Raw genomic sequence first — 269583 nt, 5'->3', positions numbered from 1 at the left:
CCCGTATCCGTGGGCTCGCGGACGCCAAGGCTCTCCTTGGCCACCTCGCGGTCTAGTACTCCCGGCCCCTTCAAGCGAGGAACCGCGGATGGAAGCGAGAACAACAGCCTGTCCGGCGGTAGCCGAACCGTGTCGAAGAAGCAGCTGGGGACCAGGGTCCTGAGTCTTTACTCCCGAATCCTCTGCGAGAGAGGCAACTTTAACAACATCAAGAAGTTTGCAAAGACTGTCACGAACAAGGTAGGCACAACTTACCCCCATCCGCGCAGCATAAAGCAACGCGAGTTTACTGACGTTCCGCGCTCGAATGATAGTGGCTTCTCTATCTTCTCGCCGATGACGACCCTGAGACTGTCGTCCACGGTTGCAAGATCCTCGCTCGCCTTCTTGTTGTCCACGGATCGGCTTATACATCCAAGTTTGCTGGTAAATCTGGCGGCTTCACCATCATGGCAAACCGGCTGAAGAGATTCTGGGACGTCCCCCCCTTGTGGACAATTTGCTTCTGCATCCTGTTCGGGCAGGATGTGGCCGATATCAACTTTGACAGCAGGGCTGACTTCCTTTCGCTGGCTGAAAGGTTCGACAAGCGAAAGGTTGTCTATCCCGAGTCACTAGTCGTTATCACATCGATGCTTCAACATGGCTTGAAGGACGTGATGAAGTACCAAGAAGATCCAGATTCTCCAGCAACCAACCTTTCGCCGTCCCACGCAACGTCTAGACCCATGTCCGCCTACGACTCACGACCAAGAGCGAGCTCTGCAGACCTCATCAGAGCTTTGGAGCCGAGGAGTATGTCCGCCTTTGGATGGCCATCAAATCCCATTATTGCCTTTTTGTTTTCTTCTTGACTGACGTTTGCAGTGACAGTGTCGCGAGAGAAAGTAGGGGCAAATGCTGGCTTTCTTCAAAACGCTATCCAAGTCTTGCGAGATCTCCACGAGCGGTCTGCCGAGTTCCGAGACTTTGCCCTGTCGTCTGAATGGCTTCGTTTGCTCTTGGCAGCTCTGTATCCCATCATAGTCAGCGCCGATGCAGTCACTCCTGACGTCGAATTGAACTCTCGAGACTCTGCTCTGACGTTCGAGGGGAGCGATGTCATCATCCGACCCATGGGCGGTAGCTCCGTCCCGGCGCCCATTGTCAGAACGACAAATATCGATCTTGTGCCGTCGCCACAGTCTACGCCGCCAAAGGGCACGCCTTTGAGACGAGCGTCATCTTTCGTCCTCCTGACTGCCCAGAAGACTGTTGCTGAGCCAAGGCTCTCAATCCCCTCGACGAAGCCTCCGCCACAACAACCTAAAGTGCTCGGCAATACCGTTGGTGATTCCATTGTAGAGGGCATTACAGACTTGGTTATGCGTGTGTTCCTGGACCAAATCTTCGCTCGCAAAGAATTCTCGGGCTTCGGACTGTTCATCAAAATGCCCCCTGGCTTCCAAGAGCACCAGGCATATTTTGAGTCCTACATTCTGAAGAAGACAATTTCCGAGGTCACGAACGTAATACAGACGAGACTTGACGGAATTTGTGAGCCGAGAATTTTGACGAACCTCGGCCGGCTTTGTACCCATCTGTGTGAAGCAATTTTCGAAGGCTGGTTCCTGAACGGGGCAGAAGCCTTGATCGACTTCAACGGCATGCTCCTGGAATTTCTGCAACGACCCGAAATTGCGGGATTGAAAAGCGTTCGTCTGTGCAGCCCGGCCATATCGACGATCCGCAGTTGCCTCTTGAGGACGGTTTTGCTTAAGCTATCGGACCTTGACAGTCGGCAAACCTCGGAATCGGAGGCCAAGGAGTTCATGAACAAGCTTGCTTATTGGCAAATGTCGATTCTTGGCTGCCTAGGAGCTGACGACGACTACCTGAAGCTGTTTTGGTATCAGCTCTACACAAAACTGATCGACGACAAAGCCTCGATTCGCACCGCCGCAGCCAACTTTCTGCGCATCATTCTCGTGCAAAAGCCCGAGGAATCCATCGCCCTGATTCGCTCATCGTCTGCCCCCGACCAGCGGCAGGTTGTTCGCGACTTCCAAAAGATTACAGAGATGGATGACGAGGCGTTTGTCCTTTGGGTGGACAAGCATAGACCGGCACTGGACGTGCTGTTTTTCGGTGGCATGTCCAAGACATGGGAGGATTTTGTCAGCGCAGAGAACCAGCGCACGCTAGAATCCGCCAAGTCGCGCCTCACAAAGCGGAAAGAGAAGCTCAAGACTTGGAACGTGGAAGTCATCGGAGCGGAAAAGATCTTGATCAGCCATGACATCGGTAACAGCGCATGGATGAAGAGCATCTACAGCGGCGAATACTACAAGTACCAGCGTCTCATGCAGGATCAGCAAGATGACCTGGCCTTCCTTATGGCGGGTTATAGAAAGATGGAGAGGGACCTGCAGCGGCCTGGAGCCGTGTTCAGCATACCCACGGCACCGAAGTGGAAGTTGGATCGAACAGAGGGGCGAAATCGCATGCGCTTGCGTCTTCTACCTGACTACCAGGTTGGCGAGGACAGATATCAACCCAAGGCCAAAGGCAGCCTGCCATCGTCCAGTGCCACCCCTTCTACCGCTGCCACCACCGCATCAGCTCCCAACAATGCCCTGAGCACGACACCAGCCTCAAGGGATGCGACAGGCTCGGCAAATCGGCCGCCCACGCGTTCGAGTACCTTTTTGGACGGTGCCAATGACAACGATGCTGCATCTATGACCATGGAGCCTGAGTCGACCACCGATAACCCCGACACTGGGCTCACAGCAGAGGATGACTTTGAGCTCGTCGACGACCCGAATGAGCCAAACGAGGGCGATGAGAACTTTGAAGATAAGAACCGCAAGGTTATGCGGCGTCTGGAGCACGGCGATCAAGTTCAGGCTGCGTACAACGTCTCGCGTGTGACAGGTCTCGAGGCATGCGAAGGCCTTCTGATAGTAGGGAAGGACGCCCTGTACATCATGGACAACGTGTTTCAGTGCGCCAATGGTGACATTGTGAACGTGTGGCAAGCGCCGCCAGAAGAGCGCGATCCGTTTACCCAAATCGTCACGGGGGCGAAGACGCTCGAGAAGCGGCAGAACGCGGGCGGCCGAGAGCAGGAGTCGAGACATTGGAGGTGGCAAGATGTAATCAGCATCTCGAAGCGTCGGTTCCTCTTCAGGGACGTGGCCATTGAGATCTTCTTCACGGACGGTCGAAGCTATCTCCTCACCACCATCAGCACTGCGTTCAGAGACAGCTTGTTTGCAAAGATGCTGAGCAAAGCCCCGCATACGAGTGCTGCCCATTCGCTCCCCAACCCAGAAGACGCGTGGAGGTTTGACATGCTCAAGGGGTTTGAGGACTCGCCGCAAGGCCTGGGATCTCGGCTCGGGACGCTGTTCAATGCATCGCCGTGGACTTCCATCATGAAGCGGTGGCAGCGTGGCGAGATTTCCAATTTCCACTACCTCATGGTGGTGAACACCATGGCTGGGCGGACATTCAACGACTTGACGCAGTATCCCGTCTTCCCGTGGATCCTCGCCGACTATACTAGCGAGGACCTCGATCTGGAGGACCCCAAGACGTTCCGAGACCTGTCCAAGCCCATGGGCGCTCAGACTGCGAACCGTATCCAGGGCTTCATCGACACCTATAGTGCGCTTGAAGAGATTGGACAGAAGCCGTTCCACTACGGCACCCATTATTCGTCTGCCATGATTGTATCCTCGTATCTCATCAGATTGCCGCCGTTTGTGCAGTCCTACCTGCTTGTCCAGGGAGACAGCTTTGATCATGCAGACCGACTGTTTCATTCGATTGGCGATGCCTGGAACTCGGCATCATGCAACAACAAGACGGATGTCCGAGAGCTGATTCCCGAGTTTTTCTGTCTGCCCGAGTTCCTGACAAACATCAATGGCTACGATTTCGGCCGTCGTCAAAGCAACGGTGCTCAGGTCAATAACGTTGAGCTGCCGCCGTGGGCCAAAGGCGATCCCAAAATCTTCATTGCGAAGCATCGCGAAGCGCTTGAGAGCCCGTACGTGAGCGAGAACCTGCACAAATGGATAGACTTGGTGTTTGGATTCAAGCAGCGAGGCGATGCGGCGATGGAGAATCTCAACGTCTTCCACAACCTGTCGTACGCTGGCTCGGTCGACCTCGACCAGATTACTGATGTCAACGAGAGAGCGATATCGGCTGGGGTCATTCACAACTTTGGCCAGACGCCTCATCAAGTGTTCCAGAAGCCTCACCCGCCGCGGGAGCAGCTTAAGTCGTCCGTGAAGAGGCTGGACACTGCCGTCTTCTCCCTGGCATGCCTGCCAAACCCGCTGCTGGAGAGCCACGAGAGGGTGTCGACGCTGATATACGCGCCCAAGCTGGACCGCCTGCTCTGCGCCTCGCCCTTCCGCCTCAACCTCCCACCGTACGACAAGTATCTCGAGTGGGGATATGCGGACAACAGCATCCGGTTCTTCTTCGCCGATAACCGCAGGCCGGCCGGTCTGTTTGAGAACCTGCATATCGGCCAGATTTCGTGCGCTGCCTTTGCCGACTCCAAGACGCTCATCACTGCCGGAGAAGACTGCGTGGTGTCTGTACATGCGCTGCACACGGCGCCCGGTAAGATTGTCGAGTTGATGCCCAAGTCGAGCTTGTTCGGCCACAAGACGCCAGTGACTGCGATTGCCGTGGGCAAGGCCTTTAGCACGTTTGTGACGGCTTCGTCGGACGGTCAGGCGTTCCTGTGGGATCTGAACCAGCTGTCTTTTATTCGCAAGCTGCCACTGGTGCGGCATGTGGAGTGTGCGCAAATCCACAATGTGTCAGGCGATATCATGCTCTGCTCGGGTCCTAACGTGATCCTGTACTCTCTCAATGGCAGTCTCATCCTGGAACAGAACGTGTGCTCGGACTCTGAAGACTACGTCCACTCCTGTGCCTTTTATGAAGGCGCGGGCAACGAGTGGCTGGAGAACTACCTCATCTTCACGGGTCACCGGGGAGGCATCGTCAACGTTTGGCGCAAGAGCGTGGTGGGAGGGAAGTGGACTCTGGAGCTGCTGCGACGGCTGGACCATATCGATTACACCAGCGACATTGGGGAGAATACTGCGGCGGGCATCACCTGTATTAGCCCGATGCCGACTTGTGTCTACACTGGAGATGACGATGGGCGAGTAGTAAGTTGCATCTTTCACACTCTGTTACGGCGCATGGCTAACGAGGGGACGCAGTACGAGTGGAACTTTGCAGGCAGGGACAGATAGAGCCTGAGTTTGCCGCGCGGACCGTCTGTGAGGAACATTCGTCGCGTTGCATCGCGGTCTGGATGAGAAGTGAGGGAGAAGATGGGGGTTGACGACGAATAGAGTGATATTGTGCAGGGAGTTGAGGGTGTTTAGCATTGATAGATTCCTCAAGGGCGCTCAAAAGGTTGGACATTGCATGCGTAGCAAGATGAAGACTGGTTAGGATCGGTATCATGTAGAAGAAAAATGTTGATGTTTGTGTGAATTGATTCGAGTTGTCGGAATGAGTCTGTAGACCTGGCTTCCCAAGACCCTTTTCTTCCCATCCTCTTGTGTTTTTTTTACATGATGGGTCACGCCGTGGTTTTGTGTGTATGTACAGGAACTCGCGGCTGCATTATAACATGCCTTTTGGCCGTCGACATGGTGCAGTTTTTCCTAGTTTGAGTTTGTGGAGGTTGACTTTGGTTTAGATCGGTAGGTTTTATTCGTCGTCGTAGCCCGTCAGCTGCTTTCGAGGACCAGCGGGGACTATACACAGTTGTCAGTCTTGCATAGCCATGCCTGAAGTCCCCACACAGTTGCACATCGTTTCTGCCGCCACTCGATTGACGATCCTCAAGACCGCAGGGGGGGAGGGAGGTTGTTTATCGTGAAACGTACCGGGATAGGTGACGGGAATGGGCGCAGGATCGATGTCGCCGAGCATGTGGCGGATTGGGGGCACGATGGGCATGAGCAGAGGCCCAGCGGCGCCGACGACGACGGACCAGAAGAAGGCGGGACGCTCGCGGGCGGCCCAGGAGCAGTACTTGAGGGGCGTTGACCAGAAGAGAGGGGCGGACATGATGAGTTTCTATGCGATTCGAGACTTGGTTAGCTGAGGTATTGGGTAATGGAGGAGAAGGGGGGGGGGGGGGGGGGGGCACAGTGTTGTTGTAGGTTGGATGAACGGCTGTACTCACTGTTGTAGTGGTGAGAGGGTGGAATTGAGGGTGTTGGCGGGATTGGCGAGGGCGGGAGTTTGCGCAAGAGCGAGAGAGGGATATCACGGAGATCTGGGTGACATGAGGTGAGGTTTCGGCTCAAAGTTGGTGATGCTTGGCTGCCGGCGCCTTTCGGTAGATCCCCGGCAATGTCTGCGCTGCCTTCAGGTACCTTAGTACTAGTAGCTTGTACCCCCGTACCTCGACCCCAACTTGAAACTGGAAGTGACGAACTGAAGGGCCCCCACAGCGGGAGCGGCGAGGCTACGTATCCTCCCAAAAGTGGTTGAGGGTTTGACCAGAGCTTCAGAGCAGCTTAGGAACCTTGCCTTGGTGAAGCTTCCACTCTTTTTTCTCTCTCTCTCTTGTTTCAACGAACCACCGAGGCTCAGCACAGTTACCGAACCCAGCCTGGAAACCTGATTGTTTATTTCACGAGGGTCTCGTCATGTGGTCGATTCTGAGCGTTGCCGCGGCGCTGTTTGCGGCGGCGGTTTCGGCCGTGAGCACGAGCGGGAATCGGCTGCTGGTGGTGCTGGACGACGTTGCCGAGAAGGAGGCGTATGGCCAGTTTCTGGGCGATTTGACAGGTGTGTAGATGCATATTTCGGGGCAATTGGGTTGAGGGAGTCGTGTCGGAGCTTGAGCTGATTCGACATCCTGCAGCGCGAGGATATCAGGTTTCGTATGAGACGCCGCGGAGCGAGGGACTGACGCTGTTCCACCTGGGCGAGAGGACGTACGACCACTTGTTGTTTCTGCCGTCCAAGGTCAAGGGTATGTCATATTCTATATCCATCCTCCATCTACCTACTCTACCTACATCTTTGTTATTCCATGATTCGGCAATGGCAATTTGTTTGCTGACTCTGCCATGCAGGACTTGGACCCAACCTGACCCCAAACCGCCTCGTCGACTTCGTCAACGCCAATGGAAACATCCTCGTTGCGCTGTCCTCCAAGGTTCCCGCGTCCACTTCGCTCGTCTCCCTCCTCTCCGAGCTCGACATCTCCCTGCCCGTCGAGCGCACCGGCACCGTCGTCGACCACTTCAACTACGACACCATCTCCGCCGCCGAGTCCCACGACGTCCTCGTCCTTGATGCGCCGTCCAACATTCGCCCCGGCCTCAAGTCCTACTTTGAACTTCCGGGTGGCGTCCTGGCCTTCCCTCACGCCGTGGGACACGTCCTTGGTTCTGGCCCGCTGCTGACCCCCATCGTTCGCGCTCCTGCTACTGCGTACAGCTATAACCCCAAGGAGCAGGCCGAGGTCCTCGACGCTGATGAGCTGTTCGCTGCGGGTCAGCAGCTGGCGCTGGTGTCGGTGATGCAGGCGCGCAATTCTGCGCGCGTGACTGTGCTCGGCTCGGCTGAGATGCTGCAGGACAAGTGGCTGGATGCCAAGGTGGCCAAGCTGGGTGGAAAGAGCACCAAGACGGAGAACAAGGAGTTTGCCCGACGGGTTGCCGGCTGGACATTCCAGGAGATTGGTGTCCTGCGCGTGAACAGCGTTGAGCACCACCTGCAGGGCTCTGAGGAGCTCAACCCTGGCATCTACCGTGTTAAGAACGACGTGGTGAGTAACCCATGGAGCATAGTTGAAGCGCGCCGTATCTGACTTGTCTACCACGCAGTCATACACTATCTCCCTGTCCGAGTACGTCTGGGACAAGTGGGTGCCCTTTGTCCTCCCCGAAGACGACCTTCTCCAGCTCGAGTTCTCCATGCTCTCGCCCTTCCACCGCCTGAACCTGGAGCTTACGGGCACCACCGATGACGCCGCCATCTACGGCGTGTCCTTTACGCTTCCCGACCAGCACGGAATCTTCAACTTCTTGGTTAACTACAAGCGCTCGCTCCTCACCAATGTCGAAGAGAAGAATACGGTTAGCGTCCGCCACTTTGCACACGACGAGTGGCCTCGCAGCTTCGTCATCTCGGGCGCCTGGCCGTGGATCTCGGGCATTGGCGCGACGGTGACGGGCTTCCTGGGATTCTGCGCGATATGGATGTACAGCAAGCCCGTGGGAAAGAAGAACTGAGGACAAGATGTGAGCGAAGGAATTGCGTGTCGATAAAAAGGCCAGTAAAGGGACGGTGGAGATGTCGCAAGGCCCCAAAAGAGGGTCGTTGTAGATTTTGTTTATGTACGATTTGCACCTTGCGGGCCATGAAATACCCATGGATGGCACATGAGGTCCGGGCTAGGAGGATCTTGAACGATTGTCTCGAGGAGGGACCGTGAAAATCCGATGAATGAATAGATTTCTCGCGTTGAAAGGACGAACTGGACTCGTGTGAAATGACGGTTGATGTGACGTAGTTTTGTCAAGCAGGGAAACATTATTATTCATCTACGTATCTAGACTTGCTCCATGCCAAGGATGACCACTAGCCAGCCTCACGATACCTTGTCCCAGCCAACAAAGCCATACAAACAATCTACTAGATAGGAAGCAAAAACAAAGAAAGTGAACAAACAGAGACATATATGGGGAGAAAAAAAAAAAGCAAATAAACGACGAGCCAAAAAAGAAAAAGCGAACAAAGCAAAAGCACCCTCAGATTAGCTCTCTTCTGTTCTCACCGGCAACTCGCAGCCTTTTGGGTAGCTGTTGAGGCTGGCTGCTGCTGTCTGCAAATTTGGCTTTTTGGTCCTTGAAATCATCACCAGGTGGCTTTCGCTTTTGTTCAACATGAGCAAAGACGAAAATGAAAATAAAACACAACAACAACATCACTCCTCCCAATCCTCCCCTCACCCAGAATCTCTTCTCCCGTACGAGAGAGACCACAGTCCCCTTCGACCCGAGTAGATATTCATTGTTGTTTTTCGTAAACTCAACCTCATTTGTAGACAAGGATGGAGAGGAACTAACCTCTGGTTGTGACGCTCAGCCTGCTCCGATTGAAAACTATATTTTTTCCTTTCACCGCTGGGTGGAAAGGGAGCATCATCAAGACTCTTGCTTCTGTCCCCTTTGGTTCGAGAGGAACCAAGAGGGATGGGAAGAGAGGAGCTTTCTGAGGTGCGAGGTGTCGGTCATTGCGGCTACTGTGAGCGAAAACAACCTCGAGGGCAAACTTGGGTAACTCTACCATATCTACCTACAAAGAGAAACAAGCAAAGACGAAAGACACGAGGAAAATACCTACGAGGTAGAACGAGGGGAAAGAGTAAAGGAGAGTGATGAGGGGACAAGGGGAAGAAAGATGGTTGTGTGCAAGGCTCGCTCAGATCTCTGTTCTTTGCATGTGTGGACATGTGCCAGCGGTTTGATCGCGATGATCAATCCAGAAGGCTGTTCCTTGATGAAAGGGGGTGCAAGAGATATCATCACCGTGAGCCAAGCAGAGGTGGCCAAGTTCTCTGCGGAAAGATTTAGGGGGGAGGAGAGGGAGGCCGTGGGGCATGTATGGGTGAAGTGGTGTGAAGGGGGGGAAAAAAGATAATAGACAAAAGGCTGGAGGATGAGTTGAAGGCGACGTAAAGAAGTCGACGAGAGGATGTGTAGAGAAATGTGAAGCGTGGCGAGGGAGGCGGTAGCCCTTGAGGGCCCCTAAGTATGCAACAGCAGCTGGGAAGTAGAGAGAAGAGAGGGCAAGAGAAAAGAGTTGGTGAGCAGAAATAGTAGATGGTCAAACAAAGTTGGGGAGAAGGCGAGGTGGTGATGGGGGGGGGTCGCTTGCTGTGCGCCATTTGGCTTTTTTGTTTGGATGGGATGGGAAAGAAAGAAAGAAAGAAGAAGTGGAAGACGGGGGAGAGAGAGGAGATGCTTTATATATCCCGTGAGGCAAACGGATGCCGGAGAGGGTGAATGATCCGGGGCGTGATTCACTGCGAGCGCTGGGCAAAGGGCTGCGGTGAATTGCGCGTGCGTTCACTTTGCTCTCACCTTTTCGTGGTGTGGAGGGGCAAAGATGATTGGGTGGTGGATGAGTCGAGTGGGTGGGCGAGTGCGGCAGCTGGCGGGCTGTTTGTGCAGTGAGTTTTGGCGACAGTATCACGATGAGAAAAAAAGTGAAGGCGGAAGTTTGGTTTGGAGGTTTGTAGTTTGGAGGAGGTTTTGGAGGTTTGGGCGCGGAATTCGGGAGGGGAGAGACGCGCTTATTATGGGCTGGTTAGTACCTTTGCTTTAGCGCTGGTGGAGGGTGGGATGCAGGTACCTACCGGAAAGGGCAGGGGTGTGTGTATCTAAGGTACTATAGGACAAGGACAAGAGGGGAGAGACTGTGGTATTTTGGGTGTGTTTATGTATGATGTTTGGTGATGGTGATGCAGAGTGATGTACTGTGGAAGAAGACAGGTCGTCACGGTCGATTTGATTGTTTTTTTTTTCTTTGCTGTATCGGAGCATCTTTGGGAGACGAAGATTCGGCATCATCATCGTGGCATGTCATCGACGTCGTGTCGTTAGTCAGCCGTACCTAGGTAGACACAGTACTGTACATCAAGTAGAATAGCGTCACGATCCCATTCCGCTTCTGGCCTGAGACGCTCAAACTACCTGGATAGTCTCGAATATAACATGCTGGACAATGAAGCCTCGTCTGTGCTGCTCACCGTCGTTATTCCCGGCATCATCTCGTGAACCCCGTGTCTCGTCCGCTGTCGGAGCTCACCACCAAGCATCATAGGTACCTACCTACCCGGTGAACTGACCCAACGACACACAGCCTCATCACCAGAATGACACCGCCAGACCATTCACCGTCACCCCCCGTCCAGATGCTCGCCAGAAAGAAGAAGCGCGCCTCCAAGGCCTGCTCCTGCTGCCGCACCCGCAAGATCCGCTGCGACGTCCTCAAGACGGGCGTCCCCTGCACCAAGTGCCGGCTCGACGGCTTCGACTGCGTCGTCCAGGCCCGCAAGAAGCGCCGCGGGAAGCTCGAGACCGAAAGACTGAGGCAGCAGCAGCAGCAGCAACAGCAACAGGCGTCGATACTATCATCATCATCGCCAGGCCATGGTTTGGGGCTCGGCGGTGCTGCTGCTGCTGCGAGGCCATCATCGCCGCGTTCGATCCCGCAGCATGCCATGCTTCACCAGGTGCCGCACTATCCCTTCCTGCGCAGCTTTGCCCCCGCGAGCCAGCCGTCCTCCCTGTTGGCTGTCTCGCGGGACAGCCTGGACGATCCGGGAGCGATGAAGCATTCCCGGCTGGATGACGATGACATGCACTATCTGCAGCGGAAAGGGGCGCTGAGTCTTCCTCCGAGGGCCGTCATGGACGTGTTTGTGTCCAACTATTTCCAGCTCTTCCATCCCTTCTTCCCCATCCTCGACAAGTCCGGCTTTCTGGCGGATTACTACCGGAGTGACCGCCATGTTGCGCCGCGTTCTAACGGGGTGAGCTTGTTGCTGCTGCAGGCCGTTCTCTTCACAGCCGCTGCGGTATGTTTTCGTGACTCGGTGTGACGGTCCAAGCAGCAAGTTTGCTTACTTGGCTTCACTACTAGATGGTGCCTATGAGCACAATCTGCGACGCTGGCTTCACTTCTCGAAAAGAGGCGAGGAGTTTGCTACACAAGAGGGCACGGGTATGTCTCTCCTCCCCCCTTGGTCAAGTTGGCCGGTACCCGACCGAATTCATATGCTCATTGTTGCAGCATCTCTACGAGTTTGACTTTGAGCCAGACAACATCATCAACATCCAGGCTCTCCTGCTCATGAGCCACTTCTACCCGTCCATGGTGGAGCAGAAGCACACCTGGTTCTGGATCCATCAAGCCATCAGTATCGCGCAGGGCCTCGGGCTGCATCGCAACGCCAGCCAAGAACCGCAGCGCAAGCTATGGGCGAGAATATGGTGGGCGTGCCTGGTCCGGGACCGGCTGACTGCGCTCGGCACAGGGCGTCCCATGCACATCAACAGCCTGGACTGCACAGTTCCGATGCTGACGCTTGATGATTTGAGAGAGGATGGTGACAGCGAGGACGACCAGACGGTCAAGGAAATCTTTATCGACTTTGTCAAGCTTTGCCAGTACATGGAGGGGGTACTCTCGCTGCCTCACAACATTGCCACGGAACCGGGATCTTTGCCCGAGCAGATCGATCTGTGTGAAGAAACGCTTCAGCATTGGCGTCTGAACCTGGTCCCGAGCGCGAGGCTGCATGGAGACTACGGGAGGGACTTTGACAAGCGAGGCATGTGTACGCTCTACAGGGCGCTGCTACATCTCATGTACAAGTGAGCTCACCTTGCCGCGGCCCTGCTTTAGCTTCAAGTATCTGACTGACATGCAAATAGTATCGTCGTCATTGCCCTCCACAAGTCTCATCAGATTCTCGACGAGAGCCGACCAAGCGGCGCACAACTCCCGCTGCCCAAAGTTCAGGCTGCTGCTGAAGACTCGACGCGGATCGCTGTCGAGCTCGTCAGTCTAGACTTGGTCAAATACTGCCCGACAATATGGTAGGCGCTTGTCCACCCTTTGCCGCGTCTAACACACTAATTGCTTCACAGCGTGACTGTTATCCTGCCGCCTCTCATCGTCCACCTTCTCATGATGCGGTCGGCTCCCGACGAATCCAGCAGACAACCTCATATCGATAGGTTCAACAAGTGCATGGTGCTGCTCGAACAGTTGGGCGAGATCTACTGGCACGCCAGCTTCTACTACGACTTCTTCAAGCTCGCCGCTGAGCACTCGCAAGGCCCTGCAACATATGCCAACGGACAGGAACAGGATCCCCTCGTCGCCTTCTTCAACGACCGCGTGCCGCCAAAGCAACTTTTTGGCAAGGCAGTAGACTTTGGCCACAGCGCCAGTCGGAGGCGGACGCCGGTCGGAGACGATGAAGACACTCCTGCGAAGCCCATGCAGATCCCAAGTCGAGACAGCGTCGCAACCGAACACGCTCCGATGGTCACAGCATCCGTTGCTCACGATGGATATTTGGCGCCCTCCACGCAGCCCTCAATACCTTACACGCTCGGTGAAGCCTTGGAGCTCGGGGCTGTCGCGATGCCAGACTCCAATCTCCAACTTTTCGAAGATTGGTTAGATGATTATGGCTACTTTCACACCATCTTTCCGTCTGCCTGAATGTACATCTCTATTCAAATCAGTCATCCAACGCAACCTATCTATACAACGCCACCGGCTGTCTCGTCTGGCTCAGATGTTTGGCTCATTGATAATTGCCAGACCCTGCTCACTCCTCCAGAAGCTGCCTGTAGGGTACGTGTACTTTTCTATCGCCTCGGGCTTATACTCTACGCTGTACCCGGCATCATGCGGGGTGACGAAATGCCCGTCCTTGGTCTGGCAGGGCGTCTTGAGCACCTCGCGGAACGAGCTGATGTGCTCCAGCAGGCTCTTTTCGCCAGACACGCACAGGTAGTTGATGAGGGCGAGATGCTGCGTGTATTCGTTCAGGCCGATGCCTCCGCTGTGGGGGACAATCGGCACGTTGAATCTGCGAGACATTCATATCAGCACCTCTGGACGATATCTATGCAGTGGAAGAAGGCGCGCTATGCGTGGGTTCAAGACTCACTTCTTGGCCATGAGCAACACGGCCATGACTTCGTTGACGCCGCCGAGCCTGCAGGCGTCGATCTGGCAGTAGTCGATCGAGCCCGCCTGGAGGAGCTGCTTGAACATGACGCGGTTCTGGCAGTGCTCGCCGGTGGCGACGCCGACGCCGTACGGCTTGAGGGCCTTTCGGATGGCCGCGTGGCCGAGGATGTCGTCTGGCGAGGTCGGCTCTTCGATGAAGCTGAAGAGGCTCGTTAGTACCGCATTCGATAACCCGCCAGTCCAAAAAGGCAATCCGATGGGAGCAAGTGACAAATAAACAAAACTTACAGCGGCTTGTACTTGACCAGATGAAGCATATAGTCAATCGCCTCCGGCACGCTCCACACCTGATTCGCATCGACCATGAGCAACCGATCATACCCGATCGTGTCCCGCGCAATCTGCAGCCGCCTCTTGTCGTCCTCGAGGCTGCCCCCGACCTTGAACTTGAACTTGTCCATGCCCTGCGCGAGATTCGACTCAATCAGCTCCACCATCTTTTCATCCGAAAAGCCCAGCCAGCCCGCTTGCGTAGTATACGCCGGCACAGCCCTATTCAGCCTGGCCTCCTCCAGCCTCGCCTTCTTCGTCTTGGCCTGCTCCCTGAGCAACTCCACCGCCTCCTCAGGCGTGATGGCATCGAGAATGTATCTGAAATCGATACACCTTACAAACTCCTCCGGCGTCATGTCCGACACAATCTCCCACACGGGCTTCCCCAGATGCCGTCCCCAAAGATCCCACACAGCGTTGACGCACGTGCTCAGGCCAAGATGAATCACGCCCTTTTCGGGCCCGACCCAGCGCAATTGGGAGTCGGACACGAGGTGGCGCCAGGTCTGGCCCATGTTGGCCGTGAGTTGCTCGAGCGTCTTGCCGACGAGGCGCTCGGCTACCATCTCGGCGGCGAGGACGCACAGGTTGTTGCCCCGGCCGATTGTGAAGGCGAAGCCGTGGCCGGATAGGTGGCGGGTGTTTGTGTGGAGGACGATGTAGGCTGCGCTGTAGTTGGGGCCGGGGTTCATTGCGTCGGAGCCCGAGAGGTCGAGGCTTGTTGGGAAGCGGAGGTCTGAGCATGATATGTATATACGTGTGAGTCATTGGAAGAAGGGCTTTTGAAGTTGAGAGATTGAGACGAGGTTGTTTAGGGGAGGGGAGGGGAGGTTGGTGGAAAGGTGAGTGAGAGTGACGGGTTGGAGGTTGGACGTACCGTGGGCTGTGAAGCCTGTGATGATGACCTCGGAGGCGGGAGGAGTCCGGGAGCTGTAGTTGTCTCCATTGGAGGGCGTTTCTATGTCTGTCCGTGAAGGAGCCATTGGTGTAGGTAGGCAAATGTTCTTTGACGCTGTGTATGTAGTCGTTATTGGGGAGATGTCGGCGAGTTGCTATAACAACCTCCACTAGACAGGAAAGTAGATGAGCCCAAATCACCTGGAAATCTCAAGACTATTTATACACAACAAAGACTAGAGAAATGATCTACTCTTAATAACTATGACTAGCTATTGATTTAATAAGGAAAAAGTCTGGCAACGAATGTGATAAGCTGTAGATATCTAGAGGGGGTTTGACTTCCCGTGAGCGTGGTATGTATGTAATTGTTGTGATGAACGGCCAATCATGGCGTCTTGGTCGGCACTTCGGCTGCTTGATATTCCCGGCGGCTGTATCTCCTACCCCAGGACTTCTTTTGAAAAGTCGGGGAATTACCAGGAGATATTCAGATCCGTGCTAGCTTCATTCGTGATGTCGGGTTTTGGGGAAATGGTCCATTGGTTGTCTGGGCCTAGAAGCCATTAATGGGCGGGTGTGCTTCGGACTTGGGCTTGATTCATCTGATATGATGGGAACCCTAACGGGAGGCTTCCAGTGATAAGGAGGTCATGCTACGCAGTCATGTATCACATATGGCTTACGTCGATAAGTCTTTAGATCCGCAAGAGAGAATGATTGTATCCCATAGTGCCCGCTGGCAGTGTTCTCATTAATCAGTTGTTGCCTGCTTGTTGAAGGAAAAGCTGCCTTGAAACATCCCATTGCTCAAGTACTTGTCCACCGCCCGCTCTATCCGCTCCTCCAGCCGCTCCTCTACCTCTTGCTCGCAGTCCTCCGCGTTCCTTTGAAGATTCTCCAAGGCTTCAGACATGGTGGTTTCAAACTCCGTAATCTTCTCCTCGAGTTCCTCAGTCACGTCGGCGTACCGAGACTGAACGTCGATGATCTCGTGGTCGATTCTGTCGTTGAGCTCTTCCAGCAACTCTAGCCTCGCTTCCGACATGGTCTGAGACGGTGCCTCACTGCCTTCTGAGGCAAGCGACTTCTCGATCTGTTCAACACGGCCATCGACCTGTTCAACGCGGCTCTCAATCCGCTTGACATGGCTTTCGATCTGATCAACGCGGCTCTGAATCTGTTTCACGCCGCCTTCGATCCGTGTGACACGACCATTCATCTCGACTAGAAGGTTGAATATGTCCTCTAGTTGAACGTTACCACCCTCAAGGAGCGCGGCAGTTGCTTGTGTTTTGGTAAAAGCACGGCCAGAGGTAGTAGCGCGCCGTCGTTCAACATCAGGACTCGTGCATTTGCGTTTGAGCTTATCTATCAAGGATCGAGTCAGCTCAACACGTTTGGATCGAACGGTTGGGTAAATGGGATGGCATATCCTTACTGTGTGGACGAGCAGTGGGTTTCTCATAAGTTGGCGGGCTCTCTGCAAGGCTTTGTGTCTCCTTGTCAAGTTGAACAATCTCGCCGCCGTCGCCCAAGTACAGGGTGTTGAGATCGGCGCGTCTCTTGTCTGTGGAGATGTCGTGATTGGCCGAGAGAACGCAGGCGATGGACGAGATGAGCTTCACGTCTTTTCTTGGTAATGCGGCCGTAGGTAGCTGAATGGCGAATTTTGTCGATTTCGCCAGGGCAAACATTGACTCCAGCAGTGCATCAGTTGCTGGTTCCGACTCTAATGGCTTCCCCTTTGGCACGACAAGATCAGGCGGCCTCCTCAGAGAAAATGTCAAGGTATACAACGGCTCGTCGCCTGTAACGGCGAGTACATTCTCAGGGTAGATGAACAGGTAGATGATTTGCGACCCAGCAACCAGATCATTGTGTTTCAGCTGCATGTGCTTGAGCTGGATGTTCGCCTGTAATTTGAAAAGGCCTGTGCGTCGTGATGTGTCCAATATGACTCTGAAAGTAAGGCCTTGCCCATCATACGATCGACTGGAGTCACTGCCGTGAAGATGATCTGTCCAGGCCACAGAAGCCACCTTGACCGAAGTTTTGGTGATTGGGGCTTGCTTGCTGGCAACCTTCTTGGACTTCGGAGCAGCACCCTCACCGGAAGTCGTCTCTTTGGTATCAGCAGAGACAGCGCGGTTGTCATCATCACCAGATGCATCGTCTCGGTCGACATGTTGGAGATCATCACGGAGCTCGATGCTGGAATGTGTTAGCCATCAGAAACCAGGGCGAGTAAAGACTGGGGAGTAGCCGTGTGTGTTGAATAGCTCAGCTGCAACCCCATAGGAACAGAGTCCCGGCGCTCAGACTGGACGGTACAGGTCCCGGAGAGAGTTGTGCAAACGGCGGGCAGGCTAGAGTGAGGGCGCTTTCTGCTGCAGGCAAGCATGGAGCATAGACGCCCGCCTCATCATCACCCACGTCCGACAAGAACACGTTTCCCCAACATAACTGACCTGCCTCCTACTACCACGAGTCGGACATGTCAAAGATGGCACGACTGGCAGGAGCACAAGTAGGCGACAAGTGAGTTAACCGGTTGAGGCAGAGGCGCCTTGCCATGCAGGGAACTGGCTGCGGGAGAGTACCGGCGAGTAAGGCGACGCGTGAATTCACGCAGGCGAAGGGCCGCGTGAACCACTAGGACAGATTCACTGACCCGGGTGGGGAGAGGGGTTGCGTCGAGCTAGTATCGCCAGACGGACTCTCGGTTTCCATGTTGAATGAAGGGGTTTGGTGATGCTGTTTGGCGTCGACCTGGGGAGAGCATTTGATGGTTGTCGATGCATTCACGTCAGGTCATGTTGGTTGAGTAGGTAGAAAAGAGGGTGAAGGAAAAGCGGAGGCTGGAGCCTGACGCTAGAAGCTTTAGTCACGCGCCGGCTGGCACCGGACTAATTTAGCTGCCGAGGGGGCCGAAGTTTATCCGGGGGACAATGCGGGGAAATCGGGCCACTGAAAGTCTACCTAAGCCCCGGATCAGCCCCTGGACAGTTGTTTAGGTCACTAAGTGACCTGCTGCTTGTACATAGGTACTTGTACACACAATCGGGCAGACATCCGCAGCGCTAGACTCTTCGCATCCTCGCTCTTACTCGTATTGTCAATAGGCCTGCATCTGTCTGGCTCTCTGGCCACTGTTTGGTGCCCTTGGACCGGTTGGGGAAGAATGCAGGGGCTGATGTCCAATCAGAATGAGGAGGACGGCTCTTCGGCTGTCTGTATCTGGACGTCTTGATGTATATAACTGGTGATGTTGTAGGTATAGAGTTGACGATGTGACTACAAGGCATTGTGTTTGTCTGATTTGGTGACAGCATGGTGAGAAAGGTAAACATTGATTCTTTCAGCTGAGAACCGAGGAAATGCTCATGACATTGTAGGCAGTTTACCTCTATGGCATTGCGCCCTGCACCGGGGGGTTGGCGTTCGGATATGTAAGTCATCAACTAAAGGAAAACAGATGTCTGAAAGTTAATCGAGTATCCAGGACACGGGGTCAATGAGTGAGTCTCTGACATGATGTTGGTCATCTTCTCGACTAACCTCAGCCGTGATCAAGGCGGCATCTTGGCCATGCCGCAGTTCTTGACCTATTTCAAGAACCCGAGCAACTTCCTCCAGGGTGGCATCACCGCTTCCATCCTTGCCGGAGCCTTTGCCGGATCCCTCTTGACTGGGGCTTTTCTGGCCGACAGACTTGGCCGCAGGAGGACCATCTTGCTGGGATCTGCCATCTTCACGATTGGATGTGCTATTTCTGCTGCCGCCAACAATGTTGAGGCTCTTGTTGCAGGGAGAGTCATCAACGGGCTTGGCAATGGCTGCTTGACGATGATGGTATTGCCCCCTGCCTTGCTTGTTCTCTGACACATGGGATAGGGACTGAATTTTGCAGGTGACAATGTATCAAAGTGAGATTGCGCCTCGAGAGTAGGTTCCAATTCTGTTACCATACAAGCGGACTCTGCTGATACCTGTGTAGAATTCGCGGCAGAATCATCAGCGTCTTTCAGTGCTTTGTCAACTTTGGCATTCTCATTGCGTTCTGGATCCAGTACGGGACAAGTCACATCAATAGCTCAGCTTCATGGAGGCTGCCAATGGGCTTGCAGATGATTGTAAGCCTGCCATTCTCAACAGCGTTCTCAACTGGAAATGGACTGACGGAGAAACAGGCTACAGTGGCTCTGCATGTTACCATGTGGTTCATGCCCGAATCGCCTAGATGGCTTGTGCAGAAAGACAGACAAGAAGAGGCATTGCAGGTGCTCGCCCAAGTCCATGCTGGGGGAGACGTCAACGACCCATATGTACAAGCCGAATTGGCAGAGATTGTGGCCAAGCTATCGTTTGAGAAGAGCCATCCGCCACCTAGTTATTTTGACTTGCTGCTCGGATCCCAACGACGCCGCATGTGGATCGGCATTGGTGTTGTACGTTCCCAACATGGAATCTCCCCTATTTCTTGCCAATTGAAGGCTAACAAAAACAGCAATTCTGGCAATCGATGACAGGCATCAATGTGTAGGTCACCTTTCCACAGGTCGTATTTCAAGATAGCTGACGTGAGATAGAATCATGTACTACGCCGTCTTCCTGTTCCAACAAGCTGGCCTCGGAGCGACTTCTTCGTCACTCCTGGCCAACGGCCTCCAGGGCGTGGTTCTCAACGTCTTCACCTACCCAAACATGTACTACATGGACAAATGGGGTCGACGACTGCCCATGGTTATTGGCGGCGTGGGAATGGGCATTTCGATGATGATTATCGGTGTGCTGATGAAGGCATATGGTACGCGACAAAGATACTCTCATCCTTTCCCTTCATATGTGCATACCAAAATAGTTCACTACTGACAAGGCCTCTAGGTGATCCCGTTTACGATTCGCTCACGCAAAAGACCAACTTTGACTTTACGAATGCCGCTGCCTCGCGAACCGTCATTGCATTTGTCTACATATATGTTGCCGTGTTTGCCATTACCTGGGCGTGTGTCGCATGGGTCTATCCGCCTGAGATCTTTAGCATGAGCATGCGTGGACGAGCTACATCAATGACGACAGCTACGAACTGGTTCATCGTAGGTTTTGCACAAAGAATATGCTGCTGGAATGCGACTCTAACTTGCAGCTAGAACTTTTGGTTTGCCTTGTATATCCCTACTGCAATGGCAAAGATCAGGTCCGTGTTTCTCCATCTCCTTCAACTGGTAATAGCTTATTGACATATTTTTATAACAACAGTTGGAAGCTATACATGATTTTCATGGCACTCTGCTACCTCATGTCCATTGTCGTATACCTCTTCTACCCCGAGTCGGCCGGCAAAACACTCGAAGAGATGGACTTTTTGTTCTCCAAGGGGCGGTCACCCTGGACGTTTCTCGACCGCGAGGCTACTAAGATTGGGGCGCTGTTCCAGAGGGACCTTGAGCACGGCGAGGCGCTCACTGTCTTTGACGAGGATGGAATGGCCTTGAAGGATAAGGTTCGGCAGGTGGAGGACGTGGTTGAGGCTGGTGCTCATGGGGAGCAGAAGTAGGGTTGTTGAGGATTGTTGTTTGCAATATCTTGTTGGAATCCATGTCCGAGCTTTTATTGTTTGCTTCTGTATATCTACCTAGCTACAGTGTCGCAATGATGGTTCAACCCCATTTCCAATGGTACTGTACTCGCTGTGTCAATGGCCCAAGTGTATTGCTTCATCCATCTTTGACTTGGCCTTGCTCAAAGCGCGAAGGAGGGTCTTGACGTGACTGAGGATTTCCTCGCAGTCGGCTTCTAGGTTGCCCATGCCCAATCTGTTTCTCATTTGTGCTTCAAGTGTTTCCATTCTACTCGCCTTGGGATTCCTTTGACATCTTCAAGGAGAGACCCACAAATGGAAGGCTTTGCTGGATTTTGTTGTGAAGCTGTCGTTATACTTATTGGCCTCTGAGAAGAACGCTGTACGATAGGTAACTAGGTAGTGGCCATGGATAAGATGCTTCTGCTTCTAGGCTTTTGCACTGTTGCATGGATAGAGGTTGCATACTATCTTCTGGAGGGGAGTTGCCGTCAAAACCTTGTCGGTCACTGCCGGCGAACAGCTCATATTATGGTGCACCAGTAGATATCAGAGGCCCTTCGATATTGTCTGCACCAGTTGAATCATCATGGCCTTCCTTTGGCTTTGCCACAGCTGTATAACGAAGGGAAGTTGGCTCTCCGAGATGGGCAGACTGTTCTGATGGCAGAGAAATGTAATATACAGCCATGGTCGCGACAGAGCACCCTTCGGGACTGAAGAATGGCACGAGGCTTGTATGAGCAGAATGAGAGGCCAGAAATTTGGGTAGGGCAGAGTTGCACAAGGAAGCCAATTCATGTTTGTAAGCTTTATATTGGACTTTGCAAACAATATACAGATATGAGCGTGTTATTGATCTGAACGCTTTGGTTGCTGGAAGACGAAGCGACAAGTCAATGATTGGGCCTGGAGCAATCAAGTTCTATTAATATTGAGTAGGCTTTGAGATAAGGGAAAATCTCCAGCAACTGCATCTTTCGCAAACAATGTCGGCCTTCATCTCAACTTTGAGCTTGTTAGTTTGTTGGGAAAAGGGGGCAAGCAAGCATCGTCCAAGATATCGCAGGTTTGCGGACAGGCAACTATTTTCTCATCTTTCTTGTCAAGCAACTCAGTGCTGGGTTCTTCTCAACGTGTTATTTCTTGACTTGTACCACATTGCCTTGTGGGCATATATAAGTCTGCAGCTTGCCAGTTATCCTTCAACGGCTGCATAGACTCGAGTTGTATGAGCAATACCGAATTTCCATTCCGGAATACTCTTAGACATTGTCAAAGTCACCGACAAACATGCCCACCCAACGCAAACGCACGGGCAAGGCCTATAAGATCGAAGAGGCAAGCGAGAGGTGGTTGAACACAATTCTCAGTGGCCCTGGTGAGTTTGCGATACTGCGTAAAAGGGGTCTCATCTTGTCCGTCAATGCGCTCTAACTATAGTGTCTAACAGGAATGGCATCAGAGCCCGAGGGTCTTCCACAACTTCCAACCACTCCTATGCCAGACGGCGATACCGTTCATGATGGGATCAGTCTTTCCGAGATTGGGCAGCTGCTTGCTCTAGATCGCCTGGTTGGCGTGCCATTTGTGTCGGGCGACATCAGAGAGACGATTGAAGCGGCGTTCAAATATAACCTCGAGGACTTTCGACAGCATTTCCCATATGCTTCATGGACTGAACAATTAGTTTCCTTGGCCACTCATTTAGCCTTCAGGACATGGCTTGACCAGGATGCCTCGGGTTTTCTTGTGGTCCGACATGAGAAGACAGTGGCAGAGAAGAAACAATATTCGCCTCTCAGCTATGCATATTTTGCCTTGAGCAATAAGGAGAGCCAAGGGGAGATTGCACGGCCAGTTACCTTCCACTGCGGGAGACATCTGGATAATTTCGGCACTCAAGACTCTTCCCGATTGATCATGCGAGATATCACTTTTCAGATGTTGAACTATCTAGGAGCAAAACAGATGAGCTGTGATGGACTTGACTTGGTCGAATTTCGCCATGGACTGGAGAAGAAAGACCCAGATACCATACTCGCTGCCTTTCGCCTGATTCAGACTCACATGGTTTATATTAAGGTGTACGTGTTCATAGATGGCCTTTATCGCTACCAGGGGGAACCCTACGAAGAGGACGCTAAGAAAACGATTATATTCTTGAGAGGCTTGGTCAACGAGATGGCTGCTCCTCTGATGCCGCGGATCAAGGTTCTCATCACCAACCCGACACGCGAACAACAGCAAAGCTGGGGTTTTGAAGCGGCCACAATCGAGCTCTGAATTTTGCAAGGAGAAAGACCTCGCGGTGGATGAATGGAGAGAGGACGGACTCGAAAGTTGAAAGATTGATACACAGATTGATACATTAGCCAGATTACATCTCTGAGGTATACCTATGTCTTTGTCTCTATTCGAAGTGAGCAGAACTGTGTCTGTTGAAAGGAGGCGGGAGGCCAAGTGCCACCGGTTTAGAATATGGACACGCACGACGATCGAGATCTTCTCTTAACTACGCGTTAGCTGTAGAATAGAGGGCGGACGACTGCTTGATGTAGACAGACCGATCTAGTGGCGCAGAAACATTCGCTGCACCCATGTGTACGAGTGAGCGCTTGAGAAGATTGACAATCAACACGAGGCTTAGAATACATGTACTAGAGGTTCAATCTGTTGGGAGCTGTACATAAGATAGACATGCTTACAGGTGCTGATCAGTACTTTGCAAGCTGTTGCTATTTACAGCCCCTTTCTTTGTGTGACAGTGTACGCGCAACCCCTTGATTGCTGGAAGTCAAAGGGACCGAGGAATTACAATTGGGCTCAAGATTGGTGATTTGGGGCAAACAAAGTCTATATTTGATTTCTCGGCGCGGTAAGAAATTGGAGAATGGCGAATGGCAGCAGGCTCCCGAATTGGTTGGTTGCCTGGGAGCAGTCCACAAATTCTGTTCTCAGGACCGATGGTAAGAGCATCTTCAAGTGGTCATGGTTGCTGCGCATTTGCAAGGAAGCGAATCATATCCTCCTTTTCCCTTTTGTTTGTGTTGATCAACTCTAGGGACGGGTACTCACATCCTTGAAGTTTCATGTTCAGCATATGTCATCGTTTTCTGCCCGCTTGTAATATTATATCACAGCGTCTGGTGTTCTATATAAGTGTCTCACATGCCGGCGGATTATCTGTGTCGTTCTTTTGACAAAGTGTATATGACCGTGGACTAAAGATTGATCAGAGCAACAGTCCTCAGAATCGCCATCGGTCAAAAGAGGTGACGAATATGCCGTTCCAACGCGTGCTTGAAGGCCTTATGGATCATGAAAGAAGGAAGAAATGGCTGGACGTGGTCCTATGTAATGATGGTGAGTTGATCAACATCATCTATGGTTGTCTATCCCTGCGCTCATATTATTTCTCTTCAAAGAGACTGTGATACAGCCCCAGAGCCTCGAACAACAGGCAGCCGAGCTTGGACCTGCGCGAGAGGATGCGCGAGATCCAGATCCTTTCTTTCTCGAACTCCGAAATCTCCGCGCCGGTTTAGGTATCAACTGGACATTGGATCCGAGAATCTTGGAGATGTTCAATGCGGCACTGGGAGGCGACCCGAACAAAGCGCTACCATACATATACTCGGTTCATGGCTCTCGGGTTGAACAATTATTTGCGCTGGCGAGGAACACCACCTTCATGAAATGGCGTGAGGAATCTGGGACCAAATTCCTCGTAGTCCGAAACCATGAGACAGTGACCGAAAGTTTTCCGTTTCTCAGCGGTGTGTGTTACGCCTTGAGCCATGAGCAGGACAGGGGAGTGAAGTCAATCGCCTTCTACTGTGGCCGATATCTGCATAAAGCATGGAACACAAAGTTTTACCAGGTGCTCATGCTAGATCTTACGCTACAGTTGCTCGAAGCCTTTGGACAAGATCTCCTTGGTCGGTTTGAAGTGAATCTAGCCAGCCTTCGAGACCAACTGCACAAGATGGACAGTGGCTTGATACGCAATGTCTTCCGCAAGGCCCTGAAATGCATTCGTCATGGCACACTGCGTGTGCTTATCGATGGCATCTATCACTATCCGACGGAGTATCCTTTCTACAGGAGATATCGCGAGGAGGAAGTGAAGGATGCGATGCGCCTCCTGAGTGAGTTGATTCAGGAAGCAAACGCCACAGAAGGGGGCGTGCAGCTCAAGGTTCTTGTGACCAACCCGACACAAGAGCAACAGCAGAGCTGGGGCATTGAAGCGACAACTATCACCCGCAAGTTGAGAAAAGGCAATGCTGTGCAGGGTACCTATTGCTGGAGCAAAGACTGATACAGCTTTCATGGTATAAGGACGGATGGGTGGGATCGTCATGAAATGTATGTGTCAGTCTCTGACTTGATAGCTAGATGATAAACAAAGAGCTTCATGGCCTAAGAGGGCGCTCACTCGTCGTCTTTTGCGAGCTGATAATCTGTGTAGACTAGACCTCGAGGGGATGCTGGGAGGCTATGGTACTACTTGTGTATGTCTGGTACTTCTTGTGTGCCAATCTTCTCCCCTTATGCAGTCCCAGAGGGGACCTCATGTTCGAGGAGTTGCACGTTGTGGATGAACCTCGTCACACTAGGTAGGTATTCAAGAGCAGAAGCAGTGGCACAGAGGCTGTAACACGCATGTGATGTCTTACGCATGCTTGCTTAGACGCATTCCTAAGTGCCACGGTCGTCAGCCTTGTTGTTGGCGGTCGTGACTCTGATGGTAACATATTCATCCATTAGAGACACCTGTAATGTATTTGCTCTTCATCTCATCTCCATCGGATGAAGGTAGGAAGGTACCTAGTAGGAAAATGATAGTATCAGGATGGTGAGATAATGTAAGGTATAGGTTAAGATCAGGCTGAAGACAGTCAACGTGGTTGCGAGCAGTTGCCAATGTCGCATTCACTTCCTCGCTCCTGCCTTGCAAACGTCGCCTCGTGACTCTCCACCAACTTTCTCCTCACATTGCCTTTGTTTACTCATCTTCATCTCTTCCATCTCTCACTTTTGCTATTCTTGCGTTTATTGTTGGTCCAGTATCTCCTGCTGCTGCTTGTCCGTCATCTTTACTCGACTCTGGTCGCATCTGCCATCGACCTGCGAAGCACCAGCATGGATCGCCTGCCAGCCGAGTTGATGATGAAGATTGTGGGCGACAGTCAAATCAGCCACTCGGACCTCAGGAGGCTTCGTCTCGTATCGAAACACGTCACGGCTACGGCCACGAGTCGCCTGTTCACCCGCATCTACATATCGAAGCTCCATTCCGACAGGGACGCGTTCTTCAACATCGCGGCGCAACCGCATCTCGCCGTGGCTGTCCGATCAGTGACGTGGCTGGAATTGGCTGAGGACGACACCGATCTCCCTTATGTTGCCAATCCTCCAGTCCGGTGGCTCAGGTTGCCTCAAGACCAACTCCCGTCTGCTGGCGTTGCTGACGACCTCGATTTCCTCCTTTGCCGCTTGCCACGCATGGCTCGTGCCTTGTTCTGGCTTCCGTTCGAGGACTTTTCATCATACTTCACGGGCACTGAGAAGAGAATGCAGGCTATTAGCTCCTTTATGCCCGACTTCTTTGCGGCACTTGACCGGATGCTCAACCTGAGAGAGTTCGCCTCGCGGCCGATGCATCCCAAGCGCGAACTCATCCAGCCGTCAGGGCTCTCGACACCACTATATCCCATGACATGCCAGATATTCCGCCAAAACCTGTGCAAGAAAACGATGCAGCGAATGATGGATTTTGCACCTTCATCATACCATATATCGCACACAGATCCAGACTCGGCACGGATAATCTTGAGCCCATTACTCGACTGTATCTGGTTGACGAGATCGAATGGTCATTCGTTCCGAGAATCAGCCCAGGTATCGTGGATGGGTTTCGAGGTTTGATATACCTCGAACTTTGCATTTCTACTTGCCAAGCTTTGCGTCATCTGAAGAGGCTTGGTCGATGTCTTGGGGCAGCGGCAGCTCTCGAAGAACTTCGACTATGTCTCGAGCGCGACGTCGAACAGCATGGCTCGGATGTCTTCGACCTTATCTTCCAGCCCAGACATGTATATCCAAAACTACGCGATATAAGGCTTGTTGCGGTACCATTTACAGCGCTTCAGATGCTCCGTCTCATCCGCATGACCGCTAGGTCACTAGAACGACTCAGTTTTGACAACTGCACCGTCCCCGGACGACTTATATATGCGCTTCAGCTGATACCTGATCTAAGGCTGGAGAGCTTCACCTCGGTTTCACCCACGGTCCTGCACGAGGCAGAAGACGAACTTGAAGAAGCCATCTGGCTGCTGAAGGAGGCACACGCCATGTCCGTCATCAGAAGACAATCAATGTTCGACGGCGCTTTCGAGCTCGGTCAGGCCATTGCCAAAAGAACAGTCTACCTCTATACGCACTTTTATGCCCCTTCTTTACTGAGAATATCCTGTTTTGACCGCCACGATCATGTCCTGCAGCCCGTGGTTGAGTACAAGACAGTCAAGAACTGCGATGATGCAACCTACAACAGCGATCAAGTGGACGACGATGAGATAGATACTGAGGAAGCCGCTGAAGCTGATGACGAGCTGGCCAAAGCACCTCCGGGCTTACTCGGGAACCACGACGCATCCCACAGCAATGACTCAAGCACCGATTCTGGGTGGCACATTGAGACCGCGGCCGAAGCATCTATTCACAAGATGCTTGCCACGGCGCCGCGCTGGGAATTAGGCATTGGGCGTGATGATACGGCTTGCTGCTGGAAAGTCACGGTAGCGCATTCATCTCACGATAGTTATCCGACCAGGGTCTGGCGATTCCTTCATCGCAATGGAGAGCAAGCCATGGGCGACGAGCCCCTCGAATTCTGGGACGACTGGGAGGGAAGTCAGTCTGGAGACTGCTATGAACCAACGCCGTTTGGGCCCGAACTGGATTCGTTCATGAGAAAACATGGCTTGCAGGGCGTACCAGAAATTCCTCAAGACTGGGAGGCAAGGGAAATGAGCGCCCGTCTGAAAGAGCCGTGTTGATTTGCGAAGAGCTTCTTCTGAATTGGGCTTCTGTACCTAAGCAGATCGAAATGACGGCGAAGGTAATGGTCATCGGCCCTTCATCCGTCTGCTACAGGCAGGACTCGGCGGGTATCCGGCAACGGATGTGGCCAGCCTTCAGAGATGTCAATGACAGCTTGCTGACTCCTCCGATCGAGGTGGCTGATGATACAGCCAATGGGCAGCTCCTGGGAGCATCGCCGGTGGGCAGAGATGTGCTGGGTCTCGCGATACTTAGCGGACGCACTAGGCAAGCCAAGAATGGGATCATGTATCGTTATCGTGTCAATGGCTGCGCTTTGTGTGCGGGATGGACGGCGCGAAGCTTATTGCAATCACCGACAAAGAGCCAGAGAGGGATCTATTTGTCCGATGCGGCGTGCTGTCATGGCCGCGTGGGCCGAGTATGATGCTGTCAGTACTTCGTAAGGCTAAATTGTTGCATAGGTCCAGCATGTATCTGTTCAACCTTGGTCTTGTTCATCATTGAAACCACGGGTTTGCCTCTCGCTCTAGTCGCCCTTCAACCTGCGAACCCTCTGACAATGCTACATTTCTCATGAGGCCTCACAAGGCGCATAAGAAGGAGAGAGGGACGAGTGCGTGGCATCCCCCTGCTGGCCCGTTATGGCTTCTCTGGGGCCTCCGCCACCCGGAATCGATCTCCACGAGAGCAGAGCGGGCGACCTGGTCGCCTCTTGGGCGTCGACGTGGAGTCTGGCCGTGGTGTCTGTGATGCTGCGCGTCGTGTGCCGGAGACTCGCAAAGGTTCGGTTCTGGCTGGATGATTGGTTCATCATCACGTCTTTGGTATGACGTCTGTTGCCCTGCTGAAAGAATGAACGCTAACATGACATATCGGCTGCAGTTCTTTTCCGGCGGCTTCATGTTTACAGTTACAATCTACAGTAAGTCTAGACGGATCTTTCACATGGCCTCGAAGTACGAGATCGGCTTCTAACAACTTGTATCCATAGTGGTGGATAATGGAATGTGCAGGCACATATGGGCTGGCCCGGCTGATGCCACCCGGGATTGGGCGCTGGGACTGTTTACGACGGAATTCACGTATACCTTGAGTCTGGTGTTTATCAAGTGGTCCATCCTCGCCTTCTACTGGCGCATTTTCAGCATCCAGTTTCTCGACAAGTTGTGCCTTTGGATCCTAGCCGGCATGGTTGCCTGCTGGGGGGTTGCCGCTGTATGATTCCCCCCCTCGTCTGATTGAGATGCTTGGACTTGTCCATGTGTCTTTAACTTAACAACATGAGACAGAACCATGAGCTAATTTGCCATTGACCAGATTCTCGTTTCGATTTTTCAGTGCGTCCCAATACCGGCTCTCTGGCAACAGTTCGACCCGGTCCATCCCACCGATCCAGACACATTCTCATGCGGCGTCGACATTCACAACCTCTTCATCGGAAAGGCAGTCCCTCACATTGTGACGGATGCGCTCATCTTAATTTTTCCACTGCCATATATTTGGCATCTGCACCTGCGTTTGTCGCAAAAGATTGCTACAGCTGGGATTTTTCTTGTGGGAATTTTGTGAGTTCTTGCCTGATCTATCATATGAAGAGTGATTTCCTCTTTTGTATTGACATGCAGTGATTTAGTGTCAGCATTGTGTCGATTGTTCGATTCGTGTTCGTGCTGGAGGTTGATCTGGACAGCCCAGATGTGACGTGGGACCAATGCACAGAGATGTTATGGACAGGGATTGAAATCTATATCGGAACTGTCTGCGGTATGTCTTGAGATCTCTACCTTCCTTATCTCGCCGTCGCTCTGGAGGTCTGACTGTTGACTACGTGGCAGCCTGTCTTCCGTCTCTCAAGCCGCTGCTTAATCTGATGCTCTACGGAAGCGTATACCCAAGATCGCATCGACCCACGGCCTCGGACGCGCAAATCATGTTTGAAATAGCAGAGGCAACGAAGCGGCGGTGTCGTCAGCCATCGAACGCGAATGTGTCGAGCACGTACATTTTTGCTTCAGCGAGGGGAGCCGCGGGGGATGCGCGAGTGTCTGAGGGACTGACTGACAGTGTGACGGGAAGTGTGACGGGGAGTGTGCCGGATGATTCGCCTACGATTGAGATGGATGACGTTGGGGAGCATGCAAAGGACTGTCAGTGAGGGGGATTCTGTATCAGGTAATGAGGACGCCATCATTCCTATATGATGGGTATGTATTACTCATGATCAGATGGTAGATTGCTACCATCAGAATTCTGGGATATCTTTTCGCGCTTGGAGAAGTGAATTCTTTGGTCAGTATCAAAATCGAGGTTATTTCGGCTATGACATCTTAAGGTTCTGATGGCTTACACAGATCTCGACCGAGCTATTGATTGTGGAGGGAGAAAAAGGAGCATTGGATGGCAATGGCCTGCTCTTTGCCTTTCCGCCACCCATGCTTGAAGAGTCCTGGGCAGATTGGTGAAAGATGATGGCGCATATTCTTCACTCTATAAAGACAACGTACATGGTATAGTCGCCTGCCAAATGAGGACTACAAAACGTGGCGAAGCATCATCAGATGATGTTGCCTAAACGGTGGTTCAGTCAGCGGGGTTAGGCAGTTCACAAACCTCATCTCCTTTGCTTAGGTACTTGCTCACAACTCACATCTTCCACAAATGCAAAAGAAAATAAAAAGGAAAGAAAAGGAAAGAAAAGATTATGAGTTCCCTGACCGAGCCTCACTCATGCGCCCTCTGCCAGTCCCGCTTCACATTCACCTACGGCAACTACTACGACTCCAACGGCTGGTACGAGCTGATTGACGAAAACTACTACGCGACGGGCGAGGCGTACATCTTCAACATTGCCTACCACGAGGCCGTTTCGCTGGCCGACCGGGGCTGCGAGCTGTGCGCGTGGCTGGTCACGTTGCGAAGGAGGGAGGAGGAGAAGGATGATGATGATGATGGTACGTTTGATGAGCGTTGTTGGCTGAGGGGGTATTTTGCGCATAATTCGCGGGAGCAGATTGTGCTTGACTGGGTGGGCGAGGTGGATGAATGGATTGATGGGGGCACGTTGGAGAGGAAGGTGATTGTCTGTGCGGAGGAGAGGTGAGGATATCTCTTTGACTTCATTTTCAATCACATTGGAGTGCTTTCTGAGGTCTGGATTGGAAGCTGACGATGATGATGGAACTTTGAAGTGAGTTGGCGGCGAAAGAGGTCGCTTATAGGCTGCCGAATCTGTGTCCGTCGTCTGATGAGACGGTGGAAACGATGAAGAAGTGGCTTCGGGAGTGTATCACTACGCATGTTGAGTGCCAGCAGCTTCAAAGCAGTGACAAGGGGTTACAGGCATCAGCGTCAGGACCGCGCCGGCTCTTGCATCTCTCTGGAAGCACGGATGCTCCTCAAGTGCGACTGGTGCAAAACTCAGGCTCTGGCGCTCTAATACTAGAGTATGCAGCATTGAGCTACTGCTGGGGCGGAGACCAGGCCGTCAAGCTAAAGGACAAGCTGGTAGACTCCTGGACAAGGGGCATCCCATACGAAGAGTTTCCGAAAACGATTCGAGACGCCATGTGGATGACCATGGCGCTGGGCTTGGAGTACCTCTGGGTGGACGCGTTATGCATCATCCAAGATTCCGACAAGGACAAGGCGGAGCAGATATCGCGCATGGCGGAGATTTACGAACAGGCCTACGTGACGATATCCGCGGCACGAGCGACGGCCGCCCCCGAGGGCTTTCTTCACAGCCGGTACATGCCCGGGGAGAGAGGCTTCCGCATGCCGTTTACCTGTGAAGACGGCCGGACGAGCGCCGTGGTGCTGTGGCAGGGCAGGGAGCCGGACGCGTGGGAACCGCTGGACAAGCGGAGCTGGTGTCTGCAGGAGTCGATCCTGTCGCCGCGGTTGCTCGAGTTTGGGACGCACAACGTTCGTCTGCGCTGTGCTCGAAGTCGGGCGGACGAGGCCCAGCTCCAGTGCGACGGCTGGGTCGGGCAGTCCAAGACGTTTGCCCAGCTGGGCATGGCGCAGCCGCTCGTGTCGAGCATCGACTGGCAGAGCCTCGGGGAGCCGTACAGGTTCGTGCAGGCGTGGCAGATGCTGGTATCGCATTACACGCGCCGCGGGCTGGGCTGGTACCAGGACAAGCTGCTGGCGATATCGGCGATTGCGCGCAAGATGAGCCGGGTGACGACGGGTAATAACAACAAGCGGTACATTGCGGGCCTGTGGGCGGAGCATCTTGGGGAGATGCTGCTGTGGCATCCGAATCATGGGCCGGATGCGAAGGAGAGGGCGAGGCGGCATGAGACGTACGTTGCGCCGTCGTGGTCGTGGGCGTCGTGTAGTGGCGAGATTGACTTTTGGTACGGCTCGGGGATGCATTTGCTGGAGTTTGTGGGGTGTGAGGTGAGGACGGCGATTCCGGGGGATGAGTTTAGCGCTGTTGTGGGGGCGAGGCTGGAGTTGAAGACGCTGGTGATGAGGACGAGGATGAGGAAAGGGGGAGGAGGAGGATGGGGAGAGGGGGAAGACGGGTGGTTCCTCTGGGATGAGGAGGCGGGAGAAGAGGTCAATGGGTCGTTGATGCTTGATGTTGAGGATGAGGAGAGTGGTGGCGAGTTTGTGTGCGAGAGGGATGAGGAGGTGGTGCTGGCGCTGGTGCAGACGCAGGACGCACTGGTGTTGAAGAAGAGGAAGAAGAAGGGCGAGGAGGCGGCCGGCGTGTATGTGAGGATTGGCATCTACCGGGAGGGGCCGAGGGGGACGGACCCGGACAGGTGGGCGATGGAGGGCGTTGTCATTGTGTAGAACGACGAGAGATGAAAGGTGAAGGTGAGGGTGAAGGTGAAGGTGATGGCGATGGGCGAGGCTGATGGTGTTGATGATTGGCCCTTGTATCTTAGTACTAGTAGTACTAGCCGGAATAGCGTCAGAGCACGTGAAATGGTGTGCGAGGCCCGATGCTCCGCAGCCCCACGCCGATGAACCGGAGCTGCGAGCAATTCACTCTGCCTGCCATTACAAAGCAGAACCAGGACCTCGTCGACCCCGGATTTCACTTGATAAAGGCAGATGACGCTTTCTTTCTCATTCACCTCAGATTCAAACCCTCCCCAGACCAAGCGTGATTTGTTCTTTTTTGGGCGGTTGTTCAAGCGAGGATTGCTGCTGATTTTTTTGCTGCTGGAAAGATGAGGTCCAGGCAGGCGCTCCGATTGGCCGCCCACCGGCCGCTTCTGTCGCCGTCGCGGCCGGCTTTGGCCCGTCTCACCTCGGCTTCAGCCTCATCACTCTCTCCAATCTCATCCTCCATCTCATCCTCAGTCTCATCCTCCTCCTCTTCCACCACCTCGTCGCCATTCTCAGCATCACGCTTCTCGTCGTCGTCGTCGTCGTCCGCTTCACCATCTCCAGCATCGGCCTCGTCAAATCCGGCCCTCGCCTTCCCCTGCCTCGACGCCATCGAATCCCGCTCCGCCCGCCTCAGCGCCTCCAACTCATCCTCATCTTTCACCTCATCCTCATCTCCAACCCCCTCCTCATCATCATCATCACCCTCCACCTCCTCCTCCTCAGCCGGCCCCGAGCCCTCCTACACCTCGGGCGCCACCCAGACCTTCCACTGCGACTCCCCCCTCCTCCTCGACTGGGGCGGCCTCCTCCCGTCCTTCACCATCGCCTACGAGACCTGGGGCCGCCTCAACGCCGACCGCTCCAACGCCATCCTGCTGCACACCGGCCTGTCCGCCTCGTCGCACGCGCGCTCCAACGCGGCCAACCCGGCGCCCGGCTGGTGGGAAAAGTTCATCGGCCCCGGCTGCCCCCTGGACACGGACCGGTACCATGTCATCTGTACAAACGTCATCGGCGGCTGCTACGGCTCGACGGGGCCCAGCAGCATCGACCCGGCCGACGGCGAGACGTACGCGACGCGCTTCCCCATCCTGACGCTGCACGACATGGTGCGCGCCCAGTTCCGGCTGCTCGACCGCCTCGGCATCGACCGCCTCTACGCCAGCGTCGGCTCCAGCATGGGCGGCATGCAGTCCCTCGCCGCCGCCACCCTCTTCCCCGAGCGCGTCGCCCGCGTCGCCTCCATCAGCGGCTGCGCCCGCAGCCACCCCTACAGCATCGCCATGCGCCACACCCAGCGCCAGGTCCTCATGATGGACCCCAACTGGAACCGCGGCTTCTACTACGGCCGCGTGCCCCCCCACGCCGGCATGAAGCTCGCCCGCGAGATCGCAACCGTCACCTACCGCTCCGGACCCGAGTGGGAGCAGCGCTTCGGCCGCCGCAGGGCCGATCCCTCCAAGCCGCCCGCCCTGTGCCCCGACTTCCTCATCGAGACGTACCTGGACCACGCCGGCGAGAAGTGGTGCCTCAACTATGACCCCAACAGCCTGCTCTACATCAGCAAGGCCATGGACCTCTTTGACCTCGGGCACGACAACCAAATGGCCACCCTGGCCCGCCGCATCGCCCGCGAAAACTCCTTCGCCCCTTACGACGCCTCCTCCTCCTCGCCCCAATGCAGCCTCACCCTCCCCAGCGAGCCCTACCAGGAACAGCCCGACTCCTCTTCTTCTTCTTCTTCCTCTTCCTCCTCCTCATTCTCCCAACAAGGCACCACCACCTCAGACAACAACGCAGAGGGCTCATCAGCCCCGCCACCAAACCCCTCCTCTTACCGTCCTCCAGAGGATCTGATAAAGGGCCTCTCCCCGCTGCGCGACATCCCGACGCTCGTCATGGGGGTGGCTAGTGACATCCTCTTCCCCGCGTGGCAGCAGCGCGAGATCGCAGAGGCCTTGCGGCTGGGCGGCAACCGGAGCGTGACGCATGTCGAGTTGAGCGAGGAGACGAGTCTTTTTGGGCACGACACGTTTCTGCTGGACTTGAAGAATGTGGGCGGGAACCTGCGGCTGTTCCTCGACTAGAGTAAAAAGGAAGGGGGGTCTCGGGATGACGGGACGAGTTGGTTCGAAAGACGTAGGTATGGAAGCTGGATGTGGAGACGACGTTGATGTAGACCATTGTATATACTCTTGCTTTTTGTGTTTAGAAGTCTGTTTTGATCACTTCTCCTTTGGAAAAGCCCGTCAGCATGTCCGACAAATCTTCATCTTCTTAAGCGCACAATCTCGAGGATACAGGAGGAAAAGAATTTCTTTTTTTAAAAAAAAATCATCTTCTTCTGGCTTCCTTCTTTCAGGCAGCCCCCGCGCATAAATACACAACTTTTTGTGCAACATCTCTCGACATACCGACTATACTAATACAAGTCCACCCAACAATACCAAAGGAAAAAGAAAAGAAACAAGAGCAAATCACTCCTTTCCCACAAGATAGATAGTCTTGCATAGTTGGCTGCAATGACTCAACTCAAAATACTAGTCCAGCTGGCGATTATTGTAACATGGAAACCCTTCTGCATGCGCAGAGGAAAACGAATGACGAGAATGTAACAAAAACGATTTGTTCAACGCTTGCAAAACGCATCAAAACAACCAAGATCCTGCTCCGTCATCCCATGTTGACACGGTCGTTAGATACACCCAAAAGAGCAGCAAAACAAAGAGAGAATAAGAAAAGAAATAGCGAGTGAATAGCAAGTGTTCTAGATAAACGTCGATCCTGAAGGGGAATACACGCTGTTTGGCGTCAAGGGGCCCTTGTCCCTCACGAGCGAGGGCGGAAGGTTGATCGGCGAGGGCGTCGGCCGTGGGGGAGCCTTCTTCGCCTCAACGCGTATGACGGGACTCGGTTTCATGGCTGGGCTGGGCGAATCGTCAATGGTAAACTCGTTGGCCAGGGGGGACGGCTGAGGCGCATCAAAGGACAACTCAAACGACTTGGCAAAATCCTCGCTCGACGCCGAAATGGCCTTCTCCAGCGAGGGAAACGTCGGGCTAGGAATCCGTGGCGCCACGGCCGACGTGGGTGTGGATAGAGACCAGTCCGGCGAGGTCGACCGCTGCCCCCGGGGGCTTCGCGGAAGCACCGGGGAGCCCCGTGTCTCTAATCGGTCAAGGCCAAAGGCTCCCCACTTGGAGAAGGATCGAGGACTCCGACTGTTGGCTCGTACCTCCGGAGACTCGCCGGCCGCAAGCGGAGGGCGAAGAGGTTGCCTTCCCCGAGGAAGGCCTTTCATGATGGGAAACTCTCCTTCCATGGGCGTCCGGGAAGCAAAGGGGCTCAGGGGCACGCGGTCTACCGGTGGTCGAGGTGCCTCGTGAGAGCGCATGTAGTTGTCATCGTCGACAGCAGGTCCAAAGGGGCTGCGTGGGCTCTGCGTCGGCGTCTCCATCCGCGACATGAGGCTAGAGAATGGAGCCGGGGACATGGGTTGCAGAGGCTGCGGAGGGCCACGGGCGCGTGAATCAGACGTCATGCGCGAGTTGAAGCCCTGAGGCGTGGAGGGTGTAAACGAGTTCAGGACTGGGCCGAGAGCGACGGGAGACTCGATATTCGCCTGAGACGGTCTTCGAATGATTTGTCGGGGACTTTCGATGCCAGCCGAAACGGCGGAGGGCGAAGGAAGCGGCTGATTCATCGACGGAGTCTCCCAGTCCTCATCCGGAATGGCCACCTTGAGGCGTTGAGGGCTGCCACCCTGTCCGCCTGGCTGTCGCGCCTGATACTGATAGGGCACATGATGCCGGACCTCGTACGGCTGTGAAGCTGTGGTTGGTGATGCCACTGGCGAGGCTATAGGAGATGCAACAGGGGATGCCATGGGCGAAGCATACGAAGCAGTCTCACTTGGCTCGGTCAAACCATCACTGGCACCATCATCGGCATCCTGTCCAGCCATAGACAGGTCCTGAGCGTTGACGACTTCTTCGTCTTCGTCCTCGGCGTTTTGAACCTCCCTGAACGGATGCGGCCCCTTCATCTGGATCGGGCTCTCAGTCAATTCCAAGCCGAGCGTTCCTACAGCCACGGTGCGCGGCTTGGTCACCTCGTCGCCAAAGTCGAAATCGGAAAAGTTGCCGGCAAGCCCTTCTACTGGATGTTGCTGCAGTCGATGCTTTTCAAGGTCCGCCGCCTCAATGGCCATGGTAAAGCTCCTCCTCCGAGGCGACAAGAACGTCAGCGTGTCTCGCTTCGCCTGCACATTCCTAATGACTGGGGAGGCTCGCTTGTCTTCGCTCTTGCGCGACATGGACGAAGACGGGCTGGGCAGCATCGTAGGGCCATGTCCGTTGGCAAATCCAGGGGGCATGAACTGGCTTGGCGGTCTATTTGTGTCTGCTTCGTCTTCCAGGTCCTCATCGTCCATCTCTGCCGCTGCTTCCAAGTCGGTCTCTTCGTCCGACTCGGCGCCAGTCTCTCCACCTGGGGAGGTCAGAGGAGGCCATTGCTCTTCGGTTTCAATCGACTGAGGAGGGGACGGATATCCGGCGTATCCCGATCCGCGAATGCCAACGTCGGGCCCGGGTTCTCCAAAATCGGCAAACTCATCCAAACTGCTCGAATCGTTTGGCGCTGGTTCCGGCTGCGGTTCGGGCAGAGGTTTCAAGTCAGGCTGGCTCAATGGGCTCTTATTGCCCGCTGTTTGCGTACTGCCGCTCCCAGAACGAGCTATTGACCCCGAGGTGCTTCCAGGCTTTTTGTTGAAGTGAACATCCAGAGGATTCACCCACTCGGACCCCTTCGAGCCAGGAGGGGGTGACGGCATTCCCGGCCGACGGCTGCCGTCCACGCCAAAGGGATCCGGCACGGCAAGGTTGGTCATGCTCGCGTTCATCTTCATCCAGGGCTTGAAGCTACTGCCGTCTATTCCATGGCGCAGACTGGTCTCGCTGGGTTTTCGAGGCACGGATAGGTCGACCATGGACGATGCGGCAGGGATTCCCTTGAATGTTGCGCGCCAGGTCGAGTTTCGCTTGCCCGAGGTAGAAGTGCCTGGTCGTGGCGGCTGTTGCGGCCGCGGAAACTTGAAGCTGTCATTCGGGTTGACCTGGCCATCGGTATTCCATCGTCGAGTTGTTGGCTGTGGCTGGGGCGAAAGCTGTTTCTTTTCGGACTGCTTGCTTCTGTTTTTGGAACCATTAGTCGGTTGCAAGAGGAGCCTTGCCGGCCGAAGAAGAGGGCAGGGGAGGAAGCAGGCGTCGTCTTACGGAGACTTTTTCTTGTCGCTGCCGAATCTGAGGCCAAAGAAGGACACCATCTTGCAGCGACGGGGTTCCGGACCTGACCAACTCCTCGAGCGGCTTCCGAAACAGCAAGATCACCTGCTCGTGTTGCAGTCTCTGTTATCTGCGTCTCCGCCGTGGCTACAGCAAGATGCCATGAACAGATGAAAGGCTCCCCTCTACGGCAGCTTGAGCTTGAGCTGGTGATTGCAGCTTCTGGTGGATGCCAGGAATAGTACCGAATCGACGAGTCAGGAGAAGATTGAATAGGACGGAATCGACGAGTCAGGAGAAGATTGAATAGGACGGAATCTGGTGTAAGACCAGGCTTCGTTTTGCGCTTGGTGTGCTGTGTACCAGTAGGTCGGTAGAAGATATATGCGATTCGAGTTGTATGTGTTCGTGTTGTATGAGGTATGAGACTACCTACCTAGGCAAGGTACCTTAGGTAGATAGATAAATAGGATATGGTTTATGGTAGAATATCGTCGTCGTCGGTTCCGGCGGAAAGGGTTGACTGGCGAATGGAAAGGATCGGACGTGTCGAGAGGCCTGACACTGGACAGTGAGGTAAGAATAAGGCAACAAAAAAAAACGAGGGTAGAGGAAGAGCAAGAGAGAGAGTGAGAGCGAGAGCGAGAGCAAGCGCGCGACCAGCCGCAGGAGCAACGAAGATGGAGGCGAAAGAAGAGCAACGGTCTCACAGCCGTCGCCGGTCGACAGAGAGATTGAAGTCAAACAGAAAAAGAGGGGAGAAGAGAGCGGAAAGGTGTGCCGTCGTCCAAGTATGTACAAGCACAGCCAGGTACGGTCGAACTGGGCGCGTCTGTTAAGGTCTGGGGCCTGCTCGGGGCAGTGTCATCCGTCCAGCCAGGAACAGGTGCTTAGCAGGCGCACGTACCAGCGGGGGTACCTGTACCTGTGCCTGTACCTGTACCTGGTGCCTGGGCGCGACTGGTCGAGAGAGGCCTGAAGTCGAGGAGAGATCCAAATTGATGCGTGCTGTGGTTCGCTCAGGCTCTCCACGACTCGAGCCCAGCACGGGGAAGCGAGGATACGAATTGACGTGCCGCCCGCCCCGGCCAGGGTCGGCAGTACTACTGTAAGTTAGTAGTACTGGTACTTGCATGCTACTACCGTCGACAGGTTCCGGGCTGTCATCTGGTGCCTGGCGGTCCTGTTCGCACGAAGCCCGGGCTGGTACCGAGTACCTACGCGCTCCATTGGGTGGTGGATCGTGGGCATCGCGCCTCGCAATTTGTTGGTGTTCGCCACGAAAATTTGAAGCGGCGACATGCTGGGCGCTATTGGCAGGCCAGGGGCTGCTCCGCGCGCTACAGATGAGCGCTATTCCGTTTGCAACGATGGCGACAACGCAGGGGAGCGTTGGAGGAAGTTGAAGGGTCGTTTTGCATCCCTCGGGCGTGGTGCCGTTGTCTGTGTGTGAGGCCAGGGAAACAGACGGACAGGCTGACAGACAGACAGACAGACAGACGGAGAAACAAACAAACAAACAAAGGCGCAGGAACCAACAGACACAGTATCAGATGGTAGGGCAGGGAGACATACAACAGGCAGCCTCTGAATCTGGAGACAGGATGCAAGACAGAACCTAACGACCACTCCCCGTCTGCATAAGACAAGGTAAGCTAACACATATTACAGTAACATGCAGGTCAAATTTCATCGAGGTGTCCGACAGGTAATCCCAGGGCACTGATGCTTACTATACGAGTACATGAACGACTGGAGGTCGGGTACATTGATAGGTACTGCGAAAACCTACAGGCCCCCCCTCCAGGGCTCCTCCAGGGCTCCTCTCACCGCTGGCCACTAAAATCAACTGCTGGCCGCCGCCCGGTAGCGCCCAGGGCCCCCCTTGCAGGCCCCCCCGGGGTCCCATCCCGTGGTTGGCCGGCGCCCGACCTGCCCCTGAAGCTAATGCACGTCTTTCTGGCGGCTTCGACCGTTGCTGCAGCACATGGATGGCCTGCAGGTAATGTAATACAAAGAACGACGGGAGTGCCAGAGGAGACATTGAACAGGGCATGGAACCCAAGAGATTTGAAAGTGGACGGCATTGAAGCTAGCAATATCATGACAGCCGTCAGCGTGGAATTGGAAGAAATACTAGAAGCGATCCCTCTCACCAGTTTACACCCAGTGACATCAATGACTGTGCGGCCAAATCCGAACACAGAGACAGGCCAAGCTTTTTTGTTCTCATGGCCCCGGTCTTTATGCTCCGTCGGGCCCAAATTGCACCCCATCGTCGTCGTGGTGCACCTCCATCAGCAAAGTCATTCCTTGGGTTACACTGCAATCACATGGCAATGCACCCCCAAACTCTCCTCCCCTCCCCTCTGCTCTGCTCTGCTCTGTTCTCTATCTTATGGAGTACTATTACAAGGTTTTCACATTAAATGTCTCGCTTGTTGCCAGCGATCAAAGTCTCGCTTCAACGCAACTGCGACACTTGTTGGGTCATCTGAGACCTCTGCCGAGGCGGTAGACCTCCAACGGCTTGGTATTAATACCAGGGCCAGGCCAGCGCTGTACGAATACCTAGTAGGTACAAATATGATATGTATGGACATCTCTCCTGCATGTACCTGTACGCGTCACCTCGGTTATTTGCTCCTCCTGGCGGTACTTTGCATGTATGTGGACTTGGCAGCGACCCATGCCAGATGAGCCCAAATCTCTGTGCGAGCAGGTCATCATTCAACGGACGAGACCATAGGTAGGGAGCATGAAAGATGGAAAAAAGAGTCTTCCAACGATGTTATAGACGGATTTGACGCTGGACAAACTGTCAACCGAAACTGGAGCCCAAAAATACAGCGACATCCTTTTCCTAAACGCCATCGAAAACGCCCGTATATCGCAGTAGAAATGCCCCCAAAAAGCACATGCTCAACATTCGCCTTCCTCCTCATCTTCACAGCATCAGATACCGAATCAGCATCCCTCTCTGGAGCTTCCAGTCAAGATCCTCTACACCGCTGCTCTTCCTCGTTGAGATGTCATCGAAATCGCCAACCAATCGAGGAAACGGGCACTGTATCGTCAGGCCGATGCGGTGCTTGTCCGACAGACCAGCAGCCACATGGGACAAATCGGTAAGAGCCGCTCGCCGTCCATGTCGGTATAGTGTCGTAAAGGCCCTCCCAGACCTTGACTACCAACGTGGCTCCTTCTTCAAGATTCAGGTCGGATAGTCTGCCCGGCCGGTATGCAGTCCTTCGCAATTCAAGTTGTGCAGGTTGTAGGTATGTGTACGTCGTCCTACAGCTGATCGAGCAGCTTCCGCCGCCTCCTCTCCAAGAGCTCCATCTGGACCTCCTCCATCGTTGGCAAAGCCCATCCATTGCCATCCCCGCTGTCCCCAGGTAACGGCTCCCAGCCATCGGGTACGCTCTGAGGCCCTGTCTTCAAAAGGTTCGCTGCTGCCTCCCTCTCCTTTTGCGCTTCGTATTCCAGCAGCGCGTCGTCCTCCTCGCCCGGAGCGTAGCCATAGTATGCCGCATCCACGATTTTTCTCAGGTCCTTGCTGGCCTCGAGCGGTTTGTCCTCGTGCTTCTTCGCCGCCGCCGCCTCAAACAGCTCCTTGACGCCAGGCAACTCCCTCGCCCGTCCAAAATACTTGTAGCCCTTTCCGCCTCCCGGTATTTCTCTCCCCTGTTCGTCGTACATCTTCCCACCTCCTCTCATGTAGTTTGGCCCGCCTAGATTCCGTATCTGTACCTCCCACATGTGTTTCTCGCGCATCAGCTTGTTGATTTCATCGTTGAGGTCGCGGATCTGGTAGTCGCTCAGCACGGGGTCCTGAATCCTCGAGACCTTGCGCGAGATCTCCTTGAGAACTTGGCCGCGCCATCTTTCGCACGCGGGGATCGAGTCGACTTCGGTGATGATCTTGGGGCGGCGGGTACGTCCGGCGTCGATGATGCCTAGGTCTGCTGCTTGGGCTTCGCGGAAGCGAAAGAGCATAGACTGGGCTTTTTCCGAGTTTCGAGCCTGTGGACATGTTAGCAATAGAGTAAGTCAAACGCAAAGTCTTCTATGACACCTCACCATTTTGACGGGTGGGACTCGAGAGTCAGCGCAAGGTGAAGCTGGTGATTGATTGCTTGACTGGTAGAAGCTCGACTTTGGGAACTTTGCCTTGGACTTGCAGCCTCGCGAGATGGAGGTGTGGCTGGTGTTTGCACTAGCCACAGTTGAGCCACATTCTTCAATGAGTTCCCCGACGCTCAGGCCTCTCGATCATGAGCGTCCTGGCAACAACACATTCAGGTTACAAAATTTCCGCGGCATTGCCGCTGTTGCTTTGTATACTGTTCTGCCCATTGTTAAGTGTTACAAGGAAGACACAGCCATGGGCCAATGAACGTCAGTCTCGCCCATTATTTGCTCCCGGGCAAGCAGAGTCGCCTGGCATTGTCCATCTGTAGTAGGGTAATGCAAGAGCAACACATACTGGCGAAATGACGAAAAGCTTCTCAACACCGCGGAGTCGCAATCAGACAGGGTTCCCTATCTTGTCAAGCTTCTAGCGGCTTGGACGGCCGTTGAATTTATGATTTTCCCAAAGGACTCAATAGGCTGCAATTCCGGAGTTGCATCAGCCGTTGCCCCATCATTTGAGCGTACATGTGTTGTTGCTCTAGATATACGGCTAGTTCAGATCTGAGTGTCGGGCACGGAGATGAGACAGCCATTGCCAGCTTTCAGAGCAATACTCACATATGTTGTCAGAGTTCAGACCGGATCGTGTATAAGGGTGACTATAAGAGGCTGCCGCTCTTCGCCTCCTCGACAATGATTCCATCCACCAAACCACCAAAATAGTAGAGCAACAGTAAGACAACAGACTTCGCCTCACACTTACATCTCCCCCTAAGCACTACGATCACCACCATACAGTCTCTCTAGCATCAGATTCCAAATATCATTCACCCATCTCAAGCATGTCGCATTCCATCATCTCCCCCGCCATCCTCTACTGGGGCACCCCCGTCGTCCTCGTTTCCTCCGAGAACGAAGACGGCTCCGACAACATCTGCCCCATCTCCTCCGCCTTCTGGCTCGGCCACCGCTGCATCCTCGGCTTCGCCGCCGAGAGCAAGACGCCGCAGAACATTCTCCGCACCGGCCAATGCGTCGTCAACCTCCCCGACGACACAATGGCTCGCCACGTCGATCTCCTCGCCGGCACAACAGGCACCGAAAACGTCTCAGCCTCGAAGAAGGACCGAGGTTACCGTCATGTCAAGGACAAGTGGACCTGCGCGGAACTGACGCCGCAAAAGTCGGACCTTGTTCGTCCGAGACGCATTCGGGAGTGTCCGGTGCAGATGGAGTGCGAGTTGGCCGAGGCTCACCAGACAATGAAGGACTTTCCTGATCTCAGGGGAGTTGTCTTGGCTATTGAGCTCAAGGTGCTTCGGACGCATGTTGTGGCTTCGATTCGCATGCCGGGACATGCCAACCGCATTGACCCTGATAAGTGGAGGCCCATGATTATGTCGTTTCAGGAGTTTTACGGTTTGAGCGGCGGGAAATTGGCGAAGAGCACTTTGGGCGAGATTGACGAGGAAAAATATCGTGGGCTTACGAGGAGTGGTGTTGTCAAGCTGCCCGGCGACGAGGATAAGGAGAAAGTTGAAGCGGCCTATGAGCAGGCGAACGACATCTTGGACAATCTTAGAGATTGATATTGTGTGATTTCATGCGACATCTGACCAACTTCATGGTAGATAGATTAAAAGCTTAGGGATATTCTTATGCCAATGTAGTATGTTTGCACATCTGCTTCGTTCAAGTTTCGTAGGCGCATATCCATCGACGTGTACTGGACACCCTGATGAAGAGATATCAGCAGGGCATTGGAGAAGGCAATGATACACTAAAGTAAAGACGCACGTAGCGTTGTGATGCCATATTGGAAGCGGTTCGTCAAGTTGGTAACCTATGTAGTCTATACGTACGGATTCTTCTTCTCTGTAGTAATAGCAAGCTACACAAAGAGAAAGTAGCTTTGTTTCCGGAGTTGTGGCCAAGGAAGATGCAAATTCAGCCTCACCTGAGAATCTCCTTATCGATGAACATGTTGTTACATACGGTAAGATGGACTTGGCCGTGACTTCTCATTGAGATAAAATGGATGAGGAGGAAGTTGCGACCAAGGCTGCTCCCTCCTACCCTCACGATGCATCAGGGCCAAGCGAGCGCACAACAAGCGCACAAATTTTGTTTTCTTCTTCTTGTCTTTCTTTTTCTGCACTATTGCCTCTCACTCCCGATAGTTGCGCGACGATACCATCTTCAACATGGAAGCTTTCAATGATACCGACAACGTTTGGCCGGACGACGTACAACCGCCATCGCCATCACCGTCGCCGTCGCCGTCGCTGTCATCAGCTCCTCCGTCCTCTGCGACTAGTACGGAGTCAATTCCTTGTGTGTAGCGCCGTGGAGACAGAGTCGCATTAACAGACACTGACGGATGAGCAGGGGAGGATCTGCAGGCCTTTGAAGACGAGGCACTTGCTTTAAACACCGCGGTACTGCGACAGACTTTGTATGGCCATCTTTATGCCCACCTGCCCAACGAGCAAATCGACTGGGACTTGGAGGGGGAAAATGTTTGCCGAGTTATCGGAGCCCGATGCTATGGCATTATATTGGCCCTTCGAGGGCTCTTGATAGTCCATCTGGGGAACCATTACCACCTGGTAAGCCAATATTTTACTGCTTTGCATATGTGTGGTATCTCCGCTAACACAGCATCAAGGACCGTAACGCAAGCCTGGCTCTGAGAGATTCTACCTCGTCGCCTGCATTTCAAGGGAATTCTGACATCGTTGCAGCAGCTCCCATGCTTTCGAACGAGTCACCAGACATTCAGAACCAGGCATCAGGCAACACGGGAGACATGGCCCTAGAAACCCCAGAGAGCTAGGTTATGGATCTGTCAGTCATTTGCCTTGAGATCCCGGATATCAAATAGCGATGACCTCGGCTCTCTTGTGTTCGCTCCTCTAGCTGTCACTTAAGCAGTTTTACCTGGCCCTGCTTGGGCTCGGCTTTCTTAGCGGAGTTAATAAAGGACTCGATCTCCTTCTCAAACCTCTCGTGTAGCTGTGCCTCGCTATATTTTATCCGTCCCTACATCTTCCATGAAGTGAAACATCATCGCTAGCATATCAGAGCCTCAGCAGATGATCGGATATATGAAAACTTGGAAACGGCATCAACCTTGGCACCGGCTTGTCTGATGATCTGACTGTTAAGGGTGACGAAACCAGCCATAAGCAAAGCTGTATACAAGGGTCTAGGTATCTGGGCTGGTCAACGTCAAGTAGAGTCAATTTCATTCGTGTGGGAGTGGAATGTCTTTGGAAATGGTTGCTTCCATTGTTGGCTTATGTGGTGGCCAATCCCTAGAAGCCTCGAAGAATCTGGAGAGCGTTCGCGATGTCCTTGGGCTCTTGCCAAATGTGTGCTCTGTGTCGGAACCAAGGATCATGAACGTCTCAGTGAAGATGCCGTTTCTATCCCCTCCAAGAAGGGCCACTTGTTGTCTACGCCCCGATCGTACGTTTCATCCCAGAGGCCTTACACAGAAACAGTGGCTTAGTTCCGTGGCCTCAATCGCCCGGAACGAGAGCCAAGAATATACCTGTTACGAGGAACTATGGTCTTGTATTACTCATGATATACAGCTCACAGCAACTGGAGAACTCCACGTCTGCCAGCCAGGCAGCGAGTCTTGTAAAATACATACATGTACATACCTGCAAGTACGGTGGTATCATGCAACCAAGTTCTAACCTAGGTACCTAGTCCATGTTCGATACACACCCTACCGAAGCTGCAGTCAATGTTTATTAATCATTGATGCAGGTACCGAGAGATCACCAAATGAGATCTCATCGGCGTGTGGGGGTTGGATGTAGGCTGAGATGAATAAGCATGAGGTAGAATGGACGACATGCACATGAATATAGCCTAGTTGTTTGTTCTCTACGGTGGCAAGCACCTTATTGTCATATACTTCGTTGAACCATTGAGCTATCAGTGATATGTGTCAACTTGCCCGTCCCTGCTCTAGTGCTTCTCATCAACAGTGGTAGTCCGGGTAATGTGCCTCACTAGGGCCTCATCCCCATCTTCGTGAACAGCATGGCCCGTCTCGATAATATTGAGGCTGTCCTTCATCACAAGCTCGTAAAAAGCAGTCGCCACCAGCATGGCCGGAATGCTCGCCAAGATTCCAATGGGCGCGTAGTTCTTATAAGTAAAGGCCTCGCTCCCGAAGAAGATGGCGGCCACGACTCTGGGGCCCAGGTCTCGCGCCGTGTTCATGCTCAGCGTGTTGGCTCCAAAGCCCCATGCCATGGCGCCGTAGGCCAGGCCGATGACAAGGGGGGCGATGGCAGGCGAGACAAAGGGGTTGGCCGGGTCGAGACACGCCCAGATGATGAGGCTGACGAAGCAGTCGCAGAAGAACTCGGTGAGAAAGACGTATCCCATCGTCTGGTTTGGATTGGGGAACGAGCACAGGATGCTTGCGGGGGCGCCGTTGGCGACGAGAGGCTCACCGGCGGCGAGCAGGGCTTCCTTCATCTCGACAATCTGCTGGTGGTAGATGCCCATGAGCACCAGGGCGGCGATGAAGCCCCCGAGCAGCTGGCTGAAGATGTAATGCGGCACCTTCTTGAGAGGGAAGCCCTGCCACACGCACAGCGCAATTGTCACGGCCGGACTGAAGTGGCCACCCGACGTTGGCGCACAGGTGATAATGGCAAAGGCGATGCCGAGGGCAAACGCGAAGCCAATGGAGAAGAGGCTGCCAAAGGCCGTGGAGCCGATCGGGTTGGTGGCATTGAAGGTGAAGGAGGCGATGGCGCCGATGCCGGGCAGCACGTACATGAAGACGCCGGTGGCCTCTGCGATGCACTCGCGCAGCCAGCGAGGCCGGGCGTGCTCAAAGTCGAGGCGGCGCTGAGACACGCGTCGTGGTGGGACGACGTTGCGGGTGGCATGTTTCTGGACGACTTCGGTTGTTCCCAGTTCCACTGCATGCGAGTCAGTTTTGGGCTGCCTTTTTTTTTTTTCTTTTTTTTTTTTTCTTTTTTCAGGGGATTGATGGGAGGAGAGGAGGGAGGAGTGCTTACAGTCGTGGGTATGGAGACGGTTCAGATCTGGAGACGACATGGTTGGTCTTGTGCAACAGTGACCTGGCGGCCACCTGTGTCTGTCCTAGGGAGGTATTCAGGATCGAGTCAGAGGAGTGGGCGTATCGAGGACGAGTGGACAAGGAAGACGAGGAAAAACAGAAAAGGATCGTCGTGGTAGGCAGAAGCGGGAGACTATATAGTTGCAGTTGCAGTTGCAGTGCCAAGTGCCGAGTGCAGGCATCAGAACCATGCAGAGAGACAGTCGAGTCTGCAAGCAGTCATATCGCATGGTAAGGCATGGACGGTCAGACCAAACCAGACCCTGTCGGACTCTTCGAGAACGCCGCACATGAGACAAACCCTGCTCGCTCACCCCCCCTCCTCGTCCAGAAGACGCATTGAGGTACATACATACATGGCCATGGACATGATACATGATCTGAGTCCATCATGGCTTTCGACAGTGGGAGCGAGTACTGGAATACTAGCTGAGTCGACCGCATCTTCTGCTCCCTCCCCTCCCCCCCCCTGTATCCGCGGGTGGCTGACCTGTACATACATGAAACTATCTTGTCTTGAACCACTCAGAAGGCATCTTTTCGCAAGCAAGCCCACTCTGCTGTCCAGTCCGATCTGGTCTTGTTTACCCCAGACCCCGGAGTGCCCACCTCTGATGGTCGGCTTCCGCCCCCGCCTCCCAACCTTCTCCCCCGCAGTCTAAGGATATTCTGGCCATCGCTCCGGGATGCGTGGACGCCCTATCAGGTGGGTTAGCTCCTACATACTAGGCCATGGCAGGCGGCAATGTACGGAGTGTTACGACCCAGGTTACAAGGAAGTCATGCGGTGGAAGGGAGAAGCGCGAAGGCGAGGTCTGTTTTTGGGTACGGAAATAGACATGACAGTTGGGGAGAAGGACACCTAAAGTCCGCATCGTTGTTAGTATTTACACGGACAGTTGAGTTTGCCCGGATGGTAGTGCCCAACAATTCATGCAGAGAACATGGGGGTTTATCGAGCTATTACGACGGCACTTGCACACGGAAGGATTCTTTTTTCTTCTTCTTTTTTTTTTTTAACGCTTTCAGCCCTTGTTTGTAGCTATTCTAGTTTGGCGTTGTGTGCAAAAAAGCGTGAACTGAAAGCCCAGTTGTGGTCGAGTCTGTTTGCCTTGATACATGTACCTAGTAGGTAGGTAGGAGGTAGAGACTCCGCAGTAATCATCAGTCAACTGCCAGAAGCGGTTCAGCGGTGTAATTAACATAAAGGCCGTGACACAATTATTATTTCGATTTGCATGTAGAGAGTTGAAGATTTGTTGTTTCAACAAGAGAACCAAAGGCGTGAATAGCAAACCCTCCCCAACCTTGACCGGTCCCAATAATACAATTACACCCTCATCAAGTCTTGAACAAGCTTTCCTGGCCACTGATCGTCCTTGAAATTTACCCCGTACGAGTATTGCGACCAAAACCTGGGGTTGTGTGGGGAAACGCCTCCGCCGAACTTGATCCCAGCTTCATCTCAGTTCCACCCCCACACGATCCCAACCAAGCCCCCGACCTGAGTCTCCCAAGCTCGATACGATGCCTCACAACCCAAGCGATTCATCTTAGGGGAAAGCTTGACCGCTCCAGTTTACAAGCACCGCCATCGGTCCACCCCCGCGTCAGAGGAAACAAACCATGCGGACGCCTCCCTGCATACCTACCTTAGGTAGGCAAGGCAAGGGTTTCCTCAACACGCTCCTTGCTGATTGGCGTAAAAGCGCCCAAATCTGCACTCACCAAGCATCTACTGTACCCAATCCATGACTCATGGGGAAGTTGTTCGACAGCACTAAAAAGATGGTGAGCCGAGGCACGACTCCCACTCCCCCCCTCTCGAGTGAGGAGAAGCAATAGCCAAGCATTTCTTAGCCGGGGGTTTGTCTTCCGGGATTCTTGGTACTAAAGCCACTGGCGCTGTTTCCCTTCCCTCTTTCATTGTTTTTGCCGATTCTCATTCGTTGGTTGATGCAGACTTGATACGCCCTCCGTTCGATCTGGGAGCTCAGCGTGGCGTTTTCTCTCTCTCTCGAGACCATTCGCCCTTGTTTATGGTCTAGCTGGTTGAACACATTCGTGGCGATGCCATTGACGTCTTTCGGCCGAGTAAAATAACGGATTGTCAAGCAGCGAGTTACCCAAGACAGAGCCCTCTCCGACCATAGCATCAGCCACCGTTTATTTACATGCACTCGAACCATTCGGACGTCGACGACCAGGTCTCGTGTGACCTATCTAGCTCCTAACTGACGCTGGGCCGCCCTTTCGGAAAAAGACGCTTCAACTTGCGTAACGCACATTCACCTATGCTCCGACGTTCTCCTAGAACGACCTGGGCTAGCTGGATCGTATCGTGCAATACTACCTAGAATACGACTAGTTGATCGGATTCTAAACGGACAAGGACGTCTTGGCTCTCGATGTCTTACGATTGGCTTCATCATCCTTCTCACACTTTCGAGGCGATGTGGCGGAGGACGCCTGCGAATGACCCCGCGGACCTGGCTGGATACCGAGGCTCCTTGGTCTTGTTCGATGAGGGGTTGAGCATCCCAGATCGGGCTGTTGGAGTAACACACACACACACAAAACGCGCCTCTGCGGACATGGTAAGAGGTGAAGAGGCTAATGTCGTCGACCGCGGCTCAAATGTTGCCCTGCGCGGACAAGCAAGGCATGGCAAAGTCACGCCATTTCATCTTATGAACCGGCATCTCACGATCAATCGCCGGAATGCTACGCTGGTGCATAACTTGCCAATCTAAAGTTTATCTACAAGTCCCGAGGCTTCTTTTAGCTTGAGAGTTTCTACCTGCCAATGAATGTGGCACGGTCTTGTTGCATTAGATGGTTGCTCTGTCTACAGCTTCGGCGCTGAATATCACTGGAAAGGGTAAAGCATCACACTGTTTTGACTTAGAAAGAAGGCGATATGTGCGGTTAAAGAAGTATCCGAGACGACGTCAACCTTACAACCATCCTACTGTCCAGATGGACAAACACGTGGTGTGTAAAGATGAGATTATCGGGATTCTGAGAGTGATGCAGCTCGTTGTCGCGTATTGTCTGGTCGGTCGAGCCTACTACTGTCAAAGTGAAACATAAGAACATGAATTCTCAAAGTAGAAGGTCTTCAATTTCATTGTAGCCACTCTCTACATGTTTCTGCAACCTTTGTAAACAGACAAGATGACCCATAGAGCAGTATACATGTACACATCAGGCCAGATCCTCACTCATCCACCACTATATCCTGAGCAAACTTCTCCTTTAGCCACTGCAGCACTTCGAGATTTCCCCTGAACCGCCGTAATGGAGCCAGATCCCCCTCCACCTTCAGTCCCGCCAATGTCCTCACTCGAGACAGAGCCACGTAGATTTGGCCCTCCTCAAACGCCCTGGTCAAGTTCACAACCGCGCTGTCCAGTGTCAGCCCTTGGGACTTGTGGATAGTGATCGCCCAAGCAGCCGTCAGAGGGATCTGAATCCGTCCGAGCAGGGAATACGGCCGCTCATTCCCATAGAGAATTGAGTGGCAGATGGGGTAGATGGTCTGGATTGCGCCGTTGTGAAACTCGACAATCGGCCACCCTTTGGCCTCACGACACGCGGCCATGAATTCATCAAATTTCTGCTTGTCGATATCCCACCGTGGCCAATATACTGGAAACTTGTCATCGTTGATCGACGTGTTGTCCAGACTATCCTTGAACGGCTCAAAGCCTATGATGACTCCCTGGGCGCCGTTGACCAAGCCTGCAGATATGCTGATGTTGTGCAGCAGCAAGACTTGCATGCCCAGTTTGAGTTCAAGCTTGGCCTCGAAATTATGATCTTTCAGCGCTTTCAGAGACCCGTCGAGCTCTCTATGTCCTTTATGGACCAAGTGCGGATGGTCCTTCTGGTTCCAGAGAAACACGTCTACGCACTTGTAGGTCTGCGTTGGTGTCTCCAGACGTCGAAATTCGGCATCATTGAGCTTCCGTGCTTCGTCTCGTGTGGGGAAGAGCCGCACCGCGTGGGAATCCAGGACTTTGTCGCAGCTTGCCAGGAGATGAAGCTCAGCATCCTTCAGGTGCAAGCCCAGTCGACACTTTTGAAGCAACCTGATGAACTCTGGGTCCTTTTGCCGGAACACCGTCTTGAGGTACACATGCTGAAAGTTACATTCTTCCCATGCGCTGGTCTTGAAGGCCCATTTGTCCTCGTCCCGATATGAAGCACCGCAAGCAGCCGCCGGGCACACGTGCTTTCTTTCTCGTCTGACTGGTATGAGGTCGCTGCCGCATTCGAAGCAGTGAGAGAACGGCTTGACAGGAGGCAGCTGGCAGAAGTCACCCGTAACAATCATTTGGGTACCCCCAAATGGCAGGGTAGATCTCTTGTCGAAAGGCGAGTGCGCTGCTTGCATGAGTCGGCTCAGTCGTTCAAAATGCATGCCCTCCATCATGCTTATCTCATCGATGATGACGGTCCCGGCATTGCTCAACTTTTCCCGCCATATTGCCCTTTCGCTGAAGTCCGTAAGCTCGTAGAGCGTCGCCTTGTGAGAGTTGGGAGTCCAACCGGCAAAGGACCAGGTGGTGACGCCCCCATTGGACATGGCGACCTTGCCCGTTGGCGCCAAGACGTAAACGATCCTCTCCTTTCTCATGAGCCGGTCTCGGATGGCTCTCAGCACGGTCGATTTCCCGCAACCCGCCGACCCAGTGAAGAAGATGTTGTGGCCCTCTACAGCAAGCGAGACCAAGGCTTCTTGTTCCGCTGACAGGCTGGGGCCCGATGCCTCATTTCGTTCGTTCTGATGCATGTGGGCTTTCTCTTGTTCGAATTTGTTCGGGGGGCACCACTGGGGCTCTGGAAAGGGCACTGACAGAGGAAGTAATGGCTTTGCGACTCCTCCATGTTGAAGAATGGTTGCATTGGCTACCGCCTCGGCGGCCTCCCCCTTCTTCTTCTTCTTCTTCTTCTTCTTCTTCGAATTTGCATATCCCCTCGAGTATCCGGGCGAACCGATTGCGTGAACAGCCAGAATGGAGAGATTCGGGCGCAATATCATTCGAGCAAGGCCACCGGGTGCCATAAGAGACGAGGCTGGCCGTCGCCATGAAGCAGCGAGCAGCAGCATAGCGGCGACGACGAGAAGAAGATGCAACCAAGGCCGCGAAAGCGCGTTTTAGTAATGTTGATGGAAGAAGTATCGTGATGGAAAGGAGATGATGAATACTGTAGAAACAAAAACAGAACAGAGCAGAACACAAGATGTAATAGTTATCTTCTAAGCTGTCAAGAAAGTTGTGCGCAAGTTCCCGAGTGCCTGATGGCCATGGCAGCTGGCAGCACCTGGCTGAAGGCCCGGGGAGGTACGAATCTTGGTTTAAAGGTACGGGTAAGTAGAATGAAAAGTGAAGAGAAGGGCATTTTCGTCTTGCTGAGAATAGTTGAAAGGCCAAAGCTCATCCGCTTTACGAGTATGCAGGTGTGCAGAACAGCCCCCGTAGGAGCATCTGCCCGGGGGATAACTATATGATATGATGTCCAAGGTGAGCGGCTTCCTTTATCAAGTGCCCCAGTTGGCCATCCGGCTTCCCGAATTCGTAGACGTGGAATAAATGTTACGTATAGATTGTCTGATAACAAGAGGAGCTTTTCTTGATACTCAGGGCAGATAATGATAGTGGCAGAGCCCTGTGTGTGTAGCTGAGAGAACAGCTTGTATGGATATTAGAAGATACCTATTATTGGTGATCTTCGTTCACACTCCCATTCATGCCCTATATAGCTTGTCCCATACGCCAGGCTTCCCTCTTCGCCTCAATGCAACTAATGGGTACAATTTCCAAAGTCATGCCACATATACCAGATAGGTCTTCTTGTCTACAGACGACATGTGCCTATCTAAGGGTCTATATACACCCATGCCGACATTCGAGGTATTAATAGGGTATGTTCTTTGCTTCTGCTGTCTGGCGGCAAGGGTATCACAGCCCAGAAAGAGCAAGAGAGAGACAGAGGAATAACAAGCAAGAGAAAGCAAAGGCCAACCCAACATCCATCGTACCACCCGCTCATCCCAGCGACTCCTCCCATTGAAGCATCTTAATATTTTTGGTGTTCCAAAACCGTCTAACGCGAGAAACCAATGCCAACAAGAAATGCCCAACTCCATATTCGCCATGGAAAGCAGCGCTCCGATAATTCGAGAAAGGCGGATGTACATTAATACATGTATCGTCGAAGAAAGAAAGATAAGAGGACGAAAACAAAGAAGGAAAGCCCGCGGACTATGACTCGTCGTGGTTATCGAGAACAGGATCCCAGAGCATAGGCCCCTTGCAAATGTTTTCTTCGGCGTAGGCTCGGTAGCGGTCGAGGACGTCGGTCTGTTCGATTCTTTCGTCGCCGGCTTGCGCACCGAAGCTGAAGTGTGACACGACGCCGCCGCCGTCAGCAACAGCATCTGTAGGGCATCAGTCAGTAAATATATTCTGATGGAGGAGTAGTCACAAAATGTCAAGGGGAAACCTTACGTCTGCCAGTCTGCTCGGGCATGGTGACGGCAAAGTGGTGCTCGTCGTCGGCGGCAATGGGCTTGGCGAGGTTGATGTCCTTGCCCATCATGGCGATAAACTGGATGCCCATGCGCTTAAGCTGGAAATCCCAGGTGCCGAAGCGATACTGGCGCAGGTTGTCGTTCTCAATGTTCTCAAACAGGCTGTAGTGCTCCTGGGCGGCAACCTGCCACTTCTTCCAGCCGGGTCCGAACGGGTCGTACTCAGTCTCCACGATGGGCGTGCGGTCGAGAATGTGGTCCGTGTGGCCCTTGACAGGCAGCCATCGGTGCTTCTGGTGGTCCGGGGGGTTCCACTCGCTCACTTCGAAATCGTCGCTGCCTTGCCACGAGGGCAGCATGGAAGGGCGCCAGTCCAGCTTCTCACCGGGCTTGGGCGCGGGATACGCCTTGTTCAGCTCGGGGAGGTAGGCCTTGACGGCGCCGAGGTTCCAGTGTATCCAGCTGATCAGGGGCTGGTTGATGACGTTTGAGGAGACGACGTAGAATTCGGGGTGCTCGGCTCGGGTCGTGACCATGGAGGGGATGGCAGAGTCTTCGATGTAGACCTGGCAGCAAAATGTTAACTCAAGGACCCTATAGCATCTAGATTCGGCATCTCGTCTCTTCGGGGGGGGTTCGTACAATATCGTCGTCCATCTTGACATACATGACATCGTCCTGGATGCGGTCATACGACGAGGCAAAGCCGCCCTCGGACATGTCGATATCCCACTTCTCGTAGGCGGGCTCGCTGGCAAGCAGTTTCTTGAGGAACTTGAGATCGTCTGCGTCGTCGGTGCGCTGGAGGAAGATGACGCCGTCGAGGATGCCGCCGTTCTTGGCCAGGTTGCGCTGTTGGGTTGCCATTGAGTTAGCACAGGCACCGAGATTGGCACTTGAAGTCTTGGTTGCGCCGCAGCAAGTGTCGTCGTACCTTGAGATAGCAGTCGAGGATGGACACGGTTGATCGGCGGCCGTAGAAGATCAGGCCCATGATCTTGGTCGCGTCAGAGGGCCGCTTCCACCGGACGCCGCCAATCTCCCGGGGCACGCAGTAGGTGCTGTTTCCATGCCGGCGCGAGCCCCGGGGGCACATGTCATCGTGGTCGAAGTCGTGGGGGCCGCCCCTGTGGTGGCCGAAGCCGTCGCCGGGCAGCAGGTGGAAGTTCCAGACGTAGACCAGCAGCGACACAAAGACGAGCGAGGCGCCGAGCAGCGCGTGCACGATGTGCTTGTTGCTGAGGCTCAGCATTGTGCAGGTGTTTGCGGCGTGCCACTCTCTCTCTCTCTTGGTCGGGATCGGGATCGGGATCGGGGTCGCGGTCCCAGCGGAAGGGAAGAGAGAGGGCGAGGGCGAGGGGAGAGGGAGAGGGGAGAGGGGAGAGGGGAGAGGAGGGGAGGAAGAAGCCCTGGGCCGAGCGGGACGGACGATGGGCGGTGGCACAGGCTGCGCTTCCGGTGCCTTTCTCTTTGTCTCCCTGTGCTGTATCACGAGGTTGTAAAGGATTGAAGTTGTCGCGGGCGAGGCGAGATGCGCGCGACGGCGCTAGTGGAACAATCGAAATCGGTAGGGAGGCGATTTGCTGGTCTTGTTTAGCAGTCTGGTGCTAGTCAATATTTGATAGTGCCTAGCTAGGTGGTCAATGCCGGGATTATCCACGGTTTTAGCGTCGCAAAAAGACAAATTTCGTACTCGACCCGCCAGCGGCGAAAGGGGGCTGAGGTGAGTGAATACGATCAAATATTCATTGAAAGACTGAGGGAAACAAAGAGAGAGAGTGTCTCGGATGATGCTTGTTTGACCTGAGGTAAATAGGTAGAGAACGTGTGATGCTACTCTGATGCAACTACCTTGGGCGTGTGCTACTTGACTGTCTAACAGCATCACGATGCCTTCAGAAGGCCCAGCCTCACTGTGTGTTGGTCTCGCAAATGATTCGCCCAGGACTCCATTCTAGGTCGCCGCTACGAGTGAATAGAATGGGATTAAATTCAGGATTCTTGGTGAGCGATAGCCGCAGCACTGACTCCGGGGTGTCGGTAACTGGCGGTACACGTGGTCTTTGTGTCAGCGTGCTAGTACCTCGTTGTACAAACGGTCAATCAGACACACCCGAGTCGAATCAAGGAGCGATGCTTCTTTTCAAGCATCAATGAAGACGACATTACCCTGGAGATGCTTTCGCCATGAAACGACCTTCAACAAGATGATATCAAGAGTCAAGCACCGATGTGGCTCTGTTCTCATCCATGTTGGAGATTGCCGAGGCTTGTCATTGTGAATCATTTCCACCTTTGGTCTTCACTTCCACATGGAGTGCTACCAACAAGCCGAACTGAACTGAGACGGCACATGGAACCCATGATGCTGGCATGGCGAGTATGAGGATACTGTTGCACAAAAGGCACTTCAGACATGCCCCTTTTACGATCAAAGGAGACCTCGTATCGCCTCAAGGCTATGCCATGCAGCAAAGTCAGCAGGTCGCACAGACATCTTTCAGCTCAGGCTTCCATTTGCCACCACACACCTATATAGAATCTGATCTCATCTCTTAGAGGCAAGCACTGCGCATCATCTTCAAAGAGCAATCAATAGAGTGGCATGCAAGCCATTGAAAAACTAGCCATATGCTCTGCAATGCAAACATTTGCTAAAGTCCAAAGACTCTGGGCCAACTGGCAAAGACCAAATGCAAAAAACCCAAACCGCCTACATATCTTCCATACGGCCCAATAATGGTGGCGATTCGTCACGTCTCGAGATGTCTCTCTCATGATTCACCACCCCTTCTCCCCCGGAATATGACATGAACACAAGCTCCCAAGCTGCTTGTCTCTAAAGGGCTTCCGAGCTTGACATGAGGATAGGTACCCTTGAGCCCAGATCGTTACTTGAGTGATGCTACTCCCGGTTGTCTCGGGATACAGTGGGCATTAAGGCAACTCATGCTTCTCATCACGGCAACTCATCAACCCTGGATAAGGTACTCAACACTCGAGCTACCTACTCTACTATCTACCTAGGTACACGAACTCTTCTTCACCTTGCACGTCGCCGTCGCAACAACACTCGGATCAGACTCTGACCTCGCCCTCAGCGTCACAACCCCCGTTCTGTCCTTTGCATGGGCCTCCGCACCAACCGCCACATACGCCTTGGCCGTCTCTCCAAACCTCACGGGAATCACGGCGTTTGGCAGCGCCGCCCTCCACCCAGCGCCCTTGACCTCGGTCTCCAAGCGGAAAATCTCCCACTGGACGTGCTCTGCCTGGACTTGTGCACGGCCCTCGCTGGACCCGGCGTACGTGCCGTTGTTTGTGAGTTCGAATTCGCAAAAGACGCCCCCGGTGGTTGGTGTGGCCTTTCCACCAAAGGCAAAGGGGACTCCGGACGTCAGCTGGATGCCGTATTCACTCGCGCTCTTGTCGGTCAGAGATCGCGCGCCGACGGTGTAAGAGAGGACCCCGACTTCGTCACGGTGGACGTCGAGGATGTAAAAGTGCAGGCCGTTTGCCTCGTCCACATACTCGTACTTGCTGCCCGAGCCGGTGCCGGCGTGGAACAGCGCATCAGCAAGTTGTCGGTAGTCGCCCAGGGTGATCATGGCGGCAGATCCATTTGGCCGAATAAAGTCGACGAGCCCAATGTCCTGGGGATTGGCGTCGATGGTCCACTGGAAGGGCTGGCTGTTGCTGGTCTTGGACTTGCTGATCATGACGCCGGAATCGGGCTGGAACGAATCGGCGCCCATCCGGTCAATCACCTCGATGTCGTACATGTTGTAACGGCCTCCGTCGCAGAAGACGTCGGTGGAGATGTTGCATGCCGGTGATCGGTCCTGGTCCATGTCAACTCGCAGGCCGATGAGGTCCGACACGACGGATCGCGCCGTGATTGTCGCCACGACCGGGCCCGATTCTGCCAGAGCGTCTCTCGATATACGGACTATGCTGTCGTTGGAGATGAGCCCCAGCACGAGCTTGTCTCGGACCGTGTGCAGAGAGCCCAGAGAACCTCCCTGAAGCGCCGGTATCTGATACCGCGTATGCGGACCGCCAGGCCCATTGAACGACCCGCGGGACATCATTGAGAACGGGCCGGTATAGGATCGTCGCAGCGGGATGCCGTACGGGTTGTTGTAGTTGTCGCCAATGTTTAGCAAGTGGCTGAGTTCGTGGGCATACGTCCCCATACCGGAACTCTCGCACTGAGTCGACGATCCGCCGCCGGCGTTTGGCCAGATGGTGGATGCCGATGCCCACGACGTCCAAGGCACATATCTCGTCGCTGCATAGTTCGGCAGCGACGTGCCATTGGCACTCTGGGGAGGACCAAACTCTGCGGGAACGTCCTCGGGAGACGAGAACCTCATCTCGCCAAACTCTTGCCAAGTAGACGACTCGTCCTGTCCCGCGGAGAGGATAAAGACCAGCTCAAACGAGTTGCTGGTATCGTTGCCCACTTCAGCGCGCCATGCTGCGAAGGCGTCTGTTCGGATGTCCTGGTCGCAGGCGTCGTCGGGACATGCTCCAGGGTTGAAGCCACTGTCTACGCCGTATTCGTACGACAGACGAGGCATGCGATAGGGACCAAAGGCTGTCAAGTCGACGCCGTATCGGCCATGTGAATCGCCCATCCAGTACTCGTGCAGCGTGTGGCCACGGTTGAGATCGCCAGGCTTGTTGAGCAGGTCGCGATAGTAGGCCGGCACGTCGTCTCTACCGATGCCGGACACGAGTGGCAAGGGATTGCCAAACACGGTCGAGTTGGGCTCTCGCGTGACGACAAAGGTCTCGTCTGAGTAGTCTACGGCTATCAGGGCAATGTTGAAGTTGCGGCTGGCGCCTTTCTTGGAAGGGTCGTTCCATTGAGTACCGGGCGGTGCTTTGTAGTCGTCCCAGGTCATGTCGTCCGGATTCACCCATTCTTGAGGGTCAATCGGTTTGAAGGGCTCGCCCCATGGCGTCTTGATTGCTGCCTCGACGGGGGAGCTGAGGAGTCCGATCATGACGGCTGATGCAAATGCAGACACGCCCATCGCTAGGCGACTGCGTCTGCATATAGAGACAGCCATTCTCCCACCAGGCTGGCGTACTTTTGAGGTGAATGGCGCCAAGAACCTCTGAAGTCTTGACATGTCCATGCAGGAGGCTTCATCTCGTTCTTATACAGGTTGCTATACCCTCATTGTTACCCAATCACCATCTTGTCCAACATCGACATCGTCCAACCCCGCCTCAGCATGTTTGTCCGTTCGAGCCATCGTCTATCTTAAGGTACCGATCGCTTTACCTTCTTATGCTTGTCGTTTTGTGTGTTTATCCGGCCTGTCTGATTCCGTTCACACCTGCTCTATCGGGACAACGGCCGGCTGCATGGGCATGGTGCTCCAATCAGCTTGCGACTTGGCAGCTTTGATAGAACGAGCGAAGGGTACTTTTCGCAGTCGATGGTGACATGCTGTCTGGCTGGGCCATAGATATGCTGTACCTGGATAAGCATAACACACAGTGGCGTAGCATTTGGTATCCGGGACAAAAGTCCTCGGTGCCATTTCCATCTTGCCCGTCAAAGATGGAGCGTGCCCGCTCTGCTCCGGATATACAATCTTGGCAAGCATGGGGTTAATTCCCAGCTTTATTGGATTCATGAGGTGAGACACTATGGCGATGCATAGCCTAGGCAGTGAGAGAACCATTCTACAAATCCCGAGTAATACAAGAAGGATCCGGCAGGATATCGTGGCTAGAGGTGGATAATGTCGAACATGGGGCCGTTAAAGGGCCATACTGGTAGCTCTAATACGAGTACCTAGGCATTGATCCTAAGGCCTTGGCACCGATACCACCGGAAACTGTTGGATCGTAATGATGTTGAACGCGTTGAAGAATTGCTGGCCCCAGTTCTGTGGCTGACGGCTGCCTTCGACTAGACTCAAACGAGTGCCATCGACAGGGATCCTATGTGGTTCCCGTTGGTGGGATCGACGGCCTGATCGCCAGATTGTTTTCATCTCGACCCTTCTCGACCGGTTTTCAACTCCTCATCCCATTCATCTATATCGATGTTTGGATGTCCAGGACGCAGACAAGTCCCCCACGCTCAGTTTGCACGCTTCTTGATCCTCACACCCCCATCTCGGAGCCCCTGATACGGTGAGAGTCTCGTGTCTTTGAGCCCGCCCGACACGTGGGGTGTCTCGGGGTGGTCAAGATGCGAGGCGCCGCCTATTATCCACTGGCCTTAATGTAAGTTTATCCCGACTCCATACATGTACATCTATATCATAGGCATGGCGCTACGGTGATGGATGTACATGCATCTGCTGACTCCTTATCCAAGATGCCTGTCATTATCAACGTATTGGCTTTCCGCGCGTTATTATACCAGTGCTTCGTTTGGTATGGAAACAATGTCCTCGTCAGTGCCGAGAAGCGGCATCTTGTGTCATCGCTGTAGACTGACATGGTAGCAGAACGTCCTGTCCACTTAACCATCATCACACTTCTGTTGACTACGACTTCGCTGCTGGCTTCCGAGTACTACTGGACTCGGCCAAGCGGCCACCAGGGTCTCACAATCATTACAAACCACAAAACAGCCGATACAGCATCGCCTTTTATCAGGCACGTCAAAATCGGGCTCGAAAACATCCGATATATACACCCATCCTTCCCCTTTCTTCTGTCTTGCATAGCGCTTCGAACGTTGTCCTACTGGGCCATCACTCGGACCACACAATGTTCGTGGCCCGCCATAGAGGTAGGACTCTTTGCATGTAAGGTATAAGCTATTTCCCGTCATAGCTGACCATGCCACGTAGGCATTTCTGCCATTGCTTTCCTTTATCTGGGAGGCTATCTGGCCTCGGCTCTATAAGAACCAGTCGTTATGGCCGATGCCAACGAGATCGCAAATCATCTTTGCCTTTCTTGCCGCGATGTGGCCATTGTCCATCATTTCGTCAGAATTAAGCGTGAGCTTTCCTACTGGAACCGTGTGTCCAGTTGGATGGCGATGGGAGCGCTTCGTTCCGCTCATCCAGCTCGTCAACTGCCTTCTTGACGCTGTCATCATCAGCCATACGGCTCATCTGGCTCGTACAGCTGCAGACGACGGACTGGACATCTTCAAATTCATGGGCAAACTCTGCCTTGCCGCAGCTGGGACCATTCTGCTGCTATCGATCCCCTCCTGGCTTTCAGACTCGGAATTCATCCTAGCGTTCCGTTTCCGAGCTCTCGATTATCGAGACTTTGCCCTCGATGGAATCTTGGCGATGGCTGCCGTGCTCTCCGGATTAACGTTGCTATCGTCTCTGAGTTCATCCTGTCTCGCCCTTCTTCTAATCAATGCCGCGTTTGCGGGATCCCAAATCCCTGTACTAAAGGTGCTGCCGCTGCTAAATTTTTGGACACACAGAGATTACGTGAGACCTACATTTTTGGCGGTTGTCTTGGCTTTGCTTTTGTGGTGTCTCGCTGTTCGGAGACACTACAGTTCAGACACCAGGAAATCACGAAGCCTCGTCATTTGGCTCATGATATGCAACTGCGGACTCGCACTCCTAGCTTTGGTAGCGGTCTACCATCCGCTGATCTACGAATACTCAAACCCAACCGTGTTTTCCACAGCCGTCGAGTCCCTCATATCAGAAGCATCGGCATCGTCCGTGGCCTGGGAATCCCAAGCCTCCGTCAGCAAGTCTCTAGCCGATGCCGTCAAGGAGTACACAAAACGATATTCAATTCCGCCTCCGCCAAACTTTGACAAGTGGTATGAATTCGCAAAGGAGCACAACTCCGTCGTCATTGACGACTTTGATCAGATCAACAATGACTTGCTCCCCTTCTGGGGGCTGAGCCCTGCGAGTCTCCGCGAGAGGACGGATTCCTTATTCGCGTATGGCAGCACGGAGATGGGCGGCATGCGCATTCGGAACGGTTCCCTGGAGCAATCGCCGTACATACCGGGATCCCATCGCTGGATGGCAGATTCTCTACAGAGGATGATTGAGCCGTTTGCCCAGTGGTTGCCAGACATGGATCTCGCCATCAATCTGGCTGATGAGTGCCGCATGGTGGTGCCATATGAGCGCATGGAGAGGTTCAAGCGGAAAGGGCAGCAGGAGAAGGAAAAGGTGAATAAGAGCTATAAAAGACAGGGGGCTTGGCCCAACAGCTCCTTTTCGCAATCTCCGTGGCCGCAAGACTTCACTGAACCTATTCCACGAGGGACGAACGGCGGAAGAGACGGAATCGACCCAAACTTTACCAACAACATCCGGACGCCCATCTTTTACGACTTTGTCGCCCCTTCATGCCCGCAGGACTCACCCGTGCACAACCGCCGATGGTGGGATTGGAGCAAGACCTGCGTCGACTGTCTGAAGCCGCATTCTGTAGTGACAACCAGCGGTCTGCTACTCGCAAACGTGTCCCTCGCTCACGACCTTTGCCATCAACCAGACGTCGCCTATCTCTCTGGCTTCCTGAGCTCTCCGTCTGCCATGGTAGGCACACGTGAACTCCTCCCCATCTTCAGCCAGGCACGCGTTGGCGGCTTCTCCGACATATTGATCCCTTCGCCGTGGAATTTTGATGAGAAGAGCGCCTTTAAAGAGGATAGCGGCGTGGAGTGGCAAGATAAAGTGGACGGCTTGTTCTGGCGCGGGTCGCGATCGGATGGCTTCTCGGCCCATGGACGGTGGCCGGGATTTTTGCGGCCGCGGTTCGTGAATGAAGCGTATAGGAGGGCTGTTATGTTCCGAGATGTTGAGGTTCCGACAGTCAACGTCTCCTTCACCGGAGAAGTATCCAAGTGTGATGGAAGAGACTGTGCCGCTGAAGCAGAAACCTATAGCAAATGGGGTCTCGCCGCGCTGGATAAAGACACACCACCCCCCAAAGCGAACGAACTGCCTCCCAGTGTTCCGTTCGAAGAGCACTGGCGATACAGACATTTGTTAGACATGGACGGCGCGGGATTCAGCGGCCGCTTTCTGCCGTTCTTGGAAAGCCGTAGCCTGCCTTATCGCGCAGCCCTGTTCCGGACCTGGTATGACGAGAGACTTCAAGCCTGGCACCATTATGTGCCTGTGGATATCAGGCTCGGATCGGGACTCTGGTCTAGTTTGGAGACTCTTATGGGAAGTGATGGATACAGGAATGGCAGGGGACCGGCTATGGCAAGGAAGGTTGCGGAGCAGGGGAGAGACTGGGCGCATAAGGCGTTGAGGAAGGAGGATATGCAGATTTACATGTTTCGTTTATTGTTAGAGTGGGGGAGGATCACGCATGATGAGAGGGAGAATCTTGGATTTACAATGTAGATGGGGACAGAGGGTACTCAGCTATGGCATAGCAGGGAAACATAGAATTGAGGTGAATTGATAGACATCTTCAACATGAGAGCGTAGATTAATAGTTGTCTGGACCTCTGGACGGAGCGCATGGCGTTTCATCTGTCAGATAGGCCAAAGCGAACTGTATCACATGAGAGATGAATACCTATTGTAAGTAAACTTGCATTACTATCTAACATTGCCATTTGCATCATCATAAATCACGCAGCCCAAGCCCAGAGCCGTTCGACTAGGTTCTTCGGCCTCCCTTCATACTCGGTAGACTCATCCAACTGCCGTCCGGTGTCAAGATCAATCTCTCTGGAGCTGCGAAACTTTGTCTTTTTGATAACCTTCCACCCAAAGAACAGCGTAAAGAAGATGCTTTTGAAAGGTCAGATTAGCCAACGAACTGCTACCAGAGTCAACGGAGAGGAGGGTAAACGTACGGTATGCCAACATAGGCAACCACAAACTTTTGCGTATCCCAGTGCCCATGAATAAACACACTGAATCCGTTGAAAATAATCACAATGATGAAGAACCCCAGACTGGCCCACGAAAGATAGGGCTGAAAGACCCCGCCAAAAGCCAGTTCTCCCTTACGGTCAATCCCCTGAGCGCGGAGTGCGCGGTCGAAACCAATGTACGCGATGCAAATGCTGCACCACGTAAACAGCGCCGCAGTCGTCACGAGATTGGCAAACCACGAAAACACCCTGGCGCTATCGGAGCTGACGGCCATGTAGGTAAGTGGCGCGAGAGACCCCGTGGCCAAAACGCAGTAGATGGGAACGCCCCTTTTGGTGCACTTGAGCAGAAACCTGGGCGCCTGGCCACCTTCGGCGAGGGCAAGTAGATATCGACTGCCGCTGTAGAGAAGGGCGTTTCCTGCTGAAGCGGCAGACATGAGGACGACGGCGTTGATGATGGATGGAAGGACCTTGATGCCAGCACGCGTGATGCCAATGACCCATGGCGAACTGGCCACTCCGGCACCGCCATTCAGGAGACGGTCATCTGTGTAAGGTACGATGACGCCAATTGCGAGGGTTCCAAGGACGTAGAAGAAGATTATGCGCCAAAAGAGGCGGTTCACGGCCTTTGGAATGTTATGGCGAGGGTTCTCTGTTTCCCCTGCCGCGACGGCAATCATTTCGATGCCGGCAAACGCGAAGCCTGCGTTGACGATGGCGTTGAAGAGGCCGAGGAAGCGGCCGGTGTCACCGCTGACGATGTATTCGACCATGGCGCCGGGGTTGTTCCAGTATCTTTATCGAATAGGGATCAGTTCGTTTCAACTGCCTCCCTAAGAAGCACTGCTGTTGATGTGAAGACTTACCGGAATCCGAGTCGGTCATGAGTAGGGCCGCCTCCCAGGTCTATGACGAGGGACAGGATGAGAAGGCCAACCAGAGCCACTATCTTGACGCAGGAGAAGACGAACTCGACTTCGCCAAAAATGCCCACGTCGATCAGGTTGAAGATGAAGATGAGGACAAGAATGATGGAGATCCATACGGCGGGCTGCACTTCAAATTAGCTGTCACGGTCATGCTCACGTCTTGGTGACTTGTTTCGTGCTCGAGTAGATACAGAACTCGGTTTGACGGAATGGGATATTAGGACTTACAGAAATGGTGTCATTCCAGAACTGAATTACTGCAGCTGCAGCTGATATCTCTGCGCAGACTGTAATGGCACAGTTATACCACTGGTTCCAGCCAACTGCAAAGCCCAGTGCATCGTCGACGAAGCGCGAGCAGAATCTCGGCGTAGCACCAGGAAGAGGCAACCAAGTTGTCATTTCTCCCAGGCATCGCATCTATCAACCAAAGTCAGTATGGCAGAGAAGGGGCCTCAGTAAGAACCGCGAATCACAAGCTCCATAGCCAATGACACTTACCATGGAGAATATAAAGATACTAGTGATCGAGTATCCCAATAACAGAGACAGGGGTCCCGCCTGGGCGAGACCGCCACCAATACCCACAAACAGACCGGTACCGATTGTACCCCCTAGGGCATACATCTGCATCATTCTCCCCTTAAGTTTCCTCTTCACAGTCTCTCTTTCCACTGGGATCATCAGTCCCTCATGGTGAGAGGTGATGTTGATGGACGCATGTTCAGACAAGTCGGATGTAGTCGCAATCTTTTTCTCGTCCATTGTATGAGCAAAGGCTTGATACCGAGTCTCTCAATAAAAGAGGGTAGATTCCTGATAATCTGCATTCACCATGCAGCATTTCCAGGGGACTTGCAACGTCTTTTGAATGCCTGTTGCGGTTATCACAAGAGTTGCTATCATGAACGAGGACGAGCTGCATTTCCCGATATAGCCGATGACTGGCTTCAATAAGCCGACAGCAAGTAGAGCCCGTCCACGCTAAAGCCAGCGCTATGGAATCAATTTACCGACAGTAGACAATTCCCTATAACCGACAGAAGGTATCTAAGACCTGTCTAGGTATGGCAAAAAGAAAAGGAGAAGCTCTTATATGATAAGGGACGCCGCCATGGCGATGCCCTAGTTTTGTGGCTTGATAGCGTTGACCAGCTGTACGGCAACCGAGTTGTCATAGATTGAATTCTCTCGTATCGAGCCATGACTCCTATACTGCTGGACGAGGTGCCTGTAAGTCGAAACCCCGGGCCAGATCCTTATCTCACCCAGAATACCCTTATGTGTCTGTATCCACTGACCTGATATGGGCCGGTTGCATCCAGGTCTGGAACAGGTTGATTCGCTTCGAAGATGGCCATGGTCAAGAGCGATACGGTGAACCTATAGACAAACACCTCGACAGTACGACATGTCCTGAGATGATTCCAAAGCATCGAAAGGGCTGACCAGCATGTCCTGCACAAGCTGACTCGGGTGCTTTCTAGTTGGTATCGCATTACACCGTGGGCAAGATGTATATGCCAGGATCCTGCAAACCGAGTCAGCATTGGACCTCTCGGCCGTCCTATCAGAGGAGGTTGCGCAAGTCAAAAGGGTAAGCAACAGCTAGGTACCCGCCATAGACTATCTTGCTGTTAACGAGGTTGCAGGTATTGTCACCGCTTAGACCAGAGGAAGCGGGCACGATACGTTGCATCGGCCTCAACTATCGCGAACATGCTGTAAGGCACTCCGATGAGACAGCACAAGGTGGTAAACATGAGTGAACATGGTCATCTAATTGAAGCACCACAACAGGCCGAAATGAAACTACCCATCCCCAAGACTCCAACCCTCTTCCTCAAAGCCCCCTCGACGATCAATCACCCCTCCAGCACCATCACCACCCCCCACTGCCCCGACTCACACGACTGTCACCTCGATTACGAAGTCGAGCTCGCCGTCGTCATCGGCAAGGCCTGCAAAGACGTCCCCGAGCAGGACGCCATGAGATACGTCCTCGGCTACATGACCGCCAACGATGTCACGGCACGGACGCACCAGAACGAGGTCTCGCAGTGGGATCGCGGCAAGGGCTTTGATGGATTCGCACCAATCGGGCCGGCGCTCGTGTCGGCCAGGGGGATTCCTGATCCGGCGGTGTTGCGGTTGCGGACGGTGCTGAATGGAAAGGTTATGCAGGAGGGCGCGGCGAGTGATATGATCTTTACTGTGCCTAAGATTGTGTCGTTTCTTTCTCAGGTAAGAGTTACACTCCCGTTCGACGCTGTTCAGTTGGGTTGAAATCTACTATACTGACATGAGATAGGGGTGTACGCTGCAGAAGGGCACCATCATCCTGACTGGGACACCCTGCGGCATCGGCGTCAGCCGAAACCCACCTGTTCGGCTCGTCGAGGGGGATGAGCTGTTTGTCACAATTAGTCACGGCCTTGGAACGCTGACCAACCCCATTGCGTTCAAGGAACCCAACGACAATGGACATCTCACAGATGCAAGGGCTTGAGGCTGGAACGGCAAGTTCACGGCTTCATCGTTTTGATAGCCGGGTTCGTGAGAAGATGGAGTAGCATACTTGGAGTTACACGAAACTACTGCCCTAAAGGCCCAATATAGCTATCCTCTGCAATATCTGATATCATCTGCTCCCACGTACTAAAGTCCGCCGCACCAGGAAACGAAAACTGTCCATCCTCCCAGACAGTCGGCCAGTATATCGAGCTCATATCGGAAGACACGGCCGGAGACTCCAAGTCTGGAGGACGCAGTCGCCCACGACCATCTACAGCATTCCCTCTAGAGCCGGGCGCTTCGGCCGGAGTACCAGATGGATAGATGCCCGGCAAAGTACTTCTCGAGTCCCTCGCCTTTGCAATACACAGCTCAATGACCTTGAGCTCCGCCATTCCATACTCGTTCAGCCAGGGGTCTCGATGCAGGTTCTCGCAGTATGCTTCCAGGTCTTCCAATATGGCACCGGCTTGTGCCGAATGAGGATTCTTTACAGCAATGATTCCCAGAATCATTGCGCTGTTAAAAAGATTGTGAGCTCCGAAAGCCCAACGAAGATTGTCGGCGGTCGAACTATTCATTGTACGAAGCCGTATCTTCAAATCCGCCAGCGCGGAAGACATGCATGCCTCGTGGCTTGACCGAAATCGATCCGTGATGGACTCTCTGAGCAAAAAGGGCCGATGTAAGATGATTCTTGCAAAGTGAAATGATGCGTGGAGATAGAGTCGATGGTACGGGATATACGGCAGGGCCTCGTCTCCTGCAATATCTGGGTTGTCCAAGCGGAAATACGGAGGCAGCTGCTCACTCCACATGACCAAGTCGGCATCGAGCTGAAGAACAGCTTCATAGCTAGCCCTTTCCAGTCCGAAGCACTTCTCCTGAATCTTGCCAATGACCTTTGCAAGTCGATACAACAGAAATGATAAGACGCTTGGTGTTGGCATGTTTAGCGGCTGGGGAGCAACACAGGCAGCTTCTTCCTCGCCCATGTCATCCAGCCAGACGTTTTCAGCCTCGTGCGTAAGGCAAAACTCGTCGTTTATGGCATATGGCCGACCCAGTGCGAGGGATATCATGCGGTCAATGGCGTATATATGGCTCCAGAGCCGTCTCCGCTGCTCAGTGGCTTTCCGCGACATTCGCCATCTTTCGCCATCGACCTGGGAAGCGTGAGCACTGGTCAAGTCAGGCAAGAGTTGAATATCTCCAGTAGCTTACGTGCATTCCCTGGGCTTGCCCCATTCGTGATGCAAAGCCAATCGTCAGCCACGACTCCGATACCCGTCGAGTGTGAAGCAGATACCGTGTGACGAGCAGCCCAGCCCGCACAATATCTGTGCTCTCTCCGTAAAAGGATGGAGCAATGACAATTGCTCTTCTGGCAGCCCACTGCACGACAATCAGATGTTAGTTTTTTTTTCCAACTTGTCTATTCACTCGTACACCGGAGAATTGGTGAATACATACGTAAAACCGGAGAGATGCCTCTTCCCGCTCTCGCTGCACATCAAGCGTCAACCGCGGCGGCGTATCGAGCAAGACTCCAAACGCCAATATTATGAACAAGAGCCCCAGCCAACGAAGATCAACACTGGCCAAGTCATCGAATCCGAACCGTCTACCCCAAAACTCATCATAGCTGCTCCGGAAAGTAGCCTCATGAACCGCATCCAAAGACCAGTTCACCTCCGCCAGGAAGATATTCACCAGACGATCAACTGTCGACTTCTGACGGGGCAAAAGTCCAAGAAGATCCCAAACCTGGGCAAAAGAGCTCGATTCGTCTCGAAAAGACTGCAGCGTATCCCGGCCTCGAGATATCCCCGACGGCAGATCCTGGCCCTCCTCACTCAATATCCGCGCCGCCACTTGATGTCCAAAGTAAGAGGACCCGTAGAAAGCTCTTGACCCCCTGTTCGCGAACAACGATCCTAATCTCGGGCTCATGGGCGGCTGGATGACCCTCCTAGGTCTTGGTGAAGAAGCACGAGGCTGATTGACAGCCACGGACTGCGGCGTCTCAGAAGCCTTGGCCACTGCATTGGTCGCCGCGGAATCGCCGCACAGGTGAGCAACTCCACGCTGTAAGCAGCGGTTGCACGGCTGGTTCCGATCGCACTTTTGCTTTCTTAAGTGACACTGCGTGCACGAGGTGGGCTTCCGGCCTCGTCGGCTGCCTCTGCTGGCCGGCTTTCTCCGTTGGGCTACCACAGCGTCCGCCATCTCTAGATCTGGTTCCTCCTCCACCATTCACAGGGGGGAAATCGGGTCCGGAGAATGATGGGGGATAAGCAAAAGGGCAGTTGTCGGCAATTAGGATGCTCGATTGGGGTGGTTAGATTTGAGGAAGAGGGAGCGGTCGTAGCTTCAAGGGAATTTGCCGATATGTATATAGTCGATGGCCAGGTCGACCTGTCCTAAAATCTGGGGAATTCGGGGAACTCTCTAATGACACCGGGACAAGTCGTCGCCAAAATGTTCAGCTGAGGTGTCAACGAGTCAGGGCCCTGGGGAAATTCGACGCCATTCCGCACCTCCGAAAGGCTGTTGGACAAGCAGAGGAGGATGCGGAGAAAGAGGCTGGCCCCATACAAGTAGAGCGCCCTCCGCTTCTAGTGAACTCGCGGAAATATGTTGGAATCCTCAAACCGTCAATATGATCGCTTGCCGCTGTCATACAACGTATTACGAGAGTTATCATTGAGAGAGGTCGAAGACATTGGCGAGGAAGAAGGCCTGGGCAGACTCGAGGAGCTTGCCTGCTATCTTTTGAGAGCAGACGAGCTAATTCATACGTGGAATAATACTTTGCGACCCCATCCCCGTAATGGGTCCCTTAGGCTGACAAACTATCAGTCGGCATCTATTTCTTCTGATGATTCCATGGATAGATCCATTCGCCAAAGTTGAACCCATGTAACCGCCATCAATCTGTTGTACATGCATCATCTATCATTGCAGCACGAGCTCCATACTAGCCTCAATTGCTCGGTTTCAATACTCCTCCTTTCACTTCCCACTGCCGCTGCAAGTGACAAACATCAAGCATCCGCCCTCCGAGGTCCACGGCCCATGCTCCATGCCCGGGTTGCGGTATGCATACATGCCCTTGTAAAACGTCTGGCCCAACGTCTTATCCGTGAGATCGCCCTCGACAATGTAGACCTCCTCAATGAATGTGTGCACAAAGGGACTTGAGTCGGGGTTTGCTGCGCCGGGTTGCCAGCGTTGGAGGAGCGTCTTGCGGCCTGTTGACTTGTCTTCGTTGAGGACCAACTCTTCGATGCCGGGTGTGGTTTGCTGCCAGGCGGAGCGTGTTGTCGGATCGTGGAACTCGAATTGCTCCATTCTGGGGTAGATGAAATAGGACCTCGCTTTCTCTGATTCGATTTTGGTGCGGAGATGCAAAGCATAGAATACTCGGTTGTGTTCAGAGTTGGTGTGATACACGGCCATATGACGGTTCGACCAACCAGATCGCATGTATTGGCGAAGCATCAACAGCCACCTTTTATCACCAGTTGATGAAGAGGAGAGGCGGAGTGGAACCGGCGCCGTCGGGAAATGGGAATAAGCCGACGACGGTGAGAGATGCGGGCGCTATAGACGGTATCTGTATGGGGGATGACGTAGCACTAGAGTACGAAATGAGACGGTTATGGGTAGTGTGTAGATGAAGAAAAAGCCGAAAAGCCGAAAGATATCAGGCGTTCTTGAGATTGATGGCGTTCAGCTGTCGCTTGTCAAGATTGACGTGGGTGAGGCGTTGATACTCGTAGTTGAGTTGCCACTTGCAGACTCCAGTCAATAAGGCGAAAGACCGTCCTCCTTCATCAAGCTTCTACCTGGGCTCCCCTTCGTCAACTTTCTTGACGGCTTCAACCCATGCCAGTCCAATCCCAGTCTGTTCAACATGGCATCCGCAGTTGGCACCATAATGAAGAAGCCCGTCAAGATTGCCCTCGTGCAGCTCCTGTCCGGCTCTGACAAGGCCGCGAATCTAAGGCATGCCGCCTCTCAAGTAGCAAAGGCCGCCGCAGGAGGATCCAAGATTGTCGTTCTCCCAGAATGCTTCAACTCGCCCTACGGAACCGCTTACTTTCCCAAATACGCCGAGCCTATCCTTCCCTTACCTCCAGTCAAGGAAGAAGCTCCCTCATACTTTGCTCTATCGGCAATGGCATCAGAGAACAACATCTATCTCATCGGGGGCTCTATTCCAGAGCTCAACCCTTCCACGAAGAAGATTTACAACACGTGTCTCATCTTCGGACCGGATGGTGCTCTGTTGTCGATACATCGCAAGTTGCACCTATTTGACGTCAACATCCCAGGCAAGGTCTCCATGAGAGAATCCGACGTTCTCAGCCCCGGAAACAAGGTCACAATAGTCGATCTCCCCGAATATGGAAAGGTTGCCATTGGCATTTGCTACGATATCCGGTTTCCCGAGATTGCAGCCATTGCAGCCCGCAAGGGAGCTTTCGCCTTGATCTACCCCGGTGCTTTCAACCTCGTCACAGGTGCTCTGCACTGGAAGCTGTTGGCACAGGCGCGAGCTGTTGATAACCAGATTTACGTGGGAATGTGCAGTCCTGCACGGAACCTGGACTCGACGTATCATGCCTGGGGTCACAGCATGATACTCGATCCGATGGCTGCCATGCTGGCGGAGGCTCAGGAGGGAGAGGCTATCATTGAAAGCGAACTGAATGAGGATAGGATTTTGGAAACTCGTAGGAACATACCGTTGGAGACGCAGAGGAGGTTTGACGTTTATCCTGATGTGAGTGAGGGGCAAGTGGCTTATGAGGATCCGGATCTCCTGGGTCAGGTATGCAACTGATAGAACTCGACATATACTCTAGAGATATTATCAAGGATCAACTACCTACCTAATGCATGAAGTGATATGGATTCTGGAGAAGTATTGTCGTAGCTTGCCCTAATCAGCTCTCATACTGATGTGGAGGACGATGCCATTGATCCGGCTGCTACGATTCTCACCCATTCCGTCCACATTATCCTGTTTGTGTCCCGCATGTAGCACGAGGAAATCGAGTACTCTGTGCTTGTCGTGACAATACAAACGCTCCTGACAAGCTGCGATGACTGTACCTCGTCATTGAATAGTAAGCTACTTGCCATTACACGCTTCAGCCAATATGTTTGATATAAAGTGCGAGTGACCTTGCTCTTGTAAAATTACACACGCTCCAACTTCTTGCCAAGATCCTCACGAATGTAAACTTCGTGAAACTCCCTCAGATAAGGAGACTGCATCAACATCTTGAACACCTCCTTCAGAGACCCATCCTCATCCTTGTCCAGATGCACAACTCGCCACACATTCAATGGCTCCTCCTCGGTGCCCGTGACAGAATGCTCAACATGGAACAACGCCTGGTGCTGGCCCGCGATGATCTTTTCGCCATCCGGCCCTTCAACCTCGGGTACACCAATAAAGAAAGCCCTTTGCTTCTCATAATCCAAAAAGACCTGCTCAATCACAGTGTTGTAGACATTGGGATCCCGCCACGAGCGCTGGTCCGTCACACGCACAAAGGTCTCTTTGGAACCGTCCTTTTGGACGTTGAAGACCTTGAGGCTTCCGGGGCGGATGAGATGCCGCAAGTATTTGGCGGGATTGTGAGCTTTCTTGACTTCCATGTCCCACATCTGGGTTTTGGAGTAATGCAGGTCTGGATCGACGTCGTAGTGGCCGCTGTGGATGACCTTGTTGACGTTGCAAGGCTCGAAGACGAAGGCGGTGTTATTGGGGTCCTTGAAAGCGGCTTCAAGGATTTCTTCGTGGTTTTGAAAGGCAGCCATTGTTGTTCTGATGGACGAATAAGTCTTTAAGTTGTGGCTGAAGAAGTCGTGTCTGGATGCTTGTTCGCTTGAGCGTTGGTTGAGATGAACTGATCGATCGAATGCATCTCATCGTGAAGCGGGGGATAGAACTATCTTATAGAAGGCCTTTAGGTCCGCTTACGTAGCTCTCTATGCAATCCATTACATCGTCATCGCCACTGTTTGAGTCTGTCTGCACGCCAAAGAATAAGCATATGGTTAGTTTCGGTCTCGCGGGCGGCCTATTTCGCGAGCCGCCTCGCCTCTGAATCTATAAGGGCGAGGTAGTTGCCGATTATTCAGCCACGTAACTGTTCCAACTGTCAATTGATAATTGCTTAGGAATCTGGATCTGAAAATATATTGTAGATATTTGGTTGATGCATCTGGTGTTTGATGCGTGAAGGCGGTGGACCTCGGTGTATACGGATGTCCGAGCATGTTTTTTCAACTCACTGGTGAGATTTGAGGCTATTCGAGAATATGTGCATTGTTTGGGTGGCAATGAGCGAGTCAGATCGTTATTGTGCTACATAGTTGAGACTCCTACCATACTTCGGTCTTCCTACTGATGGCCGAATTCCGTAACATACAAAGAGATCAAATGTAATGAATGAATGAAAGGCAGCTAGTCGACCAAGAAACATCAACCCTCAATGATTCGTCTGATAGATCCAGTAACTGCATTTGCCGCAATATCCACACTCTGCATCACATGCAGTCAAATCGACCTCTCCGCTGTCACTGTCACCCTCGCTGTCACTGTCTTTGTGAGGCTCTTCAGCTTCATGACCAAGCCACTTGAGCCACTTCTCCTTCACCTCATCCGAGAATGCAACGCCAGCATCAGGAAGACGTTTGCGAACCTCAAGAGGTCCTCCATCCACCCTCACAATCTCCAACAAGGTGTCCTCGTTCTCCAAGGCTATAGCTTGAATCCGGTGCAAAAGAGCACTCAGACGGCCAAGATCTTCTTGATGTGACTTCTCCCACTCTTTGACCTCATCATGTACATCGGCGACTTCGACATTGTCAAACTTGCCTCGTGTGTGGTGGGCGAGGATGAACTTGGTAATCCGAGCCAACCACAGCCGCGGCAACTCTTCGCCAAGGGTGTCTTTGCCGATGGCCTTGATTGAGCGGGTCTTGAGGTCGAAAATGGCCTCTTGGGGCGTGATTTTACCACCCTCTACCACTTCAAGGTCTTCCGAATCAGCCGATGAATCAGACGCTGGGCCAATGGAGAGACCCTCAAGCAGATTGGTGAGATCCTCGTTTTTGGCAGCAGGGGTCTCTCCACCTGACGAGGTTTTCTCGTCTTCGTCTTCGATATACCCATCAGCACTGTGCCTCACTAGCAAGTCAAGTCCTCCGAACCGGAGTTTGAGAATCCTGTGATGAGACTTTGATGGCCGGACATCAGGAGTCCAAGTGGTGTAAGCCTCCGGGAAAGCGTGTCCAAAGCCTCTGACTCCCAATATCTGCTCCTTTGGCGAGTTCTCCCTTCGAATGAGATGAACCGTCTTGCCCACCACTTCCACGAGCATGCGGAACGAACGCTCTGTTCCTTGAACAAACCGCAGTAGATTGCCAATGGTGCTGTTGCATCCGACAATGTCAATGTCCAGTGACTGCGGATGCATTTTCATTACGGAGACAATAGCCGGCTCGAGGGGATGCTTTGGGAAGAAGGCTGAGTTGTTGTCGCGGTAGTACACGCCATTGTCTTCCTCAAGCTGTCGAGGCTTTTCCAAGGGCTTCCAGAGACGAGGGCGTCCTAGAATTCATTTGGTCTTAGCCATGTCATGTTTTACAGGGATCGGAGCGGCAAGCTCACCAGGAACAATGATCTTTGGGGCTTTCTGATCGGCCCAGTTGTATGAGGCGATCAGCTCGGTCTCAGTGATTCCATGATTGTCGCCTTCTTCACCAGTGTTCTTGAGTTCCTTGAGGTTGATGGCCTCGACAAGATGACCGAGAGGAGGGGGCGTGGACTCTTTCGTCTGCACTAGGGGATTGATAGGCCGCATGTCGGGCATGTAGCGACCCCCTCGGCCGCGCCACGACCGATAGTAGGACATTGTACGGAGTTGACGGTCTCGATGCCCTATACACCGGAAATGGAAGTATCAAGTAAGGCTGGGGAATATAGCGGCAACAGTAGGAAGTAGAGATGAATAGAGATTCTCTTTCTCCCCTAGACGGTGACAGTGATGAAGATATGGGTGATCTTCTAGGAGGTTGAATAGCCAAGATGGGATGCCGGATGGTCGCTCCCCTATATATGCCGTTGGGAGTCTAGAATCAGCATTCATGTGTCACGCCACATGGGAGTGACTGAAGCACATCAATCTAATGATGGAAGCATCGTTGGACTCTGGTTCACTGGACAACGTCATAATTCACTCTCATATCGCGAAGCCTAAAGGCTGCCTGTCGGCAATAGGTACGCAGACGTGAGGAGGCGCAATCGGCCTCCCAATATGGCCAACGGCAATGCGAGAGGCCAATTTCGAGGGCGCAGGCGTCAATTTATATCGCCGGACGCTGACAGGACGCTGCAGCCTGCGCGCGTATGCGTGACGCCTGCGACGTGGTCGAATAAACGGCGAGGCTGTGACTCGGTGGGCTCTTATGTGGGAGGCCGATTATCTCCTGGTCCAACGAGATGCGAGGCTCCCCCTCCATCTGTGTAACATGAGCCGCCGCAAGGCTCTCTGCCCGATTTCTGTTGGTTCAGGCATACAATTTTATCTGCCTTGTCTGATTGAGTGAATGCTGTTGTTCACTGATAGAGGGTCGGTGCGAAGACGAATTATATGTACAATCGACTCGGCTTTCGTCTTTTACAATTTTCGACAGACATTGCAACTGTTCTTCTTCATCATCACCTTCAGCCTCTATTGATACTTGCAAAATGGCCACCACAGCCGCTTCCGGTCGGGCAGCAAAGCTCGAAAAGCTTTTTCACTCCTTCATCAACGGCGAGCGCACCCTCCAAAGCTCGCAAGAAGCCAAGCAATTCTTCGAAGCAGTCGATGTTGTGTGCCAGCGAACCTCTGCCGCCGCCTGCGTTGAACGCATGCTTGCGCGAAAAGAAGGATTGAGTGCTGTGAGAGCAGCCGTTCGATCCAACTTGTCCCATGCTTTTGTCACGGCTTCAACTGTTGGATTTCTCAAGCAAGTCCTGCATCCTCAAGTCAAGACCATCAATGATGGACTGTTCCTTGAGAAACTGCTGGTTGAGATCCTCTCCCCTCCAACTTTTTGGAATGCGTTTCTGGAGTTGTACAAGTCGAATCAGCTCAATGGCGAGAGCTTGATCGCCTTTGCGTCTCTTTCCTACGAGATCGCGGCTTCTTCTACGCCCGAGATCCAGGCTCTCTCCCAGGACGTGGAGGCTTTGATGAAAAGCCTCCCCTTGACAAAGTCGCCATCTGAAGAGGTTCGCACCCTCGGCTACCGCATTGAAAAAGTCTTGCAGCTTCGCAAGGGCTCTGCAACTGCGTCTATTCGTGTGAATTACAGCCCCGGCGGCAGACATGACAATGACTTTGAGGACTTCCGTCAGATAGCCATCTTTCCGACTGCGGACGAAGTGTCTTCAAAGGAACAGCCGTTTCTGCAACGACTCGACGACGTCTTTGAGGCGCCAAGGGAGTCGCGAGCGAGGTCTTACACGGACTGGCTGTTTCGTCTCCTCCGTGAGGATATGCTTGCGGACCTCAGAGAGGACTTGCAGATTGCATGGGGACAGAAAAAGGCCAGATACAAGCCGCTCTGCTTGGGTTGCCTGAGTCTGATCCTCGAGCCGCAGTCGTTGCCCAACAACAATCGTTCCAGGCCCTTCACATTGATGCTTCAGTGTCGCGACGGGATCGCCTTTCCGAAGAAATTCAAGTCTCCTCATGAAAAAAAGAAGTACCTGGACGATAACAGAAACTTTGTCAAGCACGGTTCTATCGGCGCGCTTTGTATCGACAAGAACATTATTTCTTTCGGCTCAATCGTCCGAGAGTTGGATTGGCTGATCCGAGATCCTCCTGTTGTTGGCCTCCAAGTCACCGACAACGTCGGATTGAAGCTGGCGGTAAAGGCACTGTTGGGACAGGACCGTGGTCGCCTCAAGTTCTACGTCGTTGACACCGCCACATTCTCCTATGAGCCGATCCTACAGCGCCTGAAGGAGGTTGCTGAGATTCCGGTCGAGGACTCCATTCTCGATCCAGCAGGACCGCCAGCAGCCTACTACCCTCCACCCAGGCTGCAAGCTTTCATCCAAGTTTTGAAGTCTGCCCAGCGGAGGAATGAAGCGGTCGATTTGGGTGACACCCTGGGCAGCAGCCTCCGTATCCAGATCCGTGACGCGCAACTTCACTCGCTCGTCAAGGGCCTCGAGAACCCCGTTGGCCAGATTCAAGGTCCGCCAGGAACAGGAAAATCCTTCATTGGGGCGATTATTGCGCGAGTCCTCATGGAGCTGACGGACTACCGCATACTGGTCCTCAGTTACACTAACCACGCGTTGGACGAGTTTCTTCACGACCTCATGAAGATTGGCATCAATGGTAGCAACATGGTCCGCATCGGCTCAAAGGCTACCACCCATACGGAACACTTGAAACTCGACGCTCTCGCAAAATTCTCCCTTATAAGCTATGAAGTCAGGGGCCTGTTGGATATTGCCAAGCTAGCACAGCAAGAAGCTCGCGACAAACTAGAAGACCTCATGGGAAACCTTCAAACTCAAGTCCGTCATCAAGATGTCTTGGACATGCTAGAGTTTTCCGACTTTGGAACGAGTCTCTGGAGCGCGTTCCAGATCCCCGACGACATGGCCATCGTGGGAAAGAATAACAAGCCCCTAGAGCCCGTTGATGTTTATGATGCTTGGCTCCATGGAAAGCACTGGTCAAGTATGGGCATGCTTGGCCAAGTGATGGGTGAAGAACACAAGGTAGTTTGGGACATTCCGCCACCCACCAGAACCGCTCTCCATATGCAATGGACCAGCCATGTCAGGCAGGAGCAGATAGACGAGTTTGCTCAGCTGGCTGAGACCTGCGACAGCCTCTACCGACAGATTGACAGTCTCTACAAGGAAAGCAAGAGGAAAATTGTCAAGGAGAAGCGAATCATTGGCTGCACTACCACGGGAGCAGCCATGTACCAGTCCATCATCAGAGCGGCCAGTCCAGACATTGTTCTGGTCGAGGAAGCGGGCGAAATCCTCGAGGCTCACATCATCACGTCTCTCGGCCCTTCCGTGAAGCAGCTTATCCTTATCGGTGACCACAAGCAACTTCGTCCCAAGGTTAACAACTACAACCTGACTGTCGAGAAGGGGGAGGGGTTTGACCTCAACGTGTCACTCTTCGAACGCCTCATCAGGCAAGGTCATGACTTCGCCGCTCTGGAGGAGCAACACCGCAGCCATCCAGACATCTCGCAGTTTGCGCGCCTCCTGGCGTATCCGGAATTGAAGGACGTACCAAAGACGAGCAGCTATCCACCGATACGTGGGCTTCAGAAGAGAGTCGTCTTCGTACATCATGAGCATCCGGAGGAGCAGCTGGACAGTGTCCGCGACCGGCGTGATCCATCCTCCAAAGCCAGCAAGAAGAACATATTCGAAGCCGAAATGGTCCTGAAAACAGTAAAGTATCTGAGTCTACAGGGCTACAAGTCGGAGAACATGGTCGTCCTGACTCCGTACATGGGCCAGCTGGCATTGCTACGAGACATGATGAAGGAAAGCGTGTATCTGAACGAACTAGACACTCACGAGCTTGTTCGTGCCGGGCTGATGACGCAGGCAGCTTCCAAGGCAGCAAAGTCAAAGCTGCGCCTGTCTACGGTGGACAATTATCAAGGAGAAGAGAGCGATATCGTGATTGTATCAATGGCCCGAAGCAACAAGAACGGCGACATTGGCTTCTTGGTTGCTCGCGAGAGACTAGTTGTTCTCATGTCACGAGCAAGACAAGGAATCATTCTGTTTGGTAACATGAAGACATTCATGGCAAACAAAAAGGGCCAAGAGCTCTGGAAAAACTACTTTGATGCCATGAAAGACAAGGGATTCCTGTTTGATGGCTTGCCGGTCTACTGCGAGCAACATCCGGACCGTCAGTCTCTTCTGCAGAAACCGCAAGATTTCGACCAGCACTGCCCTGACGGCGGCTGTGCAGAAACATGGTATGTCACAAATCCTGCCCCCTCTTATACAGCCTCTCTTTTTACTAATGGCATCAGTGGTGCTACCCTTGGATGCGGCAAACATACCTGTGAACGCAGATGCCATCGAGAGAAGAATCACTCACAAGTCGCCTGCACGAAGATGATGCAGAAGATTTGCGAACGCGGCCATAAGATGAAGTATCCGTGTGGAAAAGTCAACCTGGGCTGCAAGACCTGTGCAAAGGAAGATGAAGATACTCGGCGGAGGATACAGCGGGATATAGACATGGAGAAGAAGAGACAGGAGCGACAAGACAAATATGCTCGCGATTTGCAGGAGATGGAGGATGAGATTGATCATCACCGAAGAGTCATGAAGTACCAGCAAGAAGAGGAAGATCACGCAAAGGAGCTCGCTGAGAAGAAGGCGCAACTACAGAGACTCAGGGACACAAAGGCCAGAATGGAAGCATCAAAAGCCGCAGCGGAAGAACAAAAGAAGAAGGCCTCCGAGGAACAGGGACAGAAGAGCAAAGAGACGCCTGACTTCCTGACTCTCGACCCTGCAGCACAGGAGTGGGAGACGATGAAGCGTGAGGATGGAGCCAAAAGCGCCGCATTGGATGATCTCATGGGGCTCATCGGCCTGGAGTCGGTGAAGAGGGAGTTTCTCTCGATCAAATCGACTGTCGATACGCAGATCCGTCAAGGCGTGGCTCTCACAGATACGCGACTCAGCTGCTCACTGCTCGGAAACCCTGGGACAGGCAAGACAACCGTGGCGAGAATCTACGGAAGATTTCTTACCGAAACGGGAGTCATCCCCGGCGATGCCTTTGAAGAGACTACAGGATCGAAGCTCGCTAACAAAGGCGTCAAGGGCTGTGAAGACCTGCTAGAGAAGATCAAGGAGAATGGAGGCGGCGTCTTGTTCATTGACGAAGCATACCAGCTGTCCTCTGGCAACAGTCCTGGCGGCGTGGCAGTCTTGGACTATCTCCTTGCTGAGGTGGAAAATCTTCGAGGCAAGATTGTCTTTGTTCTTGCGGGCTATTCAAAGCAGATGGAGTCCTTCTTTGCACACAATCCTGGCTTCCCGAGTCGCTTCCCCATCGAGATGCGCTTCAACGATTACGAAGACGAGGAGCTGCTGCGGATCCTCAAGCGCCAGGTCAACCGCAAGTACAGAAACAAGATGGAAGTGGAAGACGGACCAGACGGCCTCTATTTCCGGATTGCTGCTCGGCGAGTCGGACAAGGACGGGGCAAAGAAGGATTCGGCAACGCCCGCGCAATGGAGAATTACCTGGCGAGGATCGAGAAGAGGCAGGCAAACAGATTCCAATTGGAGCGTCGAGCGAAAAAGACCCCCAATGACTTCTTGTTCACAAAGGAAGACATTATCGGCCCTGAACCATCGCTGTCGTTGCAGAATTGCGAGGCGTGGAAGAAGCTGAATGGCATGATTGGACTGAAAGAGGTCAAGGAGCAAGTCAAGATACTGCTCGACTCGTTGACCACCAACTACCAGCGTGAGCTCGCTGAGGAGCCCTTGATGCAGTTCACTCTCAACCGAGTCTTCCTCGGGAATCCCGGAACAGGCAAGACGACCGTGGCCAAGCTCTACGGAGAGATTCTGGCAACTCTTGGCCTCCTGTCTAATGGAGAGCTAGTGGTCAAGACTCCCGCAGACTTCATCGGCGCTCACCTGGGTCACTCGGAATCTCAGACAAAGGGCATTCTCGCAGCTACTGTTGGCAAGGTGCTCGTGATTGACGAGGCGTACGGCTTATACGGAGGCAAAAGCTCAATCAACGACCCTTACAAGACGGCTGTTATCGACACAATCGTTGCCGAAGTCCAAAACGTGCCTGGAGATGATCGCTGTGTGATTCTCATCGGCTATCAGGAACAGATGGAGGAGATGTTCCAGAATGTCAATCCGGGCTTGAGTCGACGGTTCTCGGTAGATACGCCATTTGTCTTTGAAGATTTTGATGACGACGGTCTTCGACAGGTCCTCGACTTGAAGCTGAAGACGTCTGGCTTCACAACTACCGGAGAAGGCAAGAGAGCTGCGCTCGATGTGCTCATCAGAGAACGCAACAGAGCCAACTTTGGCAATGGAGGTGCCATCGAGAACCTGCTGAGCAAAGCAAAATCTTCCTACCAGAAGCGGCTTTCGGCTGGAAAGTGCAAGAAGAGGAGCCAGCTCGAAGCAGAAGACTTTGACGAGGACTTTGACAGGACAACGAGAAAGGATACAAACGTGCGGCAGCTCTTCCAGGATGAAGTTGGTCGTGAGGACATCATCAAGAAGCTTGAGCACATCCAGTCGCGGGTGAGGCAACTAAAGGCCGTCGACATGGACGTCAAGGAGGAGATTCCGTTCAACTTTTTGTTCAGAGGTCCGCCAGGTACGGGAAAGACGACGACGGCGAGAAAGATGGGCAAGGTATACTACGACATGGGCTTCCTTTCCAAGGCTGCCGTGGAAGAATGCTCAGCCACGGATCTGATCGGGGAGTATGTCGGTCATACGGGGCCAAAGGTCCAAAAAGTGCTCGAGAAAGCCCTCGGAAGGGTGCTGCTCATCGACGAGGCGTATCGATTCGCCGAGGGCAAGTTCGCGAAAGAAGCGATTGATGAGATTGTCGACTGCGTTACCAAGCCCAAGTATCAAGGAAAGCTCATCATCATCCTGGCGGGATACGAGCACGACATCAATCGGCTCTTGTCCGTGAACCCCGGACTGACGAGCCGCTTCCCCGAGACCATCGACTTCAAGCCACTCAAGCCAGATGCCTGCTTCCGGCTCTTGGCCGATCTTTTGCGCAAGAGGAAAACGGAGCTCGCGAGTAAGAGTAAAGGCAAGGACATGGACATTAGCTGTTTGGAGACTCCGTCTGCATTGTTCCTCAGCAGGTGTACAGCCATATTTACGTCGCTGACCCAAGTCGAAGGATGGGCCAGCGCGCGAGACGTCAAACAGCTCGCCAGGAACGTCTTTCACACGGTGGACTTGACGGCGGCTGTGCTCAAAGTGGAAGACAAAAAGGTCATTCAGGAGCTCAACAAGATGCTACGCGACCGGCAGTCCAAGATGGTCAAATCGGGCGGCCCTATTGACATGGATGACATGGCCGATTCTTCGTCTACGCCTCCCAATTCGGGTCTTCCCAGTATGAGTGGTTCGAATACGCAGACGCAGCAAGGCCCAAGCGGCAACGATCCTATGGACATTGACGACCCCTCGGAAGAGGCCACTCCGGCACCTGAATCGCCAGACGATGAATCCAAGCAAGTGACTCGAGATGCGGGCGTAAGCGACGAAGTCTGGGAGCAATTAGAACAAGACAAGGCGGCAGCAGCACGTCAAGAGGCCGAGTACCGCAACCTCCAAGAAGCTCGAAAAAACGCCGAAGCCGCTCGCAAAAAGATTCTAAAAGAGCTGATCAAGGAAGAAGAGATCAAGGAGGAAGAGCGTCGCAAGTTGGAGGAGGAGAGGAAGAAGGCGGAGGAAGAACGAGAGAGGATTCTGCGGCAGCTGGTTGAGCAGGAGGAGCGTCGCAAGGAGGAGGTCAAGAAGCTGGCGAAGATCCGCGCGCTTGGGATTTGCCCTATGGGCTTCAATTGGATCAAACAGGGTGATGGATACCGGTGTTCTGCTGGAGGGCATTACTTGTCCAACGCTGAGATTGATAGGTTGTGAATCTAGCTGAGGTGGCTCTCATATGATGTCTTTATGCTGAATAGTCGCGCGCGGTTCAGAACTGATTGATTGATGACACTTTCACTCACTGAGACCAAATACTCTATTTCAAGATAACTGCGTGGATGCGGATGCCTTGAATTGATACAGCAAGCCAAGTGGTGAAATCGGAGACAGAAGAGCTTGCCCAGATATCACCAATTGAGTCCGGATACTTCAACTTTCCGATTCGGTAGACGCAGGATTCGTGATCCAACCGCCCGTGCACAAAATAGCATCAACAAGTATTTGCATGTCAACCGGTCAATCAGTATGCATATTATATGTCTAGTACATAGTGTGTCTGCGGGGCTTATCAGTGCTCATAATCCTGGTTCCGTCAGTCCCGTCTGATGTCGTAAACGGCGTTGCATTTCTCACACGGACACTGCTTGGTGAGGTCGTATTTGCTGCGTATTGCTTGCAACTCCCCGCTCCTCGCGGACACCCTGGCTGCCAACGGTGACATAAGAGTTATAGATATATATATGGGGGAGAGCACGCTTCTAGTTCCCTTTTGACTTCTTCCTCTTCTTCCTCTTCTTCTTCTTCTTCTCTCCTTCAGCTGAAAGAGCCAATTGCACAGCCCAAAGACCAGAAGCATGGCTCAGGATATAGAACCGTTCTCCATAGCTGTCGCAGACACGGAGCTGGAGCTGCTCAAGAAGAAGCTCTCCAACGTCACATTTCCATCCGAGTCCGAATTCGCCAATGACTGGAGCTATGGCACTCCATTGAGTGAATTGAAGCGACTGACTGAGTACTGGAGGGATGGCTTCGATTGGCGTGCACATGAAGCGAAGCTGAACCAGATCCCGCAGTTCACCACCAAGATTGCCGCGGAAGGATTTGACGAGCTCAGCATTCACTTTATACACCAGAGGAGCAGCAGGCCTGGAAGCATTCCGTTGCTGTTTGTTCACGGATGTACGTCAGCTGTCTGAATTAGGAGTGAAGGTCTAGGGAGAAACTGACTCTATTTGCTGCAGGGCCTGGGAGCTTTCTAGAGGCAACAAAGATTGTCAAGTTGCTCGCTGAGCCAAAGGACGAGAATGCGCCCTCGTTCCATGTCATAGCGCCTTCACTGCCCAACTTTGGCTTCTCTGATAGAGTGACGCAAAAGGGCTTCAGTCTTGCCCAATATGCAGAGACAATGCACAAACTCATGCTGAAGCTGGGTTACGACAAGTACGGTGCGTAATCTTACCTCCCCCGACCACATCAACATCAGCTTGATACTCATCTTTCCGTCGACCTGCAGTCACGCAAGGCGGCGACTGGGGCTTCCTCATCACCCGCTACATCACCAGCACCTATCCCCAGCACTGTCTCGCAGCACACACCAACTGCGTCATGGTCAAGCCTCCTCTCCTCTCAGGCCTCTGGGTCGCTATTCGCTACTACCTCGGTCTGCTCTCCGAGGAGGAGAAACACGGCTTCGCTCGGACGGCATGGTACATGAAGGACAACTCGGGCTACATGGTCATGCAAGCTACAAAGCCCAACACGCTGAGCTTCGCACTGGCCGATTCGCCTGTCGCGGTGCTGGCGTGGATATATGACAAGCTGCACGACTGGACGGATGCGTACCCGTGGACCGACGACGAGATTCTCGAGTGGATTTCCATATATCAGTTTTCCAAGGCGGGCGCAGCCTCGAGTGTCATGATCTACTACGAGATATTCAAGATGCAAACTGACACAGCCTTCAAGATGATGGAGTATATCCCTCATGTGCCCCTGGGGTTGTCGTACTTTCCGAAGGAGTTGTCGATTTCGCCAAAGGCCTGGGGCAGATCGCTCGGGCCCGTGGTCTTTGAGGGCTCGCATAGCAAAGGAGGGCATTTTGCCGCGTATGAGTGTCCTGAGGAGCTTGTGGGAGACTTGAGAGAGATGTTTGGCAGAGCAGGCGGTGCGTCCAAAGTCGCCGAGACTTTCAAGGCTACGTGAACGGCCTTGGGCGTTGACAGACAAGGCGGATTGAACGATAGGTCATTGATATTTGACTCTAGTGCTCACATTATGCCTGTTGAGGATAATTGAAAGATGTGTCTAATTTGCGCCGGAGTATGCTTTATGTACATGATAAGCCTTGGGGAGCAGTAATACAGACTGCTCGCTTGCTTGCCTCAGATTGCCAGATATGTTGGACAACCCGACTTCTACCCGTTCTATATATGAATTTCTCATCGTGGGCCAGGCTTCTCTGATTGAGTTCTGGCCTTTTCTCTGTGCTTTGCTTCATGCTTCAACACCACAAAGTATGTGCCCAACAACTCAGCCGCATATCGCTCTCGGTACTGAAAGTGTGTCGGCCCAACTTTCCGTACCGTGTCCTGAGCGACCTGGATAATGGCCGGATGCTGATCCTTGGGCAAGTCCAAGAGAGACGAGATCTCAATTTTGATCTCTTCAGGTTCACCAGCGCAGCCGAGAACTCTCCGCAAATCTTTGCTCTTGACAAGGCGCTCGCAGAACGGCTCCAGCAGCTCATACTCCTGTATAAAAGTCAAGACAGCCTGTAGTGATGTCGGGTCCGACACAAAGGCATTCAAAGGCGTCTTCTTATGCTCCTTGATCTTCTTGGGCGCCCTGGCAGCAAAGTCCAAGGCCGTCGAAAGCTCATCAACCTTCATAACCGACATCCCATACGGCACCAGGTCTCGCCGCGTATAGCCAGCTCTCGTCCGCCACCAGTGGTTGCAAAATATCGCAGACATGATGACTGGGATCAAGATGACGTATCCCCACCATCTCGTCGCCGTAATCATCGATCCGACGCCTCCAACAAGCGTGGCCGTGCCGTTGATGGAAGTGTAAACCTGCAGGTTCCTGCTGCGCCGTCTGATCAGGGCCATGGCTCGCGTTCCAGGAATGGCTTTGGAGGCGGCATTGATGTGTCCTTGGGCCTTGCAGAAGATGTAGTAAGCCCAGCAAGTGTTGAAGGCGCCGAAGAGGGCAATGGGGGAATTGCCGACATATCCAGAGAGCAGATTGCTGGCCAGGAAGATGGCGTCGTTCTGTCCCCCAAGGGCAAGATAGGTACCGATGGCAATAAGGACAGCGCCTGCGCCCATGAACAAGTTGAGGCCCCAGCGGTTGATGCCTTCTGTGCCAATCTCGCGATAGACGACGGACAGGAGCACGTCCAGGTCTGTGGTTGGCTGCGCCTTTGCCGCCCTTTGCTCCCGCGCTTGTCTGAGCTCCCGGTATTGTTGGCGGAGGAATGTGACGTTTCGCCAGGCCCGTCTTGCGTCCAGCATCGCAAAGACGGACATGATGCCGGCGAATGTCGCCCCGACCGCCATGAAGACAATCGCATATACCGGCACTGGATACTTGTTCCACACGTTGGCAGCAAAGTCGCCCGCGTTGGCCAGTTCCAAAAGGCCAACGGCGCGATAGAGATCGTTTTTCAGTCTCGTTCCTTTGGACACATATTCGCCTCCCTTTCCCGCCGGGGCGAGGGTGACGCGGTCTGGCGGTATCGATTCGGGGACATCGCAAGAGCGAGGAATCGGGAGCAGGCCGAGGGAACAGGATGCGTTGGAGAGTGTCGTGCCGGTGGAGGAGAGCGTGCAGGCGCGAGGCAAGACGACTGTCTTTGGTGCCGTCACTGAGGTGTCGCTTTTCTCGTTTACTGCTGGAATGTAGTCTCCCTGATCGGAGGTTTGGTGCGGTTGCTGTTTGTCCCGTTGTTCCTTTTGTTCCTTTTGTTGTTCGTCCACGTCGTCTTGAGGCAGCTGTTGTCGATGATTATCCGTCTGATGAGGGCAATCCTGAGAAACGGTGACGGGGGCATCGTCCTTCGAAGAAGCATCTCCAATCTCAATCCTCGAAGCCGCAACATGTGCAGTCTGCTCTGTGGCAGGCTGATCTACGGGACCTGGTGGATCGTGCCGTAGCTCCTCAATTGAGGCTGTGTCAATCCCGTCTGAAGCCATCGGATGCGGTGAGCCAAGAGAAATCGTGGCAGTGTTGAGAGCCTAAAGACCAACCGAGGCGAGCAATGGCAATGAACAAGTACAATACCATATACTTCAAAGATGAAAGAGTAAAGAGTATGTTGGAGCCAGAATAGAAAGTCAATGGCCGAGAGCTGCAAGGTCCAGCCTGGAAAAGATCATCGTCCCATCATCCAGATGGCCTCTCCTTGGTCGACTTGGACCCTCTCTCTTGGCTTCTTTCAAGGCTTTTGGTTAATACTGAAGACAAGCATCAAGTCAAAGAAAAGGGGGCCAGAAATAGGAGCAACAGCTCACAGAGAGAGTGTGAACAAAAAAACCAGGGAACAAACCTGGCCTCTCATGACAAGTTGCTACGCGTACCCAATTCTTCTCTGCCGTCCAGCCGTCATCCAATTCCACAATTTTCCATCCAGTACTGCTTGGAGATTCCACCAAAGACTGCCGCCATTCTCCCGACTATCCAGTCGAGACCGGGGATGCCGCTGCTTTGGCCCCATTCAGCCAGCCACGGCGTCCGGCGCCCCCATTCCACGACGTCGGCCGTTCGGCATGTGGCTCTTGCTGCTTCTCTAGCGTGTTCGGGTGTTTTTGTGAGTTCCTGATGACGGGGGGGGGGGATTTGACAGGGCTGTTCATGTGCCTGCAGTGACAGCATGCCTGTCCTGTCACGTCACTAACAAGTTGGAATATCACTCGAGCGAGTAAGGAGAGCAACTTGGTCTCAACTGCATCTCCTAAACTCTCATTGAGCAGCAATTGACAGTTAGACTTGAGAAAGCTGTGTTGTCTAAGAATCATAGAGAATCTCTAGCATTGAGGAGATCAGCTGCCCTGAACGCGCGTCCAACCACTGTCGGAACCCGAGGCCATCGCCGGGCGCAAGCTGATGAGCCATCAAGATTCTAGAGCTGCGTCTTAATGCACACCTTAAAGCCACAAGGTGAACGCCAACAAGATAGACTTGCGCTGCTTTTTCCATAGATCCCCAGCTACCCTATTATCTTAGTGTCGGGGAAACAAACATTCAGACATCCATCCCTTCGGTTTCGCCGCAAGCGGGTGCAAATGGATTCCCATAAATTTCTTGAAGCTCAGCAGAAATACGAACTCGTAATAAATGGGTGATGAAGGGTCAGCAACTTGCTCTCGCGCGTGTCAGCCCAATAAACAGCCTCTGCTTCAACATTACCCATCAGCTTCTTGGCGTCATCACACAAAGGAACTGCTGTCTAGTACATGGACTATCCTTGTTGACCTTTGTCTCCAAGGCCACTTCCTACCCTCTGCTGTGACCGTTACCTCCTTGCACTAGTCTGGTTATTTGTTCCTATTCCTCTCTACGAAATAAAGTGAATGAACAAGGTTTCTATTCTATCTTCTAACGTTGGGGTGCTGCATGGCCACTCCCTGAACTAAGAGGGAGGACTAATCCCATAGAGGCCTTTCTGAATCATCTCATCCCTCTGCCGAATTTGCATTCCTACTCTCAGGAAGAATCATTGTTTTCCTCTGCTCATGATTCCCTGCATTCGCGAAGTCCCCTCTTCTGTTTCCCATTCTCATCAAAATTGCTCTCGTCCAGCCAAAGCTCAAATCCCCTCCGCACAGCATCCCATTCATCGTCAGTGATGCTCAGCCAAGCAGTATCCCTGCGTCTGCCCTTTACAATCATGTGTTTCCTATCAAGATCCAGAGACCACAGCATCAGCATGACCATTGCTGCATCACGAACAGACTCTGGCTCCATGATCTAGGTTAAGTCAATCTCACCTGAAGACTCCTTCAAACGTAAAGCCCAAGCGCTTGGCCGCTGCCACACTCGGCCCATTGAGGGAATTCGCCTTCCACTCCACGCGCCAATATCCCAAGTCGTCAAAGGGATGCTTCATGAACAGGTAAAATGCCTCTGTCGCTGCTCTCGTATGCTTCAAAGCGTCGCCAAGAATCACCCATCCAATCTCAATCCTGCGATGGCTTGGCACAATGGACAGATACGACAAGATGCCGGCCGGCTCCGAAGCGGCGTCGGAAGCAGGGCCAGAAAGAACCGCATAGTAGATGGGATCCTCCGAAGCGGCCCAGGCCCTGATCGTGGTCTCACATGCCTCCTCGCTTGGGAACCCTTCAATCGGCATGTAGTTCCATCTCCAGGCGTTTTGCTCTCCTCCGAGATGCTTGTATATCGATCGCCAGTGCTCTGGTCGCAGGGGAACTACAGCACTGTAGCGGCCGTGAAGAGGCGTCCGTGGCGGCAGAAGGGCCGGCTCAGCCGACACGACGGGCGGCCCGACCAATTGGTCCATTTTCTTTTCGAAGAAGTGAGCGCCAGAGAACAAGACTTTTGTTTAGATGTTGGGAAGAGACTGGAAGAGTTCGTTCTCTGTTCATTATACTTCAGCTGCGTTCGGGAGCACGATGACTCATGAGATGCCATCCAAAGGGCGCCGCTGCTCGACATCTATGTAGCTTGCAGGAAGAACGCTCGTACTATAAGCCTTAGCGCCATCATCTCATTACTACGTTGAGCCAGGTCACTTCGTCTATTAGCTACCTATGTCCATGCTTCAAATACAAGCTCCTCTGCTAAGCTGCAGAGTCGTGCTGCCTCGACTCCAAGCTCTCGATGAAAACGCAGCCTAAGTTCTTCAGACAAAACACATAGCAAACCTCTTTATGTTATTGTAAACTCGCGTCGGAGTCCAGAACTCGGCCCCGAGACATGCTAACCCACGTTTGCTTCGGTGGGCCAATCCACTTGCGAGATGGAGTCTCAGGGGCGAGTCTTCCTTCATAGCTTACAGAAAGGCCCGTTCCTGGGGAAAACATCATGTGCAAGGAAACAATCCTTTGACCTGCCGTAAACACATACCGTGATGTGAAGCCTCATGACTGACTCAAGCACCTGCAGCCCATCATTTCCGCCCGGACAAGTGATTGGACAAAGATGCCGGCATCCATCAAGAGCCACCACATTGTGTGCCGTGGATTGAAGCGGAACACAATTGATGTCTCTTGGGCTATTGCTTAAAGTCTGAAGGCAAGACCCTGCCGATCCAAATGTTTATTTCGAGCTCTAGGGCTTGTGAAGAAGTCTCCCCAACTCATCACATCGGTATCTATCGAGCCCATGAAGCCTCAATGAACCGGTGTCAACCAGGCAACGCCCGCTGATCACGTACATACCTTTGCTGCCTTGGCATATGATCTGTTTCATAAAGTTATCCACTCCTCAATGCCTCTGTTGAGTAATGAAAAGACCTGTCAGTACTTGGCGGTCTCACAGTACATAATCTGTAGTAGCTCCCAGCCTCTCTACCGCTGAGAAACGAAGCGTCATCGGATCTCAATTTACTCGCATAGTAAGACCATAGCTTTGCCAGATATGCTCCTTTGACTTAAACATTTGCCTTATATAGACTGATTACAGACGACGTGATTAGTCCCTTGCGACATGTCTCAGCCTTAACGCCAAACTTCTTTCGAGGATCAGATCTCGATCATGCTATCTATGAACTATGTACGAGCGGTTGGGGAGAAACATCAGTCAGCAGAGCCTGAATACCTGGATTCTCGGATATGGAATTGAAGCTACTCTTGAGGAATTCTGTCAGGCTCAAGCTTAGACAGACTGTGAGATGCATCATCTTACAAAGTTGCTTGGCAGTAAACCGTGCAATGGACACCAGGTATAAAGTCAGTGATATCCTCCCCGAATTCAAAGTTTCATCACCAAGCTCCTCAATCAACTCTACTTGAACAATACTACAAACAACCAAACCTCATTCAACAACTCGCCAAGATGCGTTTCGCTATGATCTTCACCGTCCTCAGGTAAGCATCCTCTTCCACTAACTTCTGATGGCTCAAAGCTGACATTTCCTAGCCTCTCCCTCGGTTCGTCGTGACAAAACATCTCCTTTTGCCCTTTTGCACTGATACTAAACATGAATAGGGAGCATGGCCGCCGAGGCTGCTGATGCCTCCGAGGCCTCTGACGCCCACAACTGGGATGACTTCCTCGACCACCTCCACGACATCCGCAACATCCAGGATCTCCAGGATCTTCTCAGCCTCGGCATTGGCCGCTGGGGAAACAACCCTTGTGAGCGCGTTGGCGGTACTTGCGATCCTCTTGGTGCAACCTTCTGCCGCGGCACCTTCGATGTCGCCATCAGCGGCCTGCCTTGCCGCGCTGCTATTGGAACTCCTGTCACTGGCTGCTGCTGGCACGCACCTCGCATCTAAGCTTGCGTCTCTCGAGACTCATAGCCAGGCGCAATGATGCTGCCACTTGGACAATATAGTTGTTGTATGGTATTGGATCAATGAGGGGGTTAGCCATACCGACTTTGATAGGAGATGAACGAACTTTGAATGGGAGATGAAACTTTTATAAACTATCATGACGCGCTTATCAAACTCTGTGAACGTGAGAGTACTCTATATTATATTATGAAGTACCTTGAACACCATTGATCTTGATCATTTTACTCCATATCATCTTCTTTAGTCCAGCCTAACAATGCGCTCCGTCAGCTACAAGCTTCGTTGATGTTCATGTGTCACAGTAAAATTTTATATTTACAATGAGCTGATGATGAACGGGAGTATCTGATCGATTTCTGTTCAATCTCCGTTGATCTAATGGGGGGAACTGTGTGAACTGCTCCCCCATGCTTTATATATCACTCCATCGATAAGTAGCCGATGTCGTATATGACTACCTACTCAGGCCGCCATTTCGGACATCCGTGGAAGAATCAAAGACGGCTTGCGGTGCAACTAAACGCCCTGATGGCAAGTGGAATCACTCATGGGTGCCCTCGAAGAAGGGTTCTGCATCCGAGCCTTGAACAACCTCAGGTCCTTCCGGAAAACCGTGACGCGACCGGCATTATGAGCATACTGATTGAGAACTTGGAAAGACTTAGCATCGGCTTCAGCTGCCGCCAAAGATTTGGAGACTGACCTTCAAAGTAGAGAGCAATGGAGCCTTCACAAGCCTCTTGGATGACATCCGATGCCTCGGGCGAAACGCGCAGCTTTGTGAACCCCAGATCGAACAGAACCTCGTTGCAAAGACGCCAAAACAATTTCCTGCGAATAACTAGAATCTTCTTGATCCTCTTGATCCACCAACGACGGTCTCGGAAACAAGTCAGAACGTGCCAAACATAGGCATTAGACCATGTATAGACTTACCGCCAGCTGTCAAGAACCGACGCTTGAAATGGCGAGGAGTTGCAGGCTGCCTAGACTTGCCATCTCTTTTGCCATGTACAAACAGCCACTCCGCTCTTCGTTCCGCCATGTTTCGTGCAACTCGCCTTGAAATCACCATCTTGTACTGAGGTATTCTAAAGGGCGTGTTAGAATTGCTCAATCATGATAAACAGAGGCGACGGCGTATAAGCGACGCTACAACACCAAGACACTCACTAGTTGAAGGGCGGACAAACGAGAAGATAGAAATTAAGATAAAGACTGAAAGATTGAAAAGTACCTATGAGAAATACAAGAAGTGCATTCTCTTGTTTCTACTTGTAGAGAAATGCAGCTTCTCACCTTCTTCCACGCTCTTGGAGGCTTGTTGACTTTCCTTTCACTTTATTCTCACTTTTGATTCACTTCCAGGTTCCATTCACTCCACTCCACCGCCTATGTGAGCCAAATTAGTAGCAGCCGCCGCATCGAAAAAAACAAGCCACTGTCGTCTAGGGGTGAGGACATCAGTTTGTGGATCTTCAAACGAGAACACTGGAAACCGAGGTTCGAGTCCTCGCAGCGGCATTCGATATCTTTTCTTAGTTGTTTTGTCATCTTCGTTCTCTTTTTTTGCCCTACGCATTTTTTCATCTCTGTTTCTTAAGCGTTTCTTATAGTAACATCATGTATGCCTTGGAGTCGATAGTGCGCTGCTTCAATCACCCAGCAGCTTAGCGATCGAAACGAAGCTGCTGTGCTTTTACATGCCATAGCAAACTGCCGCCGCAATGAACACATACTCAGGTAGCTTGGTATACCTAAATTAAATACTGTAGGTACGGTAAGGTTGGTAGGCCATTGTAACATACATGTAGGTAGTAAGAAACGATGTAGATATATCGGCTGTGAGTCTCCTACATGAAGGCTGCTGTTCTGGGCTCTTCTGTCCTGAAGAAAAGCATAATATCTTGCACCTGAACTGACTACATTGGTGCAATAGCATCACCGGGATAATCTCCTCATGGCGCCTGATCAAAGTCATAACTATTCCCAAAGCCACGGTTCAGATATGTTTTGATAGCTTCCTCCGAGCTGACCCAATCCACTGGGATGTCCAGCCCCAGCTGCCCCTGTCGGTCAAGCTCCTCCAAGACCGGCTTCAAGTCCTCGCCAAGCTGCAGCCTCATGGGATTGCGATACCAAGGCGCAAAGTGAATCATGGCGAGCATGATCCGGACCTGGTCCGAAGGATTCGGCATCCCGGCGTGCCAGAGCCTCAGGTCGCGCAGCACGACGGATCCCTTCTTGACGGTGGGTTGAATAGGAGGGCGGACGGCTTTGCGGTCGCGGAGGTGTTTCTCCTTGATGCGGCCGCTGGCTCGTTCGCCGTGAGCGCCTTCTTGGTAAGAGATGTCGGTGTTGTGTGTTCCCAGCCAAAGCTCGGTCGAGCCGTTCTCGGGCGTCATCGTAACCAAAGGTACGTTGACGACGAGAGCAAAGGGATGCGTCGGGTGGGCGAAATCGGCATCGGAGTGTACTGGCTGTCGCTGGGGAGAGGCGCCGGGGAGGGGAGGCATGGCCGAGTTGGCCGAGCAGAATGTCCATTTGGGCCGTGGGCCGAGAACCGCGGACGTGACTTGGGTAGCAATGGTGTCTACATGGTTGCGAGACATTGTTAGTCTGTAATATCGTGGGGGGTTATGATCCCATGTCGAGAAAAGAGCTCGTCTTACTCGTGAAGATTGATGGGAAGAAGAACTCGGCCACGGGGGGCGGGTCTTGCTGCAGATTGCCCTGGTTGTAGTTGAACGGCCCTTTTTCGCCCATGCGCTGGAGCACGCGGGCGTCTTGCACCATTTTGGCGTTGAGGAGGTCAGCGTCTGTATGTGGCACGACATCCTCAATCACCACGAGACCATCCTGGTGGATGTGTCGCACGGCCTTTTCGAGGTTGCGCTCGTCGAGCCTGCCGTGCTTCACCTCATTGACGCTAGGACGGACGACTGCCGGCCAGTGAAGGCCAGGAGATGGGGATGGTGGAGGCTTTGTTGCGGAAGCAATGGTTGCTAGGCCGCGACTTGTAAGACGAGGAGCGTGGAGGCGGACTGCCAACATCGTGGGCTTGTGTTGTATTACTGCTGTATAGTTTGTAATATGACAGTATCTCTGGGACAATCAGAGTCAATGAGAATATGAACAAAGATGAGACAACTCATTGCTTTGAAGCAGACATTTATCGGCTTTCTATGATACGTTCCATGAAAGGAGGATATAAGGTGCCACCAATAGGTACAAAGAGATGCTATACGCAAACCCGAGCTCGGGATATCTTGCCCAGTACGAGCTAATACGAAGCGGGGGAGCCCGGACTCGGCCCCGCTTCCCCAGAGAAAGGTGGTGATCTCGGCTCGGGATGGTCTGCTGCTGTCCATGACTGCTTGAGGCTGGAGATGAGGCGCTCGACTGGCCAGCCGACGGGGCGCTTGCACGAGGCCAGACGGCGGATGACCTCCTGTCTGGCTTGTTCGGACCGTATAAACTTGCCACCTGGGAGAAACTCGCGTCGTAAGGATGGGGACGGGTATAAAGGGGGTAAAGGGGGGGTTGGGTTGGTAGAAAGTTGGTGGAGGGTCACTTACAGTAGGCAATAGGGCCGAAACTGTTGACCACGACGGACGGTATGTTTGTTGTAAAGGCGATACCACAAATCTCGAGGGCGTAAGCATCCAGGAGGTCGTCTTTGTCTGCAGCATGGCCGGTGATGGCGGTGTTAGCATTCACTGCTGGAAGCATTGACAGCTGGCCTGGTTGTGCAGAGACGGCGAGTATTGAGAGTGAGACGAGCAGATACTGCCTCGCCGATGCTGTTGAGAACTTTGTATTAGCTATCACTGACCATGATGTGACAGTTGCTGGTGGCTTTACCAGGAGGGGTGGTGAGCACTTACCGTGGAAGTCTTGAAGGAACCAGAAGCTTGGTAGTTCGCCTACCGTCGACAAAGTCACTGACCTGCCTCTAGAAAATGGTTGAACATGTGTTGGGAGTTCCCCAAGCCAAGTGTGTACCATGTCGACAAGCTTCTGCCAGTCAACCGCGGAGATTTGACTTCGGAATGCCTTGTTGATGATTTGACCAAGTATGAGCGAAACAGAGTGGAGTTGCTTGTCATGGCCATCATCAGCCAAGCTCGGAGCAGCAGACTCAGTCACATCCATCTTCAACGGGCAGCCTTCAAACAGACTGAACGTAATGTCCTCACGCAAATAGTTCCAAAACCTGGCAGCGAGGAGGCTATCCGGGGGACTCCCTGTGATGGAGGCTTCACATGATGCCAGTGAATATGCGCCCCTGAGATGCCTGTTGGGGTCAACGTCCTCTTGTCTCACGTTAGCCTATCTATGGATCATCCATGCTATATCTGCATCAAATAGATTCATGAAAGGGGGAAAAGGGACTCACCATCGAGGATCTCGTACGACCGCAACAAACACGCCGCAGCTAGTGCGACGCCATTCGTCAACAGCTCGCTCTTCTCATCCAATTGGATCAGGCGGCGGACGCAGTGGCCGTGGTAGAAGGCGGCTGATTCCCTGGCGATCTGGGGCCCTCTTGTTTGACACTGGTGTTCGGCCGATAGGGCGATGACGGCGCTGAAGAGAAGCGGCTCGTCGAGGGCCAGCAGGGGCACCTTGGTCTCGAATTGGCGCAGGGCGTCGCCGAGGTCATACCACTTTGCGAGCGAGTTAATGTAGTTGTGGAAGTACCAGGCAACATCTGGCAGCTCCAAAGCAGCTCTGGGATCCTCCGGGGACGGAAATCTGGTTCTCCCAGCTGTTTCTTGAGCAAGTGAGTGAAGGCTCAGTAAGTCAAGGAAGGGGACAGAGAGATGAAAGATTGCAGCGAGGTACCCTCATACCACGATACAAAGGGACCATTGGTAGCTTGAAACATACCATTGACAATATTTGCTGGCTCTGATGGATGGTGGTATAGCAGCCATCTGGACGACTTCTGCGGACGCGCGCAGTATCTCCGAGACCTTGTGCATTGGCCACAGATGGGTCTAGCCTCATCACCTGTCAAGAGGAGGAGCACATGTCAGTTTTAAGGAATTGTATGACAAAGATGAGTAACACAATGAATATTCAGGAACTAGCAATGAATTGGGTAGCTGTGAGAGCTCGGCGAGACAGCATTGGACCGTGTGCTACTCACATTTCACTTTGCGCTGTCTGCACGTATCGCTGTGCAGAGGCCAGTGGTGGATACGATGAGCTTCTTGCATCTATGTATATGAGTCGAAGGAAGACATGGAGTCGTTGCGTACCAGGCTATGATATCACAAGGTCAGTGAGGGTGACAATGGCAGGGTTGAGGCAGGGGAGCCGGTGTTAGTGACGGCCATGTCCACGCACACGGCTACATCCGAGTGACGCATACTTGGATCGGGGTACGAGTTATATATATGTACATTCAGACGCCAGGCAACTAGGTAGGGAGACAATGGCACCGCGATGTGACATATTTGATGGCCATGTGCTTACCTGCTACGTTTAATGTTCGTGGCATTGACTGTCGACGATATCAGGCGAATCAATGTGATAAATCTGATGCTCTGGTTGCCCCCGTCTCTCCAGAGATGTGTCAGATACTAGGAAGATGCGTCAATCAGATGTCAGATAGAAGAGTCCAAGAGCAGAGTCCGGAGTCACTTCAACGGCGGCCCGCCTAATACGTCTAGCCGGTGGAATAGTCTTCTGCGGGGAAGCGGGAAGCCGGAGATAAAGATTGGGAAATCGGCCTCTTTGAGCCTCGCAGGATGCAAAAACATGGATCTCACGTTCATCGAGCTGGTTGAGCTCTTTGCGTTCCCTAGCCCACCCACTTAAAGTTAGAGTCCGGGGGCTTTCACATACGATCGTTCGACCATTAAGCCACATCGACCTCGTATATCTGCTCAAGAAGATATGACTGAAAGCTCGATTGCTTGACGATACATCGATACAATGTAGAGGAGGGCAACACATTGCGAGTGTTGAAGCTCCAGATCCTACAGAAAACATCGAACGCAAGTGCATATGTTCCAGTCGCAGATTCACATCTCTTGTCATCTGTTGTCATACCACCAAGTTCAAGAGGTGACCATCATTGCTACCCCACGGGAGGTGTCTGCTACCCTAAATACAAAGAAAACCAATGTCGCGATGCCGCCTCTGGCATGTAGTGAAACATTGGACGAGCAACGGAAAGTGCACCGCATGACGCACACATGCTTGTTGACGATGCGACATCATACTGCGTTACAAGCGCAGAAGAGCGTATGTACACATGCAACGCCCGTCACTTATAACCGGCTGCTTATTAGTAGAAGTTATAGTTAACAAGGAGCGAACGAATGTTTATGCGCTTGTGATGCCGCGGTGAAAAAAAGATGCGCAGGTTTGCTGTTCAGGCGTCCCTGTTTCCATAGAGGCGCATAGTATACCTATCTAAGCAGGGATATCCTCTTCGGCCTTGCTTCCTTTTTCTTTTCAACCTGCCCTTTTCAGCAGCATTACACATCGCTGAAGAAATAGTATTGACTGATGGCTTGGAAGGTGGGAGAAGAACGGCTCGCGTATCAGTGCTGCAGATGGGATTGAGGGGATTTACTTTTGGTTACATCGTCTGGGCAGAGTGCATGCCTCTTCATGCACTAAGAGCCGCTGCGAATGGAACCTCTGCAACTGGAAGCACTCGTCTATCTCTTGGTGACGTATTGCAGTCTGCGTATTAGCTGGCCATATGTGAAGTGAGCCGGTCAATCTCCCTTCTACATAGTACTGCTGCTCTATCTCCCTGGGGTCACAATCAAGACCTCTTGGCAACTTGGCCATCATCTACCGCTGCTACAATAGTACTGCGACTGATGGGCCCTTGGGGCTCGGACTGTTGCAAGCCGAAATCAACTTGCATCTGGCATCGAATGCAACGACGGACAGATGTTTGCTCCCTTTCTTCGCTTGCAATCTAATCTTATTCATTCTCCAACCTCACCAATGTGATTTGGAGTTGCTGCGTACTTCACACACACTTTGCCTCTCCCCCCGCGTGCTTTTTAGACATAAGGTTATCTACATTAATACGCTTCAAAACAAGCATCAACACCAAGGTTAACCCCCTCGCGGGAAGACATGGGGTGCATGAGTACTAAGGACAGCCATGTCAGTAGCGGGAATTCCCTCAAGGTACATTCATGGTGTGGTTTGGTTCGCAGAGTGAGCCGAAGCAAGTTTGAACCGCACGGTTGCATTGACGAGGGTTGCAACACAGCTGTAATAGGGCAGCGCCCACCAATCAACCCCCCCGTCGTCCTGTTATAGTACTGGCGTGCATCGCAAAAGATCCTTATGGGGCACATTCCCGGTTGGTGCTTGTGGGCGAGAGGAGCTTGATGCCGGACTGCAGCGTCAAGCACCTCAGTTGACGCCCTTGAGCGGACATAAGGTAGATTGCGTGATAGTATGGCTGTACACGGATGTAATAGCTCACCTACCGTAACTCAGGAATGCAATCTCCTTAATTACAAGTCCCACATGTGGTAACTTGACTGGAGAAATGGGAGAGCATTCCTGTCGATGGCTGTAGATGAGCAATGATGGCAACAAGAGACAAGAGCTACATGCTGGGATATGCGATGGCGACCTTTTCGGCTTCGCCCTTCCGGCTCGGCATCCCGATTCATTCTGGACCAGCAATAAATTTCCGAGCAAAAGGCGTGTGCCTGGGAAAGCCAGCTATCGGAGGCCATGTGAATCAGGAAGGCCGTACATTGACGATCTTCCGGCCATCGTCTCCATCAGGAAGCTCATCTTATCTGCCACCCCCTTCTTGCTCGCCTGGCTAACCCCCAAGGTTATTGTATAACATTGTTACTCATCTTCACTCGGAGACTTTCACGCCGCTATTCAATGTCTGAGGGGGGCTTATCTTAGTCTCTTCACATGCTGTACCGTGTTGCTTTGCTCCGTTGGAGATGGTAGAGTGACCCGCGTGGGTATCCAACGAGGCATCATTTATCAGGAGTACGAGTATTTGTCTATAACCCTCGCCTGACACCAAGGCCGGCAACTACTGGAAGATTCGGTCTCTTTTCCAAACTGGAGGTCTGTACATGTTGTTAGAAGCACTGCAGGTTCGATTGGGTCAACTATGCGAGTGAATGGGTGGCAACATGAAGATGGAGGCCACCCACCATAACAAAGGCGGGCTTCGGCATCACTGCCTAATGGTCTCTCTCGGACGTACATCAGATATCCGACCCTACCATGTCTGTAGTCGGCCGCTCTATCCGCGAATGCCTCGATAGACCAGGATTTAGTGTTGTGTATAGATGGTGGAGAGCGTAGCGATGTGGTTGGTTCGTACGGCCTCCCGCCTTTTGGTGATCTACGACTAAAACAAGGCACAAAGGCCTGCGTAGAGTTTTTAGGCCTACCGATCTACTGCCCATCGTGGGGTGAAGAAAGAGTTGCCGCAACTTGCTGCATGCTATCATTGGCATGCAAAGGGCTGCTATGTACGCCATGAAGACAAGAAATGGCACATTGCTCCTTGAAAGCTGCCATGATCCAGTATTTTCCCCCGTGGGACTAGACTGACAACTCCTGGGAGCGCTCTGTGGATCATGGGAGCTCTTCAAGGAGCGCATCATATAGCATTGGAGAATGCCATGCTTATTGGTCGGTTCTGATAGACCGATGTTGCATTCAAACGCCCGATGCAACCTCGGGAGCGTGACTCGAACGCGGCGATATCATGAGCCCCTCGAGCCTCTCCATCCTTGAAGACACAACTGGACCGGCCAAAACAAGAGTCCTGCATCATAGTAGTTGCTGGATTCAAGACTGATATGTCAACGTGACTATCCTGGGGTGGTATCAACCCCATCGGCCTAGCAATGTAGAAGAAGCTAACTCGTCCCCGGTAGTCTTTTTGCCTCCATCATACAATACCAATAAACCGAATACAGCAAATCATGCAAAAGATAGCGGCCAGAACTGGGCACAGCTGCCTGCGGAGAGCCTGCTTTCAGCTCAATCCGATCCCTCGCACATGCGTACTTTTGTGCAATGCGGTCTCGCAATCCTGCTTGGCGCCAATCGATAGCCATGTTGTCCCGGTGGACTTCCCAAACCACCATAGTCTGGTGGCTATTGGTGTCTCGGAGGAGCAACTATCCAGTGTTACAACACAGCTTGAACTCGTACAGAGCTTCCAGACCAGGAAGGTGATGGAGATAAGGCAATATCTCAGAGTCTGGATCGATGAAGAGGTGGTTATTGGGAAAAGGGGAGTCGAAGCATCAAAGATATCAGACTGATGGAAGGGGAAAAGCATAAATAGAGGCAAAGGGCTTCTTCTTGACACAATGTTCCTGTTCTCCTCATCCTTGGATTAGCAAGCTTCCGGACAAGAAGACCCAAGCCTCACAACACACTTCATACACTCAAGACAAAAACCCAATCCCGATCCTTCAAAATGCGGTTGTCCGTCCTCCTGTCCGTCCTCCCCCTGGTGCTGGCCGCCCCCGCCATCGAGAAGCGAGCAGAGCCTGCTCCTCTCCTTGTTCCCACTACCAAGCACGGCCTCGTCGCCGACAAGTACATTGTCAAGTTCAAGGACGGCAGCTCCCTCCAGGCGGTCGACGAGGCCATTAGCGGCCTCGTCTCCAACGCCGACCACGTCTACCAGCATGTCTTCCGTGGGTTTGCTGCCACTCTGGACAAGGAGACTCTCGAGGCTCTTCGCAACCACCCTGAAGTGAGTTAATGATGCCCGTCTTGACAAGGAAGAGACGAAGAGAGAAGGGCACGTACTTACAAACACATCTCTTGCATAGGTCGACTACATTGAGCAGGATGCCGTTGTGAAGATCAACGCCTATGTCTCGCAGACTGGCGCCCCCTGGGGCCTTGGCCGCATCTCCCACAAGGCCCGCGGAAGCACCACCTATGTCTACGACGACAGCGCCGGTGCCGGCACCTGTTCATACGTGATCGATACTGGCGTGGATGCTACACACCCTGTAAGTCCGAGTCCCCAAGCCCGACGGAAGGTGTAAAAGGCCGGGAACCATCAGCAGCAGCAGCAAGCTAACAGGAGACGCTCCCGTCCCCCCTTATATAGGACTTCGAGGGCCGCGCCACCCTGCTCCGTAGCTTTGTTAGCGGCCAGAACACTGATGGCAACGGCCACGGCACGCACGTCTCGGGAACCATTGGCAGCCGCACCTATGGCGTCGCCAAGAAGACGCAGATCTACGGCGTCAAGGTGCTCGACAACAGCGGCTCCGGCAGCTTTTCCACCGTCATTGCCGGCATGGACTACGTCGCCAGCGACTCCCAGACGCGCAACTGCCCCAACGGCTCCGTCGCCAACATGTCGCTGGGAGGCGGCTACACGGCCTCGGTCAACCAGGCTGCCGCCCGCCTCATCCAGGCCGGCGTCTTCCTGGCCGTGGCCGCTGGCAACGACGGCGTCGACGCCCGCAACACGTCGCCTGCCTCCGAGCCCACCGTCTGCACGGTTGGTGCCTCGACCTCTTCTGATGCCCGGGCCTCCTTCTCCAACTACGGCTCCGTCGTCGACATCTTTGCCCCTGGCCAGGACATCCTGTCTACTTGGCCCAACCGCCAGACCAACACCATCTCTGGCACCTCCATGGCCACTCCTCACATCGTCGGCCTCGGTGCCTACCTTGCAGGGCTCGAGGGCTTCAGCGACCCCCAGGCTCTGTGCGCTCGTATCCAGTCTCTTGCTAACCGCAACCTGCTCTCGGGCATTCCATCTGGAACCATTAACGCCATTGCTTTCAACGGCAACCCTTCCGGTTAAGCGATTTAACTAGGGAAGAAAAGAGTGAAAGAAGAGAGCACGCAAATGGTGACTTATGCATACCTGACTGCTGATGGTGATTCAGGATTGCACATTGTTTGAGATGTATATAGAGCTTAGCTCATTAGCTTGACTTGAATGATGTTGCCATGCTTTCTACCTAATGGTTTCTTCGTTTTTCTTTGGTGATTTCTAGGTTCTGCATCAATTTGGCTGTCTGAGTGAGTCTCTTAAGAGGATTGCAGCAGCCAAGCTGTGCTGTCTTATTCATTTGGCAGCTTGGTGGTTGATTCAACCATATGGCACGAAGAAGGTACTGAGCAGTCCGTGAGATACTTGGCTTCTTAAACATACGAATAGCAATGCTTCATATCAATACCTATAATTCCTCGTACGCAAAGTGAGACGTCCATCCCGCATATCCCGACTCAGGCAATCCAGAACCATATCCTCTCCAGAAAGTTGCGCGGCACCGGCTTGACCCAAGTAGACTCCAGCCTGTCAATCTCAGCCTTCCCTGACCAGAGGTCCATCTCTGCTAGGCCCACAAACTTGGTCTTCTTCACAAGCTTATAGCCAAAGAACAAGCTCAAGAATATGGGAATGTCAATGTATGGCGGGATAAACGACTTTGCGCTGAACCGCCCCGGGAAGAAGCAGTCAAACCCGTTGAAGAAGGCAACAACAAGACAGAAGACGATAGAAAAGTAGCCCAAGAAGGGCTGAAACGGAGACTTGAAGGGCAGCGTGTCGCGGTCGATGCCGTTGTATCTGAGGGCGTAAAAGAAGCGGAGGTACATGAAGGAGACGCTGGCCCAGACAATGAGCGTACTGACGGCACTGAGGTTGCTGATCCAGAAAAAGACCTCGGCGGACTCATTGTTGACGTTGAGGTAGACGAGACAGCTCAAGGCGGTGGTCAAGGCCACACACGCATACGGCACGCCAAACTTCTCATACTTGAGAAACGCAGGTGCTTTGCCGTCCAGGGCAGCGGAGTAGAGCACTCGCGTAGAGGCGTAGAAGAAGGAGTTTCCAGCAGACCAGGCAGAAGACAGGACAACCGCGTTGATGATGTGCGGGAGGACTTTGATGCCCGCGTTCTTGATGGCAATGACAAAGGGGCTGGCGCCGGCACCCGGGGCAGAGCTGTCAATGGCGTTGAGCAGCAAGGGATCCTTTGACGAAACGCAGAGCCCGACGAGGAAGATGGCAAGGACGTAGAAGATGAGGATACGCCAAAACACCCTTCGGACCGACTTCTTAATGTTGCGTCGGGGGTCCTCGGTTTCGCCCGACGCGACCACCACGATCTCGCTGCCACCGTAGGCAAATGTTGCCGAGATGAAGACCTTGAAGAAGGCGAGGAAGCGTCCCAGCGCGCCGTCTTCCAGATACTCGTTCATGGGCCCTGGGTGATGCCAGTAGCGGAATCCTATCGCATCGCCGGAAGGAGATCCGCCAACCGTGATGATGAACATGAGGAGGATCAGGCCGACAATGGTGGTCAACTTGATGGCGCCGAACACAAACTCTGCTTCTCCGTAGATGCGCACCGGGAGACAATTGATAAGGACCATGGCCGCAAAGAAGACGGTAATGAGTGCCGCTTTGGGCACATCGTTGGGCCAGAAATCGATAATGACGGCGCAAGCCGAGACCTCGATCGGCACCCCGATGGCGAACTGATACCAGTAATTCCATCCCAGCGTGAATCCCAGGGCAGGATCAACAAACCTCGTCGCGAAGACGGGCACGGCTCCTGGAACAGGCAACCATGCCGCCATTTCGCCAAGGCTGTTGATCACGCAGTAAAGGTTGAAGCCCGTGATGAGGTAGCATATGAAGGCCGACAGCGGGCCCGCCAGAGAGAGGACCTGTCCACTACCGACGAAGAGCCCTGTGCCTATGGCGCCGGACAGGGCCAGGAACTGCACATGCCGGGCTTTCAGACGACGATCAAGCGTGCCGAGATGCTGCTGCTCGTGTTCCGCCTTTTGGTCAGCGTTGTCAAAGGTGGTGACTGGGGCAGCGGTGACGGAGATGGCGTCTTGGGCCTCGACGTCGCCGCCGTATGGCGAGGCCTCGTCCTTTTTCGCCATGGTCTTTATTCTTAGGTAGAGTGTCTGAGAGTAGTGTGTGACATGGTACCACAATGAGAGAGAGGGACTATGACTACCTATGGGATCATCAGGGCTGGGGATACGGGATATATACACCTCGTTAACTTCACTATCATCCCGCACTTATAGATACAACCAGGGAGGTAGGCGCAGATACGGTGCATGGGACCCGAACCCGTAACCGGAACACGACCTTATCAGCCCTCCAACTCACACCCTCTCGCCTATCACTATCCTAGATAGTTCATCGGCCAACTCATGTAACCTAGCTACCTACCTACCTGGTAAGAATGCGGGCTATCATGTCTCACGGCGCGGTACATGTCGGTATCTCGCTGCTTCCCCGCAGGTTGACGTCGGAATCCATGCAAGTACTCCCTGAAATCGAGACGACAGAGAGAACAACCAACGCGCTTAAACGCTTCATGTTCATCTAAGAGGCACATTCGAAGAACTAGCTTAACACACTAGACCTGGCTTTTCGACCCCCTCCGCAGAAAGCCGTTTTCTCCTCAATCCTCCCGGGCTTGGCTTTTGTCAGTCCGTACTTGCTGCGCTAACAGAGTCTTGGACGCAGCGTTTGCGCATCAGTCTTGCAGGCGGTTCACGGGACTAGGACAACAGGGGATGTGACAGGCCGGATAGTAATTATGGGTTATCCGGGGTAAGCAGGGAATTTACGAGGCCGCTTTACGTGGGGGAACAGCCACTTGCGGGGGGAAGAGGAGTAGTAGGCGACTCGGTCGATGAGCTCGAGGTGTCTGGTTGACTTGGACTGCAGAGCGTAGGTAATTGAGATCGGGCAACATTATCGGTGTTCGGCTCGGTATGGCCGAGTTGCGACTGCTTGGTCATTCGGCGAAGCTGATGTCGTGGTATCCTGAAGCATCGATATCGGAAACCATGATGGTCAGTCTATCTGACGTGTGCGGTGACAAGCGAGTCCGGATTTTGTGACATGACGTTCAACTTCAGTCAATGCCTTAGGGCTCGATAAGATTAAGATTGGGTTCTGGCAGCGGTCTAGAACACCGCCACAAATTCTGTCCATTGAGGAGCGTGATGTCTAGGCGCATCACTAACACGGAGCTGTATGACCGGCAGCTCAACGGACTTCTCTTCGTTCAACGGCAGTCTATTTGCGGTACACGAATGGATCTTTCTTCCTGGTCTTGAAGTGCCGCAGTGGCGTGCGAATGTATAGATGTCTCGCTACCTAGAAAAGCTGGCTTTTCTGACAGGGTCCCTTCCACCTCTCCTACCAACGACAAACTGAACAAGTATCTGGCGGTTTCCCAACGCCGAATAGGCCAGTCGCCAATACTCCCTCCAGCCCTGATTGGGCCCCTCGAAGTATCGCCATGTCTGTGTGTTGAGATTATTCGATGGACGTCACTCCCCCAACCTACAGGAAGAGCAAAATGGGAGCAGTGTTCTGCAATGAGCTATATAATAGATCGCTCGATCTCATACAAATTGTATGCTCAGTCAATACAACGAGCGGTTCCAAGATCCCTTCTCCAACGACCCTCGAAACATTGCAACCCGGTGCAGCCTGAACTTGTTCGTATAGCCTAGAAAGCGACGCCATCTTCATCTTTTACGCGATTAGCCTCATGGCTATTTGTGCCGAAGTGGGAGTTGTATGGTAGCAGTGAGGAGATTGTGGCTACGACACAGGCGGGTTCTCTTGAGCGGCTTACATCTCCGCATTAGGCCTGCGTACGATCCAGATCATGGGAAACTTTACAATGGCTTACTCGTTTTATCTCAACACTGAGCTTCCAATTCACTCTATGCATTGATTAACACGTTTGGTCATGTGGTTCTTCAGCTGTAAATCTTCAGCTTCCCAAGAATTGCAACCTCGCTGATTGCTAATAGTGTTGCATGCGTTGCATCCTGGTGCGGCAGTGCAAAGGAGAGTCAAAGTAGCCGGCAGATTAATTTAAGCTTATATCACTCAGGGGTAAACAGCCGTAAAGGACCTTTTGATCTAACATGCCGATGTGTATGTAGATCACGCAATGCCCACCATATCTTGGCAGTCAGATTTGTCCGTGGCTCCGTCTCCTCGTGATACTGCAAAGCACATATGGCGTACAGCTGTGATCAAGAGTCCGTCTGGGAGGTCTCTTGTATATGTACTGCTTGGTTTACATTTGTATACAGATGCGCATCCTATGGCTGTTATTGATCTCGACCTCTTCCATCAATTGTCCCAATAGTTCTGCAAAGAGGGCTTGGACAACTGAAGAGACACCCAAATTGGATTCAGCGAAGGAAACCCAACAGCAGATTGTTCTGTATCGTATTGCTCTTACATACATTTCAGCCTAATACTCTTGTCCCAGCAAGTGGCCATTCGAAACGCCCAACCAAGGGGACAATTGGCTGCTCCGATGAAGATATTAGCCCCTGCTATATCGCATTAGGCTGTCGGGGTGGTCTGGATGAAACGTCTTGGCCAAATCGTGATCGATTGATACTCGCATCTATAAGATGGCACAGATCGACTCTTGATTCACAGACATCCGTCAGCCCTCAAGCCGTTTGCAAGTCCACAAACACAAGCACAAGCATAGCGTCGCAATGAAGTTCCTTCAAGTCCTCCCTGCCCTCATACCGGCCGCCCTGGCCCAAACCAGCTGTGACCAGTGGGCAACCTTCACTGGCAACGGCTACACAGTCAGCAACAACCTTTGGGGAGCATCAGCCGGCTCTGGATTTGGCTGCGTGACGGCGGTATCGCTCAGCGGCGGGGCCTCCTGGCACGCAGACTGGCAGTGGTCCGGCGGCCAGAACAACGTCAAGTCGTACCAGAACTCTCAGATTGCCATTCCCCAGAAGAGGACCGTCAACAGCATCAGCAGCATGCCCACCACTGCCAGCTGGAGCTACAGCGGGAGCAACATCCGCGCTAATGTTGCGTATGACTTGTTCACCGCAGCCAACCCGAATCATGTCACGTACTCGGGAGACTACGAACTCATGATCTGGTAAGCCATAAGAAGTGACCCTCCTTGATAGTTTCGACTAACAACATGTCTTGAGGCTTGGCAAATACGGCGATATTGGGCCGATTGGGTCCTCACAGGGAACAGTCAACGTCGGTGGCCAGAGCTGGACGCTCTACTATGGCTACAACGGAGCCATGCAAGTCTATTCCTTTGTGGCCCAGACCAACACTACCAACTACAGCGGAGATGTCAAGAACTTCTTCAATTATCTCCGAGACAATAAAGGATACAACGCTGCAGGCCAATATGTTCTTAGTAAGTCACCCTCACTGTGACTGGGCTGAGTTTGTTGCAACGTTTGCTAACAAAACCTTCGTATAGGCTACCAATTTGGTACCGAGCCCTTCACGGGCAGTGGAACTCTGAACGTCGCATCCTGGACCGCATCTATCAACTAAAACCTGGAAACGTGAGATGTGGTGGGCATACGTTATTGAGCGAGGGAAAAAAAGCATTGGATCCATTGAAGATGTTAGTCATATACAGACTTAGAAGATTTACATGAATGTCAAACGATGAGCGACTGTGGAACGTTATGAATAATAGACTGGAACCGGGCCCTTTGATTGACGACTCCATATTTTGTAGATGTAGCAACTCGGCAAGAGCATTATGTGCAATACATTTGTTACCATACAAAGGCAGCTGCCAGACGACTTGTATTGCGTACAATTCTCACGGCAAGCTTTCCAGGTGTTATGCATTATGCGCAAATGCTTGATGCTTACCGCAGGATTAATCTCGGAAGAAGCGCTGCAAGCTATATGGGTGTAGTAGATATGTAGATGTACCAACCAATGAAGAACATTTATGGTCTAGAACGTAGTGATGAAGGTTTTGAGTAATTTGTATCAAGTAAGACGATATTATTGATATAATACCAAGCATATATTCATGATAAATTACTTGGAACCACCCTTGCGTCCGGCCTCACGAGCCTTCTCACTGCCGGGCTCGAAGGAGCCACTGGAGGCCTGTCCACCCTTGGATGCGATTTCCTGCACCTTTTCCTTGGGCCTGCACGTCGATTAGACATGATTCAAATCGAGATCTTGGAATATCTTACATGCTGGCGAAGCCACCGGTGTGGCTGGACTGTCCGCCCTTCTGCGCAATGCTTTGAACCTCCTCCTTGGGGCTGTGTAGAAAGGTTTGTTAGCAACATTACTACAACTCTCAGGACTCGGTGGTCGTACCGGTTGGCGAAGTTTCCGGGGTTATCGTTGCCAGACATTGTGTGATTATTTGGTGTGCAAATGTGTGCTATGTGTGTTGTTGCTGTTGGTGATGATGCTGAAGCTGTTGAAAGCAGGCTGGTTCTGTGGGAGAGACTTGGGATATTTATATCCAAAGTTCGGTCGTGTTCCTTCTGGAAGCTCTTCTCTACTCCATACAATCATCCAAAGTTGTCGTCATTGAGCGTTGATCAGTAGTAGCCTCTGAGGTCATCACCATGATCCTTCCGGCCAACAGTCGGCACTCATCAACAGCAACAATCAGCCGCCACAAACATAGGTACAGTAAGGAGTTAGATATCATGTAGTCGTCGAGTACTCGACATCATGACGTACAAGCTTTGCCAGTGTCGGTAGGTGCAAGTATGATGATCGTATCCGCCGTTGTTCGATCGAACAGAGTGCGGTCAGATTCACGGTTTCTCTCACCTTGAACATTGGATGCAATTGGATTGATCCACAATCCTGGAGAATGGCTTCAAGCTCACTGCTCCAGTCGCAAGCTTCAGAGCCTATTACTAAGGGTAGAGCTACCTATGTCAAGAGTTTTCAAGGTACCTAAGCTACATGTGATAGTCGGCAAGCCATTTTGAACGCAGACCGTGAACGGTGATGTAAATCCGGGATAGACGCCCAAGCGTGCCGTGTCAATGACGCTAGATACACCTCGATTTACGTAGAGTGAATGCCAGCCAATGGAGTCATGCACATAACCCGCTTAGACTCTGCTCGGGGCGATACCCGATCGCAGAGGCAGAGCCGCTTAAACGCGATCGCGGTAACCTGTAATCAGAGCCAGCGCTCGATGAATTGCATCATGGAAGCCATTGATGTGGAATGTTGAGCGTATAACAACACGAATTGAAGACGACATTGACTTGCTTCAAGTGAGTGGAGAATTGCCGGGCAGACAAGATAGGTAGGCTCTTGGTGCGCTGTCACATCAATCCATTCCTTTTCCTCTGTTCAATCTCTATGTTGACATTCTGATAGGGATCATTGGATGCCAATGCAAAGAACATGAGAGTGTGGTCTGCATTCAAGTATCCTGGTCGTAAGCTGTGGCCATGGGCGCTGCGGTCAAGGTCAATCGCGATGACTAATCAGTCTCGGTGACTCTGGGGCGGTAGAGGCAGTGTCGTGAACCAAAGCTTGAGCCGAGGGCAAAAACAACGGCGCATCAAACAATCAACGAAAGCATCGTCAACAGTGTCTCTTCCCAGTCAATTACTTCGCAAAACCTTCTCGATAGAACCCTTCAGACGATGAACAGGCCACGCAACCGTCAGCCGCGCCCCCCAGGACAGACTCAGCGCCCGGGAGGCAGATCGTCACACCTTGGTCGACGAGCTCCTGGGACGCCGCAACAGGCCGCGGGCACCGTCCCAACGTCAAGACAGGTCGTGGTCGGCGCTGCTGTCTTCATCGTCCTCAAGGAAGACCAGCCGACAGGCCGAGAAACGCAGGGCATTGTTCAGGACGTCCTCACCTCGGGGGACCATCCCCGCGGCATCAAAGTCAGGTTGCGCGGCGGCCAAGTCGGCAGAGTGCAAAGACTCGATGACGGCTCTTCTCAGCCATCAAACGGGGCGGCGTTGGCTTCCGGTGCCTCTTTCAACGCAAACTCAAAGTTCAACAGCCGGTACACGGACATCAGGAATGATGCAGACTTCGACAACTATCTACAAGGGCCGCCGCCGAGGAGTCTAGCAGACTTCATGCCGTCTCTGGAGCCGCCTGCTACGACTGACGACCTTGACGATGCTGGAGGGGCTCCCTTGGACGAAGGCACGGCTGTCTGTCCGATTTGTGAGACATTTACCGGGGACGAAGCTGCCGTTACCCATCATTTGGAACGAGAACACTTCAGTTGATCTACCAATTACCATCTCTTCTCATTCTTCCCACTCCCTAAAGACAGTGAAGATGCAGTCCAGCGACATCTTACGGCTGTCGCTCGTCATGTTAGAAAATACGCCGTGCAGTCTGCTTGAAGCGATTGCGACAGCACTCCCCTCACATACGACCATGTTCATTGCAAAATAGCCCCTACCCGGGGTTCTATCATCTCTATTTACCTATAGAAGAGTTCGCATTTCCAGGACGCCCGGCAAACACGCCATCAAAGAAGACTAAACCAAACATAATACCGCGCAACTACCGTCCAGTCGTAATTACGGCTTCAATGTCTCGTTCCACGACTGCCAATATTGGTTCGCCCACACAGGCATGCACTTGACCTTATCTGGAGGATCAAGCCGCCAATCTATTCCATCGCCCGCAGGATCTTGCCTTGCCACCGTCTCAGACGTGAACCCCTTGGCTTCCTTGATCTTTTTCGCCTTCTCCACAGAGTACTCGAGGTTCACAGACGGGACGACGGCAATCTTGCGGTAGCCCCTGAACCAGAGGTCTTTGCAGAACAACTGCGGCTCGCCTTGTCTGCATTCACCGGCGCTTTCTTTCGCTGCCCTGAATTGCACAGTCTTTTCCAGAATTGGCTGGGCTGTGAATGCTGTCGCACCGTTCCAACATGAAAAGACTTGAAAGGGACGCTGCGAGTAGAAACGATTTCGAGTCTCGTCAGCGTTCCAAAAGAGATTCCATGCCGAATCCCAACTCCCATCCGGGGGGATCTCGAAGAAAGAATCGCCATTGATTGTGCGGGCGATCCATACATCGTAAAAGGTAGGGTGTTCACCGACATATGTCCAATCCATGGCGCATGTCATGTCCGCACCAAGGGCCCTCTTCTGATGGACGAGCTCGAGTATGTCCTCGGCGCATGCGGCTACATCGTTGAGGAATATGACGGTTGTATCGCTTGTCGCCAGGTCATGCAGGTCCAAGAGTGGCGCCAATGCCTTATTTCGAAGCTGCGCAAGACGCGCCACACGGTCTCCTTTGCTCGGATCAATCGGAGATGACTCGACATAGTACCTGGCCCCTATGCTCTCGAGTGCTGGCCGGAGAGCAGCAAGTACGTCGGCGGTACCGTCTGGAGAGTTTCCCTCCACTATGGATAGCACGCATTGTGAGGGCCCGAGAAAACGAATCGCCTCGACAATGCTGCCTATCAGCCGAGGTAACAGTGGCAAGTTCTGCCGCAGGTTGAGGGCAAAGAAGTATTGAATGGCTGGGCCTGAGGTGTCTTTGCTCTTGAGCTCGCCATATCGTGTGGTGTTGATGGCAGGGCATGCCAGGTTTGGTAGGGTTGAAAGCTCTGGTGTTAGAATCGCCTCGAGATATCGAGTGATGTTAGCGGCCGGTAAGATGGCACCTAGGAGAATGCAAAGAGTCAGCAAGGGCTTGTTGTATCTTGCACAAATAAACAGCGAAGTCCAAAAACGGAGTACCAACCATCAAGCACAGGCTTCACCTCTGCGGTCTTTGACCTCTCAACATCAGCTTCATGGCGAAACGAAGGCTGCGCAAATCGATCCCTCCCCACAAACAGAGTTGTCGCGACGATGAAAGCCACAATCAACGGAGCTGCCAGCATCAACAATCTCCTGCGCATTTTGAGGCCCGTAAAGCACACAGCATGATGAGGCTCAAAAGCGCATGCGTTGGCCACATTTTGAAGCGCAGAAGAGGATGCGGGCTGGCATATTAAGGAGTGCTTTATATATAGATCCTTCTGTCGAGTTTCTGTAGCCGCTGATGGTAGGTTGTGTTGGTTCAATCTTCATCTCTTCATTGGTCCATTTGGGCGGAATTGGCGGCCAGACGGGTCGCTGTGGGGCGCAACGAATCCGATGGTGCCACCAGTGACGAACAATTAACCGCCAGCATCAACACCTGGAACCAACAGCTTTCTGAAGCCTTGTCAGGGTCGCGATAGCTGAGAAAGATGCGTTGTTATTTTGGGTGCCCGACAAGATGATATAAGTACGAGTGTGCGAGGGGGTCATTGCGATGATGGGGTGATGATCTTTTACAACGTTGTTTGCTTCCACTTTTTCTTTATTCGCAGATCCGGGCAGGACCTTGGTGCTACACGACATCTTGATGGATTTACGTGCATGAGATTACGAGGGCGATGGCTGCATTCATGTACACGAGAATACTCGCCGTGTTCCTCTTCTTACTCCAAGTCGACATTAGTAGAGCGCGGCATCTTAGTGTTCCACTGCCCACTCTCGCAGCACAGCTATCTCTTCGCAATGGAACGGAATTCGACAAACGCGCTGATATACAGACAGAAATGTCTACCTGCGGGTATCAAAACGGCGACCCCAACAAGTTCCGCACCGCCAATCCTGGATTCGACTGCCGAGTTGACACCATGAATGGCCTCTGGGGTTTCTGCCCAGTCACCGTCATAGCAGCTACCGACTGCGGCCTGGCCGGAAGCTGTGTCGACCACGGATCGTGCTCGAGGGGATGCGGCAAAACCGCCAACTCCAAGCTGACTACATTTACCTGGTACGTCTCATCTTCCCCTTTGCTAAAGAGACGGGATTCTCCTTGGGGTGCAGCCAACTTGTTAACGACTTGACTTCGCAGTGGACCAAAGCAATTCTGCTCCACCGCCCTCTTGACGTTTGGAGTCGACCAAACATACTCTTATATTGGCTGTGGCGGGAGTCCCAAGACAGATCACTATCTCATCACACCCATTGCGAGTTCTACGCCAACAACCTCAACCGCGAAGACTACGTCAACCACGGATCAGTCATATTCGCCAACAACAGCGACTGAGTCTCCATCGTCGTCGTCCAAGTCAACAGATGCATCTTCCGGCACAACACCCTCAGCAAACGCATCGCCTACAAAGGACAGCGATGGTGGCAGCCGCAGCGCCAACAACGGTGGCTCTTCTCCAAACAATACAGGAGCAATCGTTGGTGGAGTGATTGGTGGCATTGCTCTGCTGTGTATCTCCGGCCTTGTTGCCATTCTACTTTTGAGGAGAAACCGACCGCATGGCCGCCGGACGGCAACAAAGGGGGCGCAAAGGGATACCCATCAGTCGTGGTTCGATCCGAGTCCCAAGACCAAGCATCGCTTCACAGGCGGCTGGGGACCTAGAGAATTGGATGGCTCGCAACATGAAAGATATCCTGACCATCCGATAGAATTGCCCAGCTAATACTTATTCCAAGGCGAAGTGTACGTTGGAGCTATTTCCCGTTCTGAGTCAGGGACCTGGCAATTAAGATGGGACTAATTGTATATACCATGGTATGGAGGAGGCATGAGGGATGGACGTAATAGCAACGGATGACATGATTATAGATCGTTTGTAGAGAATTTAACAACAAGATACCTCTCTGGATACTACCTCACAAGAACAAGTAGATTGTCCCTCGGGGGATTCTTTCATCGCAGTACTGACGATGCCTCTACGCGCCAAGGGTTTCCAGGTACCTACCATTTGGCCTGCGAGTCTCAGCTTGGTGCTAGATGCAGTCAAGAGTGCTCAGGTATCCGCAGTCCTGCATGATCTCAATCTCAAAATGTCGCCTTGTTCCGCAAAAGCCGAACCGTGGACCGGGGTGTCTGTATTTTTAGCTGGCAGAATCAACCAACCAGGGTCAAAAGGTGAAACCGATTGCGGCCACTTCTGCAGCACCTCATAATGGCCATGAAATTGAGACCATCTCAGTCATGCATGCTGGGAAAAGCCACTTCCCAAGGTAAAGGTATCCAACAGAGCGGAGCATCGCAACTGGGAGTCCCAAGGCATTGAAGCTGTCTTGACAGGATATCGCTGCCTATGTACCATCAGATTCTTCGATACCTTAGGGTAGGCAATTAATAGGACCTGAGTTTCCCAGAGACGAGGACTCTCCGCGAGTGGCTGATGCTCTAACGGCTTTGGGTTGCGTAAAACTGGGGGAGCTCAATAACGCGGACAGCCGTGCACGAGCGAGTTCTGTAGAGGCAGCGAACTTCATCACGCATTGGCCTAGCCACCGCAATCTTTAGGCGCAAATGCAACAGACAGCTGCAAAGCAGACCGTAGTAGCATTAAGGCCATGCCATTAATTTGCATCTTTTGCTTCTTACAACTGCTCAATTGCTTGCCTCTCGAATTCAGAGCTCAGCCTCGACCCCGATTCACCGCCCGCCAGATGACATTCACGTGCGGCCTAGCGTGGCCGGAGCGGATCTTCGTCGCCTTCCGGGCACGGTGATTGGGCAGCTTCTGTCCCGCTCCTCCACGTAATCACTCCTGCCACCTTGCGCTCTGTACTGTGGAACACCCAATTCACCTCGTGCCTGCCGTTTCTAGTGGGCTGTTGCTGCGCAGGCTTCTACTAGGCTACTTGTACTGAGGTACCAACCAAGGTAGCAGCAGGCTAATGCTCTCATTCGCTGGCCAAACACCGAAAGAACACAGAGGTGACCTGCCACCTGGACCTCCAACTTCTCCTTAACCCTCACCAACCAAACAGACCTTCTCCTCCTTCGCCAATCATCCACCATCGCATACCTAGGCAGGGCAGCTCATCGCGATCGCTCGCCTGCTGCCGCTCTTCTTTTCTTGTTCCTCCTTCCGTTCCTTTCTCTCGCCTGCGTCTCCCCGCTCGTGCCGCCTGGCGCATGGAAGCTGTCGACGGCCTCCCACTGCCCCCCGCGAGCCTCAACCAAGCTCTTCCTCTCAGCATCGACTCCGTAAGCCGCGGCTATCTCGACAAGCGGCTGCCCTAGGAGTACCGAGTCGACGACGGCCCATACTATCTGATTGTTGGCTTCTCTGGCGCAATGGCGCCGCTACCCATCAAGTTCCAGGAGCTGGTGCAGCTCAGCAGCCTCGGCGTGGACACGCAGTCTATCGGCTTCAACTCTTGCGTAAGTGGTTGCCTAGATCCCATGTGGCCCAGCTGGCGCTCTCAAGCTGCGTGCGATTGCCTCGACACAATTGCATAAACATGGCTAACTCCCGGGTGTGTGCTTGCTTCACCACAAACAGACACTAGAGTCGGACTCGTTCGTTTGCATCCGCGAAAAGAAAAACGAAGCTGCTCAGCCGGAGGTTGTCATTGTCGAGCTCAAAAATGGCAACCACGTAACGCGCAGGCCCATCAAGGCCGATAGTGCCATCATGCACTGGAACAAGCAAATCATTGCCCTCAAGGCCCAGTCGCGGACCCTGCAGATCTTCGACCTCGAGCAGAAGAAGAAGCTCAAGTCGTGCACAATGAACGAGGATGTCCAGTTCTGGAAGTGGATCAGCGAGTCTACTCTGGGCCTCATCACAACCAGCAGTGTGTACCACTGGGACGTCTACGATGCCTCGCAGGATGCGCCCGTCAAGGTCTTTGAGCGCAACGCTAACCTCAATGTGCGTCAATTTCTCTCAGCGTCTGTCATTGTGTCCCCCCTCGGCCTTCCGACTAACCTCCAGTGACAGGGCTGCCAAATCATCAATTACCGAGTCAACAGCGATGGAAAGTGGATGGTTGTGGTGGGCATCTCCTCGGTGCAGGGCCGAGTGGTTGGCGCCATGCAGCTCTACTCCAAGGACCGAGGCATCAGCCAGGCTATCGAAGGCCACGCTGCCGGCTTTGGCACCCTTAGGCTCGACGGCGCGCCCCAGGACACCAAGATCTTCAGTTTCGCTGTGCGGTCGGCGACCGGCGCCAAGCTGCACATTGTCGAGGTCGACCATCCGGATTCCAACCCGGTTTTCCAGAAGAAGGCCGTCGACATCTTCTTCCCGCCCGAAGCTACAAACGACTTTCCGGTCGCCCTGCAGGTGTCGCAAAAGTACGGTGTCATCTTCATGGTCACCAAGTACGGCTTCATTCACCTGTACGATCTGGAGACGGGCTCGTCCATCTTCATCAACCGAATCTCCAGCGAGACCATCTTCACAAGCTGTGCTGATGATGCATCTTCGGGCCTCGTCGGTATTAATCGCAAGGGCCAGGTGCTCTTCGTCACCATCGATGATGCCACCATCATCCCCTACTTGCTGGAAAATCCCGCTAACACAGAGATCGCCATCAAGCTCGCTTCAAGAGCTGGCCTGCCAGGTGCTGATAACCTCTATGCTAAGCAGTTCGATCAACTCTTTAACAGCGGGAACTACCTCGAGGCTGCCAAGATCGCCGCCGGCTCGCCCCGCGGCTTCCTGCGCACCCCCGAGACGATCGAGAAGTTTAAGCGCCTCCCCACTCAGCCTGGCCAGATGGCTGTTACGCTGCAATACTTTGGAATGCTGCTCGACAAGGGATCTCTGAACATGCATGAAACGCTTGAGCTGGCCCAGCCTGTGCTGCAGCAAAACCGAAAGCACCTCCTCGAGAAGTGGTTCAAGGAGGGCAAGCTGGACTGCTCCGAGCAGCTCGGTGACATGATTCGCCCGTATGATGTCAATCTGGCCCTGAGCGTCTATCTCCAGGCCGGCGTCCACCACAAGGTCGTTGCTGGATTTGCCGAGACTGGCCAGTTTGACAAGATTCTGCCGTACGCTGCTCAATCCGGATACCAGCCCGATTACCTCCAGCTTCTCCAGCACATCATCCGGACGAACCCCGACAAGGGAACTGAGTTCGCTACTGCTCTCGCCAACCATGAAGGCGGCCCCCTGATTGACCTGGAACGGGTCTGCGATATCTTCCAGTCTCAGGGCATGGTCCAGCAGGCCACCGCTTTCTTGCTCGACGCCCTCAAGGAGAACAAGCCCGAGCACGCCCGTCTTCAGACTCGCCTTCTGGAGATGAACCTGATGCACGCTCCTCAAGTGGCAGAGGCCATCCTTGGCAACGACATGTTTACGCACTTTGACAAGGGCCGAATCGCCCAGCTGTGCGAACAGGCCGGCTTGGCCCAGAAGGCGCTCGAGCTGTATGAAGATCCCGAGGCCATCAAGCGCGTCATTGTCAACATTCCCGGCACCCCCAACTTCAACCCGGAGTGGCTCTCCAACTTCTTTGGCAAGCTTTCTGTCGAGCAGTCTCTGGACTGCCTCGATGCCATGATGAAGCACAACATCCGCCAGAACCTCCAGTCTGTTGTCAACATCGCCACCAAGTATTCGGAGCTGCTCGGAGCCGTGCGTCTCATTGACCTCTTTGAGAAGTACAAGACTGCAGAGGGTCTCTTCTACTACCTTGGCAGCATTGTCAACCTCTCCGAGGATCCCGACGTCCACTTCAAGTATATTGAGGCTGCGACCAAGATGGGCCAGTTCAACGAGGTGGAGCGTATCTGCCGTGACAGCACGCACTACAACCCCGAGAAGGTGAAGAACTTCTTGAAAGAGGCCAAGCTGCCCGAGCAGCTGCCTCTCATTATCGTGTGCGACCGCTTCAACTTCGTCCATGACTTGATCCTGTTCCTCTATCAGAACCAGCAGTTCCAGGCCATCGAAGCGTATGTCCAGCGCGTCAACCCCTCCCGAACCCCGGCCGTGATCGGAGGCCTGCTCGATGTCGACTGTGACGAGAAGATCATCAGGGACCTTCTCTCAACCGTTGATGCCCACCAGATCAACATTGATCAGCTCGTGTCCGAGGTCGAGTCTCGCAACCGCCTGAAGCTTCTGCTGCCATTCCTCGAGGCCACCCTCCAGGCCGGAAACCAACAGCAGGCCGTCTACAACGCCCTGGCCAAGATCTACATCGACTCCAACAACAACCCCGAGAAGTTCCTTAAGGAGAATGACCAGTATGACACCCTCGTTGTCGGTAAATACTGTGAGAAGCGCGACCCCAACTTGGCGTACATTGCCTACTCCAAGGGCCAGAACGATCTGGAGCTGGTCAACATTACCAACGAGAACTCCATGTACAGAGCCCAGGCTCGATACCTGCTGGAGCGCGAGGATCCCGAGCTCTGGCGCTTCGTCCTGAGCGAGAACAACATCCACAGGCGATCAGTTGTCGACCAGGTTACCGCGACTGCCGTTCCCGAGTCTACCGATCCGGCTAAGGTGTCTGTTGCCGTTTCCTGCTTCTTGGAGAACGACCTGCCCCTGGAGCTTATCGAGCTCTTGGAGAAGATTGTTCTCGAGCCCTCTCCCTTCAGCGACAACCAGAACCTGCAAAACTTGCTCATGTTCACCGCCGCCAAGGCTGACAAGGCCCGTGTGATGGACTACATCCACAAGCTGGACAACTACAATGCCGATGAAATTGCCACTGCCTGTATCGATGTCGGTCTCTTTGAGGAAGCCTTTGAGATATACAAGAAGGCTGACAACAAGACTGCCGCCGTCAACGTCCTCATCGAGCATGTCGTCAGCATTGACCGCGCTCAAGCCTATGCCGAAGATGTCGATCTGCCCGAGGTTTGGAGCAAGGTTGCCAAGGCTCAGCTGGATGGCCTCCGCGTCTCCGATGCTATCGAGTCCTACATCAAGGCTGATGATCCTTCCAACTATGCCGAGGTGATTGAGATTGCCACGCATGCTGGCAAGAACGAGGAACTCGTCAGGTATCTCCGCATGGCACGCAAGACCCTCCGCGAGCCCGTCATTGACACAGCTCTTGCCTTCTGCTACGCAAGGCTCGAGCAGCTGTCTGAGCTGGAGGACTTCTTGCGTGCTACCAACGTCGCCAACATTGAGGAGTCTGGTGACAAGGCTTACGAGGAGGGCCTGTACGAGGCGTCAAAGATCTTCTACACTAGCATCTCCAACTGGGCCAAGCTGGCAACTACCCTGGTCCACCTCGGCGACTACCAGGCCGCTGTCGAGTGCGCGCGCAAGGCGAACAACATCAAGGTCTGGAAGCAGGTCCACGAGGCTTGCGTCAGCAAGAAGGAGTTCCGACTTGCCCAGATCTGCGGTCTTAACCTGATCGTCGATGCTGAGCAGCTCCAGGAGCTGGTCAAGGACTATGAGAAGAATGGGTACTTTGACGAGCTCATTAGCCTTCTCGAGCAGGGCCTGGGTCTCGAGCGCGCTCACATGGGTATGTTCACCGAGCTGGGTATCGCCCTCTCCAAGTACCACCCCGAGCGCCTCATGGAGCACCTCAAGATCTTCTGGTCCAGAGTCAACATGCCCAAGATGATCCGAGCGTGCGAGGAGGCCAACCTGTGGCCTGAATTGGTCTTCTGTTACTACCACTACGACGAGTTTGACAATGCCGCGCTCACCGTTATCGAGCGACCCGAGAACTCCTGGGATCACCAGCAGTTCAAGGAGATTGTGGTCAAGGTTGCCAACTTGGAGATCTACTACCGTGCGATTCGATTCTACGTTGAGCAGCACCCGTCCCTGCTCACCGATCTCCTGGCCGCTCTCACCCCTCGTGTCGATGTTAACCGCGTTGTCAAGATGTTCCAGAAGAACGACAGTCTGCCGCTCATCAAGCCGTTCCTCCTGAACGTGCAGAGTCAGAACAAGCGCATTGTTAACGAGGCCGTCAATGACCTGCTGATCGAGGAGGAGGACTACAAGACGCTGCGCGACTCGGTGCAGAACTACGACAACTACGATGCCATGGAGCTTGCGGCTCGTCTGGAGAAGCATGACCTGATCTTCTTCCGCCAGATCGCCGCCAGCATCTACCGCAAGAACAAGCGCTGGGAGAAGTCCATTGCCCTGTCCAAGCAGGACAAGCTCTACAAGGATGCCATTGAGACCGCTGCCATCTCCGCTAAGACCGACATTGTCGAGGAGCTCATCAGATACGTATGTTTAAACCCTAAGACTGCCCGCTTTGCTTGAATAAGATGCTAACAGGTAGACCTAGTTTGTCGACATTGGTCATCGCGAATGCTATACCGGCATGCTGTACGCATGCTACGATCTCATCCGACCTGACCTTGTTCTGGAGCTCTCTTGGCGCAACGGCCTCAACGACTTCACCATGCCATACATGATCAACCTGTTGGCGCAGCAGACCAAGGAAATTTCGCTGCTCAAGGCCGACAACGAGGCGCGCAAGGCTAAGGAGAAGGATCATGAGAAGGTCGAGGACAACACACCCATCCTGGGCGGTGCTCGACTCATGATTACTGCCGGCCCCGGTGGAGGCGTTTCTCCTGCCCCTTATGGCCAAGCTAATGGTTTTGCGCCGCAGCCTACTGGCTACAACTATTAGATGCAAGTGCCAGTGTGGCAATGGATCGAAACGCAGCCGAAGTACCCCTTACACGTAATGTGTAATGCTTTTTATTTTGCGCCTCGCATAGTTAGCTCTTACGAAGAAGCCCAGACGCGTTCCGAGCGAAGTATGGAGAGTTGAAAGGGGCAACATGGACGGGCTGCTTTGTGAGCCTTTTTTATACTTTTTCATTAAGAATAATGATTGTAGAGATAAAAAAGGGCTTTTCGTCCCGGGGGAGGAGGCAATGGGCTGGGAGGTCTGTTAGTCGCGGACCCCTTTTATTTTACTTTAGCTTTATTTCCTTGCAGTTAGATCGGAGGAGGAAAAGAATATTCTCTTTTTTTGTGACTCAATGGGGAGCGAGGCGGAAAGGAAATTTGCGAGGCTGCAAAATGTGTATGATACGCAATTCAATTTTTTTTTGTTATTTGCTATGACCTTTTGTCTACTGTTTATGACTGGCTACTCTCTGTGATGGTGTCTCGAGGTGGTTAGAGAGATGTCTACTCGTGTGATTACCTGGGTATTTTACTGAAGCAACTGATGTTACCCAGAGGCATGGAGATGTCATATATCGTTGACGTGATACCAGACTTCGCGTTTCACAAGCACGGCAGATACCTAAATATTCAATGGCTTGATAACAGTGTATCATTCTATAATATCTTATCCAAAGACTTCTTTCTAGTCATAAACAAACGCCGTACCCAATACCAGACCTTCTTTAGTACCACGTATACAGTAGTGTTGTTGTACACACTCAGGCCTTCTTACCAATGGGCTTGGGATGCGAGACCTTGAGCCATTCGCCATTGAAAGCATTAATAAGCCAATTGTTCAACTCTGTCAGGCGATTCGTCAGTCTTCGTCGTCTTTCTAGCGGAGTCTGAACATGAAGAGCAAAGGGTTCAAAGGAGGGGGTGTGAATGGAGAAGGAAAACTTACTGTCATATACGATGCGGTTCGCCCCGTGAAAGTAAATCCCATGATCGCTGTCCGGGAAAACATGCACGTCGTAATTCTCGACGCCCGCCAGATCAAGCTTATCCAGCAGGGTCAATGAGTTTTGAAAGTGCACATTGTCATCGGCCACGCCGTGCATGAGCAAGAAGCGCTTGTTCTCCCCGAGCGCAGTGGCATTCGCTATGCTGGACAGGGCGTACCCTTTGTCGTTTTCCTGCGGCGTGCGCATGTACCGCTCCGTGTAGATGCTGTCGTAGAAGCGCCAGTCCGTGACGGGCGCGACGGCCATGCCGTACGAAAACGTCCGGCCGGCGTCCTGCTCGAGCGTCTTGAGCGTGGTGAAGCCGCCGTAGGACCAGCCCCAGATGGCGAGGCGCGACGCGTCGACGTAGTCGAGCGAGGCGAAGTGCCGGGCGGCGGCGATGTGGTCCTGCGCCTCGAGGAGGCCGAGCTGCGAGCGGACGGGGACGCGGTGCTTGCGGCCGAGGAAGCCCGTGCCGCGGGGGTCGACGGTGACGACAATGTAGCCCAGGTTGGAGGCGACGTAGGACTGGAAGTCGACGGTGAAGGCCTTTGTGACTTGCTGCGAGCCGGGGCCGGAATACTGTTGGAAGAGAATGGGGTACTTCTTCTTGGGGTCCCAGTGCGGCGGACGGCGTTCGAGGTAGTTGACCTTGACTCCAGTGTCGAGATCAATTGTGCCGTACTTCAAGACGGGGAGCTCGTGTTTCTTGGCACGATCGGCGAGCTCAGCGTTATCCTCGACGACGACATCATATGCAATGGTGGTGGAGGGCGTAGAGATGACTTTCTGGTACGGAGTCTTGGGTCCGCGGTAGGTCAGCAGGGCGAAACCTGCACCTGATGAGAAGGAGGCGCGGTAATAGGCCTCGGCGGACGTGTTTGTGAGAGGCTTCAGCTCAGACCCGTCGAGCTTCACAGAGTATACATGACGCTGGATAGAAGATTCTTTGGTGGCTACAAAGTAGACCAGGTTGTTGGCGAGATCCACAGCCGATGGAGCATCGTCTACTTCCCACGAGCCGGAGGTGAGCATGATGGGCTCGGAGTTGTTGAGGGGCGTAAAGTAGCCAATGTGTTCATAGCCATTGTGAATGACCGTGTCCACATACCCATCCTCTGGCCGCCCATTCTCAGGGTCGGCCGGTACGTAGGTCATGGAGTGGGAGATTTCAAACCAGCCGCCGTCAATCTTGTTGACATCAATCGTGTTGATTGTGCTTCCCTGGCGCTTGTTGACATCGATGAGAATCACCTTGAGAATGTCGCTGACGCGATTGGTCTGCTTGACAATGACCTTGTCACCGGCCCAGACGAGGTTGTTGATGATGCGATCATCGTCGGGGAACTCGTCGCCGGTGCTGACTGAAAACACATCGCCCTTGGAGACGTCGTAGAAATGCAGGTCTACCACCGGGTTGTGCGCGCCGGCCTTGGGGTACTTGATCTCCTGAACCTCGGGGTACGACTCCTCGCCGCTGGGAGGAGTGTGGCCGCTGGGGCGTGAGATGAAGAACTGCACGGGGTATTCGGGCACGCCAGTTTCGTTGGTTCGGAGGAACGCCAGATACTTGCCGTCGTCGGACCACCATGTTGCACTGTTTCCACTAAACACCTCTTCTTCATACACCCAGTCAGGGATGCCGTAAAAGTATTCCGGCCCGCCGTCCTTGGTAATCTGGACAATGCCGCCATCGCCGGTGAGTCGGCGGATGTAGAGGTTGTTGTCTCGGGTGAAGGACACTGAGTCACTCCGAGGGCTCCAACCGGCGAGCTGGACTCGGGCTTGTGCTTCTGAGGGGACGAGGGGCTCGGCCGTCTGCGTCTCCACGTCGAAGATGAAGTAGATGGCTGTGAAGGAATGTCTCCAAACCTTCTCCTGGGCGACGCCTATCAGCACCTTGTTCTGGTCGGGGCTGGGCTGGAGCCACTGGGGCTGGTAGGTTTTGCCATCGAACTCGAAGTCGGCATGCTTCATGAGGGTCCGAGACTTTGCCAGCTGAGCGGTCTCGTCCGCAGCAGCGGCGGCGGCAGCAGTTGCGTTTCCCACAGCTGACCGAACATCCTCGACGATGAGATAATCCTTGCCCGAGGCTCCTCGCTCCAGCAGGAGGCCGTCCTCGCCATGAGGGCCTGCAATCCAGCTGATGGACTTTTGCTTGGGCGACCAGAAGCGATCATAGAGCTGCTCCAAGGTGACCGGTTTGCCTGAGCCTCGAAAGTCGGCGTCTGGATCATGCTCCACATCGCTCGCGTGCTTGTACGATCCGGTAGAGACGAAGACGGCGAGAGACGCGAGCCAGGCCGCAGCAAAGATGACGGCGCCTATACAGAGAAAGCGCCGCAGTTTCCGATCCATTGGCCGGCGCTGGAGCGCAGCTCCGGTCGAGCCCAGGAAAGCCTCGGTCTCAGCATCGCCAGAAGCCTCGTCCTTGAGAGGATCCTCGGCATACACGTCAGAGTAGCCAAGCCTGGCGCGAGCCTTGGGTGGAACCTCGCCCTTTTCCATCTCCTCTTGTATTCGGTCGAAGACGATGCTGGTCGTCGAGACGGATGACAGCGAGTCTGTTGATGGAGACCGCTCGAGTCGGTCAGAGGCTCGCGGCGCCATGGCTGCAGACGAGAGTGACTTCTCGCAGGGAGGCTGGCGATCGAAGGGGGACTTGCGTGTATCAGGCGGATTGGACAAGGGCGTGCACCATCGTATAAGGTAAGGTACAGTACGATCCGATCGTCTTGCGTGAGCCTGTCGAGCAGCAAAGGCGGTGAAGACGGGAGCGTGAGACTGGCACTGCTACGACGGGAGCAGAGCAGCAAGCAGCGAGAAGCAGACGGTCAGGCGCCGGCCACGATGTCGCTATTGAGAGGATGTTGGCTGTATTGTCACCGTACAGAGGTCTGGTACCTTAGTTGGCGTGGATCGCTGGAGCTCAACTGCCGAGGCGTTGATTGGAGCAGCTGCCAGCCGGGCGATAATCGGTTAGCAGCCAGCCCGCCTAACGGGCATCACCGCCTGCCGGATTCTGCCAGCTCATAGTACATACCTTACTACTGGCACAGCCATCTGCAGAGATGACTTATCCAAGCTGCACAACCTCGACACAACAAATCTCACTGCATTGCCAAATCAGCGCACAACAAGGCGTCCATCCTCTACTGCACTGCAGCTGCAGCTGCGTCTGCGTCATGCGCCACAGTCCCGGCTCGAGCTGCCATTTGTCTATCCTCAGCTTCTTAGCGGCTCCGCACGAGATCGTCACCAAAGTGGAGTTGCCGCATCCCCCATCCATCTTGATCAGACGCCTTGGGGGGCAAGGGGGGGGGATGGGGGGATGGGGGGGGGAGGCTCTCAGCTGCTCTGCTCTCAGCGTTGGTCTTCTTGAAACTGATTGAATACATACGCGATAACGACGTGAAGCAGGATAGGTAGTCACAAGTTCGGTACCAGGACCTTGGCAGATAGACACACAGAGGCGACTGACGGCAATGGAATCTCGTCAAACCAGAGCTGAACCCACCAAAATAGAAACATCCACGTCTGTTGCCTCGTTCCTAATCCGCCACCTCCATTCCATCTTCATCTGCCGCAGCCTTGTCAACCCTCCCCCAGTCTTACAGTCACACAAGCTCACCCAGGTGAACATGTCTGGCGAAGATTCAGCTCAACTAGGGCCCGTCCCTCATCCACCCCCGGCGAGTCACGATGCGCGTGTAGCCTCCTCCATCACTGGGCCAGTGCCTGTAGTTGCGGTGGTACCGTCACGCTCTCGTCAATCTTGACCACTCGGCACGCTGTCCCATACGCCGCCGTCTGTGCAAAGCCACCCATATCGCCGGCGTCGAACCTCAGGCAGATGATGGCGTTGCCCCCCCTCTTCTTGCACTCGTCCACCACTCTGCTGATGGAGTCGTTGCGACATGAGTACAGCATCGACGTGAACCAACGGAGCTCTCCGCCAGCCATGCTCTTGAGGGCCATACCGAAGCTGGCGCCAATGTTGCGCGACCGCACAGTGATGCCATAGACCGTTCCGAGGACCTGCTCGATGCGGTAACCGGGGAGATCCATCATGGCTGAAGGTTCGTTCCATTATTAGCAATGTGTTCTGACGGAATAGGTACCCATTGTTGGCTTACTGGTGGTGACTACGCCTTCAGTCTCTGTGAAGCAGTGCAAGTCAGTGAGATGGCTGGGGATCTCCGCCGTCTCTTGAGGCTTGTGCTCTCTATCCTTTCCAAAGACCATGATGGAGATTGTGCGTTTGTGAAGTCTATAGGTGTATCATAAGATGTGTTGAACTCTGTTCTCTGCTAATCTATCTGCTAGATGCGTCTAGCTCTAGGTATTTATACTCCAACCTCTCGTTCTAGAAACTCTATACTAGGCCGACTACATACCTTAACCTTTTCATCAACATCTACTTACAGTACAGTACAGTTATGGCATCTTTCATCACTTCCCGTTCCCCCAAATCCCCTCACTGATGATGGCATGGCTGGGGAAAAGGCCTCTTACACGGCTCCGCGCGAGAGCCGGAGCGCGCCATCCAGCCTATTCGGTCCAATGCCAGTGGTAGCGCCACGGCCTAGACCGGCCATGCTGCAGGGGTGCCAGCCAAGCGCCGTATTGCTCGCTTTTGGTGTGTTGAACAGCCAGCCGAGCCTGCAGAAGCTATAGGAGAGAGCCATTTTCCTGATTTCACGCATAATTGCAGACATGGACAGAGGGAAATTTCATGCGAGATGTCGTAGAGATCGACTCTTTGGCGCTGGGTATGACCTGATTTTGCTGACTGGTATGAGTACCTCAAGTACCTATGAGGTAGTACGCCTTGCTGCAAAGGAGCTTGTCCAGGTCATGATGATATCAAACCAGGTGTCATGTTGCATGTGACAGCCTAATGGGCAGAGCATTTTGTCCGACTTCGATCTGTACCTGGCAGACAATGGGGCACCACTGCCGGGAATTTAATTGCATGATCGGATACATTGACTTCCAAGGTTCCTATTCAGGGATACACCGAAGATGGTGGTTTTTGCATCTGTCTGGTATAGTAGCGGCAGTACTAATCTAGTCTACCTTCCATTGTAAGGTTACCTTAGTTCGTGTGGTTGAACACTGGCAGGTTCCCAAATCAGCGCCTGAGGTAAGGTACCTTATGTACCAATCTGGATCAGCGCAACTTGCATTCCTCGCTCTTTCTTCAACTCGGACCAAACTCACAACCTGCAACAAACGTCGGTCGAACCCCAGACACGATTCAGCCAGCTGGAGCCTCGCTCGAGACAATCAACGTCGCATTGCAGAAAGGCGCCTCTGCTTTGTTGTCGTGCCTTCATCTCTCGTCTTTCCTCTAAGCACATCGAAATTGCGGCGCAGCAGCCTTGCATGCGTCTCATCCCTGCGACTTGATACGTGGTCTGCCTCTAAACGCCACAAGCTTCAGCCCTCGGAGCAGCCCGACAAGCCGCCCACAACAAGAGACTGCTCAGAGAGGCTATGGTTGGTCCAAAGTGTTTGAGCGAATGGACACTTGATGATGAGACCAGAGCATCTCAAAGGATAGTCACCTGCCCAGTCTTGCAGCGCATCGTAGGCAAGGTGAGTAAGGAAGCCGTCCGAAGTTGCACGAAGGTCTTTGTAGAATTGCTGCGAAGACTGTCAGAAATGAGAAAAACGATGCTGAAAAGAGATGGGATGCCCGAGGTCCTGAGAGGCCTCGAAGCAAAAGTTCGAATTGGGCCGAGCCAGTTGCAAAGTCCTAGCCCAAGCACCTTTTGTATAATATTGAGTGATGGTTTCTCTTCGCAGGTCATGCTCCGGCGGAACATACCTACTTGTCCGCACTTCTGCTAATGGCGGAACTGCCTCTATAGTCTAGCCCCCAAGTCTCGTCGTCTCGTCGTCTCGTCTCTCATCTACCGACTGCTATTCTGGCTACACCGACGACTCGTCGCAACGCGGCCATGACGCTATTTCGGGGGAAAACGTCCTAATCATCTCCGGTGACGATGGCAGATGGATGGCTCAGGCATCGATAGAACGCTGCCAAGTGTGGCATCCGTCTTCCGGCCGAATTCTAGAGCCTGTCTGTCTCCCAACTCAGCTAGGGGATCCCGCTAGTTACGGAACAAAAGACCTCGCACGGCAGCAACCCTTGCCCAGCTGAGTAGGGTATCTTTGATACACCTCCATCATGGGGTATTTCCTGAAATGGAGTTGCTTTGTCGCTCCCCGGCTCGTTCGCTCGGCATCTCGCCAAGGATCTCCTCCTCCTCCTCAGCTCAAACCACGGATCCCACGGGTCCCGCCCCCCCCGGCCCGGAGCTCCCCACTTCTACCGCTTCGATCGGTCGTCTTTGACGGAGTTCCAGTTGCGGAACTGACAGCAACCCCAACCGAACTATGACATATCATGGGGAACGGGCCATGGAAGAGATGGGCTGGAGCACACCTCGTCTGGAGCCGATTCGGTTGCTTTCCGACCACTGATCCCTCCTAGCGGCCGACATCGAGTCATGGTTAAATTTGATTCAGTCCATACAACCACGCGGCATTTACAAAGGTCGGATAGGCCGATGCCAGTTCCTTCAGATCATGCACAAGACATCCTGTTTTTGATCGTCTGAAGCCCTCACTCCTGTTCGAATGTGCGGCACCGGACCACACTTCAGTCCTCTGGCATGCGGGAGAACGCTTCTTCTCACGGTACCAAGACCTTGGAGGTTGCTCGCGTCTCTTTTTTTGGATCACATCGCCAAACGCCACCCGACCGTGGTATCTGCCGTTCGGTGCGCACTGCGACTTCAATGTGTCAGCTCAGAGATCTGTCGCTCGGTAGCTTGTATGGCGCATTCCGGTCCCCCTTCTCTTTGAGTGGCGACCGAGGTTGCTCCAGCTCACACAGCCTTGCGATCCAGCCAACAGACATCGGCCAGATGCAAATCGCGCTCTCTAGCAGTGGACAGACAAAGACGGATTGCGCAGCACCTTGCAGATGGCACACCTTCAGCTCAGACAGAGATGCGCAGCAGATACTCAGTACGTACCCATACCTGCACCGACTGCTTGTAGGTATCTAGGTAGGCATTCTGGATGCCAACGCACATACACTGGTTGACAAGCACTGAGCATCACGGCGTGCGAATCACTTACTCAGAGGGCTCGATTTGCTGTCGTCTTTCTCACCCACCGCTCTTTCTCCGGCTGTGCACCGTCATCTATCTGACAGACAGGTGGCTCAGCTATATAGCAATATATCAGTGACAGCGACTCCATCGTTAAAACGTGGCATGTCACTGAGAGAATTGAGCAAAACGGTACGCCTCTAAACCGGCAGACCAAAAAATTTTCCCCTTGCAGATGGGCACCACGGAACACCGGTCCACACCCCCTGCAAGACACCCCTATGGGGGGAAAAGGCAACGGCTAGTAGCCCACGCTTTCCGCCAAGGCAACCCATCATCGCCAAAGCTGCTTGAGAGGGGGCCGGTCTGGATGGATCCTTTACCATAGGTTACACGCCCAGGGGGTCTCTTTCAAGGAGGAGATGGAAGCGATTAGGAAGCGTGGGTGCGGTTGCGCTCTCGATGATCTCGACGCCTAGCGCTCAGGTCGCGGCTACTGTTCACTGGCTGGAGGGGTGGATGCGCCCTCTATGTCGAGTTGGGCAGGAAACTGGACCACTCACAGGCAAACAAACATGCAGCTGCAGCACCCGCGCAGAGCCTCAACTTCCGTTGGAAAGCAGCTACGGGCAGCGCGAGGTGGTCTCTGTTGTCATAGAGATGGATGTGTCTCCTCAACTGGACAGCTCAAGAATCGTCGATGGCCATGGCTGCAATGATGGACCTGCATTTGCCCTGGCACTCACACGTCCAACACACATCGCAGAGCCTCCTGCGGATATGCGCTTGGCGAGTGTGTTCCTGGTGGGCGGGTGTACATGGACAAGGACCACCCCGAAGAGGAGCGCTGCAACAGGGTTCAGAAGAGGTGCAAGAAGGGCGCTTCATACCGAAAGTGAGTGTGCGCGGGTGCTGCTGCCCAGTTTGCCTAACAAAACGAGGCGAGGCTCTGGTGGCATGGGTTGTATGGACGAGCTCCACGCCTTTTTCGACGCAGCCTAAAGAACTTCTGCACACAAGTTAAAAGCTGTGTCCAGCATCTACTTAAAATCTCTTCTTGTTCCCTTTCATCTCCGGATCAACAGGTCTCAATTAAGCCTATATGAACCATGAATCCTCAGAAAGCTCTTCGTCAACCCAGCGCGGCCTCGCACTCGCAGCATCTTACATCTTTCACTGGTGGAAGCGATATGCTTGGGCTGACCACAAAGGACACCTCATACGAGTAAGTACTGACTAGTTGGTGGCGACTTATTGTCGGCCTGTGCTCTGATATTGCCAGGGCTAACTCATGCTCAAATGTAGGGGGTTCAGAGCCGCGGCCGATGGAACTTTCGGGTCCAAGAGGCTCACCGGGAGCAGAAGCTCAACTCAGGCCTTGAGGCCGAACTTTGCTCCCTCCTACAAATATTCCCCTCATCTGATCAACAGCCTGCGCAACCAACAGCTTGCATTGGACTCCTCTTTTCACAGCTCGAGTGGTTCTTCTCCTGATTGGGCTCGAGAGCCATCCGGTGCAGCCAATGACGGTGTGCCTGGTTTCAGCCCCCTTCTTCAAGAGTACAGTCTCGGCCACAGCCATCAGCCACAACATGAGTTCCAGGCCCAAATGATTGCCCCTTACGCAGCTCCTCAAGCTCAGGAACACATGAGCCACGATATCGAGCTTGAATCTCAGTATTCCGACAATTACTCCCCGTTGCACCAAGGCCTAGGATTACTCAGCACCTCGACATCGCCGCAGTTACAACTGCCTGAAAGCCCACCGCGCGGCTCAACCACTGGGCACTACTTGTCTTCAAGCCTGCCACAGGCTTATGGATACTATCATGCCGATCCAGAAGGTCATTCCGGACATGGCTCGCAAGATGGCACCCCCACGGTTATCATCTCCAGGGATGGAGACGTGGACACTACGCTGGCGGATAGTTTTCTGCTGAACAGTGTAAACCACGCCCAGGGCGGCTCATTCATCACAGACCCGTTCCTGTTCCCATACCATGACATCGTTCAGCCAGGACCTGGTGGTATGGCAGCCACTGGTAGTGCTACGTTCACCCTTCCAGTGGATCTGCAATCCTCGTCAAGTGTTGAGGCAGCAAGAGGATGTTATACCTCGTCAGAAACGGCCTCCACCACTGCCACGTTTCCCCCTTCCACGAGTAGAGGTAGAAGCAAATGTAAAGACAAGGCAGAGGTCAAGGGGAAGGGCGAGAGTCTTCAGGTTACGCGGACTCGACGCCGCCGCCGAGTCTCAGAGTCGTATTTTACCCCCTTTGGAAGTCCTGCATCCCAGTCACTGGATAGGTCTCCAACCCAAGGATCTTTCGGGAGACACAACTCTCACGGGCGTGGCATGAAAGGCGAAAACACCGAGGTGGAAAAGGGAGTGAAGCCACGCGGCAAACGCGTTGGACCTCTTCGCGAGGGTAACCGTGAGCTCGCGACGAAACGAAGGAACGACCGGACCGTGTGTATTGGCTGCAAGATGGCCAAAGTTATGGTAAGCCTCCGAAAGGGACTGAAGCCTTATGATCTTGTTCCAGAACTCGGGGCTCCCTCATGAGCCTCCTCACTGCCCATGATTCCATGTTACATAGACCACCACTGACACGTTGCTCGCTAGTGTGCTGGTCGAGAAAATGGAGGAGTCTGTGAGCGGTGCGCCAGCAGCCACAGTAGTGCTCCCAAGCCGTTTGTGTGCGCTCCAGCCAGCTTCTTTGAGCTTGTTCAGCAAGGTAGCACGGCTTTGCTCGGTAAGGGGCAACAACGACATAACCATGTACTCTGATGTGTTGCCAGCTTTACTGACGACATGCCTCAATGATAGCTCTCCACGTCATCTATCCTGTCAACCACTCTACCGGCCTTCGTGAGCCAATGAGCCTTCCTGCGGAGATTCACATTCGAGATATGCTCCGCTTCATTGAAGGCCTGCAACGAACCCACGAAAGGATCCGTGCCTACGCTGGGCGTACCATGCTCTATGAGCTCGATCTGCGTGCTTGCTGGACATACGTTAACTCAACATGCTCTCCCCATTCTCATCCTTTCCAACAATTCATTGACGGCCTCAAGGTGCAAAAGCAAGACGGTTGGAAGGCATGCATCAGAGACGGCCACGGTCGGCCCATGAACGGCAACCTGTGCGACGCGCTCCTCGCGCTGGACGACATGGCTCCCTGGGTCAGGTACACTTTGGTGTCCAAGGACCCCAGCACTCACTTTGTTGCCCCGAATGGTGGCAAAGAGACGTTTCTCACGCCAGGCGAGCCATACCATCGGCAGGTGATTATTGTGGCAGCTCAGTTGTCCCGGATTATCGGACGCAAGCTGGAGCTTCAGTTTTACGACCATCTCAAGAAAGTCCTCGGCAACCCGAACATCTGCCGCGAGCTAGTCCTCGATGTCGGCCGCACGCTTCTGTCCCTGCGTCGGCGTCTGGGACAATGGGAGGAGACGTGTGCAGCCGCGTCCGTCTGCGTCACACCAGAGCCTGGGCTACGCGCGCTTGAAGACGTCACGGGCAGCAGTGCACCTGTCAACCGTGTGAGCCGTATCAAAAACCTGTGCCAGGTGCTGTATGTGTACTTTTGCTACATGAGACGACGGCTGCCCCCCGACGAACAGGAAGGCATGCGAACCATGCGGGTGTGGTACCCTGACCGCACGCAAGCAGTCGAGGAGAGCTTTCCGCAGTATGAGAGCATCGAAGGGTTCGAGGATTGGCTGCAGTTCAAGGAGCGGCCAATGGCTGACGCGAACATGGGGCTTGATTAAGGCAAGTCTTGATACCGCTCGACCGGATTCGATGTGTTTTTCCGTTTTTGTTTCTGATTTCACGAAGCTGTTTCTTTCCCATTTCCTTGTCATCTTTGTGTTCTCTTATGCTGTCCGTTTTCACCCCCTTTTTTTTTCCTAATGTTTTTTTCCTTCCCTTTTTGATCATGTATGACGTTTCTCTTATGATGGAATTGGACTGGCGGGGGAGCTGAATGATACGAAGACGAGTCAAGCTCTGTTATTATGAGATCGAGAACTGAACTGTTAGGTCGATGGGTTTCTGGAAAGACTACGGATATGGACGATGACGGCACGCACGATACGATATATATATATTTTTGGTTTACTCAGCGAGTGTTTCTTTTTCACCTTGGAACGAACTTGTCGTCTGCAGTCTGCTGTGTTGGTATGTTTATGATTGTCTACTTGGGTTACTGGAAGCGCAGATTGGAAACAATTACAGTCACAGGAAATCGCAATATACACTTGTTTATTTTACCAGGCATGCAGCGTCCCCATCCTGCCCTCGGCCCTCCGCCCAAACTTCTTGACCCTGCTCGCATCCCACATGTCCAGCTGTACGGCGCTCCTCTTGGACGGCGCGGGATGGCCGGCCATGATGTTTCCGCACTGCGGCCGCTTGAGCTGGCTCCCAAAGGTATCCGCCGTCCACAGCAGCACGCCGTTTGTCCAGCCAAAGCCCTCGACGACCTGGTACTCGCCCCCTCCGCCGGCGGCATTCGTGGAGTTGTCATTGTACTTTTCGAACATGATGCCAACGTCCTGGTCCGTCAGCCCCTGCAGCTTGGGCGTCTCGGAGGTCGATCCGCCCGTGGCGCGCCACGTGCAAAACGTGAAGTCGAGATAGCGCTGCCCGAGCCTCAGCGACAAGTTGCGCACGTCCTGATAGGCGGGGTCGGCCTCGGAGAAGGTAGCGGGGACGCTGTTGAGGCTCTCCATGAGGATGTGCATGTGCGGCGGCCAGACGTTTGGCTGATCCCACTGCTGGCCCGTGTTGACGTTGCTGGCCGGGATGCCGCCCGGTCGGGTATCCAGATAGCTCTTGACGCGGTCAAAGATGCGCGTGACGGCGAAGGGGTTGTTCCTGAGGTACTCAGGCGCGGCGCCGGTCCAGAAGGGGTAGAACTGGCCGACGTGGAAGAGGACCTGTTTGCCCGGCGGAGCGGTCTGCCTGTCCAAGGCCACGGCGTCCTTGTCGAGCGGGACGTAGATGTTTTGCGAGGACGAGGTGAGGTTGTAGTCAAAGTAGCTGAAGAGCGTCTCGTTCCAGAAGACGGCCTGGATGGAAGCGCTCCTGTTGGCAGCGAGACTGCTCCATTCGCGGGCGGCCGTGGTGTTGCCCGTCTGGTTGTAGAACTGGGCGATGGCAAGCTCGTTGCCGTAGAGGATCGAGTTGAGATCGACGGGAACAATGTCCTTGTTGTTGAGGCTGCGGAGCGGGAAATAGACGTCCCTCATGGCATCGGACGGATCCGCGAGCCAGCGCGCCGTGTAATCGTTTCCGCTCTCCGCGCCCGACGCGAGATTCGCGTACAGCTCCTCGATCTGCGACTCATTCAGGGGCTTTGTCGCTGGGTAGATGATGCCCGAGGCGGCGTAGTAGGAGCGGTTGTTTGCGGTCTGGAAGTCCTCCCTGAAGGATTCCGGACGGGGCTGCGTGTTTTGCACGGCGTACTGGTTGAGGACGTAGGTCTTGTTGTTGACGCGGACGTCGACGGTCCTGTTCCTCGTCCAGAATTCGTGTTCCTTGACGAGGAGGGGCAGAGCGCGGCGGAGGATGGCGGTGTCGTTTGTGTGGTCGATGTAGACTTTCACCATTCTCGACAGCAGAGGCGGCTGCGAGCGGTTGAGATAGTACAGTCGAGCGCCGTTGGGGACGAAGCCGAACCTCTCGATGAAGTCGAGAAAGTTGTCAATCGTGTTCCTCGCGATGCCGACGAATGCTCCGCCTGTCCTGAGCAGGCCCTCGACGATCCAGTACGAGTCCCAGTAATACGGCTCCCTGAAGCGTCCCCCAGCGACGACGAACGTGCGGTTCACGGGGATGAAGCTGTTGGGGCACGACGAGCAGTTCTTGACGGCTGCGTCGCCTGCGTAGCGCCGTGTGAGGTCGGGCCAGATGTCAATGACTTGGGTGACGAATTGCTCGATGACGGTGTCGTTGATCTTGGAGAGAAAGGTTGGGTTGGTGGTGAGGTTGGCGCGGGGCACTTGGATGAGTTCGCCGCCGGCGTCGGCGAAGTAGCTTGCTAGGAAGGTCTGGAGGGAGGAGTCGTTGCGGAGGGGCTTGGGGAGGTTGGCGAATGCTGTTTGGATTTCGGAGAGGGGTCTCTTTGCGGGCCTTTGGGAGGCATGTTATGATGAGTTTTGACGATGTTTTTTTCTTTGTTTGGGGGGGAGGTGTGATGATGATGTGCAACTTACATGTCTACAAAGGTCTTGGAGTCGGAAAAGGGGTGGGCGAGCTCGATTTCGCGGAGGATGTCGCCGTGGCAGTAGATGGGCGAGTCGCAGGGTGCAATGACGGAGCCATTGATGTACAGAGCGTGAGCTACGTTGGAGTGTATTGTGAGGATGGCTGTCCCGAGGAGGGCTGCGAGGGAGAAGAGGGGAGGCATTGCGTGGGCCCTTTTGGCTGTCTTGTCGTGTCTGCAGAGAAAGTTAAAGGGGCAATTTCACAATGACGCAAAGGACGGGTGTTAGAAGAAGAGGGGACTGAGAAGGGGGGGGGGGGGGCCTTTATATATATATTGTGCGGTGTGGTGTTGGTTGGGTGAGGGAGGTATCGTGTAAGTGAAAAGTGAGAGAGAAAAGCCTGCTAATACAACATGGTGGAAAGGCTTGGAAGCGTCCGTTTAGACGATTTGAGTCTCGGCATCAGCATGGCCGAAGCCAAGTCCGGCGCGTCCACACCATCCCGTTGGACGTGGGTTTCTTGGCATTTGGGATGAAAAAGAAGAAAAAAAAAGGTTTGGCTGTTGGTTGCGGGGGAAGAAGGAAAGGGGATGGATGGCTCGGGAGAGGTGTGTGTGAGTGAGTGAGTGAGTGAGTGAGTGGCTTGCGGGGGGGGAAATGTCGTATGAGGCTTTGGCAGGATGGTGCGGGTTGGGAATATGGTGATGCTGATCTGTTGATGGGGGGTGAAGTATATTCAGATACAATGAATCTTTTGTCTAAATTATATATGATGGTCTTTTCCAATAATCTGGATTCATGTTGATATTGCAAGTTGTCGATTTCAAGCCATGACTTGTTGAGCATTTTGAGCACCAGCACATGAAGTTGACGACGAGACTACACTTGATCGGTGTACTTCGAGCCCTGTTTCTTCTCTTCTTCCCCCACAGCGCCTCTCCAACGGCATCTCCAAGACTTTGTTAGCGCTCCAGCTGGGTCCCGTCACCCCGCACAGCGCTAGCCTTGGTTTATTATGTCTTGTCTGACGAACTCCATCTTGCACGATTCAGTGATATCGTACACTCATGATGCTGCTTCAGTCACCCTGTATCAATCTCACGACATCAATCAAACCACATATATAATACAGACAAAACACTTGATTCCACCCGAGTTCTTCTTCAAGTCCCTCAGAAACAGTTCCATAGAACAAATAAAGAAAACACTCCACTAAAGAGTTCCCCTTGTCCTTGATCACCTCTCCCAAAAGCGTCCAGTCATGACGTCAAAAAAGTCATTCACCCCCCCAAGGACAAGCTTAACCGCTGACCTGGTGCTCGCACACCCTCGGTCTTTTGTTACCCGCTCCCGTGTTCTTGTCGCGACATCTGATTCGGTTCAGCAGAAAAGCCATCGTCAGCAACACGTCCCCAAACTTCCAGAAAAAAGGCTTTCTTCCCCCCAATTGTGGCTGACGGCATCGACGATCAGTGGCAAACCAGTGACATGCATTTTCTACATAGGTAGGTAGGACATACATACATACAGCAGGTAATAGCCCGAGGCTATATCGAGTTCGAGGCTGACGACCCATGTCAGACCAAAGCAAAACACCATCACACTCAAACTCACGATAAGTCCTCTTTGAGTCATCACAGTAGATTCTCACATAACAAGATCGTTTTCCATCACGGGATATCCAAAAAGCTCATCAAGCCGCCTCCAGCCTAGGCCAATACCTTCCTAAACACCCGCTCCAGCCGCTGCAGCACCTCGTCCCCCCTCTGCGCAACCTGGTAGTGCGTCACCAGCCGGCCTCCCCCGAGCGTCAGCCCTTGCTCCTTGCCCAGCTCGACGAAGCGCTCCAGGCTGCAGCCGGCGGCCTCAATGTCCACCCAGGCCATGTTGGTGTGCACCGGGTGCACCAGCTTCCCGCCCAGCCCCGTCCACAGCGCCTCCACGCGCTTGGCCATGTCGTGCGACTGCTTGAGCAGCCCGTCGCTGCCGTCCGGCGTCGTCCCAAACGTCTCGTCAACGGCGACCCGCGCCACGGCCGTGATGAAGCCCGGCTGCCTCATCCCGCCCCCGATCGACTTGCGCGTCCACCGCGCGTGATCCAGCGTCTTCTTGTCCCCGACAATGATGCTGCCCACGGGCGCGCCCAGCCCCTTGGAGAAGCACAGGCTGACCGTGTCAAAGAGCGCGCAGAACTCGTCGAGCGAGCCCGCGCCCGACACGACCGCCTCCCACAGGCGGGCGCCGTCGCAGTGCATCTTGATGCCGTGCCGGCGCGCAAAGGCCGAGATGCGGCGCACCTCGCTCAGGGGCATGACCATGCCGTTGAGCGTGTTCTCGAGGCTGATGACGCGCGTGGGGCAGGCGTGGACGTCGTTGCTGAGGACGGCGTTGGCCTCGACGTCCTCGAGGGTCAGGTGGATGCCGTTGTTGGGGACGACGGGCTTGACGGTTGCGCCGGTCAGGGAAGAGACTCTGCTTCAGCTGTTAGTACGTATCTAATGATACAGACGGGATATGAACGATGGAGGTATGGTAAGTGAGTAGAGAACAGGGGAGTACAGACCCTCCCGCTTCATAGACAATAATGTGCGAGCGATGGTCGGCCAGCACGCCGTGAGGGGGCTGGACCAGCAGGCTTCGCAGGGCCACCTGGTTGCCCATTGTGCCCGAGAGGACAAAGAGGCCGGCCTCCTTGCCGGCGAGCCCGGCGACGTGGGCCTCGAGGTCCTGAGTGGTGGCATCCTCGTTGAAGACGTCGTCTCGGAGAGAGCACCGCGAGATGGCGGCCAGCATGGACGGCGTCGGGACCGTCATGACGTCGCCTGGGAGGCAAGTTTGAAAAGGAAGAGTCAGCCATGCGTGATGATGCTTCTTTTCAATAATGTATAGGTAGGCATGTTAGAACAACGGTGGTTCCTCACTCCTCAAATCCAGCGACCCAGGGCCCTTGACGCCGACCCAGGCATTCGTCTGTGGGCTGCCCATGGCTGCTGCGGAAGAAGCGATGCCTCTCAGATGTCGTCCGGATGGCTGCTGCTGCACGTTTACGAGTGGTCTACTGAGCAGAGACCGTGAGCGTGAGGCCGAGGCGAGATGCAGAGAGGAGGAGGAGAGCGAGCCCCTCATTTGATATCTGGCTGGAGGGGGGATTATAGCAGTAATAAAGACGAGGTGCTGGCGACGGAAAGTAGGTAGATTGAGTGGTGGAGGTTCTGCAGAGGCTAAACCATCTGCCGCTCCGCTCCGGATCCGGGCCGGACTTTGATGGTTCGTGGGTAGGTAGCATCAGACTTGTCGATTGCGCCCTCTGAGAGAGTTGACGCCCTTTGTGGATGGAGCAATTGGGGGGTGAGATTGAGGGACCAATGCTTGGACATGAGTAGGCAATACTGGTAAGCGGTTACCTTACCTAGTTGGCTCGCATCTCTCAAGTACAGCAAACAGTACAATGAACCTCGGCTCCTTGGGGTACCTACATGTAGTGAGTGAGTGAGTGCTAGGTAGTGCATGTGGCCAAACAGCCCGCCATTCATCCACTGATGGGCCTCACAGCGACAATCACTTAGAGGTCCATGCCTTGGTCTTCATCTTCAAAATTCATACCTGAGCCAACACACTCTACCTATTAATAATTCTTCAACAATTTAAGGCCAATTCGCATCGTCTCACACACTCAACTCACACCCCTGCAGCCCCGCCAACAAAACATCTTCAGCGGCGTGTCGCACCGCAGCAGGGAGACTGAGCACAGCGTCTTGGCATCAACTGCCCCCTTTTACAAGCATCCGTACCAATCGTCCATATAAAAAGCCTCCCTCTCCCCGGTGCATCTTGACTCGTGAATCTCTTTGCTCTCCATCTGTCTGTCTCTCTCTCTCTCTCTCTCTCTCTCTCTCTCTCGCGCGCGCTCACCAATCCCATCATTTTCCTCATTGTTCACGGTACCTTATCTCTCTCCGTATATTCCCAGTCAACATGCGTCTCTCTCCCAGGCAATCAAATGCCTGCAAGATTCAGGCACACTGCTCAACAAGTCCGCAACGCCGTTACATATTACCGCGCGTGCAAATCATGCGCCAGAGCAGGCAAGATGTGCGCACCGCGAGAGCGTGATGTGCAGTGCCAACGAGTCAACACAAGAGGACCCTTGTTTTTCTTTTTTCTTTCCCGCCAGCCTCCGACAAGTAGCACCTCAGCTTTTTTGCTGATGAGCGTTGCATCGGGGCTGACTGGTCGACTTTAAGTGCTGTCATCATGGGCGCGTTCTTGTCCGGATTCGTCTCACCTAAAAAAACTCACCTCCAGCGCCTCTGTCTCTCTCTCTCTCTCTCTTCCACAGCCTCATCTCTCACACAACTCCCTCCGCCCAGGTGAAATGAGCAGCAGCACCAGCACCAGCAGCCGCCGCCCGCCCGCAAAATGACGTCCCGGGCCGCCTCTCTGCTCTTCGCCGCCGGGCTGCTCAGCCTGTCGCTGTGGCTGCTCGGCCAGCCGCTGCTCGTCGCCTCGCCCGACCGCGGCCGCATCTCCAACCTCGACCTGGTGCTGGGCGAGTCGCTGCCCGCGCACCTCAACCTGTCGTCGCGCTTCTACGCCTCGGACCAGGCGCGCGCCTTTTGCGCCGCCCACGGCTACCGCGTCTTCTCGCCGCTGGCCCGCTCCGGCGAGCGCAAGATCTACGACCTCTTCATGGTCAACACGGAGCTCGACTGGATGGAGATCCGCCTCGAGACGCTCTACGCCCACGTCGACTACTTTGTCATTGTCGAGTCGCCCAAGACGTTCCAGGGCTCCGACAAGCCGCTGACGGTCCGCGACAACTGGGCCCGCTTCGCCCGCTTCCACGACAAGATGGTCTACCACCAGCTCGTCTTCCCTGCGACCTTCAACCCCAAGCGGCCCTGGGACTACGAGGACCTGCAGCGCGACGCCATGTACGACCAGGTCTTCCCGCAGCTCGAGGGCCGCGCCGCCCCCGAGCACGGCGACGTCATCCTCGTCGCCGACGTCGACGAGATCCCGCGCCCCGAGACGCTCTTCCTGCTGCGCGCGTGCAGCTTCCCGCGCCGCCTGACGCTCGCCTCGCGCTTCTACTACTACTCGTTCCAGTTCCTGCACTCGGGCCCCGAGTGGCCGCACCCCCAGGCCACCACCTACCAGGGCTGGCGCACCGTCCGCCCGACCAACCTGCGCAACGGCGACGGCGGCATCCCCTTCCTGCGCGACCTCGACAAGGCCCGCCTGGGCAACGCCGCCTGGCACTGCAGCAGCTGCTTCGCCACCATGGAGCAGTTCCTCAACAAAATGGCCAGCTTCTCCCACGTCTGGATGAACCAGGACGAGTACCGCGACAGGGACAACATTGCCAAGGCCGTCCGCGAGGGCAAGGACGTCTGGGGGCGCGACATTGACACCTTTGAGCGCATCGAGCGCAACCAGGACATTCCGGCGGTGCTGAGGCGCGAGGGGGACAAGTACAGGTACCTGCTGGACAGGAGCGGCAAGTCTGCTGGCTTTACGGATTATCCTTGATTTGAAGCGTTTTTTTTTTTTTTTTTTCGTCCTTGACACCATGATGAATTATTCCCATAGCTGTATGCTTAATGTTGCATTTCTTTTGACATACCTTGTCAAGAAGTTGGGTATGATGTACATGATGTAGCTGGTTCATCGGATACTGGGCTATATACCACGCGTATTTACTACGACTACTAGATGTTCATATACCTGTCAAGATAGACAGACACATCCACATATTATATTAAACCAATATATTGTTTTCAATAAAGCACGTCATGCCACTGCTCGACTCCCCACCCTCGCAGCAACAAGACGCAAGAAAAGAAGACGAACCCTAAACCCCCTCCATCATGAAGTCCTCCCTCCATTACCATATTAACCAATTAACTGCCATGATCATATACATACCGTGTATAATAGAAGACCAGAGCAGCCAACGCCTCTAGAACAGACCCTGCAGAGAAGATGGCCCAGCACCAACCAGCAACGTCAATACTTGGGAATGACAGTGGCGGGCTGAGGAGGGCTGGTAACCTCTATACTGATCTGGCCAAAGGGGCCTAGGCCGCGCTGGTCTCTTCTTGTTCTTTTGCTGTTCCCTTTTTGTCTATGCTGTCTATTTCCTTGTGGAAGGCCATCTATCCTGTCTTTTCTTTCATCTCTTTTTTTTCTCTTTTTTTTTTTGTTCTTTCGATTTCGGTGTAAGGGGGAAACGGTGAAAGGTAAAACGTCATCGAGATCCAAACGAAATGCTATAAGCCAAGTCAGCCTGCGTCTAATGGAATTCTGTCAAGACAATCGGGTACATACCACCGTGAGCAACACAGCTCACTGTGAAAAACGCCAATTCTTTTCTTCTGAGAGGGTGTCTGGCTATTTTCCGTGTCAGTCGACCCATACATGCATTCCCTGCATCAACTCTTTGGAGTAAAGAAATGTACTCACGTTCACCACTCTCAATAACTTCTAACAAACGCCATCCCTCTCCTTTTTCCAGAAATGACAAGAAGACAAGACAAAACAGCAAACTTTTTTCCTAAAAACGCCTTTCCCTTACAAGCAAACAAACGAAAGAAAAACCAAAGACAAGACACTCTTGAGAATGAAGAGAAAAAAAAAAGAGAAGAGGAAGAACGAAAAACAGGGTCCAAGGCAAGATATAGCAGATCTATAGCTACCTTACCCTACCTTACCTACCCTGCTCAGCACGGGTGGGGGAGGGACCCCTAGATTGTTGACACCCAAAGTCCCAAGACCCTGAAGACAATTCGATCCCAATTTCCTTATCCCAATCTGTCGAAAAGGTCTCAATCTCCATGTGTCTTCGTTCTAGTGGTGCATGTCTTGGATCATGTTCCGGGCTAGATAAGATGTGTCGGCAGATGCACCTCTGGCGGCCCAACGGATGCTACTCTACTCTATTCTCCCTGCCCATATACATACCTGTAGGTATCTCGTAGTCCAAGCTCGTATGTAATAGCATCCAATCTGATGCACAACCCTCTCTCACACAGCGAGGCACTCTTATCAGAACCCCTCTCCTCCCATTCAATTCCTCCGTAACACACACCGAATTAATACTGACTGCCTTCATCCGATCCAATTCTTCACCATCCTCCTCACATTATTCACGCATCATCTCTCAACCTTCTCCTAAACCCAACGTCGTCATCCTCCTTCTCCTCCTCCCCTTCTACCCCTCTTCACACACTCCATATACAACCTCACATGCATCCTCCCCCCCTCCTCTGCCCTCCCACGAGCAAATCCCCTTCAACCACGCTCACGTACATACATATACATACATATAGTATTCGGAAACAGACCTACATATAACGCACCCTAAGGAGAGCTCATGCATCCACCCATTCACGCACACACGCATCACATACTACATACCACATACTTCACAGCCTCCTCCCACCTTTTCACCACACATAGCATACCTACCATACACACAGCCACCTATTCATACACACAATCAGCCTCACTTCTTAGCAAATCATCCCAGTCCTCCCCCCATGTACTTCAATCTCCCTTACATAACCCCCTCCTTCTTATCCGCCCAAACACCACCCGCCAAGTCATCGCAACTCCTCAAAACCGCATATATTACATGCAGAACAAGAAAAAACCTACTACTACTAGTATAACCTCATGCAGCACTCCTTCCTCTCTTTCGTCTCTGCCATTATCTCCTCATCGCAATTGCAAAATTTTCACTCTGCATTCATTGAGTTTTTCTCTCACTGTCTATTACAGTAATATGCACTCTTCTATTCGTGCTTGGTCTTTTTTATACGCCACTGCATGACATTAACATGGCATGATAACGGCATCGCATTCGCATTTACCATTCACCTACCTTGCATGCACATCTCCCCATCATACGAGAGCCTCACTCGCCCAAACCAGGCAATCATTACATACATCCAATTGATAAGACAGAAAAGAATTAAAGTTATGAGTGAAAAAAAAAAAAAAAAGCACGGGTCATATGAACAAGACGAATGCGATGCAGTAACAGCAAATCCATGCATCTCAGCCTCACGCACCTCAAACTCAACAAAAAATCAGCTGCAAGAGATGTTATCGCAAAACAACAAACAAACAAACAAAAATGACAGAAAACAGAAATTCCATAGATAAAATTTCTTCAGCCACTTATAAGAATTGGTTCGAAGCAATGCACAGTGACATAGCCAGCTTCCTTCTCGCTTTTGAAAACGTGAGTTGTTCGAATGACCCGCCCAGCGATTTTTTTAGCTGTGCAGCAATCCTAGGTAGGTAATGACATCATACCCTTTATGCTGAGCGGGAAGAGTACATACCTTAGTTGTATGGATCATTTCTGCAAGCGCGCAATCATCCTTCTTCCAACCTATGATCGCTGTGTAATAAAATGCTCTACCTCAATTTATTGCTTTGTAGAAAATTTGTAGGTCATCAGTACCTTGGTAGTAGCAGATGGTATTGTCGTCTAGGTACCTTATAGCATGGTCCTCTTCCAAAGGCCATACTGTACCTAGGTACCTAGTAGTTAGTAACCACTCCATCATCACCACCAAACCACCACACAAAGCCATCATCACCAAAAACCCTCATCAACCCTTCCTTCCCACCCCCCAAAAACGCTCACAAGGCCCTCACGATAATGATCCCCATACATACAATCTCCCCCAAGTAATAAAATCCCCCACGATTCTTTCCCCCCTCGCCCAAAAACACACTCAACCTCCACATGAGAAATCCCCCTTCCTTCACCATGCACATCCATCCATGTTACTAGTAGTAGTAGGTAACCCGTCTCCTCACAGAAAACACACCAAGAGAACCCACCCCTACCTGATGCGCTGGCAAACATCCCGTCCATCCCACCAACTAAACCGCAACAAGACAAAATAGAAACACAACAAACCAAAGAACCGAGCCCACCCTTTCCCCGGCCTCTGTCATTTTATTTTTTATTTTTTTTTTTTTTCCTTTTTTTTTATACCTCTTTTTGCTACTGTATCGCTGGATGTAACAACCTTAGTACTATCACTCTCGACAAAGCTGTTCCCGTCGTCGGCTACCGTCTCGACGGGTTACACTCACACAACAACTCACAGTCTCTCTCCTCTACTGGCACACACACACTCGCTCTCTCACACACACAGCCAGACACTACTAGGTACCTTGGGTACCATACACTCTCTCCCTCGTCCCTCGTCCTCGTAGCCACCGAATCTGCAGCAAAACCAAAAGCCCATCACATCATACCTAATACAGCCTCAAGCCCTCACATCCTGTGTTAATGTGAATGTAAATGCAAAACGCATGCAAATGCACATGCGCCATTAATAAACAAGAGAGATTACTGCTCTCTCTCTCTCTCTCTGTCTACAACTGCATCCCATCCAGCCTCGACAGAGCCGAGTCACAGCACCCAATCCAAATCACCAGGACAGGGAACGCGGCGCTTGTCAACCATGCACTGATGAGTTGGCCAACGCATCAAAGTGGTCCGTGTGTAGCCTCGAGATCCGTTTTCCCAGCCCAGCCCACTCACCTCTTGCACACACCAAACTGCCCTCTCCTTCTCACCCTCTGATCCTTTCCCCGTCTCTTCTCCCCTTTCCCCATCTTACGCTTCGTTTTCCCCCTCTTCTTTTATACTTCAACCGCTGCCTTCAAGCTCTTTTTTTTTTCTTCTTCTCGAGTTTTCCCTTCATCAACAGCCTCGTTCCTCCAGGCTGGCTGTCAAGTGGTGACTTGTATCATCCATCCCCCACACCCAACCTCGTCCGAGCCCCGCGCAAACCAGCCACTCACTGCCTGACCTTTCCTACCTTGGCTTCCAGGACCAAACAGCCGGGACTCTCCAAGGACCTCGTTCCCTTTCTCTTCTGCTCTACCCCAGGACTGTCGGTTTCCATCACTTCCGCGGCTTCTACATACCTACTGCAACTCACCTCTCGCTGACAGCTTCCCTGAGGAAACCCTCAGTTGTGCGTCAGTCGTCGACACATCACCGGTTCCATCCAGCAGGAGGCCGCTTTCCTTTTTTTTTTGCTCTCTTTCTTTCCTTTCGCTTTGTGTTGCACAATGCTATAAATCATCATTCATATCTCATCGCCAGGATCGCTTGCTATACAAAGGCGCCTTGGATCCATGGGGGAACTGTCGCGACTTGTCCAAACCAAAGGAAACAGGGAAAGGGGGTTAAATCGCACAAATGAGTGCGGGCGAGTGCCTGCCTTGTTCCGAGCCCTGTTCCGTTTTCTATCTCCCACGCTCGATGCCTCCGGATGCCGCCTTTACTTCCATCCAATGCCAGCAGCCAAGAGGAAAATATGCAAAAGGGCCTGCCCCGGTCGAGAGAGCCACCAAAAGAAGAAGGGGGGAAAAAAAAAGGAAAAACAAAGTTGTTGCCATGTCGCCATCATCTTTCATGAGAGTTCGTGAGAGAGGAAATTTATATACCGTCTGCCATCCGTCCGGACTGTCTTGCTTTCACGCCGCAGAAGTGAGGGGAGGTTGTGGTTCGCTCACAGGTGCCCGGTCCAGTCGATCTCCGGGCACCTCGAGGAGGGGGTCTGGGGCATTAGGACATTAGTGTTCGGCGTTCGTCTCCGGCTTGGTCTCGTCCCCAAGCATGGGTCCTGTGCTGCGACCAGACGGTCTCGCAGCTGTCCGAGGCGTCTGCTTGTTAGCCCTCGAGAGACCTCATCGGCCAGCCCACTTCACCAGGAACTGCACCACGGCATCGAGGTTCGTCTCTTGTTTAGCACTGATGCCGTAGCAGCACACCTCACGGTTCTGGATGCTTTTCAGGTCCAGCTCGTCAATCAGCTCGTCCACCGATAGCTTCTCGGGGAGGTCTGACTTGTTGCCCAGAACGAGCAGCGGGATCCCGGCTAGCGATGGGTGCGCCATGAGCGAGTGAAGCTCCTCCTTGGCCTGGGGGATGAGCTCTACATCCGCAATGTCTACGATGAAGACGATGGCGTTGACGCCGCGGCAATACCGCTCCCACATGGTGCGAAAACGCGGCTGCCCACCGATATCCCAACACTTGAGTGTAACATGTCCACGTTGCACACGCTTCATATTGAACCCGACCGTCGGAATCGAGCTACACAAGATGCAGTCAGTCACTAGGCCAGCCTCTTCGACAGATCATTGGGGCTCGCCATGGCTGCGGAAGCAACACGCAACACGCGACGACTGCTGGCGTCGCGGACCATTGGAGCAAGGGAAGATGGAAGAAGGGAATCGTGCTTACTCGAGAGTGAACTCCCCACCCTGGGGCATCATCCCGACGACTCAGTCAGCCTGGTACCGAAGAGCAAGGTGACAACGGAGGGGACCTACAGCCAATACTCGCAGCAAGGATGTCTTTCCAGCATTTTGTAGACCGACCATGGTCACTTCCATCTCCAGCGCCCTACGTCAACCGGTCAGAATCCAGAGACAAGCAAGCAGAGTTCAAGCGCAGAGCAGGCTTGGGTCCAAGAGACGACCGTCGTCTACACGCAGCACAGCCAGCGCTACACCACCATGCCCCCCCGTTTCTGATTTGAAAGGAGTGTAGGGCCACTCACCAGAACGTCCTCAGCAGCCAGTCGTACACCTTCCTGAATAGCCCAGCCATGTTGAAAATCGATATTGGGGGCGGCGGTCGATATTGGTACAAAAGAGGAAAGAAGAGGGGAGGAAGCGAGGGGCTGGGTATGCGGTATCAGCAAATGGCTTCGCGAGATTCGATTCGGCGGTACGACCGGCGGTCAGACGCTGTCGATGTCTCAGGAAGTCGCGCAAATAGCGACGTTCGTTAACGGGATGATGCGACTGGCACCGCCAAAGGAGTGTTGCTATGGGGGCTCGTGGGAAAAGCTATCGGCTTGACAACGGCGGCGCAAAGATCGTGCGGATGCGAAGCTTGAGGCCTGGCATGCGATAGGTCCGATGCGGCTGGACGGAGCAACAGCGATGATCAGCGCTCTATAGCTGTGAGAGCGAAAAGGTCAGTCCGATGCCGAAGCTTGCCAACTGCGCTTTGCGATGCGCAGGAGAGGGGGGAACTTCGGAAGAGAAGAAAAAAAATTGTCAGGGAAGAAAAAAAAAACAGAAAAGGAAAAGAGAAAGAGATGGGGCAAGATAGGGATGCGGAGAGAGCGAGACTGCTAGGTTGTTGCGCAACGGTTGGTTCAAGTGACATGAGGGCTTGAGGGAGACGCCTGGCGGCAGAGCAATAGGAACCCCACCTGGGTCAGGATGGATGGTGGACGAGACAGAGCGGGCTGACGGGCGTCGAAGCACGAGCTCCGGGGAAGCTGGAGCGGACTGGGAGAGGCTAACCTGGGTGCCGCGAACTCGTCTGGAATGCGAGGGAGCCCGTAGAAGATGGGCAGACGATGCGTAGTTGATGCGTAGCGATGCGTAGAGGCCGAGAGATGGAGCGGCAAATTTCCAAAGCGTCGAGCAGAGCGTAGAGCCTGGTGTAGGGATGGCGTATCGTAGCCGCAGCTAGTACCTGTTGACGTAGGTCCGAAGCTGGCAACCTAGCAGCATCGAGACGGCAAGCTGCTCTGCTCCGCTATCTGGACGGCTAGTGGACTGGGGGGGAACTTGCTCGCTGCAGCAGTAGGATGGCTCCAGGAGGGAGAAGGGGAAAAGGCGAGAACAAGAAAAAAGGAAGAAAAAAAAGCCACAGCCAACCAAAGTGCAGAATGGCGGTTGCTGTGCCTCTGTCGCAGTAGGTAAGGTAGCCCACCAGGACGCTGTACCGTGCGTGGGCAGCTTCGGGACGTCGTATGGAAGCGGGTATGCTGTGTTTGTCGAGTCACCAGACCTATGCTGCCAGTCGAGGTTAACCGCTGCCCTGTGCAGTCTCTGCCGTTTCATTCGTTTGCGAAGACTGGGCCGATCATGAGCCGGGGTTTGGCTCGTGAGGATGCATAAGGGCACCCCGTATCTTGTGCCAGGAGGGCAATTACCCACTGTCTCAGATGGAGTGCTGGTAGCACCTGGTAGCACTTACTCGGGTACCGTGCTGTAGCTCTGCTCACAGCGGTTTAGCAGCCAGCGGCGGCTAATGCGAGGCAGCCTGGTGATGGTATCCTGGAGATTGATCCTCGTCTCGTCGTGTGCTGGTGATGTTCAGGACTGACAGGCTGCAGGCGTGCTATGCCATTTCCAGCGCCTCTAGCGGTGGGATCCTGGAGCACAGCGCCTACAGTAGCAGGAGGTCTGGCAGCTGCGGTGCCTCTGTCCTGCAGTGTCTCTGCAGCCGGAGTCTTGTTCGGTGGTTTGATGCCGCGGGAGGCGAGGAGAGCAGGCGGGCGAGACGTATCCACGCGGTTGATGGACAGGGGACGATGAGGAGTGAAGACGAGGGTGAGGACGACGATGGGGGATGAGGGTGAGAATGGGGAAGAAGAGACGAGGATGCGAGTCGCGATGGCGGGGTTATAGAGAAGGGCCCGGCCTGCTGAGTACCTGCCGCTGCTAGCTCTGCCCGATAACGTTGATTAGGGGACTCGCTATTAAGCCCCCCCCCTTTGGCTAGCAAGCCCCCCCTAGGTGTGGCTTCTGTGGCTGGAAGTCCGATTACGGGGCCGCTATATAAAATTAGCTGTAACCTATGTAGTCTTTTTTTTTTATTAAAAATGAAAATAGAGATGCTGTATATATATATAAAGGAAATTGTAAATTAAAGCTTGTGATACTATAAAATTGGCTATTCCTTAGTGTTATAGGCGTCCTTAGCTAGGGCTAGAGCCTTATTTAATGTATTTTTAAAGTCTAGGTTAATTTTATTATTAACCCACTTGCCTAAAGCATTTATATTTAACTATTAGGACTCCTGCTTTTTAAATTAAAGCGGCTGGACTTCTTAAATAGGAAGCTGTAATATTATTCCTTATGTTTTCTTAGCTGTAGAGTTATCTTTAGGGTTGTAGTTATTAAGGCGTTAAATTATCTATTAGTATAACCTTTATATCTTAGTGCCTAGCTTATATATATTGCAGGTTGCTAAGAAGCCTATTCCTTAAGCAGTTATTAAAGTTATTATAGCCGGCGCTATTAATAGCAGCAGCTGCTGCTGCTAGTATTAATAATCTTCTCTGCCCTTATTATCCTTAATCTAAATAACTGTTTTAAAAAGACTTAGCTTTTATTTAGTTAACTAATCCTTTTTAAGATTAAGACTTCCTTTTAAATAACCTTTTCCCTTAATAATTAAGGGTTTAAATAGTATAGGAGAGGTTAGTTTATTACTGCTAGCTAGATAGGCTCTTTCCTAATACTAAAATTAGTTAACTTTATTAAGTTAAATTAGCTAATGGTTTATAAGCCTTCTAGCTATATTATAATAGTAAGGGAGGCTATAGATTGTCTTAAATATATAAGGTCTGTATAGATTAGCAAGGTCTTGTTTAATTAACCTTTTTATAGCCTGGTATTCTTATTATATAAGAAGTAAAGCCTTAAGATTAACTTATTTATATACAGTAAGATAGAGGAGTTAATAGAATAAATTTAGCATTTTATTTATTTTTATAGCCTAAAGATTCTAAATCTTTTATTATTAATTACACTAAAAGCCCTTAAGCTAGTGAAAAAGGGTTAAGAGGTTACTGCAGCTACTGCTAATATGTTTTTTTATTGCTAAGTGTAATAACTTTATAATTAATATTATTATATAGCTAAAATAATAGCTATAATTAACCTAGTAGTAGATAACCTTCTCTTTTTATAGCATAAGCTAGGTATTATATATATACTTAACAGCAGCTTTTAGGAAGATAAACTAGGGAGGCTAGGCTTACTTAAGGCAGGCATGCTCCTTAGTTAGGGCTTTAAATTAATTATTATATTTATCCTCTATAAGACTTATAATAAGGCTATTTTAAGCCTTTAAAAACGCTTAGAATTTAGCTGCTTATTTAATCCTCCTTATAGCTAGATTATATTAAGCTTTTAGGAAGTAGTATTTTATTTTTACTAGCATATTTATATTAATATGCTATTAGTAAAGTATATATATAGTAGTATTAGTAAAAGAATATACTTTTAAAGCCTTTATTAAGGCAAGGTCTTGGTTTATAATAATAACCTATAGTTTTAGAAGTCTAAGCTTTTGCAGAAAATTATAAAAAACACTAATAGCCTACTTATAATATAGTTATAACTTGCTTATTAAGAGGATAGTAGTAATATAAAAGGTCTTTTTTATTAATATAATGCTGTAGATATTAAAAAGTGGCATATTAAAGCAGTTAGTTTTATAAGTAAAGTTTATTAATAACACTAAGTAATATTACTAGAGGAAGTTAATTAAAGTCCTAGGATAAATAAAGAGGCCTATTAGATAATTCTCCTTATTATAATAGTGCTAGTAATAGTAATTTTAATTATTTATAAGCTTATTAAATAGCTACTGTATCTCTAAATGTTTATTAAGTTTAGTCTTATAATGCTTTTATAAGGCGTTATAAATATTATAAAGGGTTAACGCCTTAACATTAGCTTAGCCCTCACTCTATAGTATACTAAGCACTTAACTAGGTTTAATGCTAGTATTATATATAGCAAGAATGTTATTCTTTCTTTTTTAAATAGTATAACTTTAATACTAAGAGAAGGCTATTTAAGGGAGTAACTTATAATTATATTAGTTAGCGTTATTATTATTAGAATCTTATATCTGCTAAACCTTATTATACTGCTTAGTAATAGTAATTTTATAAGGGCATCTGGTTATTTAGGAGCTTATTGCCTAGCGGTAAGACTTAGTAAGATTGCTATTTAATTATAATTTAAACTTCCTTCCTTTACTGCAGTAAAGCTTAATAATAGTTAGCTTAGTCTTATAGATAATAAGGCTAAAGCTAATCTCCTTGCTAATAGCATTAATAGCAGCCCTTGCTATCTTAATATTGCTAAATTCCTGGTTTAAAAGAGACTTTATTATAATAGCTGCTTATATGTAAAGTCAGGTTGTAGATAGCTTTAAGTTGCGGCGGCGATAACGACGTGGCTGAATGACTGTTGCAGTGCTTATTAGTAAATAAAGAACTAGTGAAGATTGCATGTGCTAAAAAACGCTAGCAAAAGCCGGCATTGGACATCTCTATTAGTTAGTGCAATACCCAGCCACACGGGGGGGCTTGCTAGCTAAAGGGGGGGGGCTTGATAGCGAGTCCCTTGATTAGGTATGTAGGCAGCTGGAGCGGTTTTCTCCTCCTCCTCCGTCTCCTCTTCCTCCTCCTCCGCAGCCCCGCCACTGGACCTGGAGCTTCGGGTGCGGGCGATAATGCCATACTACATGGTATTGCGAAGCCTCTCTTGGAGACATCTATCCAGACCGCCATCAAATTCAACATGGCCCTGCACCTGGTGCGAGCATTGCCTCGTATCAACGTCCAATCCAGCAACATCCGATACAATCATTGGCACCGACTCGGCGCCTACAAGGCATAACCATAACACAGCACAGCGCCCCCGTCACACACGAACCTTGCCTGCCCTGCCCTCACGAGCCTGTGCACTGTCCACGAGGCCCTGCTAACCCACCCTCGCCTGTTGCTCTCGCCTGTTGGAATAATGGCTGCATCCTGATCTGGTCGATCAGAGCTGCGTTTTCGAGGAGACGGGAGGCGTCGCCAGTTCCAGTTCGTAAACCCTGCTCCAGCACCGAGGACATTCTTGATAGGTGCAGTCGTCGGATGCGAACCTCCAGGCAAAAGTCCCGACGGCATTGGATCCGAGAGACACCCCGGTCACTATGACTCTGCAGGTCCCTTCTCAATCAGTGTAGTTGTAACGAGGGCAAGCCAGAGTATGGCAGAGGGACCAGCTTTGACCATTCTCAAGATAGCTGACGGAAGAGCAATGCCTACAGTTGCCAGACTCCGCAAGATGGAAAGCATCGATTGCATGTGTAACATAGATTGCTAAGCTCAATGTACGAGACAAGATGCGGAAAGATTGCGACCAGGGGGGCCGCTTTTGAGGGGAAGTGAAGCAATATTACGTCGAGCACCGCGTTCATGACACCTTGATATCTGCTAAATAAAGTGCCAGGCACACCAACCAGCAATCATGGTCACCCGTCACATGCGGACTGCAAAAATTGACCGTTTTCGTTTTCGTCTAGCACAGGAACATTGACTCGGAAGGAGACAGAAAGGTAAGGTATTTGAACATTGCCAAACGAAACTCCCCAGAGGTCGGAAACAAAACAGTACACAGTACATACAGGGCATGAGTTTGGTCTAGGCACGCGGTTGAAGGCAACAAAGCCAGGCAGCCTTCAGCTTGGCATGCAAAGCCCTTACGTTATGCGGACCCAGCTTTGCATCGACATCATATGCTCACCTGCACTCCAGTGCTGCATGTTGCTGCGTGGATGACTAACGTTGCTTTTTCGTGTCTGCACTCGATATCGACTCTCATTGCATCCAATACGATGTCATCGGCAACCTCTTGCTATACGAGAGGCCCAAACATCGGCCAGATTTGGAGTCGAGCTTTTGCAATCTTCCGGCAAACTTCCAGGAGATCCTTTCAGACGTGGACTTGACCACAAGAAAGGTGAGATACGGAGCTGTAAAGATCATTCTGTTGTAACAGCATTGTCCAAGTCAGACTGTGGCTGTCTCTTTGGTATGGCTGTAACAACATCAGCTCTCAGTGCACATGCCAAAGGTCAGCCTTGCCAGCAACTATTCGCATCAAGCTTGATCTATATCAGTGCTGTGCATATGTCAAGTCATCGTCAACTCCAGGTTGCCCTTGACGGTGGATTTGACCCGCAGCGTTCTCGAGATGTTCTTTCAAGACCGCGTCAAGGAACAGGCATCATCTCTTCATTTCTTCAAGCTACATGGATATAGGCTCAGCTATTTCAGAGACTATTCTGTCATCACTGTATGATCATCCCCAATCCCTCGCCGTTCTCCCGACATTCTCGTCTTCTTCTGCCAACAACGCGTGAAGCCACAAACGGAAACCAGCCACAAACGCCACCCCGAAGCCATTCAGCCATCACCCCCGCCAAACGGGTTCTGGTGCTTATGTCACTGTCGATTAGTGCTATCGATAGCGCTATCTCATGTGACCCATTCTTATCATCAACTTTTTTTTTCTTCCGTCCGATTTCGAGCTATCTGCTGCGAACGAGTCTGCCGAACAGCCTCAAACCGCGACTCAGTTCGAGCAGGCGCTTCATGAATATCTACAGCATTCACATAAAGAAGCCGCCTGTCTCGATGTGTTGAGGCCCATTAATTTCATACTATCGTCTTTTAATATCAGTCTCCACCGTCAAGCGAAACCTGCGATCCGAGCTTGACGCTTCCTCTCGACATCATGGCGCCCTCAGCCACGAACACGGAGTGGGATCACCAATTCCACACTCTGCGTCGCCAGGACCTCTTTCGCAATCCTCCGAAGGATCACTCCGCCTATCCCGCTCTTCAGCTGGCAGTCAACCCTCACATCGAGTCCTTCAACGCCATCTTCCGCGGAGATGGAAAGCCCGGTCTTCTTGCACACGGCCTGGCGGACATTGGCACAAAAGTTTTCCTTGATGGCAACGACCGCGCTGCGCCGGAAAGCAGAAACAAGCTCTACATTCGGATCAAGGAGGTTACGCTGCAGAAGCCTCAGGTGCCGCCATCCAACAAGCTCGCCGTAAATCGAGATATCTACCCTGCCGAGTGCAGAGAGAGGCACGCCACATACAGGGGAAAGCTCTCCGCCACTTTCGAGTACAGCATCAATGGAGGCGATGCCATTGAATTTACTAGGGAGCTTGGCCAGGTCCCCATTATGATCAAGGTTTGACGCGCCTGCTTCCACTCGACGCTTCTTCGAGTAGCCCACGCTCACCAATCGCAAACAGTCAAATAGGTGCCACCTCGAGGGTAACTCGCCAGCTCTGCTGGTCTCGCGCAAAGAAGAGTCGGAGGAGCTTGGCGGATACTTCATCGTCAACGGAAACGAAAAGATTATCCGTTTGCTGCAGGTGAACAAGCGAAACTTCCCGATGGCTATCAACCGTCCGAGCTTCACGAACCGAGGTGCGGGATACACCACATACGGTATCATTCTCCGATCAGTGCGACCCGACGAGACGTCCCAGACAAACGTATTGCACTATTTGAAGGACGGAAACGTTACGTTCCGATTCTCTTGGCGCAAGAACGAGTACCTGATTCCCGTCATCATGATCCTAAAGGCTCTGGTGGAGACCAACGACCGAGAAATCTTCGAGGGCCTGATTGGACCCATGGGCTCCAAAGCCGCGTCAAATACTTTCCTCACAGACCGAGTGGAGCTCCTGTTGAGAACATACAAAGCCTACCGCCTCTACAGCAAGTCGGAAACCCGGGCTTACCTGGGTCAGAAATTCAGAGTGGTGTTGGGTGTTCCGGAAACCATGTCCGACTACGAGGTCGGAACCGAGTTCCTGCGGAGGATTGTCTGCGTGCACCTGGGCAACGTCAATGTCACAGAGAAGCAAGATCTCGACAAGTTCCACCTGGTTCTGTTCATGATCCGGAAGCTGTACGCCCTGGCCGCTGGCGAGTGCGCTGTTGATAACCCTGATGCGATCCAGAACCAGGAAATCCTCCTCGGCGGATTTCTCTACGCGCAGATTCTGAAGGAGAGGCTGGATGAGTTCCTTGGAACAAGCGTTCGCGCCGCTCTCCGGGACTATCTGCGAAGACACCCCGCGGTCAACTTCACGTCGGAAGAGTTTCGAAAGGAGTTTCCGGGTGGCATCTTTAGGAAATCCAATGAAAACATTGCCAACGGCCTCGAGTACTTCCTGTCCACCGGCAACCTGGTCAGTGCCTCCGGCCTTGATCTCCAGCAAACAGCAGGCTTCACTGTGGTGGCAGAGAAGCTCAACTTTTTGCGTTTCATCAGCCACTTCCGAATGGTTCACCGTGGTGCCTTCTTCGCCCAGCTCAAGACGACTGCCGTGCGTAAACTGCTTCCGGAGTCCTGGGGCTTCATGTGCCCTGTCCACACCCCCGATGGTTCGCCCTGTGGTCTGCTGAACCACTTTGCGCACAAGTGCAAGGTGATGACCGACTACGTTGACGTTTCCAGCATCCCTGCGCTGGTCGCCGAGCTAGGTGCTGTCGAGACGTCGTCCGCGTCTACCGATGAGAGCGTTGTCGTCATGCTGGATGGCAAGATCCTCGGATGGTGCACTCCGAAGGAGTCGCTTCGTATTGGAGATTGTTTGAGATACTGGAAGGTCGAGGGCTCGCACAACGTGCCCCTCGAGCTCGAGGTTGGATACGTGCCTCCATCACACGGCGGCTCATACCCAGGTCTCTACCTGACATCTACCCCGTCTCGAATGGTTCGGCCGGTCAAGTACCTGCCTCTGCAGAAGGAGGACTACGTTGGCCCTCACGAGCAGCCTTACATGTCGATCGCCGTCGTTCCGCAGGAGATTGAGTCTGGCGTGTCAACGCACGTCGAGTTTGACCCGACCAACATGCTCTCTATCTTGGCCAACATGACCCCATTCTCCGATTTCAACCAGTCCCCCCGAAACATGTACCAGTGTCAGATGGGTAAGCAAACCATGGGAACGCCCGGCACGGCCATTCGTCACCGAACAGACAACAAGTCGTACAGGATACAAACGGGCCAAACTCCCATTGTCCGCGCCCCTCTCCACAACACCTACGGCTTCGACAACTTCCCCAACGGCATGAACGCCGTCGTTGCCGTCATCTCATACACCGGTTACGACATGGACGATGCTATGATCATCAACAAGTCCGCTCACGAGAGAGGCTTTGGCCATGGTACGGTGTACAAGACGAAGAAGATTACGCTCAAGGACGATTCGAGGACCAGGGCTGCCAAGAGCGTCGTCAAGATGTTTGGCTTCGCCCCGCACAGCTTCGTCAGCGCGTCGCACCAGGCCATGCTTGACGACGATGGTCTGCCGCACGTCGGCCGGATGGTCCAGGAGGGCGATGTCCTGTGCGCGTATCACACCGTCACCCCCGATTACAATGGGAACCTGGTCAACCTGGACGGCATCACGCACTACGAGAAGTACAAAGATTCCGAGATTGGCTTCATCGAAGAGGTCCGACTGATTGGCGCCGAGTCTGGATCCGAGCCCCTGCAGACCATCTCCATCAAGATCCGCATACCTCGTTCTCCCGTCATCGGTGACAAGTTCTCGTCTCGACACGGACAGAAGGGTGTCTTGTCACAGAAGTGGCCGGCCGTGGACATGCCCTTCTCCGAGACGGGCATTCAGCCAGATGTCATCATCAACCCTCACGCTTTCCCGTCCCGAATGACAATTGGTATGTTCGTGGAGTCTCTGGCTGGAAAGGCGGGTGCTCTCCACGGACTGGCGCAGGATTCTACCCCCTTCAGGTTTGACGAGGAGAACACGGCGGCAGACTACTTTGGGCACCAGCTCATGAAGGCCGGATTCAACTACCACGGAAACGAGCCCATGTACTCTGGCATCACCGGAGAGGAACTCGGAGCCGACATCTACATTGGTGTTGTCTACTACCAGCGACTGCGTCACATGGTCAACGACAAGTACCAGGTGCGAACAACCGGTCCGGTGGTTCCCACGACAGGCCAGCCCATCAAGGGCAGAAAGCGCGGTGGTGGTATCCGTGTGGGTGAAATGGAGCGTGACGCCCTGTTGGCGCACGGCACAGCCTTCTTGCTGCAAGACAGACTGCTCAACTGCTCAGACTACACACGGTCATGGATCTGCCGTCGCTGCGGCTCGTTCTTGTCCGTGCAGCCCGTGGTATCCCAGTTTGCGCCGGGAAAGAAGAAGGCCCCCAGCATGGTTCGCTGCCGCAACTGTGCCGTCAAGCTCGACGACAGCGAGGGCATCGACCTGACGGAGATCCAGGGCGAGATTTGGGAAGACGGACAGGGCCACTGCTGGGTCGGTGGCGACGAGACGACGCAGGTTGTGGTTCCTGGTGCGCTCAAGTTCTTGGACGTGGAGCTGGCGGCCATGGGCGTCAAGCTGAAGTACAGGATTGACAAGTCGGACGAGCCTCGCAAGGGGCCGATGAAGCCGCTGAAGCAGATCACGGCTGCCGCTTAGTTGGCTTGCGGGTGGAGGAGGAAGCGATGATATTGGATGGGACTCAAAATGGGGTTGTATATAGATGAGGTTGTTGGCTGCAATGGGTGTTAACTGCATATCTGGGCAATTTTATCAAGAATTCACTGTGTAAAGAGCAAGTCACAACTGTCACGCCAACATCAGTGATGTCGTCTCCAATGATTTCAAGTGTCTCGTGGCCCAGTCTCGACTCGAGGCCGCCAGGGGCCTCCCCTCTCGTGTGACCACAAAAGTGCTCAGCCTCCATGCAGCTTCCCGTTCCCTTACGCGGAGACGGATGAAACGGCACCCTCTTCTTGAACCATTGCCCATCAGTTTCATCATTTCATGCAAGACAAAGTATTCGTGTAACTACACCATCATGAAGAAAAAGAAATTGAAACGATCCAGACGCCATTCCATCCATTCTTCTCACTGCTTCTTCCCCATAGCATCTAGCCACAACACCTGATCGTGACCACAGAACCCCCCCGAGCCCTGAACCCCTTTCCCCTTTGGGCCATGTGAGAAGCATAAGAAAAAGAAGAAGCTGGTGCTTTCCCGACTGTTCATCTGCTTTATGTGCCAAGACTGGGCCAAGCCGCTCGCCTGGTAAGAGAATCGCCCCGTGATCGGCCGATACTGAGCTGGACAAGGCGATATCACGGCAAGAGAGACTCGAGATTCGGAGGTTGAGGCAATTGATAGAGAGTGAGTCAAATCGCAGACCCACGTGGCTCAGGAGCTGATGCGCATAAAGGTGCTGGAAACCCGGAACTTTCTGGCCGAAACTGTGGTACCTCGTCATAGGTAGGCGAAGGTGGTGAGGCCTGCCTTCCTCATCTTGCCAGCTTCTGCCCAACATCTTTTTCTTCTCTCCTGATTCTCTCCTCTTCTCCTTTATTTATCTCCATTCCAGCCATTTCTGGTCTCTTCTCTTTCAGCAGGGACTGTTGCTGCACCTCTGTTGGGTTGTACGTCATCGACCCGATACTCTCTTTTGGGCCTTCTTCTTTCCTTCATCTTGGAGGCAATTCGCCCAACGCTGCTACATTGTCCGTTGCCAATCTTTTGACACGAGGCGCCAACAGTCATCGATACCGCCTTTCGCCCTCTCGCCATCAATCACGTCTCTCATTTTCTCGATCCACCATCCGATCAATTTGACCTACTGGCTTCAGCCCATCGAGACTTGCGCCGAGGTGCGCTGTACCCTGAGAACCGTCTATTAAAATCGAAGCTCCGGACGATAGCCCAGCGAAACAATGGGCTTCCTCGCTCGCCTCACTTGGGTCTTCCACTTGGTCCTTCTTTTGGTGGCCGCCCAGGACTATGACTTTGGCGTCGACGTCATCTCCATCACTCGTCGACGGGATACCGACGCACCCATCGTCGTCGGCCGCCTGCCATCGGCCTCCAACGGGAGCACACCCCTGAGACTCGAGATCCGCGACGTCAAGGCAGACAAATATCGGTGGGACCTGTACATTCTGGCGCTGAGTATGTTTCAGTCCGTCAATCAGGACGATCCCCTGTCGTATTACCAAGTTGCTGGTAAGTGAGATGTGTGAACACGACTCGGCTTTGGCCTCAGCAGTCTGATGAGCTTTGTGAGCCTAGGGATACACGGTGTGCCCTTTGTGACATGGAATGGGGTTGGACCAGCAGCGGGAGCGAGCCAGTCAGGTTACTGTCCGCATAGTTCAGTTCTGTTTCCAACGTGGCACCGCCCATATCTAGCCTTGTACGAGGTGAGTCGGTCTGGGTTCCAGACAGCCGGCGCCGGCAACGCCCGCACGCACGTTTTGTGGACAAGAAGATGACTTTGCTTTCCAGCAAGAGCTGCACAAGCTTGCCGGTGCCATTGCCGACATGTTCGCCAATGCCACTGAACGCTTCCTCTACAGGCAAGCTGCCTCGGATTTTCGTATACCGTACTGGGACTGGGCATCGCCCGCCCCTGAAGGCGAGAGCCATTTTCCCGACGTCTTTTGGAACTCGACCATGATCCAATACGGTCCCAATGGCGTCCAAGTTATTCGTAACCCGCTGTACTCTTACTCGTTCCATCCGCTTGATGGAGATGCGCTCATCTGGCCACCGGTACGTATAATGGAGGGCAACATACACACAATCGCCTGCTGACAGCTCATAGTTGCGAAGCTGGAACGAAACAAAACGAGCTCCAAATACAGAAATCAGTCAAGCCGAGCCACCTTCCATGAATGACCAAGTGAGCGCGGCCTTGCTGGCCAGATTGCCCGAGATACAGCAGCGATTGTACATACTCTTCTCTAGTTATCACGAGTTTGACTCGTTCAGCAACAAGAACTATGCCTTTTCGCAGAACCTCAGCCATCTGGACTCTATCGAGGCCGTTCACGACATTATCCACATATATGGCGGATCTAGGGGCCATATGACCTATGTTCCTCTGTCGTCCTTTGATCCGCTCTTCTTCCTTCACCACGCCATGACGGACAGGCTGATATCGATGTGGCAGCTTCTCAATCCCTCGGCATGGATGACTCCACAGATCTCAGGAGAGACGACATACACTGCGCTAAAGGGAACCATGCAAAACTCCAGCACTCCGCTTACGCCATTCATGTCCTCAGCAGACGGCACTTTCTGGGACTCTGACATGTCCAGGTCAACGGAAGTGTTTGGCTACGCATACGGAGACACCTCATATGTGCCTGGCGACTCTGAGAGCCCACGCAACAAGCTGATTCGCAAGATTAACAGATGGCTTGGCCTGAACAGCCCGGCCATGGTTCGAATCAAGAGCCAAGCACAGAACCGGCGACCCAGCGGCGTATGGAAGGGCAACACAGGCGTCAAAGGCGTCCAGCCCAGCCTCAAGATAGACATGAGCGATGTCGTGGACGACCATTATACGGAGTGGATTGCAAATGTACACGTCAACCACGGAGCTTTGGACGGATCATTCAGCATTTACTTCTTCGCCGGCAAGCCGCCAGCCGACGTCGGCACTTGGGCGTTTGCTCCAAATCTCATGGGATCGGTCGGCATCTTCACCATGAGCGGCATGGGTGGCCATCACTCCAAGATGTCGGGAAGCGTGCCGTTGACCATGGCTCTGATGAGGCTGGCTAGCCTAGGAGCTGTCCAAAGTGTCGAGCCAAACTCGGTGGTGGCGTTTCTGCAAAGCAGACTACACTTTCGCATCGCTAGCATTGATGACAAGGAAATTGACCCAAGTCTCGTTGCCGGGCTCTTCATCGGGATCAGCAGCACCAGGGTAAGGCTGCCCAAGAGTGAGCTTGAGTTTCCAGATTGGGGTCAGCCGATGCTGAGATTGGTGTTGTGGGAGTAGACGGGTCAGAATGGGAGCTGCGGTACGCGTGTTTGATGGTAATGTTGAGGGCATTTTGGGAGTTTTATCATGGCGTCGGCGATTTCTCTCGTGGATTCTACCACCGGTAATGTACGTAATGTCTTGCGAGTTTAGGCCTGAGTCTTCAGCTATTAAGAATATTTGATACCCTGTTTGAGCCTCATGCGTTGCAATTCAGGGCTTGACAGAGAAGTCCTCCCAAGGAGGCATGGCAGGGTAACATCCGGCTTACGGCCGGCACCCATTTGCCACGGCGTTGCATTGAGTCAGTCGGACTCGATCGCATCATGCTTGTGACGCCGGGCCTCAGAGAGTGTGCATTAGGTAGCACGGCACACGGTTCCCCGGCTCAATGGAAGTCGAGGGTGGCGAGGACGATCTCTTGGAATATGCGGGGTGCCGATCAGGAGGGACTCGAGGAGGAGGGTTGACTGTATGTAGGATTGCCAGAGCAGTGCCCTAACAAGGCCGTCTTGTGTTGCTTCTCCTTGTGTGCGTATATTTTTTTTTCTCGGTGGGAGGGGAAGATGGAAGGCTTGTGGTCTTGGACTGGAATGTGTTTGTTGGCTTCTGGTGCTCAGAGTTTGTTCATATTGCCTGAATTGGGGGATGGGAGTCAAGGTCGGATGAGTGAGTCAAGTTTAGGAGTGAATAGGGAGACACATGTGCAATACTACATACTACTACCTTACTAGCATGTGCGGGCAAGGACTTTGGGGGAACATGGGATGGAATGGATGAGTGGAATGCGGGTTGATGCGGGTGTGACGCAGCTGATATGCGGCAGTGTTTTGGAGTGATGGGCTTTCGGGGTTTGTGGACGTTTGAGGGGAGGATTAGGGGGGGGACTGGAATGGTTTAGAACGGTTGGATGGATGATATTAGGTTGTGTGGTGTGGAGGATTTGGGTGATGGCTGATCTTTGAACGATGCTGCTTCTGTCAAAAGATGGTTTCATGCAGTTCATGTTGCTATACATACAGTACATACAGACATGCCTAGGACTATTCACGTTACTCATACATGCTTAAGGTACTACTAGGTCATTGCTGTAACGTCTATGCAGGCTGCAGAAACACACAAGGCTAAAGGGGGACTTTTGCATCTCCTGTCTCATACCTGTCTTGACTTTGCCTCGCCACCTCACCTTCCGATGGATCGGCTGCTAGAACTACGCTCTTGTTGGCTTCTTCTCAGTTTTTTTACTTTCCATCTATCCTCTTGGGTTGCTTTGACATGTCTTCGTTTGCATCAACAATAGGTAGGTAGCTTCCCAGCTGTAAGTATGTATGTATGTAATAGTATGTAGGTTTGTACGCTTCGGCCCCGCACGGTTTTCGGGGTCTCGGACTGGAAGATGGTGCCAAGGGAGGCTGTTTCGTTTTAGTTCTTCGTTTATTATGATCTAGTGGCTTTTTCTTCTTAAATCATGTTTATGGGGGTCTCGGACATGTTTCTTGTTCAGTTGAGGCTGATGGAAGGGGTCCGCGGGTTCCTGATTAAACGAAGGTGAGGAAGGGGGGGGCGCTGCAAGACTAGTATTGTAAACGAGTGGATTCTGTAGGTAATATGGGAGCTGTTGTATGCGGCTGAACTTGGGCATGAACGAGAATTAAAGAAATCAAGGAGAGCAGTGGGTGAGCCGCGCGTAAAAGAAGAGTGCAGAAAGATGTTCCCACTAGGACTCGCTTGGTAGAGCATAATGCGATCCGTGATAGTAGTAGTAATAGAGAAGCGACTAGAAGTGCAAGCAAATGGAAAGGCGGCGATAGTCATGAGTACGATGCGATGATGCGGCTGATGGAAGCAGGATGCCTTCTGAGAAACACATACATGCGTTCACAAAGTAATACGGAATAAGAGCAGTGAGATATGTACATACACACATTGACACAAGGAACCATGCAAATGCGGACTGTCAGAAGGTCTCGCTATATTACACCGACAGTTGAGGGGGGAAAGACTGGAAGCGACGGCGGCATGGCTCATACATAGTGTGGAGAGGGAGAAAAGGGCCTTTTATCGGGGAGTTGGCGGGCTTGGTTCGTGAATGTAAGGGGAAGAAGAGACGCAGGATGAAAGACGATGGTCTGTTTACTACAGTCAACTTCACTCGTGGTGTATTGCAGCGCGAGGATCGATATATTGAGGTGGAAGACGTCAGAAGTCCAACAGCTTAGCTGGACATTAGCACTGCCGGGACATGAACAAGACAAGCATTCGTGGTGCAGTATTCTTTATTATTACAGACACCAAAAAGCCAGTGCTGCAACGATGATCGGGATCGACCAGGGTGGGTGACCAACAACAACGACAAACTCGCAGCGTAGCAATCACAACGGCAAGCAAAGTAGTAGTAGTCCGATCGGGGGGAACCAGCCTCTCGGGATCTGACAGGCGGCGGCGGGAAGAATCAAGATGGGAATCGGGGTGTTGGACGCAAGCAGAAGAAAAAGGAAAGAGGAGGGAAGAGAAGGGATGTCTTCTGTTGTTGGTCGATGGGGGGGGGGGGGCGTGAATCGGAGAGCTGCGGGAAGGTTTGTTGGTTGGTTGGGTCGTAGAGCAGAGTTGCAGCGAGCGATGCTGGGGAATCTGGGTGACTGGGGATGTTACCCAATAATAGGGGAGGGTGATGGACGTAGAACATGGCGCTGAAGTATTACATAGTAGTAGAGGGAGAGAGGCACTGCTTTTGCATCTTGTTCCCTTTCGTCTTTCGATGCTTGGATATCATATCTAAACATCATATCTAGTACTACCGAGGAAGTATCAGTGCGGCAAGACGGGAGACACCAAAGACCACGCTTCATGCACTCCGTATTTCGTACAGTCAACGAGCTCTGCGCAGCATGAGGGAGCATCTCTCCCTGCGTTACTTGGCGCATACAATAACACCCTGCCCGCCTAAATCTCGCCTCTCTTCCCTCTTCCCTCCCGTCGAGATACCGGCACTACTACTACCAAAAGCCAACCAACGACGAATAGCAGGGGTGTGTCTTCTCCCCCCTCGATCCCGTCGCGTGTCGGCGTACCATTTCAGCGGCGGTAAACTCTTGCGTCTGCGTCTGCGTGCCGTCTCTGCTTTCGCCCCCTAGCTTCTCTCTCTCTCTTTCCGCCCCCCTGGCCCTCTCACCCCTGATCCTTGCCAATGGCAAAATGCAATGCAACGGAACGGATGTCCTCTATTCTTGCTCAACCTTGTTCCCTGCTTCAACTCTCATGTAGCTACTAGTAGTTGGAAACAAGCATTTTTTCCGCGACTCTAGGGCTTTTATTCTTCATGTTTGTTCCCGGTGTTTTCTTCTTCTTTTGCAGCTTCTCAGCCGCGTAGGTTCACGTCATGAATTACTCTTACGAAATATAGTCTCTTTCTCCCTTGTGACTGTCTCTCACATCCCTTATACTGGCAATCCGCGGCAGGACCAACAGTCTCACCCTGCGAATAAGACAAAAAGACGACAAGACATGACAAGGCAGACACGCACAAATCATACGACAAATGGATACATTTGACACGGGAAAGAGAGACACGAGAGAGCCCAGATGCCGCGGGCTGTGGAAACTCATGTCATCAAGTAGTACTTGATAGAGGGCCGGAAGCGCCGCTGAATTGTTTGTGCCGAGGCTCCGTCCTGGCGTCGAATCGAAATCAAGTAGGCCGAAGAGCTACTTGTCGTGGGTTTTATTAGGTGCTGACGTTTGAGCGGAGATGAAACACGAACCGCATCTGATAAGCAGAGAATCTGAGAAGAAACGAATGCAACGTGAATTCGAAGGCGGGCTTGTATGTACCAGTACCAGTATCAGCAGACCAGCTCTACTGTTACTACTGCTAGTGAAGGGGAAGAAAGGAAATACTAATACTAGAAGGTATTTAGTAAAGTGGTAGTCTCTCCACTGTCATCGGAAATACGCAGCGCAAAAGGGATTAGATCGGAATCCTGCAGAGAAGCACTGCGGAACGAGGAGCTGAACGAAGCCAAACGGTAAGGAAATACAACGTCAGGGGGGGGTTGTCCAAACAAGCCAGAAAGGCGTCCGTCTTGATTACACATGTACGGAGTAATTCGAGGTGGACTCGATGGATCGAAGGGGAGTGAAGGTCCCAAGAACGATTGGGCAGCTCCGGGGGACAATTACTAGCTGGGTAAAGCACGATAAGCAAAGTGTGGAAAGTCCGTGGACTTTGTTGTGGGCTTCGTATCTCTGTTTGTTTCCCCCCAACTTGTGTGGTCTGTGCTGTGCTTCTTTTGTCCCTTTCAGCTGGTTCTTTTGTTTCTTTGTCTGGTGCTTGGTGATCCTGGAATGGGTGAAGCAAGGGTATATGTGATGATTTGACATCAGAAATTGCTGCCTTTTTGGAGTCTGCGCTGGGTTTGGATGCCAGTGACGCAAGAGACATGGATTGTCGTCCATGATGGAGATGTCATCTTGTATTTTCCTCTCCATCTTCCTCTTGCTGTTGATCCGACTGTCCGTTGATAGCGCTCACCGAAAGACCCTTTGTTCGCAACTCAACCCAGCAAGATCCACGGATCACGATGATCTTAATCGAGGCGAATTGTACACATTCCTACTTTTCATTAGTCCGTCCTAGTCTCTATTTGTTTGCATGTTTTCGTAGTGTCGCGAACGTGGTCATCTGCCCAGAGGGAGAGAAAGAAAAAAAAAAAAAAAAAGGAAAAAGAACCCCTGCAGCTGTGCTACTAGTGCTCCGGAGCAAGTTCCGTCCGCTGAGAATCCGCAGCAAAGGCCAGCCATTACTGTAAAAGTGTTCGGCCAAGCGAGGTTGACGGGCATGAACGCATCTCAACGGTCATTCATGGAGGATGTCTGATGGAGGTTTGATACGCATCGAGCTCTGATCGTGCTTGGGTCTTGACTCGAGTCAACGTTATGCTTTGATAAGCTTCCATCACGGCATGAGGCAGGCAGCAAGATTGTAAGACTCCATACAAGTACATGCAGTATCTGGATGTTACCTTGTCTCCCAGGTGTCCTTCAGCCCCGATGGACACCCTCTCAGCCAGCCGTATGTACTTGTACCCACGGCCGTCTCCCCCCCTGTCAAGCCCAGCAACCCAGCCATTATACTACTACTAGTATAGCACGATCACAACTGTGGCCCATTCGCTCGGTCTTCTTCTAGTGGTAATCTTAGTCCGGCCCAAAGCCCTGAACGCGGCTCTGGCTCCGTTATTAGCGGGTTCTGCTTCCCTTGATTCTCATGCTAGCCAAGAGAAGCCTTTCTCTTTTCCATGCCGTCTCTCCTCCTTGTCTTCCACCAAAAGGTCTTCCTGACGGTACTACATACTATGTATCTTGGCCGACGTTTCAACCATTCGTACTCGTACCTGTGGTACTGTACATACCTATCTATGTAGTATCTGGGACACACGGGTTCACGGACACCAACGTGGTTCCGAGGCTCCAGACCGACCTCTTCCGCCCAGGACGGCCGGGCACTACGACCAGCTGTTCGTGCTCCGGCACAGCCGTGGACGCATGAATCCCCACGTGTTGAACCTGTGAGTCGCAAGTCCACGCACTGATACCAATACGGCACCGCCGCGGGGGGAGGAGGCAGCGTCGCACTCCGTGATCGTGGCACGTTGAGAAAACGTGTGGCTACGGGACTGGGGACCTGCATACATAGTAGTAGTAGTACAGATGATGATTACTCCCGCATCAGAACGCGTCTCTCTGCATGAACAGGAGGCACAGAGCTGGACCAGGTCTTGTAAGGGTTGCTTGTACATAGCAATGCCCGTGTCGGCCTACTACATGTATGTACCAGCAGACACCCGGCCGTGCAACATCATCTGCAGGCAGCCAAAGACTCTCAGTAGTATCACCTCGCAACGACTCCCAGATGCGTTCCCCTCTCTCTCTCGCTCTCCTGCATGTGTTCCTCTTGGGCATCCATTGTCATTCTCCCGCCCACCATCCAGCAGGTAACCCCCTAGTGATACTACTCGGAATAGTAGGTCCAGGTACGAGTACAACTACTTTCAGCAGCTGGTTCCCTCGGATCCAGCGCCAAGTGCGCCCACAGGCCCAAGAACCCATGATCCCTGTCCTCTCTCGCTGGGGAGCTGGCAAACGTACCGGTAAGACTCCCTGGACCTTCGCTGCATGTGTCGAGGGTCACAGCTCTGCATCGTAAGGTATGTATTAGCTGTACTATACGTACTAATACAAGTACAACTACAACTACTACAGGACTGTAATCCCGGACCTTGACCAGGATCATGCAAAAGACAGGGATGCTCGGTCCCTTCGCTTTCTTGCACTCTCTTTGATTTTTTTTTCGGGTCAGTCACTTTTTTTCTTTTCTGTTCTTCTTTGCTTTTTTCCGTCTTTTGCCTCACTCATTCTCTTGCCCTCTGGCGCCTTTGTTCTTTGGTCCCTTGTTGGGCATTATATTACCCTGGTGACGATGGCATCCCAGCAAGCACATGCATGCGCATGTTACACGGCCTCGTAACAAACTATTGCTTGTGCATGTAGAACCAGAACCATGGACCGACCATGTTCGCCCCCATCCCAGCCGTGTAACTCGAGGCGTCGTGACTTGCGCGGGTCTCCATCTCGACAGCACGTCTGGGTCAATACGCTCATCTCCATGGAGATCCATTCTGATAACCATCCATACCCATACCTGATGCCATATCCATACGGACATCCACAACGAACTCAGACAAGCAGCCCGGACCTTGACCCGGACCCAGGCACTGCTTCATTAGCTGCTGGTACTACTAGTAGTAGTCTGTATCGCAATACCACCGCTGCTATGGCTTGTACCTGGATATCCTAATCCCTTCCTACAGTACTCCATCCATCCCTCCCTCCCTACCTCTCCCATCATACCTAGTAGTAATACACACGTCCGTCATGCCCATCCAGCCACCATCCATCCCGCTGCTCGATCGCCAAGCCAGCCTAAACCTTGTGCTGGGACGCTTCCCGTCCTCTCTCACTCTCGCCCAATCTCCCTCGCCCTCCCTCTTCTCTTTCCCCCCCACCCCCCGGTTCTCTGACACGCTTCCTTCTCGTCAGCCCCCCCTGGTCCGCTCCGTCACTCACTCACTCACTCACTCACTCACTGTTCATCTTTCTCTTCCGTCTTCCCTCTCCCTCTCCCTCTCTTCCGGGTCAAGCCTGGACAAAATCGGAAGAGGAAAAAAAGAAACCAGCTCCCACAAAATAAACGTGCGGAGAAACGTGCATTTGCATGTTTTGCCTGTGCACGTCTCTTCCCATGCAAGGCTCGCACGAAGCTTCGCCCACGCTTCTGCCCGCCAGGGGGGGTCGCACCACTTCCCGTCGGTACGAGGAGAACAAGAACAAGTCACTGCTCTGTAGTACTAGTTCTGGAACGATCCTGAGCCACACACGCGAACACATTATTACTACATGCTTCTTTCTCTCCTCATGTGCTCAACTTGAAGGGGGAGGAGAGGGGGTTTCCAAGCCCACCAAGGCCGTCGTCACTTTTCAGTTTCTTCTCTGTCTGTCTGTCTGTCTGTCTGTCTCTACTCTCTCCCTTTGGCGCGTTCATTCTTGTGTCTCTCTGCCCTTGTCTCCTTTCGGACCCGAGACCCTCCTCCTGCCCACACGCCGCGTGCCGGCTGGCGAGACTAAGACTTACACCAACGAAAGAGAAGAAGAAGCCCAGCGTCCGCCTTACTTGGCAATCTTCGGGGTGCTTGCTTGCTTGCGCCTAGCCGCATCGACTACTGCTTTTTTCAGCTCTTTCTGGGCCACTTCTCTTGTTTCATTTCCTGGTCATTTTCAACGCTCTCTTTTCTTTGTCTCTTTCTGAGCCCTGTCGGTTTAGACTTGTATTACCCGATTTCCTGAACCCACACTCGCCTACACCTTATTTCGACGCTCTCCTTCTCTTTCTCCTGCCTCCTCTTCTTCTTCCCTCTCTATGGTCTCTTTTCCTGTCTAATCATACATCGTTCCCAGCCAAGGCCACTGACGACATCACACCATATGCACAGCCGCTTATACGCACACATTCTCAGACCCCATCCCCCCTATCACACACACACACACGCTCTCCATACTTTGTACACGACACACACATATATAGGGAGCCCCCAGCAGCGCATACACATGAGCTCCGCACGTGCAACCGTTACCCGGACCCTCAGCCAGACGGACTACCGATCCAGCTGAAAAAAAAGGCAAGGTTGTCCATACTGCTCCATACCAGTTACATACATACCTACCCAAGCACTCGGACTATCAAGAAGCCCTATTGCCGCGCCGAGATCGAGGCCGGAGCGTCCACGCACGCCAAAAGGCTGCCTCCACTTGGCTCCCGAGGGTGGCCCTTTTGCATTACTAGCCTTTTCCTTTTCCCTTCCCTCTCTTTTCTCTCTTTTTCTCTCTCTCTCCTTTGCTTCGTTAGTCACTGGAGAACGAAGGGGAGGGGGGCGAAACAGAGCTGGAGGGCTAGTATATAGCGCGCCGGAGTTCCCCTGCAACTCCGTGGGCGGCTTGCGTGTGTTCTGAGTGTATGTGTGTGTGTGTGTGCGTGTGTGCGTGTCTCTCTGCTGTTGTGTGTGTCGTTGCCGTTTGAACGTCTTTGACGGCGGACATATCCCATCCCCTTGATCTTCTCCTCATCAGTCTCGGACACTACGCAGGTTCGCCTATGCAGTCCAAGAGGCAGACTCTCGGCCTTTTGTCTTCTTCTTCTCTCTCATCTCTATCGTCTCCTTCTATCTGCTGTATCCACTAAACTCAACTCGGGAACTTCGTCCTTCTCTAATCCTCCTCTTCGAATCATCCTCATCGACCTCTTCGTCATTCAATTTCCATTGTCTTTCCTTATTCTTCTCTACTCACAGCTGGCCACGGGCACCGTCTTCACGCCTGCAAGCCAGGCCCTCCTCCCTCTCACTTCATACACTCCCTCATCCCTGGACATAAAACGCTCTCATTTCCAACTCGAATTCCTCGAACCAACAGCTGCATCAAACCTCATCACAACCGCCACCATGTCTCACCCCGTCGGACCACAAACTCCGCCTCTGCGGCCCTTGGTCTTCAACAGTAGGCCGCAGCCTCCTCACCTCTGCGTCGTCGACACCTCCCTCAGCCCAGACGAGCTTCACCACGACGACCTCCACGACCAGCCGTGCTCGCCCCTGTCTCCCGTCTCGGCATCGCCCTGGGAGGATGCCTCGGCTGCGTCCACCACCGCCAGCATCCCGTCGACTCCGACGACGCAGGTCAGCGTCAACGAGCCGCTGCCTCTACCTCTACCGGCCTCTTCTTTTCCTCTGCTCTCCAAGGACATGTCCAGCAAGACCATGCCTCCGCTGCAGTCGTCACTCTTGACCTCACCACTCCCCTCCCCCATCCTCCTCTCCTCATCCGCCCTCCCCAAGCCTGAGCCCGAATCAGAAACACAAGCACAAACACAGACACAACCAGAAGCACAGACGGTCAAGATCCCCCCAGAGTCCATGGGCGGCCCCATCCGGCACATCCCCCCGAAATGGGCCCTCCGCGGCGACATCTACACCTTTTCCTTCTGGACGCCCGCCTCCGCCGCCAGGAACCTGCCGGAGCACGCCTACTCGCCGCTCGAGGGCAAGACGTCCTTTGCCGACGAGGCCTACAGCCGGCCCGTGGGCGGGCTGAGCATGATCCAGATCCTGAGCTACCGGGACTCGCCCGTCGGGCCGTACGACGAGATGCTGGTGGCGCCGGGCAGCTTCGACTGGGAGCGGACGGAGGAGGACGGGACCAAGACGAGGGGGAGCAACCCCAAGATTACGAGGATCTATGTTTCGACGCCGAATAGCTGCTTCAACGGGCGGACGAGTGAGTTGCCTTTATTTACCCCTGACGTTCTGTTGCGCACCCCTATTGTTGATCTTTTAATTTCATTCTTACTCTTGCAACACAACTAACAAACACATATAGACTGGAACACGCCCAAGCACCTCGCCAAATTCGTCTGGGACCACCACCCAGACGGCTCAACCACCATCCAGATCTTCCCCCACGACGCCCCCTCCCACGACGGCGACGAATCCCGCCCCTCATCCACCCCTTTCTTCACCACCACCTTCAAGCCCATGCCGCTCGCCCCGCGCTTCCCCTTTGCCACGAGCTGGGTCGACCACCTCGGCTTCAACACGACCCTCGTCATGCCCCCTTTGCCCCCGGGTAAGGGAACGTACGGCGAGCTGCCGAGCACCTCGCGCTGGATCAGCCTCGTGACGAAGCAGTTTTGCAAGAGGAGCACTATGGGATGGTACGATGTGCGGCAGCCGGATGACGGTAGCGGTGACGGGAGGGCGCTGTGCGGTGGGAATGAGAATTTCTTGCCGTGGTTGGGGAGGTGGCAGGTTGGGCTGAAGATGGAGGATGCGGATCTGACGTTTGAGATTCCGGATGAGACGTGGGAGACGGGGGATAAGTTGAGTGACGGGGATAATAAGGAAGGGATGGGTTCTGCTAAGACGACGACACCGACGACGACGATGACGACGACGACGACGATGAACAAGACGATGATGGAGACGACGACGACGACGCCGCCGTATGATGAGCCACAGGGGGAGGTTCTTGAGAAGCCGAGGAGTTGGGGCTCTGGGAATTTCCTATACGACTATTTCACGTAAAGAGACGTGTAAAAGAAGACCATGAGAAGAACGAGAAGGGAGGGCGTCGAACGGACCATACATTCAGCCATCCAGCACATCACGGAGAAGATCAACATCAACACCAACACAACCATCACAAGCCAACGCCGGAAAAAAAGGGGGGGAAAGGCCTCACACGCTCGAAACCTACCTACCTACCACACATCAACCATCCGTACAAACAAGGCTATATCGCAGAAAACACGAATCAAGGCTTCTCTCAACGTCACCGGGCATCGGACAAATCCTGGCAAGCTTCCTCTTCGAACTCGTCTCTCCTTTCCATCCCTCAAATACACTCTCCAAGCTCAGAGCAAAAACACTACAGCACGACCACTCTCTATCCCTCCAACAACAATCTCTCCCTCTTTTTTTTTCCCCTCTCATTTCTTATGTCTCCCACTCATCTACCTTCCTAATCACACTACTCCCACTTCATCTTCCAAACATCTTCCAACATAACATACATCCGGCAATACAATAAAAAGGGGGGGCGTTTCCATGTTCAACTCAATATATGCACTGGATGGCGGTGTCTAGTTTACACTCGTCAAAATCTTGCATCACTCCTCCTGCTTGTCTTCCTTTCTCCCTTTTTTGTTCGTCATCATCTTTGTATTCGACATTCATTTGTATTCGACAACTCGCATGCAAAGCATCAATCACTCTCTTTCATCATTTTCCTCAAATGTTATCTATCCAGCCACGAGTCGACCGAACCACCATTTCCTTAATTCCTTGCATATAGATAGAGCTCTCATCCTACAAAAGGCCTGCTGGGTACGCGTCATACACGGGCAAGATTGCAAAATCTGGAATATAATCAAGCATCAAAGTCTCAAGCTCCAATATTCAATGCCTCATATTGCACTCCAGACCCCATCGTTTCATCGGCCAAAATTTCATGTGTAATCATAGAGCATAATGTATCGTATTGTGCAGTCGTAAATCTATCTAGCATACCAAAACCCATCGCCGCAAGCATCTTCCTACAATAACCCCCCCCCCCCCCCCCCCCCCTTCATTCCATCGCAAACGCAAATCAATTAAAAGTAAAGCATTAGAAAGAAAAAACCAAAGGCCCAACAGAATCCGCCAGCGCCATTGCAATGAGTTCGCCATCCCATCAAAGCTGCCCTCCTCAAGCCGTAAAGAATCGCTGTCGTCCTCACCATGTCTGCCCGTGCAGTCTCCCCCCGGATCTAACCAAAAGTCGTCTTGCAAACACACTTCTTGTACACACACGGCTCCGACTCTTTCCCGTCTTCTTAGAGTTATCCTTTGCATCTGGCTGTACAGCTCAAGACGCTCAGCATGCCTCCCGCTGTTCCGAATTCGCTGGTATAATGACCCAAAATTCGCGCTGTAGATCAAAAGAGAAGAGTAACACAAAAGAACCAATACCATAATTCTGCTCTCAGGATCTCTCTTGTTGATGCCTGCCGTGTCACGTCCACCAGGGATCACAGGACCGGTCTTGCCGGCTGTGGCCGTATCGCCACAACCACTCCGTAGATACGCGCATCTCGTTATCGTAATTAGAAACATTTCGAGGAACCATCATGGCGCCGACGTCATGGATAGATGGTTTGCCCAGCCGCCGAGCCCATCCGAGCATGAGTCGCCATTGCGCGATGCTCCTACTGCGTCTGATTTGTGCTAGGACACCGCTGGTTTCCCAGTGGCTCCATTAGGTGCGCCGAAGTCGAGGAGCCACCACCTCTCGGGCGTAGAACTCGACCAGCATGGTAGCATATGCCTCCAGCTCTTCCACCGGAATGGCCAGTCGGAAGTCGTTGAGTATTAAGAACTGCAGTTCCAGGTGGTTCAACTCGGGCAGAGGAAGTCCACCAACCTTGTGGAAAGTCAGCACCATACATCCAGGCTTTTCTAGTTTATGTGCATAATCCTCTTCCTTACCTTTGCATATCGCGAATTGGTGTAAAAGACGTCGGAAAAGAACTTGCTCGCGCAAGTCACTCCAGCAATAATCAGCCGGTGAATATTGAAGCTATCAACCACAAAGTACGTGGCCGGCGTGGGCAGGCCAGCAGAGCGCTCGCCGACGTGCGCCGCGGCGTTTCTGCTCGCTTCACGCGCAAACTTGGTGGGCGGTTCCACCATGACCTCGTCTTCGCTGTCGTCATCGTCGGCCAGGTCCTCGTCGCTATCATTGGGACTCCTGGAGGAGTCGCCCATCGGCGTGTCGTGCGACGCGACCGAGGCTGAGCCTCGCGTGCGCGATGATCGCCGGCTGCGTTCTGTGCGGGATACCATGTCGTTGACTCTCTCCGTCATGCGATCAAAGTAGACTAGCAGACTCAAGAACACCTCGTACGTCGTTGGGCAGTACTTGTCGATGCGCGACAGGTAGCTCAGGATTGTTATGGCGGGGACGTTCTTTCCGTGAAACGCAAGCACCGAGTGGCTGAGCGGGCTCATCTGGGAGCTGCCGTGGGCGTCGGCCGACTGGTTGGCCTGCTGCTGGTGGGCCACATTGCGCTGCATGGCATCGTGTTGCAGGTCGTTTGTAGTCGTTATCTTCGTTAGCAGAGCGGCCACCATCTCGATGACGTCTGCAATGGGCATTGCGCTGATCTCGTACTTGGTCTGGTGCAGCGGCGGGTCGTGGAGGATGCCCGATCGGTCTGGGGCGCCCGCGAGGTCGGCCTCGGCGAGCTTCTCAATGTGTTGGAGATCCCGGACGTGGATGACGTTCTGCTCGGGCACGGGCGCGGCGTCGGCGACGGAGACCAGGTATGAGTCGGAGCCAGGGGCCGGGGCAAGCCGCAGGGGATAGTCGTCCGAGGTGGGCGAGGGCTGCTGCTGGCCCTGCGGCGCGGCTGGGTTCAGGGCCGGCGGCTGTTGCTGATGCAGGCTGGGGGCGGAGACGGCATCTCCCATCTGATGAGCCATGGACGCCCGATTCGCATCGTCGGCGGCAACAGGGCCGGGGGCAGCTGCTGGGGAAGAAGACGGCGGCGGCGAGGGGAAACGCGACGCTCCGCCAGAGGCAGCTGCGCGCGCCGCGGGCTGTGATGGTGGCGGTGGTGGTGGTGGTGCTGCTGCTGCTGCCGGCGGCGGCCTGGCCCTGCTGGAGGCGTCTGGAGCGGAGGCTGGAGTCTGAGTCTGAGACCGCGGCACGGAGCCAGACAACCGGGGCCGGCTGGATGAGCGGTAGGCGGCGGCCGAGTCGTGGGTCTGGCCGTTGTCTTGACGCTGCGGGATCGAGGCGGGCGAGGAGGTCGAGATCATGCTGTGGAAGCGCGAGAGGTCAGGAACAAAGTCGCCGATGACGGCTGCCATTGCGTCGTCTCGCGAGGCGAGAGGGGGGAAAGAGCGCGCGCGCGTTCGCAGTTGGACAAAGTCGACGACTCTTGACGGTCGAGGTTGAGGCTGAAGCTGGGGATGGCAGAAAAAGGTATGGATGGATTTGGAGGAGATGGGGGCGAAAATGCGGCAGCGACCGGCTCGGGTGGGAAAGACAGGCACAGAGGGGTGCGAGGTTGAAAAAGAGTAGAGGTTGGATCAAGAAGAAAGAAGCAGTTGGGCGGCCAACTAGAACGCAGAACAAGTCATTAGAAATTAAGAGCAGGTCGTGAGTGAAGGAAGGATTGCGAACAAGCAACAGACTGCGACAAGCGCAGTTGAGTTGGGGCTGAGGCGAGGAGAAAGAGGGGAGGACGAAGCGAGAGAGCGAGAGCGAGACAGGTGTGAGAGTGGAGGGATTGAGAGAAATGGAAGCGTCCCGCCTGGGGTCAGGTGGTGGTGAGGTTGAGGAGTTGAAGAGCCTGGAACCTGGCTGGAACCTCAATCCTCCACTGAGGCTTAGGGGAGCTGCACAGCACGCGAACCGCTGCTCCAGCGGCTGCTGCACCGGCGAGCTCAGCGAGGCAGCGCTGCAGCAGCGGGTGGGTTTAGGGGGCCGCAGTGGCATCGGCAGTGGGGATGCGCGCACCAGCCAGTGAGCGCCGTGGTTCGACCACATGCAAACCTGACTGGAACCGCCGACGACTCCCAGTTGCGCCCAGCAGGGCAGCGGAGGAGAACCAAGACGCGACAAAATCCCGGAGATGGCGGATGGGATGGAGGGCGGCCAATGGCACAGATGGCGCTTGTCATCCAGGGCCGGGGCGGGAACCTCGTGTTGTTGGGATCGTGTTCTGACCGGTTTCCCTTTGCCCATATGCTGCTTTGTGTCCTGTTCTCGAGAGAGAAACTCTTCTCTTTGCTTGGACATCAATGCCCTCAGCTCTCTCTCACTCTCACTCTCTCTCTTACACACACACTCTCTCTCTCTCTCTTGCATCATCAACGCTCATCAGTCCACTCAGACGATCCAACGACAGAACGGCAAACGGCAAACCGACATCGCTCTCCACCCGCCCGAGATCATGATCTGATGCCTCCCGGCCCAGCTGCTAACATGAATCGGACAACGAGCCGCAGCCACTCAGCCGGACACGCTCCATAAAACACCCCCCCATCGATGTGCTTCGCAAACCCTCAAAGGCGACCCCGAAAGGCACTCGACGGCCCTCGGTGGCGCTCTCGCCTATTGCAGCCGTGGCGCCGCCGCTCAGCGTCATGGGTGGCAAAGAGCATGCAACAAGGCTTCGTGGCACGCCAATGGCAGCAGCCAAACTGCTGTGGACGGGGCTTGTGCTAAGGCGGGGGATGGGCAGGCAGAAGGTATGCAGCTTGTGTGTACATGCAGGCATGGCCTTGTTGGTATTAATGAGAACGCGTGCGAGGAGGAGCAAAGTTGGAAGAAGCTCCGGGCATGTAAGTGCTCTGAGCTCCAAGACTCTCAAGAACCCTCTCCCATGCAACAGCATGTTGATCAAAGCGGGGCTGCAATGCAAGAGAGTGACAGGAGGGGGGGCAAAGCAGGGCATTGACAGTAAAAGAGTACCAAGAGGAGACGCAGGTAGATGCAAGGAAAGGGCTCCAAACTCACAAGTTCGATGTGGATGGGAGTTGATGACAAGCCCAGAGGCTCCGAGAGAGTATCTTGATATGAGATGATGTGAGCGAGCTTGTGTGCGTATAGCCCAGAGATACCGAAGCCCCGGGTATCGCTAGGAGGTAGGTATCGTGGATGTGAGATGCCGCACGTACTTGTACGAGGGGTTGTGGTTCAACAACAGCCGCCGTCAACTGAACGAGACAGGACCTGGAGTCGGGAGCCGGCGAGGGACAAGGATTGCAGCAAATCCAGCCACGGACAAGGCTCAATCTTGCTCGCGATCAAGATCGATCTCGCCTCAGGCCAGGGTCTCAGCTGTCTCGGCAAAGGCAGGCAAAAAAAAAAAGCACAGTTACGTACTTTGTTGTTAATCTCAGGCCAACCGGAGCTCCGTGCGAAAGCCAAGTTTCAAGCTTGTTTTCTTCCAAGCTGTGGTGTCGTATCAAATGTTTCGCCCAGCATATACCTCCTACCTAGGAAAATCAAGGGCCGCTAGGTTGTTCTCTGGTAAGCAACCTACGCTGAAGTGGCGTTGACAGAACGGGATTTGTGGCCTGTTCTCACCTTGGTTCGGATCTCGAGCCGCGGACAAGAGGGACCAAGAAAAGAGGGGGTGGAACAAGAGAGGGCTGTAAGAGGAGGATGTTGAGTGAGGAGGAAAGAGAAAGAAAAAAACAAAAAGATGCAACGGACAGGTACAGCAGCGCAAAGATGCCAACGACAATGGTCCAAGTATGTGCCCGTTGTAAAGGTAGGTAGGTAAAGTAGTAGGTATGGATATGCGTAAGTTGGTAATCGTATGCGCGTATGGGCGTGTATCTGCACAAGGAGTACGTGGGACAAAGAGGATTGGCGGTGGAGTTGTCGTTGCTCTGCTTGTCTATGGCTCCGTGCTTCCACAAGGCAGATGCGGTGATCCCGAGCAGCCGCACGCCTCCCGCCTTGTCCGTACAGCTGTTATTGATGGCGATGTGACGACGAGGGGAGCTCGGGCGTGTGAAGTCGGATAGCGAAGGAAACCCAAAGGCACGGAAGTCGGATGGGGGAAACTAGGTAGGTAATAGAAGAGGTGGTGTTGATGGGGCCACTCTCGGCCAGGGCTTGAGGAGAAACACACGGGAGCGGGAACATACGGGTGTGTGTCCACTTGCCACGGCAGAGCGACGAGTTTATTCAGTCGAGGCTCAGCTTACATCGAGATGGGCGTCTGTCAACTTGAGCGTGCGGTCTGTAATTCTACAGTACTACTACATACGAACCTAGGTAGATATTGGATGTATAATAGTAAGATGCCTCGTCCCTCGTCTCTCAAGCCACAAACCCTCCCTACAACTCAGGCCATCATCAGCACCAGCAGCAAAGCAGCAGAGATACCAGCAAAAACAGCGCCGTTCCTCTCCCCCCCGTTTGACTCGACGTGCTGGAAAACACCGCACAAGCCCTTTCAAGGCTCCAGCCCTTTTCTCATGCAGTGCTTCCCACATTACCTCTCTCTCTCTCTCTCTTCCTCAAACCCCTCGCACCTCATAGGCCAGCACCTACCAAGACCCTCTTTGTCGAATCGCTGCGCTCCCAGCCAAGACATGCCGCACGTGGGCTTCCATGGATGCCTTTTGAACGGGCCCCCCCTCGTCCAGGGTCCCTTTTCCTGCCGGGATCAGGGCTTCTATTCCTGTTTGGGGAACGAAGCCAAGTTCAGCCACAAGAAGCCTGGTTGCGCCACGGCCCAGGTATTAGCTAGAGTCTGCTACAGAGGCACGATAGAGTCTGGACATCACATCTGCTGCCATACCGTTGCACCAAGAGATTTCTGAGGCGTTCGTTCGTATCCCAATAGGCATCCCTACAGAGCTGAATCGAATTGAAATCATAGCCACCACAGTTACACAAGCCCCCCCCTTTCTTTTACATTGAACACTACAGAAACTGCCGTCTTTCCCCTGGTGGCCATGACGCCCATCGCATCACACCAGTAGAACACCCCCCCTCCACTCCTCAAGACATAATACGTCAATGTTGGATTTCCTTTATCAGAAGCACACACACACACAAGCCATGCCAAACCGTTTTCGCCGCTGACAAGGCATTGGAACTTGGAAGCTAACAACAACAACAACTTGGCTTTAAGCGTCACCGCAAATGCTTAAAATCTCGCTGATCTGCCCTCCATCTTCTCGGGCTTGAGTGTGGAGAAGCCGTGGGGAGCGCCGATCAGTGGGAGACGCTTTCGTAATTCATACATACAGATACAGGCTCGTACTGATCCAAAGATGCAAATCACCTCACGCAGCTCTTTCTCAGGGAGGAATTTTGTTATGTATTACTGTCCATATGTCAACCGTTGCACATCATCGAGATCTTGGAATATCAGGGATCCTCTGACGTACTGTACATGCGTCAACTTATCGAGATTGTACATGCGCTCATGAGCTGCATGAGGTGTGCAGTGTTTCCCTACCAGGCAAGGCTATGATTTTCATCCTTTACGACATACGGTCGAGCCCTGCCTCCCAAGGTAAAGGTAGCCTTGTTGCGTCATATCTCTAGAGCATCATCTACTGTACAGCTTCATGCAAACAACATCATAACGTCAATTGTCACGGAGCACCTCGTGTCTTTCCTCTGGGTCCTGACATTGCTCCAGAACTTTCCGGCCGCTTCCATCTGAGAGGTACCCTATAATCTTGACTTGACGAAATCAAACACCACGCGAGCCCACATGGACGTGGACCCTCGAGTAGCAATAAGTGAGTGTAGCTTGATTCAATTTCTTTGTCGTTCGCTACTTGAATGCAGTAAGCCCGTTCATGCCTCAAGGGCATGCTTTCGGCGATTCCAAGCACCATGGCCTGCGTTGTAGACTGGTTCGATATCTCCACCAAAGGTAGCGCACAGATAATGGTCTTTATTGTTCATTTCTATGTCAACCACATGCTGCCCATAATCCCGCTACGCTTTGCTTCCTTCATCCCCCTCTACTCATGTCGCACCTTGTAGTCTGTATCCGGTAGGTACAGGTGTCGGTCGGCTCCCTTCTTGGTCAACACCACCATGCGAATCACACCACCAGAGCTTCCATCCCACTTGATGGCTTCTCTTAGCGCACCCTTGACGAAAGCGACCGCCTCGTCCTCCTCCATGCCCTCCTTCCAGTTGGCGTCACAGTATCCGTAGATGTATGTCGAACCTGAGCCGCCGATTGCGTACGCCTGCTTGTGCAATGAACCTCCCAGAGGGATAGAATAGACCTGGCCACCAAACCGCTCGTCCCAACCCGCAATAATCAGACCAGCTCTGCCACAGCGTCAGTATATATATATATATATCGTGTTTGCATAGCTCCGCGGAGGGGGGGAAGCGGTGGGCATGTCACTGACGATAATTGGTCCTTGTTGGCGTAGCAAATCTCTTGGAAGATGGACGCCGCCGTCTGTGTCATCGGGGGCTTGCCGCTGTGCATGGCAAAGAGGCCCAGCTGGTACTGTACAATGTCGGCGACGGCTTGCGTGTCGGCGGCCGAGCCGGATCGGCAGCACCAGATGGTGTCGTGTACTCGGGTCAGCTTGTCTGTCACTCGGTTGGCGATGTAGGCGCCCGTCGTTGTTCTGGAATCGGCTCCTATAGATTCGTCAGCATGATTCTTCCACGAGCGCATCTCTGTTGGTGCCCTCGTACCCAGAATGACTCCATCCTTGAATGTCACAGCCATGCTATCAATGTCGTCAGATCAAACAGTCCGCTTCGGCGGGGTCAATGGAGCATACATGGAAGTGCCGAGGCTGAAACATCGGTCAGTTCAGTAAACACAATACAGACAGCGTCAGAAGCATCAACTCACTTGACCTCTCCCTTCTTCAATCGATCCATATCGACATGGATGCCATCTGGTTGTCCATCAAGTCAGCGAGGGGTCGTCGGCAGAGCGCCGGACTGGGGCTGCCACCGCACCTTCATTCAGCACGCCAGCACGCCCAAACTCCATGGTTGCAGATAGTATGAAGAGTAGAGTGACGGTGTTTCGGGGGTATTTGTCGGTCTCGAGGGAACAGGAAGTCGTGTGCTGGTAGATGGTTGTCGTTTGCTGCTTGTCTGGGAAGGCTGGAGCTTCAACCAGCACTACCGCCACATTGAAGCTCAGGCAGCTCTGGGAACGCGCAGCCGCGCCGATGCCCCACTCTGGAGGTGGGAGCGTGACTTGGCACGTGACATAGATTTGATGACATTCACATGCAAGAGCTGAAGATCGTGAAGATGTACGCGAGCTGAGCAAGTCAGAGATTCGCCTGTTATTGATTTATCGCTGGAGCTCTAAGACAACTGTTGTTCGCAGTCTCGCGACTTGATTTGTTCAGGATGGGAAGAGGGGGCAGCAAGGCTGCAGCTGTTGATGCATCAAGAAGTATCAGCATGAGCTTGAAAACCACTCATAAGTTGTCATTCAGAGTTGTATCACGGTTCGCTAAATGTACAAAGTAAGAAGCCAATCTCTAATAAGCACTGCGTCGATGCAGTTTCTATTCCTTCACCAATTCGCCATCAACCTTGGCCTCCTCCTTCCCGTCCTTCTTCTCGTCCCCGCAGCCGCAGTCGTAAAAGTCGCCAATGTTGTTGCAGTCAAATATGGGCTTCTTCAGCCTCTCGTTGACCTGGTTGTGCACAAAACACAGCCATCCGGCAGCCGCATTCCGGCTACTCGTCTGCGGCGGATATTTTGCCAGCAGGCCCCGGAAGTGCCTCGCGCAGTCGCCGCAGGGGTACAGCCGGCCGAAGAGGTAGATGAAGGTCTCGAGCGTCTTGCGCTCCTCGGGCGAGGGCTTCTCGGGGAAGCGGGCGACCATTGTGTGCATGAATTTCCATGTTGCGCGACCGAGCTCGGCTCTATGTAATTGCAGAAAAGCGTCAGAACTGGTATCCTTTGAAACACTGCCATGGTCGGTGGCTCATGGGAGCAGGTTCGGGTATGCGGGAAACGTACTTGAGAGTCGCATTCTCCAGCTTGGGTGCTATTGACTCTCCCTCCAGCAGGTTGGCCGGCATGCCGTCAAAATCCACCTTGAATTCCGACTTGGGCTCTGCCACTACGGCCTCGCGCGTTCGATCCGCATTGGAGCTGGACGAGCCCGAGAGGAGGTACGTGATGCTGAAGAAGAGCACGACGGCCAGCAGGACTGTCGCGGTGAGGTGCTGGCGGCGCGCCATCGTAGATTGTAGATTCGGCTTCCCTCAGTGAGCGTGATGAGGGTACAGAAAGGGTCACCGCGCCATGGCGATGGTTGGGATATTACTGAAGGGAGGGAGATGTTGCATGTCGTATGAGGGATCGCGCCACGGCGCCACAAGGGAGGCAGCTTGTGCCACGTTTTGGGGGTGGCGGGTGTTAGTGCGCTACGCATCATCAGATCAAATGGTGCCAACAGCTAAAGGGAGATGCTCCGAGATATTAGGACTAAGGCGACCTTTCCAACTGACTGATTTGCTGGGCCTTCTAAAGGCAACGTGATTCTGGATACGAAATACATATTCACCAGATGGTTATCATCGGGCCGTGACTGATTAGCTGACATTTCTGTCCAAGCCGTAAAGTCGTGGGCAGAATCTAACATCAAACCTCGAAGAGCTACCCTATAATAGAATCGCTAAGTGCGGAATTCTACTCTATGATGGCCGTCAATGAGTCCAATCTAGCGGTAAGTCATATTTGTAGCTGTTCTTCAGTCATATGTTTGACTCTCCTTACAAGAACCCGTCATATTCTCAGTGGATATACATTGATGAGGCTCTCGTGATTTACAGTTTGGTAACCGATCCTATTAGCTCACCGCAAAGATGTCATTCGAACCAGATACAGACATCTTAAAGTATCGTCACTCGTCTCAACACTGGCAGACAGGCTATAAGCATCATGCATATGACGATAGAAGGATATTGTACTGTCACTGGCTGCATGTATTCCGGCTCGGTCAGGCGGGGCGCACTTACACGTCCAATGGACGATATAGTGAGCATGGAAACTCAACGACATCTACCTTACGCTTGACCAACCTTGAGATAAGAAGCCTATATTGATCACGTCCTACCCGACCTTGAATTAGAAACTCTGCATTACTGCGCCTGTTGCCCCTACTCATATAACGTGGATGTCTTTCATAAGTCAACTCACCGATACTATGTACCTTAGACATCAAGGCGACTGGATATTCAACCCACCTGAAATAGCACAAGGATGACATGTAGTGATAGATGAAGAATGTAGACAACGGTCCAGCAAAGAATGATTGACACAGCCTCCTTCATGGCAAACACACATTCTGCTTCCGACATTCCATTTGGCCAGTCAGTCAGCCCCATCACAAACAGCATTGGACAGACAATATTGCAACCACAAATCGGCAGTTTGTAGCCAACCTCTGGTCAAGTCATGATGTCAACAGAGGACGTGCATCTATTTAACTTGAGAAAGGATGGAAGTATTGAGACATTGTCACTGGGAGCAGAGTTAGCTCTGTCCTTGTAAATCACCAGTATGGAATACTCGGCATTACCTTGCGGCCTCGCTGTGGGCTTGCTGTTGACAAACAAACAAACAAAGAATGATTATCCGTCCATGTGCTTATTTGAGTATTCTGGCAAACATCGGTCCAGCCGCTGAAGATGGTCTCCGAGAACAATGACACTATGCCCCGTTGCTTCTACGTCTTGCCAAGGCTTGGATATCAAGGCTACATGTAGGCGGCGGTGCACGGTTCGAGCTAGCCTCAGCTCTGTGTCTTCGGTAGCAGTTCGCTTAGACAGATGCCCCCTTTTGTCAAAATCCCACAAAGATATGAAGCTGGTCGTGTATTTTCAGGTACTTATGTAGAGGCGAAGGACAAGTCGTGCCAGTGCATGCTGAGCGTAGAATGCTCTGTTCTAGGACAATTGGCAGTGAGACGATATGTTGACCATGCAGCTCAAGATGGGAGCAGCCGCAACTCACGATGCCAAGCTGACAAGGCTGGGAGTATTAATTCATCGGCGCTTTCCATTTGACCTCTCAGCAACGCACGGTTGCAGCGTCGAGGTCAAGGCGCACGTAATGCAATGGATGACCCTCCCCTTCGAGAACAACGCTATGTATTACCTTACCTGAACTATTTGCGGCGAGAGGAGCGGTGGGATGGAGCAGGGACTCTTACAGAAGTATGGCATGCAGGCAAGGAGAGCGAGTTTGTGCTCGTATTATTTGGCACCAGGTCGATTACGGCAGACTAGAGTAGCATCGCATGCCTGGAGGGAAGGGGAGGAGAGGGTTAAAAAAAAAGGAGGCCGATCCATGTCTCGGTTTGAGGAGAGCATCGGCGTCGATGAAACAGGAAACGGGAAACATTGGGCACAGCCCACTTGCTGGACAGTCTGAGACTGCACATTCTTCATGGGAGACGACAAGCAAGAGAGAGAAAGATGATCAGAAAGGAACACAATACAGACATACTACACAGGGCTTGTTACAGAGTGAAGACGCATTCCAGCGCGGTGTATGTAAGTGCTGGGGATGCAAGTACTACAAAGGTACTGTACGGCGTGGGTGTGCTCGTACCGGTGAAATGAGCGTCTGCGGTGTTGACGGTGTGTGAGTGCCAATAGCGGCACCTTGGCAGCGCCCCGTAATCTCACGCCTTTGCTTGTACCAGGTATCTATCTACTGTACGGTACGAGCGATTAGGCATGTTGGAACTTGATACTCGTATGGGGAGTAAAGTACTAAAGGTATTATTAGAAGCTGTTCCCATTACGAACATCAGATGCCTTGGCATATTACGGGCGTTGCCTCTTCGGTGCGCAGCTGTTGAACCAGCGGCCAACCGAGGGCCACACGTGCGATTCGACGACAAGCCCAGTCATTTCATTTACGGAGGAGAATACCTACCTACCTACAGGATGGGGGGTGAATCGGAGCGGAAGCCATTGGCCGGTGGTTGCGTGCGAGAATGCTCCGTACCTGCAGCGATATATTGGCCCCTTCGGGTGCATATGATCATGTGCGTTTGCGTCCAGTCTGCGAGCTGGCATCTGAGCGTTTCGACGTTGCACATACGCGTACATCTTGCGTGATTGGGCGAGGATGGGCGATGGAAATTCGATAAGCCATGCAGGAGCACACTGTGCGCGCTTCCGAGCTCCAAGACGGCGTACAGGTACAGGTGCAGGTTGGAGTAGGTTTACATTGAAATGAGCTGAATTTGCGGTGCATGACGACTACTGGATTATTCGCTGGTCTGGAAGGTGCCGGATGATCTGATTCGCATAAAAGGACCGTCTTCCTAGCGGCTTCGCTTGTGCTGAAATTGAATTTCCGAGAGAGCCAGGAAATGATCTGCGGCTTCGGTAAGAGGTCGTGATGGAGTCGTACAGAGGACATTGATGGTGCGCTTGTTTAGGTATGCCTGGCGCTCTATTTGCTGTATCAGATACCCACAGCACCGACGATGAGTAAAAACACCGGTGAGATGCTGCAGGCACCGTGCAAAGAGACGAACTTGAATGTCTGGTAGTTAATGCTGAGCTTCTTTTGCCAGCAGAATTCGCAATCCCGCTGCATCTGAATCAGTGCGCACATTGTCCATGGCGCGCATCCAGCCTCGTCTGCCGATTAGCGCCAGGAACCAGTCGAGCCGTCGACGCCAAGCCCGGTGACAACGGGGAGCTTATAATCACGGCCTGCACAAAGGGTCGAAGCAGAAGCCATGGCTGATTCATTGCCCAGCGGCGAGCCTGAAGCAGCCAGCGGCGGCAGAGCGCGTAGGTATATACTTGCACTCGTTCTGCAGGTTACGGAGCATCTGAGGAGCAAAAAATGATGGACTAACTTGGTGATAATAGGTAGCCGAAAAAAGCAAGGAAATGGACGAGAAAACCGGGTTGCTGAAGAGTTTCTCGTCGGCCATCGGCTGGGGCCACGCAGCCTGTGTTAGGCATGTATCTCACCATACAAGCTGTCGTGTCGGGGTACTTCCGGCACACGTGCATAAAACCGCCCTCCCTGGTCAGCAATATTAAAGGCGCGACGCCAATCCGACCCCGAGACGAGCTAAGGCTGCTAGCGCCTTGTCGCCATTGGCTCAGGAACCCTTGGAAAGCCCTTCCGGTCGCCCAGGGGTTCGTGCGGGCGGCGCAGGTACCGCCCGGGTCACTCTTTGTCGCACATCAGCACGAGGGCACGAGAGCTGCCCACGCACTCAACGGAGCTGGGGTTCCCTGTCTGAAGACGAGGACGTGGGCAGGCGAGTACTGTTACGATTACAGACGCCAGAGGAGATGTGGAAGGAGAAGTAGGGGTTCTGATTTGTGGCCAACACTGGTAGGGCAGCTCCAGGAACGCAGCTTTCCATCGGCAGGCATGCGAGGGATTTTCGACAAACTTGCTGCGAGTTCTATGTATCAATATAAGTAGATCTCATGAACAGCAGTCAGGAAGCTTCTCCGTGTAAGTGATGACACGATATAACAACGTCGGGTCCCGTGCTGCTGTGTAGACTGCATTAGCTGAGATGTCGTGAGCTCCTACTGCTTACCTTGCCTTAGCTGCACCCATGATGGTGACATGCACATTATTGATTAATGTGTACTACAACGGCACCGGACCCGGTCTGCCATTGGGCACGAACGGAGCCATCATGCTCGAACGTGTACTCGTATTACATGTAGCGGTGGGAAAAGTAGAGTGAACGGCACCCACACTGCATTTGCCGTGTAAGCCTGAACCATCTCCGCTGAATCACAAACGATGGCGTCTGCTTGTGGCAGGCGAAGCTCCGTCGCACGGCATGCCCTCCGCCACCTTCGGCAATGAGCTCGACCAGCTTTTCTTTCACGGCAATCTGAGGAACGGGGGATTCGATCGGCGGGTGGGCAGAAACTGAAAGAAGAAGAGCACTGGAGAGGACCCAAGAATGAGAGACAAGACTGCCCTGTCCAGGCGAGAGAGCATATTGGTGGCAGGCAAAACTACCTTACGGCGGTACCTGGGAAGTACATCGGCCGGCCCTGACCCGTTGTCGCCGCCGCACCAGCATCTAAAAAAAATCACCCGTAGCGTGGGCCGGTGGGGCTGCAGCCAATGGGGCAGGATGGCGCTGGTTTACCCCTGGCCCGCCGCTGATGGCTCAGTACCTGTCGCGTGTTGAGAAGCAGCGCAGCAGATGGAGGCGCTCCGTAACGCCGGACAGGTACCGCGCTATTGGCGGGCTTCTGGCAGCCCACACGCGTGCGACCATGTGCTGGTACCAGGCCCGTTTTGGCGGGTGCAATTTCCAACCCGGACAGCACAGTGGCAGTGCTTTTACTTTTGCGGACGACGACGACAACGACGCATGAATCCAAGCGTTTTTTTTTCTTTCTTTGACATGACATCCCATGGGAAGCCGCTGTGGCTCTGCAGACAGGGAATGCCCCGGGAGCTGCTGGTACAGTACGTGGAGCTTGCTCAGGTACAGTAATACTTGTACATGAGGTGTACATACAAGTGCCTTCTGTTTGACTGCCTGTTGCCTCGTACCTGGGAAACAATCGCAACCTGCGGCTGCCGCTGACGGTACCTGAGGCGCCGCCGGGTCGCGCACGCTGGCGCCGTGTACTGCGGCCCCTGTTGACGCCGTACCGGGCCTGGCTTTGCGACGTTGGCTCGCATTCCAACGCCCAGCCATCGTGTGACATCGGGGGCCTGAACCAAGGCCCTTGACGCCTCCTTCTCGCGCGAGGTGACGAAGCGAGCAACACGGTGCAGCTCCAGGCCTAGCAAAGGCACGAAAAAGACGGAGCAAACGGACGGACAGGTCCTGCTGCTGTGCCTGGAGGCGGTACGAGTAATACTCGGAGGTACCTGTCGTGCTGCCGACACGCAGCGCCGCGCGCCAAGTACCTCGCCTGGGTCTTGAAACCCTGTGGAGAGCTGCCGCTGCTTGTTGTACAGTACTGTACCTGCGCATTCCCTGCCAACTCGCCCACTTCTGTGCTGCACTGCAGGCCCTTTGTTGCTCTGCGGGCAGTGGTATGTGCTCTCGTACAGGTACCAGCCAGCTCGCAGCAGCCCCGTACCTCGAGCGCTGCGTCTGCGCCGGCGACTACCTCTCTGGCCCGTGCTTGGCGGTATCGTGACGGTTGGGCCCTCTGCCAACGGGCGCTAGAAGCCTCCCGCCTGCACAAATCTCGCCCTCCTCCTCTTCTCCTCTTCCTCGTTTCCCTCCCCCCCCCTGCCAGAAAAGCCACACCCCCTGGGGGCCCTTGTCCTTGTCCTGTCCTTGTCCAGTCCAGGCTTGTCCTCTCCAGGCCTGGCCGCTGCTTGTGTCGCCCATCCACCCACTCGCCGTCTCTCGTTTCCCTCTGGGCCATCTTCACGGCCTGCGTCTTATTTTCCTCCCTCCTCCTCCCGCCCTTCCTATTCTTCTCTCCCCCCCCTCCTCATACCATCGCCATCCCGCTCCTTCGACAATCTTCTGCCAGGCGACCGTGGTTCCCCCTTCGGCTCTCGACCCAGCGCCGCCCGCGCGTCAACCGCCCTCTATCGAGACATTCGGGTTATCTGTTCTCTTTCATGACTGAATGACCCTGGGGCCTCGGGAGGTTCTCGCGATTCTACACCCTCGTTCGATTTGATCTTTGCGGAACCCTACAGACAACGCTCGCAACGCTCGCCGCCCCCCCGGTGACGGACGCCATATGACGATTTGATTGAACAATCACGACGCTCCTTTATTGTTTTTTGCTTCGTCGCACATACGCTCTGGCACCAAGACAAAATGTGAGTGGCTACGAGAAAGCGCTTGGCGGTTCGATGGACGTCTTCGTTGGGATGGCAGCAGTAAGAGCAAGAGATTAGACGGCATGGATGGAGATTTGGTTGCGCGCAATGGGTGTCATTCACCTGGCATTGTTATTTCCTCAAATAGTCCTGGTGGATTTGGGCAATGAGAGGCGACAAGGGCCTGTTGGATGACGCAGAACCGGTTCAAATGGAGACTGGGGGACAATGAGTGTAAACGGCCTTTTGAGAAGCTCTGCTAACCTCGCGATCCAGATCAAAGACACTCATTGACAATTTGTCAAGTACATTCGTTGAACTCTGTTTCTGACAGTGAGGGATTGCCCATTCGACAAGTTTCGAATCTCCTCGTAGACAGTCGCTGACCACAATGGCAGTATATTTGCAATCACAAACATAAAACCACCACACTCCTTCGCAAACGGGATCCTTAACATTCGCTACCAAAAAAACACCATGCAGTCCAAATCGCTCGCTTTGCTGGCCGCTCTGGCCGTGTCTACGGCCGCCTCCGGGGCTGAGCGGCCTCGGATCTACTACCCTCACAAGATCAAACGCGATCTATTTGGCTTGCTTTCCAACTCAACAATCAGCTCCACTTCCAGCAGCGTCACGACCGCTCCCGCGACCACGACCAGCAGCTCGACCACGTCTCCGTCTGGGCCGGATCTGGGCGCCATCATCTCCGACCTCCTCGGAGGGCACCCGTCCAGCACCTCGACCACTTCGACCGCTTCGACCGCTTCGACTACTTCGACTGCGACGACTGCGACGACCGCAACCAGCTCATCGTTGAGCAGCGCTTCCGAGTCCAGCAGCTCGAGTTCCGGCAGTGTGACGACCATTATCCGATCAAAGACCATCATCGTCACGCCTACACCCCAGGGTACTGGCAGCACTCCGGTTCCCTTCAAGCCTCAGAAGTCTAGCACCAGCAGCTCCCTGGATGAGACGACGCCTACCGGAACGCCTGCTGGCTCGTCTTCGCAACCCGCTGCCAGCTCTAGCTCGTCCCCTGCTGCCAGCAGCTCGTCTCCTGCCGGAACTCCTGCCCAGTCCACCTCAGCCCCTGCCGTAACCAGCTCTCCTGTTGCGTCCTCGACTGGCTCCTCTGGACTGGATCTCAGCCTGGGCATCAGCCTCCCCCTCGGCGGCAAGAGCTCTTCCACCACGTCTTCTGCGGCCAGCTCTGCTCAAACGGCCTCTTCTTCCCAGGCCAGCTCCAGCAAGGCTTCCGAGACTGGCATTGTGATTGATCCTACTGGCGTCCGTTTCCCCTCGACCACCGCTCCCGCGGCCCAGACTCAGTCCAGCAGCAGTGCCCCTGGTTCTTCCAGCAGCGCCATTCTCGATAGCAGCAGCGTTTTGGGCAACTCGACCGAGGCCGACGTCAGCTCCACGCCCTCTGCGCAAAAGACGTCCTCTGCAGGCGGTCTTCTGGACCCCATCTTGACCATGCTCAATCCTTCCAAGACCACGTCTCCCGCTGACTCAACGTCTGCTCCTGGAACCTCTGGCCTGCCGGTTCAGACGTCCCTCCCTGGCACTGGATCGTCGACTTCGGCTGCTGCCTCGCAGACGAGCTCTGCCGGCGGCCTTCTCCCCAGCTTGTCTCTGCCTCTAACCCTGCCGCCCATTCTTCCTACGGAGACTTCGTCGTCGGGTGCTCCCACCCAGACCCAGACCCAGACCCAGACCAGCTCTTCTGGTGGCCTTCTCCCCAGCTTGTCTCTGCCGCTGACCCTGCCGCCCGTGCTTCCCACGGGAACGACATCTGCCGCCACCTCGAGCCCTGCTACTTCGCAGGATGGATCCAACGCCACCTCGTCCGAGCCGCCTTCCACCACCCCTGGGCTTCCCATCTCCATTTCCCTGCCGCTGCCTCCCATCTCGACTTCTGACGGTTCGGTCGTGAACTCCACCTCTAGCGAGCCTCCTGTTACCGGCTCCGCTACCATCACCAGCGCTCCCACAGGCACTGCTACAGGTACTCCCACAGGCACGGTGACGGATGTTCCCGTTACCAACGGCACCAGCTCCGGTGAACCCACCGGCGTCATCACTTCGGCCTCTAGCTCTGCCGTCGAGACCGGTGCGGCGGGCAACTCAACCAGTGCTGTTGAGACGTCTGCCCCCGCGACCGGAACGTCTGCCGCGACCTCTGCCCCAGTCGCTACCAGCGAGCCGGTGGCGACTGGTTCTCCCTCGACCCTGGTGACCATTTCCAAGCCTTCCTCTCCGGTCGCCACTGTTCCCCCGGTCACTCAGACGTCGAGCGCGGAGCCCATCACGAGCATTCGGCCCACTGCCACGCTCACCAACACCGCGGACTGGCTGCCTACGACCATTGTCATTGAGCCTACCACGATGGCCTTCACCCCGGTGACGTCTTCCGCCAGTGTGTCCACCTCGACCGCCCTGCCGACCAACGTCCCCAAGATCATCTACCCGGATGACCCCAACACTCCCGCTGCGGAGGGCACTGTCCCGATCCAGATTGGATTCCTGTATCCTCTCAACTACATGTTCGTCGCTAGCAACACCGTTGCCGCCGCCCAGATCTTCAAGTACCTGCCTCAGGCCCTGGCCACCGCCGCCGGCATCGACGTGGAGAAGGTTCAGGTCGCCAAGCTTGTCCCCTACGACACCCGTGCCCAGTGGGGTTATGTCACCACTCTGGCCAAGATCAACTACCCCCAGAACCTGATTGACAAGCTCCAGCTGGACTTGTCGGTGGCCAACTCGCTCATCTACAACAACCCCGACCCCATTGTCCGCAACCTGACGTCGCTGATCAACCCCAAGATCAACATCTTTGGCCAGCTCACGGACGGCGGCTCGACCGACGGCGCCGACGGCTCCGGCAGCGGCAGCGGCGGTGCTCCTCCTTCCTCTGGCTCCGCCAACAACGATGCCTTTGGCACCAGCAGCACGGACAGCCAGAGCTCCAAGCAAAAGGCCACCACGGCCGGTATCGCGGTTGGTGCCGTCGGCCTGGGTGCTCTGTACGGCGGTGCCATGTTCATCATTGCTCGTCGCTACAAGCGCAAGAAGCAGGCCCACCGCCGCTCCAGCTCCATTGGCAGCAGCCAGCGTTCGTCCGACATGCAGTTTACCGGCAACGGAAGCCCTGCGCTCATGGGTGGTGCTCTGATGAGCCGCGACATGTCCAGCTATGGCGGAACGGGAATTCGCGACAGCCACAACAGCGGAACCAGCTCTGCCCGGACTGCCAACATCTCCCATCCCGTTGCGGCTGAGAACTCCCTCGGCTGGAACTGATGATGTACACGCTTTTCATATCGGCCATTTTCCCTTATTTCACACCTACTTTTATTTGTTCCTTTTACTTTTCCTTTTGGATATCCGCGCATCATATTTTCCTTATTTAAACTTCGATACCCTTGGGGGAGCTTTTGCTCGTGAGGATGTAGGATGATGTCTACGACCTTTTCTTGATGTCTTGGCCAAGCCGACTGGAGGGTTTCGACATGAGAGAACCAGAAACGAGAAAAGGCAACTCGCCCCCTCCAGTTCCGCTTGGGGGCCTCCTCCTCCTGGTAGTTGTCAGTCAAGCGCGCAACGGAGTTTGATCCGTGACTGCTGACCACTCCCCCCCCCAATTTACACTTACGCCGACCACCTGTCAAGTCGAGAAACGACATACACAAAAAGGGATGGCGCCAACCTTGTTGCTTTTTCCTTCTTCTGGCTCCATCCTGGTGATCTTGGCATTTGCTTTTAATATTCTTAGCCTTGTCTGGAGTTGGAATGAGATAGATGGTCTTGTGACGATGCCTTCAGGGCCAGCGTTGTGCAACAACCAGTTGGGGTGATATTATTCTACTTTTTTTTTATTTCCTTTGCTTGAGAAAACAAAACGGAAAGAGGAGGATAAGAGGGAGAAAAGAGGTGGATGGTGATGGAGTTGCTGTGGGGATGAAGGAGGAGGAGAGAAGTATGGGAGAGCTGGTGTTGGGGCAGGTTGAGATAGTGGTAAAAGAAGACAATGTTGACTGTATATGGACTCTACCTGTGGCTGTGAGTGAAGGTGAGAGAGAGGGTTATGTTTGATATATGACAATAAATTTGGTAATTCAATATGATGCCGGGTACTTTACATGGCCTTTATTTCTGCATGGCGATTTGTGCAGTGAAGAGGTTGAGGACTCGAGGGGCTGAGAGTGTGTTGTCGGATAGGTAGGTAGGCATGCATCTTGAAGATGAAGCAAGATCTTGCTTGAGCTATCATTAGGCCAAACTTTGGCAGTCGACTTTGACTTGTGGCTTGTCGCACAGCTCATGAACCATACCATACTTACCATTGAACCCACAGTCCGGTCGGACGGGCCGCTTTCTGATGCTTATTCCTCCGCCTCCGGTTCCGCTTCAACAGCCAAGCATGTTAAAACACATCGATCGATCATGGAGTGTTTGAAATCGAAGCAGGGGAGTTTGCCCGCTAGATGCTCTGCTTCTGATTCTGGAGGATTCCGTGGGAGTCTGTGTGTTTGTGCCGGACTTGATTCACGGGGTTTTATGTTGAAGTTTATCATACAATCCTTTTGTTGGAAATACATTTACTGGTGATGGCTTCGGTACGGAAGAGTACGGCGTGTGCGAATTGCCGGAGTCGACGAATCAAGGTACACTTTACCTCTCTCTCTCTCTCTCTTTTGCCTGTCTCTTTACCCTCCCCAATTTTTCTCATCTTTTGGTCGACTCATCTATTGATATCGTTTTCTCTGTAATGCTCGCTATTGTCTCTAAAGGGGGAGGGGATTTTCTGATGGTGTGAGGGCGTAGTGCAACGAATCCAAGCCGCGGTGTGCGCAATGCGCGCGAGCGGGCTTATTCTGCTGGGGATATCGAGGCCGGACGGAGATGCGGTTTGTGAATGCTACGGTGGCGGGAAGTATGAGGGGGGATTTGCCGTGGAGGCAAGCCGGGAATCTTGTGGACGATAATAAATATGTTGATGATGATGAGGAGGAGGAGGATGATGGTGATGATGTGGTCCGAGGGCTATCGTCTTTACACAAGACACGGTCTGCTATTGCAACGACAGGGCGTCCAAAGCAGACGAGGCTTGGACACGAATTGCCGCCGCTTCGCAAGCTCTGCCTCCCGGCTGAATCCGTCGCCCAGGTATTCTTCCTCCGGACGTATGCTTTCGCGGGCGCGGAGACGCTCTATGCAGTTCAAGCCCGAGCGAGCACCAACGACAACTCTTCCTCTTCCTTTCCTTCGCCTGCTGCTACTGCTGCTGCTGCTGCTGCTGGGGTCAAAATGCAGGGGGTCCTTGCCGTGGGCATGGCAGGGTTAGCGATTGCAGAGGGTGATGGAGACGTCATGGCGCTGGCGAGGAGGAGGTATGGGGGGACGCTGAGGCGGATCGGGGAGGTTATTGGGAAGCATGGGGATGGAGGTGGTAGGGGGGAGGAGACAGTTGCGGCGGTGGTGCTTATGGGCATGTTTGAGGTGAGTTCTTGCCTGGTCGTGAAGAGGGGTCTGAATATCAAGATGATGTGGATGAGGGGAGTTGAGGTGTGGTTTGCTGATGATGTTGGGTTCTAGATGATTGCTTGTCGAGATGCAGCTTCTCTTGAGGCGTGGATATGTCATGTCCAGGGCGCTGCGGCGTTGATCCGGCATTGGACGTCGGAGGATTGGGAGAGGAGCGTTAATGCGAGGGCGTTTCTTCACTTCTTTTACTTGCTGGTGATTGACCCTTGATGCCGTCGCTCATACCGGTGATGGAGAAGCTCAAGCTGATATTGTTTGGTAGGCTACGGGGTGTCTGATCAAGAAGATGCCCGTTCCGACTCACGTTCGGGACCTCGCTCGGTCTTGTCCTGCATTTGTGGCGGATGCGCATCTTTTGCCGGCGAGGAGACTGTTTGACATTCTCTGTCGGTTTGCAGAGTTGCACTCTTTTGGGGAGACGAGCCACGTCACGCTCTTGACCGAGAGAGTTTCTGCGGCTATCATGCTGGAGGAGGAGCTTTGTTCATGGGAGACACAACTACCCACCATGTGGAACTACAACCTTGTCCGAGACAATTCTGACCAAGGTGAGTCTGATCAGTATATGCGTCATAAGTATACATGTCCCTGGCAGGCATACGTCTGGACCCAACACCGCACGTGTCGAGTCCTCGTCCACACTGCGCTCCTTGGATATCTCGACGCCCTCGCCCTGCGCATGACAAACGCCCACCCTGCGCTCATAAAGGCATATATACTGCAGCAGGAGGCTTCGCGGGAGGTTCTGTGCACGACGATGCGCGACTTGCGGGCTGGCATGGCGTATATCCTTGGCTTGTACGATGAAGGCAAGGGGAATGCTTGCTTGTCGCCGGAGCAGTCGGGGGTGTTTGGGCTGTTGGGGGCGGTGCAGGCTTTGATGGGGGTAGGAGGGGTGGTGAGAGGCGAGGAGAAGGAGAAGGAGGAGGAGGAGTGGTTGTGTGGGATGTTGGGTGATATGGGGAGGAGGTGGGGGATTGGGTTGGCGACGGTGTTGGGGAGGAAGTGATGAGGTTGGGTTTTGGTGTCTTGATGGGTTCACTTTGATTGCTTTCATACGACAGGAATGGCTTCTTTTCATACAGATCTTGTTCTCTACAAGAACGAGGGTAATGTTTTATCCGGTCTATAATCAGAGAACGTCAGATGAAAAACTCCAGCGGAAAAGTTCCCTCGTCGTCTCCTAAATCAGCTCAACGGAACTCCCCCCCCCTTTTCACCACCGTCACCGTCCTCCCCATCCTGCGCAAAAGCAGACTTTCCATTCACGATATTCACAACGTCGCCATCCCGCACATAGACCTCCACCCAGCCGACCGTAACCTGCATCTTGCCCTCTGCAAACATGTACGCCTCGTCCGGCTGCATCTTGACGGGATACTCCGGGTCCGCGGTGGCCTTCCACAGATCCTCGACGCTGCACACCATGAACTCGATGTAGGCGTCAAAGGGGGCGACGACGGCGCCGACTGTTGAGGCGAGGGGGGCGGCGAGGTTGCGGGTTGAGGGGGGCGTGTGATACTGCGTTTTTTCCTCTCAGCTCTTTCTATCAGCCTTTTCTGTATGATATTGGATAAGGGTATGAGGATGGAAAGGCGGGTTTTGGGGGGGGGGGGGGGGGGGGGGGGGGGGGGTGGTATGTGATTTACCTGCGTGTAGCCGATGATGCCGTTGCGGGCGAGCCAGCCTGATGCGAGCGGTGCGTGATGCTCAGTCCAGTGTTTTTGGAATTGGGCGTCGGTGAGGAGGGGATTCTTGTGCTGCATGAGGGTGATGCGGAGAAGTCTTTGCTTGGTAGCCATTTTGATTCAGTGAGATATGTAGTAGTTTGTGCTTGTGTGAGCTGTTGAGATAGAGGGTTGATGTCTGATCTGGGCATGTTGGAGATGGCGTCGAGAGGACTTTATATACTCGAGATGATGAGAAATGGTTCTTGTGAGCAGAGGTGAGGAAATCTGTGATTCGGCATATCCTTTTATTTGATTGTATAAGACAGTTACTATTCGCAGTCCTATGAGACTCTACGCTATTCTGCGAGTTCATGGCCCGATTTTGACGACGTCTCCGGGTAGTACCTTATCGAGCAGTAGTGAGTGAGACATGGAGTAGGTAGTGGAATACAGGTACCTTACCCTGATAAAGCAGACCCGCGCTAAACTGCGAATTGGATTGCCGTTTTTGGAAAGTAGATGAGGTCCACTGAATTTTGGGGTCCGACGCTTGACTGTGCTTGCAAGGTTGACTCGAGGAGTTCTAAGCAAATTGTCATGCATGTACATATGATGATACTACAACATATAGTCTCAAGCAACTCTAGAAGAAGGCTACGTCATTTGTCCATCTGCAGAAACTGTAGAGTTATTATGCGAGATAGGATGCTAGATAGCGAAGCGGGCGTGCTAACAAAGCCGCTGCCTGTTCTCGACATTTATCAAGCAACTGAGAGAAAGGATGCAAAGCCCGTCACAGCCGACGATTTAAGATGAATGCTTGAAAGATGGTTACTGAATGACTAGTTCATTTCCTGCCCGGGTCTTGATTTGAAGGGGTGTTGCATGGAGAAGAGTCTCTCTTAAGAGGACGGATTAATAAGTACAGTTTCAGACCAGTGTTATATCTCTTGGCTGCTGTTTGTTCTCTGGTTCATCATTGGTGGCCCTGCTGTTACTGGTCTGCCCATTGTGATAGGCATGTGATGATCACAAGCAGCAACAGCCTTGTTAGTATCAACATACCATTAGTGCATATCATTGCATGCAGAGAGAGCTGTCGTGGTTGTTTACCAAGCGTATGTATACGCAGGCCGCATACATGGAGAATGTCACCTTGGAATGCTGATTGAGTCCCCAAGTTCAGCAACTAAGCATCTCAGAAGACTTTAGTCTGGCCACGATGAAAATCTGGCCATGTTCCTCAACCCAATGCTGTCACCATTTGTACATTTCGCTGCATCAGCATCGACCAAGCAAGGGCGCCAACGACTCGTTTAGCAAATAGTTGTGCTTCGTTCTCCGAGCCGACCATGAGCGCCGTCCGTCATGTTGCAAACAATTCCTTCTCCCCTGGCGGTCGATCGTTCCTTGAACCAGACGTCCGCTGGTGATAAGCCTTGCACAATGTTCTGGTTCGACGACGGCACCATGTCAAGTCAGTAAGTGTGCATCTTTGACGTGCCTGACGCTCTCTCAGGCGACATCCTGCGCCTCCGTTGCAAATCCCAAGCTCAGACATATTTCATGTTGGCAACTGTATCAAAATCATGGTGTACGCGAACGCTCCCATCATGCACTTTGTCAAACGGCCTGTCCCACCTCCGCTCCGGGCAACAGTCGAAGCTTGCATGCGTCCAAGGTCCCAACAAGGCCGACTTGCGCATCATGGTGGGGGGGCATCCAGACAAGATATGAGGGAGATCCATCAGGCTCTTCAAATAGGAGCAAGTCTCTCTGCCAAAAGAAACGGTCTGTGATCGCTCCTCGCATTCCCCCAGGACCAACAGTTGTGAGTTCATCTTGCGTAGCTCTGTTGCGTGGTCCTTTGTGTGGTCCTTTGCGTGATGGAGAGAGCCATACATGGCGGGGCCCTATTGATTTTCAGGGTCCATGTTCCGTGTTCCGCGCCAGCATCGGCGATCCCGGCTTCTCCGGTTTCTGGCCGGCCCATCTCAGATTTTCACCCCTATGCGGGACTCATCAGTGGCCAATGGCAAGACGAGAAAACTGGGCCGTTGAATAGGGCAGAACTACCACGATGGCATTCCGACGCCTGGGCGGCAGTCGGAGACGCGGCTCTCCACGTTTGACAGGCCGGGATCATGCATCGGCTTCACGGCTCATGCCTCTCGTTCCCAGCACAAACGCAGGTCCGGGCTGTCAAGGAGCAGCTAGTAACTCGGGCGGGCCAGAGCCTCGCATTGGGGCATCTCACTCGTCTTTATTCCATTGGCAGCTGTCACACAGCCGAGGTGCTGTACAGCACGTCAAACTGCGGATATAAAAAGTTTTTCACCAGAACAATGTGTTTTCCGATCCATGGTTGGGTGCCACCGAAATGGTGTCATCCAGACCATGCGTGGCGTTGCACGCTAAAGCGGGTTCCGTTGTCGCCCTGGTTTTCTCCGGACGGTGACAGGCTGGGCAACGCACGGGGCGGAATCTTCGAAACCCTTGTCTGAGTAATGCTGGATGAACAAGCACGTCTCCTGGGCTCTGCAAGATTCTGCAAGGGTCTAGCAGGCTCGTTTGGCGGCTTCTTGAAAAGTCAGCGCGCAGACCAAAGGCCAACGGCTGGACATTGGCATCTCGTAAATAAGGGCCCGGCCGGCATGCAGTGACCACCGTTTCCAGCAGCCGGGAGTCGCACTTTGTGAAACGTTTGCTGGCGTAGATCGGGTATTGCGAAATTTGAACCACGGTCCACCTCATCAAGTGCCAGTCACGCAATCGATCCTGAACCCTTAATCCAGCAGGTACTTGGATGTCTCCGGGTCCATACCCCACGACTCGTGGCATCATCGAGTAAGATATCTCGTGCTTGCTCCAGTCCAGTACAGCCTTCTAGCTTAGCCGCCGTTGGGAGCTGATACGAGCATCTGTGAGGACCCGGGCGGTGTAGTCTGTCCATCGGCTTGGCCCTGTGTCACCCGCGGCCAGCCACTGCAGATAAATACTCCTCCGAGGTCCCATCCACCTCCCCCTTCTCCCCTCTTTTCTCTCCCTTCCTCAAGAAAGCAGAATCCTTTCCCAAAAAGGCCAAATTCGTGAGCTCTCGAAGACAAATCGCTTCTCCGTAACCATCAAACCATATCAAGTCGTCATCATGGCCGCCTCAGTCGAGTTGGTGCAGCCCGTCGAGGTGCCCTCATTGCCAAAGGAGTCAACTCCAGTCATCGAGCTCAGCCCCGTGGACGAGAACAGATTCATCATTAAGTCGCCATACACAGACAGGGAGCATCTCCTCGATCTCGACACCCTTTCTCATGAAGGTGCCCTGCTGGCGAGGGCCCTGCAGCGCCTCAAGTCGATTCGCGAGGACTATGCGACTGCACCTTATGCCGAGTCTTTCAACTGGCCCGAAGTCCTCGAAGAAGTGAAGCGCCTGTCGCAAGAGTCCGGAAAGCCGTTCAAGGAGACCTCCTTCTACATTGTCGCATTCCGGTCGCAGATCAAGCCGAGCACCGATTACGCCCACCTTGGCGCGTTGGACAAGGCAGCCCATGCGGAAGCGGTTGCCAGCGGAGGCTTTCTGAAGTGAGTGACAAAAGATGCCTCCTTATTTCGTCGTGTTCCCGTGCTAACCATATGCAACAGATATTGGTTTGGTTCACCAGACCCTGAGCTCAGAAACTTGGCAACCTGCGTCTGGAGATCGCGAGAGGATGCATTGCTCGGGGGCAGGGGACCGGCACACCGCAAGGCAGTCGGCGCCACGCGGAACATGTATGCCTTTTGGAAGATTGACCAACACCGCCTCACCATTCGAGACAACGCGGATGAGTGGGTGCTCGAGGACTGGGAGTAAGACGGATCGACATGGTCACCGCTCCCGAGCAACTTTGCTTGGTTGGTCAGTCTGACCGCAGAGTGGAACATTGGGAATGGGAATGAAACTCGACACGAAAACAAGGGTTCAAAAGGAGTATTCTGGGATTTGATTTGGGCTTGAACAGCGTTCTGCGAAAGCGCGTATTTGTGTGTTTTCTTTCTGGGTTTTGGGCATAAGATATCATGAAGGACAAGCGAGCGTCATGGTTGGGATTTCGAAATAAAAAAGAACTGGAATATAGAGTAGAAATAGATTGAATGATACTTGCATGGTTCGCCAGCGAAAATGAAATGCAGCGACGAGTGGAAATTGACGGATGCTTGTACAACGAACGGCACGGCCAAGGCATCGAGACTCCTGGATGCCTGGCATGTCGGCTGGAGGGGCTGTTGTGAGAGATCTGTGCGTGAAAGTGAATGAGTCTGTATTCGTCTATGTAGGGCTATGTATAGAGGTGTCGCAAATGATCACTTCGAGAGCTGTTGATGCACGAGTGATTGAACGTTGTCAAGTTGCTGCTTCGAATGCTGATGGAGGTGAAATGCCTGCTGAATGAAGAAAGGTTGAGAAGGCTTCACGAAATGCGGTTGGCGGCTGCACTTTGGCCCCCCTTGACCCCCTCCCATTCTGCCGCCACTCACCGCCCCAAACCCACAACGCCCACAAATCTGGTACGCGAGACGAAAAGTTCGATATTCCACCACCAGAGCGAGCGCTTCTGAAGCTGCCATCAATCAGCGCAATCCGGCGTCAACCTCGGCTCGACTGTCGCCACTCCTCTTCCCTCGAACCCTCACGAACCGTCTTCAAATCCGACAAGATGAGCGAAGCTCCCAAGGATGCGCCTTTCCAGGCGGTGCAGATCGATGCTCTGGTGAGTGGGAGCTCGCAGTGCCCCACCTCGCGGTGATGATTGATGGTGAAGCTTCAGGACTTAACTGACACCTGGCAACAAACAGGTGATCCTCAAGATTGCCCGGCACTGCTCGTCGACCTTCCCGACCGTGGCCACCGGCTCTCTCGTGGGCATGGACCAGAACGGCACGCTGGAGATTACAAACACCTTTGCCTTCCCCACCATCGACACCTCCGCTGCCGACTCCCACCAGAACGATGCCTCCAACCTCGCCGCCGCCGCGCCCCGAGCCAAGTCCAACATTGCCTACCAGGCCGAGATGATCCGACACCTGAAGGAGGTCAACGTGGACGCCAACAACGTCGGCTGGTACACGAGCGCCACCATGGGCAACTTTGTCACCATGCCCTTTATCGAGAACCAGTTCTACTACCAGAAGGACAACGACAAGACTGTTGCCCTTGTCTACGACACCAGCCGCAGCTCGCAGGGAACCTTGGCCCTGAAGGCGTACCGCCTGACCAACCTCTTCATGAGCGTCTACAAGGAGGGAAAGTTCACAACTGAGAGGTGAGTGTCTTGCTTGATCTTGTCTTTGATGGGCAACTCGGGTTGTGGAGAGGACATGATGATACTGACATGGTGTCGAAATAGCCTGCAAAAGTCAAAGCTCTCGTTCCGAGACATCCTCCAGGAGTACCCTCTCGCCGTCCACAACTCACACCTCCTCACCTCCTTCCTTCACCAGCTGCCGTCGCCCCCGGCTGCCACCGAGCCCAAGGAGCCCACGTCGCTCAGCGACCTCAACAACGACCGCATCAAGGCGCCCCTATACCCTTCCATCGACAACCTGGACCTGTCGATCGACCCCTTCCTGGAGAAGACGTGCGACCTGCTGCTCGAGAGCATCGAGTCGCACTACGTGGACCTCAACAACTTCCAGTTCTACCAGCGCCAGCTGGCGCGTGAGCAGACCAAGATTACACAGTGGCAGGCCAAGCGAAAGGCCGAGAACGCTCAGCGCACCCTTGCCAAGCAGCCGCTGCTGCCCGAGGACGAGTGGCAGCGGCTGTTCAAGCTGCCCACGGAGCCCAGCCGGCTGGAGGGCATGCTCAACGCCAAGCAGGTCGAGCAGTACAGCAAGCAGGTGGACGGCTTCACGGCCAACATCAGCTCCAAGATGTTTGCCGTTCGGGAGAACCTGCTGCCCCAGTAAGCAAGCAGTCGGAGGGTGGCGGATGCTTGAGATGATGCAAAGGAAAGAAGAGAGAAAGAAAAAAAGAAAAAGCGCTCTCGTTCGGTCTTTGGTGGCGGGGTGAGGCAATTGGCGGCAGGGTGCATTGGCGGCGTTCCGGTTTGGGTGGAAATAATCAAGTACTTCTGGTCTAGATCTGCAGCGACAAGAGAGTCATAAGAAAGTGTTTGAAACGAAGGATTTCTACGCCCTAGACTTGTATTTTCACTGTTAGATACCACTATTATCTTCTTGTTGCTCTCTGTTGAACATTGTCTATGGTCTTGTGTATCTGTGCGTTGGGTTTCTTGTGTCTGCAATGCTGCTGGAACCCGTGCATGTCTTTCGTGTGTTTGTGTCCTGATGGAACCCCGACTGATTCTCTCTGCTGGACTGAATGATGATGACCAGTCAGTCTGACTTTGCATGGGTTCGGGGCATTTCCTCCAAGCCTGCTGCCGGGCCTGATTTGCTGATGCCTGCGGGGGGAGTCCTGAAGGGGAAAAGCACCGACGTCCATGGATGTCCGATGCAGAGCAAGCTGGTGAGCAGCCGGAGATACATAGTCGCCGTAAGACGGAATCTGGCGACTGCCTTTCTACTCCGTACCTGGTAGCCTTTGGATACTATTAGTCCGAAAGCTGTGCGTGTCAGGTTTGGTTTGGGGTGAGTGGCCAATGGATGGATCGGTCCCTCGGCGGGTGTGCTTGATGCGTCCGAATGCGCGTGTAACCGCCCAACATGAAGGTATTGTCTGCCTCATCCGTTGAGACGTCAACACCATACATTGTCTGTGATACAACGCATGTCAGTATCAGATGCGAATGGCCTCGCGTCAAACTCAATCTCAATGGTCAAAACTAGCATCTACACTGCCATTGAGATCCAAAGCGCCTCCCGTCTGCGCAACCGCCATCAAATCGCGGCCTCCCAAGTAATACCGCATTCACAGGATTTCCGATCCCCCCCCGCCTGATGTGAGACGTGTCGCTTCTTTGCATGTGCCTCAGCAGCACCACCACCACCACCAGCCGCTAATGCTCATAGTAGGTACTAGTAATCGGTGCCAATTGGGATCCCCAGGGATCCTCCTCCTCCTCCTCCTCCTCCCCAACAGACAGACCAAGCAAAGCAGCAAGAGTCCAGCCACGTCCCTCCACAGGCCATGCAAGTCCAGCCGCCCTCCTCATTTGCTCGCAGTCCGTCCGAGGCCAAGGTCGTGCCCCGCTTGGTGAGAAATTTTGCCCCTCTAGACACACCGCCCGCTTTTTGACGGATTTTGTCCCCCTCCTGCTGCTGAGCTGCCGACTTCTTTTTATCTGGCACAATCCCCGTCTGATTTTTCTTCCTCTTCCACCTCTTCTTTCTCCATCAATCTTCTCCCCTCCCACGCATCTTGTCCCTCTCCAGCCAGCCGCCGAGTCTCTTCTTTCTTCTCAGCCCTCAACTTTCACAATGTCTGCTCCCGCCCACAAGTTCAAGGTCGCCGACCTGTCCCTGGCAGCCTTTGGCCGCAGGGAGATTGAGCTCGCTGAGAACGAGATGCCCGGTCTGATGGCCATCCGCAAGAAGTACGCCGCCGACCAGCCCCTGGCCGGTGCCCGCATTGCTGGCTGCCTGCACATGACCATCCAGACCGCCGTCCTGATCGAGACTCTGGCCGCTCTGGGCGCCGAGCTCACCTGGACCAGCTGCAACATCTTCAGCACCCAGGACCACGCCGCCGCCGCCATTGCCGCCGCCGGCATCCCCGTCTTTGCCTGGAAGGGCGAGACCGAGGAGGAGTACAACTGGTGCCTCGAGCAGCAGCTGACCGCCTTCAAGGACGGCAAGAAGCTGAACCTGATCCTCGACGACGGCGGTGACCTGACTGCCCTGGTCCACAGCAAGTACCCCGAGCAGCTCAAGGACTGCTACGGTGTCTCTGAGGAGACCACCACCGGTGTCCACCACCTGTACCGAATGCTCAAGGAGGGCAAGCTGCTGGTCCCTGCCATCAACGTCAACGACTCCGTCACCAAGTCCAAGTTCGACAACCTGTACGGCTGCCGCGAGTCGCTGATTGACGGCATCAAGCGTGCCACCGATGTCATGATTGCCGGCAAGGTCGCCGTCGTTGCTGGATTCGGAGATGTCGGCAAGGGCTGCGCCATGGCCCTCCACGGCATGGGTGCCCGTGTCATCGTCACCGAGATTGACCCCATCAACGCCCTCCAGGCTGCCATGGCCGGCTACCAGGTCACCACCATGGAGAAGGCTGCTCCCATCGGCCAGATCTTTGTCACCACCACTGGCTGCCGTGACATTCTGACTGGTGTTCACTTCGAGGCCATGCCCAACGACGCCATCGTTTGCAGTGAGTTATGACCCTGACCCCCCTTTTTTCCTTCTCTCGACAATGCTAACAGGTTTCGAACAAAAGACATTGGCCACTTCGACATTGAGATCGACGTTGCCTGGCTCAAGGCCAACGCCAAGTCTGTCCAGAACATCAAGCCCCAGGTCGACCGATTCACCATGGCCAGCGGCCGTCACATCATCCTCCTGGCTGAGGGCCGTCTGGTCAACCTTGGCTGTGCTACTGGCCACTCTTCCTTCGTCATGTCCTGCTCCTTCTCCAACCAGGTCCTTGCCCAGATTGCTCTGTACAAGAACCAGGACAAGGCCTGGGCCGAGAAGTACGTCGAGTTCGGCAAGACTGGCAAGCTCGAGACTGGCGTCTACGTCCTGCCCAAGACTCTGGACGAGGAGGTCGCCAAGCTGCACCTGGCCCACTGCCAGGCTGAGCTGACCACCCTCACCAAGGTCCAGGCTGAGTACCTCGGCCTCGAGGTTGAGGGTCCCTTCAAGTCTGAGATGTAAGCATCGCTCTGTCCCCCCCAACGAATGTCTTCTAACACGTGCTAACAATTTTCGTGCAGCTACCGCTACTAAACATCTCTTATGTATCATACTCTCGGGATCCTTCAACTGGACTCCTTCGCGCAACGACATTTCTTCGGGATCCATGACCCGGTCATTGGGAAAACTTGTGATTTCAACAGCATCATGAACTGGCGGGGGGACAACATCTGGGCAGGGAAAAAAAATTCAAAAAGCCCATGGGTTTTCGGTTCGATTTTCGATTTTGCTTCTTTGGTTTTTTTCAAAGACTTTTTTTTTTCTGTTTGGGATTCTCGCAGGGCGGGGGCGGGGAAAAGAAAGGGCCTTTTCAACAAACACGGCGTCTGGTAAATCTATTTTGCTACATGATGATTCCCCCCATTGCGAGACAAGAAATCGCGGACATATAAAGAGAACATTGATGAACAGAAGCACATAGGAGAGGGGGGGGGGGGGGGGGGGAGTTCAGCTTGATGAGGCGAGATGAGGCGGATTTTGATGAGAAGCCCGTCAACCGCGGCTGAAGATAGAGAAAATGGAAGTCGAGGCATTTTTTTGCCTCTTTTGTCTGGGCAAATGATTTGATGACTGTGAAATTACTCTGAATGCCTTCTTTGCCTCGAGTATGAAGCAGCAGTTGTCTTGCTCAATAATAGTCACACGTCTGTAATATGTATTACCGCCAGTTTGGACTCTCTTAAGGTAACGACGTGACTAAGCATCATGCTTTGTTGGTACACTGTTGATGGGGTGTTGATATTCATGTTCTTGGAGTGTATATACTCGGGTAAATTAGATTTACTCTAGGGAAACTGTCATAACCAGAATAGCCGTATCGTATGGATCCATCTCTAGGAAATTTCTTTGGTATTCTTTCTTCAGCTCTATCGCATGCAATTTTTAGGACAACTCAAGGTAAGGTATATATATAACTTCACAGCTTCGCACTCAAACCCCCTCTATTTTCACCAAGTCACGCCTCCAAGGCCTTCTGCTCCGGCACAATGCTCTTGAGCTTTCCCTCCTTGACAGCGATGCGGACATTGTCAATGGTCCACTCCTCCATCTTCTGCTGCGTCTCCTGGGTCCAGGTGCCCATGTGGGGGACGAGGAGGACGCTCGGGTTGGCGAGCAGGCCCGGGTGGATCTCGGGCTCGTTTTCGTAGACGTCGAGGCCGACGGAGGAGACCTGGCCCGAGGCGAGGGCGTCGACGAGGGCGGCCTCGTCCATGACGGCGCCGCGGGCGGTGTTTACGATGACGATGCCGGGCTTCATGAGGGCGAATTGGGGGGCGGCGATGGAGTGGCGGGTGCTAGGCTGTGGATGGTTTGTTAGATCAAAAAAGAAAGTTGTATTATTATCACACATGTAGCCAGAAAACGTTTTTCCGAGGTCAAGAGTTGAGATGGGGGGAGGGGGGAAACGTACGTTGAGAGGCAGGTTCAAGCTCAGGACATCGCTCTCCCGGAGCAGCGTCTCGAAATCGACGTACTCGGCGCCCTCCTCGAGCTCGGGGCTCAGGCGGGAGCGGTTGTGGTAGCGGATCCTCATGCCAAAGGCGCGGGCCTTTGCGGCGACGTTGCGGCCGATGCCGCCCATGCCCAGGATGCCGAGGATCTTGCCCTCGGGGTCGTGGCCCAGGGCGGGCGGCGGGGAGCCGCGCCACTTGCCGGCGCGCAGGGCGTGGATGCCAATGGGCAGGTTGCGCAGGGCGCCGATGAGGAGCCAGATGGTCACGTCGGCGGTGGCGGCGTCGACGGCCGTGGGCGTGTTGGAGACGTGGACGTTGTGGGCTGTGCAGGCCTGGACGTCGATTTGGTCGTAGCCGGCGCCTGTTTATATACAAACACACACCAGATACCACCGAGTCAGTAAGTCATGTTCTTGGTGGTATGGAGGGAGAAGGAGGAGAGAAGGAGAGGGAAAAGGGGGGGGGGGGGGGGAGGGGGATGTTTATACCGTTGTGGCACATAAACTTGAGCGTCTTGGGCAGGGCGTCGAGCAGCTCGCTGTCAATCTTGCCGGTGATGGAGACGGAGTCAAAGGTGCGGTAGGCGACGCTGATGCCGTCGAGGGCGCCGGACTGGCACTCTGCGATGAAGTCTGCTCTGTTGGTGGACTTGGGCTTGATGACGTCGGCGATGTCGGCAATGGTTGACCAGGCGTCGTGGGCGCTTGGGGGAGGATTTTTCTGTTAGCTGTGTGTGTGTGTGATCGCACGGGTGTTTTTAGAGGGAGAAAAACGAGTGATGGAGATAGAGCTGCTTACTGGTCAATCTTGCCGAGGAGGAGGACCTTGGGGCGGCTCATTGTGATGTTGTGAGGTTGGTGATGGGAAGATGGATGGAGGATGATATTGGAGGGGATTGCTGCAATTGCACCGGCGGGAGAGGGTATATCTAGAGCAGACAACAACAGACTGCAGAGAAGGAGGAGATGTGTAAGAGAGAGAAATAGAAGAAAAAAATTGCAGAAGAAGAACAAGAGACGTCAAGGTAGTTCAGAAGAAGAAGACGGACACGAGCGGATTTAATATCGTCGCCAGCTTGATGGTGCCCATGGTTGCGCTTGGGAGCTCGCCCTCGCACGCAAACGCAACAGGCCCCGCGTTCGGCGGGGTAAAAGAAACACGGAGTGGAGGAAATGCTTTCAGGTCAGGTTCCTCACTGCTAGAAAATACAGTGGGAAGACGCGCCCCCAAGAAAGAGCCCCGTAGCGCGGGGGAACAAGGCCGTGGGGTTTGTTGGAGAACTTCGGGAGGTGCTCCGGTAGGTTCACTGGATTGTCTTTCGGACTGTTTCTCTTTACCATGCATTGCCTGCAGACTCATCTACAGAGTGTCTATATGCTGTGGTAAGGCAGTGATGGAGCATCGTTAGTTAAGAGTAAACTTGAATTGAATCAGATCATCCTGTGTCCAGGTTTACCCGAGTGCCGTTGTCATCTTGGCCATACCTATCCATATCCTTTGCCAAAACTCCAACCCGCGAGTTTTCACACCAAGCAACTTTCCAGTGGGGGGCAAAGCGGATACTCGTATGCCCGCCTCAATACTAGCTGACTCTTTGCAGCGGTGACGGAGAATTCGTTTCTACAGCCGACTATAGCCACACACTCATTTCGTACAGCTTCTCTTGGTCAATTTATTCTTCAGACTCAAGAGAAATTATCCCGGGGGTTGATTGAACCTGCTCATGTACTGCGCACAGAAAGACTTCCATCGGATGAATGGCCTGAGACGGCTATACTTGAGTGAGAGACGCACCTAAGCTTACCTACTACCTAACCTACCTTAGACGCCTAGCATACCTACCTTATTAAGGAGAGTAACAAGTACCCAAGGAAAAGGGTGTGGAAAGGGTCGGCTATAGCTTGAAGCGCTTACATGGAAGCTGAGTTTGCGCATCCGATGGTCTCTCCGCAGTGACCTTGTTACTGTTGGCGAGATCGGAGACTAGCAGTGCATTCAGCTTTGGTACCAAGGTGGAAACATGGCCTGGGGGGGTTCCCAGCTGTGCGATGGCTTCATGTCGAGTCAGTGGCAGCTCAACGTGACAACTATTGCCGTTGCGTAACAGAAGCAGCATCATCACTGTACCCCCAATTCGATTTGCAGAGCCGTCCGCTCTCAGTCTGCAATCCAATCAGTGAATAAAAAAAAAGGTTTCCTGAATTCCCCATTACGCATCCGTCGTCTATACACGCAGCTTCAAGCTGGTGAGCGTCAAAAATTTCCAAGCCGAGCATCCAGCTCAAGCGCTACGATTGCGCCTCTTATACAAGACCCAAGATATGTATCCCCCCAACAAATAAACAAAAAAAAAGGCAGCCCTGTCTCGCTTGCGTATATGCCATCTTGGCCTCTTTCCCAACAAGGCATTGAAAAACATCTTTGCTTTTCCAATATCCTTCCTTATACATGCCAAGAGAACATCAGACACATTGAACTCGCCCAAGACTACATAACTCATCGAGGTCCATGATAAGAGCTCAAAGCTCCCAGGGACCAAACACCTGCGTCATCCAGTTGATGTCCCCAAAGTCGGCCGACAGGTCCTGGTCCGGCATCATGGAATGGTCCACCAGCAACGGCGGCTGCGGCGCCGCGCCCGGGACCACCTGGCTGCTCGGCGTCGGCAGTCCTCCCATGGGCTGCTGCACAATGGCCGGCTCCCAGTTGGAGCGCACGTTGCGCAGCACCTTTGTGCACTTGCCAAAGATGGACACGTCCTCGGGCCCTCCCCGCAGCGGGTAAAACGCCTCGGCCTTGGTGAAGAGGTCAATCGTCCTGTCCAAGTGATTGCCCAAATCCGCCGTGCTCCGGACAATCTCCTTGTCCCAGGCGGGGTCGTCCAGGGTCGTCACCCGGTACAGCAACGCGTGGATCTGGGAAAGCTGCACGTAGAGCGAGAACGGCATGCCGATGAACTCGGCGAGCGGGATGGTAAACAGCACTTCGTACCAGGCCCGGGCGGCGACCAGAGCGGCGTACATGGCATCGATGCGCGGCGCGTCCGGGATCCTCGCTCCGCCAAAGAGGCCGACGGATTGGATCTGGGTTTCGGTGCTGAAGAGCTGCATTTGTATCACGGCTGGTCATCAAAATGTCAGACGTTATTTCTTCTTCTTCTTTTTAAGCTACTTTGAGCAGGCTCAGGTAGGTTGTCGACTCACCCTTGGATGCTGCAGCTGGCGGCAGTGTATCCCGAATCTTTTGCAGCTGAAGGAGCAGACTCTTCTTGTGGATGTACGTGGGCGCCTTGTTGGGATCCGGTCGGCCATAATCACGGCCTACAAAGTCGCATATCAACAGTTTTCGCGCTTCGTCTCCCACCAGCTGCGTCTTGACCATGGCCACCAACGTCTCGTCTGATGGACACTCCTTTTCGCTCTCCAGAACTTCCAGTGACTCTTGCATATGCTGTGTCCAAGACATTGACTCCATCTTGGCGAGGAACGCCGAACATCTGTCGCAGACGAGGTTAGAAGGAACACAAGCTTGGCGGATATAAGGCTTCACTTACAGGGATGTTATATACCAGAAACCAAGCACCAGCCGTCGCTCTTCCATCGTACGCTCTTTAGCCGGGGGAACGTTCCGACCTCCCCATGCCTTGAAACACACAGTCGCAAATTGCTCTTCGTTGGGGAACTTTGTGAGATTCAGCTCGTAGATGATGCAGCTGCACAGGTGCGTATACATTGTAAGAAAAGGCTTGCTGCCGGGGCCGGCACTCATTGTCGCCCTGGACAGACGAGGATTGTCAGTATGTACGCAATTATAAGAGACACAGACTTCAGTGGCACCAGATGCTTACCAAGCAGTCAGGACAATCAAGCCCTGGGCCACCTCCAAGGTTCGATCGTGGTTGACAATCATTCGCTGCGCAATGTCCTGCCGCAACCGGTCCCGCATGGCAGCCTGCTGTGGCATGGACATGCTCGTGACGCACATGATGCAGAGCCAGAGGAAGGGGTGCTCCCTGTGTAGGGCCTCGGCCGTGACGTCGGGAGCCAGGTACACGAAGGGAAAGAATTCGAGCCATTGGCGAAACTTGATGAGGTACACTTCGGCTTCGCTGGGAGTCGGCTCGGGGAGTCGATCGCTGTCGAGCGGACGGGGGGCTGTCTGGCCGAGGATGCTCGAGGCGCGCGGCTGCGACGTGGTTGCCGCGTCGGCGAGCGAGTCGAGTCGGCTGACGTATGGCTGGCAGCTGGACGATGCCGTCGACGCCGAGGACATGTCGCAGGCCGACACGCCATTCATCGAGGGCGGCGCGGACGGCGGCTGGTGCGGCTGCTGGAGATGGTTGACATGATGAGGGAGCGGAGGCTGGTGCGGCTGGTGCGGCAGCGGGTGTTGATGCTGGTGTTGGTGTTGGTGTTGGTGCTGGTGCTGGTGCTGCTGTTGGTGCTGCTGTTGATGCTGCTGTTGATGCTGCTGCTGCTGCTGTTGTTCTTGCGGGAGCTGCTGCTGATGTTGGTGATGCTGATGCTGGTGTTGATGTTGCTGCTGCTGCGTCGCCCTGAGAATCGACACCAGGTCGTCGAGCTTCTCCTCGAGCTGCGCCGTGCGGGACGCCGTGGTCCGCTTGGCCACGCGCTTGCGCGACGTCACCATCTGCTGGCAGTCCTTGCCCAGGCGGTGGCAGCGGTCGCATTTGCCGCCCTCTGGCCGGAGGATGCAGCGGCACTTTGCGCGCGAGCAGTTGGTGCACGAGCGGCCATATCCGGCCGGGATGCCGCCCACAGAGGCTGCGTCTGGCGGAGGCGGCGCCGGGGCCATTGTCTCACCGAAGCCGAAGACAGAGGAGAGGAGAGAGAGAGGAGAGGAGAGCAGAAGAGAGCGCCGGTTCTACGGCACACGCAAAACTGCTAGACGAGACGAAACCCGATCGACGCTCAACTGGCGGGTGGTGATGGGGAGCATCGACGGAGACGCGCAGCCGGGATTGGGCGACTCCTTATTCCGTAGAGGTTTGGGCGGTGCTGACAGTGCTCGAAAGGCGATGGAGGGCGCAGGCAATGGAAGGCAATTGAAAGGCGTCGGTCGACAAGTCCGGGACAAGCGCGCGCTGATTCAGCATTCCTGGGTCGAGCTGGCCGGGGTCGCGGCGATGCCCGACATTCCGAACTCCGAGAGGTGGTCGTCCAATGCCGACGCAGCCACGAAGACAGTCAACTTTGCTCGAGGACACGCTTGTTTGCTCTTTCAGCTATTCGCGGTTCAATTGATGAGGCATCATTGCGTGCAGACTGTGCTGCTGTCTGGAAGCGTGAGGCTGTGCTCCGTGGCACTCGTGAACCCTGGCTGGGGTTGCGGTTGGCGGGAGGCGGGTCGGGGCCAAGGTACATGTATGTATCCTGACGGCTGAATTGAGACAGGCATCAGCTATGGACAAATGGCCATTGACCTTCTGACGATGAACAGAGGAAAATGAACCAGAGAGCGGAACAATCGACGAATGCATCAGATCTACATAGGTATACTCAGCATCATGAAAGTCTTGCAATGCCCAGTGACTTGGTGATGGAAGCCGAGCAGGCCTCAAGTCCGGCAGCTACAGCTCGGCCAATCGTTTTCGCTGCCGATGGCCGGCACATGACGAGCATTTGGGGGGCAGCATCCGAAGCTAGCCATTGAGCCATTGAGTTCAAGACACTCCATACCTTATTACCTAGTATCCAACTCACCTCCTATCCTCAACACCACGGCCCCCCAATCGCAGCCTCATCTCCCTCAGCCTCGTCCACAACCACCATCACCATCAGCCTCACCATGGCCGTCACAGGCCTCGTCGCAGTCGAGACGCTGCCCAGATTTCTCCTCCCCCGGCTCAGCTGGACTGCGCCGCTCTCAGCATCTCGACCCGCCGCTGCCCGACCCTTTGCCGCCTATCCAGCACGGCCAAGCATCCGGAGCGCAATCCCCGCCTTCAACGCCGCCTTTGCAGACAGGAGACATGGCAATGGCCAGACGCCGGCCCTGAGGCGAGGCTTCCACGCAACCAGCCAGCGGCATCGCGAGCACCACTTTGACACGCTCAAGTTTGTCAAGCAGCTCGAGGGTGAGGGCTTTACCGAGGAGCAGTCTGTCGCCATGATGAAGGTCCTCAACGACGTCATCCAAGAGAGGTTTGTTCTCACACAAATTACACATGGTCTATCTATACAACTTTTTTTTTTTCCCCCAAAGCAGCGTGGCTAACGCCGGTACCTGCAGCATCCAGAACCTGACCCGAACCATGGTCCTCCGCGAAGACGCCGCCCGCACGACGTACACGCAAAAGGTCGACTTCGCCAAGCTGCGCTCCGAGCTGACGGCGGCCGACAGCACCGAGTCCAACACGACGCGCATCGCGCACGAGCGCCTGACCAACGACATTGCCAAGCTGAGCAGCCGGCTGCGCGACGAGATCGGCCGCACCCAGGCCAGCGTGCGGCTGGACCTCAACCTGGAAAAGGGCCGCATCCGCGAGGAGGCCGTCACCCAGGAGCTCAAGATCAAGGAGACGGAGACCAAGATTGAGCAGGAGGTGGCGGCGCTGCGGGAGAAGCTGGAGCAGGTCAAGTTCCAGACGCTGCAGTGGCTGATGGGCGTGTGCACTGGTTTCGCGGCGCTGCTGCTCGGTGCTTGGAGACTGCTCATGTGAGCGTTGTTCCACGGGGTCTGGCGAGGGCGTTTTGAGACATTTATTCCAGGTTGGAAGGCATGTCATTGTTTAGATGGCGAACCGTGTATATTGCACGTGCTGTGTAGAGATTTGTGCATTATTTCGATGAGACATGTCAGTCGGAGCTCTCATTACATATCTACAATTACATTCTTGGAGCTCAGCAGCACGTCTTTCGAGCTCCACGGCATTGATGACTCCCATAATTCGTCCAGGCTATACATATTATTATTATCGAGTCGGCTACACAACGTGTCAAGGGCATCGTTTACGAACCCGAGGCATCACTCAAAAAAAAAGTCAAAAGTCAGCAGAATGGCATCCAAACGTCCCCGGTCAACCCACATGGCTCTGCGTATCCCGCTTCCTGACGCCCTCCCCCATGCCGCCACCGAAGCCCGCCTGCTCCAAGTCGGCCGCCCTGGTGCCTCCGTATCCGTACGGCTGCTGCTGCTGCTGCGACGCGCTCTCCGAGACGTTGCGTGTGTTGTCGGTGACGTCCTGGGCCATGGGTTCGGGGTCGTCCTTGAGGATGGCGTGGCCGCCCTGCAGGAGGTGCTCGCCGCTGTGGAGGCCCGCGGACTTGGACGAGGCTGCTGCGGCTCTTTGCATGGTGGTCTGTGGGCGAGGCGAGTCAAAGCTGGGGTCGTTGATTTTGACTTGGTTGATGGAGGTCATGAAAGATGCGGGCGGGTTGGTCTGAAGAGGGTTGATGATATGGGGGTTGGGAGGAACGGGGGTAGGTTATCATATAGGGGGGAGGGGCGTTGTATTACCCCGACTTATATGAAGTTTGATGGCTTGTGATTAGGTTGGGGATGACAGCAGGGTGACGGAATCCCGCTTCTGGTGGCGGCGGCATGGAAAGGAGATTGATGGGCTGATTGGATAGATGCTGAGTTCAATATTGAATTGTAGGTTTGCTTTTACGTGCAGTGTATTTTGTTGCTGGATAATATGCCAGCGATTGGGAGCTTGCTTGTCCAGGGGAATTGGGTTTTTGATGACCTAGGCATTATACGACCTGACACCAAAGGTATTGATTGGTTTTTGTGATATGCTGGTAAATACGTTTGATCAACAACCTCATCGTTGTTCTGCTGGTTACATTTGATGGTATAAAGACCTGAAGAAAGGGGGTTACTGCCACTGCTCAGATCATGCCTCAGAGCTGAAGCACAAGGTGGCGCCAAGATGGCTTCGGATATCTCTACACATGCGGTGGAAAGAAAAAACGGGAATGATCTCGTTCAGCGCTAAGGTAGTTTTCTGTGCCTCAGTCTACCTGGTATGGATACATTAATTACCTTAGGATTCATTCAAGGTACTCCAGTAAGATAGAAATACATGGCGATAGTAGCAGAAACTAAAGACCTGTTTCTTTTATATATATTAGTAGTAATAGTAGGTAGGAGTAATAGGTTACATATTGACGTAGGCATACACTCAAGGTACGACAAACATGATGCTGGGGTTTTGGTTGTAAGGGACAGTCAGACCGGGAGGATGACGCGACAAAGGCCCCAGAAAAATAAATGAACAAATACAAAATTGTGAAAAGAAAGCATCACGTCCTACCCGAGCTTCAGTTCCTGCTTTTGCATGGCCTCAAGTCCTGAGGTCGTAGGTGTAGGGTATCATCGACCCAAGCCAAAAACCAGCACGACCAGAAAGAATCCCGTGCCAGAAATTCACAGTCACAAGATCTACCAACCACGCGGAACAACCCAAATCGACAGCCACCCTTCCTTTCCATATTAAATCTCCTATTTTCTTATGACCCTCCGAGAACAAAGCTCGTCAGATGACTCTCTCCGACAATGGCGATCCGCGCGATGTCACAGAACAAAAGCATTGGAACGAAAAGCAATGACGGAGATGAAGGAATTACATTGTGGACTTGACGGGAGCGTGATCGCCGTATGTATCGCCTGGTTTACGCTGAGTGCAAAGGATTTCTGGACAGCTGAGCTCTGTTTGTCATCGTTTAAGAGTGAGTTGATGATGCCTAGAATGGGCGCGTTGTCTTCATAGTCTGAACTGCAACCGGGAAGGTCCACGTACAACTCTCTCCCGCCTTATCGTTATATATATCTATATATCCTATACAATACGATGTCGTCCTTCTAAGCTCTGCGATTTCATCGTCACCCTTCCACAACAGCCATGTCCTTCAACGCCCCCTTTATTAAATCCTGGTCCTCCACCCCAATCCCCAACCTCTCCCTCTCCGCAGGCGGCCTCCTCGCCCTCGCCGACCTCAACACAATCGCCCAGCGCACCGCCATCGCCGGCGGCTCCTCCTGGCTCGACGCCTTCGTCCTCGCACCGGGCCTGCATTACCAGCAAGCCGCCGACCTCCTGACGCCCGAGGAATACAACAACGGCGGGGCCTCGTCGAAACTGGTCCTCTGCACGCTGGACGGCAAGAAGACGCGCCTCGTGGTCAGCAATGTCGGCATGGTAAAGTATCTGAGGAGGTTGTGGCAGGAGCGGGAGGGCAAGTATGGGGTTGTGACGCTGTATGTTGGCGAGGACGATGCCTTTGCGTTTGGGTCCTCGCTGTCGGTGCTCTTGGGGCATGAGAAAGCTGAGGGCGGCGGGGGGGATGATGGTGGCTCTGCCGATGAGGGAAGGAGGCGTAGGCAGAGGCGCTGGCTGAGGGCCTTGCGGAGGGTGAGAGAGGAGGAGAGGAGGAAGGGCGGGGGACGGGTGAGGGAGGTGCTGGAGATGGACTGGGTCAGCCACGTGCTGTATCTGCTGAGTCCGTTGCTCACCGTCGCGGCGATTGTCTTGATGGTGCTGTTGCAGGATTGGTGGGGGCTGGGCTTCCTCCTTGCGCTCATGCTGTCCCGGCTGGCCAACATCTGGGCCATCAAGGCGCGGTCGAAGCCGGGCGCTGTGCTGCCACCAAAGTTGCCTCCTCCTCCGGGGGATATCCCTGATGCGTCGCCGCCGCCATCTTCTTCCTCGTCATCAGGAGGAGGAGGAGGAGGAGGAGACGGAGACGGAGGAGGAGCGTCGGTGGACAAGCTTCCCATATCGTTCAAGAGGCAAGACTCGGAAATGACGGAATACACAATCGACTGGGGCGACAACCGGCGCGTCATCCTCAAGGGCCAGGACGCAGACCTCCGCGCCGTCACGACCGAGGCCTGGCTCCGCGCCAAGACGACGCTCGAGGGTTACCTCGAGGCCATGTCCAAGCTCATCGTCTACATGGTGGCTTCCCTCAGCGGGAACCTCTCCCAGGCGGGCGCCGTCGTGCTCATGGCGCTGCTGCTGATTAGCGCGGGCTTGCTGGGGCTGAGCAATGCGCATGCCACGAGCTTGCGGATGCATGGCCGGAGGGTCGGCAGGCTGAGGAGGGTCGAGGGGTGGAGGATCCGGCCGCTGGAGCCGGGGATGGCAGCGGTCGCGGGGGATGTTGGGGTTCCGGTGCAGGTTGTGCCGGTGGGAAACTGAGTTTTGTTGTTTTCTTGTTTGGCCTGCCTGTTGTTTCTTTGGAGTTGAGGAGGCGTACTGGCTTTGTTACCATAGATATACACGAGGGTGCTGTGAGTTCCTTCTTGGTCCAGGCGTACCTATGCTGGTCGTTCCTTGTCATGCAACTTCACATCAGGCCGGACGGACGTCTCATGAGCAATCCAAACAAGGGGATATAAACTTCAAGGGTGAGGGACGACACGGAAGAATGAAGCTGGCAGCCGAAGGCCACCATGTAGGTAGGTATTTCGTCGATAAACTACCTCGTATGTCAATACTCTAAACGAATACACAACCATGGAAACCCAAACTGAAAGAAACGCCGCTGTATACGAATACACTCCATGTGCACACAAAGCCGTCGAGTCCAATCCTGAGCCGCCAAGGCGACCTACGCGTCGGCAGACTGGTCCTCCTTATCCTTCTCCTCTTCCGCGGCAGCGGGCTTCGTTTTCACTGGAGGAGTTGCTTCCTTTGCGGCCTGCTCCTCTGGTGCCTGTACAGGTGCCGCAGATTCGGGCTCTGCTTCGGGCTCTGCTTCGGGCTCTGCTTCGGGTGCCGACTCCAGCCCCGATACTGGCTTTGTTTCTGATTTCAATTCGGGGTCTGTTTGAGGCTCCGGTTGAGGCTCCGGTTGAGGCTCCGGTTGAGGCTCCGGTTGAGGCTCCGGCTGAGGCTCTAGCTCCGGCTCCGAAACGGGCTCCGCAGCGGCTTCGACAACGGGCGGTGCGGCGTCAGCCTCCGGCTCAGGCGCCTCAGGCAGTGTCGCTTCAACAGAACTATCCTCGGCCTTGACCTCGCTGGCCGGCACGGCATCCCCTGTAATGACTTGCTCCAATAGCTGTGACGCAGCCGCCTGCCGATCCAGCTCTCCCATCAAGCCGCCCAACAGATCCGGCTCCTCTTCCTTGTTAGCGTCACTATCGCCAGAAATGTCAGGAGCTCCAGTTTCGGGTTCAGCAGCGGAATCTGCTACTGTGTCAGCTGGGGCAGCCTCCTCCTTTGCGCCATCTGCGGAGACGTTTCCAACCTCTGAAGGTGCCTCTGACTCTGGCAGAGGCGCCGTTACTGAGATGGAGTCTTCCGGCTTGATGGTGTCCTCGGTCATTGCAGACAGCTGATGTAGCAGGACCGGCTTTGCAATGACCTCTGGTTGGTTCGTTGCTTGATCCTTGGGTAATTCCTCAGAGACTCGAGAGTTTCCGTCCTCGGCCTTTGGGCTTGAGATGTTGCCCACTTGTTCGGGGGGAGGCAGCTCGACCTGAGGGAGATCGCGCTCAATGGCTGCCTGAGGGGCCTCTCCGACGATTGTGGAAGGCGGTTCGGCAACGACCGAGTCCGTGGTCTCCTCAGCCGGCATGTCTAACAAAGGCAGCGCGGTTTCTGCTGCGGACTCGGCGTGTACCGATGGCTCGGATGGCGAGGGCACAATGACGGGATTCCTGGGCGGGGTGTCTTCGTGCTTGAGCGGCAGAAGAGACGGGCTTTTTGACGGCACCTCTGGCACTTCGGGTGCGGAAAGGGTTGTCGGCTGGGGAGGCGACGGCTCCCTGGGCGCGGGCTGCTCGTCCTTCATTTCGACGTCGGGTTGATCGATAATGTGGGATGCGTCCGCCATTGTCTCGTCCTGGTCCTTTGTAGCGTCGAGCATGGACTCATCTGGCGCCTCGACATCCACAGTCTCATCGCCCTCATCACCCTCCTCGCCTTCGTCGCCATCGTCTCCTTCTTCCTCCTCCTCTTCGTCGTCGTCGCCGTCAACGTCGCCCATCTCGCTGTCCTGATTCTGAGGCTTGATCCCGTTGGGCACGGGCGTCTGTTCACACGGCAGTTAGCTTCCATGTCATTACGCAGCGAAATCATCAAGCTACTTACGACAACATCCTTGACCTCCGCCTTGACTGCAGCTGTGGCTCCAGTTTCTGCGGCGGGCGCTGCTCCGGCAACTGGCTTCTCTGCAGGCAATGGCTGCTTCATCTTCTTCTTGCCTCTTCCGGGCCCTGCCTTTGCTTTCCTCTTAGGCGGCGGCGGCCTCCTCCTCGCAGCAGATGGCGGCGCAGCTGCAAAGGCGTCTGGCTGAGCCGCGGTCACGGCCTCTACTCTGGTCGCAATGACCTCGCCGTCCACGCGCTGGCCCTCCGATAGGGTGACCTCTTCCGTGTAAGGATTGCCGGCAGCGTCCATCCGGCGGACGGTAGCCCTCGTCACCGTCGGGCCAGTTACCTTTTCCTCGACAGTCCGGCTGGCCACGGTGACGGTGTTCTTCCTGCGCTTAGCGAGGTGGGAGATGGCTGGAGCCTCGACATTTTTCGGAAGCTGCTTCCAGACCCTTATCTGGTACCCCTGCGAGCTGGTGTCGTCGTCCTTCTTCTCCGGCTTGTCAAGTATTGTCTCGCCATCGCCCTCGTCGTCCTCGACCGGATGCGGTCGTTTGTAGAGGCGGCCGGACCGCGCAGCGCGCAGCAGCTCCTGGGTGTGCGGCGGCAGCAGGGCCGCGTCCTTGGGCATGCCGTGGAGGAGCTCAATGGCCCAGATGTCGTTCTGCTGCTGCTGCTCCTGCTGGACCGGGGGCGCGACATTGACCCATTCGTGGCGCCATTGTCGGACGGGGAGGCCTGCGGGTGTTTGCGTCAATCAGCTGCTGTCGCGTGGTAAGTGGAAGCGCAAGGACGGCGAACCTTCAAAGTCGTCGTGCTCGACGTAGCCACTGCGGTTGGCGCGTCTTGTCTGCGGCAAATGGTCAGCAAATTGAAGATTGTCGCGATCCATCTAGACACGAGAAGAGGACATACGCCTGGAGCCATTGCGCCTGGGGCAACTGTTGCAGCCGCAGCCTGTGAGCGTTACGGTGAGGCGCGAGAATCGACACTGCGACGGATCCTCAACAGCGGCGACGCAGGGCAAGCGCGGCGATGCCCGGGATATCGATGCTGAACGGCCGGGAGTGACCGTGTTGGTGATGGAAAATCGAGGGATTGCGAACGAACATTGAACACGCTCCAGGCGATTCGTAGCGGCAAGCGATAGTGACTTGTGGCGGCTCGGCCAATTGGAGAGGCGGATGCGGCGATGACATAAGCGCCCATACCCATTATCTGCCTACCTAGGTACTGTACATGTGCAGGTGCATGCATGCATGCACTTGTTTGCAGAGAAATGCAGGCATAGCAGGATTGATATTACTACCTTAGATAGTAGGGCTTCGACTGCAGCTATTAATATATGAACCGTCTTCTAGCCTCCTGTATTAGAAACTCGTGGCATGTCATAAAAGCTACGGCTACTCCGTGTTCTGAAGCAATCGAGGTGCATCTATAACGCCGTGATGCCCTCAGTCGACGTCCCGCAGTGCTACTCGGTCCACCAACTAAGCATTTAGGACATTCACAGCCCCGTCCAGCGGCAATCCTCTTGGACCCTGGCAAGCTTTGTCGCAATCGGTGTTGAGATTTGTTGTAGTAGTCTAATAGTGTGCCAAAACGATGCCGCATTACTCCCAAGCCCGAGCCAAAAAGCAGTCAATCTCTCGATGCCCCTGTGGTATATGTATCATGTACAAGCGCCCCGTTGCCATCCTACTGTACAGCCATATTTCCATCCGTGTGTATGAATGTAGTTTCCGCTTGCATCCGTTCTCAACTCAGTCGTAACTGGATGACCATCGATTAGTGCTCGTCTCATCAAACGGCTGAGGAGATGTTGGTTGGTATGAACTCACCCCTGCTCCTTTTGCCGTACTATCTCGCCTGATTTACCCGTTTCCTTGCCCTACACCAAGGACATTAGTATCCAAAACACCTCAAATTCAAGGTGCTGTCAAACGTACCGACTGTCCTCCCTCCACCACTAACCGATCCATCTTGTAGAACTGTCCGATGACTGTTTGTCGCTGCCATGCGCCGTCAGCATCTTGTCCGCAGAGGAAGCAGAACGAGCCCGGCCCTCTCCCAGCATACCTTCATCATCTGAAGCTCCTTGAGCCCCTTCTGGATCAGCTCCTGGATCCTGCGGGGATCATCTACCGCAGCATTTTCTCGAAAGGCATCTCGGGTCCGTCGCTTCGCATATTCGCGGAAATTGTAGGAGCTAAACTCTTTGCTCTGGCGCAGAAGCTGTCGATACTAGAGAGATCCGCAGAGTTAGTCTCCCATCGATCAAGAGCCCTGGCGTGCCTGCTTTTCCACGACTGCAAAAAAAGGAAGCCCTGCTGCTCTTTTTCACGGCCTCCCCCACCACGGCAAATGCGCAGCTCTGACGAGGCACCTAGCTCGCTCCCTTTTGCGCAATGGAATAGATCAGACTCACCAGTGATCGCGTCTGCTGCGGTAAGTCGCCCCGTAATGTGCCAACCAAAGACATTGTATGCTGGTGCTCTGGCGAGGTTGTTGCCACTTGCTGAGGTCTGTCGAGTCTCAAATTCCCATCATTGATAATGACGGAGGCCGGGGATCCTATAGAATGCGGGTTCGGTGTTAGTCGGGCCGGAGAAATCCTGCTCCGAACAAGCTTTCCCCATCCGAGCTTTGCCCGGCAGCATCTCGTCCACTTTCTGGGAGCATTTTTTTTGCTGTAAGCCGAGTTTGACTCGAGGCTTGTCTCCGAGCTGCCGAAGGGGCGGATTTCGGTTTATTGGAGGCTGTGGACCGTCTTTGCTCAGGGACTTTGGGGTTGGACTTGTTCTACGTGAGAGCCTCACTACTGCCATCCGGCTAGTCCTGGCCCTGCATGCTTGTAGTAATGTAGTACATGTGCTTTTACGTCCGCTCGTGCGCATGTAATTATAGTGTGCAGATGAATTGGCGATACCGTCGACTTTGCCTCTAGAGGTAGACAGCTGACGATGGAAAACAAGGCCGGTTGGAATGAAAATACGTATGCAATTGTGTGCTACTACCTAGGTATGTATACCTACCTATCCCAAATTGCGCACATAGGTACCTTATCAGCGCCCTATATGCGGTACATACCGAAATATACTGTAAATACTGGACGTTATCAGGTCATTACCGGAATATCTCTATGACCGCCTTTGACTGCCAGATTCTCTGACCATCTCATGCTACAACCACCTTTTTGGTATCAAAAGTAACGATGCCAGCAAATGCAACCTTCGCCAAGGCCAAACTCCGGTGTCCACCCCGTCTCTGGCTGAAACGAGACAGGTCGCTCTTGAGCCGAGGAAAGGGGGACTCGGAGACATCAAACCTAGGTAGATGTCTTTCTGGCGTGACATCGGAAACGCCTCCGAAGTGACCCCTATGAGTCCCTCATTGTACCCTCCATCCACTCCTTTCTACATACCTGTCGGAGGTCATGAACTTGACGCAGCAAACGACGCCAGAGCTTGTGCAATGGTTTCATCAGAGAAGCCGTTGGTATTCAGCATCTGGCTAAATCTTGTGTCATGGTCCAAGTCACCCTGCAACTGGGTTGTCAGGGTGTACTGTCGCTGAGACTGATTTGGCTTCACCACCGTGCCCGCCTGGGTGTTCTTCTTTTCTGAGAAGAGAGGGGCAAAGACTAGGTTGGTGACGGACGCATTGAGGTTTGCCAGTTCTGTGGGATGGCTGTTGTCAACTAGATTCCATTTCAGAATCTTACCCTTGACGTGTCCAGTCACAACGGAAGTGCCGTCATGACTGACTGCCATGCAAGAGGCGGGTCCCGCGTCCTCATCTACCACTCCCAAGGGGGAGTTGATTTGCATGACAATGGATGCCAGCTCGGCACTACGGGACCCCAACAGCGGCTTGTCGCCAAAGAACTCGACGAGATAGAGACTTCTATCTTCGGAAGAGACAAAGAGGGCTCGGGCACAGGGATCCAACGAAATGCAGAGAGGGGCCGTAGGGAACAGCAATGTTCGCAGTACTTGACCCGTCTGGTAGTTCCACAGGATGCACGTCTTGTCTTTGCTTGCCGATACACACAGGCTTGTCTCGGGATTGGAGCCTGGGCCGAGAACAAGATCGGTAATGGCCCCGCGGTGATTTGAAAGTGTCCTATCTGGCTCATGCCCGATATCCTGCCCAGGCTCAAGGAGGCGAGGCAGGGACCAGACGTTGATGTTGGAGTCATCTGAGGCAGACAGCACATGGTGGGGAGACACGGCAAGGCAGCTTACAGCCTGCACATGGCAGGGAGGCGTTGTGATTTGCCGTCCCGTGCAGGTCTAGACATGTGCGGTCAGCATCCATGATATCCTTTCTATTATGAGTTCGAGCAGGGGGGATGGCCGAAGAAGCTAATGAACAAGGAATTAAGAAGCATACCTCCCAAAGAATGAGCCGGCCCTCAGCTGTTCCAAGGACGAGAACATCGCCAGCAAGGGCAATACATCGGATCCTCTCCTGAAAGGGCACAAGAGCCTCTTGATTTCCTCGAGCTCGAGAATAGACATGGACATGGGCCTTCTGATCCTGGGCAGCGAAGACGTGGCTGTCACTGACAGCCAAGCAATGGACCGGTGCTGAGCTCTTCTTGAAGGTTGACTTGACAGCCCACGTGGGCGTCAGAGTATGCGCGTAGATACCAACGTCCTTTGATATGGCCGTGTTGGCAGCTATCGGCGGGCCGCACACCGAAGAGAAGAGCTCCTCGGACAGCATGGCGGCTATGGCTTGGGCGTGGCTGGACTTGGAGCAGCGTTGTTTCAGCAGCAATGACCCCTCAGATGGGCCTCCGGGGTGTGAACGCCCTCGTCCCTAATATCAGATATCGCTAGGACCTGGTGAGATGGCGGTTCCTTGTTGAGATAGTCGAAGCAACGACCTGGGCTTCGCCAAGCGGATCAATGGGAGCTACTGCCAATGGTATCCTCGCTAGATTGACGCAGACGACTGTTACGCTAAAGTGACATGTGCTTCACAATTCTCTGCTTGGTGCTGTGGGCAGTCGTATGATTTCTGATATCGGAGTGTGATTTGAGGTTGAGAAACGAGCCGTTGCAAAGAGAGAGAAAAAAAAAAGAAAGAAATTTGACGTCCCGATGGAGTGCATGGCGACCCGCTCATGGGACTGCGGGATTGAGGCCCCGACCACTCACAGCGGCAGCTCCAGGCCCTTCCAGCGCCTCGCAGGGCCTGGACGAGCCACTCGGCCCCCTGAAGCCGCCCCCCCGCTAGCGCTCTTAGTGGGCTCCCAGCGCTGCTCCAGGGCAGACGGCGCCGGATCTAGCAGGCATGCAGGTGACGTATCTGATCGACCTTGGAACTATCGCCTGTTCTTGCCTTCTCCTGGCTCTCCCTGCTTCCAATGTCATGTTGCCTTTGTCAACTCGACCTCCATCCTGAGCCTCGTCCATTGCTCAGTCACTCGCTGCCGTGGCTGTCAAATTCGATGTCTCGCCGACCCGTCCCCAGGTGACGGCACAAGTCCGTCTAGCAGCTGCTCGACGCCACGCCCCTGCATAACGCTGCTCTTAAGCTGCTGCCAGCTCAGCACTCGCAGCCCTTGCATCGAGAAGCCTCGGTTCTGAGTGGACAACAGCCTCGCCCTTGAGCCATCCGCAATCCCTTCGTCTGCTGCGGCATCTCATCTTGCTGCAGCATGATCTGCGGGGTCTCGGACACGCGCAGCTTATTGACCAGAGCGACGCCGACGCCATGTGGTGGTGGATGCCTTGGACCGAATGAACCCCCGCGACGCCTGACGCTCTGGACCCAACGATGACTGACTGGCTGGCAGCATGTCCGACGGAAGGGTTTGCATATGCTTGGACGAGGATGGACGGAGGCAGCTGCAGGAGATGGAGAGGAAGGGCCAATCGCCATCCACCGCTTCAACGGCCGTCTATTGTCCTTTGGGGAGCACGGATTACAATATGGTCCCTGGCTTGTCCAAGTCTGGACTTGTGGCTTTCATTTCCAACTCGCGGCCAACAACATGCGCAAGATGCATTGGCCTTGCCTCTGGTCGCCAGACACATGGGTTTGAACCCTCGTTGCATTGGCCCGAAGTCACCAGCAGAGCCGCCTCTTCGCCCTGACTTCGGAGCGTTGCCACCATCACTATGGCTCCTCACTGCCATTTGCTGGCCGTGCACGAGGTAGCCGCAAAGACAAAGATGATGCGATCCAAATCAGTGCCATGTGGTGCCTCGAAAGCTCCGCAAGTCACGCCACTCTCTGGCCGTTCAAAGGAACTGAATGAGGAGCGGATGGACAGCCTCTCGCAAGGACCACTGCTCGTCGGACGACGTGCCCATTCTCTCGCCTTGTTCCTGGACGCACTCTTGCAGCCGCTGGGCTGCGGTAACACAAGACTGTCTTATCCTAGCTCTCCGAGGATAGTGGCGCTCTGGCTTCCGGGAAATGACTGTCGCGCTTTGAACGGATCCATGCCTGTGAGCCGAAATTTGGGATCAACATCTTGGTACGACATGGCTTGCATCATTCGCCCGCATCGAGAAGGGCCGGCATCTCTGCTCGCGGCACTGCTCTCGACCAAGAGTTCCCCCGCCATAGTCGAGAAGAATACTACTACTAGGTAGCTAGTATGCACTACTAGCTGCAGGCTCTCGTACAGAATCCCTTGCAGCGAGCTATGGAAGAGGGGGGCAAAGCCAGTACGGAAGAGTCGAGATGGGCCAGCAATTGTTGACCACGGCACACAATGCTTGCAAACGCCATACCCGGCCCTTTTCGCGGACAGACTGTCTCATGCCACTTCCATGGAAATTGATAGAGGTCTGAGGCCGACCACTTGCAAACAGATCAGTCCAAGTCCTGCTCTGTGCTTGTCACTGGGACGAAACCGTTTCGACCGTCGGAGGAATCATGGCCAAGTGGCGGCCTCAGCGCCCACCTTGAGAGCCCGGAGCTTGGAGACGCCATCCATCTTTGCTTTTTCTTGCCAACACGTCGGTCGTCCCTCCGCCCTCGCGCAGTTCAATAATTCACAAGGCTAGCATTGCCCTTGCACTAGACAAAAAGCTGCATCGTTCTTGTGGCCCGGGCCAACCCCCTGGACGTGGTCTTTGCTCGCTTTGGCTGTACCACTTGCAAGGATGCAACCACCCCTTCCCAAAAAGTCTCCATGGCTGTCCCCGTCCCGGCCTCTGTCCCTCCTCTCAATGGGACTCCTTGCAGCGGCCGCTGCTCCTGTACTTGAAACCGAGATGCCATCTCGGTCTCTCATGTATCATGCATGTGCTAGATCGGCTGCTCAACCGGCGCCAAGATTCAGCCGCTCAACCACATCGTCTTGTCGAAATCGTTGGACACAGAGCCATTTCAAGCTGTTACTGTTCTTCTCCTGAAAGCAATCACCAACCTGCTCTTCTGCACTTCTCCCCTCCTTCCATCTGCTTGAAACCCCACAGGCACCATCACAGATACATCACCAACGCGCCCTTGATCCCCCCTTGGGTTTGACTCTGTTGCTGTCTCGCCTTCCTCCACCAGCCGCTCGTATAACAGCAGCCCAGCCCTCTGTCGCCGGTGGCGCGAGGTTTCTGATAGAAATCCCTCCGACGGCCTTTTTCGTGTTGTCAATTCGATCTTCATCCAGGCAAAAATTGTGACAGAAGTGACCTAGATGTCGGCGGCTAGCTTACCACTCGCGTCCTCGCCAACTGGTCTTCTAGAAGGACCTGCCAACATACCCAAGAGCGCACCGACCAGCAGGTCCCCGGCCAAGGCCACACGAAGGTCGGTAACCAGTATGAAGGGCTTGCTGCCACTTACATTATCGCCGTCTCCCTCTTTGAGCCTCTCGAATCCGATGCCTGGGAAGGCTGTTGATCAACGAGTGGACGGCTATTTCGCCGAGCTACTGGCCCAGGATCTTGAGTTCTCCAAGATCATCTTCGAAGCACGAAGCATGACAGCCGGCTCACCTGTCACGTCCTCTTTCGCATCGCCGTTTGACGACTGTTTGGACAGACCGACGAGTACGATGAGTTCTCATCGAAGCTCATGTCTGTCGCCGTATCCGTCAGCATACGCGCGCATCCAAACCCTGGGAGCCATCCAAGAGCGAAGTTCAATGGTGTCATTCCTCGATCATCAGGAAGACGCAAAGTCTGGCCATGCAGCGTCTGATTCGTGCTCTGCAACCGACACCGATGCGTCGTCTGTCTATGACGCGGCGCCGCCCTCCTTCATGACACGACACCGCCCGTCCCTGGACTTGAAAGCACCTTCGCCGGACCCGGTGAAGAGAAGCCTTCTTCCTCTCTCAAAGCTTTCTCTCTTGTTGCCTTCAGAGAGCTCTCGAGGCGGGAGCAGCTGGATCGAAGCCGATTCAGAAGCTGAGGATGAGGATGCCAGCATATATGGCGCCGCGCTTCATCTCTCACCACGGCCGCCCACGCCGCCCGAGTTTGAGGTCGGCATCGACTCTCGGCCAGCCAACGGGAGCATGCATAAGCTACTGCATCGGAAATCATATTCGGCCACTGCGGCCGCCGCTCTCGCGTCACCGCCAGGGCAACACTTGAGCAACTCGACGATGCAAGAGCGGCGGCCAAGCTCGACGCAGTATGCCAGGCACTCCCACACCCAGATGCAGTATCCCGACAGCCCCGAGAGCATCGGCATGCCCATGTCTCAGTACAGTCCTCCTCTGCCGCACTCGCAGAGCCTGCACCATCTGCCCGAGAGTGTCCTCCCTCGGCGTGCAAGCAACAGGTCCAGCATGAGGACGGCCAGCAGCCATGAGGCTGTGCGGCTGATAGACGAAGATGCCCGAACGGAATACAACCAGTTCATGTCTTCAGTCGACTCCAAGTACGCACCGAGACTCGACAGTGTCTACATCCGCCCCTCACCCCCTCCGTCACCGCTCCCAAGCGTGCAAATGTGGCTCAACGGGAGCGCGCAGCTCTTCTCCCTGCCATTTCAGAGCGATGAGCTGGCTCGGGTCGTGCCTCTGCCGCCTGATGTGATGGAGACGCTGAGGGTCACCACGGCATGTTTCCCAGAGACCATGTTGCTCTCTTCCAGCCTGACTATTGAGACGATCCGAACATACTCGAGAAAGGCTAGAAATCCAGTGGTCGATCTTGCTCTTCTTCCTTCCGGGCCGCGAAGCCATGCCTCGATGTCGAAGCAGTCATTATGGAGAAGAGTGGTCAAGCGGGGACCACAACAATCGGCTCAGCGGACGCGTGATGTGCACACTCCCACTGCAAGCTTGCTGCAGTCACCCAGCGTGACGTCCCTGGAGTCGCTCAAGCCGTGGGCATCAGTCAAGAACGTATTCGGAAACTGCTCCGACTACATCTGTGACGCGCTCTATTCACACATTGTTGCGTACAACTACGTCTCCGCTCTTGTCGCGCGGTACCCGACCTCTGTCAGCAACGGGCGTTCAGACTCGCCCGCGGGATCACAGCATGAGGACATTCCGAAGAAGGCGGCCTCGCTTCTGGGCCTCAACGAAGGGTCCGCCATGACCTCGGCAGCATCGATTCGCTCTGCGAGGAGGTTCAGCTCTTCGCACTGGGGTAAGGAGGACGTCATGACCACGAGCACGGGCTCCACCTCCACCGGACAGGATATGGCACTTAGAAATATCCAGACGGAGCTCTTGCGGTGTATACGTCGTTTGATTGCAACTGCAAGGCTCATGGCAGAAACCAACACGACTGATGAGAAGGTGGTGGAGATGGAGATGGAGGACGGAGACGTGCTGTTTATGCGCAGCCTTTGCGAGATTGTGAGGGTAAATGAAGAGGCCGCAGCCTACCTTTGATTAGGGGTTAAAAAAAAAAAAAAACCTTCTGTGTGTTGCTTGAGACTGCCATATGCTCTCTCATCGAAGGTGTTCATTTGGATGTTGGCACTGCGTGCGTGTTGATGCTTCTTTTCGCTTTTGCTAGCCCGCCATGTTCGTCATGCTTCCTGGATCTGTTATGTTAAAGGGCTATATGAAGATCGGAGTTTATGAGCCTACTGGAGTGGTTGGCATGATGAATATACGATTATTGGCTGTTGGCCATGGCAACTAAAACTCGAATATTGACAAATATGAGTTGTATACATGAATGTCTCTCACGTGTTTCGACAATTTGTCACCTTTAGGCCAACAGCGATTGTACTTGAATTGTGCCCAATCAATATATAAGGGTATCATTTTAATCTCACTAGACTGCCAACATGGACGAGAGCCAGTTTGCCTCTTGTCTCCTACAAATCCGCAAACAGCCAACATCACACCTCCAACGGCCCCTTGCCATCCCCAAACAATGCTTCATACCAAGGCGTGCTTCCCTTTTGACAAACCCCATCCCAAGCTATCGGCACCAGCCTGGCCGGCCGTTCGCCTTGCGCCGGTTCAAAGACGGTTACCTGCTTCTTACTGCGCTGCGTCTGTGGCGGCCAATAGACCAGATCCTGCTCTCCGCCGTTCCCATGAGACGACATGTTCAAGAGCGGCTTCAGGTCTGCGACACTGCCATCTCCAGAAGGAGGCTGGAGCTGTGCGGCGACGAGATCCCGCAGGCGGGGATAGAACCACATGAGCTTCCACCAGTTGCTGAGACGCCATGGCTTGAGGCCGTCGATGTAGGCGTTGTGGTGGATGCCCACGGGGACGACGCCAAAGTAAAAGTCTGTGTAGAGCGGGACATTGCCCCATGAGGTCTGCGAAAGAGGACCTCCTCTGTCATCTTTGGCTTTCACGAGTTCCTTTGGAATGGTGTGTATGCGTGGACCGTCGGGGACGCCTGCTTTGAGGGACTCGGCGCGGACGGCGTTTGCGTCGTTGAGCTTGACAAAGTAGCCGTCTTCTTCGGCGGAGCAGGTTGCCGGGATGGTGGCGAAGCTGTAGTCCAGGCCGATGCCGAACTCGAATTGTTCCCCCAGCAGGGCCTTTGTCGCGATATCACGTACTTCCGGACTCAAGAGTGTCAAATCGTACCTTGAGGCGCTGCCGTTCCAGGAAGAGGAGAGTTGCTGCGTGACCCATTCGCGCCAAATCTCCTGATCGCCGAGGACTTCCCCAAGAAGAGCCTGGTCGCTCCATAGCTGTCTGCCGCTGAGGGCCACGGAGGCGATTTTTCGCTTGCACCGCCGGAGGACTTGTCGGAGGGAGGACATTGTTCCCATGATCATGCCGCTGTTGATGCATCTCGGGCGAATCTTTTTGTATTTCCGGGCCGGGTCGAAGAGTAAAGGGAGGATGGTGTCGGTTTCGGGGCCGTAGAGGTCGGGTGGCATGGGGGAGGAGGGCCAGTGCGTGTAGTGAGGGTTGGAGCCGGATTCGCTGTCTGGTTGGCAGTCTTTTGCGGTGGTGACGATGATGGATTGCTTGGGGGGCGGTATGGGGAAGTTGTTGGAGGAGGAAGAAGAAGAAGAAGATGATGATGATGATGTTGAGGCTTGGTGGGCTGAAGCTTGCCATTGCTTGCGGAGGCGTTGATTTGCTTCGTTGTTGAGCTGGTGATATCGCTGTATGAGCACCGACGGGGGAAGCTGGAACCAGATATCGTACGCGTCCACCAGGACAGCGAGGTCGTCGTCGTCCGCACCGCCGTCAACGTCGTCACGGCTAAGCATCTCTTCGATGACGGCGAGCAAGCTCTCGAGCTTTGCGATGTGGCTGCCTGCAAAGTGCCACTCTGGGCGGTTGAACTCGCCGGACCAGTTGAGCAGCGTGGGCAGCGGGTAGCCGAGGGCGACGGCGGACATGATGCTCTTGCAGAGGTTGAGGTGAGGCGAGTCGGCGGGCATGAAGATTCGGAGGCGACGGTTGCCGGTGGTGCTGGATTTTGGGGGGATGGGGGTGAGGGCTTCGAGGGCTTCGCGGGGGAGGATGTCGGAGGGGGGGATCTTTGAAGTTGAGGGGTGGCCGTGGCGGAGTTGGGTTGAGGCGGACTGTGAGAATTTGGTTCAGAATTGGTGAGTTGAGAGTTGTGGGAGGGAGGTGCTGGGTTACCATGGCTGAGAAGAAGAGGCTGGTGGTGATGATGGTCAGGAAGATGAGTTGCCATAGGGCGCCATGGGAGAGAAAGACGGAGCATCGTCGCCATGGGGAGCGTTTGGTGGGTGAGGACTGGTCATGTTGTTTGTGTCTCGGTAGATTGCGGTATTCATTGTCTGTTTCTCTGAACAGGTTGGCAAAGAGTCTCGGTGATGAGCGTCTCATTTTCATTATCCGATGTGAGTGAGAGTTCTTATAGAGCTTCTAGATCACGCCGCACGCCATGCATGTTTGAACCCATGATCCGTTTCACCACAACACGAGATACATGATGATGAGGAAATGAGGAAACAATGATGATGTTGGTGATGACGGGGATCAATGTTTCTTCGTCTTGTCTTATCACTTTTTAAGAGACACTCTGTATGCACATGATTAGGCCGATCGCCTTCAAGACCCTTTTCATGGGCGAAAACGTGGGTCGCTGAAGAAGCAGCCCCATGCCGGATCGAGCAGCGATAGTCATGACCCCATTCAGGGGAAGAACGCAATTGAAAGTGCGGATTGCAGAGGACACGCAATCTTTGTGCTTGGTTCCCCTCGGGTCGTCGCCTTTTTGATCGGCGTTTAACAGCTTTCTTGTCGGTCCAACTCTCCGGCGTTCGAGCCGTGGCTCTGTTCGATTTTGACGCTATTCGCACGTGGGCGAGGATCGGCTTCTAAGGGGTCCGGCTCCATCTCCAGCAAACGTCATCTGCGGTTGACCGTTCTTTTCTTTTCCCCTTCTAAATCGCGTGGGTGTCAGTGAGAATTATGCCTCATGCTGCTCATAGGCACATAGGAGAGGGGGATGTGTGTGTGTGCGTGTTTTAAGCAGCATGATCGCCTGGGTGATCTATTCCCCCCCGGCGGCTGTCTGGATCTAAAAAAGGAGCGCGGCTCACTCACCTTCTCCCCATGTTAGGAAGCGTCCGGTTTACGTAGCTGTTGGGTTGTGCTCGCGGTAATATAGCCTCTCAGAGCTTCTCACATCAAGAGAGATGAGCATGTCGTGACATCGAAGTCGCAGGTCAAACATACACAAACTCACTCCCGCCTCGCGCCTCCGTCATGGGGGCATTGAAGGCTTCCGCTCGCTCTCCAGGAGCTATGCCGACTGCCGGATGGGGAGTGCGGACTTTTACTGCTTTTGGCATTGTTGGTGAGTGTTTTTTATTATCATGCTGATGGCCTATCATATTGATTAAGCCATCACTTCATCAGCGACTGTATCTGAGTTAACATCAACCCTGTGTTATAGGCCTTGCGAATATTCTTCTTCCCTACCTCATCCTGTCCAGCCTCTATCTCATCGTTCCCTTTCCACAACCCGTCGTCCTGCTCATAGAGCTACTCCCTGCTCTCGCCGTCAAACTTATCCTTCCTCACATCTTGCATTACACGCCGCACTGGCTCTGGCTGCTTCTCCTCGCAAGCTGCTGGGTTCTGGCCACTATCGCTGCCAACGCCGCACCGCCAAACGTCATTGCCCCGATCCGTGTCTTGATCGCCGTACTTGCGTCGGCCACTGCTGCAGCCGGCGAGGTTTTCTTCCTGAGCCAACTCTCACGGTACGGCAAGGCGGCGCTGGCGGGATGGGGAACGGGGACAGCGGTGGGAGGTGCCCTGCGCGCTGTTCTGCCGGTGCTGGTGACGGTTCATATGGGCGTCATGTTGCGCAGTGTTACGGGCTATGCTTATTATCTAGTTGCGGCTTTGGTGGCTGCTGATTTCATGGTGTTGCCGTCTTCTCAGAGCCAGAAACGGAAGAGCTTGGCCATTGAAACCGGGTTTGCAGCTGAAGACGGGGCCGTCTCTGAGAAACTTGGGAGTCAAAAGTCTTCACTCCTCGCAACGGAGAGATGCTCGCCATTTAGCTTCTGGGAGCGTTTCCGACGTAATATGCTGCTTCTGAGCAACAAGCTTCTGAGGCTATACATTGACCCTCTGCTCCTGGTTACAGCAACGCAGGTCTTTGTACTCTCGGGAACACCTCGTGCCAGTATTGCACTGCCGGGCTTTTCAAGCTATTCAATGTTTCTCTCTGAGTACGGGCTCGCATTCCAGACTGGAAACGTTGTAGCTCGGTCAACTGCTCTTTTGTTCCGAGTCAGAAGACCAAGGCTTGTCTTTGCCATGTTGTTGGCCTGCTCTCTAGCCGCCATTCTCAACACCACACTCTTGTTGAGTGAGGACGCACATGTTGCTTTTAGCCTTGCCTGTGCCGTTGGATGGTGTAGCGGCTTCATGTATATGAACACATTTGGTGCTGCCATGGAATATCTGAGCAGGAATCCGGAGGAGGACGCGGAGTTTGCCTTGGGGAGCATTGGGATTGGGCAGAGTGTGGGACTGCTCATTGGAGGGCTTGCTGGGGTTTTGTTCGAGGCACAGCTTTGTGGGCTGGCGAGTCGGAATGGACGGTGGTGTTCTACTACCGTATAGACATCTCATACGAGTATTTTGCGTGGTCTACCCAGTTTTTGTATGATGAGCTGACTCGAGGCCAAGTATATACATACGATTATCAAGCCTCATCGGTTCTACCTCGATAGTCCAGGACATTTATGGATGCTAAAACCTTTTGTGTGAAGTTGGTAGGACATGGAAGATAGTGTTGGAGTAGACAGGCGTCGTTAAAGGCGTCATGAAACTATCACTACGTCTCAGGGACTACGAAACTTTCATGGTTCAAGCCAGATTGCCAAAAGTGATTCAGCCGCTTCTCGGTCTCTCAACTAACTATTTGTATAGACCGTTGAAACCATCTGGCGATCATTTACGCTTCAGGTGTCTGGGGAAAGGGACGTGGTGTTGCTCGCAACAGGCTAGGATGTACGAGTTGAAGTAGGTAATGGCAATATATCAGTCTAGGCTTCTACTTTCGTCAATGATCATTACTGGACCTGCCTGGCTTTCTACATAGGCTGATCTCCTGCGACATTTCAAACTTGAACGAAAATACTTCAACTAGTTCACCTAAGACTTGAGCTGAGACGGTCAACGTGGTAGCGTCATTGTCATGGTATAACGACCCAACCAATTTATATTGTACTTTATCATGAGATCTGAATGATACAATTAAATTTCTCTATATATCTATAGAAACTTCTCGTCATATTCACAGCGATCCATATGAAGTAGTTTTGTCCCTTGAACATCTGCAACGCGGGCAAAACTCAGCTTCTCGATGCTCTCACTTATACGATGTCTCATCAGTGTCCAGCAGATCAGCCCTCAAGCAAGAGTGACAACTTCTTCAAACCAGCTGAGCTAACTATCGGATTGAAAAGCACCAAGCATCTCTCCAACCCAAACAACTAATCCATCCGAAAGCGCAAACGCCGCATGGCCCAAGCCTGTCTCCAAGACAATCCTGATCAAACAGGCTCAGTCGATGATCCACGGAGACCGTTCACATTGCATCATCGCTACTTGATTTGCCAAACAACTTCGAGCTTCTCTCAAAACAACAAGTTGGGACTTGCACTACAGCCTCGTGCCAGGGGACATAAGAAAACAGGATCCTAGACTGCGACTGGCTCAGTTGATAGTAAATCTGACGAATGCCTGAGGTAAATGTTGGTGTGCTCGAGTCTATGGGAGCTGGGAGTATCGCTCACCTGGGAAGTTCAGCGCGAAGGCGAGCAGCGAAGCATATAGGGCGGCATGAGGCATCACATGGCTCTGAATGGCTTCCTGTACGGTCAGCTACGTGCAGCTGGATTTCCCCTCTTTCATTTGCTTCACTCATTCAGCAATTTCCCGTTCAAGCAAAATGGGTGTGAGAGATGCTGAGTATTTCAGCATGTTGGGGGTCGTTCAGGGTAGAGAGGGAACATGTTGCCAGATCGATCACATGCACTACGCATCAGTCCCTACCTCAACCTCTACAAAATCTTGATCTTATCAATCACTACTCATCATATTTAGTCATCTCTCGCGTGATACGTATCCAATTCCACCCTCTCGAGTGTCAGCCAAGTCTCAAAAGTCATTGTCTTTCTCCACCCTGCATTGTTCACCCTCCCTCACGATATAATAACCTGAGTCTCCTCTTATAAAACATTGAACAAGCGGTGAAGCTCTTCCAGTATCATGCATCTGGAATTGCCTTGCACCCTCTACAACAAGCCACAATAACTTGCGCAGTCAAATCATTTGCTGGAGTCTGACCTCCCTGCATGAGACCCTTCAGCCGCCTCGTCTAGTCTAAATGATGTGAACAGGATTTGCCCCTCACGAAGGGAAAGCAAGGGTCCTGTGGGATATGCAAGGGAGGCTCTTCTCTCAATGACGTATTAAACATGCATTAAAATATTGCAAGTATGCAAATAAGGGAGCAGTCAGGCTTCAAGGTGCACAGGCGCTACTTGCATATGTACTTCAATATTGTGAGGCCACGTCCGTTCTGCCTGGAGCACATCATATATGCATGGTAAATGAAGGCTTTCTCCAGGGTAAAGTAGGAGAGTGGGAAGGAATCCTGCAATGGCGAATGTTATCTAATTGTTCAGGGTCTTTGCGATGCCCCTCGTCGAGATGCATTCTGAACGTCCCGCTACTCTCCTCTTCCTACGCTCAATATCAGTGTGAGGGAATTTTGAGAGAGGGACAGGATGCCAGTACACAGTCAGTTTCTCTCCTTGCCAAATCTTCCAAAGTTGCTTCAGGAACATTTCGGTCACTGAAGAGCAAGTGATGCACCCATCTTGAAATCTGATGTGGTCTACCAATCTTGGGTATCAGCCATTTATTTCGTCTGCGAACCTATCCAAAGCTATCATATTGTCGTATCTGAAACCATATGCAAGGCGTTTCCAGGACATAAATATGTGTAGAGCAGAAAATGCAGAAACAAACCAAAGATGTAGCTCTCCCATAGGGAACAATCTTACTCGTGAGCCAATGCCAATAACACAAAACATGACACCAAGAAAAAACAACCAGGACACCTTTTTCACCCTCCATTTGCCTCTCCTTCATGGTGTGACCTCAAATTCGACATGGCCAAGCCGTGGGGGAAGAGAGGGTGTCGATATCATACGGCCACACACCATGGGGTCGACCAGTCACACCCAGAAGACCACTGACTCCCCCCTCCCCCTAAAGGAGAAAACAACCCGAGATCTAACCACCCCGGCCAGTTTTCATCTCATGGTGTGGCAAGAGAGAAATAAGTGCATATCCCCTTTAGTTGGCGCCAGGCAAGTAGAGAGGAATCTCCATGGGCAGCTCCTTGTGCGGGGTGAGCGAGTCAATCGAGCCCGAAACGTGAGACCGGTCAACAGGCTTGCGGGTGAAGAAGACCAGCATGTCACGATGAGCCTCCTTGGTCTTGTCGACGGGATACACAGCTGAGAGACTGTGCTTGCGCTCATGGTCGACAATCATGAGCGTGTCGAGGAACTTCTTGTGCTGGACGCGGGCGAGCAGGTGCTTGGGCTGGATCTCCTCCAGGGGGATGCCCGTCTTCTCGTCCATGCTGTGCATGAAGGTGGCGGCGCTGTTGTCCGACATGTTGTAGCTGCCGAGGAAGGTGGTCATGGTGTGGTCGACGCCGTCCGAGTGGACGCCCTCGAGGGCCGGCTCGCCCAGGATATGGGGCGTGGTGACGGTGCGCAGGTTGAAGAGGGTGCACACCCACTTGTTGAGGCCGTACTCGAGCTTGGGCCGGTGCGCAATCTCCATGCCGTGGATGATCATGGCCTTGAAGGCGAAGAGCGCCTGGAAGACGGAGTTGAGCTGCAGGTCGTTCTGCACCTCGTCGAAGCGGCGGATGGCGCCCGAGTCGTAGCGGTTGAAGTCCTCCTCGACCGTCAGCACAAACGGCTGGAACTCGAGGCGGCGGATCGAGTGCGTGTCAAAGTCGAGGCAGAAGCGGCTGTTGCGCGTCCTGCGGAAGGGCAGCGTCGGGTCGTGGTACAGCTTGTCCGAGACCGTCTTCATGCCGGGGATGTCGGACTCCTTGGCACCCAGGCCCAGCATGAGCTCGACCATCTCGTCCGACTCGACAAAGATGCAGCGGTCGCGCAGGTACTTCTCACGCAGCTTCATGATCTTGCCGACCGTCTCGTAGAACTTGGGGTTGTACGCCTGCTCCCTGACGTTGAGCTGGGTGAAACCCTCCACCTGGGGGTAGGGCTCCGTGGGGAGCTGCTGCTGCTGCTGGAACTGCTGGTGGCCAAGATAGGGGGGAGGGGGCGGGCCGCCGTTCCGAGGTGTCTGCGTGGCGAGGGCCTCGACGGCCTTGGCCTTGCTAGACTCGTGGAACAGACGCTGGCTGCCGCGGTTGGTGACGGCAGGCGACGAGCGGAGCAGAGGTGCAGAAGCACGAGCTGCGCGTTGAGCGGATCTGAACGAAGACATGGTGTTTGAAGCAGTAGCGTCAAACCCGATGAAGAAAGGACGGGATGTACAGTCCCTGTTTAGGAGGAGTTTCTTTGTTTGTTGGTTTGTTTTAGAAAGAAGAGCAGAAAGAACAAGTTTAGATCTTCAATTCTTTGAATTGTTCAGTATTTCTTTAATGATCAGGAGTCAGTTGAGGAGTGGCTCAGGATAGCCCCCTATCAGGAGATTGTAAGAGTAGCTCAGGATAGCTCTCTGTCAGGAGTTGAAGAGTGGCTCAGGATAGCCCTCTGTGACAAAGAAAAAATGAATCAGGAGTTGAGTATGTACGGCTCAGGATAGCCCTCAATTGGAAAGACGCTGCCTTGGCTGTCAATACTTTTACTTCCAACAGAAGACGAATTGAACGAACTCTGGGTGGTTCCCTGTTCAAGATGGTGAGATCAAGCAGGAGAGAGGCAAATGCGAACGGAAACGAAGAGGTAGAGGTGGACTGTCTGTACAACCGAGGACGAAGAGGTGAGTCAAACAACGTGGAAAGGGTGGGAAAAGGTGCCTTCTTATTCACAAGAGGGCATATCCTGGGATGATGGCCACTTGAGACACGCAACAGCCGTTGGTGGGGAGGACACGGAGGGAAGGGAGGGAAGTGGTCGCTCAGCCAAGGCAGCACAGCATCGTGATGCTCGGTGTGGCATCCTCGAGGCAGTCCTACCTCGTACAGAGGGCATGGCATCATAACTTCCCCGCGAACTACCACCTCATTGAGCAACGAGACAAACTGGCATCCCATCCCGTCCCTGCTTCTTTCAGCCAGCCTCGAGACACACTAGCGTTGGATTCTGATGTCAGCCAGCACAGGTATACATACGACCCAAAGGAGGTGATTGATGCCTATGCAAGCTCAGGGACCTCACTTAGTATGCCATAATGCAGCTTACTAGAAGCCTGAGCAGGGGTAGAGACTAGATGGGTGATATGTGGATGTGTCTCAACAGCCATCCGATGGTCCTCGGTACAACACTGAACATTCGTTGCGTCCAGTACTGCCCATCATTCTTACGCAGATGTCAAAAGGTAATAGTACTAGAAAGGCATGCCACATGTTACAACGACTGAAGCCGAGGAAAAGCAACAAGACACGTACTGATCCACGGACTGCGTAATGAGACATTGTTTTCACTCAATGTGCCAACAAACACCACCAAACCGGTTTCTCTCGTCATAGTTGAGGTATGCACCATAGAAGGTCAGCTCAGGACGGCACGGCACGAGACTCCCTTGCATATATCGACAACAAAACTAGACCGTCTTAAGCCCGTGCTGTATGAGAATACTAGTATGTGTTTCCCTACGCTCGAGTTGAAGGAGCCGCAACTGATACGTACATGTCGTAAGTGTGCCAACCCTCACATAATTACTACACCCTACCTACCCGGATACAGCGTTACTCAACGCGAGGGGTAGGTAGCATGTCTTAGTGATGCGTCGACGAACCGCAGCCAATGATGCTCCTCTTGGCATATGTCGAGGCGGGCGAGACGGGCAGCCGGTGAGTGTGACCTGCGGCTTGCGGCGCATCAGCCCTGCGCCGTGCCGTGCCAGAGGGAGACAAAAGTGCGTCTGGGGTCGGCGTCCAAGGCACTTACACGATGCAACCAGCGTTGTAGTACTTGGCGCGTCTAGTGAGACCCTGACTGTACTGTATGTATTACTGTCCTGGCTGAGTCGAGAGAGGAAAGCCACACACACGTACCTACGTATGTAGGAAGTGTCGTCCTGAACTGGGACGGGAACACGGGAACTAACTCGTATGGGCCGTCTTGCCCAAGCTTTACAGCTCCTCGTGTGCGTGGGGAACAATCTCGACATGTAGTCAGTCATTGAGGCTGCGCTTCTATGAGGCCACATGAGAATGCAAGGCTCCGAGCGGCTTCAACAGACGCAAGTCGGCGGTACTTGCCGCATTCCATTTAATCGGTGTACATGACATACGATGCTCAGCGTGAGTAATTGACACGTCAACATGCCGTTCTGGCTGCACGCATGTCGATGTGAGGAGGAGAGACGCAAGGCCGACGCAATATGACGAGAGCCGAAGCGAAGCCATTCGGCGGGAGGGTTGAGGAAGAGAAATCTCGGCGACATAGGCAAATGCAATGCGCTCATGCGAATGCAGTTTCAAGTAAAACGCGGGGTGGAATGACTCGAGGCTGAGGAAAATAGATGAAGTGGCTCGGTATTGGTGGCCCCTTGGTTGACCACGTAGGTAGTAGGTAGACACGAAGTCTGTCTGCCTTGGAATATGTATGTTGTCCCTGAAACGCTTGTGGCTTGCTTGGAGGATGTACAGCATTAGTCTATGCAAGAGATGTTGTTGATCAGCAGAGGGGAGGCCATCTGGGGAGAGAGGCTGGCTACACACAGATGGTGCCATATTTCTCTAAACGAATACCACCCCAAGGATCAGCGAACACCACCAGCAGGTTCTACCATCAACGAGGTCCAGTTCGCTGAATATCATCAATCATCATATGCTATGTGGTTATATAACCGGGTATATTCATCCAGTAGCGCACAAATAGAGGGAGCTACGTGCCCATATGCGCAGATATTACCTACATGAGCCCCCTATTCCATTATGCAACCCCCCCATCCGACCGACCCAATTCTGGGCATCACCCGACCCTCGCCTACATGTATGCCATTCACATTACTGCGATCTGCATGTATCTCTGCCATACCCTCACAAACGAGACCACTGCCATGAGAGCCCACGCCTCCCCCAGCTCACCGGTCGCTCCGCTATTGACGAACTTGAACTTGGCGGCCTTTTTGAGGCCCTTTGCATCTGCCCACACAGCCAGGACCTCATTGTCCTCATGCAGCGTCTCGTACTCGTATGCCGCTGCATCTCCGTCGTCCTTGTCCTCGTCCCAGCCTTTGTCTACATGTGCATCGGGATAGTAAGTGGTTGCGACGCGCCTCAGTTTCCATCCATGACCCCATTCATGCAAGTCCTTGACCTCTTTCCCCCGTGAGCTCACCCACTCAAACCTCTCAACGCGTGTTGTTGTTGTTGTCGTCGTCGTCTTCGGCGTCTCCCCCGCCCGGTCAGGCACAGGCACAGGCACAGGCACGGCAAACGACCAGGCGTCCATCCAGCCCTTTGTCCGGCGCGACATCTTCTCCTCGAACACGTCCTGGCCGGGCTCCAACGGCGGCAGCGTCACGAGGTTCCCCATGCCCGACTTGCCGGTGTTGCGGACCGCTGCGAGCGGCGGATGGTCCACGGTAGGGCCGCCATGCAAGATGAGGCTCCCCCACCAGCTTTCGGGTAGGTTTACGGTGTAGACGGGCTCGGAGGCGCTGTTGAGGAGGTGGAGCCTGAGTTTGCTCCATGAGGGGTCATAGCAGAGCTCCAGTGAGCTGGGGAGGGTGACGCTGCTGAGCGAGGCGCTGCGGAGTTGACGGTGGGCTTCTTTTGATTCGGCGCCGCCCATGGTGATGGTGAACAGGGGGGTCTTTGGTGATGATGAGAGAAGAAGTGGACTAAGTCAGAGGGGACTGTTGGGTTGGCGTGCGAGTTGTTTGTAGAATCTGAAGTAGGAGAAAGTTCTAATATGTCGAAGACGATGGTTTCTTTTCGTTCAGTTCCATCTCATAAACGCTGCTTTATATGGCTTTTGCTTTGAAGGTCCTGATCTCATCCTGGACCCGTCAGGCTTCCAAATGCGGTAATACGCAGCGCTGGCGAGGCGTTGAGCCAGAATCTGGCGATGCACCGCCACCTTGGAGAGCCAACGATAGTGACAGGCACAAGGCTGAATCTTCTGATGGATGATGGGGAATCGAGCGTTTTGCATTCTGTATGTAGCCACGGGTGCCTAGCTGAGTGGCAGAGGAGAGATGTGCTTGATAAAGGAACCTGATGGTCAACATGCGATCAATGTCTGACCATATGCTGGGCTATGCAGTGACGGCTCTATTGCTGAAATCACCATGTATTTACATATTGATATCAAGCGCAGAGACATCTAGATAGAGAGAAAGGAGACGAACGAACGCCTCTTCATACCCGCTATATCAAACATGGTATCACCCGCTCTTTGCAGCAGCATCAACCGCGTCGGCCATCTCCTTCATATTCTTAAACTTCCACGAATACGACACCTTGTCCGCATGCGCCTCCGGATCCCCGCCCATGACGCTCTCAACTTCCTCGCCGCGCTCGATCCACGCGCTGGCAAGCCCAATCTGCTTCGCCGGCACGTGGTCATGGTGCAAGCTCTGGGCCGTGTGCAAGATATCCTCCTTCTTCACGCCAAGGTCCTTGTCGCAGTGCTCAATGAGATACCTAAAGTTGTTCAGGTCGGGCTTGTACGAGCCAATCTCCTGCGCGGTGTAAACGGCATCAAAGGGGAAGCCCCGGAACTGCTTGTCGAGGGTGCGCTTGAACGAGTCGAGATCCACGTTGGACAGGATCACGAGCTTGAAGTGCTTGTGCAGCCGCTGCAGCGCATCCAGCGTGTCTGGGTAGATGGCCCAGTCGCCGACGCCGAGGCCGAATTTCTGCTTCGCGGCCTCGTCTGCCGAGACGCCCAGCTCGGCGGCCAGGTTGCCGTATGCGGCGGCCAGGACGTCCTTGTAGAGGAGCGTCGGGTTGGCGGCCTGGACGAGGCCCTCGTGCCGGACCAGAGCCCGGAGGAGGCCGAGGCGGTTGTCCTTGAGGGGATGCGACGCGGGCAGCTGCTCGTTCAGGGGCTGGAGGTTGTTGTACAGGCCGGATTCCCAGTCGACAAGGGTGCCGTAGCAGTCGAAGGTGAGGGCCTTGAAGGAGTTGATGGGTCGTTGGGTCGCCATCTTTTGCGTGGTTGTCGTCAGATGCTCTCTGGGTTCTGCAGGTTGAACAGATAACGTAGACTGATGGCGTTTGATCCTGTGTCTTTACTCTTTGAGATTGTCAAAGTAATACAACTCAGTCTCTAGGTATCTTGACTGCTTCTGCACGAGTTGAGTGAGTTGATGCCCCGCCAATTGATGCCTTACGACAACTTACATGAGCATCTTAGCCGTGGATAACGAGGACACGAGGGCGGGGTTGATGCATGCGGGGCAGTCAAGCAATCCCATAAGACCATTTCCTGCCCTTTTCCAGACTTATTCCATGATGGCTTCATCTCACGTAATTGCAATTCAGCTCATCGACAGCTTTCTCGCTTTGGGTGCTGTAAGAATTACTACTTTTGAGTGTGCTGGTATCTTCTTTGATCCTGGTAACGGCCAACATTGTACACGAGTGGTACTACGTAGGTACCTACCTGAGATGAGTGCAAAGACGCTCAAAGGTTGATTGGCAACCCTCACGGTGTTTACCTGATAATTGATATCAGGTCTGCTTCGCGATCCTCTTAGAGGAATCGTCTCAAGGCGAACAATTGCAAGAACGAGGCATTTGGGGCCCTCGCTATTTCGTACTGCTGCCTTGCATGCAATTCCAATCAACAACCAGGATGGCTATATTACGCCGAGAAAAGGGCGCCTTCCGTAGTGGCGGAGATGTTGAAACCGACCTCGATTCAGGGTAGGACATGCCGGTATCACATCACGAGACATCATACATGCAGATGCATCTACTCTATTCTGGCATGCAGTTGGCGAGAGCAACTCGCTTTTTGTCGGTGAAAGCAAGCTGGATGCTTCGTCCATCACCCTGGGGATGCATTGTATAGTACTAATTACGCCTTAGGAAAGACGTCGAACTGCATGTCTGGGTTGCAATGAACAAAGTCCGTGAGGAGACCTATTCCGCGCCTAGCCGACTCTTGAGGCCTTATCCCCGGAGATTGCTGTGCCATTTCATGGCTGCCTCATCTTCAGCCAGAAACAGATTGATGGATCAATACTGCATGTGAGTTCGTTAACCACAGAGCTGGGAGATTGGATGTTGAAGTCCGTTTCGTTGTTAGCCTTCTTGACACGAGGCATCGCTGGACAGAGGCAACTGGCATTAAGCTCGCATTTTCAGTCTACAAGTCTACAAAACATCTATCTTCCCATCATTTTTCTATTACCTAGGCCATCCCTACCATAACAATCTTGGAACCCTGCCGCCTTGTCATCATCAATTGCTCTATACAGAGCATGTCACCGTTTTCTTCATCCAGTATCCTACTTCTTGCAGCAGCTACCAGAGCTTCAAGGCCACAACTCAGAAATAATCCAGCTTCGGCTTCCCTCCAAAGGATGGCTTCACACCATTCCCAATGCTATCTAAGATCTCCAGTGCCACATTCAGTTGCGCAGTCATGTCTTTGATCTGCACATAGTGAGTCAGCCATCATCTCCAGTCTGCCGCAGCCACCACGAGCCACTGCTTACCTGGGCGGTATTCATCTTGTCAAACATCTCGTAATGGTTTGAATTCACATCAATCACCGCCTTGATAAACTCGGGAGCATTGGCCGACCAGCCGAGCGTCCGATCATGGCGATGCTTGTCTATGATGTACGGCTCCGTCCTGCCCTCCGGGAGGGGCATGGACTGGATGGCCCGTATCAGGACCGTAGGCGGCGGCGTGATTGATGCTCTTCCGGACTGTGACGCTTCCTCTGCCGGCTCGCTGTACCGTGACACTTCGACCGGTGACCAGACTCCTTCGAATGGCTTATACAAGACCTTTCCGGGCGGCACCGAATACCGTCTCCCGCCGACGCCGAAGAAGACAACCTTGCCGTCGCACGCAGGCCCATCCCACCTGGGCACCTCCCAGTGCTCAATCATCTCATCGCAGCGTTCGAAGCACTTCTGGATGGCCGGCGGGATGTTTTCGATGACGGGATCGTCGGTCGGTCCGTCGATCTGGCTCCAGGGGAGGTGATGCGGCGTGTCCATCATGACGATGCCCAGGACCTTGATCGTAGCCTCGGGGTCTTCGGCCAGGAAGCGCGCCACGGCCAGGGATAGGAAGCCGCCGAGGGACCAGCCTGCAAGATGCAAAGTGAAAGATGTCAGCTTTTGCGGGTAAATTCATAGTTACAGATTACAATAACCCTGATTGACCCTCATATCATCACTGCGATAGGAAAAAAGAACAAGCTCTCAGCCCTCACATACCGCCCAGCAAAATGTTGCCCTTGATGCCCGTGTCCTTCATGTACTGGATGTACAGGCGCGCCATCTCGTCTATGCCGCCCTCAAAGGCGCCTCCGTCGAAGAAGTGCGGGTTGTGAATCGCCCACACCTCGCGGTACAGATTACCCAGCATAAAGTACCCAAACGTCGTGCCGCCTCCATCATGGATCAGGACCAACGGAGGAGGCGGATTCGCCCGCTTGTAGGCGGGAGTGATCTGGACCTTGGTGGGATTTGGGCCGTCTTCGTACATTATGAGGGGATATCAAGTCTGACGAGGTGGCTGTTCAGAAGGTCTGCCTGAGAAATCGCTGTAATGGACAAGCAAGCAAACAGACAGACAGACAAAGCGCACGCTTGGGAGAACAGGAAACCATCAATCAATCTCTCCCTCGCCTTCACCGTTCCATCATTTCAGAGCTATCTACCTACCTCTCCCGCGTCTTACGTCGCACAAGCCTAGGCTCGAGTCCGGGCGAAAGCTATTCCACGCCGGCTGTAATCATCTCGACTAAGAGGCAGATGCTTGTGCTGATTATCTTAGTAGCAAGAGACGTTATGTAAGCTTGCTCCAAGGGGATGAAGGGTTCACGGTCGAGGCGATACAAGGGGGTTGCCGTAGCGGCTTCGCAGCGGACCCGCGATATTCACACGCCAGCCAGGGGGGAAAATGCGGTAGCTTTCTGTTGAGCCCGGCGATGCGGTTACAGTACGATGATCAGCTAGAGGGAGATCCGCCATCGCTGGGCTGGGAGGGCGACTGCCGAGATGCCCCATATCCGGCTTACACGAGTTGGAAGTTGATAGTAGTAGTATTGATCTAGTATTGCAGGAGGATGAAATCGTCTGGCCGAAAAGTTCAAGCGACATAGGCAGATGAAGAACAATTCAGAGGATAAGCGACGAAGTGCACACCGCTTCTGTGTGAAAAGCTGCAAGAATAGAAACGATGCAGCGTTTCCCCCTCCTTACGCTCCCTGCATACAGGCACACTCTCGCCATTCACTGCCAGTCTCGACGGAGACACAACAACCCGACAGTCAGCTTCATTGCTTTTCGCTGATCATGATCGGCATCTTTCATCACATACCAGGGCATGACCTGACAAGTAAGCACTTAGGCTTTGGGAACGACGCCTCAGCGCTTCTCATTGCGATCGAGTCGCCAGATGCGCATCACGGCTACACTGACTGTTTCTCCCTGCAGCTGCACTCGTCTCAGCGCGGCGTTAACCATCACCCGCAGTGCCTCGGAGCCGCTCGCTCTATGGCACAACCGACTTTGTCGCAGCTGAGTTGATGCGATTGCCCTCCCTACATGCAAGGCGCACCAGCGCCCTCTCCCCGCTGCACCACAGGCTATGTATCGCCGAGGTTCTGCGTGTGTTTGCTCCTTTGTCTTCAGTTCAAGAGACAAGACGAACTACAGTCGTAAATAGGCAACACCCTATACTATTGCCGCAGGTCTGGCATTGTGCATATACGAACCACGGACTTGCATGGCCCCCCAACTCTCAACTTAATCCCGTGCGCCGCGAGAACCGGTTGTCTTCTCGTAGCACCAACACTCTTGGAAGCAACTTGGAGCTGTCCCTGCTACTCTTCGTAGTAGGAGTAGTAGTAATACGTCCACTCCCTTTGCTTCAGTGATCGCCGCCTCAAGTCAGCACGAGAATGTCCAGGGGCAGGGAAGCGGGACAAGCAAGGGTCCATGGCGTGTCGTCTCTTTTACGGGCACTAAGCCTTGTTGCCTGGGCACTATTACTCAGATCGCACACCCCGTCTGAGTAATAAAAAGGAACCCCTGCTGCTCCCGCTGCAGCTGGGATATGAATGCTTACTGAAACAGGCAATCCTACATAAAGGTTCAGGATGAAGAAGTGAATGAGACTTGTGAAATCCTAACCTTGCGGGCTTATTGCCCAGCCTGACTGCAGCGGTTCATGTGTGCTCACGGTAGCATTCAAGAAAGCGGAGGAGAGAGGTGTCGTTTAGAACGATGGTAGCAGAGATGGAAAAGGAAGGCATTCATGTTTCCAAGTGCCCGGAGAACTGAGTTACAGCTCACATGCTTGTCAGCACAGCAGTGCATCGGGCATATAGGAGCCCTGTTAATCAAGTATCGCGACCTCCCGTCCGGAAGGGTTATTACAGCAGCCGTATTTCATATGAAATACGCTGCGGAATAACAATGTCAGGTACGTAACTTGCCACAGGTTGAATCGAGAAGGTCAGCTGAAGAGCGTACCCTTCGGGCCCATCTTCAAACTCAATATCGAACCTCGAGTTGCAAAGTATAGAGGGCATAGGTTAGTTGCTGAGCCGTTGTGTTGTCAACTTGTCCTCTTCGGTGTAGGGGCAGTCACCTTGCCTACTCTTGTCAGAGAATGATTGACGCACTGCATGAATTGTCTGATTTCAATGGAACTCTGGGTTGTTCTGTCCTTCGAGATCGGAAGTTGCATGGTCGATCGGTCTTTATATAGGCATATATATAGTAATAAACCGGTCGATATTATGGAAGTTTAGGCATACCATGTCACATAGAGTCGAGAAACGTGAAGCTAACATTTAATGTGAACGGTTATACTTTGATGGAAGGCACAGCCATAACAGGCCAGAAGATAGATAACCCTTTGATTACTTCTTTCGGTAGTCAGAGGTCAACGCCAACGCTAGGCTTCGGGTACCGTACACTGGGCTTCAATGAGCATCATCGCACAGTGACTACATTAGCAGATGGTCAAGTGATGACACTGGATAGATCGAGTCGTTCTTGAGATGGTTTTGATGGAATTTGATAGAAGGCCCCAGGATAACAGACGAGTAATATTGCATTTCCAGCCAAAGGCTTCCTTACATACTATCCTCCATCAACAGACATCGTTAGGACTTTCATCCATGCACTTCTCCCGAGAATCTGTGTCAAGTTTTGCTCAGCCCACTCATCTTAACGTATGTTGTCTCAGATAGAGGATAGAGGCTGAAGATAAGACGATGCTCAAGGCGGATGCCTTGCTACGTCCCATACTCTATCCCCTGTATCACAATGTTTCAGTATTGTAAGTTGAGTGCCCGTATGATACCGAAGAGGCTGAAGCAGATGACATATGAGGAGGTTGTACCAGCCATCCTCCTGGACTCCTCTAAGCCCATGGCCAGTATCTATTCCTCTTGACTGCCTGGTTGATTCGCTCAGTCTGACATCCCGTACGATATAGGATTCTTTGTGCTGTAGTCATGCACGGCATACGGAGGAAGAAAGACAGGTGACGTGGATCTCGATAAGGTGGCTCTTAGTCTTTATATCTGAGGCTGCCTTCCATGTTCTGTGTTTGAGTCTACTCTGCCCTCTATCTGGATAGCCTTTGTTCCCGGCGTGCTACGGTTCATAAGGAAACTCCTCAACGACCCCCCTCAGATATGGTCGACGAACATCAAAGGGATTTCACCTGGACGACTTCAAGCCCGAAACTATCTAGAGGGACTCAGTAAAAGGTTTTGCCTAGGATCATGGTATGTATGCTCTATCGTTACCTACTGCCCAAATGCCCCATATTCAAGGCATAGTTACTGATGCAAAATTGAAAAGCTGTGTATCAGCGGTAGGGAGGCTCTATAAACCGAGTACCAGCAAGAAGGCAGTTGTGTCACTTGTCGAGCAACGTCATCGCTTGAGGAGTGAGAATTGCCCGCATGTATTTGCTGGCGAGAGAGTCTCGGCATGGCTAGACCCCACGATATCGGAGCTGTCGATATTGTAGCTGTTTGCCAAACAATTCAGGCTCAGGTCAAGAACCGACGCCAGCTACATCTTTCAGCAACAGAGAAGAAGAGTAGAAGAGTTTGCTTAAGCCATCAAAGTCATCATGGATATCTTTAGGGTACGTCGATACATCATCTTGCTTGGCTGCGTGACTATGTTAAAACAGTTTGTTCTGACGAAGTACATTGGAGTGACCAACAGACAGGTCACCTGAACACTCGAAAGACCACATCGATACCGCACCCTGACTATCTTGAAGAGCACGGATTGAAGCTTAAGTGACCGTACTGATATATTCAGTATGGCACCACAACGCAGATGCACCCCTCGACAACATCAGCTCGGGTCCCATTGGCCTCGACAGCTCCGTCTGTCTCAGCACGAAAGTTGCCAAGCAACGTGTCCTCAGACATGACTTCAATGCTGAACAATGCACAACTTCGATCGCGAATGGCAAATCTACACCACACGACAAATGCCTCACTAGCAGGAAACATCGCCATTTCGCCCCCGAGACCTAGAGTGTTGGCATCAACGGACGGAGGGTGACCGAGGTGTACACAATGTTGACACCCACGAGAACCTGTCATGCCAAACAACGAACGGTCACACTAAAGAAGGGAATTGATATCACCAGTGAACACAATTGCCAATCGAGCCAAAAGACAAGTCTTTCCGTTTCTCCAGCTTGACTATTTTTCGGGAAACAGAACATCCTCTCGCGCTGGCACACACGACTTGGCCCCTATTACGGCGAGCTGTATCAACTGCGAAGCTATAGCATCGACTGCCAGTTCAGCCCTTCAGAACAAATACCTCTTTGCCTATTACGATGTCTATACTTTGCAATCTGTTATTTGCCAGAGCTACCGGCTTGCAAGGTACATGTACTTTCATCAACCTCCTGAGGTTACCCCTGCCCCCCCCATCGATACACTTTACGCATATCAAGACCCGAGTTTCGAGAATGGCCTAAGACACAAAGAAAGGCTAACATACTACGATTGACAAATCCTGATAAGCCAATCGCACATGGACTGCTTTGAACGTCCCAACAGCCAGCTTATCAAGTGGTCTTCCGGGAAGCCTGCTACGTGCGGCAACAAAACGAGGAGCCTCTAAACGAACAGACCATCTCCACGGAGCCAAGTGCAAGAATATGTCCTGGAAGCGAAGGGCACGTCAGAGTATTTTGAGCTCAGCTGATGAGCCGATGTGACATTCGAGCTGACCACATACAGATACGACGCACTTTGTTTGGTCGCTCACTGCCCCTAGCCGACATCAAGGAGGAAAAGATGTTCACTCGACCATACATTTGCATACATGCTGGCAGACAGCCTCGTCAAATTGCAGATCGCAACTCATCAAGGTAACACTACTTCTTTGAACACGAACAGGAGAGCACCAGACCGTCCATCGCAAACCACACGCCTTCAAACGCCCTGAGCCTCGCTCTCACCTCAAACACCAGCGCTCGGGCCTCAATACGCAACGTTGAGGCACATCCAAGCACATAGCAGCTTGCGTCTATTCCTTCGACGTCATCTTACCAACTCCATGCACTTCGCATCCACGCACATGCCAATAAGACGACAAGGACGCACACAGCTCGCAACGGCAAGGCAACTACTTCAACAAAGAACGCCGAACAAACGGAAAAAAAGGGATCAAACCGGGCAAAAACCACACGACAATAAGAACGAAGAGAGAACAAGAAGAAGACCAATCCACCGACACACACTGCCACCCCCGCCAGCATCGCTTGTCGAAACCTGCCTAAAGCCCCTCCCGCGTGCCAAGTTCAGCCCTTTCTCAGGATTGGACCCCGAAACCGTTACATCAGGACAGGCATCTCCTTCCTGCAGCTAAGCCGAGCACGCCACAAGGGTATCATGTCCCGCCACAACCCGCCTTTCAGCGGGAAATGATGACCATGGATGGACGGTGGTGGTGGTGGTGGTGGTCCTGGGAGGAAGAAAAAGAGGGGAGTGCAGGGTGAAGGAGAAAAGAAGACGACATCTCAAAGGAAAATAAGCTCAGATCCCTGAGGCTCCATTGCCTGTTTCTTGTCCTGGTCCTTGTCCCGCCCCTTGTCCGATGGGCATGTCCCATCACCGGGTTTGTCGCAATGCTTGCCCTTGTTTACGGCCGCTTGCGAACATCCATCATCCCAAGCTGAACCTATCAGGACAAAGATTCGGACCCTCTAGGCTGAGAGAAAGTTGCCTTGCAAACGGACGCATAACTTGCCGACCGATGATGGTAGGCGATGAAATCTTACAAAGATTTCGTCATCCGGGGTCCTGCATGAGCCTGGCACATTCCTATCCTGGAGAAGTCATCAAGGGTCTTCCGTTACAGAAGACGACGAAGAACCTCCCACTCATCCTCCGTATGTACCCCTCAGCCACGCTCGTGTCTTACACTTGGACCACGTCTATTGCCAGCAAGGCCTTGACTGACTGACAATTGTTGCCGCCAAGAACGCTGGAACCACACACTCTCCCCTCCCCCCCCTTCTCCCAGCAATGAAACCCTCCCGCCCGCTCGACGGCAGTGGGGTGACGTTCAGAAAGGAACGCACGTGGGGACGATGCTACCCAGATGATGGCAGCGATCCTTATTCTCAGCCTTCTCTAATAACCCGCAGCCTTTGGCACGGTACTTGTACTCCATGGGCGTATAGCAAAACGGGTTCATTGATGGGCAGAAAGTGCTTCATGACCTGCTTTTGCGCAACCGACGTGGGGGGTGGTTGTCTACACCATTCAAGGTTCCTTAACTTACCTTGCACATATTGGCCGGTTTTGTCAGTATTACTCTGTGCCAAGGACGTGGGGTTATTCTTACTTACAGATGCCTCGTCAGTTCCTTGCCGTCAACTGACGAACCCGGGCAGCGTTCGGAGGAACTCATCTCCCACCGGCAAGTTCAGAGGCTGAGCACTCAAGACTCTTACAAACAAACTGTCATACCTCTTACGGATGACAGCACCCACTCTCCCTCTTCCAGAAAAGCACGACGAATACGAACAAATGGAGGACCACACTCCTGATGATCGCCAATCTCTTTCCGAAACAAGATGACGCTAAAATCTCATGTTCGATTCCTATGAGACACGAAATGGCACATATCGACAAAAGAAAAAGAAATGCTGACACAGAGCATGTAAATCCCAAGCTTTTTTGGTTGCAACTGCTGGCTCGAATCCAGAAACTCCCACAACGCCGCAGGCATTTCGCTCCTTTCCTTGTGCCTGCTTCTCACCGTGATAATCCCGTGGCAAACCCAGCCTGTAAGTATTCCAACCAGGATCTGATCCTCGGCTTGCCGAATGGGGCAATTTGCATACCAAATCTTGGCCGACACCAGTACCCCTTGATGCTGTCAATGAGGTCCCCTCCCCAAGAATGGCATTTTCCAAGGCACCTTGTATCCCGTCCCGTGTATATGTGCGTCAGAACCCAGGGATTCCCTCCTCTGTCATGTGATAATAATGCGTGAGATGAGAAAAGACGATTTTTGAATGCCCAGCAAATCAAAGAGGAGAAAATAGACAAAGAAAACGGCTCTGCATTAAGAGAGCATGTAGGAGCGGCATCAGAACCGCCATTTACCTGCAGTCAGGATTGTAATGGTTTTGCCGCATCCCCAAAAGATATCCGCAAGGCTCTGGAAAGCCCGAAGCGATTGTCCTGAGCCTGATTGAAACAAGCAAAGGAGCTGCAACAGGCATGTTATTGCCATGGAGGCAACGTATACGCAGTAGCTTGGATATATCTGTCAGCCCTGAGTGCAAATGTATTGGAGGCTACTGCCTCATGCTGTTTTGCAGGTAACGTACCAATGCTGTGCACAGCCGAGCGGCAAAAGTGAAAGGAAATGCAGCTTGCGGGAGAGCAAAGACCGGGGCGTGTCTCTAGCCAGTAATGTTAAACGCGCGACTCCGTTAGAGACATGCGCCGAGTATCTGCAGCAGCTGATCGTTGGGTATCCGTCCTGAAAAGTTGACGAGGAGAGTCGTCGCCAGTGCTGTGTTCGAACGATCTCTCTGCCACGAGTTTCGAGAGTCAGCAGCAAGAGCCATTGTCAGAGCCCATGAGTTTGGTAGCTTTGTCAAAGTTAGCAGTTTGGTCGAATCTGGAAAAGTCATTTCATGACAGGTCTGCTCACCTCGTCTTGGATAGATCGCTTCAGGTTGACCAGTGCTTCTGCTGTGGCCGCCGGGTTGGATGTATCGTGCGACTCAAGCAGTGGAGTAATCTTGGACATCAAGGAAGATCGTGCGCCGGCGCCTTCTGATGTGAGCATGGATTCGGCGGTCTTGAGAATCTCCTCTTGAAAGCCACGGCGCTCCCATGAGCTCCATCCCTTGGTAGCTCGGAACACATCATCAATGACTTTGGGAAGTCGCCTGTTTCGACTCAAGCGCTGTTCATTGGCTAGGGGAGACGACTCAGCAAATGTATCGCAATAGTAGGCCGAGACAAGGGCATCAAAACTGTCAAAGCCAGCTGCCTGGACGTTTTCCATGATGCTTTCGATGCTCTCGCCTACGGAGGTATGCTGAGTGCTTTGTTGAGGTGCTGGCTGCAGGCTGTGGCTTGCGTCCGTAATGAGGGGGCTTCCTAGGACCGCGCTGGGGGTGGTAGCAGCGGTAAGAGGTGGAAAGGAAATGGAACTGGTAGCCGTATGCGTAGACCGAGATTTAGACATGCTGTCGCTCTTCCACGCATCCACGTTGGCGTCGAAGGAGAAGTCCATGGTCTCCGCGTGGTTGGGAGAGAAGGCGTCAATACACGACACTTGTTCAGCCTGGGTCACGCCGTCTAAACCTGAGCGGTCATTAGTCAATGCTGTAATTATGTGATGATGGTCTCAAATTGCAACTCACCTTGTGGCCCTGCACCATTACTGGGTGCGAAGGAAGGGTTGAAGCTGGCTTCTTGCTGCAAACTGTTGAGGCGGTTCAATAAGTGCGTCTGGAAGCGCAAGCAGTCGAGTACAAAGTCGTGGGGAACCTTGGAGCTCCGGTCACCAAGTGGATGATGGCCCGGGGGAGAGAGAAGCCCGTTGGCGTCGGGTGAGGGCTGTGTCTGTTGCGGGCTGCCGAGAGAGTTACGAGGCATCTGCGAGAACATGAGCTCGGTTGCATCGCTAGGCTGCTCAAACATGACCGGCTGTTGCATTGTGGGCATCTGGCTCATGGGAGCCTTGTCCTGGGAGGCGGGGGACGAAGGAGATTCGATGCCGGGCATCTGATTAATGGCTGTGAAGCCTCGAACAATTTCAGTGGTGGAAGAGGAGTCGCTGTTGTCTGGAGTTGTCTGCTGTGTCTGGCTCCGCTCGTGGCTATCTAGTCGGGCTTGAAGCTCGCCCAGGCGCGCCTTCATGCGGTGGCCTGTTTGGGATTCACTCGTCAGCAAAGGGGGGCTCCTTCAGATGTCGTCGGAAGGAAACAAGAGTGAAATATGCCCAAGAAGATACAGGAAGTCATACGGTATGTCCTTTGCGCAACCCGGTTCTGTATCCTCTTCTTCTCCTTGGGGTCCTTGACCTTTGTCCAGTCGTCTTCCTCCCGGAGTGGGCCGTGGTTCACTGGCACCAACGCCTTCTTCTTCTTCTTCTTGGAAGTCGGAGCAGGAGTTGTTGTGATGTCTGCCGGGTCAACGGTCCCTGGTGGAGTCGAGACCATTGGTGTTGATTCCGACGATAGGGGCTGTGACTGAACTTGGAACGATGTGTCTGGCGGGGAAGCTGAGGGCGATGCCACCGAGGCGGAGGAGGCACATGCTGAGGTGACCGGGGGCGTGGTCGAGGAGGGAGAGGGATAGTCCCAGATTGCTGTTGAAAAGGACATGCTGGGCAGGGAGGCCTCTGATGAGAGGGTGCCAGAGTAAATGTCGAATGCAGGGCAGGCTATCAGACGAGACGGCGAGCAGATATGAGAGGGGATTAGAGGAGATGAGACGGGATGACTCGATACTGATGAGGGCAAAGACGCAAGATGCGGCAGGACAATGGCGATGGCTGATAGAGGGGGGATAACACGTGTAATATGCGTGCCGCAGTCTAAGCAGGATATGCGAGCCGACGTCAATCGCGGCCCTTGGAGATGCGATGCCTCTTATATGATGTGCGTCCGGATACGTCGAGGTCAGGCATGCTTGTAGGGCATGGTCCCTCAGATATATCGGATCAACTAAGGCACGATGCAGAGGTGAGCGCAGGCGTGTCCTGGAGGCAAAGCTGGCAAGGCCGGGAGACAGACGAGGTTCCCGCAGCGTCTCCGCTAACCGTCTTAGGGGTTGCCTGGGGCTGGATGCAGGAAGTCGCGAGGCATGGCTGAGGGAGGTATCGGTACGACGAGGAGGGCTCTGCCGCTGCTTGGTGCCCAGTAACGGGTACGAATCACACGCATGAGGTACAATTACTTGCTGTTCTTTCTCGCAGGGTCCCAAGTACAGGAGGTAGGTACTTACCTACAGTACAGTACCTACTCGCACACAAAACCAAGCTGGCAGTCCAGGGGAACACAAGGGGGTGCGCATCTTGCACACACGCCTCCCTTCCGGCACCGACGAACACACGCCCTCGCCAGACCCCACACTTTCGCACCCGGGCGTGGCAGCAGGAAGCAGCAGGAAAGGATTTGCTGCAGCTAGCGATGCCGCTAGCCACTTAGCCGCAGTAGCGCGAGCGGTGATCCACACGTCCCTGCGGTCCTCCCCTGGCCTGGCTTGCCTGGCGCCTTCCCCGAGCACTGCTGGACAGCATCTGGCCAAACTGGCGCAAGCTGGAGGGCGATGCAGGCAGGAACGAGCAACTGGAGGGCAAGAATGACGCCGTCCAGGCAGACCAGTAGACGGGAAGGAAGCACCGCCTGCCTAGGTATCTTGGGTAGAGCAACGGCAAACAATAAGAAGTCGGTACAGGTAATGATACGAGACGCTGGATAGAGAGAAGACATGGACTGCAGACTGTACTGGATACTTACGTGTCCTCGATTTGGACAAACATCTTCACTATACCAGTGTCAATAACGACCCTGGTCTGGCGAAGCGTTATTGCCTCAGGTACTTGCTCAAGGGCGGTGGTAGGAAGTGGCGCCCAGTGAGTGAATGGACAGAGTCTGCGGCAGGTGCACACTTCAGGTCCCCAGGCTGTTCTCAGGCACAGACAGCCACTGGCAGCCACTGACTGTACCTCAGTCCAGGTACCTCTACCAACCATTGGGCATCTGAACCTCCATCATTCACAGCATCCCGGCCCTCAACAACCCCCGATTCCTCCTGTTGACGGCAGATCCGACCCGCGTCGACATGTACAGGTACAGCTTGTGCTGCATCTCCAAGGTATCCCCGCCAAGGTACCTTAAAGTAAGGTGCTAAGGCAAGGGCGAATCTCATGCAGCAAAGGTCAGGCAATCAGGGTCCTGCTCCAGTGCTCCAGTAATTGGACATGGATTGAAGCGACTCGCCTCGTTGTCCATTGAGCTTCTACCAGCACATCGAACAGCGCCTCGTCCAGCCATGGCGTTACCGCTCATTGCTTGCAGCTAACAGGGTCCATCATGTACCCGTATGGTGCCATCACGAGGCGTCAGGCGCCGGAGACTGCACGCGTTGCAGTCGAGCCACATCATGATGCCTTATGTCAGGGGAAACGAAATCGACGTCAAGCGCCTAGCTGGGCTGGAAGGCGTCTACAAGATCCGAGCAAAAGGAGCCCCCTATGGATCAAAGACTGGGGAGCGTCACTGATCAGACTTGCACAGACATCTCCCACTACCCGCGAGATCATCTTCTGGCCCGTGTTTGCCACTCGAACACGACTGGACGACTGGAGTACCTTGCTTTAGCTGCAACTCGTCGAGGCGATGACAGGCAATTCAGGGGATATTATCACAGCACAAAGCGAGACACGGCAGCATGGACTTGTCGACGGCTTTGGGATGGCTCGCCAGACAACTCATTCGATGAATGGACTGTCGTTATGCCTCACGGCTCTATCAGCGGCACTGCTGCCCATGGCAATTGCTCTCTTCGGCCGAAAAACACTCTCTATAAGCGACTATGAGGCGAACAGACCACCCTTTCTGTATTGTGTATTACCACAATCCGCTCAAGTGCCGTTCAAGTCCAGCTCCGTAGGCTTCAAGGCGCCGAGTTGCGCGCTTCATCTTGGAAGCATTGTGTACAACATACCATCTGCCGGGTCTCTGGATTTCGCCGTCACCGGAAAAGGCATGTTCTGGTCCAGCTAGCCACACGCACAGCTCAGTGTCCACTTTCATGCTGTCTTGTCTACTTTGTCTCTTGGTCAATCTCGCTTCTTGCTCTACCTACAGACACCGGACCTGTCTCCGATCTAACCGAATCACCCCATTCCGTCATAAACCCGGACCTCAATTTCCCTTGTTGTCTCGGACAATCAACGACGGCAGCTTTGTAGCAGCTCGCAGTCTTTCCTTCTACGTTCAAACACTGGCCCGGCGTTGTGGCGGCACGCAGGATGGGCACCAGCGAAAGAAATATTGTTCGTCGAACGGATTGACCTGCGCTAGGAGCTGCATGTGTGTGATGGAGAGGTACGTGCCCGACCCTATGGCAAAGACTCGTATGAGATCATGAAGAGACAAGATGGCGGTCATCATGTGTTAATTGACTCTGTATGCCGCAAATGGGGACTTGCATACGGATCAGGCACGAACTTCATCTGAGGTGGGCGCGCCCGCATCTCGCTGTGGCTGTACATGAGCAGGCAGAGAGAGTTGCAAAGCGGTTGCACAGGTAGTACTACTGCATCTGCCACTTCACCACCTCAAGTCTCGAGCTCATGATGCCTCTGTTGACTGGCGCTAGGTCGTGCAACAGGTGGCGAAAAGGAAGTGTCCGATGATGGTTGTCTTTTGCCCAGAATGTTGCGTCTCCGTGGCCTGAACGGGGAATGTAGGACATGGGCAGTGTGGGAACTTTTGTGCTACATGCCCCGGACACGGACCAGTCATGAGTTGCCGCTGGGCAATTTGTCGATTCTCACCACATCGAGTCTTTCGGTGTGGCCTCTGCAAGGGCGGCGGTCTTGGGAAGAGGTCAGCAAGACACCCGGGATAAAGGTCGCGTTCCGTGCCGCAGGCGCATAACGAAAAGACTGGCCAGAAGGGGAAGAAAAACAAACACAATTTCAGCCAAGTGGCTGTCTGTCACTCATCGATGCCCACCAGGCTTGCCTCGGCTCTCTCCCTCCCTACCGTCAACATCCTTGTCAGACTTTTGACGAGATGGCGTGGCGCATTGGACCTGTACCACTGTCACAACACAGCTGCCCATTCTCTGGCAGGCGTTTCCCGATTGATACCCATGACAGGGCTACCGCATACGAGTTCCGAGGCACACAGGCGTCTCCTCTCCCGTCCTACCGGTGTTATGGCAGACCTTGTTGCGTTTCCTAGCGGCATCGGTGAGGTATCATGAGCAGTGTCTGAGACACGACGCATCCAGAATGGGCTCAACTCTGCATCATCGTTTCACCGCCGCTCAACCACTGACTGCTTAAGCTCATCGCGATTTGCCCAACCACGGGCGGCTAACGACCCACTGCGCAGCCCGGTTGCTGAAGAGCTCAAAGAAGGCCACACTGGGGGAAGTAGCATGAGGAAAGGCATAGAAAGACAAGGGGAAGAGGTGACCAGGTTGAAGGACACGAAGAGAGGAAAAGCCGGGATGCTACCCACACGGCGCTGGGCCTGGCAGTTCTAGGCTCATTGTTCCGATGAACTCCCCGCGCTCCGTGAGCATCGGGTCCGCAGCGCGTCGCCTAATGATGGCCGATCTAGATACAGTACCACCTGGTCAAGGGATGGCCATGGGTGCGTTTGGCAGACGAGGCCCACAGAGCAGCCAGGACCGGCACCTGAAAGATCTCTCCGAGCTTAGGCCTGGCAATCGAGATCGCTTAGATGCGGCCAGCGCTTTTCGTCTCCCGGGGCTTCTTGTCTCTGGTGACAGACTCGACGGGCATCACCAAACTCCTTCAAATCGTGGCTAGCTGGCCTCGTTGAGCCACGATGCTTAGCAGGCTCTCTGGCTGGCATCTTCTCCCGTCTTCTCAGCAGGCCTAGTCATGTGGACGACGCTGGTCTCCCCTCTTGCTTTTCCTTGATGCATTGGGGGCCCAGAGATGCAATGCAACGAAAAGCAGAGAAAAGGGTTAGCGGTCGACAAGCTGGCCATTGATAGCCCAGAGATGCCCTTCGTGCTCTTTCGGCGCCCTTCAAGCCGTTGTTCGTGCTTTCTCCCCTCTTGAACTCATATACTTGACGAAAAGGCAGTGCCACTTCGCACAGCGGCGCTGGGACCACTTCCTCTTGATTGCTCGGGCTTTCCCATGCTCCCACAATTTGCGCTAGCCATCACCCATGCGCCAAGGTCAACGCCGTCTTGGTCCCTCCTCCTTGGAGAAAGGGGGGGAAATCCTGATCCACGCTACGGAGCCGCTACGGCACCATCCGCGTCTCTATCTTGCTGGGCTGGCTAAGCGTTACCTTGAATCCACAAGCAGGGTCCAGAGATTTGTACTTACAAAGCACTTGTACGAAGTGCACGGGGGCATTTCTTATAATGTTGCGGCCCTCGCTTCCGTGTCGCCGATCTATGCGGCTGTCGTCGTCGCTGTGGCATCGGGGCACTACCAGGTCGGGAATGCCTGAACCCTGGAAGAATAGCGTGGGTTTTGAATATCGGGTATTGCGAGAGCGGCTGCGGACTCGCGAGAGGCGAGCGAGTGACTGCAGCCACCAGTTGCCGGCGTCGCCCTGCTCTCGCTCGCCGATCCAGAGCGCTGCTTACTTACACCCCATTCTCGCAGAGAATGGCGTCTTATCCCTGAGCAGTCACGGGAGAGTGAGAAAACGCCCACCATCCAGGATTGGAAACATACCTATCTACGGAGTCGCCAACCCGGCTTACTGGCGGCTTGGAAGTACGCAAGCTGGAGCAACTCCTTGGCTTCGAGAATTCCAAAGCCGCCCGGCAGCAGCTATTACCTCTTGTCGAACACCAGCCCTCGTTGCTCCTCGATATGTCGTCATTCTACTCTCGCTCTTTGAAAAATGGCATCTAAAAAAACAGCCCATTCTGAGACACACAGCGGCCGCCCTTTTTGCGAAGTCTCATTGATCACCCTTTCTGAACGAATCTCTCTCCTCGTATACGCCTTTGACACTGACACCGTTAGGACTTTTGAAACGAAAGAAGAGCTTGCAGCTATCGAGGCACCCTTCATCCAGGCGCCATACCAGACTGATGCCTGCCACCACTACTGCACGCTGCTACTTGTCTCTTTCCTACTGCATGTGGCGTATAACGGCAAACAACTTCTCGCCGCGGATAGGGAGTGCCGGCATGGACTCGCTGAACACTCAGCCAGCTTGACGCCTTGCACCAAGTTTCACTTGGGCTTCGACAAAGCAAAAGCAGCGGCTGGCCTTGTCCCATTAGGGACTGCGGTGGTACTCCATCTGTGGTGCAACCCTCCGGCTCAAGTCATTGCTTGTGCCGCACGGTACATGTAATCATCGTTCCTTAGCTCGAGTTGACGCGATGGCCTCCGGGCTTGCTCCCATCTCGCATTGCTTCACTGCGTTTGCTTTGGATCAAAGAAGCCAGTCGTCTAGGTAACGACTGGAGCGGCCTGACATGGCAACCGCAAATGACAACGCTATCGCGGGAAGCCAAGGTTACGTCTCAACTGACATGGGATGTCATACATAGATCAACAACAAAGGGGCTGTAACCCGACCAGCCCTATGGCTTGCGCCTGTAAGACGTCCTATGACCACTAAACATCTCGAACGCACCCATTGGAGAAGTGCCAAGCGTACTCGTGCTTCGAAGACTCCCACGTATACGAAACGACCCCCATGACGAACAACGGGAAAAAGAGCATCTTGGCCGCAACTGCCTGGTGGTTATGGCGCTGCAATTGCATCATGGAGCAATGTTTTGCCGCCGTGATGACGGCTGCAGCGTAAGCTCTATGCCGCTTTTGATATCTGCTCGAGAAAGACCAAGAAGGATTATCGGCTGCGGCGCCAAGAGCTCAGAGGGCTGATGATGCGACGCAGGGACGTTGGAGGCTGCTGACGACGGAGCCAGTCATTGGTCTTCGCTATATACGAGCCTCCTGACTAGAGTGACTACCATGTCACCGTCAAGATAACAGCGCAACCTGAACCTCCCTCGGTCAGACTGGCCGCTCTTCAACTGGTCACGGAAGATCCCCTAGGCATTCCAGGAGAGATTCTTCGAAAAAGGCTCCCATGCAGACTGATGTAGAGTCTGATGCATGCTTTCATTCATCTCAGAGCAAAGCACGCAAAGAAGCGAGCACAAAGGGACTCGACCACGGCCCCTGTGATGCGCTGAGCGTCATGAGCGAGGGATGGCACTCGTAAGAAGCTGGAAAGTCAGTTCAAACTCACGAATATTGTCCCCCACGCTATCAGCAATTCTCCATGCCTCTTCACGGTCGGCCCGCGATTAACATCGCTTCTTTTCATCCTTGGAAGGAAGGAGTTTCAGTCAACAAGCAACAGTTCGCCTTCAGCAGTGGCTCAGCAGGCTGCCGGCACGCCTCCGCCTCCGCCTCCGCGTTCCAATTCTCCAACTAACAGGGCCCGATCCGGGTGCATTAGCGGCGCGTCGTTCCGAGCCTAGATGGACGGGATGTGAGCGTGCAGTCTTTGTACGAGCAGGTCTGATGCTGTGATGCCTGTAGGCAGCCGTCTGGCAAAGCTAGAGCGGCAGAAACCCGAGCGCGTATCACCAGCGGGTTGAGGGAGTTCCTTTGAGACTCTGAATACTCCATGGACAAAGGTACATGTCTCTGGACCATGAGTAGGTAACATGTCTATGGGGCTTGGAGCAACAGGTCCTTGTAACAAATGGCCGATGTCGCTCTGACAGCTCATACGTCAGGCTCGGGCGTAAGCAGCCAAAGCAATAGCCAGTGGAGCTTGCTTGAATCTACCAGTGGGCAAGATTCACAGGATGTTTGAACCGCATACCTCCTGTAAGTGGGGAGGCGAGACAGAGACATACATACGGCATCAGGAGTCACCAGAGCAAGGTCAAGGTGGGCGGCTAACTGCAGTTCCTCCGGAAAGTGTCCCGAAGTAACACTGCCCAGAAATAAAGGGAGGGAAAGGGACAAGTGCGGTCACTGTCATTCCCCTTCTCCAAGGAGAGCCGTTTGTTCCTCAAGTGTCACGGGTCGGGGCGGCTGTGGAAGGTAAAACGTGGCAATTCTACGCCACTGGGCTTGTATCATTTGCAAAGATGAGGGTGGTGGTGTGTGCGATTGTGGATGGCAAAGGTAGATTCCTGCTTTTCTCTCCGTTTTTTTTGTTGATCTGTGCATTTGTTGATTTGGTTTTGGAAGTTGATAGGTATTCTTGAAGGGGCTGATTGGAGTCGTATACGTAATGTTCGCGTATAGGCTCACATGAAGTCTTTGAGATGAAGGGTGAGACAGTGAATGGGGAAATGGGATTCCGTCATCCCAACATACTGGTCAGCTGCAAGGGGCAGGGTGTGATTAGAGGGAAGAGCGGGAACTGCGAGACAAGCAGAAGAGGAATAAGACAGGTCCCAGATACCAGAGACAGAACATGACGAGACAAGCTGAAGGTCAGGGAGGAGAAAGAAAGCCCGAGGAGTTGGTACGCGAGACGGAAGGGCACATGGACGTGGGTACATACAGAGATACCTCGGCTGTCGGACATGGGATAGGTACTGTTCTTGCTTGTGTGTAGACCAAGGTATCTCTTGGGTTGGAGTTTGTGGAGTCCTCAGATATACTTGCTGCAGCATGGGTGGGCTTCTTCGAGCGGTAACAGGTCTGTCTGTATCTACCTGTATGTGTTTACACACCGTAGATACACTTACCTCCGTACAAGGGAGTGGCTAAACGGGACTCGCCTATCCGACTCCCACTTCCAGTTTCGACCGACACGGATCAAATGCTCTTTTAAGTCCGAGTGGCGATGGGAGCCGTTGAAGATGTGGAAGCTTAGGAGAATGACAAGTGATAATGAAGCATCCTTTTCGCGCTTCGGAAGATCTGAGCCGGAGAGTGTGGTTGGCTGGCTGGTTGGCTAGACGGGCAAATAGAAGGGTTGTGCCCACCACTCTCAAAGGGGGGGTCTGCTAGATGCTGATGTGCTTCCACGACTTTAACTCTCTCCCGTTTTTTGTGTTGGATGGCTGGACGGGTGGATTAATGGCTGTTGAAAGGCTATTATCGCTGCTACCACTAGAGGGGAAGAAGAAGAAGGCTGGCCTGCATATGCAGAGCATGGCCGCGGCGCAGATTGATCCCGTATGGAGCTTGGTGTCGTGCGGGTGGAAATGCACTCGTGCAAGGCACCCGAGGCTTGTAGTTTATGCGCTTCATGCACATAAATCCGGTTAAGGAGATGGTTGGATTGAGCTGGGATGGGCATGTAGCCACGAGAATGCCCTTGTGGCATTCGACAAATAGCGTGCATATTGGGTTAATTATGAGATGGTTGTGGAAAAGATGGCGGGCTGTGAGATGGAGTATAGTCCTTCTATCTGAGCGAATTGCTATCAATACCAACCCTACACTGCAAGATAGGCTTCAAGTGCAGCTCGCCTGTGATACGTGCCTTGGACCAGTCATTGATACTTCCGGAGCATTCTCCGTCATGAGCTCGCCACTCAAGGAGCCGACGCAAGCCAAGAGGGTAATAGTTGGTGCTTGTAATGTTCCTGCAGCCGGCAAGCATGGCTCGTGGAGCACATACGCTTTCGTTTTTTTTTTTGCCAGGGCCATGCAACCATCTTTTATTCTTGGCTGCGTTTTTCTGATGGTGGGACGGGGAAGTGGAAGTGAGGAGAAGTTGGCAAAGGATGGAGGGGGAAAGGGATCTTCCAAGGAGATCTCTCTTGCACCACATTGATGGTGTGACCCCAACGGTCTTTCTCGTCTGTGTGCGAGCGTTAGTACTCTCTGCCGTGTGGAAGGGGATAACTGATGGTGGAAGAGGCTGGCTGGGTTGAAGAAGAAGGAGCATGTAGTATTCTGCAATTAGGCATCGTCATGGTTTGAAACGGTGTATACGACGTTGGGTAGTATCGGTTTTCAGCTCCAGCTGCCAGGATCCTTCTAGATGTATTGGCGTGCGAACCATGCCCGAGAACCCCCAACTATCTGATGTCAACTCGCTTGGCTTACAGCGGGGAAAAAAACCCTCCAGCTGTCGTTTAGCAGGGCTCGTCAGTGCTGTTACAATTGCTTTAAAATTGCCGCCTGTAACGGTTCAGGTTTACGTACGTATGTACTCGTACGGCAACAACCTGTTTCCGTGTGTAGGTATGCATTTGGTCCGCGAGATTTGATCTGCGACGGGCTTCAACCATGATGGGCACAGCGCCTGTCCACTTGGTTGGGTAGACGGAATATATCCTCCGCAATCTTGTCCTACGCGGAGACTGCCGCATCTGTGAGAGGATCTACGGAGTTAGTATGGAGTTTGGCTAGAGCAGCTAATTATCCTGGCTCACTTGATAGGGTTTGTTTGGGTAAGTGTCTATCTGATGTTGTGCTTGTATGTAGGAAGAGAGCCAAGGATGAGCACAATTGTACTGTTATGGAGCCTCGGCTCATAGGTTGAAGCTCTCACTTAGAGGTGAATCGACGGGTTGTACATCAATGTATGCAAATGTCGTATATAGTTTGAATGAGCCAATCTCAGGGCAAGGCTTCTATTGACCAAACTCTGGAATACTCAGAGGCACAAATAACAAACTTGGACGCGAGGTCCAGACCTCCAAGCCCGCATGCTGCGTATCACGTTACAGGGGTACATCCGTAGCTGCTCTGTACATACCTGCCTGATCCCCTGCGGCACTTGTCGTTCATAGTCGCGGATGTCTGGCGTTGATTGCTTGTTTAGACTAGGGAGTACAAAGTCCGTATCTGTACTGGAGCAGAAACAGGCTGGCGAGAGCCACTTCATCTAGAGCCGGATGTTCACTTGCAAGGGGCCTCTTGGATAGTCCTGTGTTCTGAGATGGTGTCCAGACATAGCACGTTAGGTATAGAACTTCCCATGACGCAGAGAGTCTTATTCAGGCGGAGGGATTGGGCGGTTCTCACAACACTACCGGGGGTGTAGTTGCCGTGGGCATATACCGTATGTAGTTCCCGTGAATGATGGTTCGGGATCATGTGTAGATCCAAGCACCAGAAGAACCCGGGCCGCTCTCCTCGTACTGCATCTTCTCTCCTCCTCCCTCCCACACACACCCAATCTCATTCCAGCTGCCATCCAGACGCTCCCGCGTCCACAGAGCGTGGATGGAGGTTCAAAGCCGCTCCACCCATCCTTCATTCGGCCCAACCGATCCCCGACGCTACTGCGCAGGGCCGTGGGGTGAGAAACGGGCTGGTGTCAGCACCCTGACAGCTTGGGTGTAAGAGGACAAGTGAGCCATGGCGCTTATTAGCTCTGGTGCCTGACGGCTGAGAGACTCACACGAGAAATGCCCGGTCTCACTCTGCTCCTTTGCTGGTAAGTTTATGTTTGAGGTGTAGACCTTGAGGCGACCTCTTGGAGGCGCATCTTCTACTTGTAGGCTCTCTCTCTCCCTTCAACATCAATGTCGATCAACGGCATCAGTACTAATAGAAATCGCGAGGCATCAAAGCACCTACTAATACATTCTGCAGTACCAAGAAGACCCTGCATCAAAGGCGCATGTCAACTCGGCACTGACGTAAGAACATATAGAGCCTGACCCTCAACTCTCAGCCCCCGTTAACGCCGGTTCCCTGCCAAGCCACGGCTCATGAGGGTAGCATAGAGGAGGCACGAATCGCCGTTACCGTTACAGACCTATCAGGTGTGTAGATTGAAACACAGTTCCTATTCCCTCAAGTTAGCCTCAAATGACGTCCCTTGCAGAGAGCCCATACCAGCCTGACGCTCGAAGTTGGACTCCCGTCTCAGCAACGGGCGACGAAGCTGACAGCCTCGAGGAATGTGGCTATCCGTGTAGATGATCGGCGGCACTTGCAGCTGAAAACAGACGAGGAGTCGCAGTAGCGCATCCAACGTTTTCTCCAGCACCTGAAGAAGAAGCCCATCCCACGAAGCGGTCCGCTCTTGTGTGCCAAGGCCATCTCGTGTCCGGCGCCTTGCTCCTTTCACCACCGACCCTGCTATTTACATGTAGTATAGTATAGTACTACAGTGTTTTGTACTAGAACAAAAAGCTGAAAAGTCAAAGACACGGCCCGGTTACGCCCCAAGAGCCCGCAGTATTAACGCCGTAGCCTAGGCAGACAGCCTCGAGAAGGGTGGCTGCGGGTGTTGAAAGTGATCGGCACTTGTTCGCCAGCCGTCGCAGATCCCGAGACTACAGGTTCGATATGGGCTGCCAGAAGATGCACCAGCAGGGGCTCCCACACACGGACTACTTGCTAGCCATCACAAGTATTACCCGTCTCGAGCCTCCTTGCTCGACATGAGTGACTGACAGCTTCCAAATCAGATGTACGAGGCAACGAACGGGTGTGCTGGCGTCTCTTTTGGTGGTGTCTACGAGATGCGTCCAGTTTATCCGTTAGAATATACTGCTGTAGTTTTCATGCTTTTTTCCCTGCCTAGGGGACACAAGCCAGCTTCAACCCACCCCAGAGCAACTGGTTGGCAAACCCTCCCCGATCCTTTCAAAAATTTCGCATCGTCTTCACCACTGCAACATCAGCACAAAGTCCTGGTCCCTCAAATAGGTCAGTGCCGACGCCAGCCGCTCTTCACCGTGTCTTACTATGAGCCGTGGGGGTTACGAAACCCGGTGAGGTAATTTGCATCTATTCTTACTTGTCACTTATCAGGTCTCAAGCAGGGAGAGCACACCCAACTCAGCTGTGGAAGCAGACTTCTACCGTCCTCAGCAGAGCTCCCGCTGCCGATTCTCGAAGCCCGCCAATATCGCCGTCTTGAAGAAGATAATCGCCGAATAACAAGTATAGACTTTCGACTGTCTGCCTTCATGTCTCATTCCTGCACTAGCCTTTTCTTTTTCTCTTTTTTTTTTTTTTTTTTTTTTTTTTTTCGTGTACTTGTTTTTGTTCGCTTTCTGTCTGTGGTTGCTTTTGATAGCCATTATCTAGCATAACGAGGATGCGACCCTGTGTCCTCTTCCGTGTTCACGATCCAGGAGTAACAAACGGTCAGCTTCTTCTCTTTGGGTCGGCTCTTGTAAACGGCTTCTAACTCTCCATTGGCTTACATACTTGAATCAATCTATGGAAGTATTCACTGGTACTACGTTGTATAGTCACTTAAGAGGTCAAAGAGGTCAAACGGGTCAAACGGGGCGCCCCGTGCGCAGTCTGTCTTCTTGGGAGCTGTTGTTCCATGGCATATTACTAAAGACCCATATGACACTGTTTGGCTCAAATCCTCCTTGTCGATCGCTTACAAGAGAAGCTCTTGCCTGTCTATACGAATCAATGATGAAATGTGTGTTGAAGTTTTGGAAGATTGACCTACAGTGAGTTCAGGGCTACGGAAGCAAGCCATGACTGCAGGCGATATGAGCAAAGTCCGCAAGAACAGTAGAGTGCAGTATCAGGAGCCGTGGCTTTTGACCACCAGAGGCGCATCTGGTCCTTCCCTATATTCGGCCAGGGAAGGCGTGCTCATGCGTAGGGACAGGCTTGCGATATCGGCAGAGGCACATCATTTCTGGTCTTTCAACAATCTCACCTAAGTCGAGGTCTACGACTAAGCCCAGCTGTAGCTTGACGTTTCATCGTCGAGGCTTGGAGACCTCGATCCGTCCAATGCGCGTTGCTGGCGTATAGCAAGCCTTGTCTCCGGCGACTTTCCCTTCCATCCTTTGCTTGAGATGGCCTACTTCTTCTTCTACGGACTTCCTCTTTGCCGTCGCTTTTATTTCTTAAATTTCTTTTTTTTTCTCATCTGAATGAGCAGCTTGACGTTGTTTCAACTCCCTTGCTGAGTTAGCAACATAATTGAGGCTCTTCAGCTGTTCGAAGAGCACGAAGCCGGTCTGGAACCAGCATCAAGTCCACAGACACGATCTTACAACCCTGCCTCTTGCGGCCGGCATTCAACCTTACTAGCTCCGACTGTCTTCACGAGACCGGAACATTTCTCGCACTGAAGCTGGCAACTCTTTCGCCGAGAGGTGGTGTCGTGCGTGCAAGGCTCATTGGAGCTTTGAGGGGCTACAGACGGAGATGCAGCTGGGGGGGTCGCGGGTAAGCCCACGTTCTTGTCCTTTGCCCCCCCTCCTACTCCGCAGCCGCAGCGCGTCCGGGGCGGGCCAAGGCTGTAATATCACACGCAGGTACTCAGAGGATAGGAGAGGGCCTTGACAGGGCGCATACCGGCCTCAAGTGGCAGGTGTAGGTGTCCTTGAGCCCCAGAGTCAAAGAACTGCGAAAGGCAACTTTGCAAGCTCAGTGGTCCATCTCTTTTCTCAATTTCTTCGATTTCCAACCCCCGCAGGTCGGATAGTTTGTTCTTACCGGGGAAACGTATACGACATTTGATCTCAACAGCCAAATTAGCCCGCCAACCCGAATCTCTGGACCTGCGTGTCATCCGCACTCATACTTGACCCTTGGCCACCCGGGTGGTGTGGAGGCGACCCCTTGCTCTCGCGATCACGGAGACTTCAGCTTATATACATCTACACAATCCTACTCTGGCTCACCCAACCTCGGCAACCGACCAAAGGGCTGCGGGAGTGTCGACAACCTCTAGAAACACACTGCCGTCATAAGCTCCCTCACTTTCGTCATCAAACGCCCCTGCGAGCAACGGTGGTCTCCGGTCGCCGTTGAAGCAGACTACTCCCGGGCTCCTAGACATTCTTGCTCACACTCACTCCAATTATCGTGGCTCTCGCCCACACCAACCTCCGTCTCCAACGTCCCGAAGGAAGCGAAAACCCCGAGGGCGTGCGTGTACAAGCGAGTGTGGCACCGGGCTACGCCCTGGATAAACAGTCTTTTTGCTCCGTTACTTTACTGTCGAGCCCTTGTCACAGACACATCATTGCCAGTAGTGAGTTGCGCGCAGCCGTCCATGTCCGTCTGACAACATAAACCCTCTTGGAGCACTTGAGGTAACGTCGGAACTGACTGATAGATGCCGCGCCGAAAAACGTCCAATACGTCGCCCGAGCCTCCTGCTGTGAGTTGCCCTTTGCCATCCACAACGTACCGCAGCTGTCGTCTTGATGAAGGGCTGACCAGATTTGAGTTAAGAAGAAAGGTCCCGTCTGGGCTACGCCGTGTCGACCCTGCGCCGGGCGCATGGTCAAGAACCCAGGCCATGTCTGCCGTGGACAGGGTGGTTCGTCCTTCTCATCCACCCCTCCCCTGACTCTTCCCTCCTCTCCTTGTTGCTGCCTCCTTGTCCTTCGTTTGCCCGAGAGGGTGTCCCGCTGCGGATCCTCGTCGCATCCGCTACGATCGACATCTTGGTCAGTACTGTATACACGACTAACACGAAGCCCACATTCCTGGGCTGGCGCTTAATATAGAGAAGAGTGCCAAGTGTTCTCACTGCGTCGCCGGCCATCACAAGTGCGAGGACGTACGTGGTTCCTCCAGTCGTTCTGCAGCTGTCGTCTACCTCGCTTAGACTGCCTCCCCCCTTCGACGCCATGCTGTTTGCTTACAATACTCCTGCTGAACACCTCCTGTACGTTAGTTGCTAGTAGACAAAGATGGCCAAATCAAGCCCGCCGCGCGCGCCGTTGCGGCAGCATCCCTCAAAGTGTCCCGGGGCGAGGAGGTCAGTGTTTCATTATGAATTGTTTGCTGATGCGAGTCTATTCCTGTCCTCATTTGCTATTCATACGTCCGATGCTCAGCAGCATTAGTGTGCATTCCTTGCGAGGAACCAAAACGAAAACGGGATCATGGACGAGTGTTTCCTCCTTTCTCTGCGCTAGACTTGGCGTCGAATCCCCTTCGTCTTCCCACCATCGGCCTCTGCTGACAAGCCGCATCCCTGCTGCTGCTACTGCTACTACTACTGTTAACCAAGAACAGGTCCCGGAGTACGAAGACTTGGCTACCAAGTACAACTTGCTTGCTCGCCGAGAGGCAAAGCGGAGGGCGCCGTCGGCCGCTGGGTCCACGTCTGTGGCTGCAGCGGCCGTGAGCACGGAGGCTCTGGCCGAGCTGATACGTCGACAGAACGAGATCCTGCTGGATATACGGGCTGAGCTGAGCGCGATGCGGGAGAGGTCCGGGGCGGGGACGCCGCAGGTGGAAGACTCGGACGTGTATGAGGATGATTATGGGTTCGATCCGGAAGGGGAGGGAGGAGCGGACTGAAGGGGTGGTGGGTGAATGGTGTTGGCAATGTGTCAAACGGTAGAGGCTTGGGTTATGGGTATGGGTATTGTTGGCTTTACATGACTATGTTCTTTCTCTACTGTTGGGTGCTTCGTTGGATACGCATGGGAATACTGGCGCTTTGGGGTGACGGCTTGCTGATGTGCTTGATGTGATTTAGTGAGAAAACAGGAATGCATCTCAGAGGGTTGTCTTGATCTCTACGTGACAGCGGACTTTGAATGGTGAATAGCGTGCTTGATCTTCCTCTTTCGTGCTTTACGAGAAGAGCAGCTCGTGTAGGTCATGTGTAGGTATGTGAGTCAACAAGCTGGATGAAGTACATAGACTGTGCTTCGCGAGTCGGCCACCTCTGATGTTTTACAGACCGATCGCGGGGTCCAAATAGCCAAGCGATCTGCACGACATGGATTCAGTCTAGATTTATTCTTGTGTGCAGGTTCGTGTGAGTAGAGGCGCCTCGCGTGCTTTGAGCTAGGGATTCGTATGTGGATGGGGGCTGGAAGGGCATTACTCTTGTTACTTAAAGATTGCGGAAGCTGGATGGCGATTGCGGTGGCGAAGGGGAAGGGGTGGAGGGGGTTCATGCGAGGGGTGAGCCCGCTCACGATGAGTTGGTGCATCAGTCTATCTTCTCTATTTGTTGGAAGCCAAGCCGTCTACTTTAAGACGGCGAAGTGATTTTACGCCTCGCCTTCCGAAGACGTGGCTTTCCAGGACAAGGTGTGCGTGCTTTGGGCCTTGGTAATGCCAGTTCCCCGGCCATCTAGGACGCCCTGGCCGTATGCGGAGTTGAAGTTGCTCCAGTGTCTCCTATACGTGGCAATATTTGCAGGCTTTGGTAAAAGATGCTCTCGGGAGCGGAAAATAGCTATGCTTGCTAATCACGACAGTAGCTCTGCCAAGATGAAGAAGCCGTTTGGTGCGGGCGCGGAGTCTGGCCAGGATTGTATAGGAGGAGCATGAGGGTTGTACAGATAGGTAGGAATATCATCACAGCAAGTAGTCATATCTTCAACCAGGATTGACTGCAGTTAATAAAGGCAGTCACCCGAATACTGTACACCGGGCAAGGCGCCCGCAATCGTTATTATCTGATCAGTAATTATTATACAGACAGACGCCCAACACTTATATTGAGTTGCCGAAGATGGGAGATTGCCACATTAGGAAATCCGCCTGATGTATGAGCCAATCACGAGCGAGCGGATAAGACGAGTGGGGCCACCTGCTCAGGCTGTCGGATAAAGAGCAGCGAGTTGTTGACCGGCAAACTGCAGAGGCTTTTGATGTAGAATCAAAGGTTATTGAGGAATAGGAGCTATTTTAAAGACTATGTGTATATAATCCACCTGCACATTCCCGGTTTACTTGCATATTGTTGGGGCTCTTGTTGGGTACCTACCCAAATAAAGTACGACGGGTTCGCTGCGGATATGTGCATGAGCAGGGTTTGGCGGAAAATGCTTCCTCAACGGTGCCCAATCATCCCCGCAATGGCTGTCGATGCCAAGTCGGGTATGTGAATGTGCTGTATACATATTGTTTCTTCTTTTGGGCCCGAAAGATGGAGTATATCGTGCTTGAAGAACCATGATCCATGGTATCTGTTTCTATTTCTATTCCATGATGATGCCCATGTGAGGAACTGGACACGGTGATTGGTTTGGAGTTCCTGAAGCTGGTCAGGACCTCTGACGGTGTGGGCGTAGTAATGAAGAAAACCGGGACGACTACATACAGTAGGTACTGTACAGTTGGACAGTGCCCGTTGTAGCCTCTGTTGCTTTCCCCGCGCCAGTGCTACATTACCATAGAGCTGAAGAGGTGATCAGCAACCAGAATGCCACTATCATCACTTAGAGCGAGGGATCAACCCTTTAGGTGCCAAAAGCTTTAGCGAGCTGACTTACGCCGTACCAGATAGATGG

At 53.4% G+C, this 269583-nt stretch overlaps 73 protein-coding genes across 73 annotated transcripts in view; 33 read left to right on the top strand and 40 right to left on the bottom strand.

Moving 5' to 3' along the window:
• The window catches only part of TRIREDRAFT_80586 (uncharacterized protein), an 8522-nt gene extending 3084 nt beyond the window's left edge, over positions 1-5438 (top strand). Inside the window, exons 2-5 of the mRNA XM_006967841.1 lie at positions 1-240; positions 315-795; positions 868-5183; positions 5238-5438. The exon at positions 1-240 is cut by the window's left edge and continues 158 nt beyond it. Coding sequence (XP_006967903.1) covers positions 1-240; positions 315-795; positions 868-5183; positions 5238-5270 — 5070 coding nt within the window. The 3' untranslated portion in view covers positions 5271-5438. The remainder of the gene's footprint in view (positions 241-314; positions 796-867; positions 5184-5237) is intronic.
• Positions 5439-5736: 298 nt separating this feature from the next.
• TRIREDRAFT_66835 (uncharacterized protein) lies at positions 5737-6099 on the bottom strand (the record flags this gene model as incomplete). The annotated part of the gene is made up of 2 exons (XM_006967760.1): positions 5737-5783; positions 5916-6099. The coding sequence occupies 2 exons, from the start codon at positions 6097-6099 to the stop codon at positions 5737-5739; spliced, it is 231 nt and encodes a 76-aa protein (XP_006967822.1).
• Positions 6100-6609: 510 nt separating this feature from the next.
• On the top strand, positions 6610-8282 carry TRIREDRAFT_80584 (uncharacterized protein; the record flags this gene model as incomplete). Its single annotated transcript, XM_006967840.1, has 4 exons — positions 6610-6828; positions 6905-7015; positions 7119-7816; positions 7875-8282. Exons 1-4 carry the CDS (start codon positions 6687-6689, stop codon positions 8280-8282), a joined length of 1359 nt encoding a protein of 452 aa, XP_006967902.1. The 5' UTR covers positions 6610-6686.
• Positions 8283-10930: 2648 nt separating this feature from the next.
• On the top strand, positions 10931-12438 carry TRIREDRAFT_72057 (uncharacterized protein; the record flags this gene model as incomplete). The annotated part of the gene is made up of 3 exons (XM_006967839.2): positions 10931-11635; positions 11701-11781; positions 11851-12438. 3 exons carry the CDS (start codon positions 10931-10933, stop codon positions 12436-12438), a joined length of 1374 nt encoding a protein of 457 aa, XP_006967901.1.
• A 927-nt stretch (positions 12439-13365) lies between these two features.
• Positions 13366-14840, bottom strand: TRIREDRAFT_66662 (uncharacterized protein; the record flags this gene model as incomplete). The annotated part of the gene is made up of 3 exons (XM_006967759.1): positions 13366-13666; positions 13748-13969; positions 14059-14840. Coding segments are annotated over 3 exons (1305 nt in total), but the record flags the coding sequence as incomplete, so codon positions are not given.
• A 3781-nt stretch (positions 14841-18621) lies between these two features.
• On the top strand, positions 18622-20374 carry TRIREDRAFT_27770 (uncharacterized protein; the record flags this gene model as incomplete). Its single annotated transcript, XM_006967707.1, has 9 exons — positions 18622-18855; positions 18914-18948; positions 19001-19136; positions 19194-19451; positions 19511-19542; positions 19593-19810; positions 19888-20099; positions 20154-20200; positions 20263-20374. Coding segments are annotated over 9 exons (1284 nt in total), but the record flags the coding sequence as incomplete, so codon positions are not given.
• Positions 20375-28648: 8274 nt separating this feature from the next.
• Positions 28649-29436, top strand: TRIREDRAFT_66786 (uncharacterized protein; the record flags this gene model as incomplete). The annotated part of the gene is made up of 3 exons (XM_006967838.1): positions 28649-28876; positions 28979-29226; positions 29295-29436. Coding segments are annotated over 3 exons (618 nt in total), but the record flags the coding sequence as incomplete, so codon positions are not given.
• Positions 29437-33081: 3645 nt separating this feature from the next.
• TRIREDRAFT_66517 (uncharacterized protein) lies at positions 33082-34599 on the top strand (the record flags this gene model as incomplete). The annotated part of the gene is made up of 1 exon (XM_006967837.1): positions 33082-34599. A coding segment is annotated over one exon (1518 nt), but the record flags the coding sequence as incomplete, so codon positions are not given.
• Positions 34600-35279: 680 nt separating this feature from the next.
• TRIREDRAFT_110227 (uncharacterized protein) lies at positions 35280-37835 on the bottom strand (the record flags this gene model as incomplete). The annotated part of the gene is made up of 2 exons (XM_006967758.1): positions 35280-37701; positions 37786-37835. 2 exons carry the CDS (start codon positions 37833-37835, stop codon positions 35280-35282), a joined length of 2472 nt encoding a protein of 823 aa, XP_006967820.1.
• A 3253-nt stretch (positions 37836-41088) lies between these two features.
• On the bottom strand, positions 41089-41880 carry TRIREDRAFT_5095 (uncharacterized protein; the record flags this gene model as incomplete). Its single annotated transcript, XM_006967701.1, has 2 exons — positions 41089-41820; positions 41878-41880. The coding sequence occupies 2 exons, from the start codon at positions 41878-41880 to the stop codon at positions 41089-41091; spliced, it is 735 nt and encodes a 244-aa protein (XP_006967763.1).
• Positions 41881-42773: 893 nt separating this feature from the next.
• Positions 42774-43520, top strand: TRIREDRAFT_110225 (uncharacterized protein; the record flags this gene model as incomplete). The annotated part of the gene is made up of 1 exon (XM_006967836.1): positions 42774-43520. One exon carries the CDS (start codon positions 42774-42776, stop codon positions 43518-43520), a length of 747 nt encoding a protein of 248 aa, XP_006967898.1.
• A 615-nt stretch (positions 43521-44135) lies between these two features.
• Positions 44136-44767, top strand: TRIREDRAFT_110224 (uncharacterized protein; the record flags this gene model as incomplete). Its single annotated transcript, XM_006967835.1, has 3 exons — positions 44136-44265; positions 44320-44540; positions 44600-44767. The coding sequence occupies 3 exons, from the start codon at positions 44136-44138 to the stop codon at positions 44765-44767; spliced, it is 519 nt and encodes a 172-aa protein (XP_006967897.1).
• Positions 44768-45913: 1146 nt separating this feature from the next.
• TRIREDRAFT_123241 (uncharacterized protein) lies at positions 45914-47044 on the bottom strand. Its single transcript, XM_006967757.1, has 2 exons — positions 46986-47044; positions 45914-46886 (listed from the first exon to the last, which is right to left on the bottom strand). Exons 1-2 carry the CDS (start codon positions 47023-47025, stop codon positions 45916-45918), a joined length of 1011 nt encoding a protein of 336 aa, XP_006967819.1. The 5' UTR covers positions 47026-47044; the 3' UTR covers positions 45914-45915.
• Positions 47045-53319: 6275 nt separating this feature from the next.
• TRIREDRAFT_80579 (uncharacterized protein) lies at positions 53320-54684 on the bottom strand (the record flags this gene model as incomplete). Its single annotated transcript, XM_006967756.1, has 4 exons — positions 53320-53495; positions 53566-54154; positions 54231-54440; positions 54523-54684. 4 exons carry the CDS (start codon positions 54682-54684, stop codon positions 53320-53322), a joined length of 1137 nt encoding a protein of 378 aa, XP_006967818.1.
• A 1927-nt stretch (positions 54685-56611) lies between these two features.
• TRIREDRAFT_110220 (uncharacterized protein) lies at positions 56612-58600 on the bottom strand (the record flags this gene model as incomplete). Its single annotated transcript, XM_006967755.1, has 1 exon — positions 56612-58600. The coding sequence occupies one exon, from the start codon at positions 58598-58600 to the stop codon at positions 56612-56614; it is 1989 nt and encodes a 662-aa protein (XP_006967817.1).
• Positions 58601-61282: 2682 nt separating this feature from the next.
• On the top strand, positions 61283-62914 carry TRIREDRAFT_27042 (uncharacterized protein; the record flags this gene model as incomplete). The annotated part of the gene is made up of 1 exon (XM_006967706.1): positions 61283-62914. A coding segment is annotated over one exon (1632 nt), but the record flags the coding sequence as incomplete, so codon positions are not given.
• A 242-nt stretch (positions 62915-63156) lies between these two features.
• TRIREDRAFT_66611 (amino acid transporter) lies at positions 63157-65024 on the bottom strand (the record flags this gene model as incomplete). The annotated part of the gene is made up of 5 exons (XM_006967754.1): positions 63157-63319; positions 63385-64206; positions 64278-64462; positions 64569-64760; positions 64842-65024. 5 exons carry the CDS (start codon positions 65022-65024, stop codon positions 63157-63159), a joined length of 1545 nt encoding a protein of 514 aa, XP_006967816.1.
• A 644-nt stretch (positions 65025-65668) lies between these two features.
• Positions 65669-66849, top strand: TRIREDRAFT_66592 (uncharacterized protein; the record flags this gene model as incomplete). Its single annotated transcript, XM_006967834.1, has 5 exons — positions 65669-65744; positions 65828-65937; positions 65993-66064; positions 66141-66584; positions 66652-66849. Coding segments are annotated over 5 exons (900 nt in total), but the record flags the coding sequence as incomplete, so codon positions are not given.
• Positions 66850-69869: 3020 nt separating this feature from the next.
• TRIREDRAFT_66679 (uncharacterized protein) lies at positions 69870-70208 on the bottom strand (the record flags this gene model as incomplete). Its single annotated transcript, XM_006967753.1, has 1 exon — positions 69870-70208. The coding sequence occupies one exon, from the start codon at positions 70206-70208 to the stop codon at positions 69870-69872; it is 339 nt and encodes a 112-aa protein (XP_006967815.1).
• Positions 70209-70773: 565 nt separating this feature from the next.
• Positions 70774-71706, top strand: TRIREDRAFT_5091 (uncharacterized protein; the record flags this gene model as incomplete). The annotated part of the gene is made up of 1 exon (XM_006967700.1): positions 70774-71706. The coding sequence occupies one exon, from the start codon at positions 70774-70776 to the stop codon at positions 71704-71706; it is 933 nt and encodes a 310-aa protein (XP_006967762.1).
• A 116-nt stretch (positions 71707-71822) lies between these two features.
• Positions 71823-72692, bottom strand: TRIREDRAFT_110214 (uncharacterized protein; the record flags this gene model as incomplete). The annotated part of the gene is made up of 2 exons (XM_006967752.1): positions 71823-71972; positions 72074-72692. Coding segments are annotated over 2 exons (769 nt in total), but the record flags the coding sequence as incomplete, so codon positions are not given.
• Positions 72693-73366: 674 nt separating this feature from the next.
• On the bottom strand, positions 73367-74743 carry TRIREDRAFT_80578 (uncharacterized protein; the record flags this gene model as incomplete). The annotated part of the gene is made up of 2 exons (XM_006967751.1): positions 73367-74490; positions 74551-74743. 2 exons carry the CDS (start codon positions 74741-74743, stop codon positions 73367-73369), a joined length of 1317 nt encoding a protein of 438 aa, XP_006967813.1.
• An 887-nt stretch (positions 74744-75630) lies between these two features.
• TRIREDRAFT_66551 (uncharacterized protein) lies at positions 75631-82605 on the top strand (the record flags this gene model as incomplete). The annotated part of the gene is made up of 3 exons (XM_006967833.1): positions 75631-78911; positions 78969-82267; positions 82361-82605. 3 exons carry the CDS (start codon positions 75631-75633, stop codon positions 82603-82605), a joined length of 6825 nt encoding a protein of 2274 aa, XP_006967895.1.
• A 538-nt stretch (positions 82606-83143) lies between these two features.
• On the top strand, positions 83144-84594 carry TRIREDRAFT_123238 (uncharacterized protein; the record flags this gene model as incomplete). Its single annotated transcript, XM_006967832.1, has 3 exons — positions 83144-83571; positions 83634-83837; positions 83906-84594. The coding sequence occupies exons 1-3, from the start codon at positions 83247-83249 to the stop codon at positions 84592-84594; spliced, it is 1218 nt and encodes a 405-aa protein (XP_006967894.1). The 5' UTR covers positions 83144-83246.
• Positions 84595-84830: 236 nt separating this feature from the next.
• Positions 84831-86135, bottom strand: TRIREDRAFT_66865 (uncharacterized protein; the record flags this gene model as incomplete). Its single annotated transcript, XM_006967750.1, has 1 exon — positions 84831-86135. A coding segment is annotated over one exon (1305 nt), but the record flags the coding sequence as incomplete, so codon positions are not given.
• Positions 86136-88125: 1990 nt separating this feature from the next.
• Positions 88126-88915, bottom strand: TRIREDRAFT_5088 (uncharacterized protein; the record flags this gene model as incomplete). The annotated part of the gene is made up of 2 exons (XM_006967699.1): positions 88126-88291; positions 88383-88915. 2 exons carry the CDS (start codon positions 88913-88915, stop codon positions 88126-88128), a joined length of 699 nt encoding a protein of 232 aa, XP_006967761.1.
• A 1479-nt stretch (positions 88916-90394) lies between these two features.
• Positions 90395-91014, top strand: TRIREDRAFT_123236 (uncharacterized protein). The gene is made up of 3 exons (XM_006967831.1): positions 90395-90443; positions 90496-90506; positions 90565-91014. Exons 1-3 carry the CDS (start codon positions 90412-90414, stop codon positions 90855-90857), a joined length of 336 nt encoding a protein of 111 aa, XP_006967893.1. The 5' UTR covers positions 90395-90411; the 3' UTR covers positions 90858-91014.
• Positions 91015-91394: 380 nt separating this feature from the next.
• Positions 91395-91923, bottom strand: TRIREDRAFT_110207 (uncharacterized protein; the record flags this gene model as incomplete). Its single annotated transcript, XM_006967749.1, has 2 exons — positions 91395-91576; positions 91815-91923. 2 exons carry the CDS (start codon positions 91921-91923, stop codon positions 91395-91397), a joined length of 291 nt encoding a protein of 96 aa, XP_006967811.1.
• A 913-nt stretch (positions 91924-92836) lies between these two features.
• On the bottom strand, positions 92837-93932 carry TRIREDRAFT_66753 (uncharacterized protein; the record flags this gene model as incomplete). Its single annotated transcript, XM_006967748.1, has 2 exons — positions 92837-93471; positions 93551-93932. 2 exons carry the CDS (start codon positions 93930-93932, stop codon positions 92837-92839), a joined length of 1017 nt encoding a protein of 338 aa, XP_006967810.1.
• Positions 93933-94245: 313 nt separating this feature from the next.
• On the bottom strand, positions 94246-95587 carry TRIREDRAFT_30166 (uncharacterized protein; the record flags this gene model as incomplete). Its single annotated transcript, XM_006967709.1, has 4 exons — positions 94246-94364; positions 94457-94621; positions 94766-95194; positions 95278-95587. Coding segments are annotated over 4 exons (1023 nt in total), but the record flags the coding sequence as incomplete, so codon positions are not given.
• Positions 95588-100255: 4668 nt separating this feature from the next.
• Positions 100256-101852, top strand: TRIREDRAFT_123234 (proteinase T-like protein). The gene is made up of 3 exons (XM_006967830.1): positions 100256-100620; positions 100700-100885; positions 100987-101852. Exons 1-3 carry the CDS (start codon positions 100339-100341, stop codon positions 101692-101694), a joined length of 1176 nt encoding a protein of 391 aa, XP_006967892.1. The 5' UTR covers positions 100256-100338; the 3' UTR covers positions 101695-101852.
• Positions 101853-102122: 270 nt separating this feature from the next.
• TRIREDRAFT_66819 (uncharacterized protein) lies at positions 102123-103796 on the bottom strand (the record flags this gene model as incomplete). The annotated part of the gene is made up of 1 exon (XM_006967747.1): positions 102123-103796. One exon carries the CDS (start codon positions 103794-103796, stop codon positions 102123-102125), a length of 1674 nt encoding a protein of 557 aa, XP_006967809.1.
• Positions 103797-106367: 2571 nt separating this feature from the next.
• cel12a (glycoside hydrolase family 12) lies at positions 106368-107299 on the top strand. The gene is made up of 3 exons (XM_006967829.1): positions 106368-106816; positions 106872-107092; positions 107159-107299. Exons 1-3 carry the CDS (start codon positions 106410-106412, stop codon positions 107233-107235), a joined length of 705 nt encoding a protein of 234 aa, XP_006967891.1. The 5' UTR covers positions 106368-106409; the 3' UTR covers positions 107236-107299.
• A 440-nt stretch (positions 107300-107739) lies between these two features.
• Positions 107740-108071, bottom strand: TRIREDRAFT_5084 (uncharacterized protein; the record flags this gene model as incomplete). The annotated part of the gene is made up of 3 exons (XM_006967698.1): positions 107740-107854; positions 107904-107975; positions 108034-108071. 3 exons carry the CDS (start codon positions 108069-108071, stop codon positions 107740-107742), a joined length of 225 nt encoding a protein of 74 aa, XP_006967760.1.
• A 328-nt stretch (positions 108072-108399) lies between these two features.
• Positions 108400-109946, top strand: TRIREDRAFT_110197 (uncharacterized protein; the record flags this gene model as incomplete). The annotated part of the gene is made up of 5 exons (XM_006967828.1): positions 108400-108425; positions 108753-108850; positions 108940-108959; positions 109066-109157; positions 109325-109946. The coding sequence occupies 5 exons, from the start codon at positions 108400-108402 to the stop codon at positions 109944-109946; spliced, it is 858 nt and encodes a 285-aa protein (XP_006967890.1).
• A 300-nt stretch (positions 109947-110246) lies between these two features.
• On the bottom strand, positions 110247-111347 carry TRIREDRAFT_66804 (glycosyltransferase family 69; the record flags this gene model as incomplete). The annotated part of the gene is made up of 1 exon (XM_006967746.1): positions 110247-111347. A coding segment is annotated over one exon (1101 nt), but the record flags the coding sequence as incomplete, so codon positions are not given.
• A 3439-nt stretch (positions 111348-114786) lies between these two features.
• TRIREDRAFT_123228 (clathrin heavy chain-like protein) lies at positions 114787-120482 on the top strand (the record flags this gene model as incomplete). The annotated part of the gene is made up of 4 exons (XM_006967827.1): positions 114787-114873; positions 114995-115366; positions 115436-119668; positions 119730-120482. The coding sequence occupies 4 exons, from the start codon at positions 114787-114789 to the stop codon at positions 120078-120080; spliced, it is 5043 nt and encodes a 1680-aa protein (XP_006967889.1). The 3' UTR covers positions 120081-120482.
• Positions 120483-120846: 364 nt separating this feature from the next.
• Positions 120847-123681, bottom strand: TRIREDRAFT_66608 (uncharacterized protein; the record flags this gene model as incomplete). Its single annotated transcript, XM_006967745.1, has 2 exons — positions 120847-120929; positions 121032-123681. 2 exons carry the CDS (start codon positions 123679-123681, stop codon positions 120847-120849), a joined length of 2733 nt encoding a protein of 910 aa, XP_006967807.1.
• A 1113-nt stretch (positions 123682-124794) lies between these two features.
• TRIREDRAFT_66562 (uncharacterized protein) lies at positions 124795-125316 on the bottom strand (the record flags this gene model as incomplete). The annotated part of the gene is made up of 2 exons (XM_006967744.1): positions 124795-125144; positions 125208-125316. The coding sequence occupies 2 exons, from the start codon at positions 125314-125316 to the stop codon at positions 124795-124797; spliced, it is 459 nt and encodes a 152-aa protein (XP_006967806.1).
• Positions 125317-130130: 4814 nt separating this feature from the next.
• Positions 130131-131978, top strand: TRIREDRAFT_123227 (uncharacterized protein; the record flags this gene model as incomplete). Its single annotated transcript, XM_006967826.1, has 3 exons — positions 130131-130701; positions 130825-130954; positions 131029-131978. Exons 1-3 carry the CDS (start codon positions 130228-130230, stop codon positions 131976-131978), a joined length of 1554 nt encoding a protein of 517 aa, XP_006967888.1. The 5' UTR covers positions 130131-130227.
• Positions 131979-132476: 498 nt separating this feature from the next.
• On the bottom strand, positions 132477-134620 carry TRIREDRAFT_123226 (glycoside hydrolase family 37; the record flags this gene model as incomplete). Its single annotated transcript, XM_006967743.1, has 2 exons — positions 132477-134343; positions 134427-134620. 2 exons carry the CDS (start codon positions 134618-134620, stop codon positions 132477-132479), a joined length of 2061 nt encoding a protein of 686 aa, XP_006967805.1.
• A 1506-nt stretch (positions 134621-136126) lies between these two features.
• On the bottom strand, positions 136127-137533 carry TRIREDRAFT_123223 (uncharacterized protein; the record flags this gene model as incomplete). Its single annotated transcript, XM_006967742.1, has 3 exons — positions 137339-137533; positions 136981-137239; positions 136127-136889 (listed from the first exon to the last, which is right to left on the bottom strand). The coding sequence occupies exons 1-3, from the start codon at positions 137400-137402 to the stop codon at positions 136127-136129; spliced, it is 1086 nt and encodes a 361-aa protein (XP_006967804.1). The 5' UTR covers positions 137403-137533.
• A 1303-nt stretch (positions 137534-138836) lies between these two features.
• On the top strand, positions 138837-139949 carry TRIREDRAFT_66687 (glycosyltransferase family 17; the record flags this gene model as incomplete). Its single annotated transcript, XM_006967825.1, has 1 exon — positions 138837-139949. One exon carries the CDS (start codon positions 138837-138839, stop codon positions 139947-139949), a length of 1113 nt encoding a protein of 370 aa, XP_006967887.1.
• Positions 139950-145145: 5196 nt separating this feature from the next.
• Positions 145146-146545, bottom strand: TRIREDRAFT_80553 (ADP-ribosylation factor-like protein; the record flags this gene model as incomplete). The annotated part of the gene is made up of 4 exons (XM_006967741.1): positions 146024-146545; positions 145794-145866; positions 145705-145724; positions 145146-145554 (listed from the first exon to the last, which is right to left on the bottom strand). Exons 1-4 carry the CDS (start codon positions 146071-146073, stop codon positions 145146-145148), a joined length of 552 nt encoding a protein of 183 aa, XP_006967803.1. The 5' UTR covers positions 146074-146545.
• Positions 146546-152798: 6253 nt separating this feature from the next.
• On the top strand, positions 152799-156693 carry TRIREDRAFT_123220 (uncharacterized protein; the record flags this gene model as incomplete). The annotated part of the gene is made up of 3 exons (XM_006967824.1): positions 152799-153269; positions 153334-155736; positions 155809-156693. 3 exons carry the CDS (start codon positions 152799-152801, stop codon positions 156553-156555), a joined length of 3621 nt encoding a protein of 1206 aa, XP_006967886.1. The 3' UTR covers positions 156556-156693.
• An 816-nt stretch (positions 156694-157509) lies between these two features.
• On the top strand, positions 157510-159583 carry TRIREDRAFT_50793 (uncharacterized protein; the record flags this gene model as incomplete). The annotated part of the gene is made up of 5 exons (XM_006967823.1): positions 157510-158109; positions 158176-158306; positions 158392-158658; positions 158711-159331; positions 159422-159583. Coding segments are annotated over exons 1-5 (1470 nt in total), but the record flags the coding sequence as incomplete, so codon positions are not given.
• Positions 159584-169401: 9818 nt separating this feature from the next.
• TRIREDRAFT_66583 (uncharacterized protein) lies at positions 169402-170328 on the top strand (the record flags this gene model as incomplete). The annotated part of the gene is made up of 2 exons (XM_006967822.1): positions 169402-169762; positions 169865-170328. Coding segments are annotated over 2 exons (825 nt in total), but the record flags the coding sequence as incomplete, so codon positions are not given.
• A 1951-nt stretch (positions 170329-172279) lies between these two features.
• TRIREDRAFT_66719 (uncharacterized protein) lies at positions 172280-173190 on the bottom strand (the record flags this gene model as incomplete). Its single annotated transcript, XM_006967740.1, has 4 exons — positions 172280-172444; positions 172510-172647; positions 172876-173031; positions 173086-173190. Coding segments are annotated over 4 exons (564 nt in total), but the record flags the coding sequence as incomplete, so codon positions are not given.
• A 5343-nt stretch (positions 173191-178533) lies between these two features.
• TRIREDRAFT_66707 (uncharacterized protein) lies at positions 178534-179425 on the bottom strand (the record flags this gene model as incomplete). The annotated part of the gene is made up of 5 exons (XM_006967739.1): positions 178534-178852; positions 178936-179176; positions 179234-179268; positions 179323-179337; positions 179397-179425. The coding sequence occupies 5 exons, from the start codon at positions 179423-179425 to the stop codon at positions 178534-178536; spliced, it is 639 nt and encodes a 212-aa protein (XP_006967801.1).
• Positions 179426-180114: 689 nt separating this feature from the next.
• On the bottom strand, positions 180115-180757 carry TRIREDRAFT_50786 (uncharacterized protein; the record flags this gene model as incomplete). The annotated part of the gene is made up of 2 exons (XM_006967738.1): positions 180115-180436; positions 180534-180757. Coding segments are annotated over 2 exons (546 nt in total), but the record flags the coding sequence as incomplete, so codon positions are not given.
• Positions 180758-187011: 6254 nt separating this feature from the next.
• On the top strand, positions 187012-191437 carry TRIREDRAFT_123213 (uncharacterized protein). Its single transcript, XM_006967821.1, has 3 exons — positions 187012-187334; positions 187611-187667; positions 187733-191437. The coding sequence occupies exon 3, from the start codon at positions 187812-187814 to the stop codon at positions 190635-190637; it is 2826 nt and encodes a 941-aa protein (XP_006967883.1). The 5' UTR covers positions 187012-187334; positions 187611-187667; positions 187733-187811; the 3' UTR covers positions 190638-191437.
• Positions 191438-194069: 2632 nt separating this feature from the next.
• Positions 194070-194683, bottom strand: TRIREDRAFT_110174 (uncharacterized protein; the record flags this gene model as incomplete). The annotated part of the gene is made up of 2 exons (XM_006967737.1): positions 194070-194402; positions 194531-194683. The coding sequence occupies 2 exons, from the start codon at positions 194681-194683 to the stop codon at positions 194070-194072; spliced, it is 486 nt and encodes a 161-aa protein (XP_006967799.1).
• A 3016-nt stretch (positions 194684-197699) lies between these two features.
• Positions 197700-198401, top strand: TRIREDRAFT_110173 (uncharacterized protein; the record flags this gene model as incomplete). The annotated part of the gene is made up of 2 exons (XM_006967820.1): positions 197700-198130; positions 198191-198401. 2 exons carry the CDS (start codon positions 197700-197702, stop codon positions 198399-198401), a joined length of 642 nt encoding a protein of 213 aa, XP_006967882.1.
• A 694-nt stretch (positions 198402-199095) lies between these two features.
• On the top strand, positions 199096-200497 carry TRIREDRAFT_80538 (uncharacterized protein; the record flags this gene model as incomplete). Its single annotated transcript, XM_006967819.1, has 3 exons — positions 199096-199299; positions 199385-199851; positions 199936-200497. The coding sequence occupies exons 1-3, from the start codon at positions 199246-199248 to the stop codon at positions 200495-200497; spliced, it is 1083 nt and encodes a 360-aa protein (XP_006967881.1). The 5' UTR covers positions 199096-199245.
• Positions 200498-201970: 1473 nt separating this feature from the next.
• TRIREDRAFT_110171 (uncharacterized protein) lies at positions 201971-203377 on the top strand (the record flags this gene model as incomplete). Its single annotated transcript, XM_006967818.1, has 2 exons — positions 201971-202871; positions 202938-203377. The coding sequence occupies 2 exons, from the start codon at positions 201971-201973 to the stop codon at positions 203375-203377; spliced, it is 1341 nt and encodes a 446-aa protein (XP_006967880.1).
• A 994-nt stretch (positions 203378-204371) lies between these two features.
• TRIREDRAFT_110170 (uncharacterized protein) lies at positions 204372-205709 on the bottom strand (the record flags this gene model as incomplete). Its single annotated transcript, XM_006967736.1, has 4 exons — positions 204372-204716; positions 204828-205231; positions 205359-205573; positions 205669-205709. The coding sequence occupies 4 exons, from the start codon at positions 205707-205709 to the stop codon at positions 204372-204374; spliced, it is 1005 nt and encodes a 334-aa protein (XP_006967798.1).
• Positions 205710-207389: 1680 nt separating this feature from the next.
• Positions 207390-209520, bottom strand: TRIREDRAFT_5072 (uncharacterized protein; the record flags this gene model as incomplete). Its single annotated transcript, XM_006967697.1, has 6 exons — positions 207390-207991; positions 208074-208190; positions 208365-208366; positions 208424-208645; positions 208718-209005; positions 209183-209520. 6 exons carry the CDS (start codon positions 209518-209520, stop codon positions 207390-207392), a joined length of 1569 nt encoding a protein of 522 aa, XP_006967759.1.
• Positions 209521-211144: 1624 nt separating this feature from the next.
• On the top strand, positions 211145-211552 carry TRIREDRAFT_66609 (uncharacterized protein; the record flags this gene model as incomplete). Its single annotated transcript, XM_006967817.1, has 1 exon — positions 211145-211552. One exon carries the CDS (start codon positions 211145-211147, stop codon positions 211550-211552), a length of 408 nt encoding a protein of 135 aa, XP_006967879.1.
• A 152-nt stretch (positions 211553-211704) lies between these two features.
• TRIREDRAFT_110167 (uncharacterized protein) lies at positions 211705-212251 on the bottom strand (the record flags this gene model as incomplete). The annotated part of the gene is made up of 3 exons (XM_006967735.1): positions 211705-211712; positions 211744-211789; positions 211919-212251. The coding sequence occupies 3 exons, from the start codon at positions 212249-212251 to the stop codon at positions 211705-211707; spliced, it is 387 nt and encodes a 128-aa protein (XP_006967797.1).
• Positions 212252-213760: 1509 nt separating this feature from the next.
• TRIREDRAFT_40618 (uncharacterized protein) lies at positions 213761-214921 on the top strand (the record flags this gene model as incomplete). Its single annotated transcript, XM_006967712.1, has 3 exons — positions 213761-214187; positions 214257-214488; positions 214627-214921. Coding segments are annotated over 3 exons (954 nt in total), but the record flags the coding sequence as incomplete, so codon positions are not given.
• Positions 214922-215450: 529 nt separating this feature from the next.
• Positions 215451-217786, bottom strand: TRIREDRAFT_72042 (uncharacterized protein; the record flags this gene model as incomplete). The annotated part of the gene is made up of 3 exons (XM_006967734.1): positions 215451-216875; positions 216935-217674; positions 217738-217786. Coding segments are annotated over 3 exons (2214 nt in total), but the record flags the coding sequence as incomplete, so codon positions are not given.
• A 987-nt stretch (positions 217787-218773) lies between these two features.
• On the bottom strand, positions 218774-219418 carry TRIREDRAFT_66524 (uncharacterized protein; the record flags this gene model as incomplete). Its single annotated transcript, XM_006967733.1, has 4 exons — positions 218774-218827; positions 218886-218948; positions 219016-219180; positions 219365-219418. The coding sequence occupies 4 exons, from the start codon at positions 219416-219418 to the stop codon at positions 218774-218776; spliced, it is 336 nt and encodes a 111-aa protein (XP_006967795.1).
• A 952-nt stretch (positions 219419-220370) lies between these two features.
• TRIREDRAFT_80528 (uncharacterized protein) lies at positions 220371-221667 on the bottom strand (the record flags this gene model as incomplete). The annotated part of the gene is made up of 2 exons (XM_006967732.1): positions 220371-221231; positions 221332-221667. The coding sequence occupies 2 exons, from the start codon at positions 221665-221667 to the stop codon at positions 220371-220373; spliced, it is 1197 nt and encodes a 398-aa protein (XP_006967794.1).
• Positions 221668-225511: 3844 nt separating this feature from the next.
• Positions 225512-226756, top strand: TRIREDRAFT_123207 (Hypothetical protein; the record flags this gene model as incomplete). The annotated part of the gene is made up of 1 exon (XM_006967816.2): positions 225512-226756. One exon carries the CDS (start codon positions 225512-225514, stop codon positions 226754-226756), a length of 1245 nt encoding a protein of 414 aa, XP_006967878.1.
• A 458-nt stretch (positions 226757-227214) lies between these two features.
• On the bottom strand, positions 227215-228693 carry TRIREDRAFT_110159 (uncharacterized protein; the record flags this gene model as incomplete). Its single annotated transcript, XM_006967731.1, has 1 exon — positions 227215-228693. One exon carries the CDS (start codon positions 228691-228693, stop codon positions 227215-227217), a length of 1479 nt encoding a protein of 492 aa, XP_006967793.1.
• Positions 228694-230035: 1342 nt separating this feature from the next.
• Positions 230036-231409, top strand: TRIREDRAFT_110158 (uncharacterized protein; the record flags this gene model as incomplete). The annotated part of the gene is made up of 2 exons (XM_006967815.1): positions 230036-230126; positions 230226-231409. 2 exons carry the CDS (start codon positions 230036-230038, stop codon positions 231407-231409), a joined length of 1275 nt encoding a protein of 424 aa, XP_006967877.1.
• Positions 231410-234157: 2748 nt separating this feature from the next.
• On the bottom strand, positions 234158-235081 carry TRIREDRAFT_66788 (uncharacterized protein; the record flags this gene model as incomplete). The annotated part of the gene is made up of 1 exon (XM_006967730.1): positions 234158-235081. A coding segment is annotated over one exon (924 nt), but the record flags the coding sequence as incomplete, so codon positions are not given.
• Positions 235082-236789: 1708 nt separating this feature from the next.
• Positions 236790-238815, bottom strand: TRIREDRAFT_123205 (uncharacterized protein; the record flags this gene model as incomplete). The annotated part of the gene is made up of 5 exons (XM_006967729.1): positions 236790-236935; positions 237069-237176; positions 237308-237649; positions 237738-237801; positions 238057-238815. The coding sequence occupies 5 exons, from the start codon at positions 238813-238815 to the stop codon at positions 236790-236792; spliced, it is 1419 nt and encodes a 472-aa protein (XP_006967791.1).
• Positions 238816-239410: 595 nt separating this feature from the next.
• TRIREDRAFT_66647 (uncharacterized protein) lies at positions 239411-240175 on the bottom strand (the record flags this gene model as incomplete). The annotated part of the gene is made up of 1 exon (XM_006967728.1): positions 239411-240175. One exon carries the CDS (start codon positions 240173-240175, stop codon positions 239411-239413), a length of 765 nt encoding a protein of 254 aa, XP_006967790.1.
• A 1348-nt stretch (positions 240176-241523) lies between these two features.
• On the bottom strand, positions 241524-242799 carry TRIREDRAFT_123204 (uncharacterized protein; the record flags this gene model as incomplete). Its single annotated transcript, XM_006967727.1, has 3 exons — positions 242429-242799; positions 241694-242298; positions 241524-241631 (listed from the first exon to the last, which is right to left on the bottom strand). Exons 1-3 carry the CDS (start codon positions 242697-242699, stop codon positions 241524-241526), a joined length of 984 nt encoding a protein of 327 aa, XP_006967789.1. The 5' UTR covers positions 242700-242799.
• A 2695-nt stretch (positions 242800-245494) lies between these two features.
• On the top strand, positions 245495-246732 carry TRIREDRAFT_110153 (uncharacterized protein; the record flags this gene model as incomplete). The annotated part of the gene is made up of 4 exons (XM_006967814.1): positions 245495-245507; positions 245811-245961; positions 246080-246126; positions 246512-246732. 4 exons carry the CDS (start codon positions 245495-245497, stop codon positions 246730-246732), a joined length of 432 nt encoding a protein of 143 aa, XP_006967876.1.
• A 3431-nt stretch (positions 246733-250163) lies between these two features.
• Positions 250164-252074, bottom strand: TRIREDRAFT_110152 (basic-Leucine zipper transcription factor; the record flags this gene model as incomplete). Its single annotated transcript, XM_006967726.2, has 4 exons — positions 250164-250325; positions 250388-251049; positions 251109-251615; positions 251714-252074. 4 exons carry the CDS (start codon positions 252072-252074, stop codon positions 250164-250166), a joined length of 1692 nt encoding a protein of 563 aa, XP_006967788.1.
• Positions 252075-266952: 14878 nt separating this feature from the next.
• On the top strand, positions 266953-267631 carry TRIREDRAFT_110151 (uncharacterized protein; the record flags this gene model as incomplete). Its single annotated transcript, XM_006967813.1, has 3 exons — positions 266953-266994; positions 267030-267083; positions 267344-267631. The coding sequence occupies 3 exons, from the start codon at positions 266953-266955 to the stop codon at positions 267629-267631; spliced, it is 384 nt and encodes a 127-aa protein (XP_006967875.1).
• Positions 267632-269583: the final 1952 nt, after the last annotated feature.

The sequence above is a fragment of the Trichoderma reesei genome (genome assembly GCF_000167675.1).
Source record: "Trichoderma reesei QM6a unplaced genomic scaffold TRIREscaffold_19, whole genome shotgun sequence".
NCBI lineage: Eukaryota > Fungi > Ascomycota > Sordariomycetes > Hypocreales > Hypocreaceae > Trichoderma > Trichoderma reesei.
This window is presented reverse-complemented; position numbering and strand designations above follow the sequence as displayed.

Excerpts from the sequence above, each read along its gene's own strand:
- TRIREDRAFT_123236 (XM_006967831.1), top strand. The coding sequence starts at position 90,412 with ATGCGTTTCGCTATGATCTTCACCGTCCTCAG.
- TRIREDRAFT_123234 (XM_006967830.1), top strand. The coding sequence starts at position 100,339 with ATGCGGTTGTCCGTCCTCCTGTCCGTCCTCCCCCTGGTGCTGGCCGCC. Across the intron at positions 100,621-100,699 it reads CTCTTCGCAACCACCCTGAA|GTCGACTACATTGAGCAGGA; the intron begins GTGAGTTAATGA and ends TCTCTTGCATAG. Across the intron at positions 100,886-100,986 it reads GCGTGGATGCTACACACCCT|GACTTCGAGGGCCGCGCCAC; the intron begins GTAAGTCCGAGT and ends CCCCTTATATAG.
- cel12a (XM_006967829.1), top strand. The coding sequence starts at position 106,410 with ATGAAGTTCCTTCAAGTCCTCCCTGCCCTCATACCGGCCGCCCTGGCC. Across the intron at positions 106,817-106,871 it reads GACTACGAACTCATGATCTG|GCTTGGCAAATACGGCGATA; the intron begins GTAAGCCATAAG and ends ACATGTCTTGAG. Across the intron at positions 107,093-107,158 it reads TGCAGGCCAATATGTTCTTA|GCTACCAATTTGGTACCGAG; the intron begins GTAAGTCACCCT and ends ACCTTCGTATAG.
- TRIREDRAFT_123241 (XM_006967757.1), bottom strand. The coding sequence starts at position 47,025 with ATGTCGTCTCCAGATCTGAACCGTCTCCATACCCACGACT. Across the intron at positions 46,887-46,985 it reads CCGTCTCCATACCCACGACT|TGGAACTGGGAACAACCGAA; the intron begins GTAAGCACTCCT and ends ACTCGCATGCAG.
- TRIREDRAFT_123213 (XM_006967821.1), top strand. The coding sequence starts at position 187,812 with ATGCAGTCCAAATCGCTCGCTTTGCTGGCCGCTCTGGCCGTGTCTACG.